Consider the following 257,423-nt stretch of genomic DNA (forward strand, 5'->3'; position numbering starts at 1 on the left):
CTTATGAAAGCCGCAGACTGTGTGCTCTGTGTTACAGCCTCTCAGGGTTCAGAGCATTCGCATAAAGGGAGAGTCCATCTTATGCACACATGAGGTTTTCATTTAAGCTCTAATGATTCAACTAAGGATTATCTGGGAGAAAATCTGATTGTGTCAAGTCCTCCAGTGTGGTAGGCCGTGAGCCAATTAACCTAGTGTATGTATATCTTCTTACGTCCCCTTCACAGACTGGTTTCTTTTAAAAAAAAAAATACGTGGGAAAAATACTGGTTTTGACAACACTTGCAGTCTTCAACATGCTAGGGATATTGCAGGCGTGGCTGTGCCACTTTGCTTGTATGTGAAGTAAAACAAAAGATTGGTATGAGCACTCACATTATTTAAGCGTCCCCCTCATCTTCTCTGTGTTAACACATATATATTAATGCAGGCACTATCATGTGCCAAATTGAATTGTCAGGAGAAACTGTTCTCATTTGGGCATTCTTGAGTTGTGGTTATTGATACCCAGAAATATGCATCGCTGCACATAAATATGTGCCTGTGAGTATTATTTAGACTATTTTGTATGCTTTTAATGCAGGGGTGCCCAAACCCTGGCCCGGGGACCACTTGCGGCCCTTGAGGCCTCTCAATGCGGCCCTCAGGGAGCCCCAGTCTCCAATCAGCCTCTGGCCCTCCAGAGATTTGTTGAAGCCTGCACTGGCCCAATGCAATTTCTCTCAGCGTGAGGGTGACTGTTTGACCTCTCGTGTGAGCTGTGGGATGAGAGCTCCCTCCACTGCTTGCTCTTTCACATCTGTGATGCAGCAGTGGCAGCAAAGGAAAGGCCAGCCTTGCTTTGTGCAAGGCCTTTTATAGGCATTGAGCTATTGCAAGACCTTCATTCATTAAGTTCATCTTTAATATATTCATTTATGTAAACTTATGTAAATTTATTCAAATTTTAAATGTAAATTAATTCTCTCCCCCCCCACCCTGGCCCCTGACACAGTGTCAGAGAGCTGATGCGGCCCTCCTGCCAAAAACTTTGGACACCCCTGTTTTAATGCATAACATGAATGAGAAACAGCAGGTACATGTCTACAGTCATGCAAAATATAGGTCTAACTTCTGTAGGAAGAACTTCAGTTCTTGACTTTTCTGGAAGGGGAACAGCGCTAACTGTCTCAAGAGAGCCACCAGGCACCTGATTGATAGCAGAGCTTTCAGGATTACTGCCATTTCTAGAGAAGTGTTTTCATTTTAATATGTTTAAAAGCATACAATTACGAAGAGTGTCCTTCAGCTAACATTGAAGCCAGGCTAAAAATAAAATGGCTGAGTGTCAAAAAAAAAAGAAGAGAGAAAAAAAACTGGTCAGGTTGATTAAAAGCCAGCAAGGCAAGTCAAGCAACATCCCTTTTCAGAGGCTTCCTCTCTAATGGCTGACTTGGCTACGGTTAGGCCTCCTGGGGAAAGTCAGCTTTATTATTTGTTTTACAATTAAATTCATAAGAAAAGCAAATAAACAATATGATTATACTATTATAAAGTCTGCATTAAAAAAAAATTCATACAACAGAGACCAAAAAACCAAACTGGAGGCCATCATGAAAGACCAAGAGAAAAACAATAACAAAGTCAGAGGGGCCCTAAACATTCTCGGAAACAACACAGTCTTTGCCAACCATTTAAAATTCTCCACAGAAGAGTGAGGTGAACTTTCCTCAGAAGGGAGTTTCCTAATTATAGTGCCACTGTTGAGAAGACCCTGTCCCAAGCAGCTGCTCACTACACTGCTGGTTGTGGATGTAACTACACATTACATCCCAATGTACATGCAATTTTTCCCAATTACATGCAAAAAAGCTCTGACTTTTAAAAAGAACAAAAGGCAGCCATGGAAGGCTGAAATTCTGAGCAGAAGAGTAGTGATTATGTGTGCGTGCAAGCATGTACATTTCATCATAGAATGTTAGAGTGGGAAGGACCTTGCAGGTCATCTAGTCAAAGCCCTGTTTAGTGTTGGGGACTACAACATCCCTCACAGGTGACCATCCAGCCTCCAATGATAGACAGCCCACAGCTACATGAAGCAGGATGTCCCAATGCTGGACATCTCTTACGGTTAGGAAATGGTTCCTCGTGTCTAGCCTACATTTACTCTTCTATAGTGTCAATCTATTGGTTCTACTCCTGTCCTCAAGAACAACAGAACAAGTTCTTTTTTATGCATGACAACCCTTCACATATTTGAAGATGGCTATCACATCTTTCTCTAGTCCTCTCCAGCTAAACATACCAAGCTCTTTTAACTAATCCTCATAGGACTTGGTCTCCAGAACTCTCATCATCTTTCACCTCCAGCTTATCAATGTCTTTCTTGAACCATGGCATCCAGAACTGGATGAAGTATTCTATGTGTGGTTGATTCATGCAGTATAGAGTGGAATTATTACTTCTTGTGATTTGGACCCTATGCTTCTGCTAATGCAGCCCAACAATGCATTAGATTTTTTATAGCTACCTCACACCGCTGGCTCATGTTCAGCTTGTGGTCCATAGAGAACCCAATCTTCTCCCTACCAGTTTGCGCAACGCAGTAGCATTGATGGGACACCGCTGCATGCTATGCCTGGGGGGAGGGGTGACTAGATGACCAAGGAGAAATATTTTCTACTAACCTCTCCATAGGGCACCTGGCCTACAATGGGTGTCCTCAGTCCTATGCCATCTATTTAGCTGGTGTGAATCTGAGACGACTCAGAAGGCTGTTCAGGAAGTGGGAAGGTGGATAGGATCTCAGTGTGCACAGCTGCAGCAAGATCCTCCCTTTCTCTTTCCTGAATTTCCCTGGCTTGGACTGTTCCCTGCCCTGATCTGCCCCCCATCTGCCTGCTCCAGTAGGACATCTGTGACCTATCACTGATGGCACGGGGCTTCCTAGTTGCCAAAGATTTGTTAGTGGTCAGCAGAATGATGGTGAGGCCAGGGGTGATGGCTCATTCATTCATCCATTCATTCATTCACCTAAAGAATTTCTGCACCACCTTTCTACCAGTGGGGCACCCAAGGTGGCTTACAACATAAAACATATTGTACAATGCGTGGACAGATGATACATCAGCATATCACACTCATAGGACTGGGCTACTGAGCAAAGCTATGTATATGTACTCTGAAGTAACTCCTACTAAAGTTAGTAGAGGTTTATTCCGAGGGAGGTAAGTGTGCCCCAAATTGCAGCAGCTTCATCAGGTACACACTACATTTACTCAGCTAATGTTTATACTGAAGAATTTAGTAGCCGTGGAGATGTAACATAAGACTACAGGTCAACTCTTGTTCTGGATTAGGATGTTTCTGCTTATATTTTGTCTGTACATTTCCCATCAAAAGAAACTGAAATTAGCTGCCAGCCCAGGTTTTTTCCTGCTATACAAGAATCTTTTTCCCAATTAAAATGCCTTCAAACATCAGAAAAATGTTAATTCTGTCTTTGATCAGGATTTCAAATGTATGGTACCTGGGTAAGAGATAAGCATCTTGCTCCATTAAAAAGGTCCCCATTATAGCTAACTGGACAAGAGAAGAACACAATGCAAAGTCAGAATATTGACAGTTGGGTGATCTTTTCTAGAATGTCTGTGATGATACTGATCCTCACATTGAGAATTTGATAATTTACAATTTAAGAATTCCAGCTCACCATATATATAGGGTTATGTAGGATGGGTCTCTGAAAGATCACAGCTAATCTCCAGCTAGAAAACATAAATTCACAGTGTTATTTGATGTTGAAATAGTCATGGAACTCTAAAAGTAAGAAAGGTGGCTAAAAATATATCGCAGTTGCAAAGACCAGCCCAGTAATAGCTAAGATAGGAGTAATTTGCATGCAGAACTGCTTGCCTCTTCTGATGACTAAATTATAGACTGAAATTGCATGGGAGAGGAGGAAGCAGCTTATGATTCGCCAACATCTGTTTTACGGGAAGAAACAAATAAGTAATATATTTTGAAAATATGTCAGTAGAAACTTACTGCAAGCATCTCCACTAGGACATAATTTAACACAATCATCTTTTTAAAAAAGTTAAATAGCTAACACTGGCAAATGCTACAGTACAAAATTATTTCAGATGCATTAATACATACGTAGTATGACCCTTGAGTATTTCATTTATTTTGATTAAGAGCCCCATCCTGGGCTCAGTGCGCCAGCTCACCACTGGCGCACACTGTTGCAAATGTGGTGTAAGGCATGTTTGCGGGCCCTACCAATGGGCGAGCACCAGTGGTAGCCCAGCGCTAGCTGGCACCAGGCTACTGCAGGCCTGGCACCTGACCTCTGCTGCTTGGTGGTCACAAGGACTGCCGAGCAGCAAAGAGGTAAGTGAGGGCATGGGGGAGGTAGGGAGGAGGCTTCCGGGGAGGTGGGCAGAGGGCGGGGAGAGGGTGGAGAGGAAGCATTACGGGGAGGCGGGGAGAGGGCGAGGGGAGGTGTGCCAGAGGGAAGGGAGTGGGGAGGGTGGTAGTCGGAACCAGTGGAGCAACGTTCCACCAGATCCAGAGCCTCCATGTTGGGCTTGCTGCCCTACACAGAGGCTCTTGATTCACCACTGACTTTTTGGTTGGTGGTGAATCAAGTAGCCCCATTGCGGAACTACTCTCTTTACCCGGGGGAAGGGGATGAAAGTCCCCTTCTCCTGAAGAACCACTGGAGGCTGTCTGAAGTGCACAGGATGAAGCGGTAGCCATTTTTGGCGCTGCTGCAGCTTTGTACCCTGGGCAGCTCAGGATTAGGCTGTAAATATCTATCAATGGTAGGATGGGACAGGATGACATGGTAAGGCTGGGGGGGGGAGCCCTTTTCCACTCTTGTGTGGTCCCCTTCGGTTTGATGTTTCCCCTGAGAGGGAAGCTCCCATTGGCACTAAATATAATGGGCAGCCCAATCCTAACTCCCCATTTAGTGATGCAGTGGTGCCAGTGTGGCTCCTCCTGTATTCCACAGGGGAGCTTCAGCCTCCTGAGGCCTCCTTGGGTAAGGGAACTTTTGTTCCCTTCCCTTTGGGTAAGTCCATACCAGGTTGGTGGATCTACTCGAACCTGCACCACCTCTATGGCTTGCTCAAGTCCATGTAGACCATGGAAGGCAGATGTACTGGAAAGTTGGACTTGGCTGGTACTGCTGCTGCTGAACTCATTCCCTTTCCAGTCCTGATCCACCCTCCTTCCCACCCCCATTGCCACCCCATTCCATGCAACCCCTCCCTCCCTCCCACCCCTACATATACCAGGGCAGCTACATATACCCTGGTGCACGGAGCCAGGTGTTTGCCACCTGTGACAGCCGGAAAGCATCTAGCTGCACTGGAATGCTTGTTCCAGGGCACTAGGTGCCTTTAGAATTGAGACATAAGTCCTGGAAACTGAGGCAATAGCAATGTGGAAAGGACTCCAGGTGAGAACAGTTTCTCTGAAGGATTCTTTGTTCATTCATCCAGCCTGGCTGGATATCAACCATGCTGAACCACCACTCACAGTTTAACTTAGAAATATAAATTACTGATGGACTAGCAATTACACCAAAACTTTACTTATTTATAGTGTAACTATTGTTCAGGAGAATTATTAGCTTTTATTTAATCGTATGGCAAATGCAGCATCTTTATATAAAATTCACAATATCTATCTATCTATCTATCTATCTATCTATCTATCTATCTATCTATCTATCTATCTATCTATCTATCATATAAATGACAAGCAATAAATAAACATGGTGAATCAAATCATGAATAAAATTACATTTTATGCTATATATGAGCAGTTATTCAGTGACTAGACCTATGGTTGAATATCTAAATCATTTCACCATTGGACAGCAGTACCCTCAAGCTGATGTACCCTCAAGTTGATGTAGTTCCTGCAAGGACCCAGAATATCTTCTAAGGGGGCATTCCACTGCAATATGATGTAAAGTTTGTGGAACATTCCCGCAGTCACAATTAGGATTATCAACCAACCCTCATTTGTATTTCCTTTATTGGCACCTGCCATGGTTAGTACACATCCGGTTAAGTGCTGTCCAGTTCCTCCTTGAAAGATCAACGCTGTAGGGTCATTGTACTGGATCAGGCACTAGATTAAACATTATTAGCTGGTTGATATGGGCTAAAATATTACCAAGCAAATTTATTTTGTAAAGGTCTCAAGTACAGAAGTGCTCTATTCTCAGGGGGATCATCTTTGCTCTTTGTGGCTCTTTGAGCTTGCCAGAAAAATCAGTTCATGATTACCAACTTGATATCTTTTTCATTTCTTTGGACAAATAAATAAGGGTGAGAGAGTCTTTTAAGAACTTGTTTCTTTAAGGTTCAATTCCTTCTTTTCTGCCCTCTGAGAAAGTCCTGCAATGCCTGTTTTGCCAATGCCAATATTTTTAATGTTACTTCTAAGGGGCCAAGAAACCAAAACAAACAGTTTATCCTGACTCTGTTCATCTGAGCAGCATACCCTGCTGCAATATAACCTGCCTTTGTGCAACTTCTCAAAATAAACAGCACTTTTTTTCTTCACAGTCTGCATCTGCCTGGCAGTCTCGTTCAGTACAAGATGCTGTCTGCGGCAGGTGTTCTGTGTTTCAAAATTATTACTGGCGTTATCTGAATTGTGGTATTACCTGAAGCACCAGTTATTATAAGCCAGGGCTCCCATCTTCGGGCATCATGAAAAAAGATAAGCAGGGCCTACAATAGCAGCTCACACTCTAAGTAAATAGATATTTTAAAGACCATTATTACTTGAAGTACCCTACTTTCACGTTCACATTTAGAAGGGGGGGGGAAGTGCATCACGTGACAAGCTATCAGAAACTCTCATAATATTTTGCTTGAACATAGCCTTTTCCAGATGCAAAACATCTGCCCAGGAACACTATCCCATAGATAATAAACTGTGTATGAAAAAATATATCTATCATGCCAATCAAGTTCAAAAAAGAACCTCTCAAGACAGCTAACAAACAGAAATTTTAAGACATACTAGTTTGGAAAAAATATAAAATAATAAGCAGACATATGAGTGAGTGAGATTCCCTGAGGATATTTCCTCGCCTTGAACAATCCCAGGTCCAGATGAACTGGAAATCAGAGACAGTCTTCAGAGGAAATTATGTATGTGTATCCCCCACCACCACCAACCTAAGTTTTACACACTGGGCTTTTCCAGTGAGTATAAGCAATCAATAACTGTATTATTAGAAGAGGCCTGATGGGTTCTCACATATCCAATAAGAGCAGCAAGTTCATGCAACAGCCTTCATTTTTTTTAACTGTTCTTATCTCCCTGCTTATTCCTTTGGAAATCTCTGCAAACAAAGTCATCTTCTCTACCACGAGACAGCAAGATCATTTCACAACATCAGTTTGGGGAATCCTCTCCTATTCTGCCAGCTACATGAAAATCATGTTCATTCCTATTCCATAAAAGTAATCTTGTAATATTTGGGTGCTTCCATATTTCTCAATAGTCCAAGAAAATGCAGACAGACTGTGAATTAAAATCATATCAAGACTGATGCATGACAATGTCTGTGACTCTCTTTTCCCACAAAACCAAAGCAGTAAACAAACAGAATCCTGATTGCAGTACTGCTAAGTCAGCAGGAGATGCTGGCAGCAGGTTGTTGGATCCCTGGGCAAGGCTGGCACTGAGGTCCCCAATGGTATCCCTGTTGACTTATTGGTGTTACCACTGTCACCAGTCCTAAGGATTCTGGGGTCAGCCTGGCCAGGTGGTGACCCTGAGAGGTATTGGTCAGTGCTTGCCCTTGGAAACTACCCTATCAGGCCACAAACCAGCAAACATTTCCCCTGCTGACAGGCATTCTAATCCTGTGTAGGCCTCACGCCTCCGCAACTAGCATTTCAGCAGCATAAGGTCCTTTACAGTTGTTGCAAAACGCAACACACTGTTTGGAGTAGCTGTGCTGCTGCTACAAGGGGTGAGCAGCGGCAACCCACCAGCTGATTCTCCATGTCCCCTGGTGCCAGTAAATCAGCAGGAGGAGGCTGGGAGGCAGCGGAGCAGGACAGGGAGGGGGCGGAACGAAGAAGAGATGGGGTGGACTGGGGCAGAACAAGGGGAAGTTCCTTGGAACTCAGTGGCTCTTACTTCTGAAAAGGCATGCATAGGCTTTCACTATGACTGTAACTGAAAGTATTTGGAATTCAATGGGAATGAATCACAACTTACTTTCACTGAACTGTGTCCGAAAAGGAAAATGCTAAAATAAGCAATATTCATATTTTTTAAAAAAAAATTGAAGTTATTCTCATGTTCCATTTGCTAGTATAAACATATTCCTTCTGCAATCCAACTCACAAGCTTTCTTCAGTTCAAATGTACAGGGTCATGAAGAAAACACAACTGTAGAGCTAATTTGTGCCTTTGCCTAGCAACCAGCCTCCTTGGTGCCTGACAGTACTCTGAAGGATGGCAGACCCATTTTCATTAACAGCAAGAATTACAGAAGTATGTTCTTCTTTGCGAAATTTCTTTTTAAAAGAAGAAGAAAAAGAAGAAACCACTTGGATGACAATGGTCTAAATTAAAGGTACTCAGCATTCCTAGAGATGATCTTACATGTTTATAACACAAATTGCTGCTGTGTTAGGCTGCAATCCTAACCTTACTTTCCTGAGAGTAAGCCCCACTGAACAAAATAGGACTTACTTCTGAGTAGACCTGGTTAGGATTGTGCCCTTAATAAATCACAATGGTCATACTAACGATCTAACACTCTGCTAAGTCATCAGCCATTACTGTTCAGTTCTGTGATACGTTTTGTTGTATGCCGTTAGGTCAAAATAAATGTCTACAATAACAAAAATTCATAGAAAGTCATATTTTAAATCATTTGTTTTAGAAACAGTAATTTTCCAGGTATATTATACAGGTGCAGTTTTAAGAGTCCTGTGATATTCCTGATCTTTCCCCACTTTCTCCCCTCAGTCTGGGAGATTCGACCTGACATTACAGTCACCTTGAGGATCAGCAAGTCTATCATTAACATCTCTGCCCAGTTTGTATTGTTTAATAGAATCTGCCATGTGAATCTCATCTACCAAGTAGGAAGTTTCCAAGCTCCAACTGTGAACCTTTTGGATGCAACACACCTGCTGCACCACTCACCTATGGTCATTCCCCTTGTCAATGTGACTGGAAAGGGTTTCTCAAGCGATTACACACACAGCAAGCTAATTACTCCATACTAAATTGGCAATAAAGGAAATTCACTCTTGAAGTGGACTGCAGTTAGCTTATAGTTAGTATAGCTTATGCTGTAATAATTTGGGGTTTTTAAAGTGCTACAAGGCTCTGGAACATTTTTGCACCTTATGATTGCCATTCTATACAATTCACCCTCCACCATTTGCCTGTTGCACAATAATGCCTCTACTATGGATTTAAACTCTTATTTTCTGGAAAAGTGTTGGTTTAGTGGTTACTGTGCCCAGGCAATATGCTTCTGACTCAAGCAATTTTATGGTTCCCAGGGTATTCTTCTAAGAGCTCTCCCAAGTTACCCGGGTGTCAACAAATGCAACCTAGAAAGGTTGCAGATGTCTATCTCCTTCCAAGAAAACACTGCTAACTTCTTCTCTGATTTTACAGTGCATGGTAGGAAGTAGCCATCCAGATCTGGCTACTACTTTTGCAGCAAGGAGAAGAGACTAAAGCTGAGAAAAGGCCCTACATAACGTAAGTTTGTTAAAACAAAATTTGAGGAGAGACCACATTGCAGGTGGGCATGGGAATTGGAGGCAGCATCAAAGAAAGAATCAGGATGTTCCAACATAAGACCATCCTCCAGAGCAGTTTCTCAACATGTCAGTCGCCCCAGGATTCCAGACAGTATAGCAGCTTGGAGCCAGTGCCACAGTGGGAGAGCCAAATAGCAGCCCAGTGCAACTGCTGAGGGGATCAGAATGGTCCTCTCTGTACTAGGCTCAGTCCAGGAAGAGCCAGAACTGAGCTCATGCATCCTCTTTCGGAACCTGTGAGCAGAACTGTTCTGGTGAGGGCTGCTAAGGGGAAGAGAATGTTTGCAGGATATCAACTACAAACCGCTTCATATGTTTTCATTTATTTAATTGCATTCAGTGTGTTAATCACATAAATTTTAACTTGATGGCATTTTCAAAGCAAGGACGCAGTGCTCATCTAGTACCCTAGTAATTTGCAACTGTAGACCAGAACAGTGGAGGTGGGAACAGATTTATTTCTTTGTGTGTGATTAGGTAGAAAATTGCCTGCATTCTTTTCTTTATAGCTCCACAAATAAAAATCCAGCAGGCATTTATTTATTTATTTTAAGAAAGCTGAAAATTCAGGGACGAGACCTGGAATGGACTTGAAAGAGTCAGGTCCTCACATAAGAACACAAGAAGAGCCCTGCTGGACAGTCCAAGGGCCCATCTAGTCCAGCTTCCTATATTACACAGTGGCCCACCAGATGCCTCAGGAAGCACTCATGTTGGAGCTCTTCAGCCTGTGTTCCCCTTCAATAAGTGGGTGGTTTTATATCTGACTTAGTGGCAAAAAGCACACCCAACAATGACCAGATTGGGTCAGTTCCAAGGGTGCCATTCTTGTTTCAGAACATACTTCCTCATCCATTATCTAGTATCTCTGGAGCATTTGGTGGGCCGCTGTGAGATACAGGAAGCTGGACTAGATGGGCCTATGGCCTGATCCAGTGGGGCTGTTCTTATGTTCTTATCTCCCTCCTGATTTGTTTCCTTCTGTGCTGATGAAAGCAAGCTGCGGTCCCATTCTGCACTGACACTTTTCAACTCCTCCCCCCAAATATTTGATCTCCAATCCCACATTTGCCAGTGCACACATTGACAAGTTTGTCGATTTCATACAACACACATCTGGTGCAGTAAATATAAGATAACAGCTATGATGCAGGAAGCTACAATATTGGTTCTGCTGAGTTTTAGGACAGTCTTTCTATCAAAAAGCAAATGCACTTTTCTTTCATCTGAAAATGAGTGACTTGATATAGCCTTCAGTTAGCCTCAGTAGCCTGAATATGATATACATGCTGGCAGCCGTGTTTGACTGAGGGAGCTTTGATTCTCTTCTTTCAGCACAATGAGTTCTTTTTCATAGTTCATACAAAAACACAGTTATTGACGCTACTATTAGGCACAATGCATAAAACACTTTATGAAACCATTGTTTGGAAACCGTGGTGACCCAAAGACCTATGAAGCTATCAGCATGAAAATGTGCTGTTTCATGTTTATTCACAGTTATTAACTTTAAAGGGACAAGTACATTTGTAAGCAATGAAGGAATCTGTTTTCCTCAGTTAGCCAAGCATAAAGCGGACATGCATGCACGCACTCTCTCACACGTACAAAGTTGTGGCAGAAACATGCCGACAGACTACAACAGTATTGTTCGCTCTCTGCAGATCACACAGCTGCAGAACAGGCTACAAAGGATTATGGAGTAGTTAGCACATTGGAGACAGAATTCATGGAACAATGGAGCAGCCAAAACAATGATAAGCAGGGTCACAAACACAGGCCACTAGAAAGAATCAATGTACAAGCATGACCATATGGCCATTAAAAGAGAATAATGAACCTGAGGATTTAGACCTCTTTGCTCCCTTCAGATAAACAACGAATAGTCCATGTTCCAGGAATCTGCACAGTGAATTAAGGGATAGAATATGATCTTCCATGTGAAAATCTATAACTTGCTCAGCATCATGGGGGGGACGGGACACGACCCATGCATTGTTGTTATGTTTATATTATTTATATAGTCTGTATCCCACCTTTAGGATCCAAAGCTGATCTCATCCACAGCAAACTGTTCATGGATTCCAAAACAACAATTTCAAACTATTAACAATTAAAAATGAAAAAGTGTAAAAAGAACAATTTTAAATTTAGCAAGAGCTAAGTTCAAATTCACAACTGTGAACCATGCAATGTGATTATTTATTCAACTGGCAAAATTCCAGATTCATCACAGAGATAGAATTTATGAATGTTAATTTTTCCTAGGCTTCTCTCCCCCCCCCCCCTAAAATTCAAGCTCTGGAACATTACAAGATACAGCGCAATCCTAATATAGGACAGTGCTACATTACAATCCTAATCACTAACAATCACAAATGTGCAGTAAAGCATGTTTGCAACAATTCATGAGCAGGCTGTGCTGGCAGGAAGGCCTGCACTGCCCTGCAAGCACTGAATCTGAAGAAGCAGCCACTGGAGCAGGTAGAAACTGCTCTGTGCAGTGCAGGGGTGGGGCAGGGTGTTTCTAGGCAAAGGAGGGGAGAACAGTGGGTTTGGGAGCCCTGGAGGGGTCAGTGTCAGCAGAGGAGGCCTCTGCCATATCCTAATCTCCTTCCCAGTCCTGCAAGCCCTACAAGGGGCATCTCAGACTTGTGCCAGAGATTGAGATTGACCAGGATGGCGCTCTACAGGGGATAAGGGACATTTGTTCTCCAAGGAGACTGCTTGCATATCCAGTTGCAGTGCTGGATACGGTGTAGGCTGTGCAGCTCCACTGCACCAGCACTGGTTAGGATTGGGCTCCTAATTATGCAACCAAAATGCAGGTTGTGCATGAATCATTTTTGTTTGTGACTGTAACATGTGACATAATTACAAACACTAGGAATTCTCAAATGTTATATTTCTGTGGCACCTCAATGCAGTGTTGCCAGTGACCTCCCTTTCCAAATATGCACGGTCCATCTTGAATCCATCTTGGTCCCTTAGCTGACATTTCAGAAGGCCAGCCAGGCTTTTACCTGGAGGGGGTGAGACACAACTCCTTCTAATCAAGATCATGCTAAGAACTCTTGATTGGAATGGAAGGCTGCGGCACTACAGGGCATCTGTGTCAGTCTCTAAGATCTTGCAAATTTGGGCTCCCCACTTTAGCATAATCTCATTTGCCAGCACATGTCTAACTGAACACTAAATTAAGCTTATCTGCCCAGTGGCGAGGGCAGTATTTTTCATACTCCCTCTCTGGTATGTCTCTCTTGTCCGAACAGAAACTATTTTCAATTACCTTCCAGCCACAACCACTAAACCTCTAAGCAACTGGTTTTTCTAAATACAATGCCTTTTCTGCACCCCCACAACTGCCATTCACTGTGTCCTGGCCTCTCTGGTTAAATTCCACCAGTTTGGTTTTATTTCTGGGTCACAAAATCCCAGACCTCTGTGTGTGTGTGTGTGTGTGTGTGTGTGTGTGTGTGTGTGAGAGAGAGAGAGAGAGAGAGAGAGAGAGAGAGAGAGAGGTGATGCAATCCAGACAAAAATCTTCTGTCTGGATTCAAAAGGACATGCTGACAGCTTCATACCTTCAGTGGTGCTTCTGAGGCCCCCTTCTGGTTGATGCCTCTCCTGCTACTCAGCCTAACAAGCCACTTCCCTATGAGTGGTCTCCATTGCAGCAGGAGCACCTATATTCTGAAACAAAAAGATAGCATGACCCCAGTGCATGAACTTAAAACGCTTTTTTCAAGTCTGGTCAGAAAGCTTCTTAGGAAAGTAGGATGCAAACGAAACATGCAAGCAGTCCAATTAAATCTGGGGCTTATGGTGGCAGATCTTGTGATTTGCCTCTGTAAGAACTGGTGTAGCATCACAAAAGGCACGCTGCTGTCACGTGCTGCAGGATGGCTGACGCAAATGGCTGGAGACCCCAGAGCAAGCAAGGTGGTAATAGGGATGGGTGGTGGGAAGCGGTTCGGGTAAGCATCGGGATGAGCAGGGGGTCAGATAGTGGGCAGTTCAAGGGCAGGATGGTGTGGATCTCGGCAGCAGACATACGTGCTGGGATCCTATCCTCCTTTTACTGGATTGACATCCCCCCCCCCCAAATAGCTGGAATAGTTCTGAGGAGACACATTTTGGTCATTGGCATCTATATTTCAATACAGCCAAGAGATCCAATCCGTTGCTCCAATCCATTGTTTCAATTGTTCCAATTGCGGCATAACAACTGCCTGTACTTCTGATCCAGCTTGATTAGAGAGCAGCTGCTCCTGCCTCCTTCCTCAAGTGTTCCCCATTTCAAATATGCATGGAACACAGCTGGGCTCTCCGTTTTGGCTTGCCCCTCTTCTCGCAGGAGGAGATTTGGAAACTACCTTCTTTCATTACCACTGAAGTCACTTCAACAGTCCTTTCAGAGTGTATCAGATAGCCTCTGCATCAAAGCTGTTCATTGTGCTTCTTACTACAATCCATCCAAAGTCTGTGAACAACAGATCCTGTGGTAAGGAAAGTTCTATGTGGTGGCGCTTGTTCCTTGTTCTGTTCCTTCAAAGCAGGACACTGGTGCTTTGTTTTGGACCAAGATCATGCTCTGCAGTGGCTGAAGCACTTGAACAAGGAACACATCCCCCCCCCTCAAAAAAAAATCCTCCCCTGGCATGAAAGAATGGTTTGGGGGCCATAATCCACCAGGAAGTTCTGAAACAAAAGTTGCACTGAAATGAATCTGAGCTGCATAACAGTGCTGCCATGCTCTCATTCAGTGCAATGAAACACATTCCCAAGTGTTTCTCCATTTGTTTCTCCATTATCTTATCCTGAGATGTGCATACCTAGGTCGAGCCATGGTCAAGGATGACTAAGGGCACAGTCCTAACCAACTTTCCAGCACAGAGGTAAGGGCAATGCAATTCTGAGGTAAGGGAACAAAGATTGCCTAGAGGAGGCCTCCGTGACTGTCCCCCAACTGCAGGATGCAGCACATGTCCCATTGACACCACTATGCCAGTGCTAGAAAGTTGGTTAGGATTGCACCCTAATACAGTTGTCTCAGGCAACATATTGGCAGAGGGTACTATCGAATCACCACTACCTCTTCTCCTCACATTTTGGGCCCAATCCTATTCAACTTGCCAGCACTGATACAGTCACAATGCAGCCTCAGGGTAAGGGAACAAGCATTTCCTTATCTTGAGGAGGCCTCCATGACTGCTTCCTCAAATGCAGTATGCAGCATGTGCCCCATTGGCTGGACAGTTGGATAGGAACTGGACAGTTGGATAGGATCGGGTCATTCATCCTGCCGATCCCCTTCTTCCTTTTCTAATCCAGGGAATGAATTGGAGACTGGCAAAGGAGAGGCAGTAACAGGGAGGCAGTATTTATTTAGCAGGGATGGGAAAAACCAGCGAGACAAGTTGCCAAGTCACCCCCCCCGCAACTCAACTCAAAAACGAGTCATAACAGGGGCACTTTCTGAATCCCCAAGTCACCCTTTAGTGACTTGAAAGAACTCGAGTCGAGTTGCCTCCCCCTTTATAAAGCATGCTGTGGAAAAAATGGGGCTGCTGCCAGACTACGTGTGTCAGAGCTCTCTTTAACCATCCTCTGCTGACCGCACCCACCTGTAAACAGGGTGGGCTGGATGGGAGGGACTGTGAGAAAGTGGCAACAGAAGCGGCAAGAGGGTCACGAGCAGTAGCTGGGAGGCTTACTAGGACAACCTGATCCTTGGCAGCCCTAATGAGAAGTAGTCCTACTTCAGCCAGTCATCCAGTGAGGCCCCCCCAAAAGCCATGCTGTACAAAGTGTGATCGCTACAATCTCCCTCCCCCCTTCCCTGCCTCCTCCAGCCAATCATAAGGCAAGAACCCCTTGGTTCCTCCTCCTGCCCCCCCTCAGCCAATTAAAATATCAGAATGCCCATCCTTTGTCCAATGATACTGGCTGGAACTCCCTGCTGCTTGCTGTCAGAACACTTGCCTCACAAGGTTTTTCATGTGGCAAAAACAGTAAGCAAGCACCCCAGATGGGCAAACTCAAGTCAGCATGTCTGGGGACAAGTGCCAAGTCAGAGGGCCCTGACTTGGGTCTCTTTCAGAGTCTTCCATGTGTGTAACTCATGAGTCGCCGAGTCACCCAAAATCACGCATTTTCGCAACTTGAGTAAGAGTCACTGACTTGAGTTTCCAAATCTGTTATTTAGCATGCCACCTCAGGTGCTAGTTGGTCTTGGACCAGCCCTGTGCTTTTGAACAAGTGGTTCTCAAAATCATGGCTGGAAGTGATGTCATGAAGCAGGGAAAATTTCTAACAGCTCTATGATTCTATAATTCTCTATGATTAACCCTGGCCAGAAGCAGTACCAAAATGTTCCTCTACAGGATTCAGGAGCACCTGGCACTGTTAAGTCACTGCCGAACTACATATAAATTGCTTTACAGGTGTAACTGGGGCTGCACAGGGTCTGTCTATGTTTAAGGGGTCCTGAGCAAAGTGTTCTCCATTGGGTCCCCTCCACACTGGTTCTCTCCATGCGGTTAGGCCCTGGTGGACTTTCTGCACATCAGTAGTACTGATGCTTCTTTCAGCACTCAGCAACCAAAGCCATCACTTTAATTCCCTCACAACCTGATGCGATGTAGTGTCACTCTGGGGTGACACTGTATCCCATTGGTGGATGTTTGATCCCATACCACCTCAAAGGTACACCACAGGAGCCCCTGAATGCTTTCAAAGTACACAATGGCACAAACTTGGGTTGCCTGCAGCTGTGCAAGTGCGTTCTGAGAGCTGTGTCCCAGAGTCTTCCCTATGGCCTTACAATTCATCCTGGGGTACACTTCATAGCTTGCATACAGCTTCATCCTCATATCACCACTTGGTTGTGCAAAATATGCAAGAGCCAATCTCTGTTTGCTGCATCCTTCTCTGGGGCCGGTGCCCTTTCACCTCTGTTTGTTGCCTGCTAAACCTAATCCTCTGGTTTAATCCACTTTGGTTTTATTTTCAGGATGCTTTTTACACAGTACAATGTACAAACCTTTCTAAAATGCCCAATTAAATTATCCATACCAAGCACCTTTATCAGCTGATGTTTAAATCCCACCAAAAAATGTTAATACATCAAAGGAGCATGCTGTATTTTCAGTTATACTCCTTTACCTCTTTCTTGTTGGGGCATTATGCCTATTGAGGGCTTCTGCTAATCTCTTCTGTATTACACTTTTAATCAATTTCACAAGTGGAGGCAAAACAGGCAGCCCTGACAATCCAAAAATTCCAACACTAATTCAAGACCACAGTGTTTAAATGTCTGTAATATACCATGGCTGAGCCTTTGACGATAGAACTCTTTCTATGCCAAGGAAAAGGCATATCTGCATATTTACAAAGGGCAGTTCCTTCTTTCTTCACATCAAGAAAGAAATATTTTATTGCATTGTATTTATTAGGGTAGAAACAGGGCTGGCCCTAGTGCCTGAAGCAGCATGGCAAACACTGCCTTTCCTTACCAAATGATGTGCCAGCCTTTGTTCTTCCCACTCTCATAAGAACATAAGAACAGCCCCACTGGATCAGGCCATAGGCCCATCTAGTCCAGCTTCCTGTATCTCATGGCGGCCCACCAAATGCCCCAGGGAGCACACCAGATAACAGGAGACCTCATTCTGGTGCCCTCCCTTGCATCTGGCATTCTGACATAGTCCATTTCTAAAATGAGGAGGTTGCGCATACACATCATGGCTGGTACCCTGTAATGGATTTTTTCTCCAATCTTGTCCAATCCCCTTGTCCAATCCCCTTTTAAAGGCGTCCAGGCCAGATGCCGTCACCACATCATGCGGCAAGGAGTTCCACAGACCGACCATACGCTGAATAAAGAAATATTTTATTTTGTCTGTTCTAACTCTTCCAGCACTCAATTTTAGTGGATGTCCCCTGGTTCTGGTGTTCTGTGAGAGTGTAAAGAGCATCTCGCTATCCACTCTGTCCATTCCCTGCATAATTTTGTATGTCTCAATCATGTCCCCCCTCAGGCGTCTCTTTTCTAGGCTGAAGAGGCCCAAACACCTTAGCCTTTCCTCATAAGGAAGGTGCCCCAGCCCCGTAATCATCTTAGTTGCACTCTTTTGCACCTTTTCCATTTCCACTCTGTCTTTTTTGAGATGCGGCGAACCAGAACTGGACACAATACTCCAGGTGTGGCCATAGATTTGTACAACGGCATTATAATATTAGCCATTTTGTTCTCAATACCTTTCCTAATGATCCCAAGCATAGAATTGGCCTTCTTCACTGCCACCGCACATTGGGTCGACACTTTCATCGACCTGTCCACCACCACCCCAAGATCTCTCTCCTGATCTGTCACAGACAGCTCAGAACCCATCAGCCTATATCTAAAGTTTTGATTTTTTGCCCCAATGTGCATGACCTTACACTTACTGACATTGAAGCACATCTGCCATTTTGCTGCCCATTCTGCCAGTCTGGAGAGATCCTTCTGGAGCCCCTCACAATCACTTCTGGTCTTCACCACTCAGAAAAGTTTGGTGTCTCTCCAATGGTCTAGTTCAGCACTAGTTTGGTCTAGTTCAGCACTAGTTCAATGGTCTAGTTTAGCACTAGTTCAGAAAAGTTTGGTGTCTCTCCAATGGTCTAGTTCAACACTCTCTTCCCCTCCACATTTCTTCTTCCTCTGCCCCCCTCTTTTTTTTACATTCCAGGGACTGGAAAGAGAAGGAGCAGCTGTGGAGGCAAGTAAGTGTACAGTGATGGGATCCCCCCCTCATCTACTGCCTGAAGCAATTGCTTCAGTTGATCTCATGCATGGGCTGGCCCTGGGTGTAGCCATACTTAGATGATTGAGCACATGTTTTGCATGCAGAAGGTCCTACATTCAGGCATTTGCAGTTTAAAAGATCAGGTCCCAGATCAGAGGAAAAGTCCCACTTGAGACCCTGGATAATCATTACTAATGGCCTGATTCAGCATAAGACAGGGTTTCCCAAATTCCTTACCTTCGCGACCCACCTTGTCGTCTGCTGTGTGTCCTGGGCCTGCCAAGACCAGGAAGCTGCAGGGTAATATGGCGCATGATGTGGAAGCCACTTCCGGGTAGTGCTGGCCCACGACCCACATCATTGGGTGCATTGCACTATGTAACATGATGCATGCTCAGTTTGTGGGACATGACACACCAGGGGGTTGCAGCTGATTTTCGGTTGGTCATGGGCCTGCCACAGTCAGGAAGCTGCATGACAGACTGGAGCGTAGTGCAACACGGCCAATAAAGTGTCATGCACCACAATGCCTGCTGGCTTCCTGGTTTCAGCAGAACTTGATCTACCTGTGGGTCATGACCTGCAGATTGCGAGAGGCTGATACAAAGAACTTTCATGCTGATGTTTTAAATATTTAATTTCCATTATATTGACCAAGTGAGTAAGTACAGTTATAGGCTGCCCTTCAGTGTAAAACTCCTAGGGTGCCATATAGTTCAAAAGAACAGAGCAAATACAATAAAACTCAAAATTTTAAAAAAGTAAAACATAAAATCAGCAGCCATAAAACCTGTAATACCAGAAGGCCCAGTCCAAGCCAGATTCATGCCTGAAATGGTGCAGAAAAGGTTCCTTCCTCCTTTGTTTGTGTGCTTGCCAATGATTTTACAGTGCAAGCCCACCTCAGCCCCTTCCAGTAAGCCTACTATGATCCTCTTCCCACTTCTTTTTCAAACAGGATGGGCAAGTAGAGTTTGGGGAGAGATTAGAAGAGGGTGACATCTTCTTCCATTCAATGCCAGGCTCCTCCTGTCCAGAATGATTGAAGGGACCTGGGATGAGGATGGTAGAGGCAGAGGTAGGCCCCCTTGCCACCATGGTTCTCTTATCCTCACAAAGACAAGTGATTCAGTGAGATGAGACTGCAACAGCAGTGGCTCATCTTCTCCACCACTTCCTCCTCCAAAGCCACTCTGGCAGTCCTCTTCTTGTTTGCTCTCCCTCTTTAGCATCTCATTATATTGTGAGCCCTATGAGGATAGGAAAGCATGTATACATGCATTTGGGTAGTTTCTTGTTTGTCTTTGTGAAGTTTGTTGTTGAAAACCTGTAGATTAATAATAATGTCCATGTGTCACATGCAGTTTGGTCTAAGTCAGAAGCCATCACCACGCCTTGTGAAGAAGTATGCTTTGTGTGAAGTACTTTCTTTTGGCTCTCTTGAATCTCCTGCCTATCAGTTTCATATAGTGACTCTATGAGAAAGGGATAAAAATTCTTCTCTCTTGACTTTCTCCTCACAAGGCAGGTACAAGCCATGATGTGTATGCACAACCTCCTGGTTTTAGAAATGGGTTATGTCAGAATGCCAGATGCAAGGGAGGGCACCAGGATGCAGGTCTCTTGTTATCTGGTGTGCTCCCTGGGGCATTTGGTGGGCCGCTGTGAGATACAGGAAGCTGGACTAGATGGGCCTATGGCCTGCTCCATTGGGGCTGTTCTTATGTTCTTATGGTTTGTTAAATCTCAGTCATGTCCTCCCTTAGTTGCCTTATTTTTCTAAACTAAAAAGACCAAATTATTTGGCCTTTTAAGAAAAGGGCAGCATTTGCAGCTGCAGAATAAAAATAATTAATGCAGGTATAATGTAGTACACTGCATGGGTCACTCAAGAGTAAGCATTTTGCTTCAAGGCCTATCATCTTCTGCACTGATCCTGTGAAAGCTGCAGTTAAATCTCTTGGGAGACACACTTGTCTCTTGCAGGGTTTGCAAGGAAACGTTGGCCCAGCTATACCAAGGGCTGCTTCTATTCTATGCCATCACTGGGACTGTGAAATGTCCCTATGGTACTAATATAGCTCCATATTTCTCCATCATTTATGAAGTTAATAGCCTGGCAGACAAGCTAGAGGGCGCTGTGTTCTTTAGTTGAACCAACACTGCAAACTACCTTTAAAGCAGAATCATACTTTACAAAAAAAAGAGAGTAAGGCAATTTTGTTTCTCATTCTGGGGGGCCAGTTGTATCGTTACAAGCTGTCCAGTATTTCTCATGAAACGCCAGGTTAATATTGAGGCTAACAATCCGTCAGTAAATCTGGCAGAACAAAATCTTCCATCTCTCAGCAGGGATATAAAAAATAGCAGGCTAGCTCTAAAGTCTAACATTGCATAGAATCTCTGGGTCTGGTTTTTCCAAAGTACTTGTTCTGTAGTTTTTCTGTCACATCTTAACAAATTGATGATACTGAACCAATCTGAGTGGTTCAGTGCAAATATAGACACTGCTGATCTGCAGCTCACCTGGGAGTAAGCCTCATTGAATACAATGGGACCTGCTTCCCAGACATGCATAGGAATGGGCTGTAAATCTTGTAGATCAGATGGACTAAAAGCCACTTTTAGTGAAGTGATCCCTTTAATTTTCCCAGGACCAACTAAAATGTTGTGAAGTAGCAATTGAGCTTTCAATCTTTTTCCTTGGGCTGGATGTTAAGTCAAACTACAAAAGTGGAGGAGAGAAGGACTCAGAGAGAAATTGACTCAGGCCCAAATCCTAACCAACTTTCCACCATTGGCACAACTGTGCCAATGGGATGTGTGCTGCATCCTGCAGCTGGCCTCTTCAAAGTAAGCGAATGTTTGTTTCCTTACCTAGGATCTGCATTGCCCTAATGTCAGTGCTGGAAAGTAGGTTAGGATTGTGTCCTCAGAGAGAAAGTTGGGCATGATGGAAAAGCCCTGAAGTTCATATAGTTTATAACAGTTTTAAGATGGAGTGCAGGAGGTGTCAAGAAGATTTTGATTAAAATATGCTAATGCAACTCTGATTTCAGAATGTGTCAGAAGTGCTGGGACAAAGAAACAAAAAAATAGCTGTTGCCCCACTGCCATCATTTTATTTTTTTAAAAATTCTGCAATTACATGGAACTGTCCTTCAGGTATGCCTTAACAGTGTACTCTACTCAAACCATACATGACACATGCCTGCATGCCCATCTTTTCCGTAGAAACCCACACAGTCTCTGTAGGCAGCTCAGTGCATGGCTGATCAGCACTTATTGTCATGCCTTTCCTTCATTTCAGTAGGGCATAGGAGAGATTACACAGGCCAACACACATTTTGCTTCCTTAAATGTTACACCAATTCCTGGGTATATTTGTGGTGCTGATTCCAAAAATGGCATCCATTTTGCCCCATCACGTCTAGTTTTGGAGACATGGCATAGCCTCTTTAGTGAATGCAGCTCTTTAGTTCAAGCAGCTTCCTCATGAGGAAGACTACACCATGGCTTCCTCTTGAGGAAGCTGCTTGAACCATTCACTAATGAGGCTATACTATATCCCCAAAACTAGACGTGATAGGGCAAAACGGATGCCATTTTTGGAAATGGCACCCCAAATTCATATCAAACTACCATAAAGTTTGGGGAAAACTTTTCTGACGATCAATTTTATAGGCCTGTGTTATTAGTGGATTAGGCCCCAAATGAATCACCTAAATTATTCTGACTTATTCTACTTTAAACCAAATGCTTCTTATCCTTTTCTCACTGGAGAGGGGAAACAGTGTAATGGAAGATCAGAAGATCATCAGGTGGATGATGTGGTGTTGACAGCGATTCCCTGTTTTGACAGCTGTTTGACAGCTCTGGGAAGGGCAGGGCTGGCTCCACAGCTGTAATCAATCAAGGCCAATGTAGACCTGGATGGACACCTGAGCTTCATTGGACCTTGATGGGACTTTGCATGGACTCATGGACTGAAGAGATAGCTCAGCTGAGCCTAACTTGGACTTAACAAGGTAGCTCACAGCTGAGCTGAATTTGGACTTAACAAGGGGCTGCAGGATAAAAGGCAGCTTCAGAAGGAGCCAAGGGCTGGTCAAGCCGGACGCTGACCCAGCCGGAAGCCGGACGCTGACCAAGAGGGCTACCTGACCCAGACCTACAGGAAGAGAGGACTGCCAGGACCCTGCTGGAGGAGACACACTGCTGGAGAGGAGGAACTCTACTGCAGAAGACTGGACTGTGTTTTGGAGACGGATTGGACTTGGAGGCTTCAGACGTTACCCCCGGAGTTAAGTGGAGTTTTGGGGAGGGAAAGCCTCTGGACAAGGGGACTTGCAGGGAGTGGCTGTGTTTGTAGCAATAAATTCTTGTTATTTGCTATAGATAAGGAGTTCTGTGTTCATTCCATTGCACACTGCAGCTGTGCTTCTTGGAAAAGGAGGGTGTTAATTAGCCAAAAAGCGGGCATTAAAAGGGAGTTGGGATATTTGGACGGGACAAATTGCTGTGGTCGGCAGGAGTCGAGAATTTGGCAGAACAAACAGTTCTTTTGGGGAAAGTTAGGATTCCTGCTTTCTGTAATCTAGTGGTCAGAATGAAAATGCTGACAATCTTGGCAATTAGGAATTGCCATAATAGAAAAGTCTATAAAGCACAATTCTATTATTTTAATTGTGCGATTCATTCCTGTCCTTTGCCTCCACTGCATTTTTCTACACGCAGCTTACCATTCTCAAACTTTTTAAAGGTATGGTAGGTTCAATCTAAATTTGGATTTGCTTGACCTCAAGACGCTTCATTCTCCTGTCAGACAGACAGGATTTTGAAATGGTGTTACATACATTTGCTGGCAGTGGGGCTGAAATGTGTATCATCCTATCACCACTGACAGGGATATCATGGGTAAGGTACAAAGCACCTCTGTGTGCAGAATATGCTTTGCACTATCAGTGCTCCCCATACGCAGGGGACTTCTCACCACGTATACCTTGCCAATCATAAAAATTTTCCTGGCATGTAATAAAGAGCATCCCTACATTTACCAGCATTGCAGAAATGCCCTAGTTTTCCAATAAGCACCACTATTCTCTGGCCAAGTGTGTTTCTCCCTCACATATTCTCTCAAATCTTGTTGCCATGAAGTGGCTGCTGGCAGAATTTGAAATGGGACTTTTGGGAACCCCCCTCCCCCCCTAAAAAATAACCCCTACTGAAAACTTGGAAGAGCATGCCTTTTCTCTCTCCTTCCAAAGAGACGCTAAAGGCTGGCAGATTATTTCAGCATCATCAAGTAGCTTTGTTTGCAGGCATTTCTCCACCTATAAAAATGGAGAGCAATCAAAAAGCTGGTGTGGATGGATGGCTATTTTTATATACACACTATCAACAAGACAACCCCTGCAGAAACATGCTACTGATTAGAGGAGAGCAAGCCCATCGGGAAACAGAGCCTGGAATGGCAAACTCTAATGTTTGCAAGAATGCAAGTTCACAGAAGGACAACTTTCCAGGGTAATGGCTGCAGTGGTTCTCTTTCTTCTTTTTTTCGGTTGGGAAAACAGACTGCATTACAGTGTCCTGTTAAATAAATCAAAACGAGAATGTTGCTAAGATGAAATCCCTGCACACATCCAGCTTTGTCACACTTATGTCTCAGCTCAGGGCAATTCATATTCGTGGGCTATATGCTGTTTAGAATACATGTAACGCAATTCATTTGCTTTCCACACGGATGGAAGGATGACAATATAGGTGGCACAAATCCAAGGCAACAAAATGGCTAAATGTTGGGGGCACTGAAGAAAAAGAAAACAAGAGCTCTCCAGTTCTCTTTCCATAGGACTTAGAGGAGAGAAATGCAAAGAAATCCTACTCATTGGATATGTTGACACAAATTACTAATTACATTACAGAGTATCTGGGTATTTTTGAAATACAGAGGGAACTGAGAACCTGATCCTGATGGGCTCGCGCTGGCTCACCGCTGGTGTGCACTGTTACAAACATGCCGTAAGGCATGCCTGCAACAGTCTCAGCGTGAGCCCACGCTGAACCAGTGCTGCCTGATGGACAGGATATTGCCACCTGGGACTTCAGGAGAGTGCTGGGCAATGGAGAAAATCTGGGTGGGGGGAGGCATTCTGGGGTGAGGGGACGGTGGGGGGAGGGTTGGGGGAAGCCATGGTAGGGGAGGGAGCAGGGAAGGAGGGAGCAGAGCTCCACCAGCCCTATGTCCATAGCCCTATGTCCAGCTTCCCGGCTGGACGCAGGGCTGCTTTACTCTGCACCAGCTAAATAGTGGTGCTGGGCAGCTCAGAATTGGGCTGTGATTCCTTCTATAGTCTTCATTTTTCTGTTATCACAAAAAAAAGGATATGATCCAAGCTACATTATATTTCTCAGAACTGGAGAACATTGCTCTTCTACGCCTTTGTCTCCAGTAATTTGTATTTATATTGCATTAGCACAGATTTGGCTTCATTGTATACAGTGGTCTCTCTCTCAGTGTGTGTGTGTTAGTGTGTGTTTAGATATATACAGATATAGAAACAGATATACGGGTGTATATCTGTTTCTGTATCTGTGCTACCCTGCAGATACCTGATCTTGTCTGATCTCGGAAGCTAAGCAGGGTCAGGCCTGGTTAGTACTTGGATGGGAGACCGCCTGGGAATACCAGGTGCTGTAGGCTTATACCATAGTCTTTTGAGACTGAAGGTTGCCAACCATTCATCTAACTACACACACACATAGAGACCGAGAGAGACTCACCCACACAATCCTCCCAACGAGGAATAACACCATATATGTCATGAAGTGCACTGTAGTCCAGGAAAGGTTGTGATACAATAAATATGTTGTCTTTAAGGTACCACTAGACTCTTCGTTGTTTTTTGCTCTCAGAGACTACAGTGACTATCCCTCTGGAAGCAATTATGCACGGCAGCTGTCATAATTTGAAGGTTTCTGTAATGTTCAATATATTGCTTGTAACACAATTTGATCACCCTAATATTTGAAGCACATCCAGCGTAGTAGCTTCTTATGCTCTGGTTTAATGCTTTAGCACAAAACAAAACATTGACAGATGTGAATATTTTAGAGATAGAGGACCCAATCCTATCCCTTGTCATCAGAGCTGATGCAGCCACACCAAAAAAAGAGGCAGGCTTCATTCTTGGGGGTGGGGGGGGGGAGGGTGACCTGAAGGCAAACAAGAGGAAGGACACTCTCTACAATCCAGGGCTTTTTGTCATTGTGAAAGTCACACTAGGCCCTTCTCCTACATTGCCAGTCATCATCTCACAGACTTCCTGACTCTGTGGGAATCCCAGGAACCCTTGCAGCAAGCAGGGCAGGAGGTTCCCCATGAGGCTTTGTCCCTTTGAGAAGAGGAAATGTACTTGTATGCCCATATCATATGTTTTCCCACTCCAACTTTCAATGTTCTTCCCCATGTTCTGCTCTTCTGTCCTTCAATCAATGGAGTTCCCCCAACACAAATCATTTTTTGATAGGATGAACATCCCAACCCTGGTTTCCTGCAAGAATGTTTTCCAAGAATTAAGTGAAGTGGGGTCTCACTGCTGCAACCCACTGAGCAAACCACTCACTGTGCACAATATATCAGCCAGCACTCAATACAAGCCTCTGCTTCCTTCTCCACTCCTGAAGTTTGAGTGTAAGAGGAACTCTTGGGCTTCTCCATGGGGAACAAGGAGTAGGGGGACATGATGCAAAAAGCAGATATTCTACCTGCTAAAATTTCATGTGTCTGTTTTTCTACAATGGAAATACAAGCCCCCCGGCATGTTGTGCATGTATTAAGTATGATTAAAGGCCCTCAGAAGGCCTTCCAGAAAGAAGCCTTAGAAAGGCACATCTGGTTTTTGTGGGGGAAAAAACATTTTCACTATCCTCATCCTCCTCCTTCCATGTTGTGAGCTAGACTGCCTCCCCATCACTCTCCAATCCTCCATTTCTTCTTCCGGAAGGAGGAGAGGATACAGTGGAGCTAGTCAATGCAGCAGGTGGTGATGGGCAGCACCCACGTGCAGCATGGGCAAAGGGAGTGTGGGTCATTGGAAGGTAAATCTCATTGGTGGGTGGGAAGAAGAGATGCACACTCCATTGCAAGATTGGAAGAAGGTGCTCCTTCTTGGGGCAGGGGAGAGGAACACGTTGCCTGGCAGGGAGAGAGAAAGGCATGCCCCTGCAGTGGAAGTGGAGACGCATGCCTCCGTGATGAGGGGAGGGGGAAGGGCGGGGGGATGACATTTAGGACATTGCCTCAGGTGCCCAAGAACTTTGGGCTGCCACTGTTCACTGTCTGGTAGGGGAGGAGGTCCATCATGGGGGTGACACAATGAGCTCTCGTACTAGGCGATGCAAACCCTAATAATGCTTCTGTTTTGCTTCATCAAGATTCTTGCTGGCCACTGTAAACGTCTAAACCCAGTTGTTATCTCCTATCTAGTGCTCAGAATGCATCGATGTATTGCTGTCACTCCAACACATTCTAAGCCAATACCTATGTTAATATTTTATTACACGCAGTAAGGGCTGCTTCACCCACTAAAGGAAGCAGAAACATAAACACACGAATGATATCATCATCCACTGTTTATTCTAGAGGAAATTTGTTCTCCTCTCCCATGTTAAGGTGTTCCAGATGTGCAAGTTTCTCCTAGTCCTCCCACCCAAAATGCAGGCCCTGGACGTGCAAAACCCTGCATGTTTCTTGCTACTCCTAAACCACTGCAGCCATCACAAGTTCTCTTGCTTTTCGTATTTGGTTTGGCAGGCAGCCACTCTGTGTCCTGCTTAAGCAAGCTGTTGATGTTTTAATTGTCTTCTCCCCACAGTGTCTCAACTACTGACCATACCCGCCTTTGCTGTAGGAGTTTCTCCATTCACTGACTTCCTAAAAGACTGGGATGGAGGAAGATTTGACCTTACATAAACTGGTTTTAAGCAAGAACAGGAAATGAAAGAAGACATTAAAAAGGGAAAAGGCCTTGTTACCTAATTTGGCCTTTGCTACAAAAGTGTCACAGTACAGTACATTCTTTTTCCTCCCCTCATTAAAAGAAACACAGCACAAATATGTCCTGCCCCCCACCCCCAAGTCTTAAACCAAGTCAAGCACATAGAGGCATGGCAGGAATACCATCAGAGCAATTTGCATGCATATTGCTACATCCCTGAAGATCTATAATGGCATCTTTTCAGAACTGAGCAGGTGCAATAAATTGCAGGGAAGGGGGGAGATATGGAGAAACGGCAGCTACTACTGACACCAAGTGTTGATTTGTAACCTCTGTTCCCACGTGAATCCATGTTCCCCTCAGATCCTTTGTAAATCTTTCACTTTGTTTCTGTTTTGCATGAATGAATGACATCATTGGAACTGCCAGCTTGCATAACGTGGCTTTTTTGCTGGCCACCTAGGCCAACTTTCAACAATGCCCTTTTGATTTTGCTAATCTCTTGGGACACTTTCTCCATCCACTCACAATGCTGAATTGATTTTATTTTTTTATTTTAAAAAAAGCACACATGCATGACTAGATAAAAGGGAATACTGTATGCAATTTGAGTTTTTTAAAACTTATTTACTACAGCCATATGCAGAAATGACAGCCATTCCCTTCCCATTAAGTAACCAGTTCTGTCATATTTCTCTTTGATTAAACGGCTCTTCCTCCCTACAGCCATTTCCAGCATAGTGCAGGGCGATCAAATGCATTCCAGAAGAATAACGGTACCAAGGCTAATTCATGCTATAATTTTCCTATGTGTTAAAGATGTCTGCATAGAAAATATATGAAAGATAACCTTTTTATTGTCTCTGTACACCAAATTACTATGTGTGAATTGAAAATTGTTGCTCAAGGCCCAATCCTATCCAAATTTCCAGGCTGATGCAGCCACAATGCAGCCCCTTACAAATGTTCCCTTACTTCGAGGAGGTTTCTGTGACTACCTCCCCACTGCAGGACGCCATGCATGCCAACAGCACAGCTGGACCAGCACTGGAAAGTTGGACGTATTGGACTGACAACTGCAAAAAATATAAGGTATTTCTGCATACGTATTGAGGCTTCCACAATATCCTCTTACAACTGTAGTTCCTTGTACTGTATCACCCCAGGGACAATGCTTAGCCTTTGAGAAGTTTTGTGAACAGCACAGGAATGGGAGTGTCAAATTTCAAAAACTCCTGTGCAGAACCTGTCCATTAAGTTCCAAGATGCCTTTGGTACCTTAGAGACCCAACTGTTGGCTTGCGAGAGAGAGAGAGAGGATTAACATATTGTAATGGCTAAGCCTTATTCTTTTTCAGACAATGCACTGTTTTCTTGCCATCAAAATGTGTTAATTGCACTTCTGCTATCTTTCCTTGTTCTCTTTCTTAACTTGCTTTTCTTCCTCTGTGCCTCAATTATATCTGCAACACTGGACATTTATCTCCAGAACACTTCACGATGAAACAAGTAAATTTTGAATGATAGAAAAGGCAACAGAGTACAGCACAAAATCAGCTAGTTGCTGGGAAGTCCTAAAAGTGCTTATAGGTTTTTTTTTTGCCATCTTACCTTCTTTCATATCATGTACAGAGAATGCTGACTTCACTTCCAGAAATTAGAGCTTGTGTATTATGACTACACACAGCTCTCATTATTTTGTAATGACCATAAGCTCCATTCCTAAACAAAGCAAACAAACTATAATGTAATATACTCTTACCATTTCATTACAACTTTCCCAGCTAATTGTGTCACTATTTTCTGACCTCTCTCCTTCATCACTGGTTGCCCTGAGTAATGGATTGTAAATATTTCATTACACAGAACACAGGGACCCTTCTTTATTATTGGAGATCAAGTATCGAAGGAAATAGACTTGTCTTGTGTTAGACTGAACTGCCAAATGGCTGGTTCTCACTTTACTTTCTTATCTTGGTCATGCACACCTAACTACAAAAGCTACATCCATCAGTTAGAATCAGGTATGTGTTTCTTTAAAAAAAATTCCTCGGAAGTGAATGGCTCAGCTCCTTCTTGCCATTGGTTTGCAGTTCTCTGAAAACAAATACAGAGAAACATTGGCCAAGAGCATCCTAGATCTCCATTACTCAGTGTTTACAGAAGAACACATCTACTGCTATAGCTACATACATACACATCCTCATTATTTGATGGCTCATGCATGCATTTTATTCTCAGATCCTCATATGAAGAAAATGTGCTTAAGGATTGAAGCCATAATGGAGGTGCTCAATAAATGATTTATGGATCTATGTACACTTCTATTACTTTTGCCATTTTACATGGTAGGAAATAGTAAAGGTTACTATGCTGCAGTAATTGCAGACATTTCAATGCTCCATTTTCTTGGTTTTAAAAAAGAAAAGACTGTGTGAAGCAAAACCTTTGGTTGAACTCACTTTTTTGGCACTCCATTCCTTTGTAAGTTTGTTGCTTATAATCTGATCCTTCTGCTGAATACTGAGATGTCAAGGTAAAATCTAGTACAAGTGTTCCAGGGACTCAGGGAGCAATGCTATATTTCAGGTTGATTATCAGGTCAACCCATGCAACTGCAGCCATTTTCAAAGTAGGAAGGAAAGGAAAATGTTAATAATAATAATAATAATAATAATAATAATAATAATAATAATAATAATAATAATAATAATAATAATAATAATAATAATAATACAGGTATTTATATACCGCCTTTCTTGGTCTTTATTCAAGACTTTATTCAAGGTGGTTTACATAGGCAGGCTTATTTAAATCCCCGTAGGGATTTTTACAAATGAAAGAAGGTTCCTTCTTTCAAGAACCACAACATTCAGGTGTTTCTCTCTGATCTGGTTTCACATTCTGGCCTCCATCCTCCCATGCTCAGAGCAGATGGAATAGCTCGGCTTCAGCTTGTCAGCTGCTTCAAGGTCGCACGGTGCCGGTGGCCTCGAACTGGCGACCTTGTGGATGTTATCTTCAGGCAAATGGAGGCTCTACCCTCTAGATCAGACCTCCTGCCCAATGTTAAATGTTTTGCTGCCTTGAAATAGTGGAATGAGAGTTGGTATGCCCATTTAACACTCCATTTTATGTTTCAAGTACAAAATTATCAACCAACCCACATCCATCTTCAAGGGGACAACAAAAAATGTAAAGTGCACTGCACAGTGATATCTGAATTAAAGCTCACAATATTAAGAATATTTATATACCATTCTTCCTTTGAACTTAGAACTTCTCCATGAACACCACCTGTCTCATCATTTTCAAACAGAAGGAGAGAGAAAGCAAAATCTACTGAAATGCAGTAAGTAAGGAATAAGGCCTCTTACTTTTGTATCAGTGTTTTACCTATAGGTAGCCCCTAGTTAAGTATAGTTTAGGTTCCAGAGTTCTGTACCTAAGTTGAAACATTATTTCATGTTGTAAACAAAATTGCTTTCATTTTGTTCATGCAGTGTAAACAAAATTGTGATGTAAATCAAATTGCCACTTTATAGTGAGCAGTGGAAAAAGAGGATAGAAGTATTTCAAACAGACAAATGAAAATTGTGCACACTTTTCTGTAGTACTTGAAAAACAGAACAGAAATATCTATTCATATAAAATACAGAGAATAATTCACTCCCTACACTCCAGAATGTATACTCTGTGGTAACCCTGCTTTTTTAATTGGTGTTTATATTAGTTAGAGAGAACTAATACAATAGAACTAATGACTACAGTTCTATTAAACACAATACTAGCCCTCCTTTATCCATCACTTCTGCATTTCATTATGGGTATGTACAGTCTAAGATTAGCTGATCGCTCATCATGAGAGCCAGGTAGGAATTTTTTTCTATTATCCGAATTGGCTGTGGATGGCAGATGTTTTCGCCTATCCCAGACTAGCAAGGGAGGGACAGTGTATTCAGTAGGTTTCATGCTTTAAAAATTGGTCACTTGTGCTTCATCAGGCAGCCCAAATTAAACCCAAACCACAGTCTGATGTCTTTGTTAGGTAAACAGAATGCCAGATGCAGGGGAGTGGCAGCGAGATGCAAGTACCTTTTGCCTGTCTGTTCCTTGACGGTGGGCCGCTGTGAGATACAGGAAGCTGGACTAGATGGGCCCTAGGCCTGATCCAGCAGGGCTCTTCTTGGATCTTATGAGCCCCTGCTCCCATCTGCAGCTGAAGTGGCAAAGGTGGAGGACTCTCACTCCCCTGCTTCTTAGTTTCTGGTTCACTTTCTGAATTGAGCAGTCAGTGGGGAAGCTTATCAGGAGGTAGTGGGTAGCAGGTTTCAGCAGTGGGTTTCCTCCATCCTTCCTTGACACCATTTCACAATTCTTGAATGTTGTGGCTCCCAACACTTTGTCAAAGGACAAGCCATCTGGAATTGTAAGGTGGAATGATGGAGGAAAGAAGATGGGTCAGCCTCTGCTCCCCACAATCTCTAAGCGAGCATTCCCAGAGGGCACAACTTAATAGATGATGATGGGGTGCAGGAGACCCTCACCGCCTCAGGGATTAGCTGGGCATATCTGGCACATGTCCCACCAGACCCCACCCATGGAGCCTCCCTTGAGCTTAGGTGAGAGTATAGGCTGAGAGTCACTGGTCTAAATCTATAGAAGCAACTGTATTGATTATTATATTGCTTATTCAACTAAGGGCGCAATCCTAACCAACTTTCCAGCACTGACATAAGGGCAATGCAGCTCTGAGGTAAGGGAACAAACATTCCCTGACTTTGAGGAGGTCTCTGTGAGTGCCACCCAACTACAGGATGCAGCACACGTCCCATTGGCACCCCTATGCCAGTGCTGGAAATTTGGTTAGGATTTGGGCCTATATCGCTTATTCATTCCTAATTCAAAGTAAGTCCCATTAAAATAAAGAATTTTTACTTCCAAGTATTGTAAGTTTGGGAAGAATCTGCTTATAATTTACAAGACAATCCTCCACTTGTATCATAAGACAAGGGAGAAAATAATATGTAATTTTACAGTTACATGCTTCTTGCTCCTGACAGGAGGTTTTGTGGTAATGGAGAGGAATATTTATACTCTACTTGGTTTACATAACAACAGAAATAAAAAAAATTAGTTCCCTGTCTCTAAACAGTTCTCACAGTCTAAAAAATATCCAAAGAAGACACTTGCAAATAGCCATGGAAAAAGATGCAGTGCTGAGATGGACTGTTGTTCTCCGCCTTACTAAACATAAGAGAACCAGCACTTATAAGATGCCCCTTTGCCCAGTTAGCAAGGGGGGATTCACTGAAAAATAACCATGGAAGGCTGCCAGTTAAAGTGGATAAACAGTAGTGGGTGTAAAGTTGGTACCTGGTTGCTGGATGCCTGAGGCAAAGCCCTACATTGGGGGTCTCCCTTAGCACCTCCCCCATCAACCCCTGTTTTGTATTGGGTATTAACCTCAGCCACTGGGACTGAAATGTCAGGCTGGCGAGGTGATTCCTCCGCTGGATGTCAGTTCTCCGCCAGTTTCCAACTTGCTATCAGGGGAAAGATTTGCTTGCCCCTTTTCCTGCCTGCCACTTGTCTGCCCAGAATCTCCTTTCTCAAGCTGCTTTTCTCACTGCAGGGGAAAAGATCTAGGAACCCCATTTCTTTTCCCAACAAGCAGAAAAGCAGCTGGGTGATTAGGATGAGTGGACAAAAGGCAAGGCAGACAGGGTTAAGCAGCCTTTCTCCCCACCATTCTTCTGAGTCTTATTATAGCTAGGAAAGGATTCAGACAATACACCACCTGGCCTTTGTCTCTGCACATTTGCCTTTGGAATACTGGGGCACTTCATCATCATCACAGGTGCAAGGCTGGGTGTAACCGTAAAAGGTGGCATCTGAACTCTGCGCCTTTTAAAAGTTAACCTTTAAACTTTCACTTTTAAACCTTTAAAAGTAGGATTAGTAGCATGTGCAGTGGAGCGGTTTAGAGTAATTGCCCTTCGCCAACATAACAATCCTAAGAGTCCCAATGTACCTGGAAGTGGGTGCACCATGCACTCACAGCGCAAACAAATGAACATGGGCCAGTGAATGAAGTATTGTCTGAAATGGCCCTATGGCAGTTTCTCAATTTTAAAAAGTGAGAGGAATGTGTAACTGCATGGAACATCCAGTTTTGACTTTAAAAGAAATCTTCAGTCAAGGCTATGAATGCCCTTGGCACAACCATGCCCTCTCAGGCAGAATTTTCCATTATAAACAGCACATTTAGTCTAAAGCATCCTGAGTAACTTGGAAGCTCAAACAGTGTACTGTGGTGCATCTCAATGTTTGCCTTCCACCATACCACTTCACGTGGTCCACTTATGTGAAGTACCACCAGAAATAACTAGCAACAACATCATTGCCAGTTACTTCTGGGTTGGGTATACCACGTAGTAACACCAGTGAGAGGCTCAGGGTTTTCTGTGTGCAAAAAAAAACATACTTTGGAGCCTCCTACTGCTGTTTGTTGTGTCACATTCCTGGTCTCGCTGCTGGGTGGCAGGTGTCCAGGGGTCCTGTGAGTACCACCAGACCCCACCTCAAGTATCACTGGTAGTACCCAAACCACTGGTTGAGAAACACTGGGGTACTACAAACAAACCTGGATTGGTTCCAAAAAGTATGCCACTGCAAGTGACTTTGGGTGTTTAATCTTGAGCAGGGGTGTCCAAACGTTTTGGCAAGTGGGCCACATCATCTCTCTGACACTGTGTTGGGGGCCAGGGAAAAAAGTATTAATTTACATTTCAAATTTCAATAAATGAATATATTAGAGATGGAACTTATATGAATCAATGAAGGTCTTGCAATAGCTCAAGGCCTATAAAAGGCCTTGCACAAAACAAGACCAGCCTTTCCTTCACTGCCACTGCTGCATCACAGACATGAAACAGTGGAGAGAGCCCTCATCCCACAGCTCATGCAAAAGGTTTAACAGTTGCCCTCACACTGAGAGCAGTTGCAACAGGCCAGCATGGGCTCCAGCAAGCCTCTGGAGGGCCAGAGTCTCATTGGAGACTGAGGGCTCCCTGCGGGCCGGATTGGGAGTCCCCAAGGGCCACAAGTGGCCCCCGGGCTGGGGTTTGGGCACCCTTGATCTTGAGGTTTGGGCAGTGAAATGTTAAAGAGGACAGCCAAGACGATGCAGAGGGCAACTTGAGAGTGGCTCCCTCCTGTCTAGCCACTGCCAGCGGAAAGGAGCGCGAGTGCTGGATGTGGCCCCACTCCCACTTGCCAGGGAAGATGCTCACACCAGCAGAGCCGGAGATGCCCAGTATCTGGAGCGGGCTTTCCAAAGCGCAAGGGAAGGAGACCGCGGGCCGATCCTGTCCGGTGCAGCCCGGGACAAGTGCTCCCCTCCCTTGAGGAGGCCTCTGCGACTGCAGGATGGAGCACACGCCCCGCGGGCTGGCAGGCACTGCAACACTGGACAGGACTTGGCCCTCCAGCCCGGGATCGACAGAAGAAGGCCGGGCGGGCGCCTGAACATCCGCAGTCAGTCCGAGGCGGGGCTGAGCCCAGCCTGTGCCCGGCGTGCCGGGAGGGGAACCCCTCTGCTCCTCCTTCCCTTCCTCCCCCAAGCGCCTGCAGGGCAGCCGAGTCCTCGCCGGGCCTCCCACCAGGCGGCTCAGTCTCGCCCTCCATCCCGCCAGAAGCGCGCGCTGCTCCCGCCGCGGCATGGACTCGCCCACGGACACCCACGAGATGAACGGGCTGGCTCCTGGCGGTGGCGGGAGCGGCAGGACGCCTCCCGACGAGGTAAGCCGCCCGCTCGCCAGCCAGCGCAGGGGCAGGCATGCGTCAAGGCGCACGCTCGCCGCCTCCTCCTCCCAGCGCGCGGGACGTTGGCTGCGATCTCAGCCGCGCTTTCCTGGGAGTAAGCCCCACTGACTAGGATGGGGCTTACTTCGGAGTAGACAGGCATAGGACTGATTGGCAGCTGGTCTGGTGCGGGGGGGGGGGTGGATGGGTGCAAGCGGGCTGGCACAGAAGCCTGAGGGGTCGCAGTCCCCGGGCGTGGGCACTGCTGTGGGCCGGGCGCTTCTGTCCTCCAGGGGGCCTCGCCAGCTTCCAGTCCGTGCAGCTCAGCGAGCGGAATGCTGTCGTGACGAGTCCATTTCCCAGCAGCTGCACAGGGGAGTAAAGTCGCGATCTTACAACCCGATGCTGGGAGTAAGCCCCACTGACTCTGATGAGACGTGCCTAGGATCGGCGTCGCCCCGGGGTTCGCCTAGGATCGGGGTTCTCCGGGGCGGGGAATTCCAGCCCCTCCCGGCTCTAGCAGCCGCTTTTTGGGAAATCCTTCCAGGGCGAGGCTGGATGTAAACACTCAGGGCGGCACCTGAGCTCCCCGATGGATGCAGTTGAGCTCCGAGCCTGCAGATCTCTACACGGCCACCGCAGCAAGTTTGCAATCCGAGCCACGCTTTCCTGGGAGTAAATCCCATTTACTATAATGGGATGTACTTCTGAGTAGAAATCCATAGGATTGCGCTCTAAGACGGGCGAGACGGAAGAGCCCTTTTAACAGCCCAATCCTAGGCATGTCTACTCAGAAGTAAGACTCATTGTGTTCAATGGGCCTTACTCCCAGGAAAGTGGATAGGAATGGGCCCCAAGTCATCTACAGCAGGGGTCTCCAAACCCTGGCCGGGCCTGCGGCCAACCTCCTGTTTCCTGAAAGCCTCTGGCCCACTCAACTGAACATGACCAGAACTGTGCTCTGATTGTGTCTGGAGGGTGTTCTGAGGGCCAGAGAGGTTGAATGAATGAGCCCATTCATTCTTTTATTCACTCGTCTAAGTTCCATCTCTAATTTATTTATTTATTTAAATTTTATATTTACATTTCTTTTCCGGCCCTCCAAACCACACCAGATATTTGATGCAGCCCTCTGGCCAAAACATTTGGAGACCCTTGATCTATGGAATCATGTCAACAAGCACAGAGATGATTTGCGTCTGGTAGATGGGGCAGGGCACAGACGGAGAAGAAATTCACAGCCTTGGGCTATGATGAGCCTCCACCCAGAAGTTTATCAAGGGACCTCTTTATGTGTGATGGTCCATAACTCAGTGGCAGAGTGCAGAGGGCCTGCTTTGCATGTGAAGGATACCAGCTTCAGTCCCTTCCTGGTATCTTCAAGTTGGCCCATGAAAATTTTCTGTTTGGAATCTTGGAGAGCCACTGCTAGTTTGTGTTGATTGCACTGACTGAGGGCCCAATCTTATCCAATTTCCCAGTCCCAGTGCAGCTGTGCCAATGGGGCATGCACTGCATCCTGCGGTGGTGAGGCAGTCACAGAGGCCTCCTCCAGGTTTGGGAACATTTGTTGCTTTACGTCGGGCTGCATTGCAGTTGCACCAGTGTTGGAAAGTTGGATAGGACTGGGCCCTTAGCTGGACCAAAGGTCTGGATCACTGTGAAAGAGCATCCTAAACTATTTTATGGGGGGGGGGGGTATTTCAGTTCCTTTGGGGAAACATGAGAGTTTGAGTCACACATTTTCTCATTTATAACAACAATCTTGACTCTAAACCAGTGGTTCTCAAACTTTTAGCACCGGGACCCACTTTTTAGAATGAGAATCTGTCAGGACTCACCAGAAGTGATGTCATGACCAGACATGACATCATCAAGCAGGGAAAATTTTTAACAATCCAAGGCTGCAATCCTACTCTCACTTACCCAAGAGTAAGCCCCATTGACTATCATAATTAAAACCATATAGCCTGTTAAAAGTACAGATCTGTAACATTTCCCCAAATGCAGTCACATACCTTCATAGCATCAAGTCTAATGCCTGAAGAATAAAATATTGAAATGAATGGACCCACCTGAAATTGGCTTGCAACCCACCTAGTGGGTCCTGACCCACAGTTTGAGCAACACTGCTCTAAACCAAGCATGGGGAGACAAATTGGATGAGAGCAAATGAGCTAAGACTGAAGTCGGACAAGGCTGAACTAAAAGATTATGGTTAGAGGTTCCTGGGAAGAGGCTGCTTTGAGTATCATTAGGGGAGTGCCTCATTGATCAGTTGTAAAACAGGTGTACCTTATTGCATATACCTTATTGCTGTTATCCTGAGACATAGGAAACTGTGGGATATTTTTGTTTCCAACCACATTTAATAAACAGACTTTGGAGGAGGTATTACTGGAGTAGAAAGACATAATAATTGACATTCTATTTTTGTAAGCTCTGCCTACTGTAATGCTCTTGAAGAGCCTTTGGAGGATTCCACTCAGTCAAAATGTTGCAGTTCATTTTTGCCCAGCCCACGTGTGTAATGCATTTGGTTCCTGTCTCATATATGCAATGTTGGGCAGAAATGGCTTAAAGGTTGGTTGCCAAAGGCTGCAATCCTAACCACACTTTCCTGAGAGTAAGCCCCATTGAACAAAATAGGATTTACTTCTGAGTAGACCTGGTTAGGATTGTGCCCCAAAACATATAACCCCTAATTTGCAGTGGTTTTCACATGCAACACAAGGTGCTGCTCTTGATTTGTAAAGCCCTTCTGAGACTTCCATACTTCCCCTAGATTAAGATCAGGTGAGGAGCTTCAAATACCACCACTGTATGGTTGGTAGTAAGAATTCATAACATTTACATAGCAATTTTAAAGTGTGCACAGCACCTAACTTTTATTGTCCTGATGTCCTTACAACAGCCCTTTAATATTATTGTCCCTGGGGAGCATTGAAGCTGAGAGGGAGTGTCTTACCTAAGGCTACCTTGTGAGTTCACTGCAGAGGTGAGATTCAAACCAGGATTGTCCTGATTTACAGCTCAGTCTCCTGGTTTCTGCACTACATCGGCTCAGCATATATACATTTTTAGTCAATTATTTATTGTTTAGCCAATTAGGTCAATACAAGAACGTTATATGAAGCTGAACATATAATTGAGTGATTGTGTTTGCTAAAGACTTTGAATATTTGTCTTTAATCTCAGTGTAAAAAGGCGGATGCATGTCTTTTGAGTCTCCTCAGTGTTGCAAAGTTTCTGGAGGGAAAGAAAAAGTGAAATCATCAGAAATACAGGAGTGTTCGTTTTTTAATGAAATCTGGGAAGTACCTTCACATTTCTTGTAGAAATGTCTCTGGGTTTTTCCAGTTCTTGAGGTTACATGAGGCATTGGGGAAATGTGTTTGCCAACACCATGTACTTGGAGAAGAGAATGGCAAACTCATTTTGAGTTTATCCCTGTGATACATGTGGTAGCATATAAACCATTGCTGTACACACAGGTTATGTGTTTATGTGGAAGTGCTGAAAATGTAAGGAGAGAAGCAGCTCTGGTGTGTGCAAAGAAGTGCGTTTCCTATATGTAGGCAGATGAGCGCATTGCCAAACTTGGGCACAACTATCCAGAAAATGCAAATCTTCCCTGGGAAACAGATGAATGCCTTCACCTTCCCACATTAACACCTGCAAAAACTGCATTTCAGTATAGGAACTCCCATCAACAAAAAGTCACACAAGCCCTGTGAAGAGAGAAGATGTAGAAACAATTTGAGCTTTCCTCTTAAGACTCATAGTGCCATCTCTGTCAGCTCTGTGAGACAGCGTGGCCCTCTCTGCGCCAATTCAGAGTGTCACAAATGTGCTGTAAAGCACATTTGCGACTATTTTTGAGCTGGCAGTGCATTGGTACAGGGATGTGGGGGGTACAGGGATGTGGGGGGGAGGGGCCATTCCTGGGCAGTGGGAAGGATCAGGCCCAGAATGGAGCAGGATAAGTGGAGGCCTCCTTCACAGTTTCCTAACCCCCTTCCTGGTCATCCTGCGGTTACATTGGGCTTCCCAGATTTGCCCCAGTTCAATATTGTAGCTGTAATGGATCCAAGAAGCCCCATAGGGCTAGGTAGGGCTCAACACTGGGTAAGGGGAAAAATAACTCAGAGCCCAATGCTATCCAGTTTTCCAGTGCTGGTGCAGCTGTGCCAATGGGTCATGCAATACATCTTGTGGTGGAGCAGCAGTCACAGAGGCCCCCTTAAAGTATGGGAACATTTGTTCCCTTAGCTTGGGGCTGCATTGCGGCTACACCGGTGCTGGAAAATTAGATCAGATTGGGCCCTCAGCTGACTCCTAACCTGTGCTGGATACAGTGCAGATCATGCAGCCTGGCTGTGCCAGTATATGTTAGGACTGGGCTGCTCATGTCTCTAATAAGAAACAAATGGCAGTTGTGTAATCTCCCTCTAGTCTCTGTAACAATTTTGAAAAACCAAGAATAAATCTTTATTGTGGTAGGACTAGATAAAAAACATTGTCATTACTAAGTGTAAAACATTTTTCAACTTTTCACTTAAGAGCACTATTTGAAATGATATACATTAGCCAAACAATTTTGTTGTGTCAACTTTAAATCATAAAGCATAGAGGATGAAATTTCCTGAAACAAATCTGTTCTGTAACCAAGGATTCTCAGTCAGTTCTCAGCCAGTAGCAGTCATTATGTATTCAGCAAGAGAAACAAAAATTTCCCTGTAACTGGGATCCTGTTCTGGGATCCCTGTAACTGGGATCCTGGGATTCCCTGGATCCTGTACCTGTGGATTCACTTACCTGCAGTTCTCTGTCCCCCCTCCCTTGTGTCCATTTCTTATTTGTCTGTCTCTTCCTTTAAAGCTAGAAGAGAAACGTGAGAATCAGTCAGCTGGAACATTGGAGAAGGGAGACAGCCAAAATGCTAACAGAAAGCAGGAAGCTTCCCGCTTCCTGTTAGCATTTTCTTAATCTCTCTGCTCCAGCATTACAGATGGCCGCTTCTCATGTTCCTCTTCTACTTCTAGTTAGATAGATCTGGTATCTAACTGGCTGCAATGGAAGAGAGAGGAGTGCTTGGTACCACAGTATGTATAGGGTCCCCTTTTATCTGCGGTTTTGGTATTTGCAGCAGTCCCAGGAGCATATCTCACCTGGCTATTGGGGGGGGGGAACACCTGTATAAATACAGTAGGTCCTCAGTATCCACGACGGGTGCTGTTCAAGTCATTTATATTTCTATGGCTATCCAATAACTGGGGAAAAATTCAGAAGCAGTGCTATTGCTATAAATTGACATTTTTTTTTTCATAATGATGTTACATAGCCAAATCTGATTGGCTGTGGAGCATCGTGATATATTCTTTGCCCTATGATTCCTGATTGTCTGGGATTACCTATGTGACCTTTACCAGTAGGGAAGAGAAACCCCATCATCATAAGAAATTGTGTCAGAGCTGCAGCAGGTTGTGGGGGAGGGGAAATGGTAATAAATAGATTTGAAAAAAGTTCACAGATGTTTTCCACTCTTTTATGTATTCATCAGAACTCAGACACAAATATCATTTGGAGGCAGAAGAAGACCGGTTTATCCAGACAAAGTGGTCAAAAGTCCACAGCTGGGTGGGAAAATCTCTGGTGGCACTTATTAATTTGTAATATTTTGGATTTTAAGTTTTAAATTTATATTATTTTAAAAAATATTTACCCTTTGTAGATCCCTGAAAGTTCAAGTAAGAGACTGATTAAACATCTCAATAAATTATCCTGTTTATGAAAGGCCTCATTTTGCACACCCATTCTGTTCTGGAGGCAAGTGGTAATATCTGTTAGGCAAGACAATCATACATGGATACCAAATTTATCATGCAGAATTAACCATTGAGGCCTACTAACTCAGCTTCACTTTTTGTTCTTTAAAGCCTCACTGGGGAACTACACACAGTTCAGTGATTCTCAGTAGTAGTTGGGAGCAGGGCACAAGTAGGAAAAAAAAATCTCCAATTGCTATTATGGGAAAGAGTTTGAATCTCATGTAATTACTATGTGCAAGGCTAAACGTATTGGAAACAGCATGTGTGCTATAGCATTAATCCTATGACTCAAATCCTTGTTTATCGTCCCATCACAGCCAAATATAGTTCCAGGTGTTTGCAGCAGTAGTTTGGAATTCAATTGCAAGGGATTAAGAGATCTGCAAGTTGCAGCAGGATTCTACAGAATATGGATACCTGACTTTTTGGAGTCCTTTCCAAGAGAACATTCTGACTAATGAAGGCCTAGGGCCAAACAATGTTGTGCTAAGCACATCATTATCACTCACCTTTTCTGTACTAAATAAGAACTATGTAGAGAGCTGATGTGGATTGGGACTTTGATTTGCAGAAAGGGGGGAGCTTTAATACTTTGCTGTTATCATAGTCCCATTGCAGATTGCCCCCCACAACAGCTGCTGTTTCTCAGAGTAGCTGCCACTGGGAGTAATCAGAACTTGCTTCCTAGGGCAAATTCCAGCCATTAGTGCAGACACAATGCAGGTTAAACCACCCAAGGCCTTTATTTAATACCGAAAATTTAAGCATGTTAGCTCAAATAATAATTGCTCATTGGTAACTACTCACCCTAGGAAGTGATCTATAGGTACAAAGGTTTTCATATTTGGACACGTGTGCACGCACACACGCAGAGGGATACAACAAGTACATGGGAAAAGTCTCCCTTTTCCTTTGCAACCTGTTTTCCTTTATTTGGTACACTAGCTTCAGGAGTGCTGCTTCTGCAGTACTCATCATTGTCAAAATCTAGACCAAAGTGTGTGTATATATATACACTGTATTTTTGTTGCTTGAAATAGCATCTCTGACAAGGAGGCTTTACACTTTAACTGAATAATGGAGTGATTAAAAATGCAGCAATCCCTAGCTGTCTTAAATAGCAAATTTCTAATTTGCAATAATAGGGACAAGCTCAGTCTCTTAAAGACCACTTAGTTTAGAAATTAAAGGCCTGATGAAGCCTTGCTATAAGTAAGTTTGTCACTCATGTTTTCTCTCATGAGATTGCACAGGCTGGACTTAGGACCAATCTTCATGTTAACTTCATCATCAAAAATAAGTTGCAAATTGCTTCTGAATAGTGGCTGCTTCATGTAGTTCTTTCACCCAACGTGGAGAGTTTCTGCACGAGCATCAGCCACCGTGAGTGATGGGAGGTAATGGTATAAAACTCTTTATCCCATTTTAATGAATTGCATGGTCATTGGTCCTTCATGAAGTGGCACTAATGTGAACACCATGTCAAGGCTATTGCCTCTTTGTGAAGAACTAAGGGTGGTGCCACAGCCATCTAGACTTCTAACTAGAACGGCAGAAGTCTCAGCACAGAAAGTGAGGGTACAACACTATTATATTTACATAAATATGTACATACATACATACGAATTTATATACTGCCTTTCTCTGTTTACACAGCATTCAAGGCTGTCCTTCCAGTCTCCGTACTTATCAAATAACAGGCCACCTGGTGGATATATCCCTTTTGGTTCCCAGAGCAGTAACTCACCCTGCCATCTAAAATGTCAGCTTTATTCCTCTGGTTGGGTAGTCCTCTCACCTCTCCATCTACTTCAAACAATTTCACGCTTCCCATCATTCTGGATCTTACTGGAAGGACCATTTACACTTCTGTACAACCCAAATCTTACAGAATGGTCAACTCAGCATTTCTCTTCTCTCACTTCCCCACTCATTTCTCTGAGAGGATGTAACAGAAGGAGGGGGACTACCTCCGTGACAAATATGATAGATTCAGCAAAAAAATAATGCACAGATACCCTACATCTGAGGAAGTACATGTTCAACATCATTAGCATTGCATAATCAGCTTCTTTATCAAGGGTCACTATTTCCATATGCTTCCCTCTTTCTCATGTCCATTGGCTGCCTGCCAATGTTTTTTACTCTTTAGTTCCCAATTTATAGTAAGCATAGCAAAAGTTCATCCTTTTCCCCTTCATGTCTGGAGTGTGGCACAGATCAAGATTCCCAGGCATATGTCATTATATTCTGGTAACAGAAGTAGTAGTAGAAGTAGTAGCAGTGTACCTGGTTAGCTATATATGTTGGCAACCTTCAGTCTCGAAAGACTATGGTATCGCACTCTGAATGGTGGTTCTGGAACAGCGTCTAGTGTGGCTGAAAAGGCCGCCTAAGGCTAAGCTAAGGCTAAGGCTTAGGCTTAGCTAAGCTAAGCTTAAGCTAAGGCTTAGGCTTAGCTAAGGCTAAGCTTAGCTAAGGCTAAGGCTAACCTGGTTAGCTAAGGAGCCAAGAAACAGGACAGAATATCAGCAGAGATAGGGGAGTTGTAGGACTTTGACCATGTAAGAGTTCCAGTCCCAATCACATGCCCCCTGCAAACTCTTTAACAGAAAAAAACACTTTAATAGAAAAAACAAGACCCCCAGCACATATGGTTGTCAACCACATGTGTGTGCCACCACCAGAACACCCAGCCAGTACTAGTCCTCGTAAGTTAGCGACAGTTGTAGGCCCTGGGCAAGGACTGGAGCAAGGAAGGAAGGATCAGGTTAGGAATCGGGAGCTGAGGTCATGTTGGGGGAAGGTCATGTTGGCTCAGGTGCAAAGTTCTGGTGCAAATTCATGTAGTCCCATTTGGGACCATGGCAGGGCAGAATAGATATGTAAGAAATTATTTTAATTACCTCTCTGTTGCATCATGGTCCCTGGACAACCCATAACATGCAGCTGAGCCCTTGTAGGTGCCTCTGCACACCACGGGCTGGCCAAGGATAGGATCAGGCCATTAATTACTTTCCTAACATTAATTCCTAATAGGAGTGTTAAGCATGGCTGATTGGTGTAAAAATATCTACATGGAATGTGGATTTTGGAAAATTTGTATAGTCTGGAAAGTGGCACATTGTACATTAACCACATAGTAGTGGTTAAATAATTGAGATTTCTTCATCAAATTACTATATATGTGTTCTGTATTTTCTTTTGGAAATTAAATGCTCATTTCTATCTTAGTCTCAATTCCTATTTCCAGACACACTTTTACTGAGAGGAAAAACAAACTCTTTGACTGATTCTGAAAAAAGGCAAAGGGAGTCATAACTAAAGTTCAGCTAGACAACACACAAACCTCTTGTTTGTGCTCTTGCTTTTGCTTAAGCCAAAGCCTTATGTGCAGATGACTTGTTTAGAAATGGGCTATATCAGATGCAAGGGAGGGCACCAGGATGCAGGTCTCTTGTTATCTGGTGTGCTCCTTGGGGCATTTGGTGGGCCGCTGTGAGATACAGGAAGCTGGACTAGATGGGCCTATGGCCCGATCCAGTGGGGCTGTTCTTATGTTCTTATGGTGTACACGAGTTCTCCATAGAGGAGATCCTTTGGGATCCGGCCATCATCCATTCTCACGACATGACCAAGCCAACGCAGGCGTCTCTGTTTCAGCAGTGAATACATGCTAGGGATTCCAGCACGTTCCAGGACTGTGTTGTTTGGAACTTTGTCCTGCCAGGTGATGCCGAGGATGCGTCGGAGGCAGCGCATGTGGAAAGCAAGGAAAAGGAGTGTGGAAAGCGCACTCGTGCAAGGAAAGCGCCCTACAGGTAGACCACAGCTGCGATACAAGGACATCTGCAAGAGGGATCTGAAGGCCTTAGGGATGGACCTCAACAAGTGGGAAACCCTGGCCTCTGAGCGGCCCGCTTGGAGGCAGGCTGTGCAGCATGGCCTTTCCCAGTTTGAAGAGACACTTTGCCAACAGTCTGAGGCTAAGAGGCAAAGAAGGAAGGCCCATAGCCAGGGAGACAGACCAGGGACAGACTGCACTTGCTCCCGGTGTGGAAGGGATTGTCACTCCCGGATTGGCCTTTTCAGCCACACTAGACGCTGTGCCAGAACCACCTTTCAGAGCGCGATACCATAGTCTTTCGAGACTGAAGGTTGCCAATACATGGTGTACAATGTACAATAGCTCCTCAGTCCTCCCGCAACACTCCTACATCCCTCCCACGTCACACCCCAGTTCCTTTTTTTTGGCTCTTCCACTGGCTGAGTTTTGCTGGCATTCAAGTGACATCTGAGCTATGACAGTGCGGCATTTTCCCAACACTGTGCTGGCGTCTGTGATGTGTCTATAGGCAGATTGACTTCTATGGCAGCAGGGCTATTGTTTCACCAGCATACTTGAAAATAATGTAGCACTAAGGACTTTGCCTTCCTGAAGGTATTGATGAAAACAAATTCCTGACCTCCCCATACCTCTCTTTCATTGGTTACATTTCAAAGGTTTTCCTTGTGGAGGTATTGGCCAAAAAGCTGGGTGGAATTTTGGGAACTCTAGAAAATAGTGTAACTTGAGGGAGGAGAAGACATTTTCCGCAAACAAAAATTCAACACCAGCCCACAAACCCAAGGGAAATTCCTTACACTATGTTTGTGAAAGCAGGAATGCTGCACAAGCCCAAAAAGACAATTAAGGTCTTAGGCTGAGAAACTACACACAGTTGCCTGGAAGTCCCATTGAATTCAATGGAATTGAATTGAATTCAACTTACTCCCGAGTAAACATGCATGGGTTTGGGCTCTTAATCAGAGAAAAAATTCTGTGAATAACGGCACATATTCCTGGGAATAACTTCACCGAATATAGTTCGTTAGCTTTTGATAGCTCAGAGACTAATTTTCTGAGATTTAACTGACTTTAATTCAATCCTCTTAGAAAACATATGTTTGAGGGAGCAGATAAGACACTAGCCAGAACAATGCCCAGCCGTGTGCCAAGATTAAAAGATTATGTTTAACATAATCACAGTTGTGAAAGTCCTAAGAGGAAAAAAAATTAAACAGCTGACAAGGGAAAGGCAGGCAACACTGACCACAATTTCAAAACTAGTTTAAAAAAAAAAAATCAGCGGAGTAATTAGTTTCTACGACGTTAGTGGGCAATCAGTGTAAGCAGCCAGAAATGCAGCTGGTATTAAATGGGATTTTACTCTTACTCTTATAATTGGTAATGCCAACACAAAACCCTAAATTATGATGTGGGAAAAATAATGTTCTTCCAGATGAAATTGGTTGGTTTGTTGGAATCAGTCAAAAGGCAGTTGATTTGTTTCTTACTTCCTCAGCAATTTCCTGTTTCAGGACAGCCTGGAGGCAAATATCCTGTTGTGCCCTGCTACAAATGGCATGCTAGCACCAGTTCTGCTTCTGATATTTCATTTGATCTCATCCCTCTTTATCCCCCTGCTAATTTTTTGTGTTGCTGATTCTGTCAGAATTCTGTCTCTTGTGAGCTTGGTGCAAATTTCCACATTTATGCTTGCTTACCCGGTAGCATATGTTTATTATGTATATGTCTTTTATATATATTTTATATATATCTTTTATATATATATATTTTATATATAAAATATCTTTTATATATAATGTCTTTTATGTATGTATATTTTATGTTTTTAATTTGTTCTTAATTGTGAGCCGCCTTGAGTGTTCTTAATTGAATAGAAAGGCGGGATATAAATCTCTTAAATAAATAAATAAATAAATATTTGATCAAAAGGAAAAGGGAAAAAAATTGGTTGTTGTAAGAAGGGAGAAAACTTTCAAAGGTACCCCAGTGTCAAAAACAAGTGCCAAGGCCCTCTCTAAAAAGTGGGGGGGGGGGGTTTTTTCCAAATCCCTCACTTTCCACAAGTGCATTTCTGTGCATGTGGAAAGAGATCCCCATGGAGGCCCCTGGCATCCTGTTAGCTCTGAGCCAAGTGCACCTTCTACTGTGTGTAACTCCCTATTTACATGAACATGAGGCCCTTCTAGAGATCTCTATCAGCCTTGTTTATTTCCAAGTTTCTGGCATGCAGGCTGCTTGATGACTCTTCTCTGTGATGTGCATCAGGGTTTCATACTCAGAAGTGGTGTTCAGAATGGGAGTATGCATTTGTTTCGGAAGGAATTACACTCCAAACCAAAGCAATCATTTTGGAGTCACTTTGGAGAGAGTCTAAACAAAGCAAAGTCTCTCCAAAGTCCTTCAAACCCAAGCAGAGCCATCTGAAACAGCATCAGATGGCTGGCTACTTTGGCTTCTCTCCCTCCTTCCCTTTTTCATTGTCTGGTTCTAACTGCCTGAAGCCTTTTCCCCCATATATAGGAGTTGGCTTCCAATGCTTAGGGGGAGGAAGGAAGGACCATACAAGGGACTGTGTGATTGACATTTCTGAACTATCAGTGAGGCACATCACAGCTGAATGAAAGCTGGAAATTGATGTTTCCTTTCTTCTTGCAATCAGTGTGATTTTAGGAAGGAACTGTGAAATAAGGGGGGTGGGAAAGGTTTCGGGCTAACTATCCTCATCTCTGTGTCTGAAGAGCAGGTCCACAGCTTGGGGGTTTGGCTGGACTCACAAGCTGCACCTGGATTCCCAGGTAGCAACTGTGGCCAGGGGCGCCTTTACTCAGCTTTGGCTGGTGCACCAGCTGTGACCATACTTGGATCGTGCAGACCTGGCCATTATGATCCATGCCACAGTGACATCACGGTTAGATTATATGCGCTCTATGTGGGGCTGCCCTTGACGACGGTCCGGAAACTGCAATTAGTGAAGAATGCAGCAGCCCATGTAGTCACTGGAAGTAAGTGGATTAACTCTATTAGGCCGCTTCTCCAGTGGCTGCACTGGCTAACCCTTCTTTTCCGGGCCCAATTCAAGGTGCTGATTTCAACTTTTAAGACTCTATATGACTCACGGCCAGGATATTTGAGGGGGCAACTACTTCTGTACAATCTTGTCAGGTAATTAGAGAAGGCCCTTTTACAAGTGCCGTCACCTAGGGAGGTGTGGAGGGCAGTGGCAAGAAATAGTCACAATAAGTCACCGGGCCCTGATGGCATCTACCCTAGAGTTATTAAGGAATTGAAGAATGGAGTTGCTGATCTCTTGACTAAATTATGCAACTTGTCCCTCAAAACGACCACAGTGCCAGAGGATTGGAGGATAGCAAATGTCACGCCGATCTTTAAAAAGGGAAAGGGAGGGGACCCAGGAAACTATAAGCCAGTCAGCCTAACATCTATACCGGGTAAGGTGGTTGAATGCATCATCAAAGATAGAATCTCAAAAAACATAGACGAACAAGCCTTGCTGAGGGAGAATCAGCATGGCTTCTGTAAGTCTTGCATCACAAACCTTTTAGAATTCTTTGAAAAGGTCAACAGGCATGTGGATGCGGGAGAACCCGTGGACGTTATATATCTGGATTTTCAGAAGGCGTTCAACATGGTCCCTCACCAAAGGCTACTGAAAAAACTCCACAGTCAGGGAATTAGAGGGCAGGTCCTCTCCTGGATTGAGACCTGGTTGAAGACCAGGAAACCGAGAGTGGGTATCAATGGGCAATTTTCACAATGGAGAGAAGTGAAAAGCGGTGTGCCCCAAGGATCTGTCCTGGGACCGGTGCTTTTCAACCTCTTCATAAATGACCTGGAAACAGGGTTGAGCAGTGAGGTGGCAAAGTTCACAGACAACACCAAACTTTTCAGAGTGGTAATTGTGAATCACCAGAAGTGATTGTGAGGAGCTCCAGAAGGATCTCTCCAGACTGGCAGAACAGGCAGCAAAATAGCAGATGCGCTTCAATGTCAGTAAGTGTAAGGTCATGCACATTGGGGCAAAAAATCAAAACTTTACCTATAGGCTGATGGGTTCTGAGCTATCTGTGACAGATCAGGAGAGAGATCTTGGGGTGATGGTGGTGGACAGGTCGATGAAAGTGTCGACTCAATGTGCAGCAGCAGTAAAGAAGGCCAATTCTATGCTTGGGATCATTAGAAAAGGTATTGAGAACAAAACGGCTAATGTTATAATGCCGTTGTACAAATCTATGGTAAGGCCACACCTGGAGTATTGTGTCCAGTTCTGGTCGTCGCATCTAAAAAAAGTCATAGTGGAAATGGAAAAGGTGCAAAAGAGAGCGACTAAGATGATTACTGGGGTGGGGCACCTACCTTATGAGGAAAGGCTACGGCGTTTGGTCCTCTTCAGCCTAGAAAAGAGGTGCCTGAGGGGGGACATGATTGAGACATACAAAATTATGCAGGGGATGGACAGAGTGGATAGGGAGATGCTCTTTACACTCTCACATAACACCAGAACCAGGGGACATCCACTAAAATTGAGTGCTGGGAGAGTTAGGACAGACAAAAGAAAATATTTCTTTACTCAGCGTGTGGTTGGTCTGTGGAACTCCTTGCCACAGGGTGTGGTGATGGCATCTGGCCTGGATGCCTTTAAAAGGGGATTGTACACATTTCTGGAGGAAAAATCCATTATGGGTTACAAGATATGATGTGTATGTGCAACCTCCTGATTTTAGAAATGGGCTATGTCAGATGCAAGGGAGGGCACCAGGATGAGGTCTCTTGTTATCTGGTGTGCTCCCTGGGGCATTTGTTGGGCTACTATGAGATACAGGAAGCTGGACTAGATGGGCCTATGGCCTGACTAGATGGGCCTATGGGCCTATGGCCTCCAGGGAGGCTGTTCTTATGTTCTAATAGGATCTACTCAATAGTGGCACCAACTCTCTGAATTCCCTCCCTCTTGAGTTACAAACCGCTCCCTCCTTGCAGACCTTCCAGTGAGGCCTGAAGACTTTTTTTTATTTTGGCAAGCCAGTTCTGAGTCTTGGCCTTTTAAATTAACATCTGGCTTTTATAGGTGTGTTCTTTTTTTACAACCTTTCTCGTTGTAAATTATGTTTTTATGGTTGTTTTTAAGTTTGTTTAAATATTTTAAAGTTTTATGAATTTTTTTAGGGCAGAGTACAATTGTTTTAACAGTGATCTTACTTTTTCTGTACCTGCCCTTTTGTAAGCCGCCTTGAGTCCCCTTGATATGAAATGAAAACTTTGTTTAGTTTACAATAAATAATATTAATTTTGAGTTGGCTGAATGCTTAAATCACAATTCACTGAAGCATTACAGTTCCTAGGCAGCACTTGCATCAACTTTTCTTAAATTTTTCAGGGAACTTTCCTAGAGTCAATTCTGCTATCCTGTCACTTTGGTGCAAAGCGGATACAAAACAAAAGAATTATAAGCTTGAATCTCTAATACGTTTTTATGGATAACTCAAGAACACCTGCCCCTATCTTTTGGAAATTTAGCAGAGATCTTAACCAACAGCATGTCTACATTAACTATGATTTTCATGCAAATTGGCCACACAAACATGTGGTAGGATGAGCCAAAACCTTTAAAAACGATCAATTTCCCCTGGAATGAAAATCTCAGGACCTACTTAGGTGAAGTTTTGCTGGCATTTGCTTGAAGCCCTTAAGGATGACTTCAAGCCCTTTAATTCTCATCCAAATTCCAAAAGTAATTTTAAAACTTACAGTGCATTGAATCTTGCCTGTTGAAATAAGTGGGAACAAAAAAACAAATTAACACTGAAATGAAGCATGTATGAAGCAAAGCAAATCAGTGACATAAGCCAATGATATCAGGTCACCAACTAAAGCAATATCCAAAGCAATTTTTTGCCTTTTTGCCCATCCTTAACACATGTTAGATATGTATCAAAGTGACAGCCCAATCCTAACCTTACCTTATGCCAGTGTAGCAGCCACTGCACCAGCCTAAGTTGTCACAAATGTGCTGTAAAGCACATTTGAGACACCCTGCGAGTAGTCTGTGCTGCCCTGCCAGCACTGCATTCAGAGGCTATGCCGGATGAAGCAAGTAAGCTACCACCAAGCAGCTTGGAGGGGGGGCAGGGGCTGGGAGGGGTTGTAATGGGGTGGAGGTGAATCAGGCTCAGGATGGATTAGCAACACTGGTTTATGCCAAATCCTAGTCCCTGTCCCAGGACTGAAAGCCCAATATGGGGCTTTTTGGACTTGTGCCAGCAATCTCTGAGGCTGGGCTCTACATATGTTTCCTTATCCTGAGGGGACCTCCAGCCTGCTCCTTCCCAGTGCTGAATACAGTGTGGGCTGTGTTGCCCTGCTGCACAAGCACTGGTTAGGATTAGGCAGTTAGTGACATTTTACTCACGGAATAATTAACAGTTTCTTCCTAGTACCATTTTTTTTACTACAAAACTGCACCAGAGGCTCTGTAAAATCTTCCTTTCTACTTGGCAAGATGATACTGATAACCAGCTTACCAGGTGGCTACATGCACATTGTGTTGAGGCAAATGGATTTCTGTATTCACAAGAACTTTCTCATGCAGAAGGAACCAAATAACCCTTGCTCATGTGCATCATCTGCCATGGCCCAGGGTAGAGAGGGAACTTGCCTCAAATTGGGTTGTCATTTAGAAATTTCCCTGCTACAGATGAGACAGACAAGTTCTGTTGAAGAGGCTGTAATCTCCAAAAAGCTAAAGAAGCATAAAGCTTTTATACAGTTGTTGCTTTTCTTTTTGCCCTCCAATTATGTTGAGGAAACCAAGAAGCTGGTCACAGCTGTCCTGTGTAAAGCTCCCTAGGAACAAAAGTAATGACTTGTGAACAGAAGCATCTGGCCATCTTTTTTTTTCATTTGGCACCAATTTTCAGTCAGGAAGTCTCATTTTATTTAACCTGATTTTAATTCCACCCTGTCTTAAGAATTCATTTACCACATTAATCATTAGTACACATGTGGGACTAGAGTTTCTTCAAACCAAATGTCAACAGAACAGAGAAAGGATGCCAAAATCAACAGCAGACCCAGGTTGTAAGGGGCAGCTGACATGGTCAGCTCCAGAAGGCAGGCAAGCTAGGTAGATGTTGAAAGCCACAGGCACCCGTTGAGGTCTGAAGAAGCTGGACAACCTTCAGACAAAAGCGGTGCATGTTCTCTGGTTTGCTTGCTTCTTGGCTTGGTGAAACTGTCATTATGCTTTGGTAATTAAGGGAACCTCCTGATGGTCTCATTCCTGGGGAGTTCTAACACCCTAACAGCTGACATAGCCTTTTCCAGGCAGCTGTTAGTCAGGACATGAGGTTTTCTGAATAGGGAAATTCCTGAGAATGCAAGTGAGTCAAACTGAAAGCCTTTCTGGCCCTGGAACTGAAAATGAAACAATGTTAAATCTTTCAAATTCAGTTTTTTTCCATCAAGAGAGGAGCCTGAAGAGGTAGCCCTACCCCCATGTGGTTAGGGGGTTTTTTTGGTGGTGGTGGTAAAGAGCTGCTGCTACCTCATACCATTTTCTTCAACTCAGTAAAATACTTAAATCATAGCTGAGCTGCAAAGCTCAGCTCAGCTCAGACCTAAATTTCTCAATTTAGGTCAGGTCTTGCAAGCCTGTAGTCCTGGGAGATACTAGGAAGTTGCTTATCATAGTATAAAATGTTTACTAGATTGAAATTTTCTTGAGTTTAAAAATGAACAGCAGAAGCACCTGACATTTAGTGGCTAAATTAGCATGCAGGTCTGGGTATTTTTTTAATCCATGCCATTAACAAGTATGATTACAATTTGCTCTACGCCTACAAAAAAAAAATTAACCCACTACCATGTTTAGAAAACAGTGTAAAGGAGTTTTCCCAAAGTGGTGAAACAAGCAAAAGGAAAAAAATTAAATGCCCCACCGAATGGGAATGTAAACATTTTTTCCTAAACTTTTGCAAATAGCGTTGTATTGATTTCCATGTGGAAAGCTTAATCTAAAAATTAAAAAGGTGTGTAAAGTTACCAACCAGAACAGAAAAGTGTTTTGCAGAAATAAATGTTGTAATGATTTTGTTAGTTGGTGTAAAGGAAAGATTCTAATTGGCACAGGGTTTTGCATGCATACCAAGTATATCTGTGACTTTTCTGATAAATTATATAAATTATAGAATAGGAAGGTTTCTGAAGGAATAACAGTCAACACCCTACTCAAGTATCTCATCTCAAAATCCTGCAAGTTGTCTCATATCATCTGTTCACAGTCCTGTTCATACCATCTTGCAAAGAGTGTACTCCCCTACTCCTGACTTCCATTCATTAATTTGAATGCGGGAATAGTGCCTACACATGTGCAGTTGTACGTGAATCAGGTGCTTTCTATATGCAGTTGGAAACCTTGAAAAACCAAGTGTTCCCAATCACGCTGGGATGGCCTATATATGTTCATTGTTACACATGCATGTGGTCACAAAGAGCCGGACATGACTTAACAACTGAACCAACAACAAAAGGCTCTGTTCTGATCTTCTAACGAACACACAAAAGACCTGGAATAGAGGCAGTGTATATGAACATATTCACCTCCCATGTTAAACAAACTTATTGCAAACCTGTTGTGGTAGTAAAGTTTCATATGACTTCTCAGAATAGAATTTATGACTGCAGTAGTAATGATGTGTCCTCAGCATTCAGTACAAAAAAAATGTCCTATAATAAAGAGTTCAAAAAATTTTTCCCAGTAATGCTCTTTTCCTTTTTTTTTTAAAAAAAGATATTTCTGAATCCCATACTTCCTATAGTTTTCACAGAGTCAGTGCTCTTCTGGTGATATTGTGTCGAGGCTGACAGCCCAATCCTGAGCTGCCCGGGGCTTGGGGCTGCGGTGGTACTGAAAATGGCTGCCACTGAAAATGGCTGCCGCTGCATCCTGCACACTTTGGCAGCCACAGGCAGCACCTCAGGAGAAGGGGACTTTCATCCCCTTCCCCCAGGTAAACGCAGTAGCCCGACAGTGGGGCTACTCGATTCACTGCTGACCAAAATGTCTATGTTGAATCAAATGCCTCCATGTCAGGTGGTGCGCCTAATGCAAAGGCAAAGGTCCCACCTCCTTCCCTCCCAGCTTGCCTCCTCCCTGCCCTCTCCCCGCCTCCCCGGAATGCCTCTTTCCCACCCTCTCCCCGCCCTACTCTCGCCTCCCTCCTCCCTGGAACATCTCCTCCCTGCCTCCCCCCACGCCTCCACTTACCTCTCCACTGTTCGGTGGTCTGCTCGGTCAAGCAGTGGAGCTTGGGTGCCGACCCAACACTAGCCCAGTGCCAGTCAGTGGTGGGCTACCGTGCTCGCCCGGTGGTAGAGCTTGCAAACGTGCCATATGGCACATTTACAATAGTGCGCACTGGCATGCTAGGTTTACTAGGTGTGCTTCTGATATTCCTTGGTATGTACAGGATTGGGCTCTCAGGCACTGAACTGCAAATCCCAATTTCTTTTGTTTCAATCTCACTTTTGCCATGAACTCACTACAACAACAATGTACAGTTGGGAGCCTCTATGATTACTTCCCATCTTCTCCCATGGACTGCAAAGTGCTTTACATATGATTTACAGGTGATTTACTATTCAGGTACTACCCAGGGCTGGGTTTTTTTTTCTGTGAGTAGTTAAAATACATAATGTGCTCTTGGTTCATTCTCTGGAATATTTTTGCTTCCTGTCCCATTAGTCACTGGCTAGTCCCTGATACATTTGAAATATTTTGCCTTTCAGCCTCGAAGACAATGGCTACAAGCACACAAGCAGATTAACATGAATCACTATGCCAATAAGAAGAGTGCGGCTGAGAGTATGCTGGACATTGCTTTGCTTATGGCCAATGCATCCCAACTCAAAGCAGTGATGGAACAAGGCCCTTCCTTCTCCTTCTACGTTCCGCTTATTGTCCTCATCAGCATCTCACTTGTCCTTCAGGTTGCAGTAGGTGTGCTTCTGATATTCCTTGGTATGTACAGTGACTTAAATTCTTGCAGAGGGATGATGATCTTTCCTCCTTTTTCTTTTTGCTATACAAGGAGTGTGTGTGTGTGTGTGTGTGTGTGTGTGCGCGTGCGTGCAGAGTCTACTCTTGACTCCCTTTTGTTAGAACTGTCTCTTCAATAGCACAAGTGGCCAAGAACCTTGGGGTTTTATATATATATAAAACTTGTGCTTTATACACACACACACACACACACACACACACACACAGGTCCAGCCTTGTTATACATGGATTTTTTATACACGGATTTGACTCAACACGAATGGCCCCCTGCAAATGAGAAGAAATGTGCTGATCCTTGGAGAAGGGGAAAAATGCACCCCTTTAAAATCACAGTTTAAAAAACTGCTTTTTAGTGTTGCAGAGAGACAGTCATACAAGTGATTACAGGTATAACCTAATTATCCACAGATTTTTCTGTCTCCAAGTAGATGAGAAGGGCCCTTTAAATTAAAGGAAAACAGTTGTTCAATAATGCCAGAGAGGGCAGCCAGCTGACAATCCATCAATCATTCTCTCTGCAGGCTTCTCTCCTTCCTTCCCCCTGAGCATGTGAAAGAAGGCCAAATGGCAGTGATTATCACCTCCTTCTCACTGGGGCTCCTGGTGAAGGGAGGGATTGCCACCTCCTAGAGAATCCTAAGCATCTGGAGAGAGACTGATGGCCTCTCTGTTTTTAAATCACCAGAGGGAAGGGAAAGTTTTTTAAATTGATTTGCTATAATGTGTTTTTTGCCATCCAAGTGAGTTCGTGTAACGGAACCCTCGGACTTGTGCTATTGAAGAGACAGCTCTATCCAAAGGGAGTCAAGAGTATGCAAGCAGAATGGGCCTCCCTAAAAACAGGCCTCTGTAGTGTTTGACACTCAGTGGAGTTTCAAAAGTCCTGATTAGATTTTATTCATTGCCTTTCTATTCTACCTTTTCCTGTCATTGAACTCCAAGTGGCCTGCACAGGGCTTCTAAGCAATTCTCCATTCAAATCCTAGCCAAATCCAGACCTGCTTTGCCTCCATGAGGGATGCTGCATTGTGTGCCTTCAGACCATGCCATATTCTATAACAGCAGGAGCTGCTCAAAAATAAACTTCTTCTTCTTCTTCTTTGGAAAATAATAATTTTCTGAAAGGGCTCCTGGAATAATGGACAGAATCTAGGACTTCTGTTAGCAGCGATGCTGTGTAAAAATCTCATAGAGCAGTGGTTCTCACACATTTAGCACCAGGACCCACTTTTTAGAATGAGAATCTGTCAGAACCCACCGAAAGTGATGTCATGACCAGAAGTGACATCATCAAGCTGGAAAATTTTTAACAGGCTGTAAAATGCTGTAATGCTATCCACACCCAGAAGTAAGTTCCATTGACTATCATTGTTAAAAGCATACATCATAGCCTGTTCAAAGTACAAAGATGTGTCACATTTCCCCAAATGCAGTCACATAACATGGGAGCATCAAGTCTAATATATTAAAAATAAAATATTGAAATGAATGGGGACCCACCTGAAATTGGTTCACGACCCACCTAGTCGGTCCCAACCCACAGTTTGAAAAACACTGTCATAGAGAAGTTTACTCTGCATGAAAACTTCTTCCCCTAGAACAGATTTATCTGCCTTATATTCAGTTAGACCAGGTGTCCAAAATTTTTGGCAGAAGGGCCACATCATCTCTCTGACTGTGTAAGGCGCTGGGGAAAAAAGAGTTAATTTACGTTCAAATTTGAATAAATTTACATAAATGAATGCATTAGAGATGGAACTTATATGAATGAATGAAGGTCTTGTAGTAGCTCAGGGCCTATAAAAGGTCTTGCACAAAGCAAGGCCAGCCTTTCCTTCGCTACTACTGCTGCATCACAGACGTGAAACAGCAAGTAGTGAAGGGAGCGCTGTCCCACAGTTCAGGTGAGAGGTTGAGCAGTTACATCGGTCCAGCACGGGTTCCAGCAAGTCTCTGAAGGGCCAGAGGCTCATTGGAGACTAGGGGCTCCCCACAGAGTGGATGGGGAACCCCCGAGGGCCGCAAATGGACCCTGGGCCAGGGTTTGGGCACCCCTGAGTTAGACCCATTGACTTGTCTACCGTAGCCCTTTACTCTGGCAGCAGTTATCCAGGGCCTAAGGCAGAGAAAGATCTTCAACAGCCCTATTAACTAAGGGCCCAATCCTATCCAAATATCCAGTGCCAGTGCAGCCATGCCAATAGAGCATATGCTGCATCCTGTGGTTGGGGGGGGGCTATCATTGAGGCCTCCTCCAGGTAAGGGAATATTTGTTCCCTTTCCTCAAGACTACATTGCGGCTGCACCAGCGCTGGAAAGTTGGATAGGATTGGGTCCTAAGCCTCCTGATTTGGCTATGCTGGGATTGAACCTGTGACCTTCTGTAGGCAAAACATGTGCTTTATTGCTGAGGTATATAGCTGCTTCATTTTAGTTCTGACTTTCCTCTTAATAACAGTAGTACCACTAATAACACAGACCAACACACATTTTGCTTCCTTAAACATTACACCAATTCCTGGGTATATTTGGAGTGCTAATTCCAAAAATGGCATCTGTTTTGCCCTATCACATGTAGTTTTGGAGACACGGCATAGCCTCTTTAGTGAATAGTTCAAGCAGCTTCCTCATGAGGAAGACTACACTATGGCTTCCTCATGAGGAAGCTGCTTGAACCATTCACTATTGAGGCTATACTATATCTCCAAAACTAGACGTGATAGGGCAAAACGGATGCCATTTTTGGAATCGGCACCCCAAATTCATATCAAACCACCATAAAGTTTGGGAAAAACTTTTCTGACCCTCAATTTTGTAGGCCTGTGTAATAGAAGACTATAAGGAAAGTCTACTAAATTTATATGGAGACTGTTTTAATGTTCATATGATTAAAGTATCATTTATATGGTCCTGACTCAGAAAGTTAAATAGGTCATCTGTGATCAGGATTGCTTCTAGGTGATGAGGCAATAAAACTTTGCAAAAAGTTTATTTTGGGCTGTAACTGAATAAAAGTGTGTGGGCATGCAAGCTGGTTTTTAAAAAGTGTGAACTAGAATAACTTTGGTTGGCTTATCTGCAACACAGCTCTGATGCAATGCATATGTAACAGAAAATATTTATTTTTGTAAGATACTAACGATAACCTTTCCTGGCAGCTGGTGTCTCCACCATTCATATAAATAATAAACTTTATTTATACCCCGCCCTTCTCCCCAAAGGGACCCAGGGCGTCATATGTTGTGGCAAAGTTCTGAGATTGTACATTTGACTTTTACTGAGGAGTAATTTTTAGCTCAGAAAGTATACAGAAACTGGCCTTTCAACCCCAGCATTTATATGCTGAATTATAGTTTTTGTCCTTTGGGAAGTATCATACCAAGTATTTTAACCACTCTGTCATTTTCCAGATATATAAATAGCATTCTTTTGAGTCATAGCATTTAAAATACTCCTATAATCTTATTAGGAAGTTGCACTAAACAAAGTCTGTCATTCAGTGTTTGAAAAAGGAATAGTACTGGAGACTGGGCTTTGTATGCCAATGGCTTGCAATTGTTGACTCCAAAGCAGCATATCCTTTACAACAAAGTAGGTTGGTAATAAAAATAGCCCTTAGGAACCCTCCTCATTTTGTGGCCTCAACACCTCTATAACCTTCTGTAATGGACTGTTACATGACACTTTTAAAAGTAACTAAATGACATTCTGCTTTTTCAACTGTCAATGTCCAACATAATCCGATAAATATGAAGATGTGATTAAAAAGTATGACCAAGAGGTTGCCATCCCTCTCCACTGACTCCATTTCCAGGAGCTCAAGATGGAACCTTTGTCCTCTTCAGAAGGTCTGTTCATCCATTCACAGGGAACATTGTGTGGCAAGTTCTGAACAGTTCCAGCTGGGTTTTGATGTGAATAGTATTAACTCTTTTCAGGAAAAACCTGGTGCACCTGTGACAAATGTTCCCTGTGCCATTTCTGATAAAGAACAAGAGGACTGAAGGTGGGAACTTGAAGGTATTGTTAATATTGGCAGCCTCGGTTTCACCTTTCAAGTAAAGTGACTGAAAAAAATTCACTTGATTCATAGTATCACAAGTCTAAATGATACATCACTCTTCCCCACAAAAATCCCCCTGATTTTGAAAGCATTTCTTAAGGATATGGTGGCAGCTCTTCTTAGTTTGCCAGAATTTTGTTAGTAGGTCTATAAATCTTAGGATAGAAATGGAAGGAAATAAGTGGTTGGCTTATTATTAGAGGCTTTTGGCTTTCTATGTAGCTCCTTATTACCATGTTACATTACCCATTTTTCTATAGTTCCAGCCCAATCCTAACAAACTTTCCAGCAACAAAACAGCCGTGCCAATGAGGCACGTACTACATTCTGTGATGGGGGAGGTCAGTCATGGAGGCCTCCTCAAGGTAAGGGAACATTTGTTCCCTTACCTCAGGGCTGCATTGCAGCTTCATCGGTTTTGGAAAGCTGATTTGGATTGGACTGTAAGTCTCTTTTTCTTATTCTCCCTTTTTCTTAAGATTGTGAGGGACAGCAGTGGTTTCAATCTTTCTGCCCTTATGCTATATTATAATGCTGTGATAGCATCTTGTTCAATTCAGAAGTGACTATTAGTTCACAAATCAGGATAAGACAATGGCTTCAGATCCTGGTTTGCAGTGTAACTGTGGCTAGAATAAACCACAGCTTTCTAAACATGGACATAACGGAAAACTCTGGTTTAATGAAATCAAAAGCAGAAGCTTGACATTCCCTTCTCCCACACACATATGAAAAGGTCGAGGAAGAAGGATGCATGCGAGCCTAAGGAGTGACTCTCCTCAACTCTGGCCGTGCACAGAATGCTAACCCATGTTTCAGCATCAACACCTGCATATTACTTACTTTCCATTCCTAGCCAAATTGGGAAATGAGCTAAGCTGACTTATTACGCTGTCTTAAAATGCCAACTTCCAGCCAAAATTACAAAATAAAAATAATTATTATTATAGCGGAATCATGCTCTGAATGAAAATGTTCCCATTTTGGTTGTGAGCATGTGGGAAACTATATGAAGTCTTCTTTTGGTGACTTGAGACATCCATCATATAGAGGACCCTGTATTAATCCTAAGGGCTTTTTCATTTCTTTTTTGAAGAGGGGGAAAAATTGAAATAGATTAGACTGCATGCATGACAGCAGGATTGGATTACTGTAATAAAATGCCTGACAATACCTGTACTTAAGAATGGTTTCAAGTTCAGCTCTATTGTGTAGCACCATAATAATGAAATAGGATTACTGTAATTCTATCTGAAAGCGCAGAACCTGGTTTTGTTAATAGACAAAGCTGTATTTTACCACCTTCCACTCCCCCACTGCTAGTGAATCATTGCATATGTCAGCGCTACAACTAGATGACTTTTGAATACATAAATCGGAGAGTTACATGCTGAGCCTGTTACTGGCTTCTTTCCTACCAGCAACTTGTCTCATGAAAAATAATCCAATCCTCGAATCTAGCAGCTGTGCCAGTTCCGGTAATTTGCATTATACTGCTAACTGGACGGTTTCCATTTCTTGTAATCGTTCAGCTGACTTTCCTTTTCAAGTTCACGTGCTTTCACAGGAAAGAGGAATGAAATGCTGTTTCCAGGATCCAAAGCAGCATGTGACACACGGGGAATTTTGGACAGGCATTTCCCACAGAGGGAGCCTTCCATGGCACACAGCAAACTGCTTTTGAAACTCAAGGGACAGTTTGCAAAGCAGTTTGTGGAACACTGAAATCTGTCATTCATAGAACAGGTAAAGCAATTCCACTCAGCCAACCCAAGACCTGCCTAGTATACCTCTTTGAATCTCAGATCATGTTTGCTACAAACCTGATATTTTATAAGTCCAAATATTAATTTAAACATATTTAAACATATTAAATCGCAAACCTTAGCTTGGTAGCCAGCTCCTAATGTGAGGGGGATGCCAAAGCAGTATTTATGAAATAGAATCTGCGTACATGAACTTTAAAACTTTTTAATATGGTTTTAAAAAAAAATCTTGTGCAAATCACTCTAAACAAATACAAATGGGAGGAGGCTTTGGTGATAAGCTTCTGCTAATGTCAATTTCTCCTAACCACATCCTCAGTCACAGGTCTGGGGACAGATTGGAACTGTGGCAGTAGTTTCTGGCTCCTGCATTTTCATGGAAGGGGGGAAAAAAGCACCAACTCAAAACTGTCCCAGTTAAACCCTACCTTGCCTTACAGGAACTCTGCACATGGAAGGTTGTTTGGGGACAGCCTTGGCACTCTTCTGATGTGGAGCAGCCCCCTTAGGCTTCATGCAACTGCACAGAAGAGCATGCATATTTAATATAACCCAGTTATACATTTTTCAAGACCTGGATGCAAAAATAGCCTGACATACTCCCTTTCCCCTTCAGTGATTCAGGCAAAGAGAAAATGGAAGCAAACAGAAAGTGATGGTGTTTACATAGCTGAAGCTCTGAATAAGCTGAGGCACCCCTGGCAAGTTGTGGATGTAGGCCATTTGGTCCAATGGGTTAACATAGTCTGTTTGTCAGATTAAAAGAGGGGGACTGGACATCAGTGAGCTGATCTGAAATTCTAAGCTAAGAACTCAAAATAGGAGAAAGACTGCAATAGGGACACTTGGTCATCAAAAACACATCTTAGAGTCGAATCAGAGTACCACAAACACCTAGATGGCCTTTGGTTTGTAGCATGCTGGAGAGGTCCCAAAAGGACATGAAACCATTGCTGGGCATAGGGGATTTTCTAGCTCTTTGCCTCTGCTCTGATTCCCACCCTGTTTGCAGCTCCCCCCCCCCCCAAAATATTTTAATCAAACAAAACCCTTCTTTTGACCTTCACTAGAAGATTTAAAAAAAAATAGTGGGGGGATTGTGATCAGAGTAGGAAGTGCAGCAGGAGCACAAAGGCCAAAGGCCCCCCTATGGCAGTTTCACTGTATTTTAGATCCCCTCCAGCACACTATTCAGAAAAAGGGGGCCCTGATACACATTAGTTTTAATGTTTATGTAATGAAACATTCACATTTGTGTTAACAATTTTGTCCATGATAGCACAGTTATATATAGCAATAACTGAATAAAGCAACAACAAATAGCAGTTACAAGTAGGACCACTTTCCTACACTACGTAGACTTTGACCATATAGTAATTGGAATGGTAACTTCACAAAACTATTCCTGTGTTCAGCATCTTCCTTTCTTTCTTTCCCTTCCCCTTCGCACCCACCTGCCACCCGTTTCAAATTTGGCCCATGGTTTGCAAAAGCTTTGTCAAGGGAGCCTGTGAGAAGCATCCAAGACTAATGTTTCTAGCTTTTTAAAAGGCAAATAGATGTTGCATGTTTCCCTCATTACATCTTTTGGCAAAGGACTTTGAAACGTTGCATTCTCATGGTGTCTTTTTCATTAAGCATAGTAAATATGTCCAAATGTTCTTTTGTGATAAAAATCATCCTTTTCATTGTTTTATTTCCCTTCTCCCTGTAGTTAAATATGACCTTAACAACCCTGCAAAACATGTCAAGCTGGATTACCTCAACAACATTGCAACTGGACTGGTGTTCGTTATCGTAGTTGTGAATATTTTTATCACTGCTTTTGGAGTGCAAAAGCCATCAAGAGAGTAGTGATGTCAAGGTGAGTTGTACCCCACAATATGATTGCCTAACTAGGAGCATTTTCCACCTGCTAGGTGGGCAGCACATACACTTCTGACCTTACCCGTTCCAAATCACAGGAAGGTTTCATGAGGGTACCTCCTCAGTATATATTATGAAAAATAAATGTTCAGTATTATCACAGAACCATAGAATAATCGAGTTGCAAGAGACCCACAACTTCATCTGGGCCAACCCCCTGCCTATAGCAAGAAAGCTTCCTAGAGCATTGCGAGCATGGGCCTGTCATGCCTCTGCTTGAAGATCACCAGTGCGGAAGAGAATCCACCACCTCCCTTGGCAATCTCTTCCACTGCTGAACCACCCTTGCCATCAAGAATTTCTTCCTGATATCCAAACTTGTAGTTTGTACCCATTTGATCTACTACTCTCAGAGGCAGTTGGGAACAAATTTGTTCCTTGTTTCCTAGATTTTTAGATTGTGAGCCCTTTTGGAACAGGAGCCATTAGTTATTTGATTTTTTTTCTGTAAACCGCTTTGTGAACTTTTTGTTGAAAAGCGGTATATAAATACTGTTGTTATTAATAATAATAATATAAAAGCCCTTCAGGTAATTAAAGTATGATAATGAGTGAGGGCCCAATCCTATCCAACTTTCCAGCACTGGTGCAGCTGTAATGCAGCCCCAAGGTAACGGAACAAATGTTCTCATACCTTGAGGAGGGCTCTGCGAGTTCCTCCGCACCACAGGATGCAGTTCACGCCCCATTGGCATGGCTGCACTGGCACTAGAAAGTTGGATCCAGTTAGGGCCTGAGATGCAAAATGTTCCCCCCACCCTAAATTGGTGTTGTGCTAGCCTCTGCTTTCCCCACATCCTGGATTGGAAAAGGAAAAAGGGAGCTGGGCAGTAAAGGAAGTGTGGAAGAAAGCATCTCACTACTCGCTCTCTTTTCCTCCATACTTTCTCTTCTGCTGTATCCCTTGCTTCTTTATCAAATCCAAGGCATGGGAGGAGAACAAACAGTAGTGGACATGAATGGTCAGATAGGTGGATGCTGCCTACCAACCTGCTTCCTGAGGTGGGTGCCACACAGCCCAATCCTGAGCTGCCCAGGGCGCCCAGCCTCGGCAGCACCGAGAACAGCTGCCGCCGGATCCTGCGCGCCTTGGGCTACCGCAAGCGGCGCCTCAGGAGAAGGGGACTTTTATCCCCTTCTCCCAGGTAAGGGAAGCAACCCTACAATGGGGCTACTCACTTTACTACTGACCAAAAGTTCGGCAGTAAGGTAAAGCCGTTCTTGCAGGGCACCAAGCCCTCCACAAACGGACAGGATCTGGTGGAGCAGAGCTCCACCGGATCCCCCTCCTGCCTCCCCATTCCCTCCCCCCGGCATGCCTCCCGCCCACCCTCTCCTCGCCTCCTGCCTCTCTGTCATGTCTCCCCCTGCCCTCTCTCCACCCTCTGCTGGCCTCCCCCCTTCCCGGAACGTTTCCTTCCCACCCCCTTCCCCGCCCCAGCTTACCTTGCCACGGCTTGGCGGTCTGTGAGACCGACAAGTGGTGAAGTCTGGGCGCCCGCCCTGCACTAGCCTGGTGCTAGCCCAGCGCAGGCAGGCACTGGCCTAGCACAGGCGGTAGCCCAGTGGTAAGTGTCACAGGCGCGTCTTACGGCACGTTTGCAACACTGCATGGCAGCACAAAGCCGCAGCGCTGAGCTCAGGATTGGCCTCATAGATGGGGCCATCCATGGATGGAATGATGAAAAAACTGAAAATACCGTAGAATGTCTATATTAAAAGCATTTTAAACCATTTTTCTTTTGTCCTTTTTCCAGAGAACTGAGTGTCTGACCTCTGTAGGTCATTTCTGCACTTGAGCTGGTTTCTTTTGGAAGCAAAGCAGGAAGAAGCCAAAGCACTTCAAACAAGCATTTTTCTGTCTCCTTGCATGGAACTATCTCCTATAAAAAGCATATTGTTTTAGGTCTGTTACATTTGATATTGAACTGCTCTTGGTGGGAAAACAGAGCTCAGATTTGTAGTGCTAGCGATCATAGCCAAGGAGTGCATCAACATTTCCCCATAAACATGTCAGCATTGCATCCATGAAGACTGCTGAAATCTCTTCTCCAGAACTTGTTATTCCACAGGCAGCTCAGAATTCCTGCTCTCTGTGCCTTTTTGAGAGAGGCTGAACACACACAGAAGTAATTTCTACATGTCATAGTAAAGACTTAAATAGTGACAGTATGGCAAGATCATCTTTACATAAGCAAAGAAAAGCCATTGTGAATTCTGCCTTAAAGGATGGCAAGATGTCTAGCAAAAATCTCAGTCGTCCCAGTGCTTTTTTGTATTGGCAACCTTCAGTCTCGAAAGACTATGGTATCGCGCTCTGAAAGGTGGTTCTGGCACAGCGTCTAGTGTGGCTGAAAAGGCCAATCCGGGAGTGACAATCCCTTCCACACCGGGAGCAAGCGCAGTCTGTCCCTGGTCTGTCTCCCTGGCTATGGGCCTTCCTTCTTTGCCTCTTAGCCTCAGACTGTTGGCAAAGTGTCTCTTCAAACTGGGAAAGGCCATGCTGCACAGCCTGCCTCCAAGCGGGCCGCTCAGAGGCCAGGGTTTCACACTTGTTGAGGTCCATCCCTAAGGGCTTCAGATCCCTCTTGCAGATGTCCTTGTATCGCAGCTGTGGTCTACCTGTAGGGCGCTTTCCTTGCACGAGTTCTCCATAGAGGAGATCCTTTGGGATCCGGCCATCATCCATTCTCACGACATGACCAAGCCAACGCAGGCGTCTCTGTTTCAGCAGTGAATACATGCTAGGGATTCCAGCACGTTCCAGGACTGTGTTGTTTGGAACTTTGTCCTGCCAGGTGATGCCGAGGATGCGTCGGAGGCAGCGCATGTGGAAAGCGCTCAGTTTCCTCTCCTGTTGTGGGCGAAGAGTCCATGACTCGCTGCAGTACAGAAGTGTACTCAGGACGCAAGCTCTGTAGACCTGGATCTTGGTATGTTCCGTCAGCTTCTTGTTGGACCAGACTCTCTTTGTGAGTCTGGAAAACGTGGTAGCTGCTTTACCGATGCGCCTGTTTAGCTCGGCATCGAGAGAATGAGTGTCGGAGATCGTTGAGCCAAGGTACACAAAGTCATGGACAACCTCCAGTTCATGCTCAGAGATTGTAATGCAGGGAGGTGAGTCCACATCCTGAACCATGACCTGTGTTTTCTTCAGGCTGATTGTCAGTCCAAAATCTTGGCAGGCCTTGCTAAAACGATCGATGAGCTGCTGGAGATCTTTGGCAGAGTGGGTAGTGACAGCTGCATCGTCGGCAAAGAGGAAGTCACGCAGACATTTCAGCTGGACTTTGGATTTTGCTCTCAGTCTGGAGAGGATGAAGAGCTTTCCGTCTGATCTGGTCCGGAGATAGATGCCTTCTTTGGAACTGCAACAGAAGGCATCTATCTCCCAGTGCTTTATGCCAATAAATAATGTGTGTAATTTTTGCTTTACTTGCATAATTCCAGTAGCCAAATTCGTCATGGAATTTTATTTGCAAAGACCAATGTGCACTCAAATAATGTGATGGAAGCATTTGAGACTATCAGGTTTCTGTTCTGAAAAAGTCACTGTATTTCAGCTTCTTGTTAATGCATAGTTCAGCCTTCAGAATTTTAAACGTTCTAAAGAGTCCAGGCTTCATCTTTTCTTTCAGTATTTGTTAGAACTAATTCTTCATCCTGTGTGTGGTGCTGGGGCCATAGTTCTCTTGGAAAAGTTACTGCAAGCTGTATCCCTTTGGGAGTAGTATCTTAATAGGTGGTCCATAATAGACTCAGCAGTGATGGTAGCTGTTTTTAATCAGTCGTTTAACAGCTTTGACTCTTCTTCCTGACTACGGTATCAAGTATCAACACACTTGCCTGATTCTAATTTTAAAAAGAAATCTCTCATCAACACTAGACTTTCTTCAGTGTGTGATCCTCTATATAGGGACCACTTCATGCATGATGTGTATATACTTATTTTTCAAAAAAGAGATATCATCCATAGTGCTGTATGTGAAGAATGAACACATCTACTTTGCTGCATACGTGAGCAAAATGGTCAATCATTCTTTTAAATCAGTTTAATCAGGGTTTAAATTTTAGCAGAGGCCAGTTACTCTCCCCCTGCTAAAAAGAGGAGCTTGCACTTGAAGAAAGTGCCTCTTACCCAATTAGCAGGGGTTCCTTCCAGAGTGTTGACGTGCCTGAGACATACTGGTGGTAAACTTGTAGGGGTGCAATAGCGTTTTGCTCTTGATGATCTTCCGATGTTTGTTCTGTTGCGTTTGGTGGTGTCTTGTTCTTATCGTTGATTGTCTTTTTATTGTTTTCCTCTTTGGCGCATTCCGAGAGCCCCTGCCGGAGCGCTCCACCTGCCAGTCCACCCTCTCCATTTCAAGTATTTTATTTCTAAAGTATTATGCTAGAACAGGGGACTCCAAATTTTTTGACCAGAGGGCTGCATCAAATATCTGGCATAGTTTGAGGACCAGAAAAAAAAGTTTAAAATATTAAACTTAAATAAATACATCAGGATTTCTCCAAGCACCAACACACACCACAGAAATAAAGCATGCACTCAAATGGACTTCCATTCCCCCACGTCCCCAGTCCTCAGAACACACTCTGGACATGACTGGAGTACAGCTCCAGTTGTGTTCGGTTGAGTGGGCCAGAGACTCTCAGTGGACCAGAGGCTGGCTGTGGGCCGAATAGAGGCTGGCCGTGGGCCACACCTGGCCCCCAGGCTGGAGTTTGGAGACCCCTGTGCTAGAATACTAGATGAATAGCACAATCCTATGCATGTTTGTTTAGAAGTATGTCTTACTGTACTCACTGTGGGGCTTACTCCCTGGAAAGTGTGTATAGGATTGCAGCCAAAGTTGCCTTCTGCTTTAATGTGTATATAGACACAACTTTAATATATTTCCTTTTTAATTTTTTTAATGGATATGTTTCAAAACTACATAGCACATTATGCAGAGAGTTAGAGAGGTGGCTATCACAGTTTTATTTATCATTTTAGTTGCTAAGTTGTATTCTGCTAACTATAAATATATTAGATTTTGAAGAACAAAATTTCTTTTTCCTATTTTGCTAGCAGGAACATAGCAAAGAAGAACCTGGAAGGGTCTTTGTTCTATTTTAGAAAAATAGCTGGATGCTCTTGTGTTAGTGATAATAACGTTTTCTAAGGGCCAAATCCTATCCAAATTTTCAGCACTGATGTAGCCGTGCTAATGGGGCACACACTGCATTCTGCAGTTGGGAGGCAGTCATAGAGGCTTCCTCATTGGAAGGCCTTCTCCCATTGCAGCTGCATCGATGTTGGGAAGTTGGATAGGATTGGCCCTAAGTCATCATGCAAAAGAAAATGTACTGATATCTTTGTTGTACAACTTTAAATATTGTTTAAAAAGCTGTAGGTCCTTTTTCAATTCAGAGCCACTGCATTTTTTTTTCTTTCACTAGTTAAAACTGATGTACGAATGCAGCAATAATATCCAGTTCTTCAGTAATCTCTGGTCAGGGCACTGCTGTGGGGTCACCATATGTCCCTTATTGGGGCCACCACATTATAGTACTCCTATAGTTAGCAGCAAAGGAACCCTTAGAAGAATAGTGCAGGTGGATGATGTTGCTGGTTGTTAGTCATGTCAGGGAACTATCCAAGTTATGTCTATGAGACTCACACAACCCAACTGCAGTCTTCAACATCACAAGTGACAAGCTCGGGGATGGGGCTATGTCACCTGGGCCCAGCCCCGGTGGTCGGGGTCTCCTCAGGAGTAGGGGTCTCTTGGGAGTAAATCACAAGTACTGCCTTTTCTGGGCTCCCAGGCAGAGCATCTCCTGGAGAGTAGGGCCCTCATCCACCTCATGGGATCTTCAGACAGTCACATGGCCAGAAAGTGTGGGACTGGGTGGGTCAGCTACTGGTTTAATAAGGGGCCTGGGAGGCATAGAGAGATATCATTCCTTGGCTCTGGCTGGGGGAAGGGTAAGCAATCCCTTAGCTCTACTTGTTCCTGTGGGGGCAACTGATCCCTCCCTTCCAGGGGAGGCACACCTGGGCCAGAACAGGGTATTGTAGGCCTTGGGGGTCTCAGGTGGCTCTGGAAGTGCAACCAAGCAGCCAGACAGCCAACCAGCAGGGGTGTCCTGAACAGTTCAACCTTGTATCCGTGCAGAGGTGAAACTCCTGTTAAGGACTATATACCAGGGCCTTTGTGGTGTAACAAGGCCCTGATGACTGTAAAGAATATCACCAGATTAAACTGTTCATGCAAGCTGATCTCCAGGTCTCAGTGCCTCCTTTAGCTCCGGGGTAAGTCCACTGCCGCCCCCATGCTGCCCCTAGGCATGGACCCCACAGGCTATCAGCATTTTTTCTATAATAAAATGTTAATGTGGTATGAAAATGCAGTATCCCCATAAGAAAAGAAAGATGACCAGCTTCTGTGCAGCAAATGAATGACAACTGTAGATCTCTAGCGCTGTCAATTGAAGATCTTAAGAGAGGTAAATACCTGAAAAGCAATTACCACCAAGTGCCTCCTCAAAGGAGCCACACACTATAAGTCCCCATGACTGAAATGGTTCTGATGCTTCTTCTCAAGTAGGGAGCCTTATTTTATTGCCTATGTATTATTTTTATTATGTAGATAAACTTCTTTCTGTTACTGATGAATAAAACTTTTTTTTTGTTAGCAATGTATCTTATTTTTTACTAACTTGTTATTCTGAAACTGTAAACTGTCTTTCAGCGGAAGCTAAAATGCAAATGTTCACATAAGGGTGTGTGTATATGGGACTGTGGTTGTGTCATAACAAAAGCAGGTACAATGGTTACATTGTGACATTTAAGCCTAATCCTAATCTGTACTGGAATAGGCAGACCAGCTGGCCTGCCCCATATCCAATGTGGGGTTTGCACTGGCTGCAACTCAGCACAGGGCAAGGGCAATTGATTCCCTTTACCCTGGGTAATGCAGCAGCCCCAATGAGTCTCCTTGGATCTGCACTACCTAAAGAAGTGGTTAAGATCCAAGCAGCCCAGCCCAGCACTGCACTGGGTTGCCCAGGAGTAGGGTAAATAGCAAAGTTCTGAGTTTGCTTCTTGCTGAACCCGATGCTTCTTTTTGGCTAAAGTCCTTTTAAAAAACATTTCAAATGCAGCACCTGAGCATTCCTACTGATAACATCTGCTGCTGTAGGTGTAGAAGCCTCACTCCCCCAGCTCCCCTTTGATTACACGCCTGCTAATTGCCACAGACCAAACTATTGCTAAAGGCACAGCAGCAAGAACTTGTTGAAATGTTAGCAGCCATCATTCCACCTTCTCCCATTGGTACTGTCAGATTCTATTGGCCTGAATGTCCATGGTTTTCCTGCTAAAACTAGCATGCCATTACAAACCCTACACTTTTATACTAGCCAGTGCTGGAGTAGGCTGCTGAGACCAACAGTGGCAAAGCATACTGCTACTCCCTTATGAGGAAAGACTACAGCATTGGGGGCTCTTCGGTCTAGAAAAAGGTGCCTAAGGGGGGACATGATTGAGACATACAAAACTGGAGAACTCTTGTAGGGAAAGCGCCCTACAGGTAGACCACAGCTGTGATACAAGGACATCTGCAAGAGGGATCTGAAGGCCTTAGGAGTGGACCTCAACAGGTGGGAAACCCTGGCCTCTGAGCAGCCCGCTTGGAGGCAGGCTGTGCAGCATGGCCTCTCCAGTTTGAAGAGGCACTTGCCCAACAGACTGAGGCAAAGAGGCAAAGAAGGAAGGCCCACAGCCAGGGAGACAGACCAGGGACAGACTGCACTTGCTCCCATTGTGGAAGGGATTGTCACTCCCGAATTGGCCTCTTCAGCCACACTAGATGCTGCTCCAGAACCACTTTTCAGAGTGCAATACCATAGTCTCCGGAGACTGAAGGCTGCCAGACAAAATTATGCAGGAGATGGCTAGAGAGATGTTCTTTCCCTCTTACGCAACACCAGAATCAGGGGACGTTCACTATAATTGAGTGTTGGGAGAATTAGGACAGACAAAAGAAAATATTTACTCAGCATGTAGTTAGTCTGTGGAACTCCTGTAGAGATGGCATCTCACCTAGATGCCTTTAGAAAGGGTTTGGACAAATTTCTGGAGGAAACGTCGATCATGGGTTACAAGCCATGATGTGTAATGTGCACCCTCCTGATTTTAGAAATGGGCTACCTCAGAATGAGAAATGCAAGGGAGGGCACCAGTTTGCAGGTCTTTTCATTTATTACCAACACAATTGTTTATGCTATTCTTCTCTTATCTGTATTGCCCCTTTTGCTCAATTTCCTCTGTCTCTCTCCTCCACCCATGCACACTCATAGTCTTACAGTCTCCATATCTGCTCAGCTTCCCATTCAGCTCCTTCCATTTCCTTTCCTTAGCATACGAACAGCTCAGTTCCAACAAATTCTAAATGTGAGGAAACTGTTACTTCTCTGGATATTAGGAACATGCTTTTGCTGACAGCAGGGACAACTCTTTTCATCTCCTTCCTTTGGACACCTAAAGTACCAAGTGGTGTCTGTGCTCCTCCACACTTGCACCTACCCGCATCTGTTCAGATGTACTGATTGCTCAGCAGAATTCATATATCTGGTAGTTATGAGATGTAAAAGGTAGCCACAATAAATGCCAGTACAATAAATTCCAAGTGTGGGCCTTTCAGCTATGCTAATGTCTCTTTACCCCACCAAATCTGAAATGTGCCCCTGCATTGTGTTGCAACCAATGTGTCAATTGCTTATATATATTTCAGGGTCTCAGGCGGGGTGGGGAACTTGTGAACCTAAGGTCACATGCGGCCGTCTAGACCATTAAGTGAGGCCTTTTAAGTGAAGCAAAATTTTGCAGAACAAATCCTTTTTTATTATTAATATGGTTTTGTTCATCTTTTGTTATTTTTATTAAAATGGCCATATTTTCTTAAAATGACCATATTTAAAATCTGAAAATGTAAAAGAAGTCCGGCTGACAGCCACAATTAAAACATTGGTAAGTCATAAAGGCTATCTGGATACCTGCTATGCTCCTGATTTCATTCTAATGCAACTCTAAGAACATAAGAACATAAGAAAAGCCCCACTGGATCAGGCCATAGGCCCATCTAGTCCAGCTTCCTGTATCTCACAGAGGCCCACCAAATGCCCCAGGGAGCACACCAGATAACAAGAGACCTCATCCTGGTGCCCTCCCCTACATCTGGCATTCTGACTTAACCCATTTCTAAAATCAGGAGGTTGCGCATACACATCATGGCTTGTACCCCATAATGGATTTTCCTCCAGAAACTCGTCCAATCCCCTTTTAAAGGCGTCTAGGCTAGACGCCAGCACCACATCCTGTGGCAAGGAGTTCCACAGACCAACCACACGCTGAGTAAAGAAATATTTTCTTTTGTCTGTCCTAACCCGCCCAACACTCAATTTTAGTGGATGTCCCCTGGTTCTGGTATTATGTGAGAGTGTAAAGAGCATCTCCCTATCCACTCTGTCCATTCCCTGCATAATTTTGTATGTCTCAATCATGTCCTCCCTCAAGCGTCTCTTCTAGGCTGAAGAGGCCCAAACGCCGTAGCCTTTCCTCATAAGGAAGGTGCCCCAGCCCCGTAATCATCTTAGTCGCTCTCTTTTGCACCTTTTCCATTTCCACTATGTCTTTTTTGAGATGCGGCGACCAGAACTGGACACAATACTCCAGGTGTGGCCTTACCATAGATTTGTACAACGGCATTATAATACTTGCCGTTTTGTTCTCAATACCCTTCCTAATGATCCCAAGCATAGAATTGGCCTTCTTCGCTGCCGCCGCACATTGGGTCGACACTTTCATCGACCTGTCCACCACCACCCCAAGATCTCTCTCCTGATCTGTCACAGACAGCTCAGAACCCATCAGCCTATATCTAAAGTTTTGATTTTTTGCCCCAATGTGCATGACTTTACACTTACTGACATTGAAGCGCATCTGCCATTTTGCTGCCCATTCTGCCAGTCTGGAGAGATCCTTCTGGAGCTCCTCACAATCACTTCTGGTCTTTACCACACGGAAAAGTTTGGTGTCGTCTGCAAACTTAGCCACTTCACTGCTCAACCCCGTCTCCAGGTCATTTATGAAGAGGTTGAAAAGCACTGGTCCCAGGACAGATCCTTGGGGCACACCGCTTTTCACCTCTCTCCATTGTGAAAATTGCCCATTGACACCCACTCTCTGCTTCCTGGCCTCCAACCAGTTCTCAATCCACGAGAGGACCTGTCCTCTAATTCCCTGACTGTGGAGTTTTTTCAGTAGCCTTTGGTGAGGGACCGTGTCAAACGCCTTCTGAAAGTCCAGATATATAATGTCCACGGGTTCTCCCGCATCCACATGCCTGTTGACCTTTTCAAAGAATTCTATAAGGTTCGTGAGGCAAGACTTACCCTTACAGAAGCCATGCTGACTCTCCCTCAGCAAGGCCTGTTCGTCTATGTGTTTTTGAACTCTAGAATGTACCGCAGACACTCGCCTGTATAAGGCAATCTCACAGATAAGACAAGGGCAGGTTTTCAGCCAAAAATTATGGAATGTTCCATGACCCTTGGATAAGTTGGGGGGGGATCATGCTTGTGTGACCTGCAGCTTGCCCTAGATCCTGATTGCCCTGGAGCCTGATTGAAAGGGGAGAAAGAATCAGAACCACACCACTATTTTTGAAGACATTAAATGTGTACCAAACCTCCTTCTGTGTAATGGAACAGCCTTTACACAGGGAGGAAATATAAATATTTTATATTTATAGGGAAATATTCTCTATAAGAGAGGGAATTTTTTTCAATCTGCAGTTATATTGTATTTGTGGGTGGGAGGCTTTCTCAGCGGAAGCCTGCCTGCCTGAGTGACATGCTGGCTAATTGTGAAGCCTAGGAGAGGCAGAGAAGAAAGGCATGGCCAGCCAGAGCAAAGGCGTTTTTTTAAATACAGAATTCAGTCCTACTCAACCCAAATCAAGATGCCCTTAAGGTCACAAATGTCAGATACCCATAGACTTGAAGAGGATCAGCTGAAACTGAAGATGTCCATGTTGCAACCAAATATTCAAATGCTTTCCAACAAAAAGCAGTCACAACAAAGTCATTAAAAAGTTAGTTCACTTTAGAATAAAAATTTTTCATTTTTTGAAGTTAGTACATAATCGTTAGATTTTTACAAAATAATGTACATTTTGAAGTATATCTAATTGAAGTTTCTTGAATGTGGACTTATTAGATTACAGGTAACTTAATGCGGCCTTCTGACATAAAAAGATTCCCCATGTCTGGTCTTGGCACATTTTGCATATGTGCAGAAAGAGCATAATCCTGGTTAAATGGTAACTCAATAACATGAGGCACTAAAATCTATATTTAACAGTTTGCTTCACAAGTCAAAAAAGAGACATTGCACTCTTGCTACATGATGACTCCTCTACTGAAATTGAAGGGATATTACTCATCACTCAGCCCAGACTCCAAAGGAATCTGCATGAACACAATCCTTGTACCTTTCAAAAGTCTGACTGCCTATGACAGTTCTGCTTTGGAAAATCTGCCTTCCTAAACACATGATCTCATTTTCACAGAAGCAGGGCGTTCACACCAAAAGCTTCCTAATAAAGCAAGCCTTCCCAAATCAAAGGCAATATTTTTCATGTGATAAAAACTGTGTAGATATGCAGTTGATTTTCTTTTCAAAGTTGTTGAGGCCTGAAAAGAGCTGGTAAACGCATCTCCAATTTTGCTGCAGTTATAAATAACTCAAAACATATCAGAACGTTTCTCATTGCATACAAAGCCATCACAGATTAGCACTTTATCAAATATCACAGAATATGAATGAACTGCTGAGAAAATAATGGAGCATATGTTAGAAGCATATGTTGCCATAAGTCTTACAGGCTTAGGGATGCACAAAGATGAAAGAACAAAACCAGGCAAAGCTACTAAGGGCACAATCCCAACCCACTTTCCAGCACCGACATAAGAGCAATGTGTCTCCTAGGTAAAGGAACAAACATTTCCTTACTTTGAGGAGGCCTCCATGAGTGCCCCCCAACTGCAGGATGCAGCATACATCCCATTGGCACAGCTATGCCAGTGCTGGACAGTGGGTTAGGATTTGGGCCTAAAAGAATTAAAACTAGAGAATGAGAAACAGGAAGTGGTAAGAGAAGCACAAAGGACACTGTGGGTCAAGGCAAATTACACAGGCCTACAAAATTGAGGGTTAGAAAAGTTTTTCCCAAACTTTACGGTGGTTTGATATGAATTTGGGGTGCCGATTCCAAAAATGGCATCTGTTTTGCCCTATCACGTCTAGGAGATATAGTATAGCCTCATTAGTGAATGGTTTGAGCAGCTTCCTCATGAGGAAGCCATGGTGTAGTCTTCCTCATGAGGAAGCTGCTTGAACCATTCCCAAAAGAGGCTATGCTGTGTCTCCAAAACTAGACGTGATAGGGCAAAACGGATGCCATTTTTGGAATTGGCACCCCAAATATACCCAGGAATTGGTGTAATGTTTAAGGAAGCAAAATGTGTGTTGGCCTGTGTTATTATAGGAAATAGCTACAAAAAAGCACAGTTGCCCAAAAAGGGTTTTCAGTGTGTAGAATGAGCATCTTCCAGTTTATAGAATTCCTTTTTTTAAAACTTATAATAAAATAGAGAGAGAAAAGAAAACACACAATAAAATGAAAAGAAAAACAAACAACATTAACAAATAGATTAAAAGTACAGATAAAGAAAATCTCTAATAGTGTAGTATGTTGTTGGCATCCTTCAGTCTCGGAAGACTATGGTGTCACGCTCTGAATGGTAGTTCTGGAACAGAGTGTCCTCTCCAGTGCACGAAGCCTGGGTAAAGTAGGTATGGAGGATAGGCTGTTACCCATGCAGCAAATCCCCCCTCTCCACGTCGCTGAAATGGTCCAATGGAAAGGCAGAGGCCAATACGGTTGGTTCCAGCAGCGTCGCAGGAGTTGCCAGAACATGACTGTGTTCAGCCATGAACTGCGTCAGGGACTCCGGCTCCAGATTTTGCCTTGAGGTTGACTCCTGAAGCCTTTTCCATAACTGGTTGTAGCCACAAGGCAGTGGAGGTTTGGGATCAGAGTTTTCCTTCTCTCAGATGAGCTGCCTTCCCAGGCTGACGAGTCCCATCTACCCGGTGGCTGTTCAGTCGCCTCTTACAACAAGTGCAGCCAAACTGAGGGCCTATTCTCATCCCCAGCTCCCAGGGGAAAGTGTAGTATGAGCAAAGTTGAATATTCTAATTATTTACAGTATCTTAATAAACTAAATTTCCTCCCTTATATATGTTATATCTCCAATAGCTCTTTTCAAATTGTTATTCTGGAATAATATTCTCTATCCCTTACAATCTAATCTTTAAATCCACAACTCATTAACTCAGGCTTTTCAAACTGGGGCGTTGCAACAGCCCACCCTAAAGGTCCTGGCCTCTGCCCTTTTAAGGGGTGGGGGCAGTGAGGAGGCAGGGAGGGGGCTGCCGGGGCTTGGCTGGGCTTATCAGAGCCTCCTGCAGCCTCCCAGGGATGCAGGGAGCCCTGAACGACCCTCTGAAGGGCTCCCCAGGCCTTCAAAAGTGAAAGCGGAGTGATCACACTCCACTTCTGGTTTCGCCGAGGTGGTGTGCGATCGCTCTGCTTTCACTTTTGAAGGCCTGGGGAGCCCTTCAGACACTCGCACAGGGCTCCCCACACCCCTGGGAGGCTGCAGGAGGCTCTGGTAAGTCCAGCCAAGCCCCTGAAGCCCCCTTAGCAACACGACCCTGGGGATCGTGTTGATGCCTCCCCTTGCCCCCACAAGGACTTACTGCAGGGCTCGAACTCCCTTGGAGGAATGAGCTCACACCTTGGCAAAGGTTAAAAGACATTCACTGATTGTATTCATTAGCTTTGTAACTTTTATACTTTTAGAGCAAAAGTACATAGTGAAACAAGGTAGCCTGTAACCTGCATATAAGGGGACATAATAATCATACAATAGTTATATAAAATTAAGCCATAGAGACCAAAGTTGCTTGATTTTAGAAAAGTCTTAAGAGACACTTAATAAAAGACAAAAGCTTTGGTATAGCAGAGAGGCTCACAGCTGCTGCCTAGTGTCTATATTAACACATAGGAAAGGTATGCAGATAAGATTACACAGTACCTTTTCTTTTAATGTTATTCTAAAATTTGTAAAAACAATCTGTATAATTGGGTTGATTTATGTGAATGTGATTCAACACTGGGTAAATGGTATTATAGTGCACCCTGCTGGGATTTAGAAACTTTTGTACTTTTCTAGGTTTTAAGGTGAAACCCCACTTGTATGTAAATCATAGCCAATCAATTGTTTTGCCCACTTGTTGCCCACCTATTGTACGTTATCTGTAACCTATTACGTGTTTGCCCCATCTCTGATGTAAAATTTCAGCCAATGAATTGTCTAGATTTGAAGACAAAGGACTGGAAAATTGTATAAATGTCTAAATTTCCATTAGGAAGGGGCCCATGCTTTGAGACAAGAGTCCCATGGGCCAATTGCATGCAATTCGAATAAAGAGCCTGCAAACCTTTACTCCTAATACTGAGTCTTGCTTTCTTTCAACCTTGCAATAGTATGACCTGGGATGTCCATGTTTGTGTTTTATGTTTGGAGGCATGTGATGTGGAAAGAGTGGCAGTGACTGCATTGCTGAATGAAAGAGGACACAGTGGTCATTCACTGATGCTTCCTTTTCTCTGTTCCATGCCACCACCCCAAGCCCATTTCCCCTATAGCTTCTTCCTTCTTCTCTCTCTCCCCCTCCCTCCCTCCCATCTCTTTATTCAACGATCTTATCCCAGCATTTTGCAATCCTAAGTCACGAGCCTGCTTCCCAAAGCAAGGATGTGTGGTCAGGGGAGGGAGAGCCTGTGATTGCGCTTGCACTCCACTCAGTTTCTGAGTGGTTGCGTGATCACAGGGGACGCTGAGCTGCCACTGTTACAAGCTCTTATCTCTCTGAGAGACTTTCTGAGACCGACCAATTCTCTCTGAGAGACGAGTGGCAGTTCAGCCCACTGTGATTGTGCAAGTGCTGGGGCTTCCAGGTAGCACCAGGAATGCCTTGCAGCATGATGTCATCCAGGAGCTCAGCTTGTTGTGCATCGCCAGTGTTGGACCTCACTACATTGTCACTCACTCGCAGCTTCTCAGCTGAGAACTTCTCAGCTTCTGTCTTCCCTGCTACCCCAGCCTTTACATACCGTTCACTCAGCTCTTTCTGACCTTAGTTCCCTTAAGTCTCAAAACTGGCATTTAAATTCTGTTCCATGAAGACCCAGGAGGAAAAAGATGCTCTATCAGGAGCAGCTACATGCAACATAGATGTTTTTCCCTGTGCTCCAAGGTATGTTTTGTGGTGTGAAAGGGCATCCTCCCCATCTGCAGGTGCTAGGGATTGAACCAAGTCCACATGGAACCAAGTTGCTGAGGTATCCACTGTGGTAGAAGGTTGACCCACACCCTCTTCCTATGGACAGAACATATCACTATAAAAGTGCACAAAAGTGTCATAAAATCTGAACCTAATGGCATCCATAATGTCACATATTTAATAATAATAATAATAATAATAATAATAATAATAATAATAATAATAATAATAATAATAATAATAATAATAATAATGCTATTTATATACCGGCTTTCTTGGTTGTCAGATTTCTCCTCAGACTTTATTCAAGGCGGTTTACAAAGGCAGGCTGTTCTAAATCCCTGTAGGGATTTTTTGAAGAAAGGTTCTATCTTTCAAGAACCACAACATTTCAGATAGATCTTTCTGATCTGGTATCACATTTTGGCCTCCAGTTTCCTCCCACGCAAGCTGACAAGCAGCTCCTTCATCTCTCACATGGAGGGCAGCCAAGACACTTCTTTGCTCACACCAAAGAGCAGGTGGAATAACTCAGCTTGGCTTGTCAGCTGCTTCAAGGTCTCACCATTCACGGTGCCAGTGGCCTCGAACTGGCGACCTGCAGATGTTATCTTCAGGCAAACGGAGGCTCTACCCTCTAGACCAGACCTCCTGCCCAAATAAAATGAGCATATTAAATTTATATGATACAAACTTTTGCAAGTTCACTTTAATGAGCATTTGCTTTAGATTCCCTCTCCCCCTTCAGATAATGTAGTTATCATAACAGTGCAATACTAAGCGTGTTGCCTCAGGGTTACATTCTGCTCCATACAGTGAGGCTTCCTCCCATGCAAGTGTGTTTAGGGTTGTAGCCTAAGCTCTCCCTCTCCATCTGGCAGCTAAATACTGGATCATATTCTTAAATTCTTAATCCAATTTGTCAAATGTTCCTGACGCACAAAAAGAATTAAGAACTGCCCAACATGAGGTAAAAGTCTCAACTGAAGAACAATCATGAACAACTTGCACTTTTATTGGCCAGTTTGGGACCTCCACAGCACTGCTCTGGAGAAGTGGGAGAATGAGAACAGCAGAGGACAATTACTGTAGCTCTTTATGAGCTCTAAACCCCAAGTGTCAGTTTTATGGTGGATCTCTCACTGTGAGTTGGCTTTAATTCCCTTCAGCGTATGACATGCTGCTTTTTACTGGAATGAAAAGCCTTTTTATGGGTAAAAATCTCTAAACTGTGCTATTAGCCTGGAGCGGAATGCACGATAAACATGACTGAGCTGAGAGACGTGTTCCTGGTTAAAATTTCTAATCTCAACCTTTGTTTGGAACCGTCAATAATTGAAAAAGAGGACCTTGCCCAATTAACTGTGCATCATACCTCGTGACTTGTTTCAGTTGGCCTGTATGGGCTAACCTTTATACTTTTACGTTTAACACAGTAATGCTTAGTCTGTGCATTTGGAGAGAACTGAAACAAGATACCATGCCTGAGGAGAGAGTGTTGGGGGGTGAGGGTGTGTGTGCAAAACTTCCAGGGGGCCTGGCTTCCTGGGAGTCTGGGCCATGACAAAACAAACCCTACTAGTATTTCTCAACATTTGTCTCTCCCTATACCGCTTCACCTGGTCCACCAATTAGAAGTACCATCAGAAGTAACAGGTAATGATGTTTCCTGTTTCATGAGGTAATCACCAGTTATTTCTGGGTTGGGAGGCAGATGCAATGCAACAAACACCAGTGAGAGGCTCAGGATGAATGGGAAGTCTTTTTTGAGCATGTGAAAAACACACTTTGTAGCTCTGCCCACCATTCCAAGCCGCCTACCACTGTTTGTTGAGTTGCATGACTAATTTCACTTCTGGGCAGCAGGTGCCTGTGGGTCCCATGTGTCCCCCACTGGTGGTACTCGTCCCACTGGTTGAGAAACACTGAACTATACAGTACAAAACAAACTGATTACAAAATTTCCAGGGCTGCATTTCCACTTCAGCTTTAACCCACTTTCAACGCATTTCTATTATCCCAATGCATTCTGAAGACTAGTTTATTAAGGATAGCTTTCAGGTTCCGTAACAAATTACAGTTTACCCTGAACACATTGGCAGAATACAAGTGCACTGTTGTGAAAATGCAGCCCATGCCTTCTCCAAAAGTAGCAGCAACATGTACACTATAATTCAAACATGGAAAAATGACACTTTGATACCAGAACTACTAGGCCCCAGCACTAGGTCACCCTGTTCACAGAGTTCCCAAGCTACAACAGTCAGCTCCACTCCTTCTTCTAGTTTAATGCGTGATTAGAACACATGGCCCTGGGATCAAGTCTTCAAGTGTGTTGGCATTGTTTGAAGATGAAATTAACACTATGGAGAACAAATATAAGTATGGAGGACAGAAAAAAGAGCAAGAGAAAAAAGAAAAATTAAAACAAAGCCCAGGCAGGTTTATTTCACCTGCGCTTTGTTTCAAAATCATCACTTAGTAATCAGGGAGATGGTGAAAGCTGGTCCTTGGATGCCTCTACATCAGGGGTGCTCACACTTTTTTTGGCTCGAGAGCTACTTTGAAACCCAGCAAGGCCCAGAGATCTACCAGAGTTTTTTTTACAATGTTCGCACCATCATAACATATAACATTTATGTGTACAATGTATGTTGGTGTACCTTGAGCCCCACTGAGTATAGCAGGACTTACTCCTGAGTAGACATGCCTAGGATTAGGCTGTGAGGCTGCAATCCTAGCCACACTTACCTGGGAGTAAGCCCCATAGAGTACAATGGGCCTTACTCCCGGCGTTTCCTCCCAGAGGCACCTGAAGGGGGGGGAGGTCGGCACTCCGCGATCTACTCATTTTGCCTCGCGATCTACCGGTAGATCGCAATCCACCTATTGAGCACCCCTGCTCTACATTGTTATTAGAAGAAAAAGCAGATGAGGAGGACTTCACTGAGGTAGCACTGTAAGCCAAATTTTGGGGCCAAGAGGCCCAAGCAAGGAGTTTGTATACTGGACCCATCTGACTGATGATCAGGCATGGCAGGAACAATCCAAAGACATGGTTCTTTCAAAGTAGAACGAAGATTTTATTAAGGGGTATCAAAGAAAGGTAACAAAACAAGAACCAAGGCTTGAGACCAAGGAAAGAGGGGGTAGCCTCCAGGCTGGAAGTCCAAGACTGACAGTCCCAGTGGCCTCAGGGAACCAAGAGTCAGGGAAGTGGGGAAGGGAGTTGGTCTGGCAGAACTAACCCACAACAGGCTAGCACCCTGATTGGCCTTGCAGAGAACCAGCCTAGTGGCAAACACACTAGGTTGGCAGCAGGAGATGAGAGCCCTGGTCACTGCTCTCTTCTGCCTTTTATGCTATGATCTCTTCAGCCTTCCAGATGAAGAGCCAATCAAGTTCCTTGCTGTCTTCTATATTTGTTTAACTGCTAATAACTGTAACTTGGATGGGCAGAAGGAGGAGGGTTTAATCCCATTAGAACCAAATGTCCCTTTCACATACAAATAACCCCCTTACATAAGTTCATCAGCTTGCATACAAGTATATACAAAGTTAGGATTTTGCCATAAGAGTCATAGTCCCAGATTTTTCCATCAGCACTACTCAAAGTAAGGATATCAGAGGGTGGTGGGAATGACAAGCCTCTCCCAGGCTTGTATGGGAGAGTGCAGTCTTTCAAACAGCTTAGATGAAGCAAGGCTTGTATTTCAGTTGTTGGATGACATATATTAGTATATATCAGTCTTGCTCATGCTAAGTTAAAACTATAAACTAAAAACTTGCTTAAAAATGTACTAGCATTTGGTTTGTAGGAAAATTTAGGAAGGGGGGGAAATCATGCATCTTGCCCCATGCCTAATGCCAGCTCTCCGCAGCCCTGCAAGAAACAAATGTTCCTGAGAATCCAAAATGCCCATGTGCTGAGGAAACAGACCGTTTCTCTGCATGAGGTATTGGTCTAGCCTCGCCTCCTTCCAACTGGCCGCTAGTATCGACAGGAAGTTCTGAAGTGACTTGGCCTCATATGGGATTGGAAGTAGCAAGGCTGCCTATTGGACCTCTTCAATGAGTCAGTGGTTTGCCTTTGTGACATTCTAATCAAAATGTGCTCCTAGAACAATTCTGAGCAAGATCAGAGGGTGGACACCTCTGAGGGAGGCAGCATAGGTTTTGTGGAATGGGAACCAAGTGAAGTAGAATCAGGTACTTGTAAGCTTCTCCTTGAGGAACAAATATTGGCTTTGGGGGGCATTAGGAAATTGGTATAGTGAAAGGGTTAATGCCCCTCCCACCAGTGTCATTCAGACATTTCCATTCCCTGTGCAGCTGCTACTAAATGGCTAAAAAACAGGAAGACATGCCAATACTAGCAACATTTACCAAGTTCAGGTGATCAAAGAAGCATTCTGAAGATTCTTCTCCACTCAGAGAAATTCACTGGATCTAGCTCCTAGATTCCAATGCCAAAACAGCTTCCCCAACAGCCTCCCATCTTTCAAACATGGATACAAACACACACCTTCCCATTTCTTTCCAGTCCCCAATGGTAGCCAGTGGGAGCAGCGGCTGCAGTTAGTGAAAGTGAGGAAGCAGTGCTTTGGTTTACCCCTGTGCAAACCAATGGATAAAGTGCCAACACACCAAGCATGCAAGGATTGATGTGTATTTTTTTATTCTCTCTTTTGTAGAGAAAGAAGACTAGGCCATGGTTGGACTCCATTTTGTGGAATGGCCTCCATTTTGAGAAAAAGAGCTGAAGTTGCTACGTGCCAGCAGGTGGGCGGAGGTCAGGGAAAGTGCAAGCACACTGTAGATTCCATCTAGCTGAAGGTGTAAACGGAGAAGGTTCCATCCAACCGAAGGTGCAAGGACTTTGCAGTCAGGAGGGTTCCATCCATCTGAAGCTGCAAGGCCACCACAATCAAGAAGACTCCATTCAGCTGATGACCCACCACTTTGACTAAGCAGGTTTGACCTGCTTAGGACGCTCAGTGACCTCATTACATCACTCAGTCAGGAGATTTCAGGCATGTTTTCTGACTGGATTATTGATGGAGCTAGGGGTATAAAGATTTGAGGATTTGAGGATGCAGATAACACAGCTTCATCTTCAGAAGACTGAAGCATCTTCTCAATGCTTTGAACAGGTACACTAGCAATGTTGTTAGAGCTAACTATCTTGTGATAGGCTTAGTTAGGATTATAGCTCTATTCTTTTAAGTGTGTATCTCTGTTAAATATTGGTTTGTTTTTTTATAGAGGGATGTAACTGTTTAATTCTTAATAAATAACAAAAAATTACAAGCTTATAGCTTAAGTGTAAGTTTCTGAAACTGTTACCATTCTAAAGTCAGTCTTGCTACTTGGGCACTCTGGGTTAAGCTTCACAGCTTTTACTGGGTTGCTGAAGTTAGGGCCAGTATTGCCTGTGGAGCTGTTCATAGCTGAGAGACTATTCAGTCCCCTTCTAGGAGGTTGTTTGTGTCTAGCTGTGTGCCCTAGGCTGGTAATAGATTGTATGAGCCTGTGAATTTACATCCTTCCCTTCATACTGCAGTGGCAGTAGAAGGAAATACACAGTGATTCTTAGAATTTTGTGTGCTAATGTTGCAGCCAAAAAAAAAAAAAAATTTCCTGTTTAATAGACAGGCACTCTGCACATGTAAGTCATGGGGCCCAAGTCAGGGGTTATTTTCCGGAATGACCTGTTGACTGAATGGATTTATTTATTTAATAGATTTTTTGAAATTGATGTCAGAGTACTAGGCATGTATTTATGGCAAGAATATTGTGCCTTTTAAGCTCTCTATTTCTGGGGTGGTTTAGTCAGACAGAGAACCTACCTATGGGGCTTCTGACACTGATCACTCTCTCCACACATCTAGGTTTCTACCCTCAGCCCACAGGCAATTGTCCCTACGCATGCACTATCCCCAAAACAAGAGTATATGAGGTATTTGATTTGACTCCATGAATTACCATGAGCACAGCACACATACCTCACAGGGTCATGCTTGCAACCCAGAGCCTTTTTCCTGCCTTCACAGTTTTTAGGCATTTTCCATGTATTTCATCAAACTGAGTCTGCTGTCTACTTGCTTGAACTCAATACCAGTGACATAACATGAGAGGGACACAAGTTCTTTTGCACCAAAGAGTATTTTCCAACCAAGAAATTTTTAGCTTGAATTGAAAGTCTTTATTTTGTTTTATAGAAGTTTTCTTACAATACACTGCATAAAAGGAGACATAAGTCTTTTTGAGAATATACCACATTTTAAGCAAGAATTGGCAGTTTTTTTCCTCATTCATACTGGCCATACAGTTAAGAATATAGCATTTCCAGAAATTGTAGATTCTCAGTTAAAACAGTTATAATGTTTTAAGATACAAGAACATATAAACTATACATACAGAGACAAAGCTGTATAAGTGATATTTACATCAAGTTTAAAATAGACAAAGGTCTGAAATTTATTGTAGCAGTAAGAACTCAAGTGGTTAGCAAAGCAACTTCCTGAGAGAATTGGATTCTGAAGATGAAAATATGCAACACTTTTTAAGTCTAAACCCTAACCAACTTTCCAGCTATGACACAGCTGTGCCAATAGGGCATGCGCTGCATCCTGCAGTTGGGGGGGCAGTCACGGAGGCTTCCTCAAGGTAAGAGAATGTTGTTCCCTTGCCTCAAAGCTGCACTGCCCTTACCTCAGTGCTGGAAAGTTGGTTAGGACTGCACCCTTAGATCTTTCCCTGCTCACCAGGTTCAGTTCAGCCTGTATTTGATCTTCTCCAAGGTAAAGTTCTGGGGGAGGGGGAGAATGGTTCTGCAAGTTTCAAGCAGAAACTTGGCTGTGCACAGTACTGGTTGGTTGGTTTCCCAACCAATGTCATCAAAACTCAGTTTTGCACTTAAATGCTGTCTTCACCCTTACCAAATGCCTCAATCATAAAGAAGAACACCAGCCGTTCCATCAATACAGGGCCTTTATTTAAATGGAGGATGCAACCTGTGATCTTGCCATTTAAGCATCATTCCCTTTGGACATCCAGTCAGTCAAATAATCTATTTACATGGCCATCTCAAGGTTATTATACTGAGCCACAATAATGTGCTGATAATATGACTTCAGTGAGTTTCAGGCATGGTCTGAAAATGCCCATGGTTTGAAAAGTCTCAAACATGATCACCTCAATGTGTATCGACCACTGTGATCCACAATTATCATACTCCCTTCAGTGCACTTTGAGCAGCTTTATGGCAGCATGATATATACATTGGGCTGAGCTAAAAGCAAGTCAGATATGAAAGGAATTGCACAATCACTTCATCAATTGTTTTCAGTTTAGTCAGCTCATGCTGTCTTGTGCACCAACTAAGTTGTGTGAAGGTCTGCTATAGCTCTTGACTGTCCTCTAAAGGATTTGGTTAGAAGTTGTCACTTTTCCCCCTTGAAAATGAGTCGGTCAGAAAAACAAAAATCTAGTTCTGCAGCAATTAGAGGCAGTTCAGTCATAATAATAAGATTTATCACTTAAATAGTGCATTGCTGGCATTCAAAATGCCAGTGAATTTATTTATGCCACCAGAGACAATATGATACACAAAACACATGAGTTAGGAGCATGTCTCCCTCCAGGAGACATATACAACTCAACGGAAGGGTCATTCCATCGGAAACACATGATGCACATAAGTTGTGCTGGAAGTACAGACCTTGGAAGCATTGCTGAGCAGTAATTTGAAACAAGAAGAAGTTGGGCTCCAGCACTACATTCTATGGTGCAGAACTAACTCTCCAGAGTATTGTTGTAACACCAACATTAAAAGGCAGACAAGGGAGACATTTCTCTTGACTTGTGCAACATCAGTATCAGTGGTTTTTGGGCAGGACTTTTGCTTTTTTGGTCACCCACACTTGTGAATATTGTACAGGGCAATCCTATATATGTTTACTCTGAAGTAAGTCCCACTGTGTTCAGTGGGGCTTGCTTCCTAATAAACTCCTTAAGACAGCCATCTGAGTCTTTTCCACAGAGTGGCAAACGAGCCTTGCTGCTTTCTCTGCCCACGTGTTGTCCCTGAGACCAAGTCCACTTAAGGACACAGAGGAGAAGGGAAGTGTCATTTCCCTTATTGAAACAGCATACACAAATAAAATACAAATCAGCAAATGCGTCCAATATCAACTCATTTTGTACTGGAGTGTTAATAAGATAATAAGGATCACTGAGCACATCCCAAAATTGAAGAAAGGCTGTCTTAAGACATTCCTTGAAAGGGATGGCCCAGGCAGCAGCAGTCTCAGGACTGCAAGTAAAATAACATACTGTTTACTCTTCTCCTTTAGGACAAGAACCAGAATGTTTTTTTCATTAGTTTGGCATATGGCAAAATGCCAATGCCAACGCTGCCCTCTGCCACCATCACAAAATATAGTAAAGTAAGTCAGAAAGCTGAGGCTGGGAATAGGCCTGAGACTTCCAATTAGTGCCAAGCTGGTGCTTCACTTCAGATCCAGCTTTGTTTAGCTTTTTTGATAAATCTGCTTGGGGGGGGGGTGTGGCCAGCCATGCAATCCTGTGTGTGTGTGTGTGTGTGTGTGTGTGTGTGTGTGTGTGTGTGTGTGTGTGTGTGTGTGTGTGAGAGAGAGAGAGAGAGAGAGAGAGAGAGAGAGAGAGAGAGAGAGAGAGAGAGAGAGAACAACTCAGAAGTCCCTGGTCTTTCTGTTCCCCCCCCCCTCAGATTTATCTGCCTGTTGTTCTGCTCTTGGGGAGTGGAGGGTTCAATCTCTATGGTATTTATTTACATTTTAATTTTTTTTCTGGCCCTCAACACCTTGACAGATTTTACGATGTGGCCCTCCTGCCAAAAGGTTTGGAGACCCCTGGCTCAAACTGATGGTCAACTGGGAATACAGCACAGCAGGGACCGTGTAATGCTTATTTTAAAAGGCGCATGAAACATTTTCAGAATGAATGTTAACTTGGCTACAAACTCTTCCACAGAGAAGAGCTAAATCTTAAGCAGCCATTCAGCTAATGTTTTGCTTTTAATAATATTCGCTATAGTTAAATTCAGGTGCATCTCTGCAGATATCTGAAACTTCCTTCTTTTCTCCTTAGTACACTGCAGAAAATACTAGAGCACAAATTAGATATAAGGAGCACATCTAATTAGGTTCCATTCTCCCAATAGATAAGCTAGGAGTAAGATAGAACTTAAACCTGAATATGCAATATTAGTTTCTTTGCAACATGTACAAATACTAACAAACCTGTGTGGAACTGAATGAAAAATGGGTTTATCTTTAAGTGTATTTTTGACAAATTGTAAGTTTTCTCTTTGGCTACAATCTTTGATTTTGTTTTTGAAAAAATAAAGTTTGTGTTTTAATAATACAGTTTGCACATGCCCGATCTCGTCTGATCTCGGAAGCTAAGCAGGGTCAGGCCTGGTTAGTACTTGGATGGGAGACCGCCTGGAAATACCGGGTGCTGTAGGCTTATACCATAGTCTTTCGAGACTGAAGGTTGCCAACCATTGCTGAAACAAAATGAATGACTTACATACAGGTAGTGGAACACTCTCTCCATCTAGTGGCAGTGCTAGGAAACGCATGAACTTGCTGCTGGGTGTGGTCTTTTAGATCAGCCCTTTTTGACAACTCCTTAAGTTTAATTACTCTATAAGCTCCTTCAAAAGAAGCTATTTTGCTATGACAAAAGTTAAATCCTGCCCAAGTTAGATATCTCAAATTAGACAATCACTAGTGCAGTCATATTAAAATAAAACCTCATTCAGCCCTTCCTACTACCAGCAAGACACAATCTCTTAAGTACATTGTACTTTATTTTTAAAATTATGCAAATGCAACAAGGTGACTTGTTAAATGCACAATCATTCTTCCATTTGTTTTCACTGAGGGGGAAAAAAGAGCAGCTGTTCAAAAGCATGGGGAGAGGGGTAATCATTGCCCCTCAGCACCAAGGTCCCAATTCAACATAGGTCCCTAGATCTAGATATGCCCTAAGATAGTAACTGTTATTTGTGTCCATAGTAACTTCTCTCCTGGGGCAAACAATAACTTCAAAGGGCTGATTCAGATCAGGCCTGAAATATAAGAGAAAGGGGTTAACTGCCTCCTCTTTTCCATGTTCCAGTCTGAATCAGGTCTTCTCTGACTGATTTTTTAAAGTTGCATTTAACCCCCATTTGACCCCCTAAGTTAGCAGAATGTCCACTTCTGCTTTCTATACCTTTCTATAGTGCAGGGGTGCGCAAAAGTTCAACTTTAGGGATCCTGGACCTTTAACAATTGTTTAGAAGAGGGAATTTCAGCAGGTGTACCTGCTGAAATTCTCTCTCCTACACAATTGTTAAAGGTCCAGGACCCCTAAAGTTGAACTTTTGCGCACCCCTGCCATAGTGCATTACTTCATAAAAACAGTATTTAAAAATATCTATGTCCAAAGAACTTCCCATTACTATTCCTGAGCTGAGTGGCAGGCGGGGGCGGGGAAGCCCCGGGTGCCATGCCTGTGGGCCTTGTGGGGGTGACACCACTGCACTGCTGCCACTTCCATGTGCCACACCTCCTCCCCCTGCCCTCCGGCGCCATCCCATGGAGAGGAAAACACCCATGTGGTGATCAGGACCACTCCAAAAGTCTTTTGAGGCTCCTGGAGTGCTCTTGAGCAGTATTTCCAGAAAACTGGAAGTACTGTTTAGGACTGCACTGGAAGCCTCAGAAGGCTTATAGAGTGACCCTGAACGCCACACAAGACTCCATGCAGCTAGGTAAGTATCCAGGTGGGAGGGATGGTGTGATGCAGGGGGGCAGCATTGCAGACCTACACCCCATGGCGCCACAGGGGTCAGGTCCATAACTGCCTGCGCTTCCGATATTCCATGCGTGATTAACCAAAGTCAAATAAAATATATTTACACACTCCCCCAGAGAGTGAGGGGCAGACCTTGCTGGGTATCACTTCAGGAGGGTGAGGGAATATCTAAGGTATACACACAGAGAGAGTTTCAGAGCACAAATGATTATATAACAGAAGCATCTCTGTGACTGGCCAATTCATCACTTCTACATGAACTATGACGAAGCATGCATAGTAAGCATGCATGCTCAAGGTACAAATTCATTTGCTTGAAAAAGGGAAAGAATTGCCTGTTTGTCATGTTAGTAACACTGCTAGGGATATTCTCAGTCAGAATAAGTGTATTTCAGCTCACACCTTTTTCCAATGTAATTTTGAAAATATGAGTAAGCCTCTCACATCTCTCAATTCTGCTAACTTCCTTCCCACTCAATGAAACCGTGCCCCCTGGAGCCTGGAAGAAGAGATGACAGGAAATCTTGCACAACTGGACGGTCAAACAAAATGAGGGAGTAGTTTGCCTGGGTGGCTGCATGTCACTCTGAGCTCTTGCACTGTATTAAGAACAGAGAGTTCTGACATTGAAAGACAAAAAACATACACTCCACATCTTAATAAGGCTTTGGATTAAATTTGCTTCAAGTGTTGCTTTTAAGTTAGTCCTTTTTCCCCCTTTTTGAAAGTCCTCTTGCCTCAAGTGTGTCAGCTCTTTGTGCAGAGGATCTGTCATGATGCTAATGGATGAGTTGATTTGATCATGAGAAGAGCCCCAAGCAGAAGGTCTTCTGCCACTCCCTTTGCTATCAGGACCACCAAGTTAGGAGTTGTACTAGTGGGCTCCTTCTGTCCTTTCTCTGCCAATCTAAGACACTCAGTATATAGGCATATATGGCTCTCCAGACAGTCTTGCTCAGCAGGGCCCAAACACACTTGAAATGTTTTTAGAGACTTTGCAATGACTAAAAAACTTGTGTTAAAACAAACATATTTCAAACAATGATGAATAGCTTAAAAAAAGCTCATCCGAAAATAAAACAATTCGCTCTCATAAATAAAAGGCATAATGTAGCTGGCCTTTCGAAAACACTTGAAAGTTATAAATATACACCGTTTAAAGCCACTTGGGTATATCTTTGGTATAGGAAAAGAGCATACGTTTTTACAAGCCATTCCACTGGCAAGGATATTAGATGCAGGGCTGCTGGACCTGTCGATTCTCATTGTCTCCTTGCCGAGTCTTCCATGTATAACATACAAATATTGCTAATGTGTCTTCTTATGATGATTGGGGAAAACCCCAGCACTTTCTTGGCTTTTCCTAAGCTTTTCAACTCTAGAATGAAACAAAAAAAGGGGTGAAGGGGATGGAAAAGGAAATGTTGATGTGAGCCAAGTGTGTGACAACCTTGGACATTGCTTCAAAAAAATATGAATGATGCTATTTGTCAAAAAATATTTTGCCTCAAGAGAATTGTTCTGTTCAACACAGTTGTATATTCAATAACAGAAGGCAACTAGAATTTGTGAAGAGCAGTTCTTAACCTAACTGCAAGGGTGATGGATTATTTTTGTTATAAAGGAGGTACTACATATATTTCATTAAATTACCTCTTATACTTAACTCTGCAGCTAACTACAATCTATAAATTAACTCAAAATCTCCGACAGCAAAATTTTGTATAGTGTGCACAGGACTAAATTCAAAACATTCTTTACATTATATAACAGTCCGGTGAATACTCACTTCATTGTATGTTTTCCTAACAGTCTTTTTCTTTCATTTGAACAGATAAATTGTTCATTTTCAGTATTGGCAAAACATAAGGAAAGAAGAGTGATTCCCAATACTATCACTAGACGGAATCACCTCAGTAATATGATAAAAATACTTACAGGGTTGTAGGATACAAAAAGCAATATGTTAAATACAGTGACACACAATGTACAACAATGCCAGTGTATATCAAACCATAATGTCTCAGTAACAGAAAAGAGAAAATTCAAACTTAGGATAATGTCCCAATAAGGGAAGCACTCAGTTCAACCGCACTTCCAATGTTGGAAGAGCCCAACTCCTCTTTAACCAGTACCACAAATGTAATTTATAACAGAAAACAACTATCGATATCCCATGATGAATCATCCAATTTATCAGTGACTACTGAAGACACTAGGGTGCAACAGGTAGCCATTATAGAACAAAATACCCTGAAAAGAAAATTGCCTCAGCTGAGATGGCAATCACCATTTTTCCCCCAGGGTCAACAGATATAATCCAAGGGAGCAATCCTAACCCCTTATGTCAGTACTTTCCAGCACCGGCATAGCAGTGCCAATGGGACGCGTGCTGCATCCTGCAGTTGGGTGTCACTCACAGAGGCCTCCTCAAAGTAAGGAAATGTTTGTTCCCTTACCTCGGAGCTGCATTGCCCTTAAGTCAGTGCTGGAAAGCACTGACATAAGAGGATAGGATTGTGCCCTAATAGTATTACCAATGCAAATAGCAGGGCCATTGCCCTGGCTCACTTCTCTACACAAAATCTCCATAGTTGCTTGTCATGTGACATAGAGAAACAACAGAGGGGAAAATGTCAAACCAGGTGTCTTGACATTTACATGGTTGGGAACATATGCATGCTTCTTTTTCCCAATTCTCAGTTCTGTTGCAGAGTTGTGATGTTTCAATCTTGTTAAACCATGTCTCCAAAGCTCACATAAATGTACATACATGTAATTCTGGCTTAGTCAAGAGGTGAAAACCAGAGTTTGAAGTTGGTTTCACAGCTTAGCTCTTGTAGGCCATGGCTATATCAGCTTCTGGCTTCAGTTGAGCCACAGAGCTATGATTTAACAAGCCAGAACGCTAGAAGATGTGCGAGGAAAGAACAGGGGAAAGAAGGGAGCATGCAGATTTGGTTTGCTTTACCCATCAGTAAAATTTACCTGAACTAGTTTATAGTATGCAATCAACCCGCAACTAGTTTCAGAAATCTTGTCCATCTGATGAAGTTGAAGTCACAGCAGGGTAAGCTATTAGCTGTATAGCTGTATTAGCTGTATATTAACCCCAAAGACATATGAGGCTCTATTTCCTTACACTTCTGTAACTATTAGTGGCATATATGACTGAGGGTCCAATCCTGAGCTGGGCCAGTGCCCGTGCTGTTGCAAGTGTGTTGTAAAGGCACGCCCATGACAACCTGCACCAAGTCAGCACCAGAGGTGGCCCAGCATAGGCTGGACAACATTCAGAGTTAGGTAAGATCTCTGGGTAGTGTGAGGGCTTCGGAAGTGGGGGAGGCATTCTGGAGCAGGAGGAGGGTGGGGCACGGGACAGACCGGGATGGGAAGGGAGGGAACGGGACCTGCAGACTTCTGCTCCGCCAGATTCTGAACTCTGTCGGGCTTTCCAGCCTGACACAGAATCTCTCAGCTCTGCACCAGCAAAATAGCTGGCACAGACTTGACAAGCCCCACTGCAGGGCTTGTTCCCTTCCCCCGAGGAGACCTCCAAGCAGCTTCCTCAGTGCTGCAGGATGCAGTGCTAGCCGCTTTGGCGCCACTGCACCTGGTGGCAGCGCCGCATTTAGGATTGGGCTGTGAGATAGGTTCTTTGTTTTAAATTGCCAACTTCCAGACAACTTAAGAACTCAATGTTTCTATCCAAATGCATAAACACTTTAAGGGCGCAATCGTAACCCCTTATGTCAGTGCTTTCTAGCACTGACATAAGGACAATGCAGCTCTGAGGTAAGGGAACAAACATTCTCTTATTTTGAGGAGGCCTCCGTGAGTGCCACCCAACTGAGCACACGTCCCATTGGCACTGCTCTGCCAGTGCTGGATTGCGCCCTTAGTCTCCTATTGAAGATGTGTTACTAGAACAGCTACCATAATTGAAAGGCAGAAGGATACTGTGGCAGCCAATAAATATCAATGCACCCAGGGAAGGATGAACTCCTTACTCCTACTCCAGGTCCTTCACCACCTGTAGAAGGCAGCATCTCTGAGTTGTGATCTAGCAATCCTATCTATAAGTTAGTCATTGTCTAGGACTTCAGAACTTGCACCAGGAGATTCATGGCCTGTGGCTGAAAACTCACTATAAGAGCTTTCTGAGACTGAGTGCTTAAGGGCTCACAGTCCTTTTCAGACACAGAAGCAAATATGGATGTGCCTCTGTAATTAGCAGACAATACAAACCTTCAGCCTTGGCCAGGCCTGGTTTAAATACTAGGAGCATGACCTTTTGTTCTTGCCTGGTCAATAGAGCATGACCACCTGTCATTTGTACTTCAGGCTCAGTCTTGCTCCTAAAACTGAATTCCTGGAACTGAACTCAAGGACCCCAAATTAGAGAATTCACTTTCAAGGTCTGGATCTGGGGACACTTGCTCACAGGTCCAGTCTGGTCCTGACGGACACCAGTTTGATGTGCACATTGTAACCTGACCTAAGTTAAATGGATTATGGCATTGGGGCTCCACTGCTCAGTCCTTTTTGAGAAGTTTCTCCCTGATCCAGATACTAGAAGCTTCAAAATATGTTTCGTGCTAAAATAAGCCACTTAGGACCCAATCCTAATGCCCCCTAGCACCACGAGGAACAGGTGGTGCCGAAATGTGTATCCTGTGGGGCCAGGAAAGGTGCCAGAGGTCACCTCGAGGTAAGGGAACATTGGTTCCCTTATCCCATGTTGAGTGTGGCTGGCCTCTATGGGTCTACGCAGATCTGCACCAGCCCTTCAGCAGGCACAGAGCCAAGGAGACCTGTGTCTGGCTCCACGGCTCAGGAGGGAGGATAGGATCCAACAGCAGCTTCTGCCATCATCCCCACTCCCTCCTGGGCCAGATCCACCCACCAGTCGGTCCACACCCAGTTCCCCCCCTTCCTGCTTCCCCCCCCGAAAGGTCTACCCAACAAGCATCAGGGAAACCTACCGCCTGGCACTCCAGTGACACATCTGCCAATGCTGAGGCCCAGTGCCCACAGCACTGCTCTCAGCTGGTGCAGCAGCCTCACCGCTGGTGCTGGACTGCCTTACAGCACTTTTACAACCCCCAGTGCCAGCGGTGAGGCTGGAGAACCAGCGCCGGGCAGCTCAGGATGAGCTGGTAGCCTGCCTACTAAGGATATCCATTCAGAAAAAAATTTCAACGTCCAGTACCTGGATTACAGCAATACATGAAGATTGCTAATCCTGCAGCAACGCTGAAGCAAGCAAGAAAGAATGTAGGACCTAGAGAAGAAAAGACAAGTCATCCACTTATTAAAACAGCAGTAAAGGACTCAAGTTATGTGTTGAAATTAATGGTTCTTCAGTTGGTTCTCTTGTTACTATCCCCCATTACATTGATTCAAGTGTAAGTCAAATAATCATGTTTATTTTGTGCTTAATGCAGGATAAAATATAATCACTATTTTCCATAGCAATTATTTTGTCTTACAATTATAACTGTTACAGTATTGAATGCATTCATCCCTTGTAACTTGTTCATCCCTTAATTCATTTTTATTAAAAAAAGGCAACAGAAAATGGAACATTTGTTCAGATTTTTAGATCTTTAAGTCTATAAAATAAATCTGGCTTGCAATTAGCCACTTGTTTGAACAGCTGTAGCGAATAATAGCTATCCCAGGCAACCAATCAAGCTATGCCTACAGCAACGCCATGTGATTATGTCAGTTCCTGTATGATAACTGCACACGCGGATCCCTAATTTTCCTACAAGTTTGATTTATACGAGCAGTTATACTAGCCTTGTGCGCAATCTCCATACAGCAACACTTATAAAAGAAGCTGCTCTATAGAGGTTGAACATACAGCTCCCTTTCTCTTCTACTCTATTAGCCCATACCCTTTTCATACATTCATTTGGGTACAAGTAAACATACAGAGGGATCTGACTAGGGTTGCACTTGCTGGCTGGGCTCTCAACCTACCGGAGTTCAATAGTATTTGCACTGAAACTACCTAAACACATATAAGTTCCATATGCACAATCCAGGACACCTGACAGTGTGCACAGCTGCCTTGATACAATCAGTTGTCCATGCTCAGGCCTCATCCAAAGGTGAGTGGGTGAGTTCAGGTGAGTGGAGCAGAAAGGGCACCTCATTCATTATTTGAAAGGCTGTTCTCAGATTATCTTATACAGTAGTTCTCAAACATCTCGGGAGTAAAACTTCTGAGGTAAGTCTTTGTGGGGGAAGGGCGAGGGTACCAAGATGAGGGCAATTTGCTCACATGTATGTGGCTTAATGAGCACCTAAACCTTAGCACTTAAAAGTTCACCTGGACTGCATTCGCTCTGGTCTGGAGACTAGGGGCACTGTGACATTATCCTGTACTACCTCCATTAAAATGAATGAGGTTATTATGCTCTTATACAGCACCTATTCATTTCAGTGATGGTTGCATAAGGGGATTACTCTAAAAGCAACTTCAAAACTGAAGATAAATTATTGTTGAAAAGATCTTCCTAATTACACAGATGTGTTTTTCTTCTTTTAAAATCTAGGGACATGTCCACCACAAATGCATTTAAAACTAATGCCATGAAAATAAATTAGAATATATTTTTTCTTATTAACCTTACTGTACAAAATTGAATTAGCCAACAATACTTCACACATGTTTATTTACCCCTGTCATTTAGAATACATTTCTCCTTCTCAGGGTTTATCCCTGTGGAATCTGAGGTTTCTAGAAATAAAAGCAACACACCAAGAGTTAGTGTTGTATCCAGTCTGAGGTACTTCTGAAGCAAATCAAGCAAAGTGGAAGGAAAGGATTAAATTCCCACTTTTCAGAGCAATAAAACATACATTATGCTATGCCAGTGCTCCCATTAGAGGGGAAAATGTACAGGAAGGTTGTAGTGAAACCCACAAGCCGTCACCAACGGACTCCTCCCAGTTTTAGAAGGAAAGATGGAAAGGCATTAAACACAGAGCACAGGAGTAGAGATCTCAAAAGGTGCAAGAGCAGAGGGTTATTACTGACCCAGTGCATTTGGACACCCTCGACTCTTCCTCGGAGCAACCAATGCAGCTCTTTCCAAACATACCTACCACACCACCTCAACGTCAAAGATGGCACAGAAGATTGGTCTTTTTTTAAAAATAGATAAATTAATTTTATCTGAGAAAAAGCTGACAGACTTTGGTTTAGCACTTCTCTGCAGAAGGCAGGCACTGAACATGAGCAGAGTTCTCCCTGTGTTCAGCATCTTCCCTCTACAAACAAGCAATGCATTGTAGAGACAGCTGGGCAGCATATCCGGGGACACACTAGCAGAGGTGGTGTAGCTAGCTAGCACACTCCCATTAGCTCTCCTCCTGTGTTGATCCTCTACAGATAATGCCTTTTAGGGTGCCTTATTTTTACACTGAGAAATCCCTGTTAAGCTTCTGAATAATTCCAGGGTTTTCCTGAACACTGTTCAAAAACCACAGGCACAATTAGTGCCACCGACACCCAAGATAAAACACTGGAAATACTGATGGGCTTAAAATGTCATGTTGGATTAATTGTTTTGCAGGAGTGGGGATAAAGGCAATGAGGTTCATTGTTTTTGTGGCAAGGTTGTAGTACACTAAATTAGGAAAACGTACTTTCACAAGTAGCTAGCCTTTAAACCACAAATCTGTTTTACTTTCCACTATAAAAAGTTTTAATTACAAAAGAAGACTTGATTTAAATAAACAATGGTTGCTTCCCAAAGCTGTTCACTATTCTTCTTTGATCTTTGCAGTCAGTTCACAGAGATCTGCTAATGGTCTTTTCCATGAACTTTTTAGACTCAGTTGTACCTGCCGATAAATGGGCATGCAGCTCTCTAAGAAGCCCAACTGAGTTCTGCACTCCATCCTGCAGATGAAATACAGCAAACCCATTTCTGTAGAAACAAGCAGCAAGGACTTGGAGTAAACCTGTGCATTATATACTCTCCAACTGGATTGATTTTCCTGGCATTGTCTCATAATATTCTGGTTTCAGTCCAGCTGGAATCGGCAATTCCCACATTTTTCACAGATTTGTTTCAAGGTCAGTTATTCTCTCCCCCCCCCCCCCCACACACACATACTTATATGCCTATGTTTGTGAATGAAATATGCAGAACATTAGCAGAGGTAAAAGCAGTTGTGAGGGGGAGTGTCAGGGGAGAAGTGGCTTGTAGGGGGAAAATTAAGCTCTCTTTTTCCATTTTCCCATTTTTCAACAGAGATCATCAGTTCATGACCAAAGGATGCTTCACTAAGGAGACACTTTTTTACATGAAGCTGCCATGCAACATGTAGCTCTCCAATATCCTCAAAGGAACAGTTAAACAGCAGAAGTTTTAAAAAACCACCACAAATGCTGGAATTCAGCCTAAAATGCTTTCAGCTATACAGCCAAAATAATCTGTAGTCTACTCATCCTTTTGCTTTGTTATTTAAACATGCTGAACCACTGCTATAGATGGAATTGATTAACTTTCTTGCTCTCACAGAGGCTAAAGAGCAGAAGCTTAGATTCCAGTTCTAGATAGTTCCAGTGGCAGAGCTAATGCCAAGGCTGGCACCTAGGGCAGACTGCCCACCCCACCCCTCGCTAGCTACACCACTGCTGGGAAAGCAAGGAATCAAAATGTGACTAGCTCATTTAAAATCCAAAAGAAAAGGAATTAAACAAAATGGTATATGGGGAGGTAGGAAAAGTAAAAGCAGGTGGATAGAAATGCCTGAACCCAGCTGGACAGACACAAAGAGAAAGCTTGACCCTATCAGATACAGTAACTAAAGAATCCCAGCAGATGGAACTGGGGTGCAACTCAAGGGCCAAGCACTCAAAACCAAAGCCATGCACACCAGATCCTGTACTGGCCCAGACCCACCACCCAGAGGCTCTTCACCAGCAGAAGAGGTCTGACCCTTTGGGGACCAGGTAGCTTATAGGGATATAAGTAAAAAAATTCTTTATTAGCCTTTCTTGAGATGTCTGGTCTCCAGCTGACCCAAAGCATGCAGCTCAGGAGACAATGGCAGTGCTGCCACTCTGGGCCAGTGGGGAATATAATTGGATTGTTAGTTGTAGACTATTGCCTTCCATTTGCTAACCTAGTTAATGATATATTGATTAATACTCAAATTAGCTGACACCATTCAGTCCAGGATATATTTCTAATATGGCCTACAGTACTAAACGTGTTGACAACAACTGTATTAATCTTGTTCATGACACAAAGAAATCTATTACATGAAATTAATGAGGTGGTTTTATCGCCACCACCATCAAAGTCAATGACTAATTTGTCCCAGTAATACTGCTGTCTTTATTCAGTCTTTTAGCAGACCACTGGTTTGATCTACTGATAACAGGCCTTTACTACTACTACTACTGCTGCACTGTCAATAACGTGTTACTTGACAGGTTTCATAAGCAGAAATGCTAAGAGTTAATGATGACAAGCAAGATATAATGGTACCACAGCAACCAGTACCAAGAGTGGCAAGAAAAGTGAAACCACTCTGTTTGCCCTCTGTGGAGCTCCCCTCAGCCACTACATGGAGATTCATCATTTTCTAAAGCTTCCTCCACTAACCAGCTTTTTCTCTTAGGGACAATCTTTTGGCTTAGTGTCCAGACACTGATACTGTTGATTACCATCAAATTTGTGCAGAATTGACAACTAGGTAGGGGGTGGGGTTATTGCAAAACCAAGATAATATAACAAAAATAAACTTTTACTGAATACTTTATACTAGGTTCCAGTTCTCAAAAAGATGAAACACAGTTTGACAAAAACCAAATCTAAATAGAACAAAAAAATCTTCCAAGAGAGGATAAGGGGACAGAAAAGAGCATGCCCATCTCACTGTCAGTCACAAGTCTCTCTCTCTCTCTCTCTCTCTCTCTCTCTCTCTCTCTCTCTCTCTCTCTCTCTCAGCCTTTGCCATCTCAAAGTTACAGCTTCCTTGAGTTTTTTGGAATAAGGATGACTAACACACTCATAGTGTTTCAGTGGAAACTGAGAGTGACCACAAAACACTATCATTCCATAGTCAGCTACACAAGGCTCATATGCTCTGTAACTCCCAAACTACAGAAAATACTTCCATGTAATGTTACAAACTGGCATATATTAACAAGGATTTTTTTCTACTGCCTTTCTGGCAGTTCAGAAAAGCAAGCTGGTGCTACTGTCCTTGATGTTGTTTCAGCTAAGATGATATGCCAGGAACTAAATCTACTTGATTCAAGTTTTATCATTGCCACTGCAGGAGAGGAGAATGCATACCAAATCAAAGGAACCTAGATAATGCATAGGCTGCCTAGACCATAAATCTACAAATTATAAGGGTGAGAATATTCTATCTATGACTCATCTCTTGCTGCCTGTGGTGTGTTTATTAGAACAATTCTACCTCAAAATCAGTACAGACCTTTCTTTCTAAATCTACAAATAATATACTGTGAACTGAGAAAGCAGACAAATACTGATGCCAGTGCTCTCTATCAAACAGAGGTCAAAAGTAAACACAAGCTGAAAGGTTATATCTGCATTGACCTTAAGCATGGTTAAGGGTATCCACAGATCCCATATGAACCAAGATTAGAAACCAGAGGCGGAAACTGATTTTCCAACCTGGTCATGAGGGAACCCGATTATCTGACACAGGGATCAATCCTATCCAGCTTTCCAGCACCAATGCAGCTGTGGCAATAGGGCGTGCACTTTATCCTGCAATGGGGGAGGTAGTAACAGAGGCCACCTCAATGAAAGGAACCTCCTGCAGTGGCTCTCCAGGGTTTCAGGCTGGAATTTCTCTCTGCCACACCTAGAAATGCCAGTGACTGAACCTGGGCCCTTCTGCATGGAAAGCAAATGCTATTCCACTGATTCTCCTATACAGAGAAGGCTAAGGGAAAACTCATGGGCCTAAAAACTGATCAGCAGCATCATGAAGTTCAAAATATTTTCCCGTCTTAATAAAAGACTAGCACATTAAAATGTGATGCTGACTCCAAAATAGTACCACCCCGTAAGGTTGCGAAGGCCGTGCACAAGGGCACCTCATCTAAGGGAATGCCATCCACAGAGAAAGGAGGAAGAATGGCAGCACAACATCACTTCTGAATGCACACAAATGTGCCTTCTTTTAATGCACACAAAGGCACTGTATGGGCTAAGGGTAAGCCCTGTTCCAAAATATATTATGTTGGCATATATGTACTTAATTTTTCCTCAGGCTTTTCTTTACAGCTCCTATTGCTAAGAATTATCCTTCAAATATGTTCTCCAGCAGCCTCCCTCACAGAGTACAGAGCAACACATCCAGCAATGTTGACAGGTGACAGTACACTACCCACAACCTGATATCTTAATCAAAAATATGATTTCTGGTCTGCACAAAAGCCAGCTACGTGAACTGCCTGAATTGTGTGCGTTTGTATCACAAGAAGAAGCAATTCCATCAATGTAAGCTACCCGTTACATAGGAAGTGCAATAGTAATAATATCAGATAAAACAGAAAGCATTCTGAATTGTAAAGGGAGGGGATACAAATCACCACTTACCACACAGTAGCCACTTAAAAATTTACCACACGATTGCTCTAACTTCAAGGACCACCTACACACGTCACCCATGTGATAAACACTGCATAAATAACATTAATCACACACATACTGTTTCCCAGGCCATCACATTGCCAGAGGCAGCAGAGAGCCATCTCCATGCAATAAGAGTCCAGAGACTGTAAGTGAAGTGAAGAGAAATTCTGTTTCAGAACATTAATTCTTCCAAGAGTTCTACTAGTAAGACTAACTTGAAAGATCTAAAATGCTTTTTGGGCAACACTTTCCAGGCCAAGAAAGACACTAGCTGAAATAAACAGAGAGTTATCTAACATATCTGAAGCTGGGATGTCTATTCTGTAACAATTTATTCTATTTTCCCAAAGAGCTTTCTTACTTAAGCTTTCTGTCAAACCACTTGGAAGCAAGCACAATGCTGGCTATGAATTTAAATAGGATTGGTTATTACCAAGGAGTAAATCGGGGAGGAAGAACTGATTTTAACTGGGTATTGAAATGTAATAATAGCAACCCTCAAATAAATGATTGGAGAATTATGTGACTAGGCATTGATTGGATGGATGGCTGCACAATTAACTGGATGAGTGTGCTTGCCTTTTGAAAGAAATATTAACAGATACACCATAGAACTCTGAACTTTGGAAGCTGTTTCCCATCCTTTCATGGAAGGCAAGCTAACTACTGTGTTTTCCAGTATAATCAACCCAGAACCAATCTGTCTTAAGTGCCTATTTTGTCTTTTTCATTCTTTGCAAAAAGAGGTGGTGGGGGGGGGGGGAGAACTGGATAAACTCACAGCCAGACAATGTGAGACTCTTCCTGAGCAATTTCACTAAGTTACGTCCCAATCCTAATCAAGGCCTGCACCGGTGGAACACAAACCAGCAGGATAGCCAGAGCCTTTCTGCACATGCCAGCAGAACAGAGGTTCACTGGAGGAGTTAAGCCCAGGGCAGGAACAGAACCTGGAGGGGGGAGGAGATGTGTCGGGGTGAGCAGATTGGGCCTGGGTGGGTGCTGGTGCGGTGGCAGCAGTGTATGTCTAATCTCAATCCCCTTCCCAGCCCCGATCCACCTGCCCGGATCAATGCAGACTTCGCCAGTGATATTACTAGAACAGGTCCAAGTTGACTCATTGTGGCTGTTGGTGCCTACGCGGGGGAAAGGTGACAAAGGTCCCCTTACCCTAAGGAGACCTCCAGTAGCCAAAAATCCCTTGCAGGATGCAGCATAACCCAGGTCTGTGCCACTGCAACATCACACAGTTATTTAGTTAGGGATGGGCTGTTAATCCTCCCATAACATAACCATGCAATTAGCAGCCATCCAAACCTGCCTTTGCAGTTCTACAAAATATTTCTAAAGGGAGAAAAAAAGAATAAGAAGAAATCAGTGCATAGATTCCACTTCTTAATTAATCTCCATGTTAATTAATGAGACAAGTCAGTGAGGCTGTTCCAGGGAAATGTACTCACTACTACCCTAGCTGAGATTAGCAGGAAGCTGTTAAATGGGCTTTCAAAGAGAAAGTATTCAGTTTAAATCACAGGAGTTCTGAAAATTTTTAACAGTGATTTGCCTGCCTACATTGGACAGGTAAGAGGTACAATTGCATTTTATTACCAAAAAATAGCCCAAATTGGGTATGAGAAAACATGGAAGGGGATCATAGAAACATTGCAAGCCAACGGTTTGCAAATGGCTTCATGTGAATCTGTAAAAAAGTGAATGACCAAAGGCTGGTAATTCCAGAGAAAAGGGGTAGTATAACAGATGGAAAACACCTAGCCCTGCAACTTACTTAGGATTTTCCGGCTTGGCAAACTGTTATACAGCTGCTCAGCATTGATCTGTAAAGCACGGTAAAACTCTTGACATGGTCTGTCCCCTTTCTTCTGCAAGTAGTCAATCAGGTTTGACAACCGACTATGAAGAGAAGCTTTTGGATTTCGAAACTGCAGGCGAGAAGCATTTATTAGAGAGAAGGTAAAAAACGAGATTTCCACACAACAAACACAAAGTTAAGGCAACCTCTATCTGGCTTCTGTGACACATGAAAGGGTACAAAGCAAGCTTTGTATTTTGTTTTAATGTACCTACAGCAGAGCATTCTGTTCTACACAAGCTGCTTATGATACTTTGGAGAAATGACAAGTTGTTGCAAGACAAGGAGAAATAACAGACTTTTTTCATTATCTGTCAAGGTATACACACTAGAGGAAAAACAAACAGCAGTGTTCAGCTTCTAAATGCTTGTGTTAAGAAAGAATTGATAGCCTGGAAATTCAACCCTTTAAAGAGGAATCTTTTTGATACTTTGGACTTTTTAGGGGCAAACCACCCCTAAATGCAGGTAGTGAAGTCCTGAGGGATGTTTTCTGTAATGGAAAGTAGCTCAGGAGGCAGCAATAATTTTTTCTGCTCCACATTGTCCCTGTAAGCTTCTTTTCCCTTCAGGATTCCAAACATATGTCAGCCTTTTTTTCTTAACAAAAAGCTGCTGCTAAAACTTCATTTCAAGCGTGTAACTAAAGACGTTTCACTACTACAAAAATATGCTATAGATGACAGAATACTTTCCTGCAGTTTTCCTCGTGATATAGAAAAACCATTCTGATCTTTAATATTGTCAAGTGCTTCCAGTTTTGTTGCCCAAAGTGAATTTCAAAAATAGGTTAATCAATAATAATCACATACTGTTTTTAATTGCTCACATATAATATCTCAGTAATACAACTCTGCAAGGTAGGCCAGAATAGCTATCTCCATATTACAGATGACATGGGTGAAGCAAGAGGTAAACCTGCTTCTTAAGCTAAATTTCCAGCATGGGATTGACTAAAGGGTGGCTTCTGCCCATGTTATGAGGGCATGTGAGAAGCCCCGTGACACGTGGGAATTGCTCATGCTGCAGTTCCCCCAATGAAAGAAAAATATTTTTATGACCTTCATCTCTGCTACACACATGGCACCTTCCTCTTGTCTTGACACAACTGAAAATTCCCAAAAGTTACCTGTGTAAATACCACCATAAACGAAAGATGACTTTAACTTGGTTTGCTCGCAAATAGGAATTTACAATGATAGCCACTTTAAGAGAATTCTAACTTTGAAGGGGAAAAGGGTTTATCGGCAATGAAACAATACATTAATATTTGAGAATGTAAGAAGTTATGTCATTACAGTGAAAAGGTGTTTATATATATATATGGGCAAATGTGAACAAGACATAATTAAATCAAGTGAGATAGGCAAGGTTTTGTTCCAAAATGGGCATTTGAATTGTAAACTGAGGGCACTGCCACTCAACAGTCCACATGAATAATTAACACATGGAAATGTTTACTGCAGTTTCAGAACAAGAGTCCAAATATTGTGGGTGTATGTTCACAGCATTTTGAAGTTTAGGATCTATTTATACAAACGTTGTGTATCATAACACTGATGGTTTGTGCTACAAAGTGAAATAACTATAGTTAACCCATTTCTGCCCAGCCCACAGGTGTACACAATTGATCCCTGTTGTGTATACGCAACACTAGGCAGAAATGCCATGGGGCCAGAGGGAGGGAGGGCGGTGAGCAGCCCCGGAGGCAGGCGGAGAGCAGGAGGCGGGGGTTGGGACCCAGCAATTATGCCGGATCCCAACCCCCGTTCCCAAAGAGTGCAGAATGGCTTCAAGCTGCTCTGCTCTCCTCAGACTTGTGCCACTTCAGGAGGTGGCACAAATCCAAGGAGACCCATTTGGGCCAGGGTGGCTTACCTGCAGGTAAGGGGAAAAGTGGCTGAGCCACTTTGAGCACCTATCCTGCCTTGGATACACTCTTGGCTTACCTGTTCCTGAGCAAGATAGGATTGTGCCCTTTCTTGCCTCCAACGCTGCTCTCTTACCCATTCATCTGCACGTCTCCTAAGTTGCGGTGTTTGAGACCTCCATCTCAGTAAGGGGATAAATGGTTTTTAGAAAATCTTTTCCAATGCTTGATTGTTGAACAAAAAGCTACATACATGGGGCTTGAAGAATAGTCTGGGGCTTAGTTCATATTTTGGAATTATTTACACTGTATAGATTTAATCAAGACCTGCAGATATCACAGTTTTTGCATGGTATTATGGGGAGATATATACACCCTGATATGATATCAGGCACTGCATAATTCCCTCTAACACAGTTGAGGGAAGAACTAAACAGAAACTAACAGAGTTTGTGCTGGGCTCCATTCTTGGAGCATCAGAAATTACTGGCCTCCACTGCTTAGAGTTTGCACTTAGACCAGCTGGGTTTCACCATTTCCGGCCTTCTTGAGAAACTGATTTTCTGAATTCACAAACTGGAAACCTGAAATCAGTGAACCACAGTGCATGCGCAACAGCTGGAAAATTACAGTTAATCTAGAAATACAGCTATGTCCATGGTATTCATTCAGTTACCTTTTCTGCTTCTTTATTGGTGAGAATTTGGGGGTAAACTCTGTTTAGCTGAAGGATAATTTTATCAACCAGCTGTTCACTCAGTCTGCCATTGCTGGTCAGAAAAGCCATGTCCTGCCGCAAACGATCACAATAAGACTGATCTACAAAACAAAACAAAAACAACACAAAGTGAAACATACCACCTACCACAAAGCACAACTTTGGAAAACTTTATAAAATTTAGTGCAGACAACAGTGCCTGAGGCTACAATCCTATACACACTTTCCTGGGAGTAAGACTTACTTTTGAGAAGACATGTATAGGATTGTGCTATTAGTGTCACACGATGAGACAACTTCATATGTGCTGTCAAACTTCAGTCAGATGCAGACACCATAAATGTGATTCATGAAGGAATCAATCATCATCATAGGCATTTATACAGCTCTATTTCACACGTCCAAAGTGCTTCACGTGTAGCACAGTTCTGTAAACGTCACTGTAAGGTAAGCTAGTATTATTGTTACATTATATTTTTATCCCATCCTTCCTCCAAGGAGCTCAGGATGGTGTACACCCTGCCCATTTTCATCCTTACAACAGCCCTGAGAGGTAATACAGGTTGAGAGATGGTGAATGACTCAAGGCAAGCTTCACATCTGAGAAAACATTTGAACCCAGATCTCCCTGGTGCTCTTCTGACATTCTTGTGCCACGCTGGATAGTATCCCAAACTGCAGAAGAGAGTACAAGGTAGTGACTTGCCTAAGGCCACCCAGTGATTTCTTGGCTGAAGGGAGATTTGAGCCAAGACTTGCACTCTCAGTCACTATGTGAAACCAGCTCTCATAGGCTGCAATCTAGCAAAGTCACCTCGATATGCACAAGAGTGTACGTGTGTGCAGCTGGACTTTTCCTATTGGTTCCAACAGTGTAGCCAGTTCACTCAGAACAACTCCCCATCATGGCCTCAAAAATGGTCTACAGAGGCGTTTCTCAAAATGTGAGTCGGGACCCATTAGGTGGGTCACGAGCCAATTTCAGGTGGGTCCCCATTCATTTCAATATTTTATTTTTAATATATTAGACTTAGATGCCGCCATGGTATGTGTCTGCATTTGGGGAAATATTACAGATCTGTACTTTTAACAGGCTACTATGTATATGCTTTTAATAATGATAGTCAGTGGGACTTACTCCTGGGTAAGTGTGGGTAGGATTGCAAAAAATTTCCCTGTTTGATAATGTCACTTCCAGTCATGACATCACTTTCGGTGGGTCCTGACAGATTCTCATTCTAAAAAAGTGGGTCCCGGTGCTAAAAGTGTGAGAACCACTGGTCTATGGTACAACAGAGGTAAAGCTTCCATGCCAAAACAGATCCAAAAAACCACCCTGACATGCACAGGGTTTTCATTTCTTATGTGAGAAGCTTCTAAACACTATGGTGTGATCCAGAGAAGCACGTGTACAAAAGTGGTGTTTATAAGACGCTTCCCACAAAAGAAATAAAACTGTAAGTATGGTTCACATAAAATAACTTCTAACTCATTCATTCCAGTGATCATTATGCAACATACTGATCTGACCACTGCCATTGCTTCATGTGTCCATGAGGAGGAGTGTGTTCTGCTTCAGAGTACATGGGCTGGCTGAAAACTGAAAGACAGCACACATTACTATTCACATAATTTTTACTGAAAGAAGATTTCTATAAAGAAAGACTGTAGTGATCTGGTACTCTAAGATAGCAGACACAAGACTACAGCTTTCCCTGCTCACATTCCTTTCTATAAACTTAAGATGGTGCAAAAGTGGTGGACATGATATAAATGTCACACTGGGTTTTTGTTTTTTTTAATGTTAATGACCATAATAGCATTTTTCATGAGATCTCCATTCACGTTTGCATCTTCACCATTTTTGTGGACATCAACATATTTGTAAAATGTTGATATTTTGTATTGACAAAATTGCTACACTTCATCCAATGCGCTGATACCACATTTGGAACTATCATCCAAATCCATTAAAGTTCCAACAGTAAGGGCCAACCTCATGGCTACAACACTGGAAGCACTTGTGATCTCATGTGCCCTTCCACCCACCCCACCTCTCACATGTTAATTCACCTTTTTTTAGAACTAACAATAGTAAACATTGTATCCCGCAGTTCACAACCATGGAAGTGCGCCTGCAAAAGACTGGCTTGATCTAACAGCGATTAAAACACTGATGTAGACATAATGTTAACCAAAGTTGGTTTTTGAAATGTGAAGGAGATACTTAAGAGAAGGAACAAATGAACTCAGAGGAAGAGGAGGGAGGGAGAGCATGCCTATTCTTCTAAACATGATAAGGCGTCAGCACTGGGCTTCTGTGGCCATGTAACATTTTTTCCCCAAAACCTGGTAATCTCACAATGTACTTTATAATTCTTTCCACAAAAGGGAAATTATGCTGTAATGCAGTGATTTGCAACCACTATGCTGCTGCATATCTGTGTGCCAGGAATGGTCTGCAGGTGTGTCACAGGAGTTTGGGGGGTGTCATTTATTAGTAGGGCCACTGGGGGATGTGAGCACCCCATCGGCAGTGCAATGTGCCTTGTCAATTGTCAAAGTCTTGACAATTTTAGTGCCTTGTCAGTATGCCATGAGATTTTTAAAAAGGCTGAAAATCGCTACAACCTCTCAGAATCAATTTCAACTGGTATTTTTATTGCTGCATAGCTAACTATGATTGCTGCTATGTCGCTGTGTCAAAACTCAGAGATACTGCAATAAAGCATAGTAGGAAAGCCTTAACAGAAGATGATTTGGGTGTTCAGCTTTTAACATTTCAGTGCCTTCGGAATTCTCTTGCAATAATTTGATCTTCAGCAGGACCAGAAAAGTATTCATTAAAACCTCCCACGATGATTGTAACAAAACCTCCTTAGAAGCTTGAATCATTCTCATTAAAATTAAAAAAAGATGGCTATCTGCTAACATTACATCAGTTTTCTGTTTCTATAAGTTCAACTGGATTTCCAACAAACTGTTACCACATACCCAGGAAGTTAATGTTTCCGCATAGTCTGAATGCAACACAATAAAATTCACACACTTCATTGTACATTTTGTTATAATTTTTCCTTGATTGAGACACCGAACAGCTCTTTTGTTTCAAGACAGAATAAGAGAGGAAGTTCAACCAAAAATTACCATTTGAAAGACATGTTGCAGTAGATGACCATAGGTAAGGAGAAACAAAAGCAGGTCATAAAGCATTGGCTACTTTGGTGCTGAGAGCATGTCTTTGAGCTCTGATTCACACAGGATAAAACTTACACAAAAGTCACTTTTTCCAAATTCTTCAGACGTCCTTACAGACCTAAAAGTCACATGCCTGAGCCTCAGGAGCCTGCAGGGAAGGGATGGGGCACGCAGTGTGGGATTTTTTCTTCTTCTTTTACTGTTCTGTTTGGATGGCAAACACCCATCGGTATCACAAACATCTTTTGCAATCCACCTCAGTTTCTGAGGAGGCTTCTATGCAGCATGGAGGCTGCTGTTTGAGAACCATGGGTTCAAGTTCAAAGTCTGAAACACCTTTAAATTTGAAACACTTGCACATTTCATTAAATCCATGCAATCATATGTAAACTTACTTGAGAGTAAGTTCCATTGAACACAGTGACTATACTTCTGAGTAAACATGCATAAGACTGTACCATAATTATAATGGAAAACCAAGTTCTGACTATCTTTGACTGACTATACAGGTTGAGTTTCATTATTCACGAGGGTTCCAGAACTCAAGTGGATGGCAAAAAATGCATTAAAGCAAACCCATTTTAAAAACAATGTCCCTTTGCTGGGCAATTTAAAAACAGCCTTGCTGACTTTTGTCAGCAAGTCAGTAAAACATAGTAATTAGGCAGACAATCCATCAATCAGTCTCTCTCCAGAGACTTAGAAAGGCTTCACTCCAACCCCTCCCTTCACCAATGCAAAGTGATGATCTTTCTTTCAGGTGCTCAGGGGAAATGGAAGGGTCCGTGGCTCAGAGGGAAGCCTGGATAAAGAATGGATTATCAGGATAAAGACTGCCCTCTTTCGCATAAATGAGGTTATTGTTAAACAACTGTTTTCCTTTAATTTAAAGGGTCCTTCACATCCTGTTGAGATATCAAAAAATCCATGGATAATTAAGTTATCACTTGCATGACTGTCTCTCTACAACAGTAAGAAAAGCAGTTTTTTTTAAACTGTGATTTTAAAGGGATGCATTTTTCTCCTTCTCCAGGGATCAGCACATTCCTTCTCATTTGCAGTGGCCATTCATGTTAAGTCAAATCCGTGTATAAAAAATCAGTGTATAACAAGGTTGGACCTGTATATACTAATACAAGCAAACAACATGCAAAAGCATATTAACAGTGAAAATATAGTATATCAATTTATCTATACAATTAGTTAAAATCACATATTGAGAAACTGAAAGCAGCTCTATAACTGTGTTTAAATTATGCCTCCAAGCAAACAATCATCATCATTATCTGAAGCTTTATGCTGACCCATACAAATTCCACATTTTATATCGCACAGATAACTATGCTGTGTAAGCTTCTCTGGGATTTAGGCAAAATTTCTTGTTTCCTTTCTTCTGTCAGCAGAAGATGCAAGATAGCATTAGATATTGTATGGGATGAATATCTTGCTTTCCACTACTCTGTTGAAAGTTCAGTCTGCTCAAAACCTGACAAATGCACTTCAACAGTATCTCTTTTTAAGGGTATATTTATGGAAGGGTGCTGGCTTCAATATTGGTAGAAAACACAAAGTTTTCTTTGAAATGTACTTACAGAAATATTCAGTTCAGATCCCAAAGCTGTTGTGCTCAACAGCATTGTAGCATGATTAACACATGTATTTTTCTCCAGGCATAATCATTAATTTGTGATGCTTCTGCAATCATCCTGATGGCAACAATTCCAAAATCTACCTTTTATCCCTCCCCACTCATCTTTTATCCTATCCTTAAGTTCTGTCTCAGAAATACATCTCCTAGCAGGCTCATCAACACTTCTATTTGAACATAATAAAGGTATAACAACTAATGCAGCATGCACAAGCTTTCTATCTTCAGGGAACCTTGACTATCTATCTTGCAAAAACTGCTATGTATTACAGAAGATTCTTGACCACATTCTACAACATATGATACAAACAGAGCAGTTGATAGATCTAGAACAGGGGTGCTCAATAGGTGGATCGCGATCTACTGGTAGATTGCGAGGCAAAATGAGTAGATCGCGGAGTGCTGACCCCCCCTTCAGGTGCCTCTGGGAGGAAACGCCAGGAGTAAGGCCCATTGTACTCAATGGGGCTTACTCCCAGGTAAGTGTGGCTAGGATTGCAGCCTCACAGCCTAATCCTAGGCATGTCTACTCAGGAGTAAGTCCTGTTATACTCAGTGGGGCTCAAGGTACACCAACATACATTGTACACATAAATGTTATATGTTATGATGGCGCGAACATTGTAAAAAAAACTCTGGTAGATCTCCGGGCCTTGCTGGGTTTCAAATTAGCTCTCGAGCCAAAAAAGTGTGAGCACCCCTGATCTAGAACATATGTCCCATTGCACCACTTTGCATTGCTCAATTATTGGAATTATCACAAGAAGTACCTGGCAATGATGTCATCACCAGTAACTTCCAGAATGGGAGTCCAGATGCAACGCAACAAACACTGGTAAGGGGCTTGAGACGACATGAGGGTTTTCACGAGCATGCAAAAAGCGCATGCTGGAGCTCTGCACACCAAGCTGAGCCTACTATGGCTGCTTGTTGCATTGTGTTGCTGGTCTCGCTGCCAGAGAGTAGGGTTCTGGGGGTCTCATGAGTATCACTGGATGCCACCTCAAGTACCACTGGTTGAGAAACACTGGCCTAGAACACTCCCAGTGGCCCGCATTTCAGGGAAAATTGTCATACTGGTGAGCAAGCTATATTTTAGGGACAGACTACAATTGAAGTTCTCATTAAATGACCTCAGAAGAACCTAAGATTATCCAGAACATAAACTGAGAGTCACCATCTTAATGCTTTCAGCTAAATTCATTCTGTTCCCATCCTGGTAGGCACTTGTTATTAGAAAGCATAATTAGAAATTACTCAAGATCAAATTCTGCCTCTAACTTCATCAGGATATGTATCATAACAAACAAGTAAACTGACAAATAATGTCAGCCTACACTTGGAAGATTTCTATCAACTTTCTTCTTATTTATGATAATGCAGAACCCAGAATCTTGAATCACAAATAGCACTCCATTGTACTGCAAATCCGATGAGGATCACAGTATATTGGATTTTTGTGACTAATGCTCAACTAGACAAAAACAAAATATTAATTGTTAAACATCACTGCATTTTAACAATTTTCTTGCTTCTTTGATAATAGTTCTGTCTCTAGCAACATAAACAAAATATTTGTGCTTTTTTAAGGTCCAGCTCATACTCATTCAGCCCTTGCTTTATTCCCTCATGAAGGAGCAACCATGGTAGATCATAAACTCTGAAATCACTAGACGTTGAATTCAGCCTTATCTCATTCTCTCATATTACAGAGTATATGGAAACAGATATGCAAGGTGGATCAGAGGTGTTTGCAATAAAAGTGTCTGAAAGGCACTTATTAAAAGAAAACATTTTATTTAAAAAATCTGAAAAGAACTCTGAGAAGATTCTGCTTGTTTAAGGGCAAATACAGCCTAATTAGTTTCATGAATAGTTTGTATAGTGTTGCCAACTGCAGACCAGGCTTCTCTGTCTGTCATGGTAAGAGCCCTAAGGAAACCAGAGCAGTGCCAGCTGCCCAGTGCCAGCTGCCCAATACTTCAGACACTTCTTCTATTTTCCCAACTGGTATAGCAAGCAAGACTCCAGTTGTTCCTGAATAGGGCATCTCTAGTAAAAAGCAGAAAAGTCGAATATTCCAGCACATGACAGGGACAAAAATGCTACTGCTATCTCAATGTTCCAAAGCTCTCAACTACACAGACTCACAGCATAATCCTATGCACAACTACACAGAAATAAGTTCCATTGTGTTAAGTGGAGCTTACTTCCAGGAAAGCGTGCACTGGACTGCAGCTTCAGTCTTCAAGTCTGGTATAGGTAGCCATTATATTATTGGCATCCTTCAGTCTCGGAAGACCATGGTGTCACGCCCTGAATGGTGGCTCTGGAACAGTGCCCTCTCCAGTGCGCGAAGCCTGGGTAAAGTAGGTATGGAGGATAGGCTGTTACCCATGCAGCAAATCCCCCCTATCCACGTCGCTGAAATGGTCCAATGGAAAGGCAGAGGCCAATACGGTTGGTTCCAGCGGCGTCGCAGGAGTTGCCAGAACGTGACTGTGTTCAAGCCATGAACTGCCTCAGGGACTCCGGCTCCGGATTTTGCCTCGAGGTTGACTCCTGAAGCCTTTTCCATAACTGGATGGTAGCCATAAGAAAATAAGAAGAGCCTGGCTGGATCAGGCCAAGGGCTCATCTAGTCCAGCTTCCTGTATTTCACAGTGGTCCACCAGATGCCTCAGTGAGCACGGGAGACAACAAGGTACCTGCATCCTGTTGCCACTCTCTTGCATCTGACACGCAGAAACAGGCTACCTCTAAAAACTGGAGGTTGCCTACAGTCAGCATGGCTTGTACCCTGTGATGGACGTTTCCTCCATAAATCAGTCCAATCCCCTTTTAAAGTCACCTAGGTGAGGTGCCATCACCACATCCTGCTGCAAGGAGTGCTTAGCACATTCCAAAGGGTACTCTACCAATTATCTCATACTGAAGGCAAGTATGTTTACCCACACATTTGTTAGTGTTAAAATGAAACTAAATAGCTACAGTGGGCCCTACATATCCACAGGGGCTTGGTTCCAGAACCCCATGCAGATACCAAGATCTAGGATGTTCAAGTCCACAAAAGTCATGCTGACAAAATCGCGTAACTTTGTACAAATTGGATAAATTTGCTACGCATATGTAAATTGCTTAAAACGTACGTAAATGGGAGGGCATGAGGCAAACAAGGCTGCAATCCACTGATGTGGAGCCCACAGATAAGGCAGGCCCACTGTATAAACAAAAGGCAGATCCAGCATTTAATGAAAAGTCTATCATAAAGCAAATCACAACTCCATAGATTCTGCTGCCAAGCAGCCCAGCAATATGGAAAACAATAATGCAGGTATTTAAGTGCGCTGAACAGCAAATAGTGCTAACAAAGCAAAATGCTCATCATTCTGGCCTTCAGGCAGCTCATAAAATGACAGAACATTATTCTTCCCACAAAGCAGGCAGTTATGGTACGAACAATGATTGTGGAATGACCTGGTCATTATGATAACTGCAGTTGGTTTCAGGCTTTTCTTTTTTCTTCATTTAGTTCTTGTAAAGAATGAAACAATCCATACTTAGTTGCAGACTCTGCAAACATACTGAGAACTTGATTGCCACTGGCAGTAAAAGCATAAGAGGGTATCATTATAGGAAAGTAAGATGCAACAAATCTATTAAAAATCTGGAAGTTTTCCAAATATTGATTTAGGCAGGCGGAGGGCTTTCTTGCCTTGTTTTCTGACTCTCAAAGACACACAATTGTCCCATGTGAAGTCTCTTCAATCAGCAGATATGGGGGACAAGCAACACATGTGATCTCAATCTTGATAATCCAGAAGTAGCACTACACCCAAGAGCTCATCCAAACTGCAAGTCTGACACAGTAGGGGAATGCAGCCTCCCCAACCGCAGAATAGGTTGTACACCTGTTTATTTATTCAAACAAACTAATTTTACTCTGCCTTTCTCCCCACAATGGGGCACCCAAGACATCTTACAACAAAAATAGTAAAATCACAATTTTTTTTAAACTTTAAAGCCCTAAACAGCTCAGGGAATTGAGCTGAGAGTAACTAAAAACAGTTATGAAACTGCCTGCCCCGCAAGAGCAACTGAGATTACTTTGTTGCATGTCCCAACCAGGGGCAGTAAACCCAAGAGCATCACCCCATGCCAACATTGTGGCTGCCCCCTCAGCAGCAGTGCTCTAAAAACAACAAAAGTTCCTTACTAGCTGAGCCAACAGTGGTCCCACTAGTGGAGAGTTGTGTTTGAAAATGGTATGTGAGAGGATCTGCTCTGCAGCTGCACCCAGATAATTGGACTCCTTGCTGGATGTCACATTGACTCCATCACTTCTACTGCTTTGACAGAGACAGAAAAATTTCTGTTCTGTGTAGTCTTTGGGGCCTATGCTTTTATTGACCTGTTCTGGCTCCACTTAGTTATGCTGTTCTGACTTATTTTTCTGGTCCTGTATACTGTTCAATGTGTTCTTTTTGTTGTTGTTAATTAAACATTTTATTTTTGTTGCGTTTTATTGGTTGTTTTTTTTAAATATGTTGTGAGCACCTTCCTCATGGGAGGGAAAAGGCAGGATATAAATATCTTTAGTAAATAAATAAATAACCCAGAATCAATTACGCTCCCCACCCATAGTAATTACATCTTGTCCCAATTGAAATCAGCTTCTTTGCTCTTGTCCAGTTCATTACAGTCTCATTATAGCTTCTGATACATCCCTAGGATCAGATGTAAAACGGAAATAAGAGTTGGACGTCAACAGCATATTGACAGAGCTTCAGTCAAACCCCAGACAATTTCACTCAAGTACCAACCAGCATTTATATTTACATAAAATGTATCCAAGTCAAAATTGGTATGTATGGTTTTGTACACTAACTGCAGGGTACATTAGTTAAAATGAGCTACTAGAGTTTCCTCCATCTTTCCAGATACACCAGGATGAAACAGACCCCTAATTACTCAGAATGCTGTCTCTAGTCTAGGTAAACTAGAATGCATGCGTGAAATTCTGGTTCACCTGCATGAAAAATCTCCATGTTACTATCAGCTGCCATCAGCCAAACTCTGGTGGCCTTAATGAGAGGGCTGCAACATCAGAACTGCTTCTTTTTTGAACAGAGCAGAAGGTAATGAGCATTAAACATTTGTCAAACTGAAGAAACAGTTTATATTAATCTGGCCTTTGTATTCTACATGGCACAACTCCAAAACCACCTTCTGACATACAATTAGCAGAGCTATTTATGAAAAATAGTTTCAAGATGGAGGTCTCAGAGGATGAACCCCATAATTTTTGACAGGCAGTAGTAACTTCCTTTCTACCTTATCGTATATACAATGCATAGATAAAGGTACCATAGTCTTTCGAGACTGAAGGTTGCCAATACACTAGATAAAGGTAATTGCTCAGGGTATTCACCCAAGGGAATACAGAAGGGGACAAAATCACTTTTCAGGATCCACTGATTCCTTGGCCTCCCTAATCTGACTTCCCTAAAGATCAGGCTTTGTCACAATAGATCTCTGTCTTCAGAATGCTGTGCAAGACTCCAGAATTGCTTTACATCAAGAAACAGCTGGTAGTTGCTGATAAGTTTTAGTCTCCAGTGATCTAAGCTGGTTTTGAAGTGATGACTTAGAAGTGAAAGGCATCCAGCCACGCAAATTATGCAAGCATTCCTGCAAGGAAACAATCGCTCTGAAGGTCAGCATTTGAAAATAAAGATTTCACATGGGTGGCACAACTCAGCAAACCATTTCTTTATATGCCAAAAGCAGTCAGTTGCCTCTGGATAGTTTTAAACAGCTTTCAGTTCTGATCTGTGTGGCAGGAAGGGTTGTGCAACATCTCTACTTAACATTTGTATCACCTTCATACAAGGTTCAAAATAACATTTTAATTTAAAGTATCTGCATGCTACATAGATTCTTCATGCACAAGTGTCTCAAAAACTACAGGTATTCTTAGGAAAGTGATTCAAATATAGTCTACTATATACACAACTCATGTTTCAATGTTATTCTATATACATACCGCAGGCTACCTGGTGATCTTGATACAGGATACTAGTTTATGAAATAAACCAAACTGAAGCAGCAGTATCCTACTGCTTCCCTTACAGTTAACAGCTACTTAAGCAGCACAGCAGAAAACACTGAATATGCATCATAATGTCATACAGAGAATCATCCTGCAAACACTTAATACTATGATAGGTCAGCCATGGAGCAATTGCCAACCTGGGACTGAGTAATTTATTGGGGGTCTTGAGATTGTTTCCTGTGACTGCTGGACTTTAATCACATGTGCTTACAATAATTGTGCAATCTGACCCAATGGAGTGTCAAGTTTAGCTCTAAATACCAAGTGGAGGAACAGCAAAACCAGGTGAAATTACAACAAGATGGTAGCCAAAGAAAGGTTTTGTTTTCCTTTAAAAACAGCTCAGGAAAGGTGCAATGAAGATCCAGACTACAGTGGGACCAAACTACTAGGCCCAACTCCCACTGAGGTTTTGCCTGGTTTTGCTGTTGTTGTCCCCCTCTGCACTTGGTATTTATAGCCAAACCTGACAACCTATTAAGCTATATTGTGCATTTTGAAAGGTGCAACTTTTTTCACCATGCTATACCATGAGAAGCTGCACCTGTCAAAATTCCTGCTTCTGCACAATCATTAAAGCACAGGGGTTTTGTATCAATAATCTTTTTAACCCACACCTGCATCACAGAAGGCTCAAAAGTCAACTATAAGCCCACTGGAGAATTCCAAATACCCACTGGCTGTGGCCTTTGCTCATCTTTTAATGGGAACATCTACAGCTCCTCTATTTACATGCACCAAGGTCAGATACTCCAGACCAGTAAGAAAGGGCTTCTAAGTATACCAGTATTGCCAATTTCCAGTTAAAAGAGATGCCGATACAGAGAGGAGCTGAAGTGTGAGCTCAGTGCATGTAGGCTGCAGGGTCTTCTCACATTACTTGGTGGTGGAGGAAGTATCCACATCGCAGGATTTTCCAGGCCACTAATGTAGCAAAAGAAGAATCGCATTGCAACCCCCACCCCCACCCCAAAGTCCACCAAGAGTAGGGGTGGGAATGGGAGAATGCCTGCATGACTATGGGCACAATCCTAACCAACTTTCCAGCATTGGCATAGCTGTGCCAGTGGGCATGTGCTGCATCCTGCAGCTGGGGGGGTAGTCACGGAGGCCTCCTCAAGTTATGGCAATGTTTGTTCCCTTACCCATAAGTTGCATTGCCCTTATGTCGGTGCTGGAAAGTGGGTTAGGATTGCACCTTACATCTACCTGGATTCAAAGGTGCACATTGGAGCTGGCATCATTTCTTTCTAGCCTTTTGACATGAGCTAGCCACTGGTTCAGCTGCACCTGAGATTTTCTCACAGTTTGAATTGCTGGGAGTCTGAAAGTCTTGGGTGTCGTTGCTGCCAAACTGAATGAGGAAGCACAGAGATGTGGAAGGGAACAGAAGCAGAGCAAAACAAGAAACCAAAGGAAGAAAGGGGGAGAACAGGGAAGCAGACAGACAGAAGGGGTAAGAGAAAGAGGAGGGCAACAGAAATACTACAGAGCAACTTCTGGTGACACAGAGAATACTGGAAAAGGGTTATTGGGGTTCTAACAAGCAGAGCAATCAGCAGGGACTTTTCCTATGGTAAATAGCACAGCCCAGCCAGTTTGCAGCTATCATTGAATATGCAGAAATAAAGGCAGTTAAGGTTTTGAAAGGAAATATGCATCTTCTGAAGAGTCAGATACTTCTATTACATAGGAAACAGAGAACCCTATAGCTGTTCTCTTTGTGTGGAAGTAAGGGGGTTGGTGCTCTTCAGTAAAGGCTGCCTGTCACTGGGAACTGAGTGCAGCAGCCTGGATGCTGTTCCTACAATAGTCAAGAAGCCACCCACCAGTGTGTGGGTGGAAGGAAACTGCACAAAAAGGGACACACCTCCTGCAGGCACCACAGAGGACAGGTAAGGAGTCTCAGGTGTCTGGACCAGTCGTTCCCAAACTGATGGGTCATGACCCATGGGCCAGGGAAGAACTTGTCCCTGCCCCTTTAAGGAGTGGGGAGTGGGGAAGGCAGCAACGCAAACCCCAGGGTCATGCTGCTGTCAGGAATGTAAGGGAGTTTTTTACTTACGGCAGCCAGTGCCAGAGTCCTGGAGTGATCCGGAGGGGCTCTACAGGACTCTCTGCGCTTCCAAACATGTATAAAAAGAAAAAAGGGCACTGCCAGTTTTCATTGCAACACCAGCCAGTTTTTTTAAAAACATGTTTTGAGGTGCAGGGACCCCTGTGGAGGACTCTCTGGACCCACAAGGCTGGCTGCCAGTAAGTGGAGCTCCAGTAAGTAACTGGAGCTGGCTGCCAGTAAGTGAAAAAGCCCTTCCCATTTCTAGCAGCAGTACAATCCTGGGAATCCTGTTGCTGCCATAACCCCTCCCCTCCACACATTTACAGTGCTCCCAAGTTTGGGAAGCACTGGTTTGTACAATATACTGCCCCCCAGAGTCCAGCAGGCAGCATTGCACTCATATTCCAACACAGGATAGTATGCACAGTGGGGTGGAATAAAGAGGAGGGTGCTGATCTGTGGTAGTCCAAACAAAAGAGAAATAATATGCTACAGCAGAGGGAGAGAAACAGGGTAAACAAAGAGAGAAGCAGGAGAGCACTCAGGGGCTGAAAGAGAAAGGGGAGGTTAGTAGAGAAAAGATTAAAAACAATCATATAAAAAATTAATGCATCCTCTTGAGTTAATAAACACAAGAGACACTTGGAAAAATTTGAATTATGAATTATTTTTTAACTTAATATACTACCGTACAAAGGCAAAAAAAATTAGCTACAGTATACCTTCCGTGAAAAGGTTAAGCGTGACTGAACAGTTTTGTTAAAAGTAATAACACTAATTAAAAGTCCAAGTGTGAACATCACATTTTCTTTGCAGAATCAGGGCCCAATCCTATCCAATGTCCTGGTGTGGGTGTGCCAATGGGGTGTGCATTGCAGCCTGTGGTGGGGAGGCAGTTGCAGAGGCCTCCTCAATGTATGGGAACATTTGTTCCCTTACCTTGGGGCTGCATTGCAGTTCCACTGGTACTGAAAAGTTGGATAGGATTGGGCCCTCAGACCCTTTTGCTGAGAGACTTAGAACAAATTAAAGTCTCAGCAAGTAATATTTACCAGTTGAGTTGTACAGATTGTTCTGTTACCATTGCAGACAAACTGACTCACTTGACATAATTAATTTCAGCTTTAGAGCTCAAAAGTGGCCTGCTTTACTATTACTCATATGATCCATTATGTTAAACTACTAGAAAGATATGTCAATATTTTAAGTGGATGAATAGCAGAAAGTCTTGGTATAGCTTATTTATTATATTGGAAAACTTGTGAACTGAGCAACAATCATGAATGAATATACATAATAACACACAGAAGCATAGATTAGGACAAGATAAAAAATTTAGAGGTTTTGCAATAATTATCTGAAAGAACCATCTTTCCAAATATGTGAGGGTTGCAGGGGAGGAGAAACATCTTAAGCTAAGCAGGACAAAAACCTTACATGCTTTCCTTTTGTGATCAGACAATAGCAAGCAAGTTTTAAGTTATGCAGACCTCTACTTCAGAGTGAAAGTGAAGCAAAAGATTGGGGGGGGGATCTGAAACAGACAAAGCACCAGAGTCTGCAGCTTGGAAAAGTCTTGACATCAAGAACATGCTGACAAATTAGCTTCTACTAAGTGCAGGACTGGCCCATCCATGAGGCCAAATGAAACCATTGCCCCAGGCAGTAGATTGATGGTGGAGGGGCACCAGCTCTATCTGACTACCTGCTTCCACCACTCTGCCTCCTCCTTCTACTCCCTGGATTGGAAAAGAGGGAGGCAGAACTGGAAGAGGAAATGTGGAAGAGACTGCTGAACTAGAATAACAGAGAGTGGGAGGAACAGAGGCCGCATAACATTGGGTGATAACATCTGACACATTGCCTCAGGTCTCAGGGGTTTGGGGCCAACCCTAAAGGCAAGACAGATTTCACTTTGCTCTCAGGGCCACTGAGACAAAAACCAAAACCATAACCCTCCCCTTTAAAAAATATAAATTCTAGTGATTATTCAGGTCCGTCTGGAACAGATGGGTCTCTTGCAAGGGAGAGAGCAGAAATAAAAAGAAATGTGGCTCTCTTTATACAAGCACAGATGGACACTAATTTTAGGTAAATTAAAGCACCACAGTCCATCCTCTAAAATTAATCTTCAGCATGGCCAAAAAACGGTATTACCCTACTTTGGATTTTTTTTTTCCTACTGGACCAAAAACCTGCACGCGTGTGTAGCTCTGTCTGTCTGTCTGTCTCTCTCTCTATATATATGACTGTGTGTGTGTCTCTGTGTGTTTGTGTGTGTGTCTTTTTGTGTCTGTCTGTGTGTTCCTCGCCCTGAGCTTAGCAGATCTTCCTTTGGAGTAGACACACATGGCACCGGGCTGCTCAAGAAAACCCCCGGCACACTTGGAAGTCAATTTCCCTGGTGGCAACCAGGGAAACGTAACTTCCTGCAGTCCTCCACACACACTTGCCTGGGAAGAAGTTCTCTGGCAGCCCAGTCCTAAGCGGGTCTACTCCAAAGCAAGTCCCATGGTGTTCAGAGGGGCTTGCTCCCAGGAAAGCGTCCCTAGGACTGTAGCCTGGGCTGGGCTGGGCTCCAGAGAGGATCGTGGTGCCCCTTCGGCAGGCTGATATGGGAGGAAACCAAACCAGACCAGACCGGGCTCCCCAGCAGGACCTGAGGGGCGAAAGCAGCCAAAGCCGTGCTCTGGGCGGGCGGGCGCTGATGCTCTCCGGTGCCCGCCCTGCTGGGCCAGCCCTCCCTGCCTCCGCTCTGGGACCGGCCAGTCCCGGCTCAGGCACTCCTCCGCGCGCGCGCCCGCCCGCCCCAGCCCTGCTCTGCCCGCGCGCCCCCTGCAGCCCAGGCTCGTCCCGCTGGGAGAGGACCGGACCCACCTGGCATGATGGCGGCCAAGCGGGGAGGACGCCCGGCCTGGCGGTGTTTGCAAACTGCCTTGTGGTGCGGCTGTCAGCCCCGCCCTGCCAGCGCTGACGGGCGCGTCCTGCTCCTTTGCTGGCAGGCAAAAGCGCGCCAGCCGCGAGGCTCCAGTTACAGCCAGCCCTTGGCCAGCAGCATCACCGCCCTCTTACTCTCTGCGCTGCTCAGTCCCTCCCTGGGCAGAAGCTCCATGCTGGCTGGCTGGCTGGCTGGCTGGCTTTCCTTCTTCTCGCTTCTCTGGGAAACACAAGATTTTCTCCAGCTCTCCTCGGCGAAGGTGGCACCCAGCACCACCAGGACCTCTGAAGCTGCCACCTGCTCATCTTGGCACGGGAGCCAAACAGACCTTCTGTCTGCCACTGGGCTCCCCCCCCCCCCCGCAACACCTTTGAACCAACGCCTAAGCCATTTCTGTCCAACGTTGCATATACGCAATGTATACACCTGTGGGCTGGCCAGAAATGGGTAAGCAGAACAGAAAGGGCACATGACATGAGGCATCCATAAGTACCATCTGCTCCCACAACCTATTGCCAAAAAAAAAAAAAAAGTTTTATCCTGATCAAAGCCACAGTTGTCTTTATGACTTGGAAATATTTCCTACAGAAACCCCACCTTATCTCCAAATACTGGAAGAAAAATAGAATCTCTGGATATATAGAACTTCAGACTCTCACACCTCCCAGTCTCCATCTGGAAGATAACGCTTTACGCATGTCTAATTCTATTTATTTACTTACTTAGGGCTCAGTCCTAACCAACTTTCCAGCACTGGCATAGCTGTGCCAGTGGGGCATGTGCTGCATCCTGCAGTTGGGGGGCAGTCATGGAGGCTTGTTTGTTCCGTTACCTCGGAGTTGCATTGCCCTTGTGTCAGTGTTGGAAAATTGGTTATGATTGTAGCCTTACTTACTTACTTACTTACAAAATTCATATCCCACTTTCCCTGCCAGGTACTCAAAGCAGCTTCCAAAAATGAGTTGTTGGCAACCTTCAGTCTCGAGAGACTATGGTATCGCGCTCTGAAAGGTGGTTTTGGAACATCGTCTAGTGTGGCTGAAAAGGCCAATTCGGGAGTGACAATCCCTTCCACAACGGGAGCAAGTGCAGTCTGTCACTGGTCTGTCTCCCTGGCTATGGGCCTTCCTTCTTTGCCTCTTAGCTTCAGACTGTTGGCCAAGTGTCTCTTCAAACTGGGAAAGGCGATGCTGCACAGCCTGCCTCCAAGCGGGACGCTCAGAGGCCAGGGTTTCCCACTTGTTGAGGTCCACTCCTAAGGACTTCCGATCCCTCTTGCAGATGTCCTTGTATCGCAGCTGTGGTCTACCTGTAGGGCGCTTTCCTTGCATGAGTTCTCCATAGAGGAGATCCTTTGGGATCCGGCCATCATCCATTCTCACGACATGTCCGAGCCAACGCAGGCGTCTCTGTTTCAGCAGTGCAGACATGCTAGGGATTCCAGCACGTTCCAGGACTGTGTTGTTTGGAACTTTGTCCTGCCAGGTGATGCCGAGAATGTGTCGGAGGCAGCGCATGTGGAAAGCGTTCAGTTTTCTCTCCTGTTGTGAGCGAAGAGTCCATGACTCGCTGCAGTACAGAAGTGTACTCAGGACTCAAGCTCTGCAGACCTGGATCTTGGTATGTTCCGTCAGCTTCTTGATGGACCAGACTCTCTTTGTGAGTCTGGAAAACATGGTAGCTGCTTTACCGATGCGTTTGTTTAGTTCGGTATCGAGAGAAAGAGTGTCAGAGATCGTTGAGCCAAGGTACACAAAGTCATGGACAACCTCCAGTTCATGCGCAGAGATTGTAATGCAGGGAGGTGAGTCCACATCTTGAACCATGACCTGTGTTTTCTTCAGGCTGATCGTCAGTCCAAAATCTTGGCAGGCCTTGCTAAAACGATCCATGAGCTGCTGGACATCTTTGGCAGAGTGGGTAGTGACAGCTGCATCATCAGCAAAGAGGAAGTCATGCAGACATTTCAGCTGGACTTTGGACTTTGCTCTCAGTCTGGAGAGGTTGAAGAGCTTTCCGTCTGATCTGGTCCGGAGATAGATGCCTTCTGATGCGGTTCCAAAGGCCTGCTTCAGCAGGACAGCGAAGAAAATACCAAACAAGGTTGGTGCAAGAACACAGCCCTGCTTCACGCCGCTTTGGATATCAAAGGGGTCTGATGTGGAGCCATCAAAGACAACAGTGCCCTTCATGTCCTTGTGGAAAGATCTGATGATGCTGAGGAGCCTGGGTGGACATCCAATCTTGGGGAGAATCTTGAAGAGGCCATCCCTGCTGACCAGGTCGAAGGCCTTCGTGAGATCTATGTAGGCTATAAAGAGTGGCTGTCACTGTTCCCTGCATTTCTCCTGCAGTTGTCTAAGGGAGAATACCATATCAGTGGTGGACCTGTTGGCTCGGAATCCGCACTGTGATTCTGGATAAACGCTCTCTGCAAGTACCTGGAGCCTCTTTAGTGCAACTCGGGCAAACAACTTTCCTACAACGCTAAGGAGAGAGATGCCACGGTAGTTATTGCAGTCACCCCTGTCGCCTTTGTTCTTGTACAGCGTGATGATGTTTGCATCCCTCATGTCTTGAGGTACTCCACCTTCTCTCCAGCAGAGACAGAGGAGTTCATGCAGCTCAGTGACGATGATCTCTTTGCAGCACTTTAGGACTTCAGCAGGGATGCTGTCTTTTCCAGGTGCCTTGCCAAAGCCAAGGGAGTCCAGGGCCACGTGAAGTTCTTCTAGGGTTGGTTCACTGTCAAGCTCCTCCAGCACAGGCAGGCACTCAATGTTGTTCAGTGCTTCTTCAGTGACTACATTTTCTCTGGAATATAGCTCAGAGTAGTGCTGCACCCAGCGTTCCATCTGCTGCGTCCGATCCTGGATGACCTCGCCTGTGGCAGACTTCAGAGGGGCAATTTTCTTCTGTGTTGGACCTAGGGCCTGCTTGATACCATCATACATCCCCTTGATGTTGCCCGTGTCAGCTGCTATCTGTATCTCGGAACAGAGCTGGAGCCAGTAGTCATTAGCACATCTCCTGGCAGTCTGCTGGACTTTGCTTCGAGCAGCTCGGAGGACCTGCAGGTTGCGCTCACTGGGACAGGCCTTGTATGCTGCTTGAGCTCTCCTCTTTTCCTCAATGACTGGTGTCAGCTCCTTAGAGTGGGCTTCAAATCAGTCTGCCGTCTTGTTGGTCTTCTTGCCAAATATGGACAAGGTGTTGTTGTAAACGGCATTCTTGAAATGTTCCCATCTGTTGGATGCATTTGCATCGACTGGGCCTGGAAGAGATTCCTCAAGCGCTCTTGCAAATTCCTCCACTTTTCTCTGATCCCGGGTCTTGCTGGTATCAATGCGAGGTCTTCCTTCCTTTTTCGAGTGGTACAGTTGCTTTGTTTGCAGTTTCACTCTGTTGCACACCAGGGAATGGTCGGTGTCGCAAGCAGCACCCTGATAGCTGCGCGTGATCTTGATGCTGGGAAGGCTGGAGCGTCTGGTGAGAATCAGGTCGAGCTGGTGCCAGTGCTTTGATCTTGGGTGTCTCCAAGAGACTCTATGTTGGGGCTTTGTGTTGAAGAATGTGTTGCTGACACAGAGACCGTGAAGATAGCAAAACTCTAGCAGGCGTTGGCCATTTTCGTTCATCTTCCCAGTGCCGAACTGACCTAAGCAAGTGGGCCATGACCTGTTATCAGCACCAACTCTAGCATTGAAATCGCCAAGGATGAACAATGGCTCTTTTACGGGGATCTTCTTGATAGTGGTAGCCAGGTCATCATAGAATTTGTCTTTGGCTTCTGCTGGAGACGACAGAGTCGGTGCATAAGCACTGATGAGAGTGACAGGTCCTGCTGATGACTGGAGCTGCAGGGACAAAATTCTTTCACTTTCCACAGTAGGAGGGATGATGGATTCCAGCAGGGTATCTCTTACCGCAAAGCCAACGCCATGTTCCCTGGTTTCGTTTGGTGGTTTTCCCTGCCAGAAAAATGAGAAATTTCTCTCCTTGACAGATCCAGAATCTGGCAGCCTAGTCTCTTGAAGGGCGACGATGTCCATCTGCAGTCTGCTCAGCTCCATGTCAATGACAGCTGTTTTGCGTGCGTGTTTTGGGTGGAATATTTTATATTCCAAAAATATAAAAGAAATAAATGTATACAAATGTTAAAATACAATAAATAAAACCCCCCAAAACTCATAAAAGTCAGAGTCAGATTAAAACTAGCAGCAAACTATAAAACGATAAAAAAGCATAAACCCGTCATATTAAAAGCCCTAAACCCAAAAGGCAAATGTAAAAAGAAACTCTTTAGGCCCCACCACAAAACCTCTAAGGAAGAAGCAGTTTGTAAGCTAAGGGGGAGGGAATTCCATAAGACCAGTGCCACTACGGAGAAGGCCCTACTCCTTGCTGCCACCCCTCTCACCTTCAACGGTGGCAGCACCCGTAAAAGGGCCTTCTCCAATGACCAGAGAGGATGGAGCGGATGATGATGATGATATCATTAAGAATATTTATATACCATGGTCTTTTCACCTGGATATGTTAAAATATGGGATTATTGCTGGCCATGAAAACCTACAAACATACATATTTATATACCATTTTCCAACAAAAAGTGGTTCACAAAGCAGTTTCCATAGGTATACAAAACAAATGAAATGGTTCCCTGTCCCCCAAGGGCAACCACTTTGCTGAGAACTCCACCACCCTCTGCATTCTTCAAACAACACTCACCTTGATTTGCAGTGCTAATTTAAATCACAACCATGCACTACTGAAGGAGAAAACAAAAGCCATCTGACATGGCAAGTTTTTCAAGTGATCTGTTCATGCATGCACACATGTACACACACAATCAGGCCTGGCCCAGCCCAAAAGCAGTGCCATGTTACTTTTTCGGGAATGGAAATTCTATGCAATGTCAAGATCTTCCTACTCTGCTTGTTAGAAGCTGCAGTATTAGAAAATGGCATGCTTTCCACACATTAGTGTGCCTTTTTTATATATATCATGGGAAAATGATGGGGAAACATGTACATGCGGTGGCTTCCCAATTTGCGAATCCATAATGAAGAAAAAACACTTGCGCTATAACTCCGACCTAACAAAGCTTTACATTTTTTCCCCCACAAAGAGATTAATGATCATGTCAGGAAAAGTAATGTGTAAACAATGCATGTGTTGTTCCCAAAATATCAGACATTCTAACAGCCTGAGCCTACGTGTGCTTCGGTAGGCCTTATTCTTGGGTAACTGCACTTGGCCATATAGTAGGGCAGCCATTTTCAACCGCTGTGCCATGGCACACTGTTGTGCCGTGAATGGTCTGCAGGTGTACCACAGGAGTTTGGAGGAGGGTCATTTATTAGTAGGGCCATTGGAGAATGTGAGCACTCTGCTGGCAGTACAGTGTGCCTTGTCAATTGTCAAAAGACTGATGGTGTACCTTAATAGTTTTAGTACCTTGTCAGTGTGCCATGAGATGAAAAAGACTGAAAATCATTGTAGTAGGAGTATACAGTAGGTGTGGCTGAACATTAGCGTTACATCAATCTACTGCTGCTTATTATTGGCTTGGGGTCAGAGTCCCTGTAGGAGCATCTGTTTCCACTCAACCTGCTTTTGTATGAAGGTCTTTTTCTGAGTCCCTCCTCTGGGTGCTCCAAGTGTCTAAAATAAAAATAAGTGATGCCAGAGAGAGCCCTTTTTCGGTTGTAATTCCCCGACTGGACTTTTGCCATCGCTTTTCCAGCACCAGGAGAATATGTTTTATTCCCCCAAATCTTTAAAATGGTCTTGAATTGTCCTTTGCTGTTGTTTTAATGTTGTGTTGTTTGTTACTATTTTGTTGCATTTTATGATATTGTTTTGTTCTGTCTCTTTACTGGAAACTGCCCTTGCATAATTTTTGTAAATGCATGAATAAACTGGGACCACCCTTTCAAAGTACCAAAAATGTAATGCTTCATTGTGCACTCGGGCACACACAGACACATTCCTCATTGCAAGGGGAAGTGCTAGACCAGCATTTCTCAAACTGTGGGTAAGGACCCGGTGGGTCACAAGCCAATTTCAGGTGGATCATGAAGCACCTAACTCAACAGACACTGAAAATACCAAGCTGAAAATACAGGGTACAGAGCTGCTGGGCAGAGTAGGCTCCTGGTGGGAGAGAGGCATGGTGCTTTTCCCTGAATCAGTGGAAAGATGGGTTGCTGGAAAGTGTGTGGGGGGGGGGGGCTGTGTGGTTCAAGAAGAATACAAGTCTGCGTTCTGCTTTGACTTCCAAGCTGGAATGTTTGAATTGCAAGCTATGCAAAATAACAAAACAAGCATGCTTTGGCTGATGTGGCTTAGGTCAAAGCTTAAATTGATGGTGTCATTTCCGGTCGTGACATCACTTCCAGGCTACTGACATGACTTCCAGTAGGTACCAACAGAATGTCATTCTAAAAAATGGGCCCTAGTGCTAAAAAGTTTGAGAATCACTGACAAGATTCCACTAAATGCAAAGGCCTGGTGATGCCTCTCCTTCCAGAGGCAACTACTCTGTCTCTATCCCTGGGATATGTTGGAACTACACTCAAAACTGGCAAAGAGAACCTCCAACTCTACTTGTAAGAAGTTGCAACTGCTACTTTTTTGTGGGTAAATATTAGCTGCCTTTCCAATCAAAATTGCTGAAGGCAACATATTAAGAGAATGATACAAATACATAATAAAACATCAAGAATGCACAATTTATAACTTGCATGTAAAGCTATAAAACAGCAGCAGCACAAACAGTTTTTTGAATCTTGAGTACATAAAAAAATTGTTACTAATCAATAAAGAGAGAAGCAGATTACTCAGCCTCCTATGGGGAGCATTCCAGAATATGGGCATTATCACCCATTTGCCCCACGCACCAGCAGATCAGATTTCTTGAATAGAAGAAACTCAGCAGAACAGAGTCACACGATCTGAGGAAACAAGTTTTGTGTGGGAGTGCAGGTTCCCAAAAGTATGTTGGGTCACCTGAAACTCTGATATGGGCTGTGAAGAGATCCCTTTCTAGAAGAGAATTTGGACCTGCCCAAGTCGAAAATATTAGACGCCTTGGGCACACACAAACAGCTTAATCATACTAGGTCTTCCCATACCTGAAGAGTAATGTGGCATTGATCCCAACCCTAGGGCAGAGTGGAGTCAAATCATTCTGCTGTTCTTCACTAACTATGGAGCAGAACTGCTTCCATTCATCTCTAAGTAATGACTTCTTTCTTATCTAGATTTAGGTCCAGTCTGTATGCCCTCATTCAGCTCATAAGAGTGCCAAGGTTTGTTCACAGTCCCCATCATCACTGCTTCAAAGTCTGGTAAAAAAGGAAAAAAATAGAACTGGATATCAGCACACTGGTGGCAACATACTAACAGCCCAATCCTATCTCCACTTACCTGGGAGTAAGCCCCATTAACTCTAATGGAACTTACTTTTAAGTAGACAGGCATAGGATTGGGCTCTTACTCAGTCATTCTCAAACTTTTAGCACTGGGACCCACTTTTTAGAATGAGAATGTGTCAGGACCCACCAGAAGTGATGTCATGACTGGAAGTGACACTATTGAGCAGGGAAATTTTTAACAATTCTAGGTTGCAATCCTACCCACACTTACCCAGGAGTAAGTCCCATTTATTATCATTGTTAAAAGCATGTACTGAGTAACCTGTTAAAAGTACAGATCTGTAATATTTCGGCAATGCAGTCACATGCCATAGTAGCATCAAGTCTAATAAAAGCAAAATATTGAAATGAATGGGGACCCACATGAAATCAGCTGATGACCAGTGGCGTGGCTAAGGAGGTACAGGGGGTAGCGGTTGCACCGAGGCAACAAGCTGAGCTTGACACTAGCTTGACACTAGTGACCAAAACTGTGAAAATCTTTGTATGTATGTATGAATAATACCATCATGTTATATATTATTGGAAAGGTAATTTAATGCAGAATGCAATGAAATAAACTGAACTGGAATGTCTTTATTCTATCAAAAGTTATGGCCAATTAACTAGAAAATAGAAAAAGAAAACACTGCCTTATGGAGCAAAAAGTGAATTTCTTTAACTCAAAACTGACTATGAGTCTGATTGTTCTGAGAACCAATGACATGTTATTATGTTACTGACATGTTGCAATGAGGTGTTATTATGATACAGCATGGAACCAATAAGGTATTAATATGAGTCAGTTCTCATTTCCATTTATCATAATACAGTTAACCCTGCTTTCTCTCAATAAAGATATTCCAATTTTGACTTTTTAAAAAGCCTTGGTGTGACATCACTTCCAGTTGTGACATCACTTCTGGGGCATCATTTTGAGCTTGGCACTGGGCTACACGATCATTAGCTACGCCACTGCTCATGACCCACCTAGTGGGTCCTGACCAACAGTTTGAGAAACACTGTACTAAATCATTAGATGGTCACCTTCACTGCCTGCGCATAAGTGCTAAAAAGTGTTGGGAATAAGATGGAACCTTGCAGGATCATACCGGCAACTCCCACAGAGCAGAACAAAGAACACTTGACATGACCATCTGGTACCACCCTCCTGAAGCCACTTGTAATGTCACTAGTTACCAGTTTGTGATGTAACACTGTGATATGTTGAAGCTAAGTTTACCATGTGGAAATGTGGGGCAGTCCAGGGCATGGTGAAGTGGGTTTTACTAAGTGGTTAGTCTTTACAAACAACTGAGCATCCCATGTAAGTGCAGCTGTCATACCGGGAGATTATAAATGGCCACCATATGTGGCCATCACACACCATTGTGTGATCTGAATCTACCCCAACTGAGTGGCATTCTGTAGGCAATTCCCTTTGCCGTAATCAAAGGGGAGTGTAAACATGCAGCTGATGTCACTTTTTACTTCCATGGTCACTTTAACTGCACTTTCTTTCTGTTAGAATGTTCTGTAGAAACCAAGCATAGGTGTACTTGGTTTCTACAGTACATTAGCATAGATGTTTAGTATAGGTGTATACGAGTTTGTTCAAATACTATGTACTATGCTTCTGGTAGGAATAATTATCTCCACAGAGACAGTTAAGCAAATGTAAGCTTGCACAAATTGAGCATCATGGGATAAATAGACAGAGTATTAGACACTGATTGACAAAATGTGTACTGCATTTTAATCCTCACTTAGTCATGTCTTTCACCACAGCTGTTGTTTAGGATAAGGCACCACCTCAAGTGACAGGAGATCTTGGTCTCACAAAATTTAACTTCTTCAAATATATCAAAAGCAGGAAACCTGTCAGGGAAGTGGCTGATTCATTAGATAGGAAGAATAAAAAAAGAAGCTTATGGCAAGAATATGAATATGAGAATATGGCGACTGCAGGAAAATTGAATGAATTACTTGCATTTGTCTTCACTACAAAAGACATTGCACAGATACTTGTGCCTGACCTGACCAACCTCAGGCAGGGAGTTGAAGAACTGAGAGCCCAATCCTTCCTCTCCCCTTGCTGGTACAGCTACACCAAAAAGGAGTGTGCTGTATCCAATGGGGGCAGAATCAGGAGACTTCAGAGGGATTTCCCCTTACCCCTCTGCAAGCCTCCTGCTCTGCAATGGGTCTCTTCTCAGTGCCAGATCTGTAGCTAGTGCAAGTCTGAGGGGAAGAAAGGGTGGGGAGGCTGCAAAAAGAGGGGAGAGGATCCTGAGCATGCCATCGCTGCCACATCAACCCCTTCCCATCGCCGTTCCTCCCCATCCAGTTTTGTTCCCTCCCTGCCCGCTAGCCCCATCATTGCCTTACCTGCTCTGGCAGATGTTGCAAGGACTGACAACACATGAGAAGCACTGCCACCTCTTGGGGCCATACTTCCAAAATGGCCACTGATGGAGTGCTGTGCGCTCCGTCAGCAGTCATTTTATGACAACAGAAGGCTCTTCCACTGTTGTAAAGCCCTGCCCCTGACAGCCCAATGCAGGATAGGATTCAGCTGTGAGTCAAATAGATGAGGCTCTAGAGTACATTGACAAATTAAAAGTTAACAAATTGCCAGGTCCAGATGGCTTCCACCCAGGGGTTCTTAAGGGACTCAAGTGTGAAATTGCTAATCTAGCAAAAATATATAACATGTTCTTTAAATCATCCTGTGTTAGAATTAGCCGATGTAACAACTATATTTTAAAAGGGATGGGGGGAATTTGGAATTTACAGGCCTCTCAGCTTAACATCTGTTCCAGCTAAACTGGTAGCAAACCTAATTAAAAATATACTTATTAAGCATCTAGCAATAAGCCTTGCTGGAAGAGAATCAGCCTGCAAAATGTAAATCTTGCCTCACTAACCTAGAGGTCTCTGACACCATCCACAGGCATTTGGATAGATGTGATCCAAGTTGACACTGTATACTTGGACTCACCAAAGGCTCCTGAGTAAACTTAGCAGTCATTGACTGAAAGATAGGACCTTCTATGGATTGAAAACTGGTTCCAGAACAGGGAGAGTGTAGGAATAAATGAACAATATTTACAAAGAAAGAAAGAAAGAAAGAAAGAAAGAAAGAAAGAAAGAAAGAAAGAAAGAAAGAAAGAAAGAAAGAAAGAAAGAAAGAAAGAAAGAAAGAAAGAAGTCCGCCAAGGACCTGTACTTGGTCTGGTGATTTTAATTTGTTCATAAACGATCTAGAGCAGGGGTCTCCAAACCCCTGCCCAGAGGCGGCCCTCAGTGAGGCTCTAGCCAGCCCGCAGCCAGCCTCTGATCCCCTAAGAGCCTCTGGCCCAGTTGACCAAAAACAACCAGAATTGTGCTTGTGGGGTGGAGGAATGGGGGTCCATTTAAGCGTGTGCTTTATTTCTTGGGCTGTGTTGGTGCTTGGAGAAGTCCTGGACATTTGAGCCCATTCATCTAAGTTACATCTCTAATGTATTTATTTAAATTTAATATTTAATTTTTTTTTTCCAGCTCTTGACACTGTGCCAGATATTTGATGTGGCCCTTCTGCCAAAAAGTTTAGAGACCCCTGATCTAGAGTTAAAGGTAAACAGCAAAGTACACAAGTTTGCAGATGACACCAAAATATTAAGGCAGATTTTGAAGAGCTCCAAAAGGACTTGTCTGAAATGGGTGAGTGGTGCAGGCCAGTGTCAGGAAGTGATGTACACTATGGCAAAGAATTTCAGCTTCACATATACAGTACACAACTAGTGTACACAACTGCAACTAGTCAGGAAAGTGCCTTGCAGTCATGAAGGATAGTTCAATGAAAATATCAACTTACAACCCAATCTTACTAGCTTGTTGTGCCACTGAAATGAATATAATGCTTCTAATATTATAATGTTCCTATAAAAATCTATGATGCAGCCATATTGGACTACTGTATACAGGTCAGTCCTCCTTATCCTGTGGTTTGGAACCTACGGATTTGATCCAATACAGGAGGGCCTTCTCGTACCTCCCAGTTTTGATGGGAAGAGTCTTCTAGTTGCATTGGGAAGGAGGCCTTCTGAGGCGCAGGGAGGCCGTGCGTGACCTCCCAGCACCTCAGAAGGCCTGCTGGAACATTCTGAAAAGGTACGTCAGATTTTTTGCTAAACTGGAAGTGCCTTTCCGAAGTTTCTGGCAGGGAGAGACAGAACAGTCAGAAGGAAATATTTCTTTATCAGCCCATAATTAATCTGTGGAACTCCTTGCTACAGGATGTTGTGATTGCAGCTGGCCTAGATTCCTTTCGAAGGATATTGGTCAGATTAATGGAGGCAACAGTCAATCACAGGTTACAAGCCATGATGACTATATGCAACCTCTAGGTTTTAGAAGTAGCCTATTGCTGAATGCCAGATGGAAAGGAGTTGCAACAGGATATGGTTATCATGTTGTGTGCTCCTGGAGGCATCTGGAGGACCACTGTGAGATATAGGAAGCCTTTGGCCTGATCCAGCAGGGCTCTTTTTTACGGTGTGCAACTGTTATGCAAGTATAGGAAACAGGATACTGGACTATATGGACCTTTGGATCCAGCAGGGCTTTTCCTATGTTCTTAATGGGAATAGTACTTAAATCTGCGACTCCCTGAAGCTTATTCACACAGTACTGTGCCAGGGTTTTAGTATTACATTTCAGCACAGCCTGTCTCTAGCCACTATGACTCCTGCATTCAAAAGCATAATTCTGCAGTAGTCATCTTGTGAAAGATGCTCTTCCTAGAATCACTTCTCCTGTGTGTGTGTTTTGGTTTTCCTCATCAATGAAGCTCTGTCTTATCTTAACTAGCACTTTATAATGGTCTGTCTTCTCCCATCACATTTTCTTCTGTCCATAGAATTTATATGGTAAACTGTCGGGGTGGGTAATTTGTCCCTGCTTATTCTGTCACACCACTGTCACTAAAAACAAAATTTCAATTGTTGTAGGATTCATACTACAGTCGCTAAAGGGTTAAATTGGAAAAGGAATGAATTATTTGATAAGTTTTGATTTAATTTTGTCCCTTCGTTTGATATTGTTCTGACAAGCATTTCCAGTTTTCTTTATGGCCCAGAGAATTGAAATATACTAATTCATAACTATAAATAAAAGTCGCTGGCAAACTTAAATTACCTTGTAGTTTGAAATGTGAATATAAATTTAGACTTGTAAAATTAATTGCCACTTTTGGAAGCAATTAATTGTACAATTTCTAATTATATAATTTATTTTTTCACATAATTTAAGTGTTCCAAATGAAACGTCTGCATTTCTTTCTAATTTACATGTGTAATTTATTATTTGCATGCACTATTTAGTTTAACAATGCAATTAGGAACACGCACTCATTCATTTGTGCACAACTAGGAGATGAAATACAGTACATTTTTGACAGCGAGATTCCCATCTAAAAGAGAGATTGACTGACCTAAGGCAGCAATCCTGCACACTTTCCTGGGAGTTCCCTTAGAACTCAATATGTCTTACTTCTGAGTAGACATGCCTAGAATTCCACTTTACAATTAAGAATTGTAAAGTGTTTGAGGCTGTGATCCTAAGCATAGGTTCCTAAGCAACATTCCTAAGCAACAAAGTTTAACTGGAATCAATGTCACTTTTAATAATTAAATATTTTTTGATCAAAGTATAATGCCTCTGCACCACAGTATATTCTTACCTGCTCAGAAACGTTATTTTTTAGTTTACATTCTTAAAAATATAAGTTTGTAGTAGAAAAAACACTTTTCATCTTGTAACTTATATATACACATACTTTATATAAATACATTTTTTTTTATTATTACTGAATGGTATAGTCACATTTTAGTTTAAATTATATTATACCTAATTTTTATTAAAACTGTGATCACAGTGCACATGTGGTGGGTTCTTCACATGTTTCGTATGTGCAAACCCACACTTGATCCCACTGCCTGTAGGAACTGGTGCACTTACCTGTATTGGTACAGGATGTCACTGCCACATGTAGCTGTATGCAGAGAGCCATTAGAAAAATAGCAATCCATCTCCCCAATCTGAAAAACTGATCAGTAGTACAGCACAAGAATCTACCTTTAAGATTTCCTTGTCATTAACATTTTATTGAGTTGGTTTTTTAAAAAAAACAAAACAAAACAGGCAACCCCTATATAAGGTTGACCTGTTCCTGACAACACCTTACAGTGCAATCCTATACATGTTTACTCTGAAGTGAATCCTACTATGTACAAAGGGACTTATTCTCAGGTAAGTGTGCATAGTTGACCAGGTCAGTAAAAAACCAACGTTTAGTAGAAATCCAAGGATCCCACTTCTAGACATTTCAGCTTCTAGAATTCCTAGTCTTTTAGGAATTCAGTGCCATTGGGTTTGCTAAGGACCACTGCAAGTTTCGCTCAAGTGATGAACTGTTGCACATTTTATTGACTATGGATCAAAATACAGTATTGTATAACTTGGGAAGGCGATCTGTGGGAATTTCGAATACTGTGAGTTTTCTACCTCAGTATGCAATGACTAACATTACTCATTGTCATTCTTTGAGAAGAGTCTTTGGAATAAACCAGTGTTTCTCAAACTGTGGGTCGGGACCCACTAGGTGGGTCGCGAGCCAATTTCAAGTGGGTCCCCATTCCAAAATTTTATTTTTAATATATTAGACTTGATGCTACCATGGTATATGACTGCATTTGGGGAAATGTCACAGGTCTGTACTTTTAACAGGCTACTATATATATGCTTTTAACAATGATAGTAAATGGGACTTACTCCTGGGTAAGTGTGGGTAGGATTGCAGCCTAAGATTGTTAAAAATTTTCCTGCTTGATGATATCACTTCTGGTCATGACATCACTTCTGGTGGGTCCTGACAGATTCTCATTCTAAAAAGTGGATCACATGTTGGATTAAGAAACCTGGAGCATGAAGATGTGCTGTCTTTCTAACAGATGATGTTGTTAGGCTCTGCATGTACTGGCCTGGTGCCTTGATGGGAGCACAGCTATGTATGCACAGCATCCATTTGTATACAGTATGCACAGTTCCTCATGTAGCTAGGGCTATGCATGCTTCTGCTTTGTTGTGTGTGTATGTGTATGTGTGTGTGTGTGTGTGTGACAGTGAGCAATTAATACATTTTTAGTATTTTTATTAGTAGTATTTTAGTATAAAATTAATATAACAATAATATAATATACCATAATATATTATTAATAATAATTGTATATGTTATTAGTTTTTATGTACAGTATATTTTAAAAACTTGGTAGTTATCAGGCACAGTAAACAGGCCTTCTCCATCATTCTGCCAACCAAATACAATTTCCAACTCATCTCAATTCCCTACTCAGTGTACACCCCCTAATGCAGTGGTTTTCAAACTCATGGAGAGTTTGAGTCACTGTAAGTGCTTGCAGGGGTGGAGGGGAGGCAACGGGGCGGGTAGAAGGCAGGGGGGCTGCAGGGGCTTGGGTGCACTTATCCAAGCTTCCTGCAGCCTCCCCAGAGTGCAGGGAGCCCGGTGTGACCTTTGGCAGGGCTCCCCGCAGCAGTGAAAGCAAAAGCGGAGCGATCGCGCCCTGCCACCGCTAAAGTGGAAGTGGAGCGTGATCGCTCTCCTTTCACTTTCACTGCTGCGGGGAGCCCTGCCAAAGGTTGCACCGGGCTCCCTGCACTCCGGAGAGGCTGCAGGAGGCTTGGGTAAGTGCACCCAAGCCCCTGCAGCCCCCTGAGTGGCAAGATCCTGGAGATCGCGCCGCTGCCTCCTCCCTGCCTCCAGGCTGCCCCCGCCCCTTAAGGGGGCAGATGCCAGGGCCCACAGGCTGGGGCGTTGCAACGCCCCAGTTTGAAAAGCCCTACCCTAATGTTAGAGATGGGCATCTGTTCTTTACACATTTCCTGTTTTTCTCAAGGAACACTGTTGTACAATTCGGAGAATGCACCTGTTGCCATGAGGTTTGGCTTAGAATAGGGATTTGAACCTCAGATTCTCCTGACCAAAGCCAACAACTGGACAGTTAGGCCACACTGGCTATTATACCCTTTCCCCATACTTACTTATTCTGAGAAAATAACCCTAAGTAATCCCAATCTTGAATGTTTTATATGCAGAAAATGAAACTAGGAATTAAATGAAAGGACCAGAACAGCCCTGACAAATCATGACTCATTTCTTACTTTGGGCTAAATTAATTGACCAGGTGAATAATGCTATGAAATTTCATAGAATGCATTTGGTGGAGCACACAATTCACAATGTCAGTTTAAAATGATATATGGTACTGCCCAGTTCACAGCTCTGAGAACAAGCAATCTTCTGTTGTACAAAAAGGGCACAGCCATTCTCAGAGCAGTCAGTGGTGAGACAGCCTTGTACAGCCCCTGAACTGAGTTAACTGTGTGTGATGATGATTCATTGATTTATGTGACTCATTGAAGGTTAGTAACGTTTGATGCTACTGTCTGTTGCCATAGAGCATATTTGGAGTAGGGATTTGAGCCTCTGCTTCCTTGGCAAGGAATCTACAGCTCCAGCTCAGTACTCTGGCAAACAGCACCATATGTTGGCAAAACAGCTCTAGTCAAGAAGTAACAAATAACATAACACTCAGGGTGGGGACTCCATTCATGAACAGATGTTGCAAATCATAGCAACATACTGGAAGACATGGCAAACTAATTGTCCACGCTCATGAGAAATCTAAAATGAGGTGGTTAAACTGGACTAGCATTCATGAATTAGCAGCCTGTGAAGCAGCCTCAGGTTGCAATCCTATACACTTTCCTGGGAGTAAGCCCAGCTGAGCACAGTGGAGTAGATATGCTTAGGCTTGTGCTGTCTGTATCCCTTAATCCAGGGGTGCCCAAACCCCGGCCCTGGGGCCACCTGCGGCCCTCAAGGCCTCTCAATGCGGCCCTCAGGGTGCCCCCAGTCTCCAATGAGCTTCTGGCCCTCCAGAGATTTGTTGGAGCCTGCACTGGCCTGACGCAACTGCTCTCAGCGTGACAGCGACTCTTTGACCTCTCGCGTGAGCTGTGGGATGAGGGCTTCCTCCACTGCTTGCTGTTTCACATCTGTGATGCAGTACCAGCAGCAAAGGAAAGGCCAGCCTTGCTTTGTGCAAGGCCTTTTATAGGCCTTGAGCTATTGCAAGAACTTTATTTATTCATATAGGTTCATCTTTAATATATTCATTTATGTAAACTTATGTAAATTTACTCAAATTTTAAATGTAAATTAATTATTTTTTCCCCGGCCCCCGACACAGTGTCAGAGAGACGATGTGGCCCTCCTTCCAAAAACTTTGGACACCCCTGCCTTAATCTTTAAGGGCCTATCCCTGTGCAGATAGGCCCTTAAAATTCCCATATTTAAGAAATTGTGTTTTCCAAAATCCCTTCACTTCCTTTTAAAGACAGACAGTCTAATTTGGGTGGAAACTACTATTTTTCTCTGGAGCTATCTTCCTTTCTCACTTCCACACTAGAACAAAAAACCCCAATATGAATAATTCTCCAAGCAAAAACTTCTTATTGCCTGCAGTAACATTTCTGGGAATATCTGGGAGAATTAAGCATAGGAAGGGGAGTCTTTAATGAAACCCACAAACCCCAACCACCTTGTTTTGCCAAATGAAGTCATTTTATGGTCCACTGTAGCCTCAAGAACAGTAACTGAGGGGACCAGAACAAAAGGTAAGGGAGCAAAGCCCCCCTCATCCTCTGTAATTTGAGCACTGATTATGCCTATTTGTGATGAGCAAATCTAAATCTATCAGGAACTTTTTGCATTAATCATTACATTTTATTTCATGTAATAGTTTGTGTACTAAATTATGATAGTGCTAGATCCAGAAACACAAAGGGGAAAAGCTCTTATCCTGAGGAACAGATCCCTAAACAACCTTAGTTCCTATTTAAAAGGCTCAAGAAAATACAGCTCCCATCATCTGTGCAAAACAGGCAGCTTCTTTGTTAGATTATAAACAGGAAGAGTAAAATGCCCTAATAGGAAAATGCAAAGCAGACATTCTCAAAGAGGACGTTTCTGGATGACTAAAACTTGAAGGCACTCCCTTCTTTCCAAAAGCCACTTGCAGCCTCTCTTGTTCTAAAAGCAAAACTTTTTTTGTTACTTTTTTTGTTTTGTTAAGCAAAACAACTTAGTAGTTACTTTTAGTTGAAAAAGTCCTTCTCTTCTGAAGCTCAGTGTTTGAACACAGCCTTTAGGAAAACAAGAAACTACTTACATGTTCTGAAGAGCATTGTCCATGGATTTGACAGCTTTTCCTGCTGGGGCTGGAAGAACACACGCAACTGGGCAAATGGAAACAGTGTCCCCTGAAGTCGCTGTCAAGAACGGAAGTTCAGTGACGAGTTGGTGGAAAAGTGAAAGTAAAACCTGACAGCCACCGTAAAGCTTTGGCCAGCAGAGGTCTTCATTGTGCCCTTGGAAAAGACGTGAACGTCCACTCACTAAATTCACAGGGAGTTGATGTCACTTGATCCTATTTGCCCTGTAATTTCAAGCAGTGAGATTTCTGCTGCTGCTGCTGTTTTTCAAAAACTATCAGCTATGTACATGAATATAATCATTTCTATAGAATTTGTAGTCTAACAATTATTCCACTAGCAAATAAATGGTTAAAATGAGGCCATATCAACAGGAATGCCAGAACAATAGAATAAAACATTGTGCTATATGTCCAGGAATGAAGGCAGAATTTTTTTTTTTATGAGGACGTGTGAGTTCCTCCCCCCCCCCCATCTTTCTTTGACAAAAGAACATCAGCAACAATCATTGGTCTCAATGGCTATTTAAAGCCTTCAGATTCAGAAGTAGTACACTGTCTACAACTACACTATGTGCTTTTGTGTCTCCCTATATACCTGTGGCTGGAGAGGGCAGAACTGTTACCTTCATAACCTAAGCATGAGCTTCCCAGATGCTATGACAAAAAGAAAACGGGCTAGAATGGATTTTTGCTTGATTTCTTCTATATTCTAACCATTTTCTCTGGTTAATCCCTTGACATTGGCTACCACTAACCAACTACTGTACTAGTTGATTACTTACCACAAATAAAGTACTGTGGTTTAGATGGTACCTCCTTGCTCATGACCACACTACAATTCCATGTTTATGCTGCAATTTAAAATAAAGTTGGCATCCATTACTCTGCTCATTAGCCCCCCCTCCCAGTAACTCTCCAACAAATTGAGTTGTTTGAGCTAAGTAGCTTAGGTTGATCTATCACTTGGGCTGGCTTTATTGCTTGGGCTGGTTTTATGTAGTTTTTCCCCACAAATGATGTACACAAACCATTTCTCTGACTTCACCTCCAACATGAATGCAGGGCTACCATGAAAACTGCTACAACAGTGATCACCCGTGCCTCTGCCACAATATCACTGTCCCATGCAGAAGAGTAGCTAAGGGTGTGCCTGCTGGAAGAGGCATGGAGCATTGATAGCTCCACTAGGGTCAATAGAAAGCAAGCATGACTGTGTGTTGGTCTCATAGTGGGGGTTCCAACATAGGGAGTTCCCCAGAAGTGTTGTGGGCCAAGAATCACATACCCTTCAGTTATGGTTGTACAAAGCAGAGTTGTGCTGCTTGGCGTACAAAATCTCCCAGGATCAGCCTGCTCCATTCATTCACTGGGAAATATTGGATGAGGTTAATTTCAGAAACATGTTCTTTTATGCGTTTGCTTAATAGACCCAACAGCTTTCATCTTCTTCTTGCACTGTTTTCTGATAGTAAATAATTTTTACAAGAGTAATAAAGAAAGCCCCAGGGGGTATAGTAATCATAAACAAAGCACATGCACAGGGGGAACAAAAGCATAAGCATCACCAAATGATCTGTGTGCAGTTTCATTTTATAGTTATAACTCTGCAGTATATGGTGCCTTTGAAGAACAACACTTGAATAAATCATAGTGTTCTAATAACATTCCTTCTGTAAATCCACCTGCCTTCCCAAGCCTATGAGTGTTCTTCTTATTGGTGTACCTCTTCCATCTTCTGCATTTTTGCAACCCCTGTGAGTTACTTCCTTTTGGATTTTTCATCTACAATCTGCCAGAGTACCGTGTTACATCAGTTACTTTCTTACATTACTGTCTCAGTCCTTTCTGTCATCTTACATCTGGAAGAGCTAGTCCATCACTATTCCTTCAGATTTCTGCTGAGGAGCTACAAGAGCTGCCTTACACAGAGCTAGATCATTGGACCATCTCACTCAGCAGAGTTGATTCCGAATGGCAGTGACTCTTCAAGGTTTTAAACAGAAATTTTCCTTTGCCCTTTCTGGAGATGCTGGTGATTTAGAGCCCAGTCTTGAGCTCTGCACGCTGGTTTAGCACTGGCACACACTATCGCTTCGCACCGGTCTAGCACCAGAACTAGCTCAGCATGACCTTGCACTGGGCTAGTGCTGGTGGAAGCCAGTGCTCCACTGCTTGGTAGCCGACCAAAAAATGGGGTGGTGGAAATGGGTGGGGGCATGGGGGGGAGGCAAGGAAGAGGCATACCGGGGCAGGAGGAAGTTGGGAGAGGGTGGGGAAGAGGCATGCCGGGGGAGGGAGCAGGGCAGGAGGAGTGTGGGACTGGTGGAGCTAGCTCCACCAGACCTTGAGCTCCATGTCAGGCTATGCAGTCCAACAGAACTCTTTGATTCTGTGGCAGCTCCAGAGCTGCCGCAGAATTGAGTAGCCTCCATTTCGAGGCTACTTTCCTTACCTGGGGGAAGGGGACAAATGTCGCCTTGCCCCAAGGAGCTGCTGGTGGCTGCCTGGTTGTGCTCTGGATGCTGCAGCAGCCACTTTTGCTGCCACAGCAGCCCTACACTCCAAGCAGCTCAAGATTGGGCTGTTATTCTGGAACCTTCTGCTTACAAAGCAGATGATTGTTCACTGAACTATGGACTCTCTCTATCCCATTAACTCTCTGTACCTGCATCTGTCCATGGTTTTCACCTCTACCTTATTGCCACTTCACTGGTTGTCTCTTCCTGCTACAAGGAGGAACACTAACATACAGCAGTAGCTACAAGAGTGAGTTGTGAGCCAGAAAGTTCCTTGTTCCAATAAGGTCTCAGTCATGAACTGATTAGCTGATCTTGGACAAACCATATATCTCAGCCACTTGTCTTTGCCACCGTATCTTATCTGCAGTATGGAGTTAATAATGCTGCTCTACCTTACAATGATGCTGCAGGTATTATGAAAGGTATGTGGAAAGCTTTGAAAATACGTATAAATACCATGAGTGGATTCTAAGAAGTGCATGCAGAAGTTCTCACATGGAACCACTTCCTGGTCTCTTTCCTCTGCTCCCCAAAGGTCTGGGAACCCTTTGGTATGGAGTGGTATGGGAGATGGCAGGCAGGGAAGAGAAAATTCCTATATATTTTGCAAATACATGCTGCAGTAGCAGAAAGAAGAGACTTTGGGGGAGTACAGAGGTTAGTTGTGGGGATAAAGTCCACAAACGTTCCCTTGTGGAAACTTCTTTCCATGCACACTTCCTGGGATCTTATGTATTAATAAGACTACAAGCTTGAAGGCTAATCTAACAACTAGCTTCTGTGGCATTATATATTCTCAGTGAGGTTGCCACATCCCAGGTTCAAGACTACATCATGGCAGGAGCATTTTTTATTTGTGTGGCACTGTTTTTAAATCAGCAGATACAGTCTCTGAATCAGGACCTCACAACTCTCATCCTCAAAGGTATGTGTGTAAATATGAAACTGCCCAATGGTTAAAATAAACAGCTTAGTGTCTTCCAAAATAAGGCAGAATACTAGGGAAAGATTCTTTCCTCTAGTAGCCTCCATATTATGGATTATTCCCCTCCCCCACCATACGTGTACCTGGTCCCTTATTTAACATATTTTAGCATAAAGCGAAAACTAAATTATTTATATAAGCCTTCGGTATAGATTGCAGTGATGCTGCTGCATTGTTATAATATTATCAACATTTTACAGCCTATCCTATGCACATCTATTCATTAATTTCAGTTGGCTTACTCCTAGGTTAGTGTATAGAATTTCAGTCCTCATTTGATTCTTGTATTGGAACTGGTTTTTTAATTCAGTGGGTTAAATCCCAAGTACTTCTCCCATGAATGGAAGAAGCCATGTAAGCAGGGGGATATTTGTTAACCTTTCTTTATTTTCCTACCCCATGCCCCCTAAAATTTGCTCCAGACGGTCTCCCCAAACTTCAAGATATAGTTTGGGGGCATGGCGGACTGCAGAGGGAAAGGGGGATTCGCTCTTTCCACCTCCCCTTGAATGAATGAAACCTCTTCTGTTCACAGAAGTACCAGTTGGGATCCAACCCTATATAAGCTGCTTTAGACATCAATTGTAAAGCAGGATATAAATCTTTTAAATTAAAGCACCCTAAAAACAGTCCTTGAAGGCCCAATAGTTACAAATTTACAGGTTGCCTTACAGTCTGAGCAATGAAGTCCTAAATACATGTGATAGTTTTCTCAATTAAAAAAATCTTTATTGTAATTCCCTCATACTATTTTGCAAAAATACATTTTATTTCTTTCTGACAGGTTTATAAAAACAGGATAAAATCAATCTTGCAGTCATCTGCATTGGTACTTATTGTCAGTGACTTTTTATGGAACAAACGTACAAATGGTTAAGAACTGAGATCTATACCAATGCATACCAGAGAAGGGTATAATTGTTTTCTTGTTGCAACCATTTTTTAAATAAACGGCAGTCATGACTGCTTACTGTGAATTATAAAGATGCACGGTTTTATTTAACTGAAACTGTAATGCACATTCAAATCGCATATTTTTTAGATCTGGTAAATCTGTAGATATATTCTGACATTTTCTGTCACATACATATGTAGGGACAATCCAGTCATTTCGTTTTATTAGTCCTTTAAGGCACATTCAGCAGGTGTTTGTATTCACATTTGGCTTTGGTCCAGCAAATCCTCTAACTGCACATCTGTGGCTGCTTATTCGGGTAAATGAGTATCCAGTGTCCCAACCATATCCTTTTCATGTCCATAGGCTTCTGCAACATGTATTGTACTGATGGTGTGTATGGTGATGTTATGTCCTGGCACTAACTGTTTACCAAGTACATGGCTGGTTTGGGTTAATTTGCTTGGTAAATCGTAACAGCCAGTCTCTGTGATGTCCCCAGTCCATTCTTCATGGAAACTGTAAAACAAAACAAAACAAAAAACACAAAGAAAGTATTTTTATTTAGCGGAACTATAGCCTGGATTTCTCTTAGCAATTGATCTATTTTTCCTGTGGTAATAAAGCAGATCACAGTCAATAGAACAGCTGGTGCATGCTGTTTTTACTAGTATTTAACTTGACTTTAGAACCGAACAGTGTGCCAGGTGCTGTACAAAAAAACAGAACCTAGACCAGAAAACAAAACCCACATTTATTAAAGTTGTCAAGGGTCTGGCAAGAAACTGACAGAACATACCAAGATCCAGGTCTACAGAGCTTGTGTCTTGAGTACATTTCTGTACTGCAGCGAGTCATGGACTCTTCATTCACAACAGGAGAGGAAAATGAACGCTTTCCACATGCGCTGCCTCCAACGCATCCTCGGCATCACCTGGCAGGACAAAGTTCCAAACAACACAGTCCTGGAACGTGCTGGAATCCCTAGCATGTATTCACTGCTGAAACAGAGACGCCTGCGTTGGCTTGGTCATGTCGTGAGAATGGATGATGGCCGGATCCCAAAGGATCTCCTCTATGGAGAACTCGTGCAAGGAAAGCGCCCTACAGGTAGACCACAGCTGCGATACAAGGACATCTGCAAGAGGGATCTGAAGGCCTTAGGGATGGACCTCAACAAGTGGGAAACCCTGGCCTCTGAGCGGCCCGCTTGGAGGCAGGCTGTGCAGCATGGCCTTTCCCAGTTTGAAGAGACACTTTGCCAACAGTCTGAGGCTAAGAGGCAAAGAAGGAAGGCCCATAGCCAGGGAGACAGACCAGGGACAGACTGCACTTGCTCCCGGTGTGGAAGGGATTGTCACTCCCGGATTGGCCTTTTCAGCCACACTAGACGCTGTGCCAGAACCACCTTTCAGAGTGCGATACCATAGTCTTTCGAGACTGAAGGTTGCCAATACAAGGGTCATCATGTGTAACACTGGGACAGTTGTATAAAGTGATGCAAGGGTCATCATGTGTAACTCTGGGGCAGTTCCTGCCGGGGGGGGGGGTCCTCTGCCAAAGAGCAACTCCCCTGGCTCTTCCAGAGACACAGATTCTTCAGGTGACCCAACTCATTGCAGCAGAACCATCTCCTTCCTAATAGTTATCCTTGGTCCATTAAGATATTGGAGAGATGATGGGATTTGCATTCAAGATGCTGCTGTGGCTTCCTGTTGTAGTTGTTGCTCTTCCCATAGCAATGGTGCTATCACAGACATAGATTACTGCTTCTCCAGTTCTGACTCTCAATGATCAGGGCAACATGGCCCACATCTCCTATGTTGTTTTAGATTATCTGCTCAAAGAGAGTTACTTTTACATATCCTTTACCATGTTAGCAGAGTGAGAAAGCTACCATTTTTGTATCCCTTGATGGTCACAGGTGTGATGGTGAATTTGAAGTGCAGGAGTTCATCATGACTCTCCAGCACCTCATAGCCATGCCCCACTAAGACTATGAAACAAAAAAAATCAACTTTAAATGACTTCACTAGAGTATTTTCTTCTGCAGCACACTCCTACATTGAAACTTACTATACTTCATTTTGAGATCCAATTCATTTCAACCCAGACTCTTTAGAATGGGTTGCAACAGTTAGAAACAAATGTACAAAAGCAGAAAAATGGAATTTAAAAATATATCAAAAAATATAAATAAGGAATATTAGAGTGGTGGCCTCTGCGAGTTTACTTAGAATAAAGCAAGTTCATCAGGCCTTACTCCCAGGTAAATATGCACAGGATTGAAGCCTTAAGCCATTTCTGCCCAATGTTGCATATATGCAGCAGGACAAAATGTGTCCACCTGTGGGCCAGGCAAAAATGGATTTAATGTAAGATTAAATACCTACAGTATCTCAAGCAGTCCTTGGGAAAAGCAATAGCCTAGATATCAACTTATGCTCCTAGGCAAATTTCTCCGTTTGCCTCCTGCTGAGCTGATGGTTCTTCTTTGGTAAGGTCCTTTAAAAAGGATGAACTTGAGCATCTCTGATGACATCACCATTCCTGCTGTAGGACAAGTCCTGGAGATCTACTCCCCCTTAACTGCACACCTGTTGATGCCAGAGATACTGCTGCCCTCATAAAAATTTGACATAAGGGAGTCATTTTTAGGCCCATCTCTGAGCAAAATTCCAGAAACATACAAGATCACATTTCCTGCAACAGCATGCAACAAAGTTCATTTCATGCAACAATCAATTAGTTTTCAATCAAGGTGTCATGCAAACCATTAAAATCATGCTAAAAGGGGCCTGACCCATACCTCCATAGAAGATAAGTTTCACATTTCACCTTTCTCTTACATTAGCTTAGTATAGTGAAAGAGGAAATCAATATATTTCAACAGAAAGAAGAGTGGAGATTTGCAGACTGTCTTACTGATTGTCTTACTAGTCAACAACAATGCATTATAAAATGTTCAGTTCCAAAACAGGTACACCGAGAAAGAGCAAGAAAATCAAAGAATAACGATTTTCTAATCTAGAGTAATGAAATTTGCATCCAATATAAAAATGTTACAGACTTACAAAGGCTGTGGGGAAGGGGGGACCTGATGTAAGTTATATGTGACATTTTGCTGAACACCAGATGTTACCAAAGGCATATGATTTGGGAAGGGTACTACATACAAAATTCAATTTCATTTTAGGTAATCACAAGTGTTTAGGAGTCAAACTGAAAGAACAGAGGAGGAAAAGAGGCAGGAAGACAAAAAATTACTTGAGAGAAAAGGTGTGGTTGTTGGCTACACTGATATCCGATTGCTGGATGATACATAGTTTTCAATTTCAAGGTCTCTGTCAGGAGAGGACGTTAACAGTGTCTTAATAATGCCAAAAGAAAAGCCTGCTCAGATAGACAGTAGTTTTGTTCGGCTTTTTAACTCAGTGTACTGAAGGCTGAGCTCGCTTTCCAACTCCTATAACTGATCCCGCAGTGATATTGTTCTTTGAAGCTTTACATTACAGCAAGGGCACCAACACTCTTTTGGAGGGATTAAAATAAAACCAAGTGTATCCAGGTACTTAGAATGTAGCTAGGCATCGACTGCATGCCCCCAAGGACAAGATACCAATGCCCCGGTTCTCCAAGATATACTCTAATTGGCTCAGATAAGAATGACTTTGACTCAATATAATTTGTAATAGTCACTTATCCATTATGTCAGAGGTAGGCATAGATGCTGTAAGCTGTGGAGAGCAGGAAAGGACCATGTCCCCAAACATTTTCACTCCATCATAAAAAACAAAAAAGTTTGTTGTCCCCCAGTCACTCCCCAGTCACAATGGCCCCCTATAGTATCTTATCTCTCTAGGAATGTACAATTAAACACAGCAGTCACATCACATTGTGCAATTATATCCCAGTGAAATCAGTGAAGCTTTGGTACGTAGAACTTTGTGCTGAGTTATGGTCAATGTGTGTGTTATAGAAAGTTGCCCAACCAACAGGGCAATTCATGTCCATCAAAACTTACATCCTTAATACAGTTTGATCTGTTAGAGATTAGCAAACCTCACTGTATGCTGTAGTCACACTTAACTAGTATGCTGCAACCAGTCACATCCCAATTCACATTAAAAGATGCATCTAACCCAGTGGTTCCCAAACTGGTGGGTCACGACCCACCAGTGGAACCAGAAGCAGGGCATTTCCCCTTAAGAAGAGTGGCCCTGCCCCAATGGCAGCGACAGTGCTGCAGAGATCACAGTGCTGTTGCTGCCAAGGGGCTTTTTTAACTTACCTGGGGGACAGCACTAGACTCCTGCAGGGTCCTAGAGGCTCACAGCCCCCTCCGATCTCCCTCACAGCTGGTTTACAAAGCCCTTATCTCCGATCGAAAGGTACTTCCAGTTTTTGAAGAAAATAGGAAGTAGCTTTAGATCGGAGATAAGGGCTATGCTGTTTACAGCAGCCACAGAGGAGATAAGAGGGGACTATGAGCTTTCAGGACTCTGCAGGAGGCCAGCGCTGTCTCCCAGGTAAGTTAAAAAAAAAAAAAAAGTTCTTTGGCAGGCAATGCTGTGATCTCTGCTGCACTGCCACTGCACTCTCCCGGTCCCCATCCCCCTCCTCCCTGCCCATGCAAACATTTACCTGGTTCCCAACTCCCCTATGGGAACCTCTGATTATCCAGTTCCATGGGATTTGGATAGCACCACAGCATGAATGGTAAAGTGCAGCTGAACGTGAACCAACAGCAGCAATGCCTAAGAAGACTGCAGACCCATGTGGATGTCACATGTAAAATTAGCAGAATGGTCTCCTATGATTTTGTTGGCATCCACAGCTCTGGTCTCAGTTTGCACTCCTCTATTCATTATCTTTTTCAGAAAAGGAAAGACAAATGAGCAGCAATGGATTTCAGATATATCAACTATATTCTCCTTTGTGTTGTTCTTGGCCTGAAGGGATAATACTGTTAATAAGGCTTGCAAGAAGGACTCTTCATCACAGTAGGACATTGCAAGTATGCTCTTCTTTTTCCTGTCTGATGTTGAAAATTGCTTTACCACCCTGAAAGGGTTCAGTGGAAATCTTCTCTTGTTTTAAAATACACACTCAGTAGCAATAATGCAGCTATTATGAAAACAATAATGGCTTCTTTATGAAAAAGAAGACTGACTGAGTACGTTTGCCATATTCAGATAAGGAAAATATAACAACCTGATGATAAATATGGATAGAATTTTTTTCTTAATCAAAGGGTCTGAGAAGCATTACGTAGGAAACAGAGGATACAATTATACCCTTTTCACAGAGACAAGGCTGGAAGAGAAAGGAATGGAGTTTCTTCAGCTGACAAAGCAACCCACTGTCACACTTCAGACATATGACTGGTGGTATTTTCACAAACCACAAACCTAGCCTTGAATTAGCCTTTCACAGCACTGCCAGCAAGCTGCAATTACAATGAAATGGCAAAGAATCGCTGATTTGCTCGATCCTTTAGGAGGCTCCCCCCCCCCCCCCCGCTTTGTAGACATGGCAATCATTTCGAACTCAGACAACTGGTATACAATAGGCTTCTGGAGAAATTATTGCTTCACATGGAGGTTTTGCAGCCTACATAATTGCTCTAAAATGTCACTATAAATTTCTAGGATTAGATCAGGTTAATATAATAGCCACAGAAACATTCCTCATTTCCCAATCTCCATTCTAGGAAATAGTTTAAAAATCCAAGAGAAGCAAAGCTCTCCATCTTATTAGTAGCCAAGAATGGCGATAACAAAATAAAAACACATTAACACTGCTTTCTGCACTTAGTTATTAATAATTTTTGTGGAGAACACATGATTTAAGGCCGTGAAATAAGTTCTACAATATTACAAGGAAGCATCCTCCACTGCAGAACACTGAAAGTGAGCTTTTGAAAGGTAAGAAAGGTTTGAAAGATAGATCATATATTAAACTTTGCAGAGGCTTGCTAGTGATGTCAACCAACATACCTTCCACTTTGCCCTTTCCCTCAAATGAGGCCATTGTGGCAGTTAACATTTTCACTGAGAAACTAATTTTTGAGACCTAGGTTTTTCCATGCCACTTATTATGTTGTTGAAATAGGCAAAACTATGAGTTCTTAAATCCCATCAGGCACTTTATAACAACCCTAAATCAATTCAACTTCCACAGGGGTAGCCAAGTTAGAGCCCAATCCTATCCAATTTTCCAGGGTTGGTGCATCTATAGCAATGGGGCATGCGCTGCATCCTGCAGTGGGGGGACAGTCACATAGGCCTCTTCAAGGTATGGGAGCATTTGTTCCCTTACCTTGGGGCTGCATTGCGGCTGCACTGGAGCTGGAAAGTTGGATAGGACTGGGCCCCTAGTCTGTGATAACAAAAGCGACAGCCCAATCCTAACTTGTGTCAGCTCAGCCAAGCTGCACAGCAGCAGAAAGCAGCTGGAGGTCTCCTTGGAGAAGATGGATATTTTCCCCCCTACCCCATATCAAAGCCCAGCTTGTCCTATGGGGCTTCTAGGAACCACACCAACTATATAGCTGGTGCAAAACTGGGAAGCCTTTTAGGCACAGAAAATGACTCAGAAGATATAATGCCAGAAGGGCCGGGCAGCGGGTTAGGGTACAATGGCAGAAGTAGGCTGATCCCACCTCCTCCTGAATCTGATCCGCCTCCCCACACGCAGAAATGCCCCTCCCCCATCCACCACCCAGCGCAACCTTACCTGCGCCATCCGGCAGAAAGCCTGAATGAGCCATCAGTGGGATGACACAGGCCTCCCCGCCAGCACAGACTCCTCTCTGGGTGCCATAAACATGCTTTATGACATGTTCATGACACCTTTGGCCGCTGCACTGACCAAGGGCGCAGTTAGGATTGCGCTGCGAGTGCCATATAACAAACTGCTTTACAGACTTTCCTCAAATAAGAAGTTACAGACTGCACTGCACATCAGTGAGTTCAAACCAAGGGCTGGATCCAATCCTATATGTCTTGATACTGAGAAACAAAGTCATTAATTTTGACTAGCTTCCCTTTCTAGAGGTTTAACCCTTTCTGTAACTGAAACAGCAAACATTTCTATGGCACTTTAAAAAAAAAAGGTTAAACAACTTTTTCGTATTTTACAATTCTTATGGCTTTCGATCCAATTACTGCCAAGAAATTGTTATTTTCCTCAATATTCACTTTGTTTGTTTTCATCAAATGGGCCACTTGCCAGTTAGATGAATTTTCTAAACACACACATTGGTAAAGCACCCTGAATTAGCATTTCAGAAGCAATGGTACTATATTTCAGTACTTCAGAAACAGCAGCTAAAATATCCTGCAAAAACTTCTGTGGGAGGGCACCAATTAACAAACCTGTAAAGAGATTTTTCATGGTAATAAGTACCAGCTGTGCTAACGTACAAGAGACAGCTTCTCGCACCTAGTCAAATATATAGACTTTTTTTTACAGCTCACCCAGCAATTAGTTCACCTAGCCAGTAACATCTTCCCATTAGCATCTGAGTATAAAACAGTCACTGACAAACTGAAAATGTTCCTTTTTGCCTTCTAAGGGTAAGGTAGTATGCATTTTTGTGAAACTAACACATTTCCCCCAAGAACACCCATGCCAGGAAATATTTAGTTGTCATAACACTGAGGGCCAAACTAGGCTTGATAAAGGAGGTCTGAGGTAAGATCTCTCTCTCTCTCTCTCTCTCTCTCTCTCTCTCTCTCTCTCTCTCTCTCTCTGTAAAAGCAGATCTGTGTGCATGTACAGTATTTTCTTCCATCTGTGGCTAATAGCATCTTTGGAGCATTTCCACTGGAGAAACTATTAGAGGAAAGAGTGGAGAGGGGGAAAAAAAAAAAAAAGAACAGCTCTGTGGCCCAAATCATAATTATTACTCCTCCACTACCTTTAGGCACAGAAGATGACTCAGAAGATATAATCACAGATCTCCTACAACGTGTCTAATTTGGTGTTGAGATTTGTCTGCTTGTTGAGCAGATGGGACTGCAAACAGAAAAAGGTTTCTTGGGTTCCCCATGTTTTTTTTTGTGTGCTTTCTTCACACCATTTGCATTTATTGCTTCGGGATGTAAAAATTTGTTTAAATGGCTTTTTACCCTACCCTACCTATTTTGAGTGCTAGGGCACTCAAAATAAACCCTACTTCCAGATGATGGGCAGGCAACACATTGGATTAGTATTTATCAAGGACAACAAGGATGCTTGATGTTGGGAAGTGTCTGGCTTCCAAAGACACCTGTCTTTTCAGGAAGGGGCCTACTGTAAACCCAGGAAGGGATTTACTTTGGCAAATGTGAGCGTAGCAGAGACTCCCATAAAATTAAGCTATTTTGCTCCAAATTTTAAGCCATGTGGGCAAAAGTAAAGTGATGATTCTGGGAGGATTGCAACCTTGGAAGTAATGTGCAAAGATGATGCTTCATTTGTTGTTGTCCAATTTCATTTGCCATATAATGGCTTCAGGTTTCACTTACTGTAGTAGTTCCTCTTTACTGCCTTGCTGTTAACAATAATTTGTATGCTCAGGATGATGGAAAAGGTTTGACTCTCTAATTCACTACACAACAAATATCCCTTAAGTGACATACAATGCTGGCATCTCATTTGTTAAGTTCAAGTTCATTTATCACATCCTGTGCTGCATGAGATGCCATAAGACACCCAGTGCATAAAGACCCACATACAAGAATTCATCAACAGAGATTTACTACATGACCAAAATATATGATATACATCCTTGTATTAAGATACGTTTGTTATTTTTGGTTAATGGGCCATTGCTATACTTGAATACCTCTTCCAGACTAACAGTCCAAAACTATGAACCTTGGCCACTGGCAGACAGTCAAAGCTCCGCCACAGAAGGTAGGCCAGTGGGGGAGGCGGGATAGGGCACAGGGCAGTAACAGGGCAGGGAGGAGGGTGAATTGGGCCCAGGAAGGGGGTGGATTTGGCAGTGGCCCCACCCACTGAATCCTAACCTTCCTGTGCCTGATCCATCTGCATGGCTTAAAGCAGATGTGTGCCAACTACCAGGCTGGCACAGGTCCAAGTTGACCCACAGTAGCAGGTGAGACTTACTCTGGGGCAAGGGAACAAATGTCCCCTTACCTCCAGAGGCCAAAACCCCCCTATGGGTTACAGTGGTAGCCGCACTGGCAATGATGTACTGCTGCACAGGGAGTTAGGAATGGGCAGCCCAACACAACTGAAAACAGCTCAACTCAAATAGCTTCTTGCTTCTGATTCAAATAGCCTTTTTGAACTGACTCAACCAAACACAATTTGCTTACTGATGACTGAGACCAATCTTTAAGTCCACTCAAAAAATACAGCAGAAACTACAATCAGCAAAAGATGCAAGAGATCCCCTCTCATGTAGTTGTGGTCAAGTGTACACAGGCACCATGAGAAGGAGCATGTCTACCAGGGTATAAGAACATGAGAAGCAGTGCCGGTGCTACACGTTGACAAATCAGCTGTGGCTGAACATGTGGCAAAGACTGATCATAAGATGCATTTCCAACATACACAAGTAAGATCTATGTCTACCCAACACCACACTCGTGTTTACAGGGAAGTGATATAGATACAGGAACACTGTAATAATGTGAACAGAAAGGAGGAGACTTAGAGCATCAGCAGTGCTTGGCTACCAGCCCTTAAGAAATGCTAGGTTCCAGGAATTTGAAACAGGAAAAAAAATGGGTATTGGGAAAAAAGTGCATAGACCAGTGATTTTCAACCTTTTTCGTCTCATGGCACACTGACAAGGTACTAAAATTGTCAAGGCACACCATCAGTTTTTGGACAATTGACAAGGCACACCATGCTGTTGGTGGGGGGCTCATATCCCCCAGTGGTCCTATTAATGTACGAGTGACCCTCCAACAAATTCCTGCTGCACACTTGGGGACCAGTCACGGCACACCAGTGTGCCATGGCACAGTGGTTGAAAATGGCTGGCATAGATGTTTAAGTAACGCACGGTGAACAAGATCAGTGCACAGTTATTGTCTGTTGTTCTGGGGTCAGACAAACAGTCTGGGCTGAGACAAACAGTTTTCACCTCTAGTTCTTTGAAAATGCCCACCATAGTTGTGGGCGAAACATTAGGAAATGAAAATCTTCATAGACAATGGCCAACAAGCCTGAACAGTTCTTACTGCAATACTGACTCAACTTTCGTCTAAGACTTCGTTTTCCTCCCATATTATCTAGCTAGAGAAGGTGCAGATGTAGCAAATACACCAGGCTGCCTGGGAGCAACTCACCTGTGCAATTCTCCCCCCCCGCCCGTGATCGCCACTTGCGCCTCTTGAAAACGTGCCAGGGAAAACGGTGCTCTTTGCAAGGGGGCAGCAGGGATCGCAGTCTCTGGCCACTTGCTCCCTTTGCTCTAGGGCAGGGGACTCCAAACCCCAGCCCGGGGGCCAGATGCAGCCCACGGTGTGCCTCTATCTGGCCCATGGCCAGCCTCTGATCCCTGGTGCGCCTCTGGCCCAGCTGACCAAACACAACCAGAGTTGTGCTTGTGGGGTGAGGGGAAGGGGGTCCATTTAAGTGTGTGCTTTATTTCTTGGGCTGTGCTCATGCTTGGAGAAGTCCTGGACATTTGAGTCCATTCATTTATTCATTCACCTAAGTTCCATCTCAAATATATTTATTTAAACTTTAATATTTAATTTATTTTTCCAGCCCTCGACACTGTGCCAGGTACGTATTTGATGCGGCCCTTCAGCCAAAATGTTTAGAGACCCCTGCTCTAGGGCCTTGGAGGTGATAGGGAGAGGGTTGGGGGCAAGCAAGAGGAAGCTGAGGGGAAAGTGGCGAGCGAGCGGCCGGAGATTCAAATTGCTGCTCACGCCTCTTGGGAGGTGAGCGGGAGGGGGGCTGGGGGAGGATTTTTTTAATTTTTCAGTTTAAAAAAAAAACCCACATGTGTGATGTCACACCTGGATATGACACCACTTCTGGGTGTGCCGTGTGGAAGCATCATTTTTAACTTTGCCCCAAGCTTCAGGATGGATAGCTACGCCACTATCTAGCAATACTGAGTTTGTAATAAAGAGTAGGCAGACCTTGGCAAAAATGCTATTATGTAATGTGATCCTAGCTATAGGATTCAGCCTGCAAGAGGCTCCAATCCAGCTCTCTGACTTGCTGCAATGGGGCCTCTAATCCTGCTATCCAATTTGGTGCATCATCGCCCCACCCCCCAAGAGTGCCTGCCTGCAAACATGTATTGCTGTCAGCAGTCGTACACATGTACTTTAAATCAGCTGAGTGGTGGGAGAAGGAGGGCCCCATCCTATACATCATTCCAGTGCTGATGCACTCATGCCAATGGAATATGCACTACATCCTGCGATCGGGGGAGCAGCCACGGAAACCTCCTCAAGATAAAGGAATATTTGTTCCCTTACCTCAGGGCAGCATTGGCTCTGGGAAGCTGCATAGAACTGGGTCCAGCTTTTCTATAGCTGGCTGCCTCCTTATAGTCCAGGTGCTGGCACTGGCCACCTCCATGCTTGCCTCTCTCCTTTTTCTTGTAGAAGGGGCAGCTTCACCCCACCGGTCCTTGCCTACCTCATTGACCTCTCCCTCATACGGGGCAATGCTTGGCTGCTCTGCCAGTCCTGACCCTCTCTTCATCCTCTTCCAGGAATGTCTGGACAGTGATGAGTGTGATCGCATCTCCTGAGAAAAGTCTGCACTGACTGGTGGACACTGAATCATAGATTGCCAAGGGGAGCCCTGGTGGGATGCGCATGCTTTTTTGCTTACTCTTATGTGCGATTTTTGGTCTGGGGCAGGAAAGTGGATCATATTGGTTGCTTTTTTTAAGTTAATGCTTGCCTTCTTAGTTTTATGTGGAGTGGTGTGTCCTTTTTCAGGAGGGAAAGGTGGGGTATAAGTATTTTAGTAAATAAATGAATGTGTATGGTCCTCCATACACTGTCCATCATTCCATATGACCCTTGGGCCAAAAAGTCTGCCCACTCCGACCTAGCAGGAACTGAACCAAACACAATTTGCTTACTGAGATTATCTCCTCCAGCCTCTCCGCTTGCGATTTATGACAATGTGCACCTGCCTTTTACTCTTTGTCCTTTCTCCCAGCACTAGCAGCAAAAAGCAGAAGCGATACATCTGAAAGCACAGCATGGAACACGCTCCAGCTACACGGCTGCTATAATAATAAGAACAACTGCTACTGTTCTCGGTACAGCTATTCAACTCTGCTCCCTACCATTCTGAATAAATCTTCCCAGAGAAATTGTCATCTGCACACATTGCTATTTAGGGCAAGACTGTGGCACTTTTTATTCACACCAAATGAAACATATGACTAGTAAAACGGTTTCATATTTGTTTAACCTTAAATGAAAGTGAAGGATTAGCCCTACAGCTGATATTGCACTACCTCCTCCCCCCCACCAGCTGTCTGGGGCACTAACACTTGGCCTGGTCTGGCCTCTTAGCCAGATAGGAAGAGGGGTAATTGGAGTTAAGACAAAATGTAGTTCCTTCATGTTCCACAAAGGCAGCCAGAAGGTTGCACAAGGAAAATATGACCCAGGTATTTAACAGGTGAACTTCTGAAGCAGCGGTGTAAATTATATAGGCAGAAGTTTGCAGATGCTATCAAAACGTTTTCTCTATTTGCGTCACCAGACCAGGACACTGTAATTACATCAAATTACATCACTTTATCATCCCCATCAGATTTTGGACTTCTTAGTTGTGAAAGGGTGCATATCCTATCAAAACACCTGCCTCTACAAGACTATGCACCCCCCACAGTACATGCATCTTGTGGTCTAGGGGAAGTAAAAACCAATGTGTATGTAGGAATGAACGTGGGTGCAGCAAAATCCAACAAGAGTGCACATTCTGGTACTACACTAAATTTGGAGTCTCAATCTAGTTTTGATGAGTTAGTTCCAATGTATCCATAAGTGGAGCTTTTGTTTAATTTTGTGTTTTATATGCATAATCTAGAGGATTACTTACATATGCTAAAGTGGTACATATTAAATTAAAGCAGTGACAAGGTGTGTGGACGAGGTCTGAAAGGGCGAACACTGAGAATGATCAAAATATGTCATTATGCAACAAGGTTTTCCTACCAAAAACAATACACTTAGCAACAGATCAAATGAAAAGAGGCATTTTGTGACTCCTCAGGGATGGAGCGCATAAGCCAAAACTATGTATATTATGAAGAATGAATAGCGCTTGCAATCCTGGCCTCTGAATTGCCCGGTACCAGGACCATAGCTCCACCTCCCCCATCTGGTGGCCTTTGGAGGGCTGGGGAGGCCGCATGCAGCCTTTGGAGGCCTCCAGAAGGCTTCAAAACCCCACTTCCCATTTTCAACCAAAAAGCAGAAGTGAATCTTTAAAAGATTTCTGAAGCCTCCAGAGGGCCTTTAAATCTCACTTCCGGTTTTCAACCTCCTGGAGGCCTCAGAAGTCCACGTGCAGCCCCCCCCCCAGCAGCCCTTGGATGGGGGGGCAGCATGAGGGGCAAAGAAAGTGGCGCCGCCCCCAAAGGCATGGCACCCTGGGGTATTAGCCTCCTTGCCCTCCTGGAACACTACTAATGAATAGGTTTGGGTGACAATTAGAACTTTCAGTCATTTGCTAATGTTGAATGTTTTAAAATCAGCTTTGCACGTGCTGCGTTCATGGCAAGCAATCTTGTAAAAGCCATTGTGAAATGCAACACAGCACCATATCATAGCTATCCTACCTGCAGAAGCCTCGGTTGTCATATGCCATATTCTGCCCTTCACAAAATATTGACTTTTCCTTGATTTTCGTATTGTTGTTGTTATTCCTGCCTTTAGAACCAAAGTAAGCAGCTTGCATGTTTCCCAGTTCTTCAGTTCTTAGCTGGTACCACAGCTGCATATCTCTGTAAAAACAGGAGTGTTTTAAGTTGCGGCAGACATCTAATAGGTACCTCCAAATACATCTAGTATCAAATGTGACTGGTAGCCCAATCCTGCCTCTTTCCACTGCTTTGCATGGAAAATAAAGAAGGGGGACAGAGAGGAAGGGGAGGAGACTGCTGAGCTAGGGCACTGGAGAGTGGTAGGAGCAGAGATTGGCATATTATTGGGTAAGGGGGCAGTATTTGGCATCAGGAAGTCATGGGCTGGTCATGTGCACATGCATGCAGATACAGCCTGAAGTAGCCCTGGCCTTACAAGTCAGCCAAGTCAGGCACTGGCCAAAGGCCCACCTGGTCAGAATGACCCCAAACCTTCAGTGGTGGTGGCAGTACTGTGGCCAGGTGGGGGCACAATGGGAAGCTTAATACAGGGTTTTGCTTCAGAGCCCCCAGCAAGCCTGTGCCAGTATTGCATACACCTGTCTCTATAATAAGCTGTCTGTGGGGCACAGAGCATTTTCTAGTCCTGGCAATGCTCCGGGTGAATTGGGAAAACACACCAGAATATGTCCCAGAATCCTCAAGCTAATTTTAGAAGAAATTCCCTCAGGGAAAGAACTGTGAAAACTGAAATATATGAAACTGTAAAAATGTATTAGCTTGCCGTTCACATTTTCTTTTCTCATGACCTCTCATGACTGTTCAGCTTGGCTAAGGCAAGGATAATAATATATTTTTTTTTACTTTTGGCCCTCTTCTGCAAAATCCCATATTCTCAGAAGGCATAATAGTTTTTTTGTTTTTTTTTAAACTCAGTTGGTTTTTTAAACTGTTTTTTAGGTTTGATTATTTGATTGCTGCAAGCTGTCTTGCAGGCCCAAAGGTGGGGTGTAAATGGAATGAAGAAAATGCTGACATAAAGTCATCTCTTTGAATGCTAGGGATAGTCAGCATATCGTAGAATTCTACAGGACCAGCCTAAAAAAAATAAAATCTGGGAATCTCGAGAGAGAGAGAATGGCTCAAGTACAGCAATGCATGAGAAGACAGTCCAATAAATACGGGAGCAGTTAGCTGACACCATCAGCAGTACAGGGAAAGAACAAAGGAAGCGGAGAAGAGTTTCAAAGGAAGGGCACCCAGTCATGAAGAGAAGATGTGTGACATGAAAAGACAGAATTTGGAGTTCCATCAAAGAAATCAGTCTGCGTGGAGAGGGTGTGAAATCAGGACAGAACTCCTCGCTTTCCGACTCCCACTGCTGTTCATCTTTTCATCCGTTTCCAGCTACTGCTTCTGAACTTATCTGTCAGGAGGAGGTTTCACTGACATCAGAACCATTTCTGGAGGTCTAACTGAGAGCCACTGCAGACATCATATTCCTATACAGAAAGCACTTGCGGCTAAAAGGAGCGCGCAACTCACGTGTAGACTTCCTGGGTTGTTTCACATGCCTGCTTTGCCACATCAATGAATATTAGGAACCGCAAGAGCTGTCAAGTGTGAAGTGGGCCTGAATCAGGAGGGCAAGTGGCAGGCGGTGTGAGCTTGTAAACTTTACACTGGCGAGGGGCAGAGGGGACTGACATGTGTATCAAGAGGTAGTCGTACTTGGAAGAGGGAGAACTGTCCACAGAGCTTGACTGACCAACTTTTAAATTCATTTAAAGTTAAAATAAAGGGGTGTTTCTTGTGATGTTCTTTATTTCAACAATCACAGTACAATGACCATTATGGTGCATTCTTGCTAGTGCAGAATGTAAGAATCAGTGGCGTCAGTGGAGTTTGCATCACCCAGTGCAGGAGGCCAGTGTATCACCCCTAGGATGGACCTCCTCCCATGCAGTGGACAGGGCAACGCTCCAGACAGTGGGTGTGATAATGTGCCATTGCCCCACTCCCACTGATTTTATGGCTAGAACTTTTGATAGAATAGAGATATGTCAACACGGTTTGTTTCATTGCATTCTGCATTAAATTACACTGATTGATATACAACGTGATGGTATTATTCAAAAATACCAAGACTTTAAAAATTTAGGCCAGTAGTTGTGTCACCCCTCTGTGCGTATCACCTACTGTGACCCCCCCCCCCCAAGCGATGCCGCTGGTAAGAGTTCACCTCTTGGATGGAGCTGGTCTTTTGTAACATGCATTGCCAATACTTCTCCAGCTGCACTGACAGTCGATATGTTTCTAAGCCCAAATCAAGGTTCTGGTTAGTCTAAATTACTTGGGCCAAAAGTACCATTCACTCCATATAAATGCCTATTCTTCAGGGATGTGCCAGAGTCAAGTCATGAGCCTCCATTCTCCTTCACTCGAGTCACAAACAAGTCACAACGGGCAGCCATTGCAACTCATCCAGAGGCATTTTTAGTCATTTTGACTCAAGTCCAAGTCTTATCGAGAAGCAATCAAGCTGCGAGTCAGGCAGAAAAAACTGAGGTGCTAGTGGGTGTGTGTGTATGTCAGAATTCTCATTTAACACTGTCCTGGTGTTCCCTCCCATCTGCCACCAGTGATGTGTTGAAGTCCTTCACTTCAAATGAGTCATGTGTTTGGAAGACAAGGCAAAAAGAGAGCGACAAAGGGTGCAATCCTAACCCACGCTGGAGCAGGCAAGCCAGGAGGCTTGCACTGCATCCAATGCGGGATTGCAGCGAGCAGCAGCTCAGCCATGGGCGAGGGGAAGCACTTCCCCTTACCTGTGGGTAAGGGCTGCACGCCCCATGGGTCTCCTCGAACCTGCACCACCTCTGGAGGTGGCGCAAGTCCAAAGAGAGCGGAGCAGCTTGAAGCCGCTCCACTCGCCCCGGGGATAGGGGTTGGGATCTGGCATAACCACCAGGTCCCAGCCCCGCCCCCGGCTCCCCGAGCACCTGCCCCCGGGCCCGCCCTCCCCCGCCCAGTAACGCCCTCTCCCACCTCCTCCCCAAGCCCACCTTTGCCACTTATGTCGGCGCGCTCGCACGTTTGCGACCCTCAAGGGCCACCTATACCGGCTTAACCGCTGGTTAGAATTGTGCCCTAAGATGATTACTGGGCTGGGGCACCTTCCTTATGAGGAAAGGCCATGGCGTTTGGGCCTCTTCAGCCTAGAAAAGAGATGCCTGAGGGGGGACATGATTGAGACATACAAAATTATGCAGGGGATGGACAAAGTGGATAGAGAGATGCTCTTTACACTCTCACATAACACCAGAACCAGGGGACATCCACTTAAATTGAGTGTTGGGAGGGTTAGGACAGACAAAAGAAAATATTTCTTTACTCAGCATGTGGCTGGTCTGTGGAACTCCTTGCCACAGGTTGCGGTGACAGCATCTGGCCTGGATGCCTTTAAAAGGAGATTGGACAAGTTTCTGGAGGAAAAATCCATTATGGGTTACAAGCCATGATGTGCATATACAACCTCCTGATTTTAGAAATGGGCTATGTCAGAATGCCAACGCAAGGGAGGGCACCAGGATGCAGGTCTCTTGTTATCTGGTGTGCTCTCTGGGGCATTTGGTTGGCCGCTGTGAGATACAGGAAGCTGGACTAGATGGGCCTATGGCCTGATCGAGGGGGGCTGTTTTTATGTTCTTGACGTTCCTCTTCTATCACAAGGAAAGGCCTTCTCCCCTCTGCTTTCCCCTCCTCCTTAGCCCCCTCCTTGGGTTATCATTTTCCTATTGCTAGAATCTCCTCTCTCCTCTATAAGGCTTCTCCTTCTCCCCTCCCTTGCCCAGAAAAAATCAGGCCATCCATTCAGCCAATAAATTGTCCAATCCTTCCAAGCTGAAAAAAAGAGTCCACTCTCCCCATGTCCTAGAACCCTCTTCTGGTTCCTCCCCCCAGCCTCATACAGCCTTCACCCCCCCCAGCCCTGCTTCCCAGAGCAAACCTACTCTCCTTAAACTAGCTGACTGGTTTGGATGTCAGCTTCCAGAGTGCCCACAAGGTCTTTTGGGGCAATGCAGAAGTGGCAAAAAAAAAAAAAAAATAGTAAGCCCATAATGACGAGTCTCTGTGACTTGTGCATCTACAAGTCATGACTCTTTTCAGGTAAAAACCCTAAGTCACAAGTCAGAGACCAAGTCATTGGTAGGGAGCCTGGAGTTCCCACAAGTCACAAAAGATATATGTTTTCGTGACTCGAGAGTCTGTGAATCATGAGTTCCCATTTCTGCTATTCTCTTAAGCCATCAAGAAAGATGCATATCACTGCCCTAGGAGAAGTAGTGAATGTGCACATGGAAGAGGGCCTTTCCAGCACCCACATTAAGAAATCCCTGCCCCAGGAGATGTGCTTAGCTGCAACTGCCTTTGCATTCCAACAGTGTCTGAAAATCATCCTGTGTAGTCAGCGGTCAATGTGTTGCAAGTGTGTGACTTACATGCTTTTATCTTGCTCTCTCTGTTTTTGTTTATGTTGTATATATTATTGTGAACTGCTTTGAACAATAAGAAAAAAGCAGAATAGAAATATTTTAAAATACATATTTGTTTGGTCTTTCATTTAACTGAGAAATGTAATTCAATTCCCATTACCTGCTTGCCTGAACAAGATATTCAGCAACCTGTGCTGCTGTCACTGACTGCTTCCAGCTGAAAAATAATCTCAGTTAGTTTTATGGCTGCCGTCACTTGTGTTCTGATATTAAATCTCTTCAGTCAGGATCTGCCCTTAAAAATGCTGCTGCCTGAAGTGGAAAACAAAACAGCACGCCCTCCCACCAGAGGCTCCTAGCCTGTATTTGAGGAACTTAGCACTGATTAACTACCCTTTACACACAATACTTAATGTGTAATGAATGGACAGATTTTCTCCTCAGATAACTAGGGTGGGTAACAAAGGAAGAACTCCTTGCTGTTTTTGCTATAAAAGGCTAACAGGGCTACTCAACAGCTATTTCTCCCAGAGGTGGTCAGTGCCTATTTTAAGTATGATGTCTGGCTTTAAGAGCAGAACCAAAGATGGGAACGCTGTAGGTTTTCTAAATATTCCAGAAAACTACTCCAGAGCAAGAGATCTTGTGTTCACTGCTGGAGGGTGGAAAACTTCTGTTCCACAGGCCTTTCATCCTCATTTTCGGGGTCAGAAGCTCCCTACTTTAAACACTCTGTTTTTTAATAATTTACAATGCAATCCTATCTTGCTCTGGAACAGACAAGCCAGGAGGCTTGCACTATATCCAGCGCAAGATAGGGCTGCAAAGTGGCTCAGGCAAAAGTAAAGGGAAACTCTTCCCCTTACCCCTGGGTAAGCCACTGCAGCCCCTATGGGTCTCCTCGGACTTTGAGGAAAGCGGAGCAGCTTGAAGCCACTCCACGCTGTTTGAGTATGGGGGATAGGATCCAGTTTAATAGCCGGATCCCAGCCCCACGTTCCACCCACCGCCGGGACAACCCTCCGCCTGCCTTCCCTGGAATGCCGCCCTCCTGCTTCCTTCCCGCCTCCTCCCCACCCACCCCAGAGCCTTGTGTCAGTCGAGCTCAGCCAAAGCAAGGCTTGTTCCCTCCGCCGGCGGAGGTCGAATTCAGCCTCTGCAGGCCAGCGTGCCTCCACAAGCTGGCCAACTCTTGAGGAAGTGCAAACATGCCTTATGACACATTTGTGACCCTCCTGGGCCAGAGCAAGGGACTTGCGCCTGCCCAAGGGCAAGTCAGGATTGTGCCCTTACTCGATCATCTCTGTCAATACCTCCCTCCTCCTCTATCCACACTTATTCCAGGTTGTTGAGAAATAAAAATCAAACAATATGCTGAAGTTTGTCTTCACAGTTTGTTTACAACTGTCACAAGTAGTTTGCTTGGTGCCAGTAGTTTCAGCCGAAAACAAGTTCCTCAGGATTTTCAAAGCAGAGCTCATAAGCTTGGGGACATCACTAAAAAGAGCTTCCTCGTCTTTTCACTGTCTACTATCATGTCCAGGATCTTAACACAGGACTTTGTGTGACCGTGCAGTGAATATTTCTTGTGGCTGCTATTGACATGTAACAGAGAATGAAACACACACTAGGGCTACGGTTGACAACCAAAGTGAGGGGGCTGAATACCTGCCTGGTTTTCTTGCTTTGGAGCTGGTGGGAAAACATATCCTTTCTAATGGCAGAACAGCTGCCCTGAAGTGACAGGATATATATACGAACAGAGAAAAAGGAGGAGGACTTGGGCAGAGAGGGACATTTCTGTTTCAGTGACCTTGACCATGACTGGACAGAATGGTTCAAATATAGTCTTCAGGATAGCAATAGTAGGGAAATGACAGTTGGTACGGGAGAGGCGGGGGGAACAGGAGCGGTGGCCTAGCTCTGGTTACTGTATCTGATATGGTCACCAACTGTGGATCTTACACATCACTGCCTCAGATCAGCAGTTAACAGGATTATCCTCTAAGTATGCTCCGAGTTCCTGGTTTGATTCATACAACCCATTTTGGAGGTTAAAGATTCTCCAAATCAGGATTTTTCACTTCCATAACCATGTGGTAAAATGGCCTTATGAAACTGCCACCGTGTGGAAAGATAAATTGCCACATCTTTTTAAAACGTTTCCTGTCCAGTCTTGTTCAGAACATAGCAGCACACAATCCTGCAAGACATGAGGGCACTTCCACAAGACTACCTTTCCACTTGAATTATGGAGGGGAAATTTTGTTATCGGTTGACACATCACTTCAAAAACACATTTCTGTGAACGTGCCTGAATTCATCCATGACTAAAAAACAAATTAGCAGACACAGGGGTATGATATGCTTGGTTTCTCATTTAGCTGAACCCTTCAATGTTCCCCCTAAAATTTTTGTAGCTTGACAAACGTGACATACCTTTGAGCTCTTCTTCTCTCACTTTTCTTAACACATTTAATAAGACAGCAGGTTAAAAAAGCCATAGACATCAGCAGAATAATGGCACAGCTGACAATGGAAGCAATCACTGCAACTTTGAATCCAAAGGTTTCGTATTTGGATATGGCTGTAAAAAAAGCAAACACAGACACAGACTGACATCTGCAATGGTATCTACCTACTTCATACGCCTGCTAATAATCCGCTCACTTTCGTACGCACTGGCAGTTGGAGTGTTTCTGGCTTCACTTCAATCCAGGAACATTGCAGAGTAGACTATTTTAAACTGTCCTATTTATAAGTTAGCAACAAAATCCTTATGAGTAACTTGGCACATCAGCAATTAATCCTGCATGATGCAGGCACAAACAAAAAAAGGAGGGGGTAACAATCTCAGGATGTTAGGAGTGCATGAGCTATGACCTGCCAAGCCAAGCAAACCCTCCTAGCCATATACTGTGGTCTGCTCAGGACTTGACCATTTCCCTTTTCTAGCAGTCCCAGACAGGCAAAAAACCCCTAACAGGTGACTTGTTAACCCATCATATATGGATGGCTGTGTTCGCCATGGTGGGTCACAAGTCATGCAAACCTGAACCAATAAACTCATGTACTACAACACTTTAAGCAAAGCAAAAATTTCAATATCCTTGAAAGGAACATATATCTTGGCAGATGAGTTAATGGTTACAGTGCCTCTGTAAACTAATTCCTTACTTGGTAGACAATATTTAATGGTTGTTTCTGTATGTAGCACACATACAACACCAGGGCTGGTCTTCCTGCTATTTGATGCTTCGCTGCTGCCGCCCAGGGCAAACTTTTTCTGCAGCAGGAGGTGCAAGGGACTGTCCTTGATGAGTGCCATCTGTGTTGACATGCTGAAGCTACTTAGAAACAGCAGGGAGGATAGGAAGGATCAAGAGCCAAACAACAGGCAAAAGTTTCCACTGATAGGAAGGAATTACTACTTTTAGAAGTAGGCTACCTCAGAATGCTGGAGGTATCAGAATGCAAAAGAGTGGCAACAGGATGCAAGTATCTTGCTGTCTTGCATGCTCCCTGAGGCATCTGGTGGGTTACTGTGAGATGCAGGAAACTGGACTAGATGAGCCCTTGGCCTGATCCAGCAGGGCTCTTCTTATGTAACTGCCCTGGTCTCAGGAGGAGGTGTGAGGCTTAGATGGGTGAACAGCCAGCTGATGCCCATTGTTGCTGTCTAAGAGGTGCAGAAAAGACAAGAAGGGAACTCAGCCATGGGACTGGGAATGGGAGAACCTCTCGGGGCTTGACAAAGCACCAGGATGACAGGATGAAGGAAGAGGGAGCTATTTGATCCAAGAGTTCCTGAGTGGGTGGGAACAGGGACTGGTACTTGAACAGAATGGGGCAGGGATGGGGGTATGACACTTCAAATAGCCTTATTTGAATAGGCATAAAAGAAAAAAAAAACCTGGTTTGTTGCTTGCCAATGAAAATTTAGTGGTATACAGTGTAGTATCATACTGTGAACAGTAGCACATGATAGCATTCTCTGTACAGAAGTACACACAATTCTTTTCCAGCTTTTAAGATTGTGGCAACATCTGTTACTCTCCAGCTAATGGAGACTAAAATTGCAAGTAATGTTTTGTTAAGATACATTTACGTTGAATTCCAAAGATTGTATTTTTAGGACAGTTGTTGCTGCCAGCTGTTTCCCAAGATTTGGAAATGGAACTAACTCAGATATACAACTAGGGTTCAGTGGGATAAACAATTTCAGATGAGTGAGCAAGCTGTCATTTCAAATTTATATGGGGATCCTCTTTGGATCTATAAGGATTTCTAGCATTCTAGGTGCGTTATGTGTTGAAATCCTAGAGTATGGCTTCAGGCTTTTCCCCTTGGTTCAATTATTATCACTGGTGTCATAAATAAGAAAAAAGACAGCGTGTAAAGGAGCTAATATTGTTGCCATTCCAGCCCTATTTGTCAATATGATAGCTGCTTCTTTCTGCTATCTGCAGGCAATAGCCTAATTGCACTTTGCAAAGTTCTCCATAATCCTAGCACGCCAATCATTTTTCAAAAGCCTGGTATTAAATAAAAAGGACTGTTCACAGGTATACTCTATAAAAGCAGCCGACTTCTTGGTCTGCCCAGCAATTTTCAGAGAAAGCACAGTGAGCATGTCTCACAGTTACAAAAATAAAATCATTCCTGGAGTAACTTTATTAAAAAACCAGTGGCATTTATATCCAGCACAAAGCTGCCCCAAAGCCTTTCCTTTATGGAAGCCAATCATGTCAGAATGTGACTAGACTCTTCTAGAATTCAGCAGCAACAGCAATGCTTGATTTTGGCATTGCCCTGGCCTTTGCATCTGTCAGCACCAGTTCTGCTCCGCCGGCAAATGGATTGCCCAGGTGACACAAGAGATTCCTTGAAGAATGGTCCAAACCATTTGGGGAAACTACTTACGCTTACATGAAGGAATGTCTGCTGTCCACTGTGTGCCATTTCCTTTCCAAATGCATGTGACAACCCCTTGTCCAATCAGCTGGTGTTCTGCAGAACACTGGAATGCTATTACGGTGCCAATGGTGGTCCCATTGCCATGGATGAGCTGTGATGAGCCGTGGTGAGGTGGAAATATTTGGCTGCACTGTCCTATTGAACAGAATACAAAACACAGCTGCTACATTGCTATCAACGTACCCCTTTGCCAGACCTACACAGTGAAATAACTTTGGTGCTAACTTATCCTGATATTACCCTAAGAGGAAAACAACGACTGTAAGAATAGGATCTGATGTAGCTCTGGGGTTAAGTGTCAAATTAAATATGACTGTAAATATGTGACTGGGGCTTTCATTTAGTAAACAGCAGCAGGATCAGGCCTCTCATGAAGCAAGACCATAGCTTGATGGGCCGGGAAAGTCAACATTCTGTCCTGGCCACAGTCCTGAGCTGGATCGTACCCATGCGCGCACACACATTTCTATGGCTGTTGCTTGCTCTGGAAAAAAATTCTCATTGGCGCCAATTGGCAAGGGGTTCAACCCCATCAGCCTCACACATGCCCTCTGGTGCTGATCCATGGAAAGAGCTTGATACAGAAGCGATTTATTGAATTGAAAATAAGCAAGCTAGCTTAAAAACAATAAGCAATAAGCAAATAAGTAAGTTGTACAAGCAATCGAAAATAAGCAAGCTAGCTCACATGCTTAAAGTTAACATCTACCTTGCCCCAAGAGTTTTATTTTTTTATTTTTTTATTTTTTTTAAATTTATATACCGCCTTTCTTGGTCTTTATTCAAGACTTTATTCAAGGCAGTTTGCATAGGCAGGCTAATTTAAATCCCTGTAGGGATTTTTACAATTGAAAGAAGGCTCTGTCTTTCAAGAGCCACAAAAATTCAGATGTTTCATTCTGATCTGGCCTCCATCCTTGCCTCCATCATCCCACACTCAGAGCAGATGGAAATAGCTCGGCTCAGCTTGTCAGCTGCTTCAAGGTCGCACGGTGCCGGTGGCCTCGAACTGGCGACCTTGTGGATGTTATCTTTAGGCAAATGGAGGCTCTACCCTCTAGACCAGGGGTGCTCAAACTTTCAACTTTAGGGATCCTGGACCTTTAAAATTGTGTAGGAGAGATAATTTCAGCAGGTGCAGCTTGTCATCTGTGGGAATGACAAGTTGCACCTGCTGAAATTCTCTCTTCTATACACTTGTTAAAGGTCCAGCATCCCTAAAGTTGAAAGTTTGAGCACCCCTGCTCTAGACCAGACCTCCTGAGTATAACCAGTAACTCAAAAGGCTGGTTCGCAAGTCAGCTTGCTAGGTAGACTTTGGGCAGGCACTATTCTCTCAGCCTCAGCCCCCCATTCTAAGAGCAGCAACCTGCATGACAGAGCTGTCATAAGGACCAGTCAGTTAGTATTCAGGAAGCTCTTTGCATGCTTCCAATGTGCTAGATGAATGTTGGGCTGCTGTATCAACGGAGTGACACAGAGAATATTTATAAGTTCTCAGTTTTTGCTAGGAAGATGGATGTGTCATGGTCACTGGCACAACACTGGAGAACCACTGCACAGGTATAGCTCAGACATTGACACACCTATGCCAATGGAGAAGCCAAAACAGGTAGGAGATCAAGATGGGAAATGGGTGGGACAAGAAGGAGCCAGCATGTGCCAACTCCCATTCAAATGATAACATACCCCCAATGCTGGACAGATGCTATAACAATGACAGACCTGGTGCAGGTAAGAGTAAACCCATAGGGAACAATGGGGAAAATACCAGGAAATCCCACCTCCTGCACTCCCCATCCCACCCACCTACTCACCCCTCATGATGGAGGAGAGACTACATTTGGCAACCAATCACAATGTTCCAGCCCAGTAGATAAGCCTGCTTATATTGTGATGAGCATCACAGTGGCATCCAAACAGGATTGAGCCATGAATTAAGACCATTCCTAAAAAGAACACAAAATAACTAAAAACTTCCCAAAGTCATATGATTAAAAATATATCAATGTGCTTTTTTTAATGGACCAGTGAAATATACAATGAAATGATACAAATGTTAAAAACCAGCATCCTGGTCTTAACCTTGTGATACTTCATTTAGTTTATCTGTGGCCTTTGCTAGATCAAGAGACTGTAACATTGTCAAATCCTTAATTATGAAAGACTTAGCAATATTATGGTACTTTTGTCAGCTGTGAGTTTCCTGACTAGCAATCTCTCTCCTCAAAATTATTTAAACATTTCCATTAAGACTTTTCAGATGCAACCTCATGCTTGGGCACAATGGAGACTGAACAGAGTTGCCTGATAATCACTGAAATCAGGTCCTTTTAAAAAAAAATGTTTAACATATAACAAGAAAAAGAAATATTCAGAAATACATATCTTTCTTTAAAGAGAGAGCTAGGAAAATTACAATCAAGTGGACTGACAGATACTACAATCAGGACTTAATGTTAAAAAAAAAAAAAAGAGGCCCTGATTTCAATGACTGGCAGACAACCCTGCTCAGACGCCATTGTGCCCAAGCAGGCAACTGCATCAGAAACGTCTTACCCATCTGCAAAACAAAAATGGAAGAATGGTGCAGGAAAGCCATTTGAGTCCTTTGTGTTAGAAATGATGAGTGTTCAATTATTTCTGGCTTACTTTCTGGCTAAACAAATCATTATCTTCTCATCCCTGTCTAATTAGGACAGAAGGCTCTTCAGTAAAACTGCTCTTAGCAGCACAGCACATCTGAAATGGATCCAGCAAGAAACATTATCCTGTGAGCTGCTTTGCATGAGCAGCTATTCCCAACCCCAGCCCAGCAATAGCCACTGCACCACTCCTTGGCCTCTGGTCCTGAGATCCCTCCCTGGTAAGAGCTGCAGCAATCCTTTCAGTTGGAGAAACCAGGATGTCGTTTGACAGCATGACAATTGGTATTGGCAACCTTCAGTCTCGAAAGACTATGGTATCGCGCTCTGAAAGGTGGTTCTGGCACAGCGTCTAGTGAGGCTGAAAAGGTCAATCCGGGAGTGACAATCCCTTCCACAACGGGAGCAAGTGCAGTCTGTCCCTGGTCTGTCTCCCTGGCTATGGGCCTTCCTTCTTTGCCTCTTTGCCTCAGACTGCTGGCAAAGTGTCTCTTCAAACTGGGAAAGGCTATGCTGCACAGCTTGCTTCCAAACGGGACGCTCAGAGGCCAGGGTTTCCCACTTGTTGAGGTCCATCCCTAAGGCCTTCAGATCCCTCTTGCAGATGTCCTTGTATCGCAGCTGTGGTCTACCTGTAGGGCGCTTTCCTTGCACGAGTTCTCCATAGAGGAGATCCTTTGGGATCCGGCCATCATCCATTCTCACGACATGACCGAGCCAACGCAGGCGTCTCTGTTTCAGCAGTGCAGACATGCTAGGGATTCCAGCATGTTCCAGGACTGTGTTGTTAGGAACTTTGTCCTGCCAGGTGATGCCGAGAATGCGCCAGAGGCAGCGCATGTGGAAAGCGTTCAGTTTCCTCTCCTGTTGTGAGTGAAGAGTCCATGACTCGCTGCAGTACAGAAGTGTACTCAGGACGCAAGCTCTGCAGACCTGGATCTTGGTATGTTCTGTCAGCTTCTTGTTGGACCAGACTCTCTTTGTGAGTATGGAAAACAGCATGACAAATGACTATTTATACTGCTGCAGGAAAAACTTGCCACCTCTCAGCCTGGGTTGAGATATTATCTGCCTATTTCTGAAAGGTGATCATGTTTGTGTAGATGAAATCTGATCCCATGTTCCATTAAGGTATGCAACAGTTAAAAAAAAAAATTCTACACATTATGTCCATCTCCACCAGGGACATGCGATGTAGGGTTGGTAGAACTGCCCCATCATAGCCTGTGGAAAAGCATCGCAGTCACCCCACACCTGAGAAAACCCCATCCTCACCCGCTTACACCAGGAAAGCAGGTGTAAGGAGAGCTTCCTCAGGAGTAAGCAGACAAGGTAGCATCAATGCTTTTCCACAGACAACGACAGGGCAGTTCTGCCTCACCTGCTGCCCCCACACCGCACGTCCCTGGTCCCCACAAGAGGTTGCAAGGTTGCAGCAGTATAGGTTTCTTCAGATCAAGTCCATTAGCCAGGAAAGAGCCAGAACATAATAACAAATGAGCTTGTACCAGTGAATACCAGTGACAAGCAGTCTGGTCTTTAGGGGGAGAAGCAGGAGCAGCAGTCATGTAAGGACTGACAACACTCAGAGCTGTGGATGATCCAAAGGCAGCAGTGGAGCAAGGAACAGGTTCAACTTCTACTAGAACCACTGTTTATGAACTGGCTGTGAGGCCATCACTTTCAGCCACATCACCTACTTTCGGCAAAAAAACTTCAGTGCTTCTCTAAAAAGTCTGCCTGTTAAATTTGCTCATTTTTCAGTGTCAGCATCAGACTATATTTAGACTTGAACTGGGTCTGCACTGCCACTGCCTATGGCTAGAATCAAGCACACTGGATCATGCTTATTTCTTTGATGTAACCACCAGGGGACTTGGGCCATGCCTCATTCCTGTCTTTAGAGTCTCATCACATCTTGCTTTTCTTATTCTATTATTCACTTACGACCTCTTTGCCCATGGCTAGAATATTGAGCAGAGTTCTTGTTCCTTGATCTATCTAATATGGATTATCCTGGACTAGACAAGATCTATTTACCTCTCTTCCCTGATTTGACCCATGCTACACGCAGTCTCACTGAAGACCTTGGTAAAGTTCTCCCTGTGGTAACAAGGCTTCTCCTTGACCTCTAGCTTTCAATGTGGAGGGAATTTCATTTTGGGGATGCATGCAGTCATGTGGGCCACATCTGTGGCCTGATGTGCAATAAAGTTCAGCCACAGTTTTGCAGCCTGTGAGAACTAGACTTTTGTTTACTAAGACTCTGACATTCTTTCCGTTTAGCATTTACTTGCTCTGATAGATAATTCCGAGTGTTGGTTACTTAAAAACAATTTTGCATCAGTAAATAGCCTCATAAATATAGAAGTTCACCCCAAAAGATCTGTGTTAAATATATATATATATATATATATATATATATCGCCACAAGTGGCAAGGGCCAGCTCTGTGTTCCAGTGGCCTGTTAACAAACCTAGACACTGGTGGGGGGGAAGGCAGGGAGTGGGCAAACTTGGAAGGGAGAAGTGGGGAGTAAACTGGGGCAGGGAGGGGGGATGATTGGGAATCATCAAACTGGCATCATTTTCATCATCATTTCATCATCATCATGTATGGGCCATTCCTGGTCCTCCTGATCAAAACCATTCTCCCCAGCTTGCCAATTGCCCTAAGGAGGGAAAAATATCACATAGGACAAAGCAGCAGTCAGAGCAGAACTTTTATTAGGAAGAGACCTTGGGAAAAGGGTGAAGTTCCTCCCACAGTTGCTATGAATGCATGTGCAGCCTCCTCCGCAATAGTGCATTTCATTTTTTTTCAAAAAAGGAAATAAATCATAGAACTTCTAATAATAACAACAGTAGTTTGTCCCTTTGATTCAGAGTCAAATCACATGCGATGCTAAATGTGTCATTTATCCTTCCTAAAAATGCTTTTTAAAAAATTAAAATAGTAGCTTGGAGAGAATCCGATCAGGACTGGGGCCACAGTACAAAGGATGGGGGTATTTATTGCTTTCCCTTCATGCCCTTCCCTCAAAGTCATTGGTAGCCTCAGAAGGGAAGTTTGCATTGGCACTAAGGAGAGCTTCATGGACTAACAGCAGTTGAGGGGAAGGCGGGAGAATATGGTTTTCATCAGGACCATGCTGTATCCCTCTCTGTGTGTGCCTGGTCCTGATGCTAACTGAACTTGCATACAAAAAAAAAGACACAGAAAAAGGAATTATGCATTTAGCATCACTTGTATTTTGATCCTCAACTGGACAATAAGAAATGACTCAGGAGTAGGATAGGCCACTTGCAGAGCTGACCCCACGCTCAAAGGCAGTAGGCTTGTGCTAACCCGGGCACAGAGGGTGGGAGAGAGTGGCAGGAGGAAGGCTCAGAGGCGAGAAGGGGGTGTTTCTGGGTGGGGGCAGATCAGGCCTGGGGTGGGTGGGAACGGCTGCAGTGATGCAGGCTGGATCCCAACATCTGACCCCGGCTTGAGTGGCATTACTTGGGCTGCTCAAATTTGCACACGCAAAATCGAGGGCACAGATCCAAGTAACCCCATAGGGTTGCCTGGGGCATTTCTGGGCTAAGGGGAAGGAAATCCCCTTACTCCAAGTTGTGCCCCAGCCTGCACCAAACCCGTAATGGATACAGTGCAGACCTCTCGGTTGCCTGTTTTAGCACAGGTTAGGGTTGCGCCTGAAGAATTTTACCAGTGATTAACACAGGCATACCCATACTCCTATTTAGATGTTGCACTGAGATGTGGGTGAGTTTGCTAATGCTTATTGAATATTTTCAGAATTCCCTTTCAGGCAGCAAACAAGAATAAGCATCCTTAGAATGTGACTGTGTATAACTTAAATTTGTACAAACCAGAAGAAAGAAACAGAAGGAATGAACATCATTTCTGGATTGAAAACTGGATTACATTTCAGATACTGGCAAAATGAACTTGGCAAAAAAGCACTTAAATAGGATCAAACCAAAATCACCTGCTCTGCACTGTGATTATTATCTGCAGCTGATCAGTTGGTCAAAAGACATTTATCATATGTTTTCACTGTTGTCGAGCCGTGGACTAATATTTTGTGGATGAGAAAACAAGAACAGTTGAAAGAGTAATCTGACCATCATACATAGCCATGTTGGTTAATTAGACAAAAATCCAAAAAGTCAAAATAGACTTTACTAGACCAACTAAAATAACGCAAAGTAGGAGGCTTCTGAGCTCTCCAAACTCTTCTTCAGCTTGGATGTTAAGTAGAAAAAAAAAGAGGAAACAAGTTCTGGACATGACAGGAGAGCCCCCAGAGCGACATTTGGAACCAGGTTAAGTTGGAATGCAGAATACAGACTTACAGCCCAATCCCATGCACCACAGCGCTTCATCAGCGGCCATTTTGCAAAGGATGCCGCAACAGGCAACACTGCCACAGCTCCATCAATAGATTCCACTGTACCTGCCAGACCAAGTAAGGTAGCAGTGGGGATGGGGTAGGCAGGGATAGGGGGGCGGGCTTGAAACTGAACAGGGAGAGAGACGAACTGGGGCATAGAGGTGGTGGATCCAGTGGCAATGCTGTGCGATAGATCCTATCTCCTCTCACCCCCTTCTTCTCCTTGAGTTTGTGCCAGCTAAAGAGCTGGTTCAGGTCCAAGGAGACCCACTGGCAAGCAGGAGGCTTATGGACAGGTAAGGGGAAATAATTTCCCTTTCCCCTTCCAATCCTGAACCCGCACACACCTTTCTGGTGCAGCTGCATTGGCAGGAGGAAAAGGATAGGATTAGCCTGTTAATTTGAATAGGCTCCAGCTGGAACCTTAAGCATGAGGTAGGGTAGGCTGTAAACAGAAATAGTCAGAGTTACCCTCTAGTCCAGTGTTTCTCAAACTGTGGGTCAGGACCCACTAGGTGGCTCACAAGCCGATTTCAGGTGGGTCCCCATTCATTTCAATATTTTATTTTTAATGTATTAGACTCGCTGCTACCAAGGTATGGTAGCATTTGGGGAAATATTACAGATCTGTACATTTAACAGGCTACTATGTTTTTGCTTTTAATAATGTTAGTAAATGGAACTTACTCCTGGGTTAGTTTGAGTAGGATTGCAGCCTAGGATTGTTAAAACTCTTCCTGTTGATGATGTCACTTCCGGTCATAACACCACTTCTGGTGGGCCCTGACAGATTCTTATTCTATAAAGTGGGTCCTGGTGCTAAATGATTGAGAACCACTGCTCCAGTCCATTTACTTCCTCAGAGCAATCTTATTTTTGATCTGAGCCAAATAAAAATCTACTTACAAAGATTCTATATATTCTGACTCATAGATGAGACTTCCTTTCAGTCAGAATACATGGTAGATTGCTGCTGTGCCTTTTATACTACTTTCAGGGGGAGATGATTTGTTTCAGTTGCTACATTTTCTTGTTTACAGCAAAGCCAGATCTGATTAAATAAACTGTGGTTCTCCCTCACTGATTCAGGAAAGATTTGGGAAAGATGTTGAGACTTTTCTTTTGGTCTTTTCTGTCTGCAAACAACAAATTGAGAAGTAAGAGTGCAAACAGACAGACATCTACTGTTAGGAACATGGAAAAGAAGTAAAGCTGTTTTGTTGTAAAAGTTGTAAAACATACTTTCTGTTCTATCCTCTTCAGACTCATTGGTTTTAAACACAAATCAAGCAATGCCAGGAAATATTTTCTCTCCTCTCTGTTTGCTTTACTATGGAATCATAGAAAGTAGATAACATGGTTTAAAGTGTCCCTACTGACAATGGAGGAGTTGGCAACACTATAAAACGTATACGTTAATTGCAAAAGAAAAGTATGAGAGAACGTGTTAAAACTCTCTTATAAGTCACATTGGTAAATTGTACGCTCAAAAGAATAATTATGGTAATGTCTTTTGGTGTTATTTTTAACTAGAAACTAACAGGATATAATTACATGACACCTTGGGTTTGTGGATTTCCTTTAATCAGATCACCCATATATTTATCCGAGGTGTTAGAAGTTGTTTTTTCTGGGCTGTCGGTGAACGTGTTGCTAAAGTCAAAAGGTTTCCAACATCACGTTCTTTTAATATAGTTTTCATAATGTATCAGTACTGAAAAGCAGAAGAGTAAGAATTATAAAGAAATAATAATGAAGAAGAGGTGATGATGGTGGTGTGGTAGCAGTAGGCCTCATCTCCAACCTTGATATGTTTCTTATACCTTGAGCACAATGTCCTTCACACATACAAGCTGTACATATGTAGGGCCTATCCATAAATAGGCGCAATTAATTGATGCATGCAGGGCAGGGCAGGGCTTGGCCAATAGGCATAACTATGCTTTCCTCCAAGACACATAATACGGTAGTTTGTGCTAGAGTCCTTACATCTTAATCCTAGCAAGAGCATTGCTGGATCAGGCCAAGGAAGAGTGAGTCCAGCATTCTTTCACCAAAGAACTAGATTCTTTTGGAAAGTTCACTAGCAGCTAGTGATGGAGACTGCTACTATCTGTCATTTATCTCTAACATTAGCTAATCAACAGGATATTGCTCTGCTTCACCTGCTAGCTTTTAAACCCCATCCCATTGGGGTTATGATACATTTAAATCTAGGCTAAGACTACTATTGAAAAAGTGCAATATGTCTACTGGATTTTTGCTTAGCATTTAACCCCAAAGTGAATGACATATGCTTTATCACTTAATCACTTTCTAAAACTGCATTCAGTGCTGAAGATTTTGCCTTGGAGAAGAGTAGGCAATAAGGGGGGGATTCCTGTAGTATGGCGCTATATAAATTTCTTTCCGTTTTTTCTTTATGACTATCCCTGCATAAAATGAGTAGCAGAAATGGAAATACAGATTTTTAAAAAGGACTCTAAAATATCAGCAAAAATTTTTCTCTTTTCTTGCATGTAATTTCTCCCCCTTTTTCCATTGAGTTGATCATGATCTCAGCGCCCCTTTCTTTGATAATAAGGGTGTATAACTTTTTCTTTAATATGTAGGATTACTATCTTTACCAGGTTTTTTCAATCCAGTTCTGAAAATCTTTATCTGTAGTTTTATACTTAGATTATTTTATCACATTTAAGCTTAACCAAAAGGGGATTTGTCTGATCATGAAAATCTTCATCAATATCAAAACAGTGTCCATCCTTTTGATAATTTGGGGGGAAATCACGGTAAAAGGTTGCAGATGCTTAAATGATCCCTGATTAACTAGAACTTACTATGTAAGGAAGTGTTTCCTCAATCTTAAATGGGGTTCATTAGCCCTAGAACAGGGCTTCCCAAGGTGTGGGTCACAACCCACCAGTGAGTCATGAGCCCGTGTCATGATCTGGGCCCTCCTACATGCCCCTAGGACTGACTGGCTCCAAATTGGAGCCATTCCAGAAGGGATGTGTGTGAATGATTTACTGGGGAGCTTCCAGAGTCCTCTTCAAGGTCACACCGAGCCAGTAACTCATTCTATTGGTCTCTGTGGGCCTCAGAATGGCCCACAGAAGCCCCAGAAAGCTACTTCTGGTTTTTGAAGGAAACTTCTGGTTTTACCGGAAGTAGCTTCTGAATGATTCTTTTTAACATCTCTTAGCATTCTTTAACATCTGCTCACAGGCCTGATCCTTTTCTAATTTGCTGCCCTATGCTCTTACCTGATTAGTTTTTATCTGACTACTATTTTTATGATATGTTATGTTTTTATCTGCTTTTAAATTAAGTTTTTAACTTGTTTTAACCTTGTTTGTAAGCCGCCTTGAGTCCCTTCAGGGAGAAAGGAGGGGTAAAAATAAAGTATAATAATAATAAAAATATAATAACGATTCTGTGGTCCATTCTGAGGCTTATAGAAGACAACAGAGTGGGACGCCACACCAGTGAGACCCAAAAGAGGCCTCCAGAGGTTCCCAGTATGCCATTCCAGCCAGCAGCACTGGAACCACTGCAGAGGAGGAGGTGGGTCACAGTGCTGGAAAGTTTGGGAACCACTGCCCTAGTGACATCACATAACCAAACCAGACTGGATAAGTAGTATTATGACATCATCACATCCAGTATATGATCCTTGACTGGCTGGAATCATTCATAGAGGACTGAAGCAGAGGGAAAATATAGCACTGAATCAGCAGAGAAGGGGAACAGTTGCTGCAGACAATCCTGAAGAGGAGGTTAAGGAGTACCCCAAGTCACTACTTTTGAGGCAAGAAGCAAGCCAAGAGAATGTTCATGTCAGCCCTAATCATTATTCTCTTCCAGAACTCATGAATAACTTTTGATTTGTTAAATGTGTGCAGCCAACCGTGGTACTGCCGCAGACAGTGCCAAATGTTATGTGGGACCCATTACCTCGAAGCCATATTTTCTAAGAGAAGCAGCAACGAAGAGCAGAGTTAACTTTCCAATGCCCATAGTAAATCTAACATATTATCTCAGGATAATGTTCAAACATTTCCGACCACCATAAAAGAGCTCCATGAAAAGTGTCACAGCACTTACAACGCAGGGGAAAAAAAAAGACTTTGCACTTGCAGGGCATCTATTACTCTCTCATCAAAATTCTAGCATTATCCTCCATCTAAACATCTTGCAGATATATGAATCAAACTTCAAAAGCGAAACAAAGCTTTTTGCAATGAGTCTATCATTAGGGTCAGATCCGTGTGCCCAGAATGTAAGTGTGGCAGAAATCTTTCATGGGGCTCATATCATTAACCAAGTTTTCCTCTTATGTAAAAATGACAGTGCTACATGGCATAAAATTAAATAGCATTTTTATTATCTATTAAATGTGTGGTTTATTTCTGCAGAAAGTCACTAACAACGCTAGGCCACAATTATGCTCTTTACAGTCTCATTGCTTTCAGTGGGAAAATTGGGAACACGTTCAAATCTCTCCAACTGCAATCCACAGAACTGAGAAGCATTTAAGGCTGCAATACACGCTCCCAGATAAGTCCCATTGAACTCAATAGGTTTTACTTATGAATACACATACTACATAGGCTTGTGCTGCAATTGTGGCTGCTATTTTTGACCCTCTTTTCAAAATGATGAAGCTATATTCACAGCCTGACCCCTATTTAAGGTTACTCAGAAATAAGTCCATGGTGTTAAACAGGATTGACTCTAAAGCAAATGTGCATAGGATTTCAGTCTTAAAAGACTCCAAAGAGGGGTGACATCAGGGGTGGCACATCAATGAGGCTAGGGGATGTGGGTTATATCAGCAGTAGAATGCGGGGAAGCAAGAGGGTGGTGGATTCAGGGTACCCTTCAACCTAAGTCTGCACCACAAACACTACCATTCAACCTGCCACAGATGCAACTCACATTGATCTCCATTCAGCCTGCTGAAAGTGACTGGAAAGTGGATTATCTGCCTCCTTACCTTGCTCCTGGAACCGTTTCTTCAAACACAGAAGAGCTCCTTAATTCGTGTGGTCCCCAAACAAACCAGAAGACCCACATATGAAGAAACCGTGCCAGGAACAAGGTTTAAAAAAAAAAAAAAAACTAAGCAGAGGAGGCAGTGGGGGACATCTCCTGCCAATACATTTCTGGCAGTTCAAACTATGTGTACTGGGGACAGATGTTACAGTGGGCTGCACCTCATCAGTAATAAGCACTACAAAAGACTGCCGGGAAGAAATGCACATTGCTTATTGCACAAGAAAACAGGTTTCCTGTTTGCTCTTACAAAACACCAAAAGGGTAAACCGCAAATTGTCTGTCCTTTAAAACAGCAAGTCAACTAGAAATGCAATCTTTTCTCTCTTCGTTATCTCTGGAGGCAAAAATTACTGATGTCTCTTTTTGGTACTTACCTAGGCATTCCCTCTAGTAGTCATTGGTGTATATTTTTAGGGGAGCTATTGTAGAGAGCACTGAAGAATGAAGCCAATAGTATAGGAGTTTTACTGTGCTTGAATTACAAGGGGTCCAGCCTCCTTACCTTTCATCCTGGCTTCCTTAGCTACTGTTTATGGTAGACCATGATATGGCTCAAATTGAGGAGATTTGAATGGGGCTTATGGATTTCATTACAGGGCCTCTTCCTTTTCCCCACAGTTTAGACACAGATCTACCTGGCTCCCTGATGGCCTAGTCTTAAGGGCCAAAATGCATAGGAGGTTATGAACATCATCAGAACCATTACGATTCATTTTGCTTTAATAAAGTGGAATCATGGGGGAACAGTGACATGTTAGGAACATGACATTGGAGGATCCATGGTCCTGATCTGGATTTGCCCCAGAAGAAAAGGTGTCAATAGGAGCTTCTCCTGGACAAATAGCAGCTGCAGGTGGGTCCCCAACAGGACCAGGACCACTATGGAACAATGAATGAAAGCATATCTTCCCCTTGCTCTGGTCCCAATTGAGCTGGGGCTTCTATGTAATAAACAAAACTTAAGCAAGCCAGCTCTAATAATGTCACATGTGATTTGGCCCTAAGAGACAGTTCATGTATTACAAAGGAGTAGAAAAGCAAGGATTTGTACTTATCTTCTCTTGCTTCCCTAGAATGTGAAATAGCACCTGCAGCTTTCACCTGGGATGACACTAATAATCACCAGATGATTCAACTATGTGGAGATGTTCTGGCTCCAAGACAATCTTGCAAATTAATTCTTAGAATGGTGCACACTAATGGATATAATGAAGTGCTACCATCTCAGGCAGTTTAAAACTCAATGTAAAATGAGTGGCATCATTTCAGGAAATTCAAAGGAATTTTAGGGTGAGGAAAAAGTCACTGCAAGTTTCAAAGGCCTGTTTTTACATACATAAACTGCAAATCTAGATTATTTTATTTTTTAAACCTCATAACAACTTCATCAACATTAGTTAGTCACCTTTTATGGCCTGTATACCCAGAATCATTTCATTGCGTTATAACAGTTTTTCAGTATGCCACACCAGCAGTCTGGCAACAGATGTAGCCAATTGCAGAAGAATAATCAGATGCGGTCTGAAATGAGGAGGATTTGCTCTAATCTCTTAATGGCGCCCCTGTTAGAACCCCATCAGTATCCCCTGACAAAATCTCAGCAACTATGTGCCATGCACCCTGGAGCTATCAGGAGGACTTCTACAGCAACCTATTTGTAACGTCACGTGTTTCTTTTAAAAGTTCATTTAGATGATATTTGATCCACACTGAACTGGCCTTGTGTGATTATGCATGTGGTTAGTTTCTGTAATGGGGAGTTATCATATGAACTCCCATTCCCATAAATGATCACTTACTTTTAGTCTAGTAAGTGACTACTTTTAGACTAGTTTTAGTCCAAAGCAAAGGAAGGGACCATGACTGATATTATGAGCCTTGAGCATGCACACGTGAATTTTATGGGGCAAACTTAGGGGACAGAACATCATCTAAATGAGCCTGATTGCATGCTCCTGTTTTTACTGCAATACCAGTTGCCTTTCCTCCTGTGTTTTATGGTTTGAACTAGGCCACAATTTCTCAAGAAAATAGTAGTTTTGCCTTCATTTCCTATTAAATGAAATCAAGTCCTGGTCAACTGTTAGTATAAACAATCAGACGCACATAATTGTAGGCAATGCAGTGTGTGTGAGAGTCCAAGTGCAGCTTGTCAAGTTGCCTTCCACCCCATTGCTGAACAGCCATGAAGGAATGACACCTTACACATTACAGCAATTCCCTGACTTACAAAAGCCCGGACTTGGAACTTAGATCAAGCCTGGACTGTGCAAGAGGAGTGTTCCACGCCCTCCACGCACCTGTAAAACTTGCCACTTGCTTTGCTCTTCTCCCCTTTATGCTTAGGATGAGAACTTTAATGTGAAAAGTATACTGTTTTTTCTCTTTAAGAAACGTAATATGTTGGACAAAGTTTATTCCCCTGGAAATAAACTTCTGCGCTCTCACACAATATATCTTGCTGGGCCACTACTACAATGGGCCCCAAAAGGTGAGAGGACTGAGGAAAGCTCAGAGGAGTACAAAACAACTCACTCAAGGAGAAGAAATACATAATATTCAAGGATAAGTGAGACATTGAGTGCCAAAGTGGCTAGAACTGGTGCCTTGAGTGCCAAGGCACTAGTGCCACTGTGGTGTCTGTAGACTAGTTCCCCTGCATTCCAACACACACACACACACACACACACACACACACACACACACACACACACACACACACACACACCACCTAACAACTCTTCATCTCTTCATTCAGAACTATCAATTTGTATGGAAGAGGCTGCCCATTTTCCATCTCTTCAAGTGAAGTCTGCCTTATAAATTACCCAGCATTTCAAACCAGTGTTGCTTAATCAGATAATTTACTGAATATGCACAGTCATTGGTCTATTTATTAAAGAATATTCCCAGCTTTAGACCAATATCAACATAACTGTCATACTCATCAATATGTGCTGCCTTCCATCCTCTCCTGCCTCTCCCAGCTCAAAAGTTCTTTGAACTGTTGCCTTCGGGTAGACGATACAGAACTATTAGAACACGCACCACACGATTCCTGAACAGTTTTTATCCCACAACCATAATTATGTTGAATAAGGCAATATAGTTGTTACCATGCTCCTGGGCATTATGGTCTGTTATACCGTTTTTATGTTATGATGCATGTTGTATAGAATGCGTGGGAGAGTGTGTAGAGTGTGATTGTTGGAATTGTAGTATATATTTATGCTTGTATCTCAAAGGTGCATAAATTTCATTGTGCTGTAGCACAATGACAATAAAGTTACTACTACTACTACTACTACTACTACTACTACTACTTACAGAAGAGACCATTTTTGTTGTCAGCAAACACCACAGCACTGTGCCGTAAACCTAATCTCAGCCATGGCATGAAAGCATGCAGGAGAGGAAAAGAGTATATGACGTAAGCAATATCTTATTTATAGCAAATGTATATTCTGTCTCTACAACAGAGCTATGCTCAGTGGATGTACCTATTAATGCCTTGAACCACTGGGAGCCATCCAATGGTAAGAAAATATGGATCTAAAAAGTACATGCTCATCTGGGCTGGATATGCATAAGAAGAACAGAAACAATGTTGGAGTGTTTGTGAAGTGAAAGTGATAGCTCAGTGGCAGAGTAGATGCACTGAAGTCAGAAGTCCCAGCCAGGATCGGTCCAACACCTCTCGGTGCTTGAGGTGGTGAACCAAATGGCAGCCCCCATCCTTATCTAGCAGCACATTAGAAGCTGTTTCCACTGCCCCTCATCCAGCTCCTCCTCAAAAAGAAAGATACAAATACTGGAGAAGATGAAATGTGGAGAGGAGGAAAGTGGTGGGCTGACATACTCTAGCCTACCACTCTTTTATCCTTTGAACTTCCTCTTCCATTCTTTTCCCCTCTTCCATTGCAAGGAGGAGCAGGAGGATTAAGTAGCAGAGGAGGATCCTCCTGCCAACTTTCTGCTTGAGCCAATGGACAGGGCCCAATCCTAAATCTCCTCAGCACCAGTGCTGGGTGCCACAAGTGTGCTGTAAGGTATGTCCACAGCAACCGGAGAGAAGGGACTACCAGCACTGGGCCAGCACTAAGCCTCAATGTCACATGGAGGGTTGGCTGGTGTTTCAGCAACATCAGCTGGCAGTGAGTAGTTTGTGGTTGGGGGAGGCAGGGTGTGGATGGAACTGGGTAGGAGGAGTAGAGCAGGGCAGAGGGAGGAACCAGGTGGAAGGGGTGCTCCAGAACCTATGCTCCATGTCAGGTTGAAAAGCTAATCACAGAGCTCCTTCTGTCTGAGCCAGCAAAACAGCTGGTGCAGACTGGAGGAGATCCACTGTGGCCCCAACACCTTTACTTGGGGGAAGGGGACAAAAGTGCCTCCAGTGGCCTTGATGGTAGCTGTTTTGGTGCCGCTGCATCCAGTGGAGCCACCAACTTCAGAACTCTGCTGTCAGTCAGCCTCACAGATTGGCCAGCATCTACAGGCAAAAGGATTAGGTAGCAGGTGATGGAAAAGATTTCCAGTTGAGGTCAGGAAGAGGCATCACCAACCAGAGAATATGAGGCTGGCCTAGATGCAGCAGTGGTCAGACAGCTTCACATTAAAGGGAAATGCTACTGTCACAAAGTAGTAGTAGTAGTAGTAGTAGTAGTAGTAGTAGTAGTAGTAGTAGTAGTAGTAGTAGTAGTAGTAAACCTTTAATGGCATAAACTGTCACAAAGTGCAAACACTTCTAATTTTTTTAATTGGTTACCATGTCCTTTAAATCTACAGTGTTTAAGATGCAAGGCATGTGCGATCAACACACAAAAGACAATCCTAGCCTCATCAGCTCAGGTTACTGTCTTCTTGAAGAGACATAGCAAATTGCCCAAACTAACTTTGAAAGTAAATATATCCATAGGGCATTTGCGCTTCCCATTTTTGACAAGTTGCTCCATCTGAATGCTCTTAGATGTATGCTTCCCACTCCACAATTGATTCCCAGGCTGTGTTCACAGACTCTCACAACAAAATGACTCTGCTCACATTAGAATGGCATCAATAGGATACGAGTCTTTCAAAGCAATAGAAATATAAAGAATATGCTTGCTGATGTCAACATACCCATATAGTGAACCAAAAGACCGGTTAAAAACTCATATGACACACAATTGATGACGTGACACATTACTTGTGCCACCACATTCCCTGAGAATGAAATCACAAACATCCTTTCAGAGACAATTTGTGAAAAGAAGTTGGAGATAGAAGCCATTTCTGGCTTCCTAATTTGTCCCTGTTCAAGCAAAAAAGCAAGACCAATTCTTCTTTTGACCTCTGCTACAGAAATGCCAGAATGAAGACAACTGCTGCTGTTGATTTCTACCCTGCACTGCTGCAGGGGTACTGAAGGCAAGGTTTCAGTACAGAACCCAGAGATGAACATAGGCCTACAAAATTGAGGGTCAGAAAAGTTTTTCCCAAACTTTATGGTGGTTTGATAAGAATTTGCGGTGCTGATTCCAAAAATGGCATCCGTTCTGCCCTGTCACATCTAGTTTTGGAGATATAGTATAGCCTCATTAGTGAATGGTTCAAGCAGCTTCCTCATGAGGAAGCCATGGTATAGGCTTCCTCATGAGAAAGCTGCTTGAACCATTCACTAAAGAGGCTATGCCATGTCTCCAAAACTAGACGTGGTAGGTCAAAACGGATGCCATTTTTGGAAATGGCGTTTAAGGAAGCAAAACGTTTAAGGAAGCAAAATGTGTGTTGGCCTGTGTGACCATTTGAAACCTACAATAAAAATCATGGAAGCATAGAATGCGATCAGTCACCGTTTAACTGCTCCTCCATATACAAAAGTTAAGCAATAGCTGATTTGTTAATTTGAACAGAGAAGAAGCAGCAACAGGATGTGCTGCTCATTTGAATGGGGGAACCATGTTCAATGTCAAGGAACTGAACAGTCAAATTAATGCATTTATGATGAAGGCTTGAAACTACACTCTCACTGTACATGTGATCATGATGTGGATGCTGCTGCTCAGTTCCTACTTGGAATATTGTATTCTTAAGCTTGGGCTTTCACTAGGAGACCTTGAACAATGAAACCATTTCCATCTGGAGCAGGCAGACGAATGGTCTGACTTAATATAAGGTAGCTTCTTAAACCAGAATACTTTCAATTGAAAATTGTGCAGTTATAGTAGAATCCAAAAAAATAGATAAAATAGGAACTCAGAAAATTCAGCCCTAGTGAAAATCTCATGGATTGCTGCAGACGTCCTTAACGTGTACAGTTATTGTCACAGACAGAATACAGGGTGACCCAAAAGTAGGTGGACAGTAGGTGGAATAAATGTTATCATTTACTGTCCACCTACTTTTGGGTCACCCTGTATATTCACAGGAAAGCCTGGGAAGGCTTTATACATTCCTGCAAGGGGTTAAAAATGCCTGGACCAAGTTTTTGCTCCCCATCTACAGGGAATTAGGGGAAGATGACAGGAGCCAAAAGTACATTAAGCTTGTTTATCACTGCAATGAAATGAAAAGCAAAGTGAAATGCTTCAGATTAGTTCTAACAGACTTACGCCTGTCTTGATTTACTGTAGCAACGTAGGAAAGGTCCCCTGACCTTTTCAATCAATAGCTGTACATCTCCCTAAGAAGCAGACGAAACAGACTAGAATCATATTCAATTACCTACACAGTTCAAATTAAAAATTCAGGTTTAACTTTAACAATGGCCAATTACATCTGTGAAATCCAAAGGATGGTGAGTTAAGACCTAAGGTCATGCCTAGGTCTTTCTTCACACAGTCAAAATTCAGTTATTTTAGACTTATTCACCTGAGGCAGCACACATATGGTATCTATGTGAACAAGGAGTTCTACAACGCCCTTCTGAAAAGTAGGTTGCTTATGAAAGGTTCTAGTCAAACCAAGGGTGCAGAGGATGTATGGTGCGTCCACCCTCACATCTTAACTCGACGAGATGTCAGGTTTGCACAGCAGACTTTAATTCCTCCTAAAGCACTGTGGGTCACCATCCAGAGATGGATGCAAAATAGAGGCTGGGGGGGAATAGAACCAGATGACGAATCACAATGCAGAGAAGTGGAGTAGAAACCACTGCCGCTGGATTAAAAATCACTCCTTCTGCTCCCTCCAACTATCTTCCAACAAATCATTTTGGAAACGCAGACCATGGTAACCATTAATATGCTAGTTAAGCTGGTTGTACCCCTTCCTGAGAAAAATTAATTGCTTTTTAACCTGATCAGTTACCCCACTTCTACCTCAGATCTCTGATCTGCCTAGTTAAAAAAAAGCTCCCAGTGATGACTGCTGAACCTAGAATTAGAGACTGATGGAGACTTGCAGTCCAATCTTATCTGGGACTTATAGTAGCAGATCTTGCTATCCACACTGTATGTCCCTGACTGACAGCGCAAAATCAGCCCCACTGCCATGAGCACTGCAGCTGCCAGCACAAATGGCTGTAGACCCCATGTGCACAACAATGGCTCACAGACATCCTGACAGAGCAGCAGTGGGGGGTTCTTCAGGGAAGGGTGAGGGGTGGCTTGGGGCAGAGAGCAGGCTGGGCAGGGGGCAAGATTCTGGTGACAACCACACACACAAAGAATCTATTCCCCTTTCCTAACCCTGAATCTCCTTGGACTTATAACAGTTAACTAACTGGCATAGAGCCAAGGAAACCCACTAGAGGTCAGGCAACCTATTGGAAGGTGATTTACAAAGAGGTTTACTTACCTCTCCTGGACCGTCTGGTCAGCCCTCCCCAGAGCCTGCCACACATACTCTAGTGGTGCTGTGTGCCATGGGCTGGCAGGGCAGGGTCTATGACAGGGGTGTGCAGGGTGTAATTTGTAACTAGGCCCAGGGTCAAAAAGAGGGCCCTGGAGCCAAACAAAGGGCCCCAGAAATTTCCTGGAATCTTACATTTACTTATCTCACCCAGACTCATTGCCCACACAGGATACTGTGGGCATTACCATTTGTGCCAGGTCAAGGAATGCATACATGACACTCCTTAACACAGTGTCAAATCTGGGACAGTATCTCTGGCTGGCTATATTATCTGTTTGGCTTGAGGATCGTATAGGCATTCAGAGAAGCCAGAACTACAGCTGCTGCAGAAGCAAGTTTTAGTACACACAGGACGCTTTCAATTTGAGCATGAGCCTAAATACAATGATGTAAATTTTCTGCAATTATTTTCTATATTTATAAGACTTCAGAGAAGATTGTGTTTGGTTTTCCGTACTACTGTACCCAACTGCCAATGCTGCATGGTCCTGGGATCCACAGCCAGAAGCCTCCAAGTACTTCTCCAGCTGTTGCCACCTTCCCCTATCCTGTTTCAGCTCTCCCTACTGCCTTTGGAAAGGGCCCCCCCCCCAAAAAAAATTGTACCCCTGATAAAATACCTCTGAGAGGCTCTGTGGCGGGGATAGGATTGGACCTGTAGTTGCTTTAATTCCTGTCTTGTGTGTGGCAACTGTCACTCCATGGCCTGAGTTCCAAGGAAAAAGCTATGGGGAGGAGAAGGAAACAAGCAAACATGGGTGCCAATTCTTACAGTTCTGGGCCTGTTATTATAATGACCAGAAGCTAAGCAAGGTCAGGCCTGGGTAAAACTTGGATGGGAGACTGCCCGGGAATACCAGGTGCTGTGGGCTTATACCATAGTCTTTCGAGACTGAAGGTTGCCAAACAAAAAATGACCAGATGGACTGACCGTTGAGGAGACAGTTTGAGGAAGGGAGGAACCAAGTGGCAATCGATCTGTCATTCAAGCCAATGGAGCATACTTGGCTGTTATGCTTCTAAGTAATACTTGAATACACGTTCAAGACACCTTCACAAAGGTCTTTCTATTAAAATGGGAAATCTGGAAAAGCCAAGCATCTGGTATGCCACTGTATTGTTACCAACTTTTTAAAAACCACTATTTTTTTTTCCTATATAGAAAACAACACAACTGAAAGAACAAACAAAAGTGAAAGAAACAAAACTGAAGAAAATTTTTTAAAAACAACAAATTTTACAAAGTCTACAGGAAATACCATCAGTTTTAAGAGTGACAGAGAACTCTCAGGACACTGTCTTTGCTACTTTGTGAAAAAATAATAGATGCAGATGGCAACATATTTAGCTGGTTTATTACTCTTCCATATCATTAATAATAGGTGTGAGCACATGCTGAAAACTGAGCAAATGACAAGAGGAAGAACCACAAGCTGCTCTCAAGCAGCCACTTCACAGATATGCATGTGCATTCTCTCTCTCCCACAAACAGACACACACACTTTTCTGGTTCCTTCAGGTCTTTACAAATAACATCAACTACAAGATAAACTACCCATTCACCAGGCCCAGGGGGGGAAAAAAGAGTTGAAACTCTAAGAGTGATCTTTCACTGACCATCTCTCTCCTGACACCATCTCCTACAGTATCTCATGACAAAAGGATTAGATCATCTATTCTGCTATACAGTTTAGTGAGACTGGGGCCACTGGAGTACCATAACTGACTAGAAAATTAGGGTGGGGAGACCAGCCTGCTCCCCCTCCAGAGTTCCCCAGCATTCCCCAAAGGCTATTGCATGATGATGGTTTGACCACAGCTTGCAACAGGCTACTTGCCCAGGGCAAATGACAATTCCTTCTAGGCACATACATATGATGATGCACTTGTCAAGTTACACTATGATACACCTGCTCCCTAAACAAGAACAGATTTAAGTGTAGTATTCAGAGGTGTGGTTGAGGGGAAATGGCAGGCAGTGGGGCACCAGGGCTTCTGCTACAACAAGAGTGACAATGTCATCCATCAACAGGCATGCTCAGATGCCGTCTTTGAAACTTTGTCAAAAGACCTTCAACAAAAAGAAGCACCAGGCTCAGCAGGAAGCAAACCAAGACCTTTGCCTGGGGGCATGTGTTAATGTCTCATCAATCATCTTTCCCAAAGACTGCCTGAGAGACTTCCCAGGAACCCCCACTGCAGCCAATGGTGAAGGTCTCTGGCAGAGCAACATTCAACAATTGTTACCATACCTGCTGCGACTTCAGAAGCTGACTGTGCCTCTTCCCCCTCCCAGAGATCTGCCTCTGTGGGGTGAGTGGGGGAGGAGAGAGAGAAAGAGTTGTAAACCAAATGTAAACTGCCTTTTCAGATTAGAAAGTTAAGGAGACCTTGGGGAAATCAGGCATCCACCAGATGCTCAGGATATCTTCAAGGATCTGGTTTTGCTTCAAGGATCTGGGGATTTGAATTCTGATTGGAGCAACCAGAACCTGAGTTTTACTCTCTTGTTAGCCTGACCACTGCATCTATGACAATTGCACAGATAGTGGTTCATATTTTCATAGCATGTCCCAGACCATCTCTCTTCCCTGGCTAGAGGAACTGCAAGGAAGAGGGAGAGGCACAACACAAGAGAAACTAATCTAAAAGAAGCTCTCACTGGCACACAACTCTCAGTGTTTGCATGTTCCAGCATAAAGCACAATTCTCAGAAAGCAGGTGCCACTCGTCTCTGCCAGGACCATTTACAGAACACACTCAACGTTTGTTCTCATATTTGGTGACAGTTCTGCTGGTCAAAAACTTCCAGGTTGATGACTTAATATCCCAATACCTTAACAAGACAATAAACTTAAATCAAACAAGGCAAACACTAGAATTCTAAAACAGATCAGCTAGAACAGTCTGAAAACCAGAATGTTAGGGGATACTGTTAGGGGAAGGTGTCATGAAAAGTTCTTACAAGTCAGAATTTACCGCACAGGACTGGTGGTATTGATACAAGTAAATGGATGCCCATTAATACAGGTATTTAGTTCAAATGGTCCATCAATGCAGAATGAAGGGAATGTGTGGCTTATGGATCAGAGAGATAATATTATGCAGTTAACTCAACAGGTTCAATTGTTACCTGTGTCTCAATATCTTTTACGGATAAGCTGGACGGGTTCAGGAATACAGTCAACCTTGAACAGACAGTTCTTAGTGAACAACTCCCTTGGTGGTCTATTATTGTACCATAAATAGTCAAGTAAAGCCCCCAGAATCAGGCTTTGCGTAAATAAAGTGGATTACATTTGTAATAGGTTTGTAATGAAATGTACTAATGACATGAAGGTAGAGGAAGACTGGGCAGTTTAGTGAAGCTGTTCTGACACCAACCTATTTATGGTGACTTCTGTTGGTCCATCACCTTGGATTGTAGGTGTAGTGCTTAGAAGCTACGTTTTCGGCCACTCTTTTGCAAGGTTGCAAAAATAATTCTAAAATTCCTAGAGTGTATCAACACATTCTTAAGCTATGAGGTATATCTGCATTTTTCCTGAAATACATTATTAATGTTAGAGAAAGTGCAATTATGTTTTTTATTTTCAAAAATGCAAAGTTAGAACAGGTACTTGCTAAGTTCTAAGCAAGCAGCGGACATTTTCCTAACTAAATTATGTCGACACAGCCCCTTTCTTTCTCCACAGCCTTTCATCTGAAGAGAGTCTTGACAGCTTTTCAATACAATTATACCAACACAAATGAACCTTTTCAGCCATCAGTTACAAAAGCCAGCTGCTAAAAAACCTATTATGAAATGATTACCACAAAATTGAAGTTGCATTAAGGATGAAGTCATTTCCAAGAGATCAGCCTCATCTCAAACTCTGCTTTAGAAAAAAAATGTGGAGAGGGTTGTTACTACAAAAAAGATGGCCAAGGTTTTTTTTTTTTTTCTACGTGTCCATTGGTTGCAATGCTCAGAGCAAGTTTGGCATTTCTGAATTCCTGCTAGCAAGCATTTTTTAAAAGAGTTTTGGGTGGTTTTATTTTAAATCATCCTCAGCATGAAGTGGCCAGCAGTGCTTTCAGATTCAGACTTTTCAAAGTGCAATGAATCCTCCATTTTAGCTAAAGGCTATAGGAAATAAAGTTGACTGCCACAAATGGGTAACTTCTCTGTAGAGGTGCGCCACAGTGTCACTTTCATTTTCTCCTCAGTATAAAGGAACTGGTTACTGACTTTCAGAATATATGGTTGTCCTCTTCTCCGTAGCACAGTGTTTCTGCAAGCACATCTCATTAATGAACACCATAAGTGCATTTGCCAACACATCTTCACGCTGCAGGAGAGCAGCTATTGCATGACCCCAACCGACATCACTTCCCTCCTTACCGAAAGAATTCTAAGAGAAGGAAAATGTGAGGTACAGTAGCATGAGGAAAGTTAATCCTCTGTTTAAGAGGATGCACTTCAGCTCTGCTCATCCTGAGGTGAAATCAGCAAGTCACAATAGTTTTCTTTTTATGTGCTCTTCCTTTAAAATACAGCAAACAGCATATTGGTTGCAACTGGACACAACCAGCTGAGTAAGAGAGTAAGTACTCTCTGGTTTCTTAAGCTTTCTTCACTGGAATTTTCTTTCAAAGAAGGGGCATGATCAAAGCCCTTAAGAACCACAGAGGCACCTTTCAAAGTGGTGTCCTCTTTTATTTAGCAGGGGGAGAGCAACTGCCCTCTTCACCCCAGCATGGTGCCTTTTCCAGTGGATTTTGCTGGTGTCTAGATCTGTTTTTTGTTTTTTTTTTAAGATTGTGAGCCCTTTGGGGACAGGGAACCACTTATTGATCTATTTTGCTATGTAAGCCCCTTTATAAACTGTGCTTGATTGAAAAATAGATATGATGTGCATATTCTTAATGATTATTGTTTTATTTCCATGGGAAAGCTAATCATATGTTTAACCAAGGCAGCAACCCTACGCATACTATCCTCAGAGGAAGTTCCACTGAACACAATGGGACTTGCTTCTGAGGAGACTGTGTGCTAGTTAAGTACATTTAAACCCTGCTTTCCCTCCCCATAGTGTGGGCACCCAAGGTGCTACATGCTATGACTCTTCTGACAAAACTAAAGTTGAGATTTGAAAGCACTTAAAGGATCTCCTCTGGTGCGTTCTGTATCAGGGAAAACATGCCTTCTTGAGTTGCAAATATTTTTATCCTGAATATATATAAATATTGCCAAGAATTCACATTTGTAAGGCTGCAGTCCTATAGTGCACACACTTTCCTGAGAGTAAGCCCTACTGAAAACAATGGGACTTACTTCTGAGTAGACAAGCACTGGCTTGTGCTCCAAGTTACACTGCTTTCCGTGAAGGGGAAAACAAAAAAATCTAAAGAGACTAAAGGTCAAACTACATATGGAGTAAATGATCCATGATCGGGTCTCTTAGTGAAAAACCTGAGATTTTTTTTAGTTCACAGTAATTGTAGGAGACTCCAAATCTGATAAGAGCAGTGGCACTGGGGAAGTTAGGATTAATCCCTTTCCCCACACCATGGCATTTGCGCAGTCTCAGTTTGCCCCTTCCACAGGGGGAAAGTACATAGAACATATTTTTCTTCCTATACAGCAGCTTTAGGTGGATGCAAATCAAGAAAATGGCAGACTCTCTAAGAGCAGCTGCTCTGAGATTTGGTGACCCTCCTTCCCCAGCTGATTTTTTAAAAAGAATCAAAGATCTAACCATGGATAGAGCCTGTGTGTGTGTGTGTGTGTAAAAAACCAATCCTATAACAATTCTGCATCTCTTATTTGGATGAAATAGGATAGTAAAGAGCACAGTCTGTGTGGGTCAGTGGATTGAATGTGACACGTAAGGGACCACTTCAGATGTTACTTTTTTCCTGCACAGAAAGCCTATCTGTGTTGACAATAACATGCACTGCACACATGCCAATCACACACATGTATCACAAACATATTTCATTTTCTGTGCAGGGGAAACACAACCTGACACATTGGCTGCTTTGGAAGCTTGGATTCAAATATCCACAGGAACATAGCAGGGAAGGTCTTTTGCAGCTCACTGTCTCTCAACTTCTTCCCACTCTTGAAAGTGGGAAAAGTCTCACAAAGTCTGAGTGGATTCGATCACAGGGGAAGAAAATTTTCTCCATCAAATATGTTGCAGATGTGAAAAAAAATGCTGCTAATCTGATCAGGGCTCAAGGAACTGGCAGGGCTGGACCAGTTAAGCTTGGAAGGCTGTTAGAGACCTCTGACTGTATCCCTGCACATGTCAGGGCTGAAGCTGAGCATATCAAGCTGCCTTATATGGTATCAGGCCATTGGTCTCCCCAGTCCAGTTCTTCTGACAGCTGCTCTTGAAGGCCTCAGCAAGCAAAGGTCTTGCTGAGATTTTGTCACCAGTGATACCAGAGCCTGTCCTGGAAGCACAAGGTAGGGTCAACTGACCTCAGATCTCTTTCATTCGAAGCATGGGGCAAATGAACTCAGAGCAACGCTCCAAAATAAGAGTGCCCTGGAGCATGGACAGAGTGCCAATCCTTCAGCCATAAGGAGGCAGGAGAAGGGCAGACAGACCCTTCCAGAGAGCCTCGGTACCTCTCTGCTCTGGGATGAGAGCCCAATCCTTACTTGTACTCAGAAGTAAGTCCCATTATAGACAAGGGGGTTTACTCCCAGGAAAGTGTGGCTAGGGTTGCAGCCTTAGAGCCCAATCCTATGCATGTCTACTCAGAAGTAAGTCCCATTATAATCAACGGGGCTTACTCCCAGGAAAGAGTGGCTAGGCTTGTAGCCGGAGCCGTGAGGACAGAGTGAGTGGGCTTCCCCTGTCTTGGCACCTGCCAGCATCAGCCCACCCCAAGCGCTGCCCGGCGGCGGGTCCCAAACGAGACCCCAGTGCCGAGGCACCGCTGCTGCCCCCCTGCTGATCTCACCTGTGTAGTTATTCGGGGCAGGGCTGCCGTCCTCGCGGATCACCCCCGTCCTTGAGACGTCGAGGATGGACGCGGTGGCCGCCTGCATGGCTCCCTCCTCCTCCGGCGCCTTCCCACGACCCTCGGAGCCCCGCAGGGTCCCCTTCCCCGCTGGCCTCCCTCCGGCTCCAGAGGCTGAGCGATCCCTCGAGAGCCTCTTCCCGCAGGCAGGAAGCCCCGCGGCTGGCTGGCTGCAGCCTCCGGGCTGGGGCGGACCCCGTCCGAGCCCCTCCGCCGCCGCTCTGCCGGCTTCTCGCTCGCAGCAGGCGAAGGACGGTGCGCGGCACCTGGAGACCCCGCCCTCCGCCGCCTCCCCTCTGCTGGCGCCCCGCTCGCCCCCGGTTCAGCCACATGCTCGGAGACTGGAGGCTCCCGCTCGCACCGGGCCTGCCTGCCTGGCCCTCCCGGGGGAGGCTTGCACCAGCGCGGGAGGAGGGAAGCGGGCTCCGCACACGTGTGAACAGTCTCTCCCGGGCTGCGCGGACACTTTTGCAAGACAGCCAGCGCGCCCCCGGACACGATTACGCGCCCCAGTTGTTTTTTCCTCTCCTACACGTGTATACACTCGTGTCAGGAAAAATGATAAGCACATTGCACAGAGGCAAACCCGGGTCTGGCATCACGCGTGTCTTCAACAGAGAGAACTGAGAGCACGCGTCTTTCTTAGTGTATGCGTATGATTTGTGTGTTAGCAAATACACACATTTTTACATACACACGTCAAAGGTCTTAGGTGAGCACCTAACTGTCCTGAGCTTCAGGGATTTGCACATACCCAGGGGGGCCACTTCACACGTTAGAGCAGGAAACGTTTTGGGCAGGAAGAATGTGTGCAACGTCATTACACGTGATCAAAAGCCCAGGTCTATGCCTGTCTACTCAGAAGTAAGTCCCATTAGAGTCAATGGGGTTTATTCCCAGGAAAGTGTGGGTAGGATTGCAGCCCAAGAAAACAACACAAGGCAAGACCCAACAAAGCTGGAGGGGAACAGAGGCCAGCCAGAAGAGCTTCTAAATGTGCTAAAATGTGTGCTAAATGTGTGAGAACCACTGCCATAGGTAGTAGCATAGCTGGGGGGGAACAGTACATACTACATGTGCCAGAACAGCTGTGTAAGCAGCCCCTTCCACTTGTCATCAGAGCTATTCCAGGCGACAATGGCAATGTGCAGGTGTTTACGGAACCAAACAGCATCTTCTGTTGCTGCCCAGAATGGCTCCAGTGGTGGGGGGGGGGGCTGCTTACATGGCACGTTGTGGCACCTGCAGTAATTACCATTTTGCCCCCCTCTAGCTACGCTACTGTCCATAGGTTCCGGATCCTGGTTCGTTTCCTCTCCCATCTATACATGCACTGTATACCCTTAGCACTCAGTTCTTCCAAATGAGTCCTAACACCCCTCTTTTCAGAAATTAGCCACTGGAAGGCATCTATAACCAAATTAGTTGTCTAATCAAAATAATTCATGTATTGTTTCCAGGTTTAGGTGAAACCACTCCAAGAGATCAGCAAAGCCCAACAACCCATCCCGGCCACTGACATTTCTTTGGGTGCTCCTCCTGTCCATTCCTGTGGCTAATTACCAGTCTGACACAGCAACTCACCAGCAACACCAGGCCACATCACAGAGACACAGGCCAGACATAGTGACCAGACCTTGCAGCAAACCCAGCAGTTAATTCTATCCCCTACCCAATGGCATCACAAGGCGGAGCAAGGGGAGCAGATTGCCTGGGGGCAAAGGCTCAGCAGGGGTGACATGACACCATCTGAGCCTTCCTTCAGTGATTTTTGGGATGCTTTGGACTCAGCTGCCATGCTCTCTTGCCTTTGATTATGTTTTCTGTTGCTTACTGGTGAGAGCACACATGGTGGCTGGGCCCAAACCAGCCTAAAAATTGCTAAAGGGAGGTGGCCTTTTCACATTTAAACCAATGCAAGAGCCCAGAAGATCAGTTGTGACCTAATTATGTCACCCCTGAACTTCCAGAATGCCACTGAAGGAAAGCATCACTGCTGTAGCTGCCCCAGGTGTGCTCCAAGACAGGAACGTCTCTAAAGTTGAGTGTTGGAAGAGTTAGGACAGATTAAAAAAATATTTCTTTACCCAGCATGTAATTAGTCTGTGAAATTCCTTGCCACAGGAAGTAGTGATGGCATCTTCCCTAGATGCCTTTAAGAGGGGATTGGATAAATTTCTGGAGGAAAAATTCATCATGGGTTAAAAGTCATGGTAGGTACTGCAAGGCAAGAGGTAGGCTGCCTCTGATTGCCAGATGCAGGGGAGGGCACTAGGATGCAGGTTGTGTCTGTTGTCTAGTATGTTCCCTGAAGCATTTGGTGGGCTGCTGAGATACAGGAAGCTGGACTAGATGGGCCTTTGACCTGATCCAGAAGGGCTCTTTGTAGCAACATCGCGGAAGATATCACTGAGGAGATAGGGTGTGGTGTCCACAGTGCCCCTTGCTCTAAGTAAATGCAGGGTTAAAGCCCAGGTGGTAGCTGGAGGTGTGCTGCACAGCTGCAGCCACTAGAGGCTAAGGTGAACCTAGAAGTATATAAACAGCACCTGGAGGAACTAGGGGAGCATGGGTTGTAGAAGGAGTGTAGGTTGGACCAGACCATGGACTGTCCATTGGCTTATTGGCTCTGGACTCTGGTTTGGCAACTTTAACTGATTGGACTGACTTACTTGGAATCTGGACTGGGACTTGACTCTGACTTTTGCTTGCTGCACTTGTAGGTTTAACCAGGGAAACTATTCAGCCTTAAGTGGGCATGAGGCCCAGTGGGGAGGAGCTGTGGCAAAACACTCTTCTTATGTTTTTGTGTCTCTGCCTATATCCACTCAAATAATACAGCTGGGCTTCGATCCTAAGCACACCTACCTGGGAGTAAACCCCATTGAATCTTACTTCTAAGTTACACTAACAGAAACTAATAATTTCAGCTATATCACCCAGGGCGCATTTACCTGCTCATCCTCCAAAATGATTTATAGGATACACAGGTCAGTCTCTAAGCAAATCACAAATAGATACAAATCTGTCATCAAAATGGCAATATTTAGAACATTTCAGCTACCAGGACATTGCTGCGGACTTGTACTTCACCATTCTTCACAGACAGACTCCAGCATGAAACTGCTGCATTGGATTTTATCAAAAGTGTTGATTCTGTTTGCCTGAATCACGACAGTGTTTTCCTGTCACATTGCAGGTGTTAACTTAGCAAGGTCAACGAAAATTACCAAGGTTACAAAAAAAATTATCACTATTATGGCTATTACTGTCATCAGGTCTTCCTCTATTTGTGAAGAAGACCTGTTCATGCAAGGTGGGGAAAGATTTTCATCACCCCCCTTCTTTCTGCAGCTGTCTGATTTCTCCCAAATATCTGCTTATGGGGGTCTCTTAAACTTCAAGAATGACTTTCCAAGGGATGTAGGAGCTGGCAGAGAGGGAGATGGGTGAAAAATCAACCCAATTCAATCACACATGAGCAGGACTTTTGTAAATGGAAGATAGCCTTAGGAGACAATCTACTGTGCCAGTGGTACTCAAACTTTTCGGGCCAGTGGCTCCCTTTGATGCCCGTGGCTGTTAGCCATGACTCCCCATCATGTTCCTGATTGCTGGAAGTGACATCATTAAACAGGAAGTGGCCAGAAATATTAACTATATTAAATATATTAAATATAATATTAAATATATATTAACTATATTAATATTAATTATATTAATCATATCATTAATTAAATGCAGATCTTAAAAATATATTAATACACAGCAATATACATGCTTTATAAATGATCAGCTGCTGATCACTGTTGGAGACAGGATGCTGGAGAAGGTAGATTTTGTCTGGTCCAGAAGGACTCATTTTTTAAACTTTGTAAGCATACCAATAGAATTGTTTTATCAAATGAACTTTGTGAACAACCAGTCTGACCAACATTACACACTCACACAAGAGGGTGGGGTGGCGGCGGCGGCGGCAGCGGGCAGCAGCCGCCGCTGCCACTCTCGCAGCTGAGCAACTCCTGTTTCTTCTGCTTTAAAAAAGCACAGACAAGGGGCAGAAAAGCCCTAAAGAGCCCTGCCTCACAGTTTGAATAACACTGCACTGTGCTTATCAATTCACATTGCAATCTTATGGATGTTTACTCAGAAGTAAATCCTGTTGTATTCAAATAGATCTTACCCCTAGGAGAGTGTGCATAGGATTGCAGCCTAAGGGCGCAAGTCCTAACCCACTTTCCAGCACTGACCTAAAGGCAATGCAACTCTGAGGTAAAGGAACAAACATTACCCTACCTTGAGGAGGCCTCCACGACTGCTCCCCAATTGCAGGATGCAGCACATGCCCCACCGGTACAGCTATGCCAGTGCAGGAAATTTGGTTGGGATTGTGCTCTAAGTTTCACAGACTGTACCTCTTGCATTTCATAGCTGTTTGGGCTTCCACTGGCTACATTTATTTACTCTGTATGTGTGTACACACACACACACCTGAATACAACCTGCTAAACTGCTCAAGCCTCTCTGCAAGCATTGTTCCTGTATGTCAGGATTTGTGAGGGGGAAAAAATCACACTGTTCAGCACCATTGTCAAGCTGGTTTCAGGATCAGCCAACTCTGCAATTCTATTCATATTTAGTTAAGAATAAGCACAGTTGTACTCAGTGGGGCTTACCTCTGAGTAACCATTCTCAGAATCAGACTAAGACCTTCATTTATGTGTAGAAAAAACATTTGGTAAGTGGAGAGAGCACAAGAGTGGCTTTGATTGCAATCAGTAATGGAGGGTTAAAAGGGGTGAGCAAACTCTTAATGAATTTGTCATTATTAATCCTTGGTCTTGGAAATGATAACATAATCCCTTTTGAGCAGCCTTCGCCACCACCTGACCCAGTGACTGACAAGCTGCAGAAAACTACAGTAAGCTGATTTGGGCTGGGTTAAGTCTGGGCAGAGCCATCTGTTTGCAGTACATTACAGTAACCTGATCTGCAGAGACCACAGGCTGATTTTTAAACTGAAATCACCTCTTCCCAGAAGGATCCTTGTCAAATCAGCAAAAGTGCAGGAAAGGAAACATTTAGAGGACATTTGCACATTTTAAAGGAAACCTGCATGTATGGCCAACAATATACAGCACAAACAAGAGAGAACATATGACCACAAATTATAGTATATTACATGGCATTTCTTTAGTACATTTATATCACTCCCTTCAACACAATGCGCTCTTAGTTCATAAACAAAACACAATAAAACAGAACCCGCAAATGACAATAGTGGTACTATGGCATCCCGGTCTTATGATCTTCTACTTGACAAAATGACAGCGGAGCAGAGCAAGGCAGCCTTCGTGGAAAGAGTATTCCATCAGCAGGCTGCCCCTGTGGAAAATCCCTTACTAAGATTGCCACCATCTCCCTTCACAAGGCAGGACCAAGGATGGAGAGTTGATGACAATAACCACAGTGACATGGCTGGGCAGGCCAATGTTGGGAGGAGATATAATCCATCAGGCACCTTAGGTGCCAAACCATATGCAGTTTATAAAAACTCAGATCCACTATAGCTGTGAGTTGGACACAACTGGAGCACTTAAATGTAGAAAGGCATGAAAGCTGAAATGATTGTGACTCTGGCTAGATGCCCACAGACTTGGCTTCTGAAATGAAAGGCCAAGTGGCAAGCGAAAATCGCAACCTTTTTGCATTGGGATTGTCAGTATTTGGCACATGAAGCATGAACTATAGTAGTGGTTCTCAAACCTTTAGCACTGGGATCCACTTTTTAAAATAACACTATTGGGACCCACCTAGATTTACAAAGCTTGAAAAAAAGGTTGATCTAGAAAGAAATTTCACACACACACACACACACACACACACACACACACGTGCGCGCGCGCGCGCGCGCGCGTACGTACGTAATATTTATTTAATTATTAAATAAATAATTCCATAATTCTCAAACCAGCCAACTATCACATTTAAATGAGATACAAGAACACAAACAATGTTTTTATTTGTTTGCTTGCTTTCAAAAAACTCAATCCATTTCTTGTAATGAGACAGCCCTAATGAATAACCTCAAGGCTTGAAGGGCTTAGTTATGTGACCCAACCTTCACCTGCCCCCACAACCTATCATTGACAGACTTGGGGGCAAAAAAAACACACCAGGAAAAAGGATGCTCAAACATTTATCTCCCTATATTTACACAGGCTTGCAAACTGCAGGAGTTCAGCTCTTTGCAGGGTGATTTAGCAACTATCTGATCTTTGAATAGCCGTAGGGGTTGAGGCAATTAGTTGTCTGATCTTTTCATCACCCATGTTTTCATTGGAGGCTCTGTGGGGCCCACCAGAAATCAGGTCACAAACCACCAAGTCCATTCACATGGACACAATAATGCTGCAGTCGTAAGGGAAGAAGTACAGAGAGACACTGATTGCATCTTCACACTATGAAAGTATGAGTGCCTACTGCTATATTTCAACCTAAAAGGGTTACTGTCCTCTCATCAGACAGAGTTGGCAAAATAATGCTCCTAGCCATTGGCAACTTTGCACATAACATAACACATAACAGCCTAGATGTGTGCTAGTGAACAGAAAAGCATAAACATCCAGTACCTGCTGAAACTGAGGAATCACCACCCATTAATGGGCAGGATTGATGTTTCCGCATTTCCATCTTAATAATAATGAGGGTTAAAAAATGTCTTAGGGACCAGTCCTATCCAACTTTCCAGTACTGATACAAGAGCAGTGCAGCCTCAAGGTCAGGGAACAAATCTTCCTATACCTTGAGGAGACCTCTGTGACTGCCTCTCCATCACAGGATGCAGTACACGCCCCATTGGCACAGCTGCACCGGCACTGGAAAATTGGATAGGATTGGGACCTTAATTAATAAGCAATCCAATACTGCATTTGTCAAAATTTTAACAAATCTCTTTCAGTCAAGCAATTGCACATTGTGAACCATGGTTAGTTTATTCTGCATCTCATGAACCATTCAGAGGCACTTCAGGCAACAGATTGCAAGAAGTATAGTGGTGGCTATGATCAGGGGTGATTAGGAGTCATAAGAACATAAGAACAGCCCCCCCCCCCGGATCAGGCCATAGGCCCATCTAGTCCAGCTTCCTGTATCTCACAGCAGCCCACCAAATGCCCCAAGGAGCACCCCAGATAACAAGAGACCTGCATCCTGGTGCCCTCCCTTGCATTGGTGTTCTGACAAAGCCCATTTCTAAAATCAGGAGGTTGCACATACACATCATGGCTTGTACCCCGTAATGGAATTTTCCTCCAGAAACTTGTCCAATCCCCTTTTAAAGGCGTCCAGGCCAGATGCCGTCACCACATCCTGTGGCAAGGAGTTCCACAAACCAACCACACGCTGAGTAAAGAAATATTTTCTCTTGTCTGTCCTAACCCTCCCAACACTCAATTTTAGTGGATGACCCCTGGTGTTATGTGAGAGTGTAAAGAGCATCTCTCTATCCACTTTATCCTTCCCATGCATAATTTTGTATGTCTCAATCATGTCCCCCCTCAGGCGTCTCTTTTCTAGGCTCAAAGGCCCAAATGCCGTAGCCTTTCCTCATAAGGAAGGTGCCCCAGCCCAGTAATCATCTTAGTCGCTCTCTTTTGCACCTTTTCCATTTCCACTATGTCTTTTTTGAGATGCAGCAACCAGAACTGGATACAATACTCCAGGTGTGGCCTTACCATCGATTTGTACAGAATGTTGGCAACCTTCAGTCTCGAAAGACTATGGTAACACGCTCTGAAAGATGGTTCTGGAACAGCGTCTAGTGTGGCTGAAAAGGCCAATTTGGGAGTGACAATCCCTTCCACACTGGGAGCAAGTGCAGTCTGTCCCTGGTCTGTCTCCCTGGCTATGGGCCTTCCTTCTTTGCCTCTTTGCCTCAGACTGTTGGCCAAGTGTCTCTTCAAACTGGGAAAGGCCATGCTGCACAGCCTGCCTCAGAGGCCAGGGTTTCCCACTTGTTGAGGTCCACTCCTAAGGCCTTCAGATCCCTCTTGCAGATGTCCTTGTATCGCAGGTAGATGTGGTCTACCTGTGGGGCACTTTCCTTGCATGAGTTCTCCATAGAGGAGATCCTTTGGGATCCGGCCATCATCCATTCTCACGACATGACTGAGCCAACGCAGGCGTCTCTGTTTCAGCAGTGCAGACATGCTAGGGATTCCAGCACGTTCCAGGACTGTGTTGTTTGTACAACAATTTGTACAACGGCATTATATTAGCCATTTTGTTCTCAATACCTTTTCTAATGATCCCAAGCATAGAATTGACCTTCTTTACTGCCGCCGCACATTGGCTGAGGGCACATGTACATCAGAAGACCAGCCAGAGATGAGCCCTTAATATCAGTGGCAGTGGTAGTGTCCAATGTGCCAACAGGAGGTAGAAGGGGAAACCATATGGAGAGGGCTGTAGCCAAGGTAGAACTAGCAGGTACTCTGTCCCACTCAGAATACTGCTTGCCCCACCTAAGATTTTTTTGTGGAAAATTAACATTTTAATTTGTAGTTAAATTAACTTGGCAGCTTCCATTTAAAGAAGAGAGTTTTCTTAGGCCAAGAACAGGAATTACAGCATTTAAAAGAACAACCACAGCAGACGGGCTTCCCCACTAAGAGTAGTAGAGCTCCAGACTCAACACACCTGACCTGCACAGTTCAGCTCATTCAAGATTTAGCTCAAGGTGTATTTTTCATGATCACAATCACCCTTATGCAATCCTAAAATGCACACCTCTGTTCAGCCATTATGACAATGAGTAGAAGAGGGATTTTGAAAGTTTCCCATTGTTAATTGCCATTAGTAGCCACCACTATACCTGCATGATGTTGCAGAAGTGCATCCAAGTGGTTCCTGAGATACAGAATAAACTAGGTGTGGTCCACAAAGTGCCATTGCTTCATTCAGAGAGGTTTGTTGACAATGGCAGTGTTGGATAAGAAATTACTCATTGCTTTCCTAAAGCATCCTGCCATACTCATGATCATTGTGGCCAAAGGGGGGGGGGTGGAGTGAAAAAAATATGCATGCATGGGGCAACTGCTTCCAAACACATATGTTATTCTGCCCCAGAAAAATGTACGTGCCTCTGTTCACACAAAGATACTGTTACAGGCATTTCCCATTTCCTGGGAAAGTGTTGACTGGATGCTGCCTTCTGGTATCCTTGTAATATCTGTTTTATGCACAAATATGTGGGTTGAGGACTGGATGGAGGCCAGGGGTGGTATCTAAGACCAGGTTAAGGGCCCATGCCCATACAAGGGTCCATCTCTGACCACCGCCTGAATCTTCAGTACCAGTGGCAGTGATAGCACCTAGTGCACAAACAGGGGGCGGGCAGGGGATGTCATCCCCCCCAGTGCAGGTCACTGCCCCAGAGACATAGCAGCCTGCATTCCATACAAGCAACAACAGGTTACATTAGTTCAATATAGAGGCATACCTGCTCTGTAAAGGTACTCCAGGTCTTCAACTCCAGTGGTATTAGCTTCTGTGTCTTTACCCCATCTGCCTCCATCTCAGATCACTTCTAGGCTGGTTCGACAATACTTTCTTACGCAAATCTACTCCATATGTTAGTGCTGTATTCACTCATGGAACATGCTTGGTCCTTCCTATCTAAGGATATTCAGGGCTTAGGTTTATCTGTGCATTTAAAGGAGCTGTTCGGAGAAACCACCTCCCAGATGCAGTTACAGAGAATGTCCTGAATTCCCCCAGATGTGATTGGAGAGGGGCCAGGACCATACATGCTCCATGAGCACACACATCTCTTATCATGCAGCACCTGTTCAGATGATGAAGTATCATCCAAAGCGTTCCACAAACCAACATATAATTTCAGTGGCAGATCCGTTTAGTAGAAAACTGCAATTGTACCCTTTATATTTAACAGATTATAGTTATGATCTAGACTCCTCACGTATCCTTGCAGAGTGTACACAGTATGCAACAGTCTAACACCAAATTTATGGTCAGTCATGTTTAATAAAGTCAGAAAGAATTATAAAAACTGTAGCCACCTGACAGCGATAGCCTTATCAGTCAGATTTTCTGTGATTTGAACAAGAAGAAACCAGTGCTTACCCAAAAATGCTCTCCTGATGGAACCCTGATGATATACAGTTATTACCCTTCAATGGATTTGGTAAGTAGGGAATTAAAATCAATAAAATGGTGCTTGTGAAACGATGAGATAACCCCCCTGTCTTTGGTGGAAATGAAATGACACTGTGCTCGTGAATAACACTTCACTGTTCAGAGCAAGTGATTTAGCTCTTCTTGCTCAAGGTTCTGAATTTCTGCTACATGAAACTTTAACGTAAGATGACATTATTCTGCACAATTTCAAAAGACTGTGTTGTCATTTTCCATAGCAAAGAATAGTGACATTTTTAATATCGGGCATTCTCGAAGGATCAGTGACATTTTATAAGCCGCTGTCAGCAGTATAAAAAAGGGCTGTTCCTTTCTTCCTTTTTCCACAGAACAATGTGAGACTAGTCAACTGATCAAAGGTTTGTGCTTTCACATGTAAATTGGAAGATACAGGAGATCAGCAGTATCACTTCTCAGGCAGGATTCCCAAGCCAGAAATACAAGTCTTTATGCAGATGCTCAAAAGCAAGATTGGTTTAAACTGGAGAAGTACAAAGTGACTGATGTGCAATAAAGACTGAATAAAGATTGAAGTCTGTTCTGGTAGTATGCAGTGGACTATATCTTACATTTGTAAAACTTCTGTGGGGGCTGGCAGGCCGAGAGGGTTTGAATATTATTATGATTGTCGTTTGTTTTTGTTTTTTTTGGTTTGCAAGTGTGTGTGTGTGTGTGTTTTTAATTACTAAAGTTTTGAATTTAAAAAACCAAGAAGTGTTTTATAGTTTTTAACTTACTCATTTGGGATCCTTGTCAAAGATAAATGGGGAAATTCCTGCAACACCCATTTTTGTTCCCACTCGAGTTCTGACTCCCTTCACATATCTAGGCTGCAATCCTACAAATGCTTTCCTGAAAGAAATCCTCACTAGAACAATAGGACTTATGTCTGAGTAAATATGTATAGGATTGTGCTGCTAGTTTTCTCCCCTTATACATCCCATGTTTGCCTCTCTCAGAATCTCTTCAGTTGTAAAATATCCACCCTAAGTCTGATCATCACTCACTCCGGACTTCCATAGTATGGGGCTTCAAAGGCCCCCAAACAGCAAGCAGAAACCAATGGCACCTCCCTCACCCTCAAAGACTGTGTAGCACACTTTTCTCCCATTGAACAAGAAAGAGAAAGCAGAGGACACGCAGAGGCCGAGAGGATGGAAAGTTCTACCTGAGACCTTGATAAGCCATTTTTGTCAGAGAAGACAACAAAAGGCCTATAATGAACCACTCAGTATAAACAGGCCCAGCATAAGCTTTTTCACATGCAGTGGTGAAAACTGAATGGCAGATATCTTGGGATGCACAAAAAGATGTATGGTACTTCACATAGCAAATAACTAATCTGCCAACTAAGCAAATAACTATAGGCCCAATCCTAAGCTTTGCACACCAGCTCACTGCCGGCATGCACTGTTGCAAATGTGCCATAAGGCATGTTTGTGGACCCTACACCAGTGCTAGCCCAGCGCTGGGTTAGTGCCGGGAGAGGGCCAGAGCTCTGCTGCTCAGCGGTCGTACAGACAACCAAGTAGCAGAGAGGTAGGTGGAGATGTGGGGGAGGCAGGGATGAGGCATTCTGGGGAGGGGGGAGGTGGAGGGAGGGCGGGGAGGAGGCATGCGGGGGTAGGAAACGGGGCAGGAGGGAGGAGACAGAGGCTCTTGATTCTATGCCGACCTTTGGGTCACCGTAGAATCGAGTAGCCCCATTGCAGGGCTACTCTAAGCAGGGGAAGGGGATGAAAGTTCCCTTCTCCCGAAGAGCCACCAGCATGTGGAGTGTGTAGGAGTGTGCTTGGCAGGTGTAGGATGCGGTGGCAGTCATTTTCGGTGCTGCTGCAGTCCCATGCACCATGCAGCCCAGGACTGAGCTGTAAGGCTGCAATTCTATCCTCACTTACCTGGAAATAAGCCCCATTGGCTATAATGGGGCTTACTTCCGAGTAGATATGGATAGGATTGGGCTCTAAGCAAATTAAGTGGACTTAATTGCCCCACTATGAGGTAATGGCTGCTAGCCTGGATAGTTTAAAGGGGACTGGACAAAGTCATGGAGGACAGATGTATCACTGACTAGTCATGATATGTATATGCTACCTCCAGGTTCAGTAGCAGTATGCCTCTGGATACCAGTCATAGGGGAGCAATGGCAGAAGCATGCCTTTCTCTCCTGCTTGTGGACTTCCCAGAGACAGCTGGTTTACCCTCATTGGAAACAGAATGCAAGGCTAGATGGGACTTTGGCCTGATCTAACAAGATTTATCTTACATTCTTATGTGCCTATTATCTCTCCCCAACACTGCTGCTACCTCTTCCTCCAACACTACTCCCTGCTTCTCCTTCAAAACTGGCCAGATGGGAAGGACTCTGGAAATTCTGGGTCTTCCCTGCCCAGTCAGTTTTGAGGAAGTTGCAGTGGAGGAGGAGGAGGAAGAGGAATAAAGTCATCATCCTCTTCTCACTCCTCAGAGAAAGAGAGAGAGATGGCAGGCTGGAGCACCTAGGTTCATAGCATCCCCACCAGTTCTCCTTCTTCTCAACCAACCTGCCTCTCAAATTAGCCTCTGCACCCCACCTCATGGGTGGTCCAGGTGCAGTATTAGAGTTTTATTCAGAAGGTGCCAACACTCAGCAATAGAGCATATGCAATAGTTTCTAGATTTCCCAGCATCTCCAGGCAAATGGATCCCAAGCTGAGCAAGACTCGTAGAGTCTGGAGAATTGCTGTTCTTCAGACTACTATATGATATTATTCGATGCACCAATGGTCTGACAGTATAACAGCACAATCCTATGTGTGTCTATTCAAAAGTAAACCCCGTTGAGTTCAATGACACTTACTCCCAGATAAACGTGTGGATTGCAGCCTAAGTCATCTGTTCAACCACTACTGAAAAAGTAAACCCAAAGCTGTTCACTTGAACAATGCAAAGAGAACAGAAGTTTCTCAACATCTATCATTAACAGTATTTATATATCACTTTTCAACGAAAAAGTTCACAAAGCGCTTTACAAAGAAGATCAAATAACTTATGGCTCTCTGTCGCAAAAGTGCTCACAGTCTAAAATGATGCCTGGATCATTTTTTTTGCATTACATATTCTAGAATGTAATTTTATAGAATTCAACAACTGATCATGGAATGCACTGCCCCATACAATTTTGATTTATTTACACAGCTAGGGAATGAAGGGTCTCTGCTCTTTTACTAGCTTTAAAAGCGACACATCCATGTCAATTAATGTTGCCCTTTGCCTTTTCCAATTTGAATTTAGCCTGCTTTTTTTGTTCTAGGACAGAGAGCATATTTCTAGAACAAGTATGTGATTCTGTCACCACATTTGATTTCTTATTGCTAGTATGCAAATTATTCTCTTCTGGTAATGTTGAAATGGAATTAATTGGTGTTCTGTGAATAAAGAAGACAAATGCTCACAACTCTGACCCCGTGCCCATGAATAAGCCAGGGCTCTCAGGAGTCCCCTATTTATGTGGATCCATCACTCAAAAGGTTGTATCAAGGATACTCAGGGGTCATAACCATTGCATAGTTATTATAGTGCAAAGACAGCCAGAGCAGCTGCTAGGAGACAATGAGGAAGTGTATGATGAAGGCACCTCACAGTTCATGGGAGAAGCAAGCTCATCACAGCCAGTGCTCTGTGCTTTTATATTTTTCTTATTATTACAATTAATTTTATCATTATTTCCCAAGGAAATAATGGGGCATTTGGGGCACCAAATCTGGGGCATTTGGTGGGCCGCTGTGAGATACAGGAAACTGGACTAGATGGGCCTATGGCATGATCCAGTGGGGCTGTTCTTACGTTCTTAAAGAATCTTTCAAGAAAATGCTCTTTGAATCAGTAATAAAATCAACATCTTCATCATCATAAAAAAAATTACATCATGAAATCTTTTCATCAGAGCCAAGTAAATTTCACTAAGTGTGATCTGTTTAAAAAGAAGCATTGAAAAAAGACATGCCAACACTACAATTCCACAGAAATATTCCCACGCTTAACCTTCACTTGAAACAAATATTTCGTCCTATGAGATAAATATGTACCTTTTGCCGAAGCTGAAAAAACCACAATTAAAAATACAATATTTACAATATTTCCTCTGCAATAACTGAAATGGTTACTTATGATTGATTCCTACACTGGATAGATAAATGGTTATCTATGATTTATTTCTACACCTTCTACACCTTTTGAGGGATTCCTAAACCTGATGTGTGTGAAATTATCATGTATGAAATACTGTATACATCTCATTTCTTAATATGCATGACTACTATGACATTTCAAAATATGGTTTGTGCAGTGAGACCCAGATCTCAACTCAGGCCCAAAGCAAGTGTACAGAAATGGGCATGTGGCAATGGACATCTTCCCTCTTAGGACATTATGAAGAAATATCTATGTGGGTTTCTTTATCCTGTTGGTTTCATGCCATGGAATATCCAAGTATTTCTTACCCATTCATCCCCTTCTTAGGGTCCAATCCTATCCAATTTTCCAGTGCTGGTGCAGCCGTGCCAATGGAACATGCACTGCATTCTGTGGTAAGGAGGCAGTCACAGAGGCCTCCTCAAGGTATGGGAACATTGGTTCCTTTATGTCAGGGCTGCATTGTGGCTGCACCGGTGCAGTAAAGTTGGATAGGATTGCACCTGCATCCATAAGTTTGAAGCCTTCTACATGGATTTTTGAACGTAGGGTTGGAAAGTCCCTGTGGTTCACAATATCTGTGAGTTTGACAGATGAGACAGTGTCCTATGCAGGCTTCCAGCAGTGCCCTCCTTCTCCACAGTTCCTCTCTCTCTTATTTTCAGCTTTAAAGGGCAACTCCCCCCTTGATTGTGGCATGCAGAAGAGGTGGCAGCAAAAAGCTTTTGCTTGATCTTTTGCTCTATCCACTTGGGAATGGGGTGGGAGAGAAGAATGGTGAACCATACTTCAATGGGGGAGAGGTGCCAACTGTTTATATTTCTCTATGCATTCCCACACAGATATAAACCCCATTGCATTCAATGGGGGTGATGGCAGCCCAAGTCATGTGGAAGGAGGCTCACAATTTGTCTTCCAAATGATCACTCTTCCACTGATATCTGTCTTCTTGCTGAAAGTGCCTGCATTTAACACAGGAGGGGTCGGGTGTGTGTGTTGCTCCCACTCTTGAGAGCAGCAGTCTGTGGGAGGTTGGAGATTATCAGAGGCAATGGGTACTTTTGCTGCCAAAACAGTTAGAGTTTCATTGGACAAAAGGGCCCCTCTCCCGTCAGCTAAGAGGCAACTTCCACTTTCTGCCTCAACATAAAAAGAAGGGAGCAGAAAGACAGAAGCAGGAGGGTATCTCTGACACAATCCTTATCCCATTGTGTTCAGAATTTTACTCCCAGGAAAATGTATGTAGGAAGACAACCCAGGGAGAAAGACCAAGGAGGAGGTAATTGCACTTTTCATGTACTCCTTTCTCCATTCATTCTTCATTATCTCTCACCTTTCACCCCATCCATTCCAATCAGGGGAGAATGGCTCTCATTAGTGAGACCATCCTTTCCTGATCAGCCAATGTGTGCCTACTCTGAAGTAAATCCTATTGTGTTCAGTTGGGCTTGCTCCCCAGAAAGTGTGTACTCCTAGGAAACTCCTGCATTTTAACCTTAACCCAAACATAAGTGTGACATTAACTTGCAAGATATCATCTTGGTCTGGAAGGAGTTTCAAAATTGAGAAGGGACTTAAGCCAAGCTTTCTCACCCGTTATACTCACCCATTATACTGTTCTATCAGCGTTAAACAGGTAATACTGTGGCATATTTTTCTTGATCTATACAGCCCAATCCTATCCAACTTTCCAATGCCAGTGCAGCCACAATGCAGCCCCAAGGAAAGAGAACAAACATTCCCTTACCTTGGGGATGCCTCCACGACTGCCCCCCTACTGCAGGATGCAGCGCATGTCCTGTTGGCATGGCTGCATCAGTGCTAGAAAATTGGATAGGATTTGGCCCTGAGCAGCTTGACAAACTGTACTGAATCAAGTCACTCCCTGTATGCTTGCAGGGTATTAACTAGAAAGAGCTAATTCAAAATTTGAGGGAATTGTTATTTGAAGACCACAGGCCCAATATCTATCAGTTGGGGGCAAGCGTTTTGTAAAAGTTACTACAGGAATGAAAGTATCCCAGTTTTTGCTTGGTCTTCCTCTGGCTGTATAATTGCTATGACATTATGCTTCCAGTTTTAATGGAGATGAGGTTACAACTGAATTCTAGCAAGGAATGAATATAGCAGACATAACATAGGAAACACTGAAGCTCAAACCTACCCTTTAATGAATGACATTTTAAAAACTCAGTTAATCTCTAAAGACAGTCAAGCACTTATGGAACAGTCACCAAAATGTACCCCCGGTAAAAGCTGTTGAGATCATTTGTGTCTACATAAACTGAACAAAAGAAGCACCAGAAGAAATACTGTAAAAGTTTATCTGAGACCTTAATCAAAGCTTTTTGGAAACCAACTCCACAACTCTTAACAAATCTCACTGAACTAAGGGACCAATCCTATCCAATTTTCCAGTGCTGGTGCAATTGTGCCAGTGGGGTATGCGCTGCATCTTGTGGTGGAGGGGCAGTCATTGAGACCTTCTCAAGGTATGGAAACGTGTTCCCTTACTACGAGACTGCATTGTGGCTACACGAGAGGTGGAAAGTTGGATAAGATTGGGCCCTGAGTCAGACCAACTCTAGGTAGGCAGGGCCCAGCAGTGGTGTTCCCAGAGGGGGGGGCATAGCACTAAGTTTTGCAGAGTGCCTCACTACACCCTGCAAGCTGCCCCACCCCCTCACCATCAGAGCCATTCCAGGTGGTGAGAGCAACATGGAGGAGACACCTCTGCATTGCTTTTGATGTCCAGGAGGATTCTGACAGCAAGGGAGAGGGACAACTTGCAGAGTGCAAAGAGGCACCTTGAACAATTTAGTGCTGTGCTCCTCTCTGGGAATGCCACTGTGGCTTAGAGTTTGATTCTGAAGAAGACCATATTGGGCAGGAGGTCTGGTCTAGAGGGTAGAGGCTCCATTTGCCTAAAGATAACACCCGCAGGTCACCAGTTCGAGGCCATCGCCACCGTGAATGGTGAGACCTTGAAGCAGCTGACAAGCTGAGCCAAGTTATTCCACCTGCTCTTTGGTGTGAGTGAAGAAGCGTCTTGGCTGCCCTCCATGTGAGAGATGAAGGAGCTGCTTGTCAGCTTGCGTGGGAGGAAACTGGAGGCCAGAATGTGATACCAGATCAGAAAGATCCATCTGAAATGTTGTGGTTCTTGAAAGATAGAACCTTTCTTCGATTGTAAAAATCCCTATGGGGATTTAGAACAGCCTGTCCATGTAAACCGCCTTGAATAAAGTCTGAGGAGAAATCTGACGGCCAAGAAAGGCGGTATATAAATACATGTATTATTATTATTATTATTCAGTACATAATAGTGCAAACAGGATTAATATCTGTCACAGATGTCGTAAAAACCATGTTCTTTAAATAAGTCACCACCACTTGATATAGCAAAAACATTACTGCAATAATTTGTGCTCATTTTCTACTGAACAGTAGAAAGTGCCACTGGATTGCTTTTCTGACACTGCGCATAACTTATAGCACAATCCTATGCATGTCTACACAGAACTGTCCCATTGTGGCGCTTGCTCCCAGGAAAGTATGTACAAGATTGCAGCCTAAATTATTCTATCGTTGATGACACATCATAGAATGTAAGAAGTTATATGAACTGATGTCACTGTAAAGAATTGTGTTTGAGTTATCAAGCCTGCTTGTCCTCTCATCTACAGAAAGCTGCTCTGTTCTTCAGCGGTTCAGGATCAAACTCTCAAATCCAGTGAGATTTCTGAAGTATTGCAGGAATTGCCACAGTAACATTTGCCCTGTGGCTGCTTCACTGCTACACAATATATGAGCTACTTTAGCTGAAGTGTGAACATCCAGCCGCAGGAAATGGTCCATCACAGAGTCTTTTAGAAGAGTGAGAATCTTACTGTTGTCAAAAGCTATATGATAACACCAGTATAGCTCTGGGCCCTTTTAATCTTCAGTTGAGAAGAAACTTCCGCACTGATTCAACATCTCGATCCATCTAGGCAAAAGCCTGGTGAGCCATTTCTTTACAACATCATTTATTTATATATTGATTTATTTATGTGTGTAAAGAAAGCAGCCCTTTTATGAGGATTGTCAATATCTTGTTGCAACTATTAGGTGAATATTAGCCTTCCCATCATGCCTTCAGCTCATCTGTTAAACATATATAGGACACAGCGTGATGCATACTGAATACATCACTTGGTGCTCAGAGGAGTGTGAAAGATGTTGTCTCATTGATGAGACCCTGCCAGTCCCTGCCCCTGTTCAAAGTATACAGAGCTCCATAACCCCACCTTCTCTCTCCTCTTCCAGTGATGTCAGAAAGAAGGAAAGAGAATATTTTAAGCAAGTGGTTGGGCTCTTCAAGAAGACCTTTCCTCATCCAGTCCTCCATCTCAAGTTACTTGCCTATTGTTTGCTGATCCAAACACAATGCTAATTCCCAAGTGGAATGCAGTACAGCCTTTAGGTACCTCTGCTGCAGAGAGGACTTGGGGTGGGGAGGGGGTTGACATTATTACACCTAAGTAGTGCCCTCTCATGATCCAAACAGAGTCTGTTTGGCTCTTTGATTTACTTGAGAGCCAAGGACTATGACACACATAGGTTAGTGGTGAGAGCGCAAGTAGTGGAAGATTCACTGTGAGTCTAAGGGCAAAATCATAACCCACTTTCCAGCACCCTTACCTCAAGGAAGCCTCGGTGAGTGCATCCTAAGCCATCTTGATGAAAACCAATTAAAGACAGGCAGAGCATAAATACACTTACTTTTGCCATGAACTCACTAGTACAGTGGTTCTCAAACCTTTAGCACCGGGACCCACTTTTTAGAATGAGAATCTGTTGGGACCCAACAGAAGCAATGTCATGACCAGAAATGACATCATCAAGCAGGAAAATTTTTAACAATCCTAGGCTGCAATCCCACCCACACTTCCCCAGGAGTAAGTCCCATTTACTATCATTGTTAAAAGTGTATACTGAGAAGCCTGTTAAAAGTGCAGATCTGTAACATTTCCCCAGATGCAGTCATCTGGTAGCATCAAGTCTGATATATTAAAAATAAAATATTGGAATGAAGGGGGCCCACATGAAATTGACTTGTGACCCACCTAGTGGGTCCCGACCCACAGTTTGAGAAACACTGCACTAGTGGCCTTCAGAAGCCACTCTGTCTCAGTTCAGTTCTACATCTGCACTATGGCTGCAGGGGTGATATAAAGGTTATAACAGGATAATTCTTAAGAAGCAGTTTGAACACTTGAAAACGCTATACAAGTGCAAAATTATTATTATTAAAGTTTTTTAAATGGTATTGAAATTAAATATGTCTAATGGTTTACTTTATGAAGGATTTCAACCTTGCCTGAATATTCTGAGATGCCTTTTATGAAAACATAAATGGGTTTTTTCCTTGTAATAGTTCTATCATATTCCTACCCAATTTTCCTTGGTACCTCCTGCCAATATGCAGCTGATGGTGTTTCCAGGTCATCTGTATGGAGTCCACTGCAATCTTGCTGGAGTCTTCCTGTGGTCTCTTTCATGAAGTCGTCTCCACAGAAAATGTGCACCACACAGCGACAGCACATTTATACAGAGATGAACCTGCAGAGTCATATTTGCCTTCAGAGTCAGTTCCTGAAGAGCATCACACTAACATTTCCTCAGCTCCTTGATGAAAATACAGAATACCAACCACCATTTGTGTCTTTCAATACAAAACAGTAAAAACCTGAGGGGAACTTAATCAGCAGGGAAGCATGGAACTGGGAGTTTTAAATCAGCTTCTCTTTTGCTTTTATGATATTTGAAAGCTTCTCAAATCCTAAAACTAGAGGCTTTATTGCTTTGTTTTAAAATGGACATATCCGGCCTTTAAGGTTATAAATGAATGATTAAAACGTATCTCCGTTGCACTCTAAAGTCAGAAGACAATCAGTCAAATAAAGAAATACAAGTAAACACTATTATTCTTCCCCTTTTTAATTAATGGTTTATAAGTCAGCCGTTGGACGTTGCAATTAAGCAATCTGCTACATTAAAAATAAGCATAAGATTAAACATCCTCCAACACAACATTGCTGGCTTGTGTGCGCGCGTGCTGCTCAGCTCTTGTTTATTTTAGTGCGCATACTGATTTTTGTTTACATCATGTTGTACACTGCTCTTTTCATAACAATAGGCATTTGTATCTCAGTGCAGTGGTAGTTCTGATATTGGTGGCAAGAGGGAAGACCCTCGCCTCGCCCCATGCCGAGAATGCTGCTACAGCAGTGCCACAGGCATGAGAGACACTAATGGCACAATCCTAGTATGACGTTAGGCCGGCGCAAGCCCCTTGTGTCCCATTCAAATATTCCAACTCCCTTCTAATGCCTGCTTTTTGGCTTATTAACACCTCCTTTTCCAAGAACAGCAGCTGCAGTGTGCAAGCAGTACTCCTGATCAATTTGAGCAATTAACAAAATTTATTGCTCTAAACACACTCCCTGCAATTCCTCTTGTCCAGAGGCTTTCCCCTCCCCAAAGCTCCACTTAACTTAGTGGGCAAAGGTCTGAAGCCTCCAGTCCAAGTCCAATATTCCCTGCATTCCCTGCATTGGAGAAATCTAATATTCCCTGCATTCTTGTACTAATAGCAAGTTAGCAAATTTTACCACTAAGAGGTCCAGAGTATTTGTTTCTCACAGAGAATACCCTACCGGGAGCAAGGAAAAAAACACAGAGAGAGAAAATTGTGATGACCTTGAAGAAAGAAGCCTTTCTTAATCAATTGTCAGCAATATGCTGAGTTTCTGTACTTTTCAGCATGAGAGAGGTCCTATACTGAGCATAAACAAATATCTCAGGATGGAAGCACCACGAAAGTGAGTCATCAATAGTTAAAGCATCACTTTCCTATTGTACACAGTACACAACCTACAAGACATTTTTGGGTGGTCACTCCTGAATTTTTTAAATCCCCAGGTGATACTATGTAGCTTCAGAAGTCTAGATGATTATCTTCTTGGTCCATTCTGATTTTAAGAGGTATAAAAAATATATAGCACATAGAGTATAAGGAGCTACTCACATGATTGTTTGATCTAGCCCAGTACCATGTATGCTGATGTGCTGCAACTCTCAAAGGTTTCAGATACAGGCCTTTGCCAGCCTGACTACCTGAAATAACTGGATATGTCAGGGGTTGCATTTGTAACCATATATATGCCCAGAACCACTGTACAGCTCCTCCCAAGTTGTATGTCTAGCATGGATTTGCCAATTTTTCAGAAAAGTCCTGCTTCATACATTTGCTCCTCCTTGGGCAGATGGGCAGCAAAGGTTAATCTCAGGCCATTTGGGGTCTGCAGCTGGCTCTGCCCCTTTACCACTGGGCTTCACTCCTTTCAAGCCATGCATGAAACAGCGGCAGGATAGGGCTTCTGCCTGCTTCACCCAGTGATGACATCATTACCAGGTAATGAAGTCTCACAAGACACAGCAGCAGCAGCTGTGGTCTCACAGATTGGGAACAAGATTGGAGGGATGGGAGATTCAAAATGGAAAGGGAAGGGAGCAGGTAGGAGGCAAGGGAATGGATAAGGGGGAAGTGGGACTGGGAGGAACTGCGCAAGGAAAAGATAGAAGGTAATGACCAGGAAGAAGTGCTGGAGACCCAAGAATGGAGAAGTACAGTGGGGAAGGAGGCAGGAGAAAGGGACTGGAAACGGGATAGAGGATGGATGTGAAAGGAGAAGCACAAAGAAGCCACAGTTAAAGTAAGAGAGATAGTTGGTAAAGGTTGGAGGAGGAAGCCGCAGAAGAGGGAAAGAGACACAGGGCTAGCAGACAAAGAGACAAAGCAGAAAGAGACAAAGAGACTAGCAGCCCAAAGGCAGATACTAGCATCGCCTGGACCAGCCTCCACTTCTGGCCCAATCCTATCCTCCACAAGCCCATAAAATACAGCCACTCTACAAAGTGACACTGTATGCTATGGTGGGGGGGGGGGAATGGGACATCAGACAGCCAGACATCAGGCAGCCAGCTCTTTTACTTACTTCTCAGTAGGCCACCTGATCAGGGTTGGCAATCCTGTGGCTTTACCAAGTTCCATTTCAGCTATCTCTGGGTTTTGGATTCATCCAACCTGCCAACTGTAATTTAGCAGCAGGAACCATTTAAGACATTTTTTAAACGACAGAATGAATTTGGCTTTTAAATAAGGTTGAAATCCATGCACAATTACCTGGGAGCAAGTCCTATTAAACTCAATGGGACTCCATCTACTCAGAAGTGAGGTGCCTAGGATTGCACTGTAAGTCACTGGAGTCCCTTTGATGATGCTGAGTAAAATAATCAAAGATGCCTGCTTCAGTATCACTGAAATAAACTGGAGTTGCTGGAAAGGATTATGTTGCTCTTGTATAAATCTTATCCCTGTAAATGGGGTGGAATGGGGTAAATGGAACTTCTAGCAGTGCATTAATTTAGTTCTGAGAGCTTTTTGCAGAATTGTTTCAAACCAGAGGGCAATATATTTCTCCATTTCCCAGAAGCTTCCCCCCTTTAAAGACCCAGGAGTTGTGCTGGCTTTTCTGGCTGCACGTAAAAAATCGCTGAAGAAGATGCACCATACCCTTGAAAGTTCAAATTTGTGTCAGCAAAACCAAGCTACTGATAATCACCTTCCAATAGGCTCTTTCAAACAAGTTATTTTGTCCCCTGAGACCTGTCAGGGCAATTTAATACATAAGGAAAGTAATTAGTGGGATGTTTATGCTCACTCCTGTTCCTGCCGCAAACCCAAACCTTAACTTCGAAGCTACCCAAAACCACACTGTGTACTTTGGCAGCATGTTGAAGAGGACTCCCATCCATGCCATAATAGTTAGTGCTTTTTTGTTTCTTAGGATGCACTCGATTTATGATTCCTTGATGCCCTGCAAAATCATAAACATCTTGCTAATGAGAGCTGCCTGAGAAGAAAACACATCCTTGGCTCTGTTGGCAAATAAGACACATCAGCAACTGTAGAAAGTACAAGCTGTACCTTTGCTAGTGGCTGGGAGAGGTCAAGCGGATCGCATTTCTTTCTAGTTTTTCACTCTGAATAAAATACAGTGGCACTTCATTAGGCTACTTCACATAGGCAGTTTCCAATAACAGCTGTTTATTAGATCCTACCACTTAGCAATACTGGTGGGGGAGAGGAGTTGGGGTGGATGTCTCTTGAAATGTTTGGTTGGAATTGCAGATCTGTTAGCATGAATATATATTTTTGAAGTTAGACTCTTGGGCTGCCAAAGCACATTAACAAGGGCCACTAAGCAACATGTCCATTTGATTTCACTGGGAAATATCCCATCTTACTCAGAAGGAAAAGCTGTCATTCTAACCCAAGTCATCCAGGGGAATAGTGTACAAATAAGAAATACTTAGGGGCTGTGTTGTCACAATGGCTGTGCTTGGCTACTTTCAGGAACAGATTGTCTCACAAAGGGCTCCCCCTCCAAGCATACAAGGATGTCTAATGTCCTAAGTCACAGAGCCACATGAGTCATCAAACAGTACAATTCATTTTTTGTCCACCATAAATAAAACAGGCCTCCTCTCATACAGCAGACACAGCATTCCCTGAGCATGCTCCCTGAACATGTTCCATCTCCCATTCCTCAGCATGTCAAAAGCTCTGATCTACATTGCAGCATTGAAAAGAAACTGTTCCACAAAGCCCAAAGGTGTTCTGAAGACATAGCTCAGTTCACCTCTGAAAGTTTTAATGGCTTATTCTGTGGCTAATACTATGCTTTGCATGTGTGCCACAGTTGGATCTATGAATTCAGGTAGGTGGTAGCTTCCACTCCAGGGACATCATCCTCTGATATCAATTTCTGATTAAGGCTTTGAAGTCTGGAAAATTTCTGCTTGGTAGTACTGTACTGAGTGAAAGTTTGTCCCTCCAGTCACACACGAAACAAACAGTACCTTAAGGGTGGAGTAGCCTTCAGGGAAAGTTCTCGTACCATCCGTGCTACTATAGAAGATACTCAGAGTCTGTGGCTTGAATCATGAGCCATAATACACAGAATCTCACTGGTGACCACCCTGTGCCTAACCTTCTCCCTAACACGCTAACGATCTACAGTGACATCACGAGGGTTTGCATCACCTGGTATGGGATGCCAGTGTGTCAACCTCATGATGGACCTCCTCCCGTGCAGTGGGCAGGGCAACGTGCCCTGGGTGGTGGGCGTGGTGATGTATCATTGCCCCACTGATTTTTTGGCTATACCTTTTGATAGAACACAGATATTTCAACATCATATTTTTCATTGCATTCTGCTGTGAATTACCCATCGAATTGTATATAACATGATGGTATTATTTCTACAAACGTGATTTTAGCGACTTTGGTCACTAGTGCACATCATGCCCCTGTGTGCTTCACCCAGTACGGCCCGCACCCACCCACCTAGCTATGTCACTGATGATCTGTGAGCAAGGTAAATGAGCTCTCCACCCCACCTCACCTCATAGTCTAAAGCAGTGCAGTCAGTCACAGATTTATCACCTCAATGAGAACTAGCCACTTGTCCAGAATCAACTGCAGGATGTGTGTAAACCTGTGTACAATTAGAATTTTCCAAGTTTTAATCTTGATTATGTCACTATAGAAGGGAATAGTCAGAATTCCAATTAAAATAACATGACTCAACTCTGTCCCCTTAAATAACCCTATCCCTGAAGGTTTAATACCGACTCAGAAGGTATTACGGGAGACTTGTAAACATTCGCTGGCAACTACTTCCACACACAAAAATCCTGTCAATGTCTTCCCTGCACATGCGAAAGGGGATTGACGGTATTTCCTTCTGCTAAAGTAGCATTCTGAATCTGCACAAAGTAACCTGAAACACAAGCTGCAGGCAGCAAAGGGACACTTGCTCTGGCTTGTACACTTGTAACTCACAAACAAGCCAAAAAGCCAACAGATCGGATAGAAACATTTCTTTCTCTTGCATCTTAGAAGTCACCAAGATACTTTTATTCTATTAACTTACCTCTTGGGGGGAAATGTCCTTTTCTGTTGTTTTCCCAAAAGTGAGCTCTCTGAAATAAATCTTTACATCCCTGTACCAATGTAGCCATCTCAATTTACCTGCGAAGCTGTGTTACAGAACTCTGTTGCTGCAGAGAACTTTTCCCATTCCTTTGAACATCATGGAACCCGCTAGTGCCTACCTACTATGGTCACAGGCAGCTGAAATTCATATTGTTCTGGACCTGTACTTGATATGGGTTTCTTACAGCACAATCCTATGTGTGTCTACTCAGGAGTCCCATTGTGTCCAATGCATCTTACTCCCAGGAAAATGTGCATAGGATTGCATCCTTACCTGTCTACCTTCCTTCACTATACCATTGCTGCTATTGGCAATTGAGAGACTACAGTGCCAAAGTTAGTGAAATGCCTGCTAAATTGAAGGTGAATAAGGGTACTATCCAAACTGCGCCTTGGGCCGACACAAGTCCCTTGCGCCAGCCTGGGAGAGTCGCACACATGCCGTAAGGCACGTATGTGCCTCCTTAGGACGAAGCCGTGTGGGCACATCCAGATTAATTCAGCCTCTGCGGCGGCTTCCATGTGGAAGCTTGCATTGGCCCGGCTGGCCTGATGCAAGCAGCAAAAGTAGACAGGGGGAGAAAGGGGAAGGGAGGCATTCCTGGGTGGGGGGAGGGTGGGCAGTGGGTGACCCCAGGGGCGGGCAGCCAGGGAGGAGGAGGCGGGGCTGGGATCCAGCAGTGGCTTCAAGCCACTCTGCTCTCCTCGGACTTGGGCTAGGATCAGAACTTGTGCCACTCCACTCTCCTCGGACTTGTACCACCTCACATTTGCACCTCCTTAGGAGGAGATCATGTCAGCACATCCAGATGAGCCAACACACAGAGGCTGAATCCAGCTGGGCCGATGCAAGCAGCAAAAGGTAGGCAGGGGGAGGAGGCGGGAGGGAGGCATTCCTGGGCGGGGGGGAGTGCGGGCAGTGGGCGACCCAGGGGCGGGCGGGCGGGGGGGGAGAGGAAGCTGGGGCTAGGATCCAGCAGTTATGCTGGATCCCAACCCCTGTTCCCGGGGAGAACGGGGCAGGTTCAAGCCACTCCGCTCTCCTCAGACTTGTGCCACCTCAGGAGGTGACGCAAGTCCAAGGAGACCCATAGGGGCCAGCAGCCCTTACCCAGAGCCCTTACCCTTGCCTCTGGCTAAGCTGCTTCTGGCCACAATCCTGCACTGGATACAATGCAAGCCTCTTGGCTTGCCTGTTCCAGCCCAGGATAGGATTGCGCCCTAAGGCTCCAGCCTCTTTCTGCCCAGAGACCTCCTGCAACCCAGCTCCCTGCCTCCTTCCATATCTTGCTCTCTCTTCACCTAACACCTCCTTAGGCAGAATACCTGGACACACAGGCAATACTGGGCTCTGACAGCTATTCTGAGCCAAAGGCAGGAGTGACACACAGAGGCACACAGCCATGGATCAAGGGAAGGAGGGAAGCTCACTAAGGATTTACTCTCTCCCTGCTTCTGCTCCATTCAGAAGTGCTACAGAAACTTACAACACCTACAGCATCTCTCAGAAAAAGCTTACTGATTACCAGATCTTTAGTACTGAAGACAAGCTATTTTCTAGCAAACTGTCAAAACAAGTCCTTTTCCTATAATTTATTATTGATAGATTAGCACCATTATTTCCTCCAAAATCCAAGGAAACACAGTAATTATCTTTTATCTGCTTTATGAAACATCAAGTGTCTATATTAAAGATGCATGTGCTTGATGGTGGCTTTCTTAATGCTCTTTTTATCAACAATTCAAGGAGTGAAAAATCAACACAGCAATAAAATTTAGAGTATGAACAGATGGATGATTTTCACTTTAAAATCCAGTGGAATGCATCTGGTACCCTGTTCACCCAGATGTATTTCCTTTAGCGCTGGTTAAGACCATAGAATAAAATAAGTAAAAAGAGTGGGCAAAATACAGTAATTAGCTTCTCCATGAGCAGGCCCTAAGGTATTCACAAATGAGTGCATAAGATGTCCCAGATACTCGAATTTGCAAAAAAGGAAGCCAGAAAGGGACAAGAAAAGTTCCTGGAAAGCATAAGGGCAATTATTTCTTAAAGATAATAGTTTTCATTAATAGGGGTACGACATGAAGCAAACTTGATCTCACCGGGTGTTATTTAATAAACTGAAAGTTCTGACTATAGAATCTCTATAGAGGTGAAATGGATTAACAAAGCTGATATCTCATATGGTCCAATCCTATTCGGGTTTTCACCATGGGAATAAGCTGTTGCAAAACCCAACATGCCAGTCAGTGTGTCCTGACTGTCACCACTGCTAGCAGCAAGTGTCTGGGTCCACACTCCAGGAACCGGAGGATGTCCACTGGCACCAGTAACTCAACAGGAGGTGGGGAGGGGGCAGAATGGGGCAAAAATGGGGGCAGGGAGAAGGGTGGATTGCAGCTGGAAAGGGGGTTGTATCAGCAGCAGTAGCTTGTATAGAAATCCTATCCCCCTTCTCGGCCTTGATAACCTGACCCAGCAATACAGCTGGTACAGATCCAAATAGACCTAGTGGGCTAGTGCAGGCTGACCCTGGGGTAAGGGAGCAAATGTCCCTTTACTCTAAGGAGGTCTCCAGGGCCTGAAACTCCCCTGTGAGATACAGTACACACCATGTTGACACAGCTGCCACACAGGGAATTGTGTTGGACAGGACTGATAGATTCATAGAATCTGACACTATAATGAGTGGTTCTCTTACAAAAGAATATCATTGTCCTTGACCCATCCAGTTCCCCCACTCTCATGTTACCAAAATTATTTTGGATTCATGTTTTGGTGCTTCTGCAAATCTGAGCTCTCAGTGGATCTTCTGATCCTTTACTCCACTTCACAAGACTGCAGGAAACCTAAGATGGTTTTCAAAAGTGGCATGTGATCTTGTTAGGAAAGAAGTTGCTATTGGGGAAAATGAAAATCTCCCACAGTCAGTATGCAACAAACCTTTCCATCCCGAAAGGCAGTGGTGGTTCTGGCCACTGTGGCACCCAGGAGCATGCCTGGAGGTGCCACCACCCTTCTAAAACCTCCAGAGGGCCTTAAAATGTCACTTCTGGTTTTCAGACAAAGGCCTTCTGAGGGCCGGAAAGGCAGTGCTCAGCCTCTCCTGCCCTCAGAACACCTCCAGGGGAGGCAGTGGGCACAAGCAGCTCTTGGGGCAGCAGGGTTGGGGTGGTGGCAATGCCCCCCCAGTCATGCTGCCCAGGGTTGCTTGCACAAGTGGAACCCCCTACGTACCTACCTACCTACACTACCTAAAAAATCTTTCTGGGTCACAGCCTATGTTAAGGTTAGTATATTCCAAACCCGAGTTTCACACTGCTTTTGATCTCACTTTGTTAACTTGCTTTTATTCTTCATTGGCTCTCGACCCGCATTCATACATACACACCACCATCTCAGTCCATGCCAAGAATCTGGTGAAGTAAGCTGTTGCCTATGAGGAAAGGGGCAAAACTACAGCAAAGGCTAATGAAAGTTTATTTAAAGCAGTTCTTTAAAATATTTATATGCCACATTCCAGGACCATCAAATGGACCACCAAGGGGGTTAATAATAAAGTAAAACACACACAAAACAATATCAGTGTATAAAAGTTCATAGTAATCAAGCAAACCACAACTACCAGCTTAAAAGCAGTAACTCAACAACAAAAAAGTTGCCAGACAAGAGGCCACATGGACCAAAAACAGTTTTACTGCTGGTTTGAAAATGGACAACACTAGGGCCACTTGGGATTCTTGGAGGAAGGGAGTCCAAAACCAGGGGACTACCACTTAAAGAGTCCTATTCCATATCCCCACCAATCATACTCAGTCGGAACATGAAGGAGAGCCTCTGACACTGAGCATACATGAAGACAGATTGATGTGGAAGGGCAGTACTGAAGTCCCAAGCAGTGGTGTTGTGGCACCAGTGGCATCCCTAAGGGGTGCGGGCCACACTGGGTGACATGCACGGGGAGGGGACTGACACCATTATTATAAAAAAAAATTTAAATTTTGGTATTTTTGAAGAATACCGTCACGTTAAATATCATTCGATGTGTAATTAAATGCAGAATGCAAGGAAATAAACTGCATTAAATATCTCTATTCTATCAAAAATTATAGTCAAAGAACCAGCAGGGGCGGGGTGATGGTGCATCACCATGCCCACTGCCCAGGGACTTCCCCTGCCCACTGTATGGGAGGAGTTCATCATGGGGTGGTGCGCTGCCTCCCGCACCAGGTGACACAAACCCTAGTAATGCCACTGAGCGGCACATTTTGAAGTGCAGGAGCTCATTATGACACTCCCACAAAACCGTATCTCCATAGCCACACCCCGCTAAGATTATACCAGAACAAAATCAACTTCAAATTTTTTTCATTAAAGTGTCTTCTCCTGACATGTATTCCTACTTTGAGCTAGATCAGGGGTGGGCAAACTTTCAGCTTTAGGGATCCTGGAATTTTAACAATTGTGTAGGAGAGAGAATTTCAGTAGGTGCGGTGCAGCTTGTCATTTGTGAGATGACAAGCTGCACCTGCTGAAATTCCCTTTTATATAGGTCCAGGATCCCTAAAGTTGAAAGTTTGCCCACCCCTGAGCTAGATCTTGAAATGAAGTGTAATAAGATCTAGCTCAAACATCTCAAATCCTCAAAATTCAAACATGGAGTTAAAAAATAGCTCAGGTTGATATAAAAGGTATATTAGAGTGCCAATCATTGCATGTTTATTAATAGTTTACACAGAAGAAACTCCCAATTCATTTAATAGGATTTCGATAAATTTGTATAGGATTGTAGCTTAACTGTAACATGAACTTTATACAGTACTGTCTCTCTTTTGGAAAACATAATGGCCTATAGACATCAACGTATGCCCCTGAGAAAATTTCTCAGTTTGCTTCCTGCAGAGCCTGATGCTTCTTTTTGGCAGAAAAAACTTTCATGTGCATTTCCTGAGCACCCCTGCTGATGACATCATTGCCCCCCTCCCGGTCCCAAATCATGTAAAGCTTTAAACATCACAACCAATAACTTGAATTGTTTACAGAAACAGATTGGAAGCCAATGCTTCCAGATCACAGTTACCGAAAAGCATGCTGGATGTGACATTCTGTGGCAGCTATGATCTGAAGATGAAGTAGAAATGGGAAACAGGGAAAGGTATGTGGCCACACAAGAGGCAGGACTGAAGGGCTTTTTCACATTTAAAACAAGCCTTGAGAGTGAGTCACACTTCCTGTTTTATGCACCTGCTGTGCAACAAGAGGAATCACACATCTCCTTCATGCTACAGCAGTCGGTATGCTCTTGTCACCTCCCCCACGTTACAGCAGCCGCACAATTCTCTCACACATCCTCTTTTATCAATCCTCGCAATGTCTAGGGTCTATTTTAGAACCAAAACAGCAATAACGATCAAAGACAACGTGTGGCTCCAAGAACGCAGTGCTCATTGATGGACCAAACAAGATTATGCTATCAGTTTTGTTAGCTAGTCCTTTATGATTGGTTTGTTTTCAGTGTAACTGTGGGGGGACCATTCTAGATGGGGACAGTGCTGTGGGGGAGAGCACTTTAAGTCTCGCTCCAGGTTGGAGGGAGTTGTGGCTGCAAATTCTGCACCTATTCCCTACACCTTAGGATACATTTACTGAATTATCTCCCTTTTTATGTGCTTCAAGTCTTCTCTTCCAAAAAACCCATTGGGGGCTCTCAAATTGTCACATCAAGGTTTCTGTTGTAGACACATTTACTTCACAATAAGGTCCATTGATTCAAGGAAACTCACTTCTGAGTAAGCACACATGAGTAGGCTGTATATCTCCTCAGCGCAAAACTGAGGCAAAACAGAGCCAGGGTGGTGTAGTGATTTGGGAAGTGGACTTAGTCCTGGATGATCTAGGTTCAAATCCCCCCCCCCCCCACAAAGCTTCCTGGGTGACCTTGGGCCAGTCAATTTCTCTCAGCCTGATCTATCTCACAGGGTTGTTGTAAAGACAAGAAGGAAGGGAGGAGCAGCTGTGTAAACCACCTCACAGCAGTATAAAAATGTGAAAAATAAATAAATAAAACTGAAAATCATTGATGTTTACCAAGTGTAGGCCAGATCTCACATGACTCTAAATGCATTTGCTGGAGTAGGTGTTTCTCCCCCTCCCCTTTTTTAAAGAAGGGGGGATGTACAGAATGAAATAAAACCAGTGGCGTTAGGGGATTTTAACACTTTGCTTCCACCACAGTTCCAATCCCAATCCTCCATACACCCCAGTCCATAAACCACACTGAAAGCTTCCATTGGCTTTCAATTCAGTTTTCAATTCATGTCATAATTAAACCAAGTTTTGTGTGCCTCCTCTGTAATTTTTTTTAAAAAAGAAAATCAGATCAATACACTCATTTAAAGTTACATGTGTTTTCCTCTAAGACCACAATTTCCAGTTGCTGACACAGGGCCCAAACCTATCCAATTTTCCAGTGCCGGTGCAGCTGTGCCAATGGGGTGTACACTGCATCCTGTGGTGGGGAGGCAGTCACAGAGGCAACCTCAAGGTATGGGAACATCTGTTCCCTTACTTTGGGGATTCATTGCAGCTGCACCGGTGCTGGAAAGTTGGATAGGATTGGGCCTTCACACAACTACAGCTGTATTCATTATCCATCCTCACCCCACATACAGCCAATGTGAATGGGAAAATGGGAACACTCTGAGCAGTAGTGGAGCCACAGGGGCAGAGCTGTAAGTCCCACACAGCTCTGAAGCATGCCATGTAAGCTGCCCTTCCCCTATGCTCTCAGGGCCATTCCAAGGAGCGAAAGCAATGTCTCCACATCGTTTTCACCAGCAGACAGACTCCAAGAGCAAGAGGGAGGGGCAGCTTACACAGCAAGTTTTGGAGCCCTGTGAGACTTACAGGTCTCCTCTGGCTCCGCTACTGGCTGTGGGTAGCTGTGCATAAACTGGTTCTGCATACATTCAGCATTTTCCTGCAGAAAGCCTCCTGACACCCTTCAGGGCTCCATGTCATGTCCAAACCTTCCCTATGGTTAGTGCTGCCCTGCACACAGTGAACATGGGAATATCCAGAACACACGGCCAGCAAGCATGTTGGCATGGCTAGCTGGGGCAGCCCCATTCCCCTTCCCCACCTTTAATGAATACAGAAAGAGGAACTTCAGAAGAAGGCCCACTCTTGCACATTTTCTAGGTGTACACCACCCTGACAGAGTTTTCCCTTTCAATTTTTCGCATGATAAGGAGATCTCATGAAAACATTCCTAATGTGGCCGTTTTCGAGCAATGAAACACGTACAAATGAAATGAATTATATGCTTGGCAGGGGTGAGTAAAATGCAAACAGCTCCTCAGTCAGATTTTTAATTTATTTGTTTGAGATGTTGACAAACACCTACATATTGACATCTGTGCTTTTCAGCTCCAGTCAGCTTACCAACATGGCTCCCATTGCAGTTCCCAAGTGAAGGCAGAGCAGCCACGTATAGTTGCAACTGTGTGCAGTTCCACTGAGGTGTTCATTTACACTGACCGGCAAGGTGTATGCTTCCATATCTTGCTGGACTGAGTTCAGAACATTAGGGCTCACTTCAACAAGGTACCAAAGGTCTCCTAAAGTAAGAGGTCAGCTGGATTTTACACAAATACTGCAGCACTTCCAGATAGTGTTGAATCATTGTCTTACCCTAGACCTGAGATATTCAATCTGTGCATTGGGCCTCCCTAGTGAGGCACAGCCAGCCTCCAAGGGCATCACCAGGCATCCAGGGAGATAGGTCTGCTCTGCTCAGCTGCAGGTGCTGCCTCCTGACTTGCTGCTTTTCTGTGGCTGAGAACAGGTGGGTGGGGCAGTGTGAAACATGGTGGGGGGGCATCTGGGGAGAGAGGTGGCTGCAGTTTTGCTGCTCAGGTTCACCTGCCTCCTCCATACTTGCTACTTTTCTTCGGCTGTGAAGGAGGTGGGTGGGGCAGCAAGAAGTGGGGAGGGCATCAGAAACATGGTGGGGGAGGCGGGAGAGAAGCCTGACTGGGCTGCAGCAGAGCTGCTGCATCTCATCAGCACGGGGTGAGCTCCTGGCAGGCTTCAAACTGGGAGGGAAGCCTGACCTAGAGAGAGCAGCGAAGTGCTTGGAAAAGAGGGAGCCCAGCCTGCTCTTGGGGGGGGGGTCCAAATGCCCAGCCTGCATCCCTCTGTTTTGCCTGGGGGGAATAGGGGTGGCATCTGCATGTTGGGATGTATGTGTGTGAGCAGCCCCCATCTACTTTGGGGGTGAGTTGTAATCTTGCTGGGTGTGGCTGCAATCCTTTCCACACTTTCCTGGGAGTAAGCCCCATTGACTCAAATGGGACTTACTTCTGAGTAGACCTACAAAGGCTTGGGGTCTGTGTCAGGTTAACCAAGGAACTTGACCTTTCTCTTTTTCCTCCCCCTTCAAAAATGAAAAAAGCCACTCTTGATGACTTTGTCTCCAAAAATTGATTAAAAAATAAAGACACCCATTCCTTTTCAGTCACCCCCCTTTTTCCTCCTGCCTCCTTTTGAGGGGGGGTTACTTCCCATGTTAGCTGCTATTATAAGACAAAAGGCACAATCCTAGCTAGGTCTACTCAGAGGTAAGTCCTATTGTGTTCAATGGGACTTACTCCCAGGAAAGTGGGGTTAGGATTCTAGGCAAACAGTCTCTGGGTCTCAGTTTGCATCAGTTTGTAATTAGCAGATACACACAAAACAAAGTCTTCCCCTCCCCCAGCAAATTAATCACTTTCCCCCTCCCTTTCCAAAACCCTCCAGGTGTGCTGCTAACAAACTCAGGGCACAATCCTAACCAGGTCTACTCAGAAGTAAGTCCTAGTTTGTTCAATGGGGCTTATTCTCAGGTAAGTGTGGTTAGGATTGCAGCCCCAGAGTGCTGGCAGCTGTTTTTTTGTTTCTAGTGTATAATAACACCTTCATCCCCATTTTGGGGCTAACTGAAGTGAGGTGATGTAATGGGGAGCTGTGGGCAATGGCTACAAGGATCAGGGGAGCTGCAGGCTGGGAAAGTTTGAGAACCACTGCCCTAGTCTGAGGATTTATATTGATTTGAAGCTACATTCAAGAAGCCATGTCAGAATGGACTACAGAAGGCTCCTTTTCCAGGCCCTAAACCAACCGCTCTTAAAGGCTGTCACAAACATCAGTAGTATCGGGATTCGGTCCAAGAGTGGCAGAGTTATTATGATGTGCTAGCCATCTGTTTTTCCCTCTTCTCCATAAATGATAACATCACTATGGAAAGAAATATGAACAAACTTGCTTCCAAATTACAGCAATAAAATGTAATCAGCAGATAAGACAGGCATGCGGATAAAAAATCAGTGGAAGGGTTGGACTGAAATGCATGGGGTATTATTTCCAAAGAAAGGTGGAGGATTTGCTACAAGATTTTGTTCAGATTGATACATTAAGTGTTTTTCTGAAGCTTTTTTAAACTTTGAAGGCCTCCTCCTCAGTCCACCTGCAGCAGGTCCATTTCATTCCCTTTTTTGCTCTGCTTTCCTTCATAAACTTCACTGCTCATCCTCACAATGAAAATAATTCACCCACTTTCTGCTGCCCTCGTGCCTCCATTTCCTTCCATCCCTTCCCTCTTTGATTTTTCAGGGGGGAGAAAGAGACTGATCAAAGATCATCTACATCCTGGAGCCTCACAATCCCCTCCTTCTGTTCACAGCACAAGGGGTACTGTGGGGCAAAATGTAGGAATATTATTTAACACTTTCACTTAAAAGCTACAGCCACATTTTGGAAAGCAAACTGAGTTCAGGCTGTGAGAATCATGTAAAATATTTTTAGAAAGCAATTTCTGTTTCAAAGTAGCTGAGGTTCATAGAGGTTTCCAGGTGAGAAGGCAAGAGATCATCAGAGACAATTACCTCAACACAAAACTCTGAACCTTTTCAGGTGTCTTTAAATCCCAGGTGGAGGTGAGCAGTTTTCACTCTTCCTTTTATAGCTGGCTGAGCATGCTCAGTGGGGCCTTGATTTATATTGGATATTAAGGCACTCTGCTGAGGAGTTTGATAATCTTCAAAAGTGCTTTAGCTTATCAGCTTTGCCAGTGATTACAGATATTTTGCCATCTGAGAAGGAAATGCTTTGGCCCAGCATGAATCACACAATGACTAAAGGCTGACTCCCCTGAGCAAGCAAGTATTATGGATGTCAGTAATAATACCATCACAACTTCTTCCAATTTACACTTGTTTCAAAGTAGATGCAGAGAGGTCAACAGAGAACAGAAAGAGAATATAAGCAGTCTTATGTGTGAACTTTGAAACATTATATTTTAATTCAACAGTAGAAGATTATCATTATTATTATTATTATTAGTTGTGCAGAGTACTTTACAGTACTTTACTCAACATAAAAAACACTAGATCATAAGAATGAAAAGAAACAGTGCTGGATCAGGGCAAAGGCCCATCTAGTCCAGGGTCCTGTTTGCCACAGTGGCCTACCAGCTGGCCTTGGAAAGCCTACAAGCAAGAGATAAAGTCATAACCCTCTCCTGCTGTTGCTTCCCTATGACTGATATTCTGGGACATACTGAAATTGGAGGCAGCGCATAGCTATCATGAAGACAAGTACACAAGTACACTTGCCCTCCACGAACCCCCACTATAGTAGTGACTATTAACACATCTTGTGGTGGTGAGTTCCATAGATTAACGATGCACCATCAAGTACTTCCTTTACAATCATCATTTTAACAGGGGAAGACAACAGAAGAAGAGGATTCTGTTGAAACAGGTTGGGGAATAGACTTGAATTGAAGAAAATCACACTCTGAACCAACAAATATTCCATATTTGTATTTATTTTAGGGAATTAAAATAGTAACAGTCTAATAGACTGATTTTCTTCTGTGGAAGACTTCTTGTCAACTGTGGCCAAAATTTTAAGCATGCCCTATGATTTTTTTTTCTTTGATTGACAGACCTCTTTGTCATGACACAAACTGCTTTTGAAACTCACATCGGTTTCAAAATGAAGTTTGCCAGAAGGCATTGAGGGCTGATGTTTGAAAAACACAAAGCTATATCTCCCTTGAGCACATAGAACTCGTCTTGCAATCATTTGGACCCAAGTCTTTAAACAGAAGCCAGTGCTATTGACTGCTCTAAATTGTGTCACAATTCTCTAGCAAGCTTTACTCTGAGCTAACCATATTCCTATTAAGTTGGATCAAAGCAATCAAATGGAGGGTGCAGAATGCCATTCCTAGTGGAATGAAACAATTCCTTGAAATTGATGAGGGAGGGAGCCTCAAAATCCTTGAGTGAGTTAAGTTCCTTTTGAAATTTGTCGTCTCTGAATTTTATCATAATTTTTCTTAGCTAATGGGGGAAATCCTTTTATGTGTACCAACAGTTCTCAAATGAGGACAAAATGGGGGAAATCCTTTTATGTGTGCCAACAGTTCTCAAATGAGGACAAAAGGTTTTTGTTTAGGGTATTATTGGAAAAATATTTAAAGATGTGATGATATTGAGACAGAACATGGGATGGAAAGGCGCATCCCAATAAAGGAAGAAAAATAAAATTAAAATAAAACAAAATCAATTTATTCATTTCCTGAATTTGGAAGCCACAAGCATATATATATAGGTTTTATAGCTTTTTCATACCTCAGTCAAACAGTTTAATCAGACTGCAGTGTAGCAGGTTGTGCCGAGTTCCAACAATTCCTATGCCAAGGTTTTGTCAAGGGTGTTGATTCACAGTCTTCAGATGTGCTGCTTTGATCTATATTTACAGTTTGGCCCAGAATCCTAGCAAGTATGAATAATCTCTACCGATTTCAGTTTAGCTTGGCCACATTACACCAGCCATAGCTGTAGCTTGGATTATTTCTACTCTGTAGATTCTATTTTAGGGCATCTTTAATCAGTCACTCATTCCATCACTATGGTTTTGACCAATACACTTGTCCTAGATAAATGAAACATTTTCAACATCCGTTAAAGATGTTCATTCAGGTAGAACACAAGGCACACGATGAAGAGTTAATGCACTGAGAAGTCTGCCTTCATGCTTGATCTAGGTAGGTTTGGTCAAATGTGCAGCATTCCTAATTGCATAGAGAAGTCTCTCATTTCTGATGTTCAAATGAATGGACCCTGCCATAGGTTGGGGGTAAATGTACCTCAGTAATGATAATACCCTTCATGAGTATTAATTGAAGCTAAATGAACATTTATCTATTCCACAAAATAATCCGCTACCACTTATAAAACTCTGGGAACAAATTTGTATAGAAATCCATAATCAAGACTGTCAGAGAGCTTGCAAGAGAAGTCATTGTCAGGATTCACCTGGGCTCTCCAGGATTTGCCTGGACTTCCAGGATTCAGGATCAATTTCCAGGGAACTGCTGTAATCAGTCTTGGAAATGTTAACAAGGCCTCCATGAATATCTAACATTACATCATGTTGAAAGAAAAATTTCCAGGAATAGTTCCAGTTGATGGGAAATTCCTTGGTCTCCCTGACCTTTGTGCTTTTGATCTGGGACTGTACAACACCCTTATTTTTGGGGGGACAACAGGCTAGTATGGAATTCACATTTGTGAATTTGAATGGGTTGGGCACCTGGTTCAGAATCCTGCTGGAAACCCAAATTTTAACCAGAATTCCTTTCTATGTGGCAACCCTAGGCATCCCTTTAGTTTTAACTTTCAGTTAGCATTAACTGTGCTTTTTTCCAATGGAAAAAAAATTTATATCTGGAGTATGTTCCTGCCTATGCTTTTCAAGGAAGTTGTGTGTTGACTTGACAGCAAATCAAAGTTAATTCTGCCTTTGTTATAAATTGGTATAATAAGCGCTATTGGTTTGACAGAACGAGAAGTGCCAATGAGCTCTTCCTGAACTCCTTTTTACCGGTGGTGGCTGTTGTGTCCTTAATCATCAATGTCACTGTTGCCCATGTTGCAGGCAGTGATAAGTAAAACAGTTCATATTAATAGCTTGAAAATGACCAGGAACTGATATAAATACTGCTTTAATTAATGTCACCATTCATGTTTGCCACTGCGATCAATAGTAGCCTTGCAAATTGTCTTGAATAATAGGGTGCCTTGTGAACCTTTGGCAATAAGGTGTCAGCATTTTCTGCCACCTTCTTGATTAATGCACGAACTCTTACAAGACTGTGGTGGAGTCACTGCAAATGCAGATCACCTTTAGTGATCCCCCCTCCCCCGCCCAGAGGTCCACGCTGAAGTTTGGTTGTGAAACGCCTTCATGCGAGTGAAATCTGGGGAAGCTGTCATCTTGTCACGGCAGAAGCCCCGCTGTGTCATCGTGAGCTGCTTCCCATTATAAACCACTCTGACATTATGTGTCAAGAAACATCAGGGCTTTTTAAAGAACAGAGTGCATCGCGGCTCTCTTAATCTAATACACTTAACAACATGGTCTCCCAGCACACTAACTCAATTGATTGTCCACAAGTGAGAGGACGAGTTTATGATGACACTTCATTACCATTGCATTTCAACTTCAGTTAAAGTTAGGTGGCATTTGGCTAAATTCATCAGTCAATAAGGGTCAGTTTGCAGAAAGGGTTCAGGAATGCCATCAGCACAGGGCTGCCAGACATCAGAGTGGACGCTGAGCACCAGTGATGTGAGTGAAGCAAGAAAGGTGAAGAGGTTGTAACAATCCCAGGTGGATTGGACTTCCTATTTGTCTGCATGTGATGTTAACAACTAGCGTTTTGAACAGTTTTGAACTCCAAGGAGTACCATGACAACCCCTGCCTGTCTGGCAAAGCAGGCAGTGTCGTCCAGAGGTTTTTCCTCCCTGCCAAGCAACATTTTCCACACACCTTGACTTGCATCCAAGCCAAGTGCTGGTTACAGTAATACGTTATCCTCCATAACTTCAGTGGGCCCCCTAAAGGCCCACAGAAGAATACCATGTCAGGAAGTAGAAGAGATGGACTTCTGGTTGCAGCGGTGGCCTAAGCCCCAAACATGCCTGAAGCTTCTCAAGAACGTGCACATGTTAATGCACAAACACTGCTGCTGCCCCAGATGCCCATTACACTGCATGAACCAGAAAACGCCTGCCAGATCTGAGCTGGCAGAAACTTCAGACAGCACTCCCTTTGGTTCCAGATCACTTTCCAGGCTGGAAAGCAATTGAGAAGGGGAAGAGATGGAAGCAGCTGAAGCTCCTGTTGGGTCTTAGCCATTAAGAGCTTCAACCACCACAGCCACCATCCTGCTCTGTTCCTGATCCCTGAGAGTAAGAGGCAAGAATGGGGGCAAGCCAGCTTTGAAGTCAGGAGAGCAGCCAGGTGGGTGGCAGGGGAGGCAGCCACAGGACATCCCAACCTGGTCACTACCTTCACCAACTGAATCAGTTGCTTTAGCCCTGTGTGTGCTCATGGGTCCTTCTGGGCATCTCACAATCCCTGCGTGCTAGCCTTGGATCCTGCCACCCAATTCTATAAACTGCTGGGCCAATACAGAAGGTCCTTAACAGGGATGCACTATTTCATTGGTTTAGCACCCAATCCTAACATACCTCGGTGCCAGCACTGGGTGTCAAAAATGTGCCATAAGACACATCTGTGACAGCCTGAGAGGAGTCAGCATCGGCACTGGCCCAGTGCCAGTCCGCCAGACAGATGCTGTGTGAAACATGGTAGAAGCTCCAGGCAGTGATGAGGGTCGTGGGGGTGGGGGGGGAGGCATTCCAGGGTGGGGACGGGGGGAAGCCCGTCATAGAACTCCTCCAGTCTGCATCGGCAAAATAGTCGGAGCTGAATGGAGGAGACCCAATGCGGCTCCTGTGCCCTTACTTTGGGAAGGGGATGAAAGTCCCCTCCACCGAGGAGGCCTCTGGCAGTGGTGCTGCTGGATGCAGCAGTAGCTATTTTGGCACTACTGCACCTGGCAGAGCCATCAGGGATAGGATTGGGCTGCCCATCAGTAGATTAATCAACCAAAGCTTTAGATGACAAAATAATAGGGACTAATTTAATTTTTGGGGCTATATAAAGCCCTATACTGCTCTGGGCCAGGGTATCTTAGAGATCGCCTACTCCCGTACAATCCGGCTCGTCCTCTCAGGTCATGAGAGAAGGCCTTTTTACAAGTGCCGCCGCCTAAGGAGGTACGTGGGGTGGCGGCAAGAAACAGGGCCTTCTCAGTAGTGGCACCAACATTGTGGAACTCCCTTCCCCTTGAATTGAGAATGGCTCCCTCTCTTGAGACTTTTCGGCGAGGCCTGAAGACCTTGCTGTTTAAACAAGCCTTCTGACTTCATGGCCTTTTTAACATCTTTTATACATCTTTTAGTTGCTTTTTTACAGGCCTGATTCCTCCATGAACTGCTGTTTTATGCTCTTTTTTATTCTGACTTTTATCTGACTACTGTTTTTATGGTTTCTGTTAATGTGTTTTTAATATGTTTTTATCTGTTTGTTAAATTATGTTTTAATCTGTTTTTAATATGTTGTAAGCCGCCCTGGGTCCCTTTAGGGAGAAGGGCAGGATAGAAATAAAGTTTATTATTATTATTATTATTATTATTATTATTATTATTATTATTATTATTATTATTATTATTATAAATATTTATTTTTCAAGCTATGTTCATTCATATTTGTTACTATACTAGGGAATGAAAAATAACAGTATTATTTATTGTTTATTTAAGCTTTTTAAGATGGACTTTCATTCCAGCAATGAGTGGTAGCTTATGTTTATTATGTTCTATCTAATTTATTTCAAAACTCCTTCACTATCTCAAAAAGGAACCCATATTAAGTTTTGTTAATATGGAAATGTATCTGAATTTAATCAATTTAGTAATTGCAGAACAATAACCAGTGGAGCAGGGTCTCTGAGAGGAATTTTATCAGGGATACAAAGATTTCTGGGGTTCCTTTTGGGGGTACAGATTCTTTTGGGCCCTTTCCTTTCTCCACTGGATCATAATTTCATACAATTATTGAATTGTAATTTCTAAGAATCACAATATATAAAAGTATGTGGGCTTACCCAAAATGTAAATGCTAGTCCTTACACAATATGGGGCCCTTTTTTTTCCACCCTGGGTCCAGGTACAATGTACCCCCTGCACCCCCATCTCATGGGCTCTGATGAGAAAATTGGAAAATGTCAGACCCCAGAACATTTTTTGACCCTCTCCTTTGGTTCCTGGGGCCCCTTTTTGACCCTGGGCCCAAGTACAAATTACCCCCTGCAGCCCCCTCATATGGGCCCTGCGGTAGAGGTTGGAACAACTGCAGCACAATTTCCCACAAGTATTTCTCAAAATCCAAGTCCTTAAGCTAGTGCATGTACTGTATGAGCTGGCTGGAGCTGATGCAGGTTTGATCGGCATTTGGCTAAGGCATCTGTCAGGCACTCCTTAGGGTGACAACTTTCTAAGGCCAAAGGGCACCTTCTCAGACCAAGACAAGCCCCCTCCCACACCACTTCCTTCATGAGCACGGCTGACTCTCACCTTCAAGTTGAGCAGTAGGAGCTCCAGTGGGCATACATCTTCCTACTGAGCGAATGGAAGGGCTCAGTTTCAGATTCTTTCAGTGGCGTTGCATCAGATTTGGGAAATGATCATTTTTTAAGACTAAAATCACATTTCAAAGTCATGAAAAGAGAAATCTTTAAATAACATTTTCACTGTCTGGTTTCCCTTCTTTTCTGATCAGGAAACATTTAAAAAAAAATGAAACTCAGCATGAATGTATTTCATTGTACTAAATTGGGGAGGGGGATATTTTGACCTCATCCATTCTGTCTTCATTAAGATCTGCAAGCAATGCTATTTTCTTCTCCTTCAATAATACAATAAATGCAATGTGTTGTGAAAGGAAGGGTGGCCTACTGCAACACAGCAAATTAGTTTCATCTCTTATTGGTTAATCTGATGTAACTTTCCATGTGGCGATGCAGCCATGGTGATGCAGCCATGCCGATGGGGCCTGCCCTGTACCCTACAGGAGAGTTTCAGACCCTAGAGTTCTCCTTTAACATAAGAACAGCCCCACTGGATCAGGCCATAGGCCCATCTAGTCCAGCTTCCTGTATCTCACAGCGGCCCACCAAATGCCCCAGGGAGCACACCAAATAACAAGAGACCTGCATCCTGGTGCCCTCCCTTGCATCTGGCATTCTGACATAGCCCATTTCTAAAATCAGGAGGTTGCGCATACACATCATGGCTTGTACCCCGTAATGGATTCTTCCTCCAGAAACTTGTCCAATCCCCTTTTAAAGGCATCCAGGCTAGACGCCAGCACCACATCCTTTGGGTAAGGAAACATTTGATCCCTTGGCTGGGGGTAAGCCCTCACGGCTGGTTATATAGCTAGTTCAATTTAGTGGACTTGGGGCAGTAGATTGATGCCAGAAGGGGGATTGGGGTGCTGGGGGTGCTGCAGCCACAGATACAGATCCCTTCCTGGCTTCAATCTGCTCCCCTCACCACCCCAGGGTCCACCCCTTTCCCTGCCTCCCTCTCTCCTCCTGCTCTGACTTAACAGTGCTAGGGGACATTGATGAACCGAAGGTGCATGGATCTGGCCATGGATCCATGAATCTTGCCGCAGTAGCTAAATTAGTGTCACACTTTGCATGTCATGTGAGAGCTTTATGTGCACAACCATAAAGGAGCTTACACTACCAGAACATGTAAGGTTCTATTAGGATTGTGCTATTAGCATGCTCTTGTCTGCTGTAAACACTAGTTTCTGATATCTACCACTGAAGCTGATGTGCATTCATGTGTTAGCTGAAATAGCCAACTGCTCTGCAGCACACAAAGCCACAGCACAAATCTTTGAAAACTTCTCCCTCACTGAAGAATGCCAGTAATGAGGGAATACTTTTCAGTACACCCAGGACCTCTTCGCGGTACATTTTCTTGACAAGGTGCACTACACAATGCACCTCTACACAATGCAGCTGCCAACAAAATTGAACCCTAGTGGGTCAGCAAGCAATGAAATGAGCGGCTTCAGCTCATTTGCTTTCCGTTACAGTCTTTCATATTTCTCTGCCAATCTCTTGCAGGCATGTTCAAGTGAATGAACGCATCATATTTTGTCTAGCAAGTTGGGAGAGAGGGAGAGAGAGACTGTTCAGTGTTCCAAATTAGAGCAGAAATAGGTAATATAATTGAACTGCACTGAAACAGCAGCAGAGTAAACTGAAACTTGTGGAAGAACTGAAACTTCTCTTGTACGCATAACAGAGAAGGCAAGCCAGCTTTCGTGTTGATTAGGCTACTGGATGTGGGCTTCCTGCACGGCACTGTTCAACCACAAAGCTTGCTTACTTCTACCCTTGGGCAGTCACTTTTTGTGAGCCTAACCTACCTCAGCAGGTTGTTTTGTAAATAACACTGAACAAGTGGGGCCTCCCTATCTGTGGATTTTGTAACCACGGATCTGGCCCCCAGACCCGTGTTGAGCCAAACTTGGCCAAACCTGATCACCTCCAGAGGGCTTTCTGAAGTCGCCTGCAGCCTTTGCAGGCTTCAGAATAGTCATTTTGGCCCGTCCCCCCCAAAAAGGCAACTTCCAGTTTCCAGAGGGAAAACTGGAAGTGGCATTTTTTGCCCATATAAGGCATTCTGAAGTGGCCTTCAGAGGGCTTTAAGGGGCTTTTTCTCTTACCAGGAGGTTTTCACCAGCATCTGCAAAGGTTGCAGCCCGCTCTGTGGGCCTCCCTACTACTGAAAATAGGCGACCGGAGCCCACTTCTGTTTTTAGCATGAAAATCGGAAGTGGACTCCCATAGGTGATCAGAGCTATTTTCAGCAGTGGGGAGGCCTGCAGAGGGGGCTTTGAGCTTCCTGGACCCTCTCAGGGGTCAGCATGACCCCTAAGGTAAGGTGCAAAGCCCCTTGCTCCCAGTGCTGCAGCAATCACTGCCCCCTCTCTGCCCCTGGCAAGACTTCCAGCTTTCACAACTCCCTTGTAGGTGCCCTCAGGCACATCTGCTTGGTGTTTCACAGCTTTCTTCTACCAAAGAGATTACAGAAGGCCAAGCATGACCCATGAGCAGTCTTCCAGTGATGGTTGGACTCATTGCTGGCACCGTGCACTTTCCTGTGCTGGCACATCTGGTGGTAAGCCAGCATAACTGGTGAGTAGGAATAAACTTTCTTTAACCGTGTATGTGGGAGTGCTCATAACTACAGGAGTGTTGGGAGACAGGATGCTGAGCTAGATGGGCTTGCACCTAATCCAGCAGGGTTTCTCTTATGTTCATAGATGTTGATAGGCAAGTGTTAATCTTTATTTCTCTGCAAAGCCAAGTAGAGCGAAAATCCATTGGCTCTGTCTATTCAAATTTTATGCTTCTAATTTCACCCCATGCATTAACCTCTCTTTAATGCAGTTCCTAAAGAACATCTACACCAATGCTATTAGAGCTGCAAGGGCATCGCAATTATTTCCTCCTATTCTTTAATGAAATATCAGACGAACACAAGAGCCTCACTGGATCAGGCCAAGGGCCCATCTAGTCCAGCTTCCTGTATCTCACAAAGGCCCACTACATACTTCAGAGAGTACTCAAGACAAAAAGATACCCATATCCTGTTGCCACACCCTTGCATTTGGCAATCAGAGGCAGGCTACCTCTGACACCCAGAGGCTGCATACAGTCATCACAGCTTGTAATCTGTGATGGAATTTTAGTTCATGAGGCTGTTCAATTCCCTTTGAAACAGTGACATGTGGTGAGGGCCACAATGGAAAGACAAGGTACTTTTTTTTTTTTTTTTTAATGTCTTGAGTCCTTGAGTTTTTTTTTTTAAACGTTGGGTCAAGTGATGCTGTGCCTACCATGCCTGCATGGCCATGGTTTTAAATACATCCATTTTTTATATTTGTATTGTTTGTATATTTTTATATTTATATTGTTTGTAAGCCACTTAGTATATTGGGAGCTTTGCTGCAAGCCTAACCACACTTTCCTGAGTAAAAGCCCCATTGAACAAAATAAGAATTACTTCTGAGTAGATCAGGTCAGGATTGTGTCCTAAGTGGGGTATACATTTAATTAATTAATTAATTAATTATAATTATAATTATAATAGGCATCTTGGCCGGGTGCTAGTTGGAGGCAAAGAATGGGGATTATAGTGATCCCTGTATTATCTAATTGGTCAAAAGCAAAAGCCCAAGGTAAATAGCACTTACCAGCAATCTAGCTATATTATTTATGCATGGACAGAATGGAACCTTGCGGCACCCCATGCTTAAGAGGCCAGGATGCCAAACAAGCATCCACCAGCACCACCTTCTGGGATCTGTCAGCCAGGAAGGAGTGGAACCACTGCAAGACATTGCCTCCAAGCCCCAACTCAGCCAACCGACCCAGAAGGACACCATGGTCGATGGTGTCGAAGCCACTGAGAGGTCCAGCAGAACTAACACACTCCCCCTACTCATTCCCTGGCACAGGTCATCTGCCAAGGCGACCAAGGCAATCTCTGTCCCAAACCCTGGCCTGAAGCCAGACTGAAAAGGATCCAGATAATCAGCTTCGTCCAGGACCCTCTGGAGCTGGGATGCCACCACACGCTCAATCACCTTGCCCAGAAATGGAATATTTGAGACTGGCCGGAAGTTGTTCAAGTTAGTAGGATCCAGGGAGGGTTTCTTCAGGAGAGAACAAACCACCGCCTGCTTCAAGGTCAGTGGCAGTACCCCCTCCCTCAGAGAAGAATTCACCACCCTCCCTGCTCACTCTGCCAGCCCCCTTCAGACAGATCTAATTAGCCACGCCGGGCAAGGGTCGAGCAGGCAAAAAGATGGCCTCACGCTCCAGAGAATCCTGTCCACATCCTCAGGTTCTGCAAGCTGGAAAGAATCCCACAAGATAGGATAGACAGATGCCCCAGGGATATCACTAGGTACTGCTAAGGTGGTGTCCAAGTTGTGCCGGATCTGATCGACTTTATCCATGAAGTGCTTAGCAAATTTGTCACAGCGAGCTTCCGTGTGCTCTTCCCCATCAGTGGGGAGGGGGTGAGATGGAGTAGACCACGAACCGCACGGAAGAGCTCAGCTGGATAATTCTCCATGGACATGATGGCAATTTATGCAATTCCAATTGTCTAGCCACCCTCACAACAGATGTATCTGACAATGTGGATGCTGTCCTCATGCAGCCAACACCTTGGGTTATTTACCTGATGCTTCCACCACAAACTTCCTTAGAAACACCAGTTTCTGCATGCTTGTTAGATAGACTCCTAAGGCCTTTTAGCACTGCTTGGATTCCCCAAGCTGTTGGAAAGAGAATTACGATGGTTCCACTTGGACCCTAATGCCACTCTGTGTTGTCTGGCAATATCTGTCTTGATGACCAAGATGCTTCTATAATGTTTATTCAGAAATAAACAACATCCTGCAAAGTTTTCCTGCAACCTAATTTGTCATTTTAAAAAGAAAAGGTGGAAAAAAGGAAGGAAATTGTTTCCTTAAAATTCATGAAGCTGTCTAAGTATGCACTGTAGCATAATGCTGATTTCAGTGTCTCACACCAATGGCATTAAAAAATAAGTCTTACAGTACAATGTAGGTCACTGCTAGTCAAAGTATGGTCTGCAAACCAGTTGTCTATCTGCGAGCCATCAGCTGTCAGTTCGCAGCATTTATTTATTATTACATTTTTTTTATACCGCCCTTCCTCCAAAGAGCTCAGGGCGGTGTACACGACTGCTCCCCTCCTTTTGTCCTCACAACAACCCTGTGAGGTAGGCGAGGCTGAGAGAAAGTGACTGGCCCAAGGTCACCCAGGAAGCTTTGTGGCTGAGGGGGATTTGAACCTGGATCTTCCAGGCCTGAGTCCACCTCCCAAACCACTACACCACCCTGGCAGCATGTCTCCTGGGGTTCCCAGCTTCTCAGAGCCTCCGAAGATTTGCCATGGGATGTATGTCAAGCCTCTTGAGAGATGCTGAGAAGCAGAAATTGAAGCAGGAAGGCCCAGGTAAGATGATATGCTATGGGCCTGCTGTATATATGAAGGGCTGATGTAGGTCTCACAAAGGGCCCCTGAAGTTTTGCAACGGATATCCACATCTCAAAGACAGTCAGATGTGTGAACAACACATGAAGAGAGAAAAAGCAACGAAGAGTTGAGGCATCCTAGAGACTCGGCTTTTGCCACAATACAGTGTGTGCCTTTTTGCTGCGGCTGCCCCTGTGGGAAGGAAAAGGCACAAGATTGGGCTCTTATTGGGCTATTATGTAATGTGGATGAGAGGCCTTTTCATCATATGAAAGTCAAAGAACTGAATTGTATTCTGCAAAAATATACCCTGAAAGCAAAATGCTGATTAAACTTAGCTGAAGATGGAGTCCATGGTCTATTTTTTACTGCCATGAATTGTTATAATAAATTTCTTTTTTCCTCCATATGTTTCAAGAGGCTGTCACACAACACATTGTTTTTGCTTAGCTTTATCTCCTCTTTATTTCATACAGTGTTTTCTGTTGACCTAACTGACAACTAGTTAGAGAACCTTGCATATCAGCATGAATATTCCCTACAAGGGATCCTGAAGAATAAATAACGAGAGAAGAGATGTTATAGAAGCATGAACATCTGAGGAGTGATAAAGCATAAGACCAGTTTGGTGTTGCATGGTTAATGCTGCATTCCCAAAGCTGTTCCAGGGGAATGAATAAACGAGCAAACAATACAGGCGTCTATCAAAAGCTCCGTGGAGCATTATAACAGCTCAGTGTCAGATAGCATAAGCAGAAGAATGAAAAAAATCAAAAGAGCTGACACGGAGATGAGTCGAAATTCACTTGTAAAAACTGCAATTAGGACTGGGCTGCCATACCACTACAACAAGGCTATACAGTAAATATTCTTTAATCCCTATAGAAGGCAGGATCAAAAGAGCTGTTTTAATAATCCTCCATTGTCCAAAGTCCCCATGGAAATTATAAGCAGAAGAGACACTTTTTGCAGACACGACCATGTTTTGGCATTGACCCCCCCCTTGGAACCAAACTGGCTCAATATTCTGTTTCTACACAACAAATGAAGAACCCACCTGCATCAGATAACATGTAAAGCACCTTATAAGAGGGCAGTATCAGTTAAGGGGAAGGTACTTACTCTGGATACGCTTTATTATCTTATAAATAGAGGAGTTTGAAAATGATGTTATTGTTTTGAAAATTTGTCAAATTAAAATGCAAAATATGGTGTTTTGTGCTTTTTATTCATAGGTGTGAATTCCCAAGCAGCAATATCAGGTTTAATATCATTACACTGCAGTCTTCAGTGGAAAAGCAAATTATGCAATTACATTCCTTACAAACACAACAAAAACACACACCTCTACTTACAAGTAACCCCATTAAGAAACGAACTATTGTTACATTCATTTTTTTTATGGAAACAAGATTTCTCTCATGGTCACTCCTTTAAGACTACATTGAAGAGGACCAAATCTTTAAGGCACTGGTGTTGGGGGGTGTCAATGGGTCTGAATGCCCTGGGGTGCCATATGGGGGGCACCGCCACAATCCATTCCCCCCACCCTTTTTTGTGCCTTTTTTCTCCCAAAGTGAAACAAGCTGGTGGCACTGCTGGCTTGTTTCACTTTGAAAAAAAGAAAGCAAATTCACACTGATCTTACGGCCTCCCCCTGCTTTCTCCCCTTTTTTCAAATGGGTTATGTCAGAATGCCAGATGCAGGGGAGGGCACCAGGATGAGGTCTCTTGTTATCTGGTGTGCTCCCTGGGGCATTTGGTGGGCCGCTGTGAGATACGGGAAGCTGGACTAGATGGGCCTATGGCTTGATCCAGTGGGGCTGTTCTTATGTTCTTATGGGAAGAAGAGGGTGGCCCTCCAATCAGTGCAGAATCATGCCTATGGTAGCTGCAAGATCACAGCCACAGTTGGTGTGGATCTGGACTGTACTGATCCAAGGGCCACCCCCTTCTTCCCCTTTAAAAAAAGGGGGAAAGAAGGGACATCCCTGAAATTGGCACGAATACGAAAGTAATTGACATGACGGCAATTACTTGTGGTCAGGGGGCAGCATTTTTATGAACTGCCCTGGAGCAGCAGGGTGGCCAGGACCACCAATGCTTTAAGGACCAAACATGATGCAAGCATGGGGGGGGGGAAGCAATCCCATGAGCTTCTGACAGCAGTTATTTTCTTACCATTACTGCATTTTGTCCTCTGCCTTCATCATTACTCATTCCATTTTCCAGTGAATTAGATGCCTGTCAAGCTCTGTCCCATCATCCTGTGTGAAAATATACATATCTGAATACTATCCCCAGCTGCACTGCCACTTGCTTGCTTCTACTTGTCAGCTGACTTGCCTCAGCCAGCTTCCCAAGTTGACCACAGTAACGGCATCATTTAACTCAATTGAATAATTAATAGAAAAGCACTCACACTGAAAATTGCGTGATGACAATATTAAGCCCAACTAATTGATTTGTTAATCCAAGCCTTCAGGAACAAAATGGATTTCCTCTTTGTCCCAAATGCCCGAAGTCTCTGAGTATACCGCAAAGAAAGAAGGGCTCCACTAAGTCCAAGAGGGTGCCCGCAAGGCTAACGAGCCAAGTTAGAGAGGCCGTAAAGGGCAAGGAAGCTTCCTTCTGTAAATGGAAGTCTTGCCCTAATGAGGAGAATAAAAAGGAACATTAACTGTGGCAAAAGAAATGTAAGAAGGTGATATGGGAGGCCAAGCGAGACTATGAGGAACACATGGCCAGCAACATTCAGGGGAATAATAAAAGCTTCTTCAAATATGTTAGAAGCAGGAAACCCGCCAGAGAAAAGGTTGGTCCTCTGGATGGTGAGGGAGGGAAAGGGGAGATAAAAGGAGACTTAGAGATGGCAGAGAAATTGAATGAGTTCTTTGCATGTGTCTTCTCGGCAGAAGACCTCGGGCAAATACCACTGCCCAAATGGCCCCTCCTGACCAAGGAATTATGTCAGATAGAGGTTGAAAAAGAAGATGTTTCAGACCTCATTAATAAATTAAATATCAATAAGTCACCGGGCCCTGATGGCATCCACCCTAGAGTTTTTAAGGAATTAAAGAATGAAGTTGCTGATCTCTTGACTAAGATATGCAACTTGTCCCTCAAAATGGCCACGGTGCCAGAGGATTGGAGGATAGCAAATGTCATACCAATCTTTAAAAAGGGAAAGAGGGGGGACCCGGATGTGGCATTTATGTGCACAGGCGCTGGGCTTTGAGATGCCTTGGCATATTTGACAACAACAAAGCAGAGCACACTCTGTATCTGCACAGGACTCATTCTGCACAGCCTTGAAACATGCTGAGTGTCTAAAGCCCAGTGCGATGGTATTTTGGAAAAGCACCTCTTATCAATTTTGTGGTTAGCTAGAGCTAGCCGGTTTTCTAGCAGCGTAATTTTTGTAACCTTCAGTAACCCTTGTTGTATTGTGACACATGTTTAAGGATGAATAAAGCTTGCAGAAAGCGGGGCAAGGAACTCAGATCTGTTCCAGCTTCAAGCCTCCCTGCATCAACCCTCTGAATGTCTGCCAGCTCTCATTCATTTGCTCTGATTCCATGCTCCATCAGCCCCTGTTTATAGTCTCAACTTTCTCAATGCACTCTGCACTCCCACCAAGCACCAAGGCTCAGAAGCCTTGGTTGCTTCCCATAGCAGCGTTGTGCTGCTACACCGGGAAACTATAGGCCAGTCAGCCTAACATCTATACCGGGTAAGATGGTAGAATGCCTCATCAAAGATAGAATCTCAGAACACATAGACAAACAGGCCTTGCTGAGGGAGAGTCAGCATGGCTTCTGTAAGTCTTGCCTCACAAACCTTTTAGAATTCTTTGAAAAGGTCAACAGGCTTGTGGACACAGGAGAACCCATGGACATTATATATCTGGACTTTCAGAAGGCGTTCAACATGGTCCCTCACTATAGGCTACTGAAAACTCCACAGTCAGGAAATTAGAGGGCAGGTCCTCTCCTGGATTGAGACCTGGTTGAAGACCAGGAAACAGAGAGTGGGTGTCAATGGGCAATTTTCACAATGGAGAGAAGTGAAAAGTGGTGTGCCCCAAGGATCTGTCCTGGGACCGGTGCTCTTCAACCTCTTCATAAATGATCTGGAGACAGGGATGAGCAGTGAGGTGGCAAAGTTTGCAGACGACACCAAACTTTTCCGAGTGGTGGAGACCAGAAGTGATTGTGAGGAGCTCCAGAAGGATCTCTCCAGACTGGCAGAATGGGCAGCAAAATGGCAGATGCGTTTCAATGTCAGTAAGTGTAAAGTCATGCACATTGGGGCAAAAAATCAAAACTTCACATATAGGCTAATGGGTTCTGAGCTGTCTGAGACAGATCAGGAGAGAGATCTTGGGGTGGTGGTGGACAGGTCGATGAAAGTGTCGACTCAATGTGCGGCGGCAGTGAAGAAGGCCAATTCTATGCTTGGGATCATTAGGAAAGGTATTGAGAACAAAACTGCTAATATTATAATGCCTTACAAATCGATGGTAAGGCCACACCTGGAGTATTGTCTCCAGTTCTGGTCGCCAAATCTCAAAAAGGACATAGTGGAAATGGAAAAGGTGCAAAAGAGAGCGATTAAGATGATTACGGGGCTGGGGCACTTTCCTTATGAGGAAAGGCTATGGCGTTTGGGTCTCTTCAGCCTAGAAAAGAGACGCCTGAGGGGGGACATGATTGAGACATACAGAATTATGCAGGGGATGGACAGAGTGGATAGAGAGATGCTCTTTACACTCTCACATAACACAAGAACCAGGGGACATCCACTAAAATTGAGTGTTGGGAGGGTTAGAACAGACAAGAGAAAATATTTCTTTACTCAGCGTGTGGTTGGTCTGTGGAACTCCTTGCCACAGGATGTGGTGACGGCATCTGGCCTGGATGCCTTTAAAAGGGGATTGGACAAGTTTCTGGAGAAAAAATCCATTATGGGTTACAAGCCATGATGTGTATGCGCAACCTCCTGATTTTAGAAATGGGCTATGTCAGAATGCCAATGCAAGGGAGGGCACCAGGATGCAGGTCTCTTGTTATCTGGTGTGCTCCCTGGGGCATTTTGTGAGCCGCTGTGAGATACAGGAAGCTGGACTAGATGGGCCTAAGGCCTAATGCAGTGGGGCTGTTCTTATATTCTCCGGTGGTGTTTCTGTACAGACAAAAAAAGATGTCCATTTATGGAAGTATAATATGTAAATGAAATGTGTTGATGTGGTACTAAACTGTGGTCAATCCATCTGAATGGCAGAACTGGGAATCTCAAATGTTGCTTTATAGAGATCTGTTTTGTTTCCTGGCCAAAATTACAAATCAGAATGCCACTGAATTGTGTTTTAGAGCATTGTTTGATTTCTAGTGAGCTTGAACAAATGGATTTGCATATAATTGTGTTAAGTCCAGTTTGGTACCAGATTTTCCTAACAATCAACAGAGGGAGAAAAACAGAAACAATTTTGTTGGAACAAATCCTGTCAGAAACTGTTTTGCCAATAACAACTAATTAGCTAGGAAAGTGGTTTTAAATCTTAACCATCTAGTCCAGCCATTTTCAACCACTGTGCCATGGCACACTGGTGTGCTGTGATTAGTCTGCAGGTGTGCCATGGGAATTTGTGGGAGGGTTATTTATTAGTAAGGCCATTGGGTGATGCGAGCTCTCCACCAACAGCATTGTGTGCCTTCTCAATTATCAAAAAACGGATGGTGTGCCTTGACAATTTTAGTATCTTTTCAGTGTGCCGTGAGATGATTTCCTACTTACAGGCCTTTTAGGACTCTTTCCTTATAGGACATTTTGGGAATCCAAGATGGCAGTCCTATCCTCTCTTACCTGGAAGCAAGCCCCTTTGACAAGAATGGGGCTTTTGTCTTAGTAGACGTGCAACAAATTGAGCTCCCATTTTTACAGACAGAACAGTGGGATGTAAATATTTTAAATAAATAAAATCACTAAGACTTGGACACTGCAGTTTGTTCCCCTTTTCACTCCTGACTGCTCTACTTGGGTATTCTTTTGATTAAAGATACTCCCCTTGATTTATTTAGCAAGTGTTTCAGTGGTGGATCAATAAAGCTGTAGCAATTGAAAGCCAAATCTCTTACAGCATTTCCTGATTTACTCAACACATTTGTACTGACACTATCCCTAGAATAGAACATGCAAGAAAAAGATTATTGTTGAGAAGTAGGCTCTGTCTACTTGTCAGCTAGTCATTGCAGCTGTTGGCAATCATGACATTTTAGCAAGGCAAAAAAAAGCTTAGCCCATGTTTTGAAAAGACTTTTCCAAAGGATTTTTCCTCTGACCAGAATAATTTGGTTTACAAAACTTTATTTGAATACCCAGTGAACATAGATTGAAGGTACTGATGCATAGTAATGCTTTACATTAGTGTCAATCACGCTGTGCAAGTACATTAGGTCTTTTCAACTGTAGTGGCAGGAAATGCTAAACTAATTATTTACATGTAGGCAGTGGCGTCACTAGGATTTGCGCCACCCGGTGCGGGAGGCCTGCGCGTCACCCCATGCAGTGGGCGGGGCAATGCCCCAGGTGGTGGGCGGGGCAACGCCCCAGATGGTGGGTGTGGTGATGTACCATTGCCCCGCCCCCACTGGTTTTTTGGCTGTACCTTTTGTTAGAACATAGATATTTCAATGTCGTTTGTTTCATTGCATTCTGCATGAAATTACGCATTGATTGATATATAACACAGTGGTCTTATTCCTCCAAATTCTGATTTTAGTGATTTTGAAAACTTGTAGAGTCACACACACACCCATGTCAACTTACTAACACCTTATTGTAGCAGCTCTCAAACTTTTAGCACTGGGAACCACTTTTTAGAATGATAATCTGTCCAGGACCTATTGGAAGGGATGTCATGGCCAGAAGTGACATCATCAAGCAAATTAAAATAAATAATTATAAAAAATTAAATTAAAAGAAATAATTAAATAAGGGGGAGCCAGTCTTGTTCCACCAAGTGAATCTACTCTGAAGTAAGTCCTATTGTGGTCAATGGGGCTTACTTTCAGGAAAGTGTGGGTAGGATTGCAGTCTGTGAGCCCAATCCTGTGTATGTCTACTCTGAAGTAAGTCCCATAGTGGTCAATGGGGCTTAAGCTCAGAAAAGTGTGGGTAGGATTGCAGCCTGTGAGCCCACTCCTATGCATGTCTACTCAGAAGTAAGTCCCATAGTGGTCAATGGAGCTTACTCTGTAGCCTGCCTGCAATTACAACCCCCCCAAAAAAGAATCAGTGAGATTTTCAACCCTCCCCAGTGCCCAGTTTAAAGTTCTTCTATTTCAGGCATACCCATATGCCCACCTGGCTTTGCAAGTCCAAAATAGAAAACTTTCCCCTTACCATTCAAGTCTCTTTTTTTGTCCTTTTTAGTGGTGCAGCCCACACCCCCCCCCCGCACCCCCCTCGCAACGCCACTACATGTAGGTAGTAATCTATGTTATAATGCCTGAATTGATTTTATAACCATGGTGGAAAAATAGAACTGCTCCAAAGTCACAAGAGATCAGAAGAGGACTGTCCTGAGGCTTCATCTTCTAATGCCTGATGCTTCGTACTTGTGAGCTACTGCAGTTTGAAAAGTTGGCCATTTTTATCCAATTAACCTGGTCAATTGTATAGAGTCTTTTAAAAACAGGCCAAGTGCCCATTTCTATCCAACTCTCCTGCACCAATGCAGCAGTGCCAATGGGGTGTGTTTTGTACGGGTGGGGGCAGTCATGGAGACTTCCTCAAGGTAAGGGGACATTTGTTCCTCTCAGGCGGGCCAGGTCATCCATGGGGTCAGAGAAGTAGTCACCACAGGCTATTTGCTCAGAAGTAAGCCCCACACTGTTCAGTGGGCCTTACACCCAGGAAAGTGTGTTTAAGTTTGCAGCCTTAAAAGTGTGCAGTTACCCTATATGGTGGGGTCCAAGGCCTGGGGCTTCATATTGAAAGCTTTCACAGAAAAGGGACATTTTGATGAGTGAGTTGGCATCACAGGTCCTGGGAGACAGTTGCAGACATGAGGGAACAATTAAGCTTCCTTTTAATAGTTAATGTTTTTATCTTGAACTATAACTGAAAGGTAAAGTGAAAATGGAAGTTTTAGTCTCGCCCTCAGATTCGGGTTCACGGCAGTGGCAGCTCGCTGAAAGATGTCAAATGGGAGTGAAAGTTTGCTATATTTTGGATATTAGGATATCTGTATTACTCCAATTCAGCTCTGTAGCAGTTGCATAGGAAAGGGAAATGTTGCTTAATTCAGGAGAAAGAAAAGTTCCAATGCTTTGTCACAAAAGCTAGATTTGGAATAACACATCAAAGAGGTTGTGAAGTACCCTACCGGGCCTGCAGCTGAAAATGTGTTGATCTGAAGCATTTCTTTTCCACTACCCTCCGTTAATGAGGGAAATGGCTCCTCTACCAGGCTCAGCTTTATTAATGTGTGTAAATGAGTCATGGTGTTTATTTTGCCCTACAACTTGCAAGTAATTACTAACACCTTTCACTGGGAAAATTACTGAGAGCTCATTCCTGGAAGAAACTCTTTGGGAGCTTTACTTACACAGACATTCCCAAAGGGAGGATATAAATTCCATCCAAAAGCCATCTCCACAGGTAGTGCTTATTGTGGCTGATGTGGTTGACCCACATCAGCGCCTACTGAGCCAGCTGCTCATACAGCCATGCTGAGGCAACAAAGTGGATCCCTGTGGCCATACGCTGGGTGTTGGTGGCTTCCTGGTTTCACAGCTGCAAGGGTGATGCTTGAAAGGCTGGTGTAGTGTAGAATAGAGGCTTCCCAGCTGCAAAATAGAGATAAGGCTGTTTACTTTAGAAGAGTGTTTCTCAAACTGTGGGTCAGGACCCACTAGGTGGGTCGTGAGCCAATTTCAGGTGGGTCCCCATTCATTTCAATATTTTATTTTCAATATATTAGACTTGATGCTACCATGGTATGTGACTGCATTTGGGGAAATTTTACAGACCTGTAGTTTTAACAAGCTACTATATATATTCTTTTAACAATGTTAGTAAATGGGACTTACTCCTGAGTAAGTGTGGTTAGAATTGCAGCCTAGATTCCTAAAAATTTTCCTGCTTGATGACTTCACTTCCAGTCATGACATCACTTCTGGTTGGTCCTGATATATTCTCATTCTTAAAAGTGGGTCCCGGTGCTAAATGTGTGAGAACCACTTCGAAGATTGCTGTAAGGGTTCCATCAAGATAAAGCATGTGAGGTGTTTTGCACACCCAGAAAGGTCTACACAAAGGCTAAGTATTTTTTTTCAAAAGCAATTTATGAGAAAAGCAGTCCACTAAGTGGCCAACACAGAAGCTGATGGGCTGGACCCATGGACTGGAGAGGGAACTGGTGGAGCAGTTCAGCTCTGAGAGCAAACTTGCACCAGAGCTGGAGCGCAGGACTCAGTTGTTGAAGCAACCAGGGAGCAAAGATGAAGAGAAAAGGGCTGAGCAAAATCAGTGTTGCAGCAGCACCAGCCAGTCACAAATTAGAGTCTTCCAGTCGGCTTTCCAGCCCCACTTCACCTGGCACATAAGCCACAGCCCTAGTCCATTGCTGTAACCACTATACTACTCTTGCCCCATACACAAGTTCTCTCCCACTGGGGACACAGACCAGCAATAGAACACATACTGTTCTCATTTCAAACCTTGACATTCCCAGGTAGGGCTGTTAACAACCCATATCTGGAACCCCAAAGAGCTACAGCAAGTCAGTGTATGAACCAGATGGTCCAACAATCTCACTCAGCACAGTTTTTGCACAATGACCTACACTGCCATCCATTGATGTACTGTTTTGTTTCTCTCTTCAGCAGAGAAACAAAACTGTTCTGCCTTTTCACTTTCCTTTAAAGTTATGAAAGGCATTGTTTACACTTAATACAGTTGCACACATCAGACCAGCCAAATGTATCCCGAGGTCCAATCTGACTCAAGATAATTCTCCGTCAGTGCTGCATCTGAATAGATTCTGGCTAAAACAGTACCTAGGATAACAGGGGGATAGATGTAGTGCAGACAATTCACAGGTCATAAGGTGATTTGTTGGATCAGAACAAGCTCCGTATAGCCAACATTCTGACTCCCATCATTCTTAACCACTATTTATAGGTCAACTCAAAATGAATTTGACCAATTAGTTTTTAAAGATCTCTAAGCCAGCATGTCCCAAAACAACAAATTCCATTAACTAATTGGACATTGTGCAAAGTACTTCCTTTTGTAGACTTTGAACTTGCAGGTGGCAAGGCCTTCTCCCATTAATGCCTGCCATCTGTCCAACTGAAGACAGATGGAACACTTTAAGTGTTGTGGTGCCTTTGAACATGCATTCTGGAATGTGTTTTCAGTCGCAAGAATATTTTTAAGGCTAGCCAATGTGTATCCAAACCACTTTTTCCATTCTAAAATGGTTGCATATGTCTTTGCTCTCCCCCCTCAAGATGAACAGTGTTGGAAATCAACTCCCGAAGAAAGTTATGATAAAAATGCCGAGGTCAAAATCCCTGATCTTCTCCTGTTTTTGGACCCAGCCTCCAGTGGCTCTTGTGATGAACTTCCGAAAAAGCTTTGGAGACATTCTGTTTCTGGAGCCTCTTACTTCAGTGTCATTGCAGTGAAGTTACATGGCAAGACTGATCATTTTGTGGATTGTTCATTGCCCTGCCTGGTTTTCGCCTTCTCCTCGAACAGATCCTGGTCAGCCCTCTGGTCTGCTAATTGAACATCCTAGCCCAGCTGATGTCAAGTAGGAGTCTCCAGAGTCAGGACCTATGAGAAGAATTTTAGCAGGGGGTACAAAGTTTCTTCTGGGCCCCTTGCCAAAGGACAAGGGGGGCAGTGGGGCAGGCAAAACGGAGCAAAATAGGGCGGGGGTGCTCAGGCACAGAAGTCTTTAGAGCTCAGGTCTGCTAGGCTTCTTGATGCAGAGCCCAGATCCGCCTGACCATGCGGCATTGGCAGCTAGGTAAAGTAATATGAAAAACCAAACACACTCCTAAGTCTCTCTAAAATTTTTGAAATATAGAAAATCAACTGCAGAAAATTAGCATCATCGTATTTAGGCTCACACTAGAATGAATCAAAATGAACCCCTGCAGCAGCTGTAGCTCCACAGCTGGGTCCTTGAGCTTGTATACAGTCCTTCATGGTTATGGGATCCACAAGCCAAAGAACTAGGCCAGTTTCCTCCCAGGCCAGTTTCCTCCCAGATTTGACACTGTGTTAAGGAGTGTCATGGATGCTTTCCTGGGCCTGGTGCGTATGGCTTGCAGCAGCAGTTAACATTTCATGCACCTGGTTGTGCCCCAGCATTAAGTGCTGGCAATGAGTTCAGGTGAGATAGGAAAATGTCAGATCCCAGGAACTTTCTGGGCCCCCTTTGGATCCTGGGCCCCCTTTCTGACCCTGGGCATGGGTACAAATGCCCAGGGTCCCTTTACCCCCCTCTCCTAGGCCCTGCCCAGACTATTGTAAACTATACAAGCAGGTGGTCCTATAACATCACCTACTCCAGGTTTTCTAAGAGTCTTGTGGCTGTTGCCTGGTCCTTTGGTGAACATATACTGTTTAGTGAAAGGTGCATCATGAGTGTGTGAGCAGCCTCTGAAAACAAGCTCAGGTGAGGATTGCGCTGTTAATCATATATCCATGTTAGAGATTTCTGCATCTCAATACCAAGATGCAGTCTCAGACTGATGCAATCTCAATCTGTGATTCTACGTAGCACAAATAGAGAATTGCTTGTGCAGTGCCTTCCAAATGCAACACAAAGAAGCCGGGATTTGACAAGATTTCTTTCTACATTTCTCTAGGGCTGGCCAGCCCAACTGTATTTTGGAAAGGGTGGGTATTATTATCATTGGCCCGCACCCTGGAAAGCTAACTTCTGACCGGAGAATTTAATAAGGAGCTGCTGAAAGAGGGAGGCTGTTAAAAATGGCTTATCACTCAACTTCATTTGGTTCTAAATAAGGAAATAAACAGAAGGAATGAATCATCACAAATTGGTGAGCTGCTAAACAAAAGTCTAAGGAATTCATTTTGCAGCAGAGATTAGATTTAAAGCACTATATAAAATTTCTGATATTCAATACAAAATCTCCCTTTCATCCAATCATTTCCCAGCATACAATTATTTGGGAGGACATCCCATTACTTTGAATGGGAGTTAATTTCAAGCAGATTTGCATACTACTGTAGTAATGATGATATTTCTTGTTAATATGCATGGCTTATTTGAAATGAATCAGAGTGCCCACAGTCTTCTCTAGAGGTAGACATTTGCAACCAAAATATTTGTGATTTCAATAGCGTCTTAACAGCCCCATTTTTCTGCAGATGTACTGCAGCTCAGTGAAACAAACTAGCCTGAAGAACAAAGCAATGCTTGAGAGTGACAGGGATTTGTAGAATGCACAAATGCTTAATAAAAACCAGTGCAATTAGAGTCTGAACAGCCTTCCAAGTATGAAAAGAGCATTTAGTTTATTCAATCCCACTAAAAATACACACAAACTTCATTGCGTTCAAAAGCAGTACATCATTAGGTGATAAGCACAGAGAATTCTAACTTCAGAAGATAACGCAAAACAAAGCCTAATACTTTAATTCTGGCCTTCTGGGTACTATTATGTTTCCCATTTCCTGCTCTTTCTGTTATCATTTTTAGGAACACTTATGGAAAACTAAACTGTAGCATGCAAGGTAGTTACTAGAAACTGCCATTTTTAAAATTCTTATTATTAACATTATTATTCAGTAATTCTGAAGTCCATATGTATGATTTTGAACTGAGTAATCAAAAGACAATGTATTCTGAATAACGCCTTCAAAATAAGGAAATCAGCAGCGACCTTGCATCTACAAGTCAGCTTCCCCAGCACAACTGCAACTCTGAAACCACACCAAATCATTTCCTCTGCTAGTCATTGCAAGCCATGCAGATCACATGGAATGAATTTAGTTGGAACTTATTTCCAAGCACATGTACATAGACTGACTGTATGCAATGCTGGTAAAGAAACTGGAGAGGGCATTGTGAATGCTAACTGAATTGTGAATGCTAACTGAATGCTAACTGTTAGTTAGAATACTAACCAGCTTCACATTGTGAATGCTAACTGGAGAGGGCATTGTGAAATGGACATTTTATGGAATGTGCCTAAGCAAAAATCAGGAGAAACACACTTTACACTGTTTATTTTGCACAGCTTCAATGAAAAGAATTAGCCACACTTGCCAAAAAAATGAAGAACGAAGAGCCAAAAGAATTAGCAAATATCTTCCATGCCCAAATTTGATGTCAGTCAATGTTTTATGTACTGCATTTATGGGGCAAGCTCCTGGATGATAAACTTGTATATGTACTCCTGCCATTTTTATGGCAAAGAAATAATTATTGTGAGAACTGTCATTCTGACCAACCCCTAATAACTCTTCAGAGCTCAAACACTCTAGATTATTTTTAACTGCATGTTCCAAAAAATGCTGTGCCTCCACCTCTCACACACCAAGATTCCCTTAATTATTTATTTCCCATGCCAGTAGGGAAGGAGGACAATGATTTATTTTCACTCTCTACTATAGGCTATAGCACAAGTTACCGTCAATACAACCAACAGTGCTGATAAGCCACCTTTTCCATCACAGACTTCCTGTAATTTCATTATCCAGTAACATCTAGGTCCTGCAGAGCTAGGTTGGATTCCAGAATAAGATTAGGTTTTGAGTGAAAACACAGCGATAGGTGAAGTTATCAAATATTTGAAAGCAAGATTCCCAAACAATGTCTCCATGAGAGTTTAGTTCCCTGCCCTTCACCATCATGAACCAAAGTTTATGTTGACAACAGTGGTATGCACTGCTGAATTTAAAGTAGACTATTAAAACAAGAGAAATATTTTAATATTGCAGTATACTTACTACCTCTTACACAAGAGGCAAGCACTGAAGCATGGGGCTTGATACAACAGATGGTATGTTCCAAATGCATTTAAATCAGAATGCTTGCTATTTGCATGGGGTCAAATGTTCTTGTAAGTGATACTGTCTCATGCAGTAAAACTGAATTTGTCATATCCTGAGAACTACTAGTTTTCAAGATGTTTGCAGTAAGTGGCAACCTGACTTTTACTACATCAAGGTCAAGAAATATTGAATCCGTTACGCTAGGCTGCTGAGGGTTACCACTTCCTGCTGCAGAGACATATTTAGCATGCAGAATGAGACAGATGGACAGCACGCGCAGCAAAGACCTGCTCTTTTTCTAGAGCTGATCCAATAATTCAGGGAAAAGCTCATAGTATATTTCCTCCCAGGACTGTACCACTTTTTCATGCAAAAGGGGGAATCTCCTGTTTGAATGCTCTCCCTTGTCAAGAATTCCCTGCTCTGTGGAAAGCTATCACATCTGGCAGAAAAGTTCAAGCCTAGCCTTCTTTACAACTGCAGTTTTAAGAAGAAGTTAGGGATCAGTGTTACTCAGCAGCATTCTGTATTGATATGGTTATGGGGGGGGGGACTGTACCAGAAACATAAGTATTTGAATTAGTACTTTGTGGTGGTGCCTTTTACACTCATCATAGGTATGCTACCCAAAATGCCATTCCTGTGGTAAGGTTTTAAATACACCTATAAAGGTGCATTTAGAATGTCTTACTGGACAGGTGGGTAGCACTACCATGACCACTACAGGTGTGATGCATGGGCACAGGTACTCATAACATGAAGATAGCCATCCCACAGTAAGGCATGATACACATTATGTATACACTGGCAAAGGGGCTGAGGAAATTGACCCAGGAATACAGTTTGTCGTAAGTGTAACAATATTATTCAAACGTTGATCCAAATGCATGTATAGGCACAATGGCAGCACGCCCATTTGGACCAACACCACCCCGACATTTAGAATAATGGCTGAAAATGCTTATGAGGCTATAAATTACAAGGGTTTATAGCCATGCAATCGGAAAACATTCAGGTCAGAAGGGTTGCTGATAGATGCACGATGAATGCATACAACTTGTACATGTGTACATTATGCTGAACACAAACGGGACAGGGATACCGCCAGTCACCGCAAGCAACTGCAATCCCGCTTTCCCAGTACGTGTGTTTAGATGAACTTCTGAATGGTGCACATGTGCTTCAGACCTTAGAGACAAAATGTTGTTAAAAAGTCCTTGTTTTGGAGTTAGGTTACTGCACTGCCTCTATGGAGTGGATTGAGGGGAGTGGAAGCTGTTCAGTCAGTGAATGTACTGCTGCGACCTAAGTCCTGGAGCAAAGAACTTGCAAGTCATTAAGCTTGATACTTAAGACTAAAATTCCTGACATGATCTTTAACATCCATTAACCCAAGTTTACTGTTTATGAAACTCTGGACACAATCCTAACCAACTTTCAGCACCAAGGTAAGGAAACAAACATTGCCTTACCTTGAGGAGGCCTCTGTGACTGCCCTCCCCCTTGCAGGATGCAGCACATGCCCCACTGCTACAGCTATGCCAGTGCTGGAAATTTGGTTAGGTTTGCGCCGTTTGTTGCCTTTTGATACACTGTTCCTGCCTCCAAATGGTGACAGATACACTACTGCAAAAGTAGAGAGGGACTGACCACAGTAACATTACACTCCAGGTCTACCTCCAAGTTTAAACAGGGAAAGGAGAGATGTACACTGCAGAGAAATGCAGAATTTAGATAGCACTACTGTTCCCAATACACTATTTCCCAGGTTAAAATCTTTCTCCCTGAAGCAACAGCTTATTTTGTGGTGGGCACAATCTAAAGTGATTTGTTACCCTGCTGTAAATTTCAGACACATATGATTCCCTTGTCTTCTTTCAAAATTCTATAATAGAATTTTCTAATTCATACTTTGCAACATAGGAGCCAAAAGAGAGCAATCATATGGCAAACTTATGAGGACAGGCAAAATATTAGCATTCCCTGTTTTAACTTTCTAAACATACCGTATTTTTCGCTCCATAAGACGCACTTTTTCCCCCCAAAAAAGTGGGGGGAAAAGTGTGTGCGTCTTATGGAGCGAATACTGCAAAAAAACAAAAC

The 257,423-nt window shown here is 43.7% G+C and overlaps 3 protein-coding genes, 1 long non-coding RNA gene and 1 pseudogene across 9 annotated transcripts; 2 read left to right on the forward strand and 3 right to left on the reverse strand.

Moving 5' to 3' along the window:
- Positions 1-23,163: 23,163 nt before the first annotated feature.
- Positions 23,164-30,211, reverse strand: LOC136641252 (uncharacterized). Its single transcript, XR_010793858.1, has 3 exons — positions 30,069-30,211; positions 29,218-29,328; positions 23,164-24,196 (listed from the first exon to the last, which is right to left on the reverse strand). It is a non-coding gene; the product is annotated as an uncharacterized lncRNA (long non-coding RNA).
- On the forward strand, positions 25,192-25,310 carry LOC136643178 (5S ribosomal RNA; annotated as a pseudogene).
- A 4,884-nt stretch (positions 30,212-35,095) lies between the features above and the next one.
- Positions 35,096-194,340, forward strand: NINJ1 (ninjurin 1). 2 transcript variants are annotated; one of them, XM_066616953.1, is made up of 4 exons: positions 35,096-35,409; positions 54,898-55,129; positions 62,712-62,861; positions 194,331-194,340. In XM_066616953.1, exons 1-3 carry the CDS (start codon positions 35,329-35,331, stop codon positions 62,849-62,851), a joined length of 453 nt encoding a protein of 150 aa, XP_066473050.1. In that variant the 5' UTR covers positions 35,096-35,328; the 3' UTR covers positions 62,852-62,861; positions 194,331-194,340. The 2 variants fall into 2 exon arrangements, with proteins under 2 accessions (XP_066473050.1, XP_066473049.1); XM_066616952.1 differs by lacking the exon at positions 194,331-194,340 and adding an exon at positions 64,681-69,611.
- On the reverse strand, positions 88,784-139,105 carry CARD19 (caspase recruitment domain family member 19). Of its 4 annotated transcripts, none has more exons than XM_066616178.1 (7): positions 139,018-139,105; positions 105,302-105,444; positions 102,672-102,825; positions 102,203-102,229; positions 95,929-95,988; positions 94,450-94,521; positions 88,784-90,615 (listed from the first exon to the last, which is right to left on the reverse strand). In XM_066616178.1, exons 1-7 carry the CDS (start codon positions 139,031-139,033, stop codon positions 90,500-90,502), a joined length of 588 nt encoding a protein of 195 aa, XP_066472275.1. In that variant the 5' UTR covers positions 139,034-139,105; the 3' UTR covers positions 88,784-90,499. The 4 variants fall into 4 exon arrangements, with proteins under 4 accessions (XP_066472275.1, XP_066472276.1, XP_066472277.1 ...); XM_066616179.1 differs by lacking the exon at positions 139,018-139,105 and adding an exon at positions 121,241-121,258; XM_066616180.1 differs by lacking the exon at positions 102,203-102,229.
- SUSD3 (sushi domain containing 3) lies at positions 143,313-193,840 on the reverse strand. 2 transcript variants are annotated; one of them, XM_066617715.1, is made up of 6 exons: positions 193,652-193,733; positions 168,574-168,705; positions 166,703-166,891; positions 164,219-164,366; positions 157,260-157,424; positions 143,313-143,980 (listed from the first exon to the last, which is right to left on the reverse strand). In XM_066617715.1, exons 2-6 carry the CDS (start codon positions 168,578-168,580, stop codon positions 143,773-143,775), a joined length of 717 nt encoding a protein of 238 aa, XP_066473812.1. In that variant the 5' UTR covers positions 168,581-168,705; positions 193,652-193,733; the 3' UTR covers positions 143,313-143,772. The 2 variants fall into 2 exon arrangements, with proteins under 2 accessions (XP_066473812.1, XP_066473811.1); XM_066617714.1 differs by lacking the exon at positions 168,574-168,705 and having other exon boundaries at positions 193,652-193,840.
- Positions 194,341-257,423: the final 63,083 nt, after the last annotated feature.

Source organism: Tiliqua scincoides, chromosome 2, assembly GCF_035046505.1.
Source record: "Tiliqua scincoides isolate rTilSci1 chromosome 2, rTilSci1.hap2, whole genome shotgun sequence".
NCBI classification, from domain to species: Eukaryota; Metazoa; Chordata; class Lepidosauria; order Squamata; family Scincidae; genus Tiliqua; species Tiliqua scincoides.

What these genes read in the sequence shown, in the direction of transcription:
- NINJ1 (XM_066616953.1), top strand. Translation starts at nt 35,329, where the DNA reads ATGGACTCGCCCACGGACACCCACGAGATGAACGGGCTGGCTCCTGGC. An exon ending in GCAGGACGCCTCCCGACGAG is followed by an intron (nt 35,410 to 54,897) that starts GTAAGCCGCCCG and finishes TTTGCCTTTCAG; the next exon opens with CCTCGAAGACAATGGCTACA. An exon ending in TGTGCTTCTGATATTCCTTG is followed by an intron (nt 55,130 to 62,711) that starts GTATGTACAGTG and finishes TTCTCCCTGTAG; the next exon opens with TTAAATATGACCTTAACAAC.
- CARD19 (XM_066616178.1), bottom strand. An exon ending in CCAATAAAGAAGCAGAAAAG is followed by an intron (nt 102,826 to 105,301) that starts GTAACTGAATGA and finishes TCTCGCCTGCAG; the next exon opens with TTTCGAAATCCAAAAGCTTC. An exon ending in GCCAAGCCGGAAAATCCTAA is followed by an intron (nt 102,230 to 102,671) that starts GTAAGTTGCAGG and finishes TTCTCCCTTTAG; the next exon opens with AAATATTTTGTAGAACTGCA.
- SUSD3 (XM_066617714.1), bottom strand. Translation starts at nt 193,739, where the DNA reads ATGCAGGCGGCCACCGCGTCCATCCTCGACGTCTCAAGGACGGGGGTG. An exon ending in TGCCCCGAATAACTACACAG is followed by an intron (nt 166,892 to 193,651) that starts GTGAGATCAGCA and finishes TCTGTTCAATAG; the next exon opens with GACAGTGCAGCCAAATATTT. An exon ending in GACAACCGAGGCTTCTGCAG is followed by an intron (nt 143,981 to 157,259) that starts GTAGGATAGCTA and finishes TTTGTTTTACAG; the next exon opens with TTTCCATGAAGAATGGACTG.